The 246129-nt window shown below is 43.9% G+C and overlaps 5 protein-coding genes across 11 annotated transcripts; 3 read left to right on the forward strand and 2 right to left on the reverse strand.

Annotated features, from left to right (window-relative positions):
• The first annotated feature begins 9102 nt into the window (after positions 1-9102).
• Positions 9103-31814, forward strand: LOC134336431 (BUB3-interacting and GLEBS motif-containing protein ZNF207-like). Of its 4 annotated transcripts, none has more exons than XM_063030655.1 (11): positions 9103-9271; positions 10694-10820; positions 13693-13831; positions 15340-15513; positions 16605-16680; positions 22873-22976; positions 24317-24465; positions 27993-28097; positions 28860-29102; positions 29257-29419; positions 31085-31814. In XM_063030655.1, the coding sequence occupies exons 1-11, from the start codon at positions 9231-9233 to the stop codon at positions 31252-31254; spliced, it is 1491 nt and encodes a 496-aa protein (XP_062886725.1). In that variant the 5' UTR covers positions 9103-9230; the 3' UTR covers positions 31255-31814. The 4 variants fall into 4 exon arrangements, with proteins under 4 accessions (XP_062886725.1, XP_062886726.1, XP_062886727.1 ...); XM_063030656.1 differs by having other exon boundaries at positions 22873-22943; XM_063030657.1 differs by lacking the exon at positions 27993-28097.
• A 2822-nt stretch (positions 31815-34636) lies between these two features.
• adap2 (ArfGAP with dual PH domains 2) lies at positions 34637-80704 on the reverse strand. Of its 2 annotated transcripts, XM_063030659.1 has the most exons (11): positions 80260-80704; positions 64395-64525; positions 63451-63542; positions 61566-61651; positions 58672-58784; positions 55534-55680; positions 54719-54802; positions 53968-54030; positions 47156-47233; positions 46174-46402; positions 34637-45749 (listed from the first exon to the last, which is right to left on the reverse strand). In XM_063030659.1, exons 1-11 carry the CDS (start codon positions 80345-80347, stop codon positions 45715-45717), a joined length of 1146 nt encoding a protein of 381 aa, XP_062886729.1. In that variant the 5' UTR covers positions 80348-80704; the 3' UTR covers positions 34637-45714. The 2 variants fall into 2 exon arrangements, with proteins under 2 accessions (XP_062886729.1, XP_062886730.1); XM_063030660.1 differs by lacking the exons at positions 64395-64525; positions 80260-80704 and having other exon boundaries at positions 63379-63480.
• Positions 80705-84442: 3738 nt separating this feature from the next.
• tefm (transcription elongation factor, mitochondrial) lies at positions 84443-101315 on the forward strand. The gene is made up of 4 exons (XM_063030661.1): positions 84443-84610; positions 87069-87526; positions 95267-95416; positions 99102-101315. Exons 1-4 carry the CDS (start codon positions 84574-84576, stop codon positions 99525-99527), a joined length of 1071 nt encoding a protein of 356 aa, XP_062886731.1. The 5' UTR covers positions 84443-84573; the 3' UTR covers positions 99528-101315.
• Positions 101316-105982: 4667 nt separating this feature from the next.
• atad5a (ATPase family AAA domain containing 5a) lies at positions 105983-173409 on the reverse strand. Of its 3 annotated transcripts, none has more exons than XM_063030665.1 (24): positions 173117-173409; positions 172806-172888; positions 170094-171907; positions 167275-167365; positions 165554-165706; positions 161906-162047; positions 158954-159035; positions 157504-157685; positions 155298-155455; positions 147214-147364; positions 144573-144998; positions 143970-144066; positions 141488-141573; positions 138993-139132; positions 136400-136565; positions 133220-133393; positions 131833-131976; positions 130187-130276; positions 127338-127402; positions 125438-125618; positions 124334-124536; positions 119351-120201; positions 109703-109864; positions 105983-107627 (listed from the first exon to the last, which is right to left on the reverse strand). In XM_063030665.1, the coding sequence occupies exons 2-24, from the start codon at positions 172851-172853 to the stop codon at positions 107549-107551; spliced, it is 5685 nt and encodes a 1894-aa protein (XP_062886735.1). In that variant the 5' UTR covers positions 172854-172888; positions 173117-173409; the 3' UTR covers positions 105983-107548. The 3 variants fall into 3 exon arrangements, with proteins under 3 accessions (XP_062886735.1, XP_062886734.1, XP_062886732.1); XM_063030664.1 differs by having other exon boundaries at positions 119351-120198; positions 158954-159038; XM_063030662.1 differs by having other exon boundaries at positions 158954-159038.
• Positions 173410-173601: 192 nt separating this feature from the next.
• crlf3 (cytokine receptor-like factor 3) lies at positions 173602-243126 on the forward strand. Its single transcript, XM_063030666.1, has 9 exons — positions 173602-173714; positions 210177-210311; positions 219222-219429; positions 224681-224762; positions 233894-234071; positions 236195-236417; positions 236857-236989; positions 238857-238969; positions 240579-243126. Exons 2-9 carry the CDS (start codon positions 210192-210194, stop codon positions 240827-240829), a joined length of 1308 nt encoding a protein of 435 aa, XP_062886736.1. The 5' UTR covers positions 173602-173714; positions 210177-210191; the 3' UTR covers positions 240830-243126.
• The last annotated feature ends 3003 nt before the right edge of the window (positions 243127-246129 follow it).

Genomic DNA, 246129 nt, shown 5'->3' on the forward strand with positions numbered 1-246129 from the left:
CCTTTAGCCAGACGGTGGTGAATCTATGGAATTCATTGCCACAGGTGGCTGTGGAAGGCAATTCATTGTGTATATTTAAAGTGGAGTTTGATAGGTTCATGATTAGTCTGTGCTCAAAGGCTACAGGAAGAAGGTAATAGAATGGGGTTGAGAGAGATATTATTAATAATAATTCAGCCATGATGGAATGGCAGAGCAGACTCAATGGGCTGAATGGCCTAATTCTGCTCTATGTCTTATGTTCTTGTATGGGTGATTACATAAAAATTATAAACAAACATACGAAAGTTAAACTAGAAGAAAATAATAATTCTGCACCCTAATCCAACAAGTGTATCACTATTCTCCTGTAGGAACTATTCCCATCAATAGTCAGATTCATGTTCAACCAAGAACATGCAGGTACAATGCATTTCAGTGCAGTCACACTCTCCAACCAGACCGTGTCAAACAACTGCCCACTGACAGCAACTTCCAAAAGCTGCCAAATCAAAAGGGAACACTTCAAGGTTTAATTCTACCCAGCTGGCAGATATTTACCCTTTATCTATTTAGATTAAATTATGGGGACACTCCTCATACTGCAGTTGTCACAATTTGTATAATACACTCACTGACGAGGATTGTACATCTTTAGAAACAACATTTACAAAAGAAAGAAAGATATCAGTTATTGGCTGTGAGCTTCCTGCTGTAATTGACCTTGAGTGATTGATTAGTATTAGATTATTATTGTTACAACTACTGAACTACAGTGAAAAGTTGTCTACTGTTCATACAGATCAAGTGATTACACAGTGCATTGAAGTAGTGCAAGGCAAAACAATAACAGTGCAAAGTAAAGAATAAAATTATAACATAGGCAAGATATTAAGATCAAAATCAGGTTTATTATCACTGACATAATAGTCATAGTCATACTTTATTGATCCCTGGGAAAATTGGTTTTTGTTACAATTGCACCATAAATAATAAAATAGTGAAAAGAGTATGCTGTCTAAGTTGCATGCCATCTTGGACAATGTCTCCCATCCACTACATAATGTACTGGTTGAGCACAGGAGTACATTCAGCCAGAGACTCATTCCACCGAGATGCAACACTGAGCATCATAGGAAGTCATTCCTGCCTGTGACCATCAAACTTTACAACTCCTCCCTTGGAGGGTCACCTCCCTTGAGGGTGCTTTGCGATAATAACTGACATATCACTGACATATCTCCACGGTTTTGCTGTAGAAATTTGCTAGTTTCTTTGGTGATAGACTGAATAAGTAGTATATATTAGAGAAGCTCTCTGTCTACCAAAAGGGACGATGAAAATATCAAATGCAAGCACATTATGCTCGTGGGTGTTTGCACTATTGTCTTGTAAATTGGTGGTTGCTTTTGTGTTGTTTGCTATGGTATTGTCCTGTGTTTTGTACTTGGCAACGAACCACAATCAATTCTGGTATGTCTCATGTACCGGCAATAAAGTGATTCTGAATCTATGGAGCCAGTATACAAAATCTATAGCAAGAGTATGATTCATGAGTCATGAAATTTGTTGTTTTGTGCCAGCATTTCAATGCAAGGCACTCTGTTTGTCAGGGTCAACCATCAATGTTGCATCCTAGATATCTATGTGTCAGTTAATATGCAAGCCAGGCAGTACGATATGGAGAGCAAGTGGTTGCCCATGCAGCAAGCTCCCCCTCTCCATGCAACTGATGAATCCAGAGCAATGGCAAAGACTGACACAGTTTGGAACTGGCAGTGTCGCAGGAGTTGCCAGTCAGCGTTGAACTCAATGTAGGACTGCCTTGGGGACTCCAGCTGCAGAGTTTCCCCTTGGGGTTTACTCCTGAAGCCATGAGTAGGTACAGCCACAAAGCAGTGGAAGTTTGAGATCAGAGTTTTCCTTATCCTAGAGGAACTGCCAAACATGGCTGACGAGCCCCACCTGCCCAAAGCAACTGGTTTTAAGATATCAGTAATCTACCCCCACCCTTTGCCCCTTCTGTCAGTAGAAATAGAACGGTTCCGCTGGGCTTAGTAGCTAAGCCACACATAAAGGTCAGGAGCTTGTCAAGACTAATTGAAACACACGCCATTGGGAGCATTTAATAGGTAGTGGGAGCTCATTCCCATTACCCAGTATAATGCAATGAATAAATATTACTATAACTTACAATAATAAGTAAATAGTGCAAAAAGAAAGCAGGAGTGAGGTGGTATTCATGAATTCATGGACCGTTCAGAATTCTGATGGGGACTGTCTTGTCTCCCTTTCTCTTCACCATTTACACCTCGGACTTCAACTACTGCACAGAGTCTTGTCATCTTCAGAAGTTTTCGGATGACTCTGCCATAATTGGATGCATCAGCAAGGGAGATGAGGCTGAGTACGGGGCTACGGTAGGAAACTTTGTCACATGGTGTGAGCAGAATTATCTGCAGCTTAATGTGAAAAAGACTAAGGAGCTGGTGTAGACCTGCGGAGAGCTAAGGTACCGGTGACCCCTGTTTCCATCCGGGGGTCAGTGTGGACATGGTGGAGGATTACAAATACCTGGGGATATGAATTGACAATAAACTGGACTGGTCAAAGAACACTGAGGTTGTCTACAAGAAGGGTCAGAGCTGTCTCTATTTCCTGAGAAGACTGAGGTCCTTTAACATCTGCTGGATGATGCTGAGGATGTTCTACGAGTCTGTGGTGGCCAGTGCTATCATGTTTGCTGTGTGTGCTGGGGCAGCAGGCTGAGGATAGTAGACACTAACAAAATCAACAAACTCATTCATAAGGCCAGTGATGTTGTGGGGATGGAACTGGACTCTCTCTCACGGTGGTGTCTGAAAAGAGGATGCTGTCTAAGTTGCATGCCATCTTGGACAATGTCTCCCATCCACTACATAATGTACTGGGTGGGCACAGGAGTACATTCAGCCAGAGACTCATTCCACCGAGATGCAACACAGAGCGTCATAGGAAGTCATTCCTGCCTGTGGCCATCAAACTTTACAACTCCTCCCTTGGAGGGTCAGACACCCTGAGCTGATAGGCTGGTCCTGGACTTAATTCCTGGCATAATCTACATATTACTATTTAACTATTTATGGTTTTATTACTATTTATTATTTATGGTGCAACTGTAACAAAAACCAATTTCCCCCGAGATCAATAAAGTATGACTTTGACTTTATTGTCATACTTTACTATATGACTATGACTATGGTATCTTCAGATATTAGAGAAAGGAATTATGTACAAACCACTCACATAACCTTTATTCTTGGAAAGAGAAAAAATAGAAGATAAATGTATTTCTTTTACTTCCTGGAATGTGTGCATTTCTGACAAGACTGGTATTTATCATGTGTGTCCAATTGCCCTTAAAAAGGTGGTGGTGAAAATTCTGCTTGGATTGTTACTGTCAGTGAAGGCACTCCCACAGTGCTGTTTAGATAGCGGTTTCCAGAAGTTCGTTCCTGTAGTAACAAAGGAATGCAATATATGCAAACATTATGCAATAGGTTGTTAAAGTTGGGGGAGGTAATGGAGATAAGTTCCCACCACCTAGAAGGAAAGATACATCCTAAAGATGAAGAAGTATTCTAAAGGGAAAATGAGGCAACCGTGGCTGACAAGGGAAGTCAATGACAGCATAAAATCAAAAGAGGGGGCATAAAATACAGCAAAAATTAGTGAGAAATTAGAGAATTGGGAAGCTTTTAAAAACCAACAGTAAGCTAGCCAATAATATAAAACAAGATACAAAAAATTTATTCAGATATATAAAGAATTTTAAAAAAGGATGAGAGCTGATATCAGACCTCTAGAAAATTACACTGGAGTGGTAGTGATGGGGGACAAAGAAATGATGGACAAATTTAATAAGTAAAAACAAGAAAAAAATCTGCAGATGCTGGAAATCGAAAGCATCACTCAGAAAATGCTGGAGGAACTCAGCGGGCCAGGGAGCATCTATGAAAAAAAGTACAGTCAATGTTTACAGCTGAGACCCTTCAGCAGGACTGGAGCAAAAAGATGAGAAGTCAGAGTAAGAAGGTGAAGAAGAAGTACAAGGTAGTAGGTGATGGGTGAAACTGGGAGAAAGGGAGGGATGAAGTAAAGAGCTGGGAAGTCGATCCGTGAAAGCGATAAAGGGTTGGGGAAGGGGAAATCTGATAGGGGAGAACAAAAGGTCATGGAAAAAAAGGAACGGGGGAGGAGCACCAGAGGGAGGTGATGAGATATGGTGAGAGAGGTAAATGGGAATGGGGAATGATGAAGGGGAAGGAGCAATTACCAGGAGTTCGAGAAATCGATGTTCATGCCACCAGGTTAGAAGAGGCTACCCACACAGAACATAAGTTGTTGCTCCTCCAGCCTGAGTGTGGCCTTATCATGGCAGTAGAGGAGGCCATGGACTGACTTGTCGGAATGGGAGTGGGAAATAGAATTGAAGTGGGTGGCCACAGGGAGATTCTGCTTTCTCTAGCGATGCAGTGTAGGTGCTCGGTGAAGCAGTCTCCCAATCTACTTCAGGTCTCACCAATGTACAGGAGGTCACACTGGGAGCACCAGATACAGTAGATGACCAACAACAGACTCACAGGTGAAGTGTCACCTCACCTGGAAGGACTGTTTGGGGCCTAAACAGTAGTGAGGAAGGAGGTGCAGGGAGGGAGGTATAGTACTTGTTCCGCTTGCAAGGATAAGTACCAGGAGGGAGATCAGTGGGGATGAACGAATGGACAAGGAAGTTGTGTAGGGAGCAATCCCTGTGGAAAGTGGGGAGGGAAAGATAAGTTTGGTGGTGGAATTTTATTGGAGATGGCGGAAGTTACGGAGAATTATGTGCTAGATGCGGAGGCTGATAGGGTGGTAGGTGAGGACAAGAAGACCCCTACCCCTGGTGGGGTGACGGGTGCTTGGGATGAGGGTGGGAAAGATGGGGGGGGGAGAGATGTGCTTGATGGTGGGATCTCATTGGAGATAAGTGGATGTTATGCATTGGGATTTTCAGAAGGTCGTTGTCAAGGTGCCACACGTGAGGTTGCTTAACAAGATGGAATTGCAAGAATATAGCACATTGGCTGACTGGCAGGAGGCAAAGATTGGGAGTAAAGGTGCCTTTTCTGGTTGGCTGCTGGTGCCTAGTGGTATTCCACAGGAATTTGTGTGGGGACTGCTTCTTTCATGTTGAACGTCAATGATTTGGATGGAGGAATTGATGGCTTTGTGGCCAAGTTTACAGACGATAGGTTGAGGAGCAAGTAGTGTTGAGGAAGCAGTGTCTGCAGAAGGTCCTAGACAGATTGGGAGTGTTCATACAGGATTCCCTAAAGGTTAACTTGCACAGTTGACAGTAAGGAAGGCAATTGCAATGTCAGCATTCACTAGAATACAAAAGCAAAGATATAATGCTGAGGCTTTATAAGATATTGGTTAGACCATATCTGGAGTATTGTGAGCAGTTTTGAGTTCCCAAGAAAAGATGTGCCGGCATTGAGGAGGGTCCAGAGGAAGTTGACGAGAGTGATTCTAGGAAAGGGTTACGTGTGAGGAATGTTTGATGGCTTTCGGTCCATACCTGCTGGAGTTTCGAAACCTGTCGTACATTGAAAGGTCTAGATAGAGTGAATGTGGAGGGGATGTTTCCTATTGTAAGTGAACTGGAAACCAGAGAGCACAGACTCAAACAGAGGGACGTCCATTTAGAACAGAGATGAGAAGGAATTTCTTCAGCCAGAGGGTGGTGAATCGATGGAGTTCATTGCCACGGAGGGCTGAGGAGGCCAATACATCGGTATATTTTAAGCAAAGGTTGGCAGGTTCCCGATGAGTCAAGGTGTCAAAGGTTACAGGGAGAAAGCAGGAGAATGGGGTTGAGAGGGATCATCCCTGACAGAATGATGGAGCAGACTCAAAGGGCTGAATGGCCTAATCCTGCTCCTACATCTTAGGTTTTAAATGCTCCCAATAGCCTGTGTCTCAAATAGCCTCTGACAACCAAGTCTAGCTCCTGGCTTTTATGTGTGCCTTAGCTACCAAGCCCAGTGAAACCTGCACTAGGATTCACAAGGTCCTTTGCACCTCTGATTTCAGAATTCACTCCCTATTTAGAAAATGGCTCATGCACCACATTCCCGTCTCAATTCCATATTCCTCAAATGCAATCACGCCAGTCTTTTCTTAAGAGATTCAGTTTGTGTTGTGTTGGAAACACCAATGAATGGAAAATCGTAGTGGGTGTGACCGAATCCATCATGGGTAAAGCCCTCCCAGCACTGAGCACACCTGTATGGAGCGCTGTCACAGGAAAGCAGCATCCATCATCAGAGACCCCCACCACCCAGGCCATACTGATGCCATCAGGAAGGTGGTACAGGAGCCTCAGGCCTCACTCCACCAGGTTCAGGAACAAGCATTACCCCTCAACCATCAGGATAACTTCACTCAACTTTACTCACCCCAACACTGAAATGTTCCCACAACCAACGGACTCACTTTCAAGGACTCTTTATCTTAGGTTCTTGATCTGTATTGCTTATTTTATTATTATTATTTCTTTTCTCTTTCTTTTTGTGTTTGCATGGTTTGTTGTCATTTGCAGACTAGTTGTCCAGCCTGTTAGTGCGGCCTTTCATTATGGCTAATGGATTTATTGAGTATGCCTGCAAGAAAACGGATCTCAGGGTTGTACATGGTGACATACCTGTACTTTTGACTTTCGTGCAGCCTCTCCTCTCTCTCTGTCTAAGTCTAGCTCTGACTTGCTTGATAGATAGACAGATAGATAGATATACTTTATTGATCCCGAGGGAAATTGGGTTTTATTACAGCTGCACCAACCAAGAATAGAGCGTAAATATAGCAATACAAAAACCACAAACAATCAAACAACAAAATGCAAACTATGCCAGATGGAAATAAGTCCAGGACCAGCCTATTGGCTCAGGGTGTCTGACCCTGCACGGGAGGAGCTGCAAAGTTCGATGGCCACAGGCAGGAACAACCTCCCGTGCCGCCCAGTGTTGTATCTCGGTAGAATATGGCCGGAATCCAACAGCAAAAAGTTCAATATCCGGGCTACAAACACGTTCCTCAATCGTAATATGACCTGGATTGCACCATCCGTTGTGAACCAGAACAGTGACCCCCCCCAACTCCTTTACGCTTACCACTCTCAGTGCACTTCCGGTCAGCCCAAACGGTCTGGAAGCCGTCCATGGAAAAGTTTTGATCAGGTATGTCCTCGTGCAGCCCCATTCCAGTAAAACACATAACACTGCACTCCCGAAATGTTCTCTGATGCCTGGCTAGCGCTGTGAACTCCGTGATGTACCATTTCCTATCTCAACACCAGCTGTGACCTAGCCTGGGACAAAAGTCGCTTCCCCTTGCACCAAGATCCCCCTTTTTATACCCTTCAAAACTCCTTACACTAGTACTTTTCCATGCACTTGGTATCTGACCACACTTTCTTGTGAAAAACATATTTTTCACCATCTCCACTGAAATGGCTGTAGACTTAACTTTCTCAAAACATTGCTGTGGTCTGGTTCTCTGGTATTTGCCAAAACAATCCGTCTAACAGCACTTTGTCCTATAGACTTCCATTCTATTTTAGCATATACCATGGGGGAATCACAGTTAACTTCTTCCTTACACAAGTCACTGCTGCATACGAAGAACATCAAGTACTGCAGGACTGTCCCGTCAGTGAGTTGCTCAATGGCGACGGAGTTGGACTTATGGCATGCCATTGTGCTGCCGACTACTCTTGTCGTGTACCGTTGTGCCAAGAAGGCGTGAAGCCCAATAAACAGAGTGACCATCCTTGATGTTTTTCTTGTTGTTACAAGACCCGGTGGCCACTAGTAACACAGGACACTGCAAGTCCAGTTCGTTGGCGAGACCAGTGATGGGGAAGCTTGGTTGTGGTAGGGACGAGGCCTCGGCTGCAGCCACCCTGGGGAGGAGAGCTATGGCACTGAGGGAAAGCTGCCCTTCAGTATTCGCTGTGTGGAAAAACAAGCTGCAGTCATGCCACTCAGGAACTTGGGCTATATTGTTTTTTTCTTTTTGACTACACGTTTTGCTGAAATCGTAAACATACGTGCTATGTGCTGTTGGTAATGTGTTTTGCACCTTGGCCCTGGGCTACTTCGTTTGGTTATACTCATGAATGGCCATATGTTAATTAAACTTGAACTTGAATGGCCAATCCTTATTTTGAGACAGTGACAAGCGGTACTCACAACAGCCAGGGGAACATCTCCCTCAATCTATTCATCAAGCCCCATAAGTATGAAACATGACCTTAAACCCAGTTTGCATGATCAGAATCCCTAATTCTAGGAACAAGAATCAGGACATTCTTTCCTTAGAGACCTGATCCGCACAGAGTACTCCAGGCGCGGTCTCACCACAACCCTGTATGTAATTACAGTAGGCAACACCCATCATCAAAAACCCCCAAACACAGGGACACCCATCTCGTCCTTCCTCTCCCTCTTACCTTTCCTCGTCCTACTCCCCTCTTCCCCTTCCTTCATCTTCCTCTCGCTCCTCCCCTACACCCTCTTCACCTTCCTCTCCCTCCTCCCCTACCCCTCTTCACCTTCCTCTCCCTCCTCCCCTACCGCCTCTTCACCTTCCTCTCCCTCCTCCCCTACCCCCTCCTCACCTTCCTCTCCCTCCCCTACCCCCTCCTCACCTTCTTCTCCCTCCCCTACCCCCTCCACCTTCTTCTCCCTCCCCTACCCCCTCCACCTTCTTCTCCCTCCCCTACCCCCTCCACCTTCTTCTCCCTCCTCCCCTACCTCCTATTCCCCTCTTCCTTCCTTTCCCCTGTTCACCTTCCTCTCCCTCCTCCCCTACCCTATCTTCCCCTCTTCACCTTCTTTTCCCTCCTCCCCTACCCCCTCTTCCACTTCCCCTTCCTCCCCTCTCCCTCTTTTTCCACTTCCCCTCACTCCTCGCCCCTCTTCCCCATCATCCCCCTTCACCTCCCCATACCCTCTCCGCCCTCCCCCTCCCCCTCCCGCGGCCTAGGATACTGCTCCGTAGAGCAGCCAATCCCGAGGCCGGACGTTGCGAGGTGGGATCCGAGCCGCGGCACGGCGCCATTTTGTTGTGTTGTTGCTGCGGTGTTGTCGTCTCCGGCTTTAAGATCAACTTCGTCTGAACCCTGTCCGCCTCCGCCGTCGCTTAAACACTAGAACTCCCTCCTCAGGATGGGCCGTAAGAAGAAGAAGCAGATGAAGCCGTGGTGCTGGTATCCTTGCGTGCTTTGTGCGCTGTGGGTGTGAGACGGGCTGGGGCCGCCATTAGGAGCGCGTCGGCCGGCCGAGCGGGTGGACAAAGGGCGGCGGGTCGGTGTTGGCGCCGAGGGCCGACCTCCGTCTGGCCCTGGAGTAGGCCGGGGAGGGTGGGTACCCTTACTGCCGTAATCCTCTGTGGCTGGACCTCTGACTGTTAACTTTAGCTGCAGTTTTAAAATGTATTTTTTAAACTTCTAGTCGTTATACCGACCTGCTACCGCAGAACAACATACGCACGGCGTATGTCAATGACAATAAAACCTCATTCTGACCATGTGCGTCTTTGGGACCAAGCAGCCCCGATAAAATGGCGGCGGGTTGTTTTCCTGCCCTGTGGAGGATTTCTTAGCGTGTCCTTGACTGGTGAAGGTGAAGGAAGACTTTATTAAAGTCTACCATGTGGTCTGGCTGCTCTCCACCTACCTGGTGTAAATGACACATGAAGCGCTGGGAGGAACTCAGCGGATCAGGCAGCACCAGTGGAGGGAAATGGACTGCCGATGTCTGGACTGAAAGGTCTCGACCTTCCCGAGACGTTGAATGTCCATTTCCCTTCACAGATGCTGCCTGACCCGCTGAGTTCCTCCGTGTTTTATGTGTTGTTCCAGATTTCCGGCACTACACGCCCAGACTCTTGTGTGTCCTGTACGTTTTGTTTTGTCATCCTTGAGTCTGTAAGTAAATTGTTTCCTTTAATATTTAACGGTTCTGTGGTTTCCTCTGGTACCCTGGGGTCAACCTTCACCTTTAAGATTTTGAAATGTCTCTTGTTTTGTAGGACTAGTGATTTTTTTTTTTGTACTTCTCAAAAAAAATGAGGTGAAGTGACTTTTAGTTTGATAGCGATGGCCAACCCCCCCCCCCCGCGTTTAAATAAATAAATAAATAGAATTAGGATCAGGAGTAATCCAATCATTGTCTTATGTGTGATCAACTATTTAGAAGTCAAAGACCATTCAGCCATTTCGAGTCTGTCAAACCATTTAAACTCCTGACTCCCAGTGACCTGCAGTGAGTGGACCCCAGGGTACCAGGGAGAACCACAGAGCCATTAAGTATTGAAGGAGGCAATTCACTTACAGGCTCAAGGATGACAAAATAAAACACCTATTAATCTGGAGGGCTATCCATACCTATCCAAATTTCACTTAAAAATTGAAATTGAGCTTGCATGCACCATTTGCACTGGTAGCTGGTCCCACACTCACAACTCTCTAATGGTGATATTTACCATTCTTATGGCAAAAAGTGTATTCCTTATATATTTTTAGATGTTTAACTATAGTTCACTGTAGTCAAGCAATTTTGTGGTGCTTGGTGTTGTATTTGTACCTTTAAGAGCAGGCGGGCTTTTTTCCTTAACTGCAGCTGTTTAGGTACTGCAACAGGGACTTTGATGATGAGAAGATTCTTATTCAGCACCAGAAAGCAAAACATTTCAAATGTCATATTTGCCACAAAAAGTTGTATACAGGTCCTGGACTTGCAATTCACTGTATGCAGGTAGGTTCTGTTTTATTTGCTGACATAATCAAAATGATAATGTTCAAATTGACTTAGTGTCATTGTCATAGATATTTGAATTGTAGGCTTTAAATCTAGTGTTACTGAATAAACACATCCTTAAATCTAGATTTTGCAACCCCCATCCTATGATCAGTTTCAAAATATGGTCAATCAGTAGATAAAGATATCCATGTGCTGGGTGAAAAATAAAAACATTTAATTGTATGGAATTGGGTACTCAGACTTATAAAATAAGGTGCAGCCATTTAATTTCTTAACGTGACTAAAGTATTCATTGTAAATCAGACACACCCTGCCTTACAGTGGGTCATCGTTCATATCCCTTTTAATTTGCAGATTTATCTCCAAATCTTCATGTATTTGTTGATGAATGAAAATGGATATGTTTCTTAATTTGCATTCATTTATTTCTGGACACAATTTATTTAAATTTAGAAGTACAGCATGGTTACAATGTTTTGCCCAATTACACCCATGTGACCAATTGTTATTCTGATTTAAAATTTCTAAAGTTGACATTAAAATAGGTGTTTGGTTCAACTGTGATGATGGAATGGGATTTTGATTTTTTAGAGGGAAGAATACTGCTTTGGTATTTTAGTTACTTGACTTGCCCACTGCTACTTTTGTATGGCAGAGGGGTGAAGATTAGTCTATTTTAATTCTTAATGAGGAATTTTTTAATCCACTCCTGAGAATACTTTTGTACAAATTAAACTAATACTGGTTGAATACCCATTATCCAAAATGCTTGTGACTGTAAGTATATATAGCTAGGGTGTCTAAGACTTTTGTACAGTATTGTAATGAGATACCTTGGGATCGGCATAATTTCTGACTCTGAATTTATGGCAAGCGGTGTTTATTTTACACTTGTTCATCACACACTACAGTAAAATTTTTTCCATACTGTTAATATAATGTATTCAGGGTAACAAAAGCAGCATCAGGAGACTATCTGAATCAGCTGTTGAACAACAACAAATGGCAGACTGTCTCTAACTACAATGCCTAGTAGGTTACAGTGACACTATAAAATGTATTGGTGTTATGTAAGGTATAAAAACAATCAGCATCGTGGACTTGTGCTAGATTTTTGTGATCAGCAGATACTTAAAAAAATTTAATGCTGTGCCTTTTCTAACATTTCTGCAACAAGCCTGCTGAATGTTCACATTTACCTTCAGTTTTCAGTTCATCGTGACAGATCTTTGCTTGTTTCATGATCAGCATACTGCTTGCTAAGCGTCGTACATTCACACTGATACTGGCGATATGCGATCGAGATCTTCATTTTTGGCTTTATGCAGTGTTTTACTATTTTCTCATTAATTTCTGTTCATTACATATGTGAGATCACTTCTGTCTGGTGCACAAGGACCTGTGCATTGCTTGGGGACCTTCCTGGTATCTTGTGGAATTTTCCATTGTTGGCGTCATGTAGTACTCAAAAAATTTCAGACTTTGGAAGTTCTTGAATTTTGCAATTTTGGATAAGGGGTATTCAACCTGTACTGTTTATCCTTGCTATTTGAGGCTTGTACATTAAACATTCCAGTTCAGACAGGCCACTGCTACATAGATCTCCAAGGAAAGTACATTGTTATTACATGGTTACAACGCTGTAGGAATTTTTACTGGGTACAGCTGATACTGAGATGCTTATCAAATGTTCAGTGACTGTTCAGAACTGTTGTTTGATTTTGTTATACTGAGCTTTAAAGGCAGTATAACAGATGGTTTTGATATTGCTTTATATTGCTTTGCTGTCCTTTCTGTTTTTAGAAATAACTATAACTGCTTCAACATATAGCATAAAGCATACAGATCGATACAACTTTCAATGATTATTTTTATGTGACTGAGGAAGGGCAGGGAAGGAGGGTCTCCATTACGTGGAAGAGGTTAATGAGCAGACTGTAAATGTGTTAAATCATCATGTTGTAAGTCACATCACTTTTTATTGTCGTTTCGACCATAACTGCTGGTACAGTACACAATAAAAACAAGACGTTTTTCAGGACCATGGTGCTGCATGAAACAATACAAAAACTACACTGAACTATGTAAAACAACACAAAAACTACACTAGACTACAGACCTACCCAGGACTGCATAAAGTGCACAAAACAATGCAGGCATTACAATAAATAATAAACAAGACAATGTGCACAGTAGAGGACAGTAGGTTGGTGTCAGTCCAGGCTCTGGGTATTGAGGAGTCTGATGACTTGGGGGAAGAAACTGTTACATGGTCTGGTTGTGAGAGCCTGAATACTTCGGTGCCTTGTGCCAGATGGCAGGAGGGAGAAGAGTTTGTATGAGGGGTGCGTGGGGTCCTTCATTATACTGTTTGCTTTATGGATGCAGCGTGTGGTGTAAATGTCTGTAATGGTGGGAAGAGAGACCCCGATGATCTTCTCAGCTCTTACATAGGTAACTAAAGATAAATAATACCCACATTGGGGTGGGGGGAATGGTCAGTGACTGGAGAACAGTATTTTCAGTCGATTGCTAAAAAGAATTGGAGGCAGGATTCAAGAGATAGTCTTTTGCCTATGGATGTTTTGATGCATAGTGCAATGTCTGTAAGGAAAATAGTGCAAATTTATAACTTCTAGTTGAGAAAAGGATGCATTCAACTGGAACATTGTTTAAGTATGATGTTGGAGAAAATTTCAGTTGAATGGACCTGAAGTCAAATGTTCTGTGCTGTTCCAACGCTTATCAATGTTTCTGGAGTTGCTCTGTGAATTGATTTTAATCTGTAAATTGAAGATCTTATTGCATTAAAGTGTTCATTGTATTTTGAACTTTTGAAACGTCAAGGATTATTTTGGCCTTGTAGGTTCACAAAGAAACAATAGATGCAGTCCCAAATGCTATCCCAGGAAGAACAGACATAGAGCTGGAAATTTATGGAATGGAGGGCATTCCAGAAAAGGATATGGAGGAGAGGAGACGCCTTCTTGAACAGAAGACTCAGGGTAAATATCTGTGGTGTCATAATTTCTTGATCTATAAGTCTTTCCTCCAGCAATTTTCTCTTTCCTGACGGGATTAATTCTCAGTTTATATTTTGTTATGCAAATGTTTCACACAAATGAAAAACAAAATAACTCATTTATTTACTGTGCAGGTCCATAATGAACAGTGAAATGTATTTGCTGTTCTAATGTCTGGAAAAGCATTTTACATCTGAGTTGTGATTGCAAATGCTGCATCTGTTTTGATGCCAAGTTGTGTAGATTCTAGCAGAAGATATTGAACAGGAACAAGGAGGTGAAACATTTTGAACTCTACTGCAGGAGAAATGTTCTTAATCAGTGCAATAAATTTGCTTGGATGCTGTATACTGCCAGCTGATAGAAGTCAACAGGTTCCATTACCATTTACTTATTTTGTCATTTATCCTGATTTTGTCTTAGCACGGCAGTGCTACAGCAATAAAAAGAAATTTCACTCAGTAAGACATTAATAATAAATCTGATTCTGACTGATGTACTAAATTACTTCAGAGTCATTGAATCACGTTTGTATATCAAATCAAATTTTGATAGTGAATAATTTGTGTACAGAAATGTTTCACAAACAAAATGTAACAATTCTGCTTTTGAACCATAAATCGATATTGGCCAAGCTACTATAATCCTTTTTTTGACTAGTCAGATGAACAGGCTTGTGAAATATTCTTCATAAGCAGCGCATTTTCAACAGTACAGCATTCCCTGCCTTGCCTTTCTCCTTATTGAACCAGTTACAAACATACTTTATGATTTTGAGTACCATGATTGTTTTCGACGGTGAGAAATTGCTGTATCCAGATATTAGAAGATAAATTTGTCAGTTTTCAACTTAATCTGTTTCCACTTGTGTCTTTTGGCAAACTGTTTTTGTTTATCTCCTGTGATGTTACAGTGTCAGTATCTTAGAAATTTACACATCCATCTAAGTACGAAAGATCATCTTGATTGCTCTGATCATACTTTCTCAGTGAGGTTACAGATTGTTAACCTTGGTGTTTGCAATGCTGGATATTCTAGCTAATATACTGCAGATTGTAGACATGCCTGATCTAGCAATTAAATTTTTGTTAATGCCATTTCAAAATAGATATTTAACTTTCAGATCTGCAAGGAATGTTCACTGATGCATTTACTTTTTAATTGATTACAGTGTGGCTGATGGATGAAGGTGGATATGTTAACATTGTCTCTGGGCGGTGGGTGGGGGTTGAGGGTTGAATTATAGCTACCGGACAAAGTCCTGTCTTGTTTCTTTTTTGTATGTGTTTTAATCTAATCCAATGGCTTCATTGTCCAGACTTTCCAACAATGAAGGTATCTTATGATTTGGTTGAATGCTCCTGTCTCCTACTGGAGAACACTGTCAAAGAAAGTGGAAGGAGGAAAGGTTCCTTCTGATTATAATCCCAATGGCTGATCTTACAACCATGCTCTTTCGGGTGCAATTAAACTTTTACATCTTCCACCAGCTGAAAGTCAGAAGAAGAAGCAGAAAGATGATGATTCTGATGAGTTTGATGAGGAAGACTCAGAAGCCGGGACTTCGTACCAGCAGCAAGGAGCACAGCAACCGCAGAACTTCATTTCAAATATGAACCAGTCCACCATACACAACGCACCGGGAGCACCAGGAATTCCTCCAGGTGAGCCGCTTGGCTCTTTCATAGGAATTGATTATTTTCATTGTATAAACGTGGTCTTGCAGTCACATGAATGGTACATTCCTTGTAGAATAAAGTGGCTTGTATTTTAATGTCAGTACCACACCGCAGGTGTTCTATATTATAAACTTGAGATTCTGTAAATGCTAGGAATCCGGTGTACAGCATACAGAATGCGGGAGGAACTCAGCAGGTCAGGCAGCATCTATGGAGAGGAACAGTCATTGCTTTGGGCCAAGACTGTTCATCAGGACTGGAAAAGAAGGAGAAAGAAGCCAGAATATAAAGGAGAGAAGTGAAGGTGTATAAGCAGGCAGATGATAGGTGAGGGGTGGTGAATTATGAAGCTGGGAGGGCATAGATAGAAGAGGTAAAGGGCTGAAGAGGAAGGAATTTGATAAGGAGAGGAGAGTACTCTGTATTGATGTTTGATGTTGACATGATTGAATTTCATTTAATCTGTAGTTACCACCAGTGGTGTCAGATGTTCCTCCTGTCCCTCTGGTAGTTCCACTCATAGAGGAGTTGCGCCTGGAATTTTCAGAAGTTATGAGGGCTCCTTGATTTAATTTATTTCCCAAGTGCATCTGGTAGTTTTTTTGAAGCAATGAGCTTAAAGGCGTCTTGGCCATTCCTTACTGACTGCTTTTGCCATGAGAGATTCGATGTGCAATTAGTTTCTAACTCGGGGTTTAGGATTTCTGTGATAAACCATCCAAGCAAGGTAACGAAACCCTCTAGTGGTTTTAGATTAATGGTGAATACTGTTTTTGTAATGGTGTATCCCTTTTGCCAATCAACTTTCCAGCTCTTAGGTCCATCCCTCCCCCTCCTGTCTTCTATCATTTTGGATCTTCCCCTCCCCCTCCCACTTTCAAATCTCTTACTATCTCTTATTTCAGTTAGTCCTGATGAAGGGTCTTGGCCCGAAACGTTGACTGTACTTCTTCCTATAGATGTTGCCTGGCCTTCTGCGTTCCACCAGCATTTTGTGTGTGTTACTTGAATTTCCAGCATCTGCAGATTTCCTCGTGTTACAGTTTTTACATGGTTGAATTTCTTTTCCTTTGCAGGAGTGCCACCAGTGGTACCAGGTGTTCCTCCTATGATGCCGGGGATGCCCCCAGTGATGCCAGGAATGCCTCCAGGGTCAGTGCTTTGCTTTTATTTCGCTGTTCTGATCAGTTTTAAAAGATTGAGTGATCACAATTCCTTCTCCTTTACCATAGCATTGGAGAGGGATAGGAACAGACAAGTTAGGAAAGCATTTAATTGGAGTAAGGGGAAATGTGAACCTATCAGGCAGGAACTTGGAAGCATAACTTGGGAACAGATGTTCTCAGGAAAATGTACAACAGAAATGTGGCAAGTGTTTAGGGGATATTTGCGTGGTGTTCTGCATAGGTACGTTCCAATGAGACAGGGAAAGGATGGTAGGGTACAGGAACTATGGTGCACAAAGGCTTTTGAAAATCTAGTCAAGAAGAAAAGAAAAGCTTACAAAAGGTTCAAGTGATAGAGATCTAGAAAATTATAAGGCTAGCAAGAAGGAGTTTTAAGAATGAAATTAGGAGAGTCAGAAGGGGCTGTGAGAAGGTGCTGGCAAGCAGGATTAAGGAAACTCCAAGGCATTCTACAAGTATGTGAAGAGCAAGAGGATAAGATGTGAGAGAATAAGACCAATCAAGTGTGACAGTGGAAAAGTGTGTGGGACTGGAGGAGATGGCAGAGGTAATTAATGAATAATTCGCTTCAGTATTCACTATGGAAAAGGACCTTGGCAATTGTAGGGAAGACTTACAGTGGACTGAAAAGCTTGAGCTTATAGACATTAAGAAAGAGGATGTGCTGGAATTTTTGGAAAGCATCAAGTTGGATAAGACAGTAGGACCGATCGAGATATACCCCAGGCTACTGTGGGAGATGGGAGAGGAAATTGTTGAGCCTCTGGCAATGATCATCATCATTGGGGATGGGAGAGGTTTTGGAGGATTGCAGATGTTGTTACCTTATTCACGAAAGGGAGTAGAGATAGCCCAGGAAATTATAGACCAGTGACTCTTAATTCAGTGCTTGGTAAGTTGATGGAGAAGATCCTGAGAGGCAGGATTTATGAACATTTGGAGAGACATAATATGATTAGGAATAGTCAGCATGGCTTTGTCAAAAGCAGGTCATGCCTTATGAGCCTGATTGAATTTTTTGAGGATGTGACTAATCACATTGATGGAGGTAGAGCAATAGATGTAGTGTATATGATTTCATCAAGGCATTTGACAAGGTACCCCATGCAAGGCTTATTGAGAAAGTAAGGAGGCATGAGATCCAAGGGGACCTTGCTTTGTAAATCCAGAATTGGCTTGCCCACAGAAGGCAAAGGGTGGTTATAGACGGGTCATTTTCTGCATGGAGGTTGGTGACCAGTGATGTGCCTCAGATATCTTTTCTGGGACCCCTACTCTTGGTGATTTTTATAAATGACCTGGATGAGGAAGTGGAGGGATGGGTTAGTAAATTTGCTGATGACTCAAAGGTTGGTGGTGGTGTGGATAGTGTGGAGGGTTGTCAGAGGTTACAGCAGGACATTGATAGGATGCAAAACTGGGCTGAGAAGTGGCAGATGGAGTTCAACCCAGATAAATGTGAGGTGGTTAATTTTGATAAGTCATATATGATGGCAGAAAATAATATTAATGGTAAGACTTAGCAGTGTGGAGAGGGATCTTGGGGTCCATGTCCATAGGACACTCGAAGCTGCTGTGCAGGTTGACTGTGTGATTAAGAAGGCATATGGTGTAGTGGCCTTCATCAACTATGGGAATGAGTTCAAGAGCCAAGAGATAATGTTACAGCTATATCGGACTCCACTTGGAGTACGGTGGCCACTTCACTACAGGAAGGCTGTGGAAATTATAGAAAGAGTGTAGAGGAGATTTACAAGGATGTTACCTGGATTGAGGAACATGCCTTATGAGAATAGGTTGATTGAACTTGGCCTTCTCTCCTTGGAGTGACGGAGGATGAGAGGTGACCTGATAGAGGTGTATAAGATGATGAGAGGCATTGATCGTGTGGATAGTCAGAGGCTTTTTCCGAGGGCTGGAATGGCTAATGTGAGAGGGCACAGTTTTAAGGTGCTTGGAAGTAGGTACGTAGGAGATGTCAGGGGTAAGTTTTTTTACACAGAGAGTGGTGAGTGCATGGAATGGGCTGCCGGTGATGGTGGAGGCAGATACAATAAGAGACTCCTGGATTGGTACATGGAGCTCAGAAAAATAGTGGTCTATGGGTAACCAGAGGTAACTTCTAAAGTAAGTATGTGTTCGGCACAGCATTGTGGGCCGAAGGGCCTGTATTGTGCTGTAGGTTTTCTATGGTTTCTGTAAGGTGTTTTAAGTCTAAGCAGTATATTGCCTTCTTTTCACTGGGCTGTAAAATGGTCCTGCTCCCAAGACATCGTGGTGAAAGTAAGTGCACCCTTCTAATTATCTGATTATCTCAACAAATTCATTTGTGTTTGGTTTATTATTGTCAGATGTACCAAGATACAGTAAAAATCTTGTCTTGCATGCTGTTCATATAGATCAAATCATTACACAGTGCATTGAGCTAGAATAAGGTAAAACAATAACAATGCAGAATAAAATATAAAAGCTACCAAACAAGTATAATGCAGGTAAATGATAAAAGTGTAAGATCATAATGAGGTAGATTGTGAGGCTAAGGCTGATAACAGTGCACTGAGAAGCTGTCCTTGAGCCTGGTAGTACGTGCTTTCAGGCTTTTGTATCTCCTGCCCAATGGGATAGGAGAGGAAGACTGGGCTGGATGGAGTTTTTCAATGTGCTGGCTACTTTACTGAGGCGGTGAGAAGTGTCGACAGTCCTTAGAGGTGAAGTGCTGAGCCGTATCTGCAACTCTGTGGTTTCTTGTAATCACGTGTTTTCTCAGCAATTTGTAGCTTGTTTCTATAGTGTGTGTCTTTGTACTTCTATAGTATGTGACTTCGTCGTGTTTGTCTCCTGGGTTTCACTAGAATATCAGTCGTATTTCGTCGCTGAAGCCTGCCAGTTTTATTCAACAGTTCCCACATGCACTTCTAGTTAGAGTTGGTTGATGTCAAGATCAGAAACACTGGCTGTCATCTATTGCTCAGCACTTGCACTTTGGACACATTATTTACATCATATAACAGCTAACAAGACTCTGAGACCATAGTTTTTAATAGGTTGAATTTACTAAATAAATTCAGCAGATACCTGTTCTTTTCTAATCTTGTGTCATGGAGCAGTACCATCCTTTAATTTTTCTGTAACTGTTGATTCTTAAAGAAAAACAAAGTGATGTGCCTTAATGACTACCACTCAGTGGCTCTGACCCCCACCGTCGTAAACTGTTTTGAGAAGTTGGTCATGGTACACATCAACTCCAACCTCCCAAGACAACCTCAGTGCTCTTTAGTTCATCTACCATCAAAATGGGTCATTGGTGGACACCATCTCCCTAACAACACACATCAAAGTTGCTGGCGAATGCAGCAGGCCAGGCAGCATCTCTAGGAAGAGGTACAGTCGACGTTTCAGGCCGAGACCCTTCGTCAGGACTAACTGAAGGAAGAGTTAGTAAGAGATTTGAAAGTGGGAGGGGGAGAGGGAGATCCAAAATGATAGGAGAAGACAGGAGGGGGAGGGTTGGAGCCAAGAGCTGGACAGGTGATTGGCAAAAGGGATATGAGAGGATCATGGGACAGGAGGACCGGGGAGAAAGACGGGGGGGGGGTGGACCCAGAGGATGGGCAAGGGGTATAGTCAGAGGGACAGAGGGAGAAAAAGGAGAGAGAGAAAGAATGTGTGCATATAAATAAATAATGGATGTGGTACGAGGGGGAGGTGGGGCATTAGTGGAAGTTAGAGAAGTCAATGTTCATGCCATCAGGTTGGAGGCTACCCAGACGGAATATAAGGTGTTGTTCCTCCAACCTGAGTGTGGCTTCATCTTTACAGTAGAGGAGGCCGTGGATAGACATATCAGAATGGGAATGGGATGTGGAATTAAAATGTGTGGCCACTGGGAGATCCTGCTTTCTCTGGCGGACAGAGCGTAGATGTTCAGCAAAGCGGTCTCCCAGTCTGCGTCGAGTCTCACCAATATATAGAAGGCCACATCGGGAGCACCGGACGCAGTATATCACCCCAGCCGACTCACAGGTGAAGTGTTGCCTCACCTGGAAGGACTGTCTGGGGCCCTGAATGGTGGTAAGGGAGGAAGTGTAAGGGCATGTGTAGCACTTGTTCCGCTTACACGGATAAGTGCCAGGAGAGAGATCAGTGGGGAGGGATAGGGGGGACGAATGGACAAAGGAGTTGCGTAGGGAGCGATCCCTAGGGAAAGCAGAGAGAGACGGGGAGGGAAAGATGTGCTTAGTGGTGGGATCCAGTTGGAGGTTGGAGGTTCCGCCAGAGAAAGCAGGATCTCCCAGTGACCACACATTTTAATTCCACATCCCACTCCCATTCTGACAGGTCTATCCACGGCCTCCTCTACTGTAAAGATGAAGCCACACTCAGGTTGGAGGAACAACACCTTGTATTCTGTCTGGGTAGCCTCCAACCTGATGGCATGAACATTGACTTCTCTAACTTCCGCTAATGCCCCACCTCCCCCTCGTACCCCATCCGTTATTTATTTTTATACACACCTTTTTCTCCCTCTGTCCCTCTGACTCTACCACTTGCCCATCCTCTGGGTACCCCCCCTTGTCTTTCTCCCCAGACCTCCTGTCCCATGATCCTCTCATATCCCCTTTGCCAATCACCTGTCCAGCTCTTGGCTCCATCCCTCTCCCTCTTGTCTTCTCCTATCATTTTGGATCTCCCCTCCCCCTCCCACTTTCAAATCTCTTACTAACTCTTCCTTCAGTTAGTCCTGACGAAGGGTCTCGGCCTGAAACGTCGACTGTACCTCCTCCTAGAGATGCTGCCTGCTTTGATGTGTGTTGTTTGAATTTCCAGCATCTGCAGAATTCCTGTTGTTTGTGACCATCTCCCTAGCCTTGATCTCCTCTCTCTGCAGTATCTGGACAATAAATACACCAACATTAGACTATTGGTAATTGACTACAACTCCACCACTAATAGTATAACTACAAGCAAATTCATTGCCAAACTCTGATTTGGGAGTCAACACTTCCCTCTGCAACTGGATGCTTGTCAGTAAGGAATGAGCAGCAACGCCTCCACTGTGAGTATTCTTAACTCTGGTGCTCAAGATTGCATTCTCACCCCCGATTGACTCCCTGCACACTCATCGCTGTGTGGCTGAATGCTGCTCTTACTCCATCCACAAGTTTGCAGGTGATACCACCATAGTGGATTGTGTCTCACATAACAATGAGTTGGAGTACAGGAAGGAGATACAGAGCTTAGTAAGATGGTGTCATGACAACAGCCTTTCCTTCACTGTCAGCACAACAAAGGAACTAGTTATTGACTTCAGGAAGGGGACCAGGACCAGTGTACATGCTGCTGTCTACGTCGGTGGTCCTGAGGCAGAGGTGGTCGCGAGCTTCCAGATCCTAGGAATAAAAGTCACCAATAGCTTCTCTTGGTTCAGTCACGAAGACAAGAAAATACACCAACACCTCTATTTTCTCAGGAGACTAAAGGAATTTGGCATGTCCCTATCAATCTGTAACAATTTTTATCAATGCACCATAGAATGTATCTTACTTGAATGCATAATGCTTGCTACAACAATGGCTCTGCCCATGACCCAAGAAACTGCAGAATGTTTGCACAGCTCAGCACATACTGGAAACTAGCCTTGTTACGCTGGCTGCTTTACTAAGGCAGCAAGTTATAGACAAAGGCCCAGCTCACCCCAGTTATTCTCTCTTTTTCCCCTCTCCCATCAGGAAGAAGATACAAAACCCTGAAACCATGTGCCATCGGCTTCAAGGACAGTTTCTATCCCGCTGTCATAAGTTTATTGAATGCTTCCTCAGTACAATAAGATGGACTCTTGACCTCACAGTCTCTCTCGTTATGATCTTGCACCTTGTTGTCTACCTGCACAACACTTTTATGCAACTTTATTCAGCTTTCTGTTATTGTTCCACATCAATGGATTAATTTGTAAGGACAGTATGCAAGACGAGTTTTTCACTGTACCTCAGTACATGTGACAGTAATATTACAATTCCACTGGGGTAGCCAGTAGATTTACCAATCAGCCTATCTTTGGGAGGTAGGGATTAAACCTGGGAGTTGTGAGGCTGTACCACTCTCCTGCCAAGCTGCGCTGTTTTTGGCTGTTGTAATTTTTTTTTTATTTTGTTCACAGAATGATGCCTATGGGTGGAATGATGCCACCAGGACCAGGAATGCCACCCATGATGCCAGGCATGCACCCTGGTGGGTATTTGAAAATGGCTGGTGGCAACTTAGGTCTGTATTGTAGAGAATAATTATTTTAAACGTTAACACAATGTATAACAATACCTTCAGAAAGTTACTTTCTGGCACTTACATAAATAATTAATACTTGTTTGCTTTATTTGGGAAAGAACATAGAACAATGCAGACCCATTGGCCCATGATGTTGTGCTGACCTTTTAACTGACTCTAAAATCAATCTAATGTTTCCATCCCACATAGCCCCCATTTATCTTTCATCCATATGCCTATCTAAGAGTCTTAAACGTCCCTAATATATCTGCCTCTAACACCACTCATTGCAGGGCATTCAATGCACCAACTACTTTGGGGGAGGGTGAAATTACCTCTGACATTCCCCCTATATATTCCTCCAATCACCTTAAAATTATGCCTTGTATTAGCATTTCTGCCTTGTGAAAAAGTCTTTGCCTCTCCATTCAGAACTATGCCTCTTATCATCTTGTACACCTCTATCAAGTCATCTCTCATCCTCCTTTGCTCCAAATAGAAAAGCCCTAGTCTGCTCAACCAATCCTCATCAGACATGCTCTCATCCACGTAGCGTCATGGTAAATCTCCTCAGCGTACCCTTCCATTATGGGGTTCACAGAATAAATTCTACACCACCAATGGACAGAAATGAGAAGTGGCTAGAATAAGAATTAGAACTTAAGCAAAAAATTTGTGCAGATTGTATAGATGATATAGGTGTGCACTTCTAATGTTAAGAAATTCTGACTTAAATTATCAAATGGCATTGTGAAGTCTTGTAATTAGGTGTGCTGAATTACTGCAGACCTTGCGCCTGCTATGTGAATCAAACCTGACTCTGAATTTTAGTGTCACTGTATGTTGCTTAAGGTGTGGTATGATAATTTTCCTTTTATCAATTGTATCTATTGTTAATTAAGTTTTATTAACAGAAGTGTTTGTTTAATTGGTGGAGCAATAGCATTCACATGGAATTCACTTGAATACTCTGAACTTTTATAACCGGTAGTCAGAGTTCTATCTTTCAATGAAATTTTGGTGTTTTTTGTTCTGCTGTGCTTTCACTCGTTACAGGAGTTTGTGTATTAAATAGGAATTACTTAGAATCTTACTTGGCATCTCTTAAAGCAGACTTACAGCTGAATTTTATGGTTTCATTGTTTTATGAATTAACCAGTTAGTGTTTGAACATAATTTAAAGCCTATTGATTGTCTTATTAGTTACCTAACACCTATCGGTTTTGAGTTAATAATCAGTTGAATAATAGGAAAGTGTATCAATACAGGTATATTAAATAACTTGTATCAGTTGAGTAGCATAGATGGTTTGTAAATTAACTTTTTGTTTACTGCTATAGGTATGCCACCGCCTGTTCCACGTCCAGGAGGTCCGTCCATGACTCAGTCACAACCTGTAGTTGCACCTGGTGTACCCAGTCGAGCACCACTACCTGGACCTGGTCCACAGCCCCCCATTGCAAAGCCTCTCTTCCCAAGTGCTGGGCAAGTAAGTGATTGCTATTTGTGTTATGGTACCCTGTTTACTTGTCATGTAATCATTCTGTTACATTTGCAGATGGAATTCAGGGTAGAGAGGTATATGGTCATGCACTTATTGATAGAAATATTGAAGGTGTAGACCATTTTCTAAATGGTGAGTTAATTCAGAAATTGAGTAGCAAAGGGACTTGGAGTGCAGCTTCCCTGAAGGTTAACTTGCTGGTCGATTAGATAGTAAGGTGGGCAAATGCAGTATTGGGGATCCTTTTGAGAGGACTAGGACATAAAAGCAGGAAGTAATGTTGAGGCTTTATAGGCGTTGGTCAGACTATATTTGTATTTTTGAGCAGATTTGGGTGCCCTATTAAAAAAAGAATATGCTGACATTGGAGAGGGTTCAAAGATTGTTTATGAGAATGATACTGAGGACGAAAGGAAATTGGTCCTGTACTCGCTGAAATTTAATGAATGTTGAAAAATCTGATTGGAGTGGTTATGTAGAGGGTGTTTCGAATAGTAAGTTCACAGCCTTAGAATACAAGGACATCCCTTTAGGGCAGAGATGAGAAATTTCTTTAGCCAGACAGTGACAGTTATTTGCTAAAGATGCCTGTGGAGGCCAGCTAATTGAGTATAGTGGAGGTTGATGGTTCTGATTAGTAAAAGTGTCGAAGGTTAAGGGGGAAAGTGACTCTTTTGAGTCCGTATGGGTGGAAGTCAGGATCAGGAAGGGAACAGTTACTCTATTGGGAGTATTCTGTAGGCCCCCTGGTAGCAGCAGAAATACCGAGGAGCAGATTGGGAGTCAGATTTTGGAAAGGTGCAGAAATAACGGGGTTGTTATCATGGGTGACTTTAACTTCCCTAATATTGATTGGCACCTGATTAGTTCCAAGGGTTTGGATGGGGCAGAGTTTGTTAAGAGTGTCCAGGACGGATTCCTGTCACAGAATGTTGACAGGCCGACTAGGGGGAATGCCATACTAGATCGAGTATTAGGTAACACACAGGGTCAGGTCACAGATCTCTCAGTGGGTGAGCATCTGGGGGACAGTGACCACCGCTCCCTGGCCTTCAGCATTGTCATGGAAAAGGATAGAATCAGAGAGGATAGGAAAATCTTTAATTGGGGAAGGGCAAATTATGAGGCTACAAGGCTAGAACTTGCAAGTGTGAATTGGGATGATGTTTTTGCAGGGAAATGTACTATGGACATGTGGTCGATGTTTAGAGATCTCTTGCAGGATGTTAGGGATAAATTTGTCCTGGTGAGGAAGATGAAGAATGGTAGGATGAAGGAACCATGGGTGACAAGTGAGGTGGAGAATCTAGTCAGGTGGAAGAAGGCAGCATACATGAGATTTAGGAAGCAAAGATCAGATGGGTCTAGTGAGGAATATAGGGTAGCAAGAAAGGAGCTTAAGAAGGGGGCATGAGAAGGGCTTGGCGAGTAGAGTAAAGGAAAACCCCAAGGCATTCTTCAATTATGTGAAGAACAAAAGGACGACAGGAGTGAAGGTAGGACCGATTGGAGATAAAGGTGGGAAGATGTGCCTGGAGGTTGTGGAAGTGAGTGAGGTCCTCAATGAATACTTCTCTTCGGTATTCACCAATGAGAGGGAACTTGATGATGGTGAGGACAATACGAGTGAGGATGATGATCTGGAGCATGTTGATATTAAGGGAGAGGAGGTGTTGGAGTTATTAAAATACATTAGGACGGATAAGTCCCCTGGGCCTGATGGAATATTCCCCAGGCTGCTCCACGAGGCGAGGGAAGAGGTTGCTGAACCTCTGGCTAGGATCTTTATGTCCTCGTTGTCTACGGGAATGGTACTGGAGGATTGGAGGGTGGTGAATGTTGTCCCCTTGTTCAAAAAAGGTAGTAGGGATAGTCTGGGTAATTATAGACCAGTGACCCTTGCATCTGTGGTGGGAAAGCTGTTGGAAAAGATTCTTAGAGATAGGATCTATGGGCATTTAGAGAATCATGGTCTGATCAGGGACAGTCAGCATGGCTTTGTGAAGGACAGATCATGTCTAACAAGCCTGATAGAGTTCTTTGAGGAGGTGACCAGGCATATAGATGAGGGTAGTGCAGTGGATGTGATCTATATGGATTTTAGTAAGGCATTTGACAAAGATCCACACAGTAGGCTTGTTCAGAAAGTCAGAAGGCATGGGACCCAGGGAAGTTTGGCCAGGTGGATTCAGAATTGGCTTGCCTGCAGAAGGCAGAGGGTGGTGGTGGAGGGAGTACATTCGGATTGGAGGGATGTGACTAGTTGCGTCCCACAGGGATCGGTTCTAGACCTCTACTTTTCGTGATTTTTATTAACAACCTGGATGTTGGGGTAGAAGGGTGGGTTGGCAAGTTTGCAGATGACACAAAGGTTGGTGGTGTTGTAGACAGTGTAGAGGATTGTCAAAGATTGTGAGAGACATTGATAGGATGCAGAAGTGGGCTGAGAAGTGGCAGATGGAGTTCAATCTGGAGAAGTGTGAGGTGGTACACTTTGGAAGGACAAACTCCAAGGCAGAGTACAGAGTAAATGGCAGGATACTTGGTAGTGTGGAGGAGCAGAGGGATCTCGGGGTACATGTCCACAGATCCCTGAAAGTTGCCTCACAGGTAGATAGGGTAGTTAAGAAAGCTTATGGGGTGTTAGCTTTCATAAGTCGAGGGATAGAGTTTAAGAGTCGCGAGGTACTGATGCAGCTCTATAAAACTCTGGTTAGGCCACACTTGGAGTACTGTGTCCAGTTCTGGTCGCCTCACTATAGGAAGCATGTGGAAGCATTGGAAAGGGTACAGAGGAGATTTACCAGGATGCTGCCTGGTTTAGAGGTTATGGATTATGATCAGAGATTAAGGGAGCTAGGGCTTTACTCTTTGGAGAGGAGGAGGATGAGAGGAGACATGATAGAGGTGTATAAGATAATAAGAGGAATAGATAGAGTGGATAGCCAGCGCCTCTTCTCTAGGGCACCACTGCTGAATACAAGAGGACATGGCTTTAAGGTAAGGGGTGGGAAGTTCAAGAGGGATATTAGAGGAAGGTTTTTTATTCAGAATGGTTGGTGCGTGGAATGCACTGCCTGAGTGAGTGGTAGAGGCAGATACACTCGTGAAATTTAAGAGACTACTAGACAGGTATATGGAGCAATTTAAGGTGGGGGATTATATGGGAGACAGGGTTTGAAGGTCGGCATAACAATGTGGGCCGAAGGGCCTGTACTGTGCTGTACTATTCTATGTTCTATAGGTGGGGTTAGGTGGGAAAATAAATCACCCATGATGGAATGACAGAGGAGACTCAATGGGCTGGATGTCCTAATTCTGTTCCTGATATGTTTTTTTTTGGGGGGGGGATGCTAGGAATGAGTTTATTTGGGATAAGTAGCAAAATATTTATTGGAAATTGCAGTTCCTCTGGGTTTTAACACATTGAATTTCTGACAATTATCCTTTTAGCAGTGTCAAGTACTGGCAGTTATTGAGGATTTTCACTGTCTGCTCTTTTTGTGCTTCAGATGGGGACCCGTGTGTCAAGCACAACTACAACCTCCACTACAGCTTCATCCAATTCAGCCAACCTCTCAACTTCCTCTAAGCCTCTGTTTCCTAGTGCAGCACAAGTACGCAGGGAGTCACTATCTATTCCGGTGTTAGACTAATTCACAGTGCTTCACATGCAGGATAACATTTCAGCATGCATTTACACTAGCTTTAGAGGCTTCCGGAGTTGTGTATGGGCTGTGCAATGTCAATCCGGTGTAGTGTGCTGTACTACTTTCTAGATCTAGCATCTTATATTTTTTTTAAAACATAATCAAAACACACATCTTTCAGCTTTATATGATGCAGAGTCTGTTGAAGGTTTGCCAGTTTAAATTGAATCAGAAAATCTGTCCTTCAGAAAAAAAGCATGGTAGCATAGTGGTTAGAGTAACATATTACAGCACCAGTTCCCTGGGTTTAATTGCTGCTGCTGTCTGTAAGGAGTTTGTTCTTTCTCCCTGTGACAACAGTTTTCTCCCAATGCTCCAGTTTCCTCCCACATTTCAAAGCGTATAGGTTAGTAGGTTAATTGGTCACGTGTAGTTAGGTGGTGTGGGCTCATTGAGCCAGTTACCGTGTTTTATCTCTTAATAAGTACATTTTTGTAGCCTTTCTCTTGACACTGACATTAATTCTGATTATGAGAGCGATTTTGAATAGAAGACCCAATGGGCATGTTTCTGTGCTGTAGTGCTGTATGACTCAATTAAAACTTGTAAACCTTCATTCTGAGAATAGCATGTGATTTGGAAAATTAATCTGCTTTGCTTGTGGCTTCAGTTTTTTTTCCTCTTTTTATTTTAGATTTGTTGTTAACATAATTCTTGTTGATTCAACAGAGCCAGCCATCTGTCTCTGGACCTGTGGGTACGGATTTTAAACCTTTGAGCAGCACACCTGTTACTACTGCAGAGCCTCCAAAGCCCACATTCCCAGCCTACACTCAGTCTACAGCTACTGCAACGAGCACATCAAATAGCACCACAGCCAAGCCAGCCATCCCTGTTACTAGTAAGCCTGCTACTCTAACCACAACTAGTGCAACTAGTAAGTTGATCCATCCAGATGAGGATATATCTTTGGTAAGTATGGGTCATTCTAGAATTGTATTAACGATACGTTAGCTTACCTTGCTGCACAGATATAAATTCAGTAACAGATTCTTGTCAGAGTTATTGTCATTTGTATGGGAAAAATTAACGTTGCCTTTGCAATTTTCTTTCTTCTGCCCTTCAGGAGGAAAGGAGAGCCCAGTTTCCAAAGTACCAGCGTAACATCCCACGGCAAGGCCAGGCCGCAATGGGGCCGCCACCTGTCGGGCCAATGGCCGGCATGATGCCACCACAACAAGGAATGCCTCCTCAGCAAACAGCAATGCGACCTCCCATGCCACCTCCAGGTTAAAACAAATCACATCTTTGGGTTCTAATAATGCTTAATAGTGCCAAATGCAGAGATCATGATAACTGTAAGTGATAGGCATTTAGGTTATTTATGGCATCCGTTTTTTTCCAGTTAGACTAACTTTTGCAAAGAAGGTTGTGTTGACATCCTTGTCAACACTTCTCTTGTGATTATACTGGCATTAGATTTACCTTTGTCTCACTTTACCGGCCGTGCACCCCCTCAATGTGTGTGTAACAACTGTTTTTGTTTCCACTAGTTGTGTGATGACCAAGTAAATGATACACCAGATGGAAGCATTTATTTAGCCTCATCACTTTGACCACTTTATTTTAAATCTCATCTGATCACAATGTTTTAGAAAGTTGACTCAACCTTTCCCAGATAGGTCAATGGTCATTGTACCTCATCCAAGTAGAAATTTTTAAATAGAACAGAATGTCAGTGTTTGACAGAGAATGCTTGTGACTTGCAGCTCCATTGGGTTTAATGCAGTGTGGAGTCGGCAGGTTCTCCGTGACCACGTGGTTTTCTCTCCTGGTGCTTTGGATAAAGACTTTTTAAATGATTAACTTTATTTGTCACATGTACATCGAAACATACAGTGAAATGCTTAGTTTGTATCAAGGCCAATAGTCTGAGAATGTGCTGGGGGCAGCCACAAGTGTTGCCATATTTCTGGTGCCAACATAGTATGTCCACAACTTAACTAATCCTAACCCTAAGCTGTGTGTCATTAGAATATGGGAGGAAACCCATGCAGTGACGGGGAGAACTTGCAGCAGAGGGAATTAAGTCCTGATGGCTGGTCGTTGGCGCAGGAGAACGTTGCACTTATGGCTCTACTACTATGCCAGTGTATTCTGGAAAAAAAAAGTGTGGATAATAGTAGGTTAACTGGCCATGATAAATTGACTCAAGTATGAATAGTAGAACATGGTAGGTAAGTGCTGTTGAAAGGATATTTGATAAATAAAATAGGTTACCACAGGCATTAAAGGGGTCTGTTTTTGTTTCATACTTGCCCTCTGATTGTAAATACTTGGCAGAGGACTGGAACTTAGCAGCATGTGTGTGAAGAGATAGTTAAATCTTGGATTGATCTTCCAACAGAGCTGGGAAAGGTTAGATGTAATAAATCCTGTACAATAGGGGCAGGACATAAATTGAGGGCAGGAATCCAAAGGTTGATATACTACAGCCCTTGCGGCTAACCTGCGAGTCTGGAATGTGGGATGAAGCTGATGATGGGGAGAGCATACAAACTCCCGACAGACTGCGGCAGAATTGAGTCCAGGTTGCTGGCACTGTAAAATATTACACTAACTTATGCCAGCCACCATGGCACCCCAGCTAGCTAGAAGCTGATTGTTGTGTGAGAATAGGAGGGGTGGGGGGGGGAGTTACTTGTCATTTTTATCAATGGTACAACAGTTCAGGTTGAATTTCTGTTAACTTTCTTTGAGCAAGGACTACTTCTACTTTTTAAGTTTTCCCTTTTCAAACATGGATATTCTTGTGAGGTTATCTCATGCTTCGTGCACTGGGAATTTAGACTGTGTTCAGAACCATGGTCATTTTTAAGCCCTGAATTGAGTTAATGTACCATATTTCATGGGGCAGGTTTATATTTAATGTTCTCGTATATCTTTATTTTCAGGTCAGTTTGGTGGCCCTCCCCAGGGAATGCCAGGATACCTCCCTGGTGGCATGCCTCCATATGGACAGGGACCTCCGATGGTGCCTCCTTACCAGGGTGGACCCCCTCGGCCGCCAATGGGAATGTCGGGAATGAGGCCCCCAGTAATGTCGCAGGGGGGGCGTTACTGAAGCTGCTCTACCTACATAAATAGGTTTGGAGATTCAACCTTTTCTCAACTTGCTGTTAACTAGACAAGCTTCAGTGACTTTAACAATTTTTTTTAAGAAAAACTGGTAAACCTCTTCCTGCCTGCTAAATGATGACCACCAAAAAAACTTGCTGAACACTGGGACACGCTGTTCATGTTTCATCTCTAGTGGGGGAAAAGAAAATCGTACTCTTGAAAAGCAAAACTCTGTGGGAGTATTTTCTCTTTCCTTTCCCTTTCCCCACACCCCACCCTCCCAGTGTTATTGTAATTCATGTTGTATAGTTTCTTTTCTCGTGTTTCATCTAGGTTTTTAGAAGTGAAGTATAATAAATGTGGTCCGTTTATATAAAAAAAAATTGAAGGCGCTGGAGTTACATGAACATACAGTACCACCTTTTAAAGGCAAGTTCTGTAAATTTGCTTTTGAATTAAAATCAGAAATGAGGCCTTCACAGCACATTAAGTGCTGTTGGACTTTGGTGTCCCCAACGTTGTTTGGTGAGGGCTTCTGGTGTCGTTTCTTGTTTCAGTCCCAAATATCTGTTTCAGTTGCTTTTTGATTATGTAACGTTGAACGTGCCCCACATCCAGCCAGATACAGGGCTTATCAAAACCATTTTGAACATAAATAGGGCATACCAAATTTCTGTACTGTTGTAAAGCTTATTGTAATAAAACTTGATGGAAACATTAATGTCGCTTTATTCATAACCAGCTGTGGATCACTGCATCAAGGTTTGTACTGCTGCATGTTGCTGTGATTTAATACCAAAATAAAGGTAACTGTATTGCAGGGGGATATTACTGATTATGTTTCTGGAACAAACTATCCTGCATATCCTTGTAATCTCTCTGCATGTTGTGTAGTAGCCCATTAAGTGTTTTAACTTCATATTTTGTGGCACAATGTAGGTCAGTAAAATTAAATGTGAAAAATCAGTTGGAAATACTCAGCAGGTTAGGTAGCTCCAGTGGGGAGAAAGAAAGTATGTTGTTTCAGATAAATGACTTTGTAATACCCTAAAACATGAAGTTCCTCTCTCAACAGGTGTTGACTGACCTGCTGAGTATTTCTAGCATTTCCCATTCTTCCAGCATCTACAGTTTTTTTGCTTAAATAAATTTTTTAAGAATCTTTCTGGAAAGATTGTGGAGTGAATGCATGGTTATGGATGTAGAATTGACCACCCTGACGTGATGCTAAAATTGGAATTTATTTCTTCTTCCTGTAGCCCTGCCATGGGACAGGCTGTGGCTGAATCTTATTGTCCTCTCAGTCTGAGGCAAGTCAGATTTCATTTTATTCCTTTTCAGGGGCTTTCACAGCTTTTCGTGGCTGTTGGATTTCTCTGTCCCCAAACTTGTAGCAAGTTTGGTGAAGGCCCTTTTTAATATCTCTTTTTAATAACATGATGTGTATTGTGATTGTATTTGACTTGAAAGCAAAGTGCTATTTGCTGGATATAGGGGTCTAAATAATGTGGAGATCAGATTAACGTTATAAGCTAAATACTGTGATTTTTTTCCCCCCGTTTTTAAAATGTTTCCAGTTCACAGACTGAGAACCTTGTAGGTTCAAGAGTCTGCTATACTAGGGATTTTTAAGTATGTTCAAATTTCTGTTTTGTTTTTTTTTAAGTGAATTCCTTGTATCTGGCAAGTGGGACATTGCTTGGTTGCACTTTTAACCCTTGGATCAGAGAGGTGTTAATGTTGTAACTTGACTGTAATACATATAAAATACCAGAGACAGGAATTTACCATAATGAACTTGTCAATGGCATTAGGCTGCTTTAAATATTCAATGGCTGCTGAACTAGAATTAAAGGTGGAGATTGTCCAACATCTTGCTGCTATTTTAAGAAACATTGAGTGATCATAATTCCACTTTGATAACGGCTAAGCACTTCACTAATTAGAATTGAAGCCAGTTGCTTCATCTTGTTCCTAAATACTACAGTGCAACATTTTATGAGCCAAGATTAATTTTGCTGTATGTCCATTGGTTAAGTTTGCATCAGTGATGTTTCAAGATTAGAAGCAAAAAAAAAAATTCAGTCAGCTGCATTGTTGAGAGATATCTAAAGGACAGGTATTATCAGATACAAGTAGGTAAATTAATGTTTAAAGTGGTGCTTAAATGGCAAAATTTGCAGAACATGTCAAACGTTTCTTACAATGTGTAGTCAATTATTCTGGCTCTGTGTGCACCTAGAAGCATTATTATGCTGTCTTGAAACCTTAGTGCTGTTAGAGCTAGAGCATGCACTAGCCGAAGAAATACGCAGGTCAAATCATAAAGCTCGGACCTGACTTGAGGGTTTGCTGTACTTGGTTATACTGATGAAAATCTTGTGGAATGTAGCCAGTGAGCTGGTTGTGACACTGTTAGCTTTCCTGAGTGAAATATCAGTTAATTCCTCATTACCCTTCAAATTTAGAATTCAAATCCAATTGCTAAGCTGATTTTTGTTTAATTGAATCTAAATCTACTATCTTTTTCTTATGGCCATAATCACTGGGCTATCTTATTTCCCCACTAGTTTTTGCTGGTTGTATTTAATCTAAAACCTGTTTACCAATCCATTCGCTGTAGGAAGCAGTTCCCTTTCACATGTTTGTTTAAACTCTTGCGTCCCTTTCTGTGATATCCTACTGAAAATGTGGTTCCAAGATTGTATATAATGTGTCTAAAGTACCCAAATTTTAAGTGTCTTAATTTTTTCCCACGTACATGTCTTTGCCTTAATTTTCTTTCAAGATATGCTCTGCAGATCCATTTGATCTGCATCTCCAGCCTCCATAATTAAAGCTAGCTGGATGACCCTAATTTGTTTATCAGTTCACAATGTGTTTATTCAGCTGCCCCCTCTTATTACTGCTGAGTTGATTTGATTTGAAATTCCTTACATGGAGGATAAATAATCTTAGTTATTGCTTAGGTTCATTCGCCATGCATCCTGCCCTCTATATGGCTGTAATATTTATTTTCCCCAACTAGCTATTAAATTTTTACATTATCTAATAGGATTCATGAAATTCTGTAAAATGCAGTATAAACTTTAGTGACATACATCAAAGTTGCTGGTGAACGCGGCAGGCCAGGCAGCATCTATAGGAAGAAGCGCAGTCGACGTTTCAGGCCGAGACCCTTCGTCAGGACTAACTGAAGGAAGAGTGAGTAAGGGATTTGAAAGCTGGAGGGGGAGGGGGAGATGCAAAATGATAGGAGAAGACAGGAGGGGGAGGGATGGAGCCGAGAGCTGGACAGGTGATAGGCAGAAGGGGATACGAGAGGATCATGGGACAGGAGGTCCGGGAAGAAAGACGGGGGGGGGTGACCCAGAGGATGGGCAAGAGGTATATTCAGAGGGACAGAGGGAGAAAAAGGAGAGTGAGAGAAAGAATGTGTGCATTAAAAAGAGTAACAGATGGGGTACGAGGGGGAGGTGGGGCCTAGCGGAGGTTAGAGAAGTCAATGTTCATGCCATCAGGTTGGAGGCTACCCATACGGAATATAAGGTGTTGTTCCTCCAACCTGAGTGTGGCTTCATCTTTACAGTAGAGGAGGCCGTGGATAGACATGTCAGAATGGGAATGGGATGTGGAATTAAAATGTGTGGCCACTGGGAGATCCTGCTTTCTCTGGTGGACAGAGTGTAGATGTTCAGCAAAGCGGTCTCCCAGTCTGCGTCGGGTCTCACCAATATATAAAAGGCCACATCGGGAGCACCGGACGCAGTATATCACCCCAGTCGACTCACAGGTGAAGTGATGCCTCACCTGGAAGGACTGTTTGGGGCCCTGAATGGTGGTAAGGGAGGAAGTGTAAGGGCATGTGTAGCACTTGTTCCGCTTACACGGATAAGTGCCAGGAGGGAGATCAGTGGGGAGGGATGGGGGGGACGAATGGACAAGGGAGTTGTGTAGGGAGCGATCCCTGCGGAATGCAGAGAGAGGGGGGGAGGGAAAGATATGCTTAGTGGTGGGATCCCGTTGGAGGTGGCGGAAGTTACGGAGAATAATATGTTGGACTCGGAGGCTGGTGGGGTGGTAGGTGAGGACCAGGGGAACCCTATTCCTAGTGGGGTGGTGGGAGGATGGAGTGAGAGCAGATGTACGTGAAATGGGGGAGATGCGTTTAAGAGCAGAGTTGATAGTGGAGGAAGGGAAGCCCCTTTCTTTAAAAAATGAAGACATCTCCCTCGTCCTAGAATGAAAAGCCTTAGTTAGATGTGATCTCTCTCAAACTGTTAGCCCTTTTTAAACCATCTTTAAGTGACGAAGCCCTGAAAGTAATCATGGTTTCCCTGGGATTGCGGACTCTTGCTTTTTGTGATGATCAGGTTCTCTATCCCTCCCATGCTCAATGAGGTATGAGCTGCTGCAGCATTTTGGGATTTGAATCAATCTCAGTAGCCTCTAAATTTTGACACTTATGAACCTGTTTTATGAATGCAATATGCTTTGCTTACTTCCAGTGAACATAAATAATTTTACCTTTCAGGGTGTGGACAAATGTTAGATATTGATCCCAGCTTTAAATCCTCAAACAGATTACTACAGTAAACTTTCAACTACTAGCTACTTTTTTTACATTCAGATTTCAAGATTGGTCCTGTTCTGTTTGCGTCTACTGAATTGATGACATGGTAAACAAATTTATTCAACAATGGGATGACAATTTAATAGACACATTTAATCTGAAGGGGAAGATGCATGTTCAGCATTGATTGAAAAATGTATCCCTCTAAAATTTACGTTGCAAGCTGATTGTTTGGTTTGTTCATTCAAACCATTAGGTTCTCAAATGTCTGACATTTTAATATGGAGGATTTTTATGGTTTGAGATTGGGATCAAGTTTTGCTCTACTTGTTCAACAGCCTGTGGGAAATGTGCAAATAATATCTTTTGTATCTTATAGCCCCTAAATAGCACCGGACTTTTACCAGTAAAATAGTAAACTTAAGCCATGTCACCTACTGCAGGATTTTACTTGTCTGTGCCCAACATTGTTGAAGAGATAACAAATTTATTGAATGTGTTCAGGATATAAATACAGCAAGACTAGAATTAGTATGTTGAGTCACGTCTGAAATACCATGTTTTAGTAGATGTTTCATTTTCAACGGTTAGTGCCATTTAACTGAAATTCAAATTTGGATTTCTTTTTATCCACACAAACTTTGTGCTAAAGTAGGGTGGACAATATTTGGTGCGACCATGATGATGTTAGTACCAGATCAGTACTGAATGGAAAACCTGTCTCTCCAATTTGCATTGTTGCAAAACAAGTTTACTTATTAGTGATTTCCATTCAGATGATTGGGTTCTCAATGTTCAGCATATTTTTAATATGGAAGTTCCCTGCACCCAAAACTGAGATTTTCTTCAACATAATTTTTTTCAGTTAACTATAACAGCAGCGTTTCGTCACTTGCTTTTTAACGTGTAGGAAAGGAAATGCCAAGAGGTCTGGCAGTACAGGTTAGTTTAATCTGTAAGTATCTGTTGTATCTGAACAGCTTGGATATTAGTGGTGAAAGTTTCCAAAAAGCACATTCAGTGGTAATGACAACACAGCTTTCCAGTGATTGACAGTAAAACCTCTATTGAGTGATTTTTTTTAGTACACATGGCTGCAAATTTACTTTTCTTTGACACTGAGCAAGTTAAAAATCAGGGGAAATATTGAAAACTGGCTGAAAGTTTCATTCAATCTACAGTTATGATTTGTCAAATCAATTGTACTGACAAGGGTTAAAATTAACTCAATTCTTTTGAAGGTTGCAGTAAATAGTGTGGTACTGAGTCACAGTGAAGATCATCCTCTGGCTACTGTCCAATCTGCTGAATTCACTGGTCTTAACTGATGTTTCCTAAGGCTTTTAAGGGGAAATATGAGTGAGATTCTACTGCCCAAACGCAAAGCCTTCCTGGAAAGTTATTCATAATGTTGAATATAACATTTTCCACAGCATTCTGCTGATTGGCCACTTTCTGTACTCAAGAAGAATTGTTACTGGCACCATAAAGTCTGTAAGCTGTGAGTTCAGCATTTTTATTGATAAGGGTGTACCCTTCCTCTTTCTTCCACTCCCTTCTCCTCTTTTACAACTTTCAACAATATCCACCTTCCCCACTACCTCTTCCCAAAAAGCAGCTAGCCCTCTGATTAAAAAAAAACTCCTACTACTTCATCATTATTATAATACTTGGTAGAATATACTTGGTGTCATGTAGGCCAGTATATGCTGTTTACAGATCCACAGTCGATGACAAATGTTCAAGAAGGATTACAGCTATCATCAACTTTGTAATGAAGCAGCCTGCAAATCTGATTATAAATTGTCTTCAAGTAACGTGAGTGAATTTTATTAAGATCAGCTCATAGGGAAATGTTAATCACTAGTCCTTTCGATCATTGGTAATTAAGCCTCCATTCTTGACAAATGGTTTATGAATCTCTGCATACCTGTGCAATTTTTTTATAAATTCATTATTAGCATTGGTTAGGTGTTGTGAGACAATTACTTCAATGTGGGGGGGCAACATGTTGTGGGATGTGAAACAATATTTCACACAGTTTTTTCAGCAGCATGATACTGGGAAATTCAACTCTGTAATAAAGATTTAGCTCTAAGCAGACTGGAAATGGACGCAATCTTTTTATCCAAGAATTAATAGGTTTATGATTCTTAAATCCTGTCATTAAAGTGCTATGTATTGATACACATGCACCTATGCAGAGTGTGGTGGGGAGTAATCCAAGTGGGTGAACATTTGATTTAAACAAAAAAAGGTACAGCCATTTCTTTTTAGAAAAGTCTTTAACATTTAATACAGGTTTTACTGTCAGCTGAATAGATTGTACTGATCACTTAAATTTGACACTATTTGCATTTTGGTGTTTTTATAAAACTGACTTTAATTCTGTCAGTATGTTGATTTGCCAACCAACTTTGAATGGGGGACTTCAGTTTTTTTTTGTTTGAAGGCCATATTATACCCCAGGCTGAAATAGGTGTAAACTCCTTGTCACAAGATCAGTTTTACCCAACATTGTCTAATGAACCCATTTCATATTTACATGTACCACGTGTAGACTGATTTTATTTACCTCTTCCAGTGTGCTTTTTTAATGAACGAATGTGATAAGTGGGGTGGGCAGTGGTGTAGGAGAGTGGAAGAACCGCAAGTCCTGAAGAGAAGCAATTCTAATGTTTCTAATGGAGAAGCAATTCCTTTTGAATATGTTTAACAAATAAGCAATTCCTTTAATTTATCTTCAAAAGTTGAAAAAAACTTGCACCTTTATTCATGCTAAGATTTTTTTCCTCAATAACTAGCACGGAATGCATCCCTATGACTGACCCTATTGATAGTTTTTGATGTTTGAAAACAAATGTTAGGCTCTCCAGTTACTGACGCTTGCTTTCTCAGAGCTGCCTGGTTGATTCACCAAAGACCACCTGAATCTTAAAATAAGAACCAAGACATGTTAAATTGTGCATGATGTTTCTTAACGGGGAAAAATTGATAACTTTTACGTTACGGAAGGTTACTTTTCAATGCTCTGCAATCGATGTGTTCTAGCTGGTTGTGTGACACTTTACATATCTTCACCTTGGTTTGAAATCGAAGATCAATAGTTCCTACAAAATGATCAAAAATTTGTAAGCTATCTTCACTCAATAGTCAGTAGACGCATCAGGTTGCTTCAATTCATAGCTTTCCCATTTGACAGTTGAGATTTAGTACTTTCCTTTTGTCCTCTTGCTCTTCAATAAAATCAAGTAAGAGGTGTCCTGGAAAGTGACTGTCTCATCAAAAAGCCTGAGCTTTGGAAGATTTATTTTCCCTATTGGTGAAATTATGGGCATTTGCTTGAAAGGTTCCTCAATGTGATTTGATTTAAAATCAACAACTTGCTGTTGTAAGCCAGGGATGTTACCTCACCGCAACACGAGGCCTTCAATTTGAGCTGGTGAGTAGCACTGCACTGCTCTATATTACTGTTGTTGAGGCTAACTGCATTTCATTTACAGATGTTACTGAAGTTAAATAAGTTGTTAGACCGTCTGGAATGTTTTGCAAAGATGAGATGGATGTTATTGCAGCTGTGCGGAACAGTCTCCCAGTCCCTGATATAAGCAGAGTGTTCAGACTGTCTTTGCACTGATGCTGAGTTGATGGTGTAGTGCACCCTGAGTGATTTTGGAACTCGCATTCTGTGGCATCTCACAGAATAGATTACATCTTTTAAAATCCTGGTTTGTAAAATTCAAACTTGACAACTTGTGCATTAAGTGCTTCTGGGACCAAAAACTTGGGATTCAAGGAGTTTTTTTTTAACACTACAGCACAGAACCAGGCCTTTTGGCCCCTCCAGTCTGTGGCAAATCAGTCCTAACAACTTGGACCCAGACCTTAGCCTCCCATCCATTTATCTATCCAAATTTCTCTTAAATGTTGAAATTGAATCTTTTGTTGGCAGCTGGTTCCACACTCTCACCACCCTCTGGGTGAAAGATTCCCACTAAACCTGTCACTCTTAACCCATGACCTCTAGTTCTGGTCTCACCCAACCTCAGTGGAAAAGACCGCTCTTATTTATCTGTACCCCTCAATTTTTACACGTCTATCACATCTCCCCTCATTCTCCTATGCTCTTGGGAATAAAGTTGTAACCTATTCAACCTTTCCCTGTAACTCAGGTCATCAAGTCCCTGCAATGTCCTTGTAAATTTTCTCTGCATTCTTCAATCTTATTGATAACTTTCTTGTAAGTAGGTGACCAGAACTGTGCACAACCCTTGAAACTAGGCCTTTCCAACATCTTACACATCTTCAACATGACATCCCGACTCTTGTACTGAATACTTGGATTTTATGAAGGCCAGTATGCCAAACACCTTCTTTACAACCCTATCTACCTGTGACGCCACTTTTAATGAACTGTGGATCTGTATTCCCAGATCCCTCTGTTAATCACACTCAGTGCCCTACACTCACTATGCAAATCCTACCCTGACTTGTCCTCCCGAAGTGCCAGACCTCACACTTGTCTCCATTAAATTCCATCTGCCATTTTTCAGCCTACTTTTCCCAGCTGGTCCAGGTTGAGCTGCACGTTTTGATGGTCTTCCTTGTTGTTCACTACACCCCTAATCTTGGTGTCATCCGCAAATTTGCTGATCCAGTTCACGGCATTATTATCCAGGTCATTGATATAGATGACAAACAACAGACCCAGCACCAATCTCTGCAGTACACCAATTGTTACAGGCTTCAGTCCGAGAAGCAACCATCTATTACCACTCTCTAGCTTCTCCCGTGCAGCTAATATTTAATCTAATTTGCTACCTAATCATGAATTCAAAGTGACTAAACTTTCTTGATCAACCTGAACAAGTCCTGGGGATATATACACCCTAATTTACCTCAAGGCCGCAGACACCTATAATCTGTATATGGTCCATGACCTCACTGCTGTGTTGTCTCACTTATGAACTCAGTGTTCATCACCATGTAAATACAGATGCAAAAAATACATTTAAGATTTTCCCCACCTCTTTCAGCCCCATGCATTGATTACCATACTGATCTTCCAGAAGATCTCTTTTTGTTGCTTGCTATCCTTTTGCCTTTAATATACTGTAGAAGCTCTTGGGATTCTTATTCATCTGGTTGGCCAGATTCTAACAGGAACATACAAAAATCGGTGGTCAACATTTCACTTTTGAAGGCTTCCCATTTTACCAATTACACCTTGGCCAGTAAACACCCTGTCCCAATACACACTTGCCAGATCCTTTCTAATAACGTCAGAATTGACCTTTCTCCAATTTAGAATCTTAACTCAAGGACCAGACCTATCTTTTTCCATAATTATCTTAAAAATAATTACATTTTGATCACTACACAAACTTTTACAGTGTGGGAGTCCCAGTCTATATGTGAAAAGTTTAAATTGCCTACTTTAACCACCTTATGTTCTTGCAATAGTCTGCAATCTCCCTACAAATTAGCTCCAAATCCTGCAGACTGTTGGGTAGTCTGTAATATAATCCCATTAATTTGGTTGTCCCCTTATTATTCTTCAGTTCCACCCATTTTGCTTCAGTAATCTGAGCATGACATTTTCCCCTCCCCCTTTAATTCTTTCCACTTTATTACATCCAAAGTAACAGAACCCTAGAACATTGAGCTCAGTCCTGCCTATCCAAGGCTACAATGTCATAATTCCACGTGTGCTCTAAACTCATTCACCTTTCCCGCAATACTCATTACATTGAAACTTATGCACATCAGAACATTAGTCCCAACTTTCAATTCCTGACTTTGTGCCCGCTTAACAACATCTTGCCCCACGATCACTCCACTATTTTCTCTAGTTCCCATCCCCCTGCAACTCTAGTTTAATTCCCCTCCGCATGCAGCACTAGCAAACCTTCCTGCAAGGATATTAGTCCTCCAGTTCAGGTGCAAACTGTCCCTTCTGTACAGGTCCCACTTTTCCTGGAAGGAGCCCAATGATTCAAAAATCTGACACTGTTCCAAGTGCAACGTATCCTTTGCCAATGTTAACTGTATGAAATTCCCTTTTCTGGCTTCACTTGCACATGGCATGGGTGGCAGACAAGATCACAATCCTAGTGGTCTTGAACTTTACCATAACACCCAGTGATGTATGGACCTTGCAGGACCTTGGCTACCTTCCTACCCATATCATTGGTACCATAATGGACCACAACCTCTACCTGCTCATCTCGGCCCAACAGTATTCAAAGCAGTATACTTGTTGAGGGGAACAGCCACAATGGCATTCTGCACCTTGGGTTTAACTACCTCCCTGTACATTCTAACCTCTGCCTCCAGAATGATCTGAAGTTCATTCAGTTCTAGCTCCATTTCCTCAACTGTCTGAAAGAAGCTGCAGCTGGATGCACTTCTTGTAGGTGGTGTCATCAGGGACACTGGAGGTCTTCCTGCCTTCAAACGTCCCACAAGATGGGCATTCCGCTATCCTACCTGGCATCCATCCCCACTGCTTTGACTGTGCAATGAGAAAGAAAGAAAAATGAAAAAAATCTACTTATGGCCTTTGCATTGCCAAAGCTTGGACCTTCCACTCTTACACCAGCCCGCTCTCACAAAGGCTGCTCCGCTTAAATCTAATTTCTCTTTATTGGCTCTTGCATGTGCCTACGTAGAGCACAATCCAACTTCTCAGGAAGAGTGGCATGCAGAAGGTCCTGATTGCCCCCACTCCTTTGAGCTCTCCTATGCAGTCCAACATCTCTGGAACTGTGTGGTGGGTGTAGGACCTACAGTCTGCAATTAGAAACTCTTAGGCAGTTCTTTTTTTTCTGTACAATTTGAACCTTCCTAGTTTCCCCAGCTTCTAAGTTGTAAATGTTTGTCTACCATTTGTCTTGTATACAGATTGGTAGCTATGATATTTGCTCACTAATGCTTACAGGAGAATTATTTTTTCTGTAGTTAATCCTCTAAGAACTCAAAGTTTGGAAAAAATATTTCTGAATACAATAAAAATTATCATTTTGGTCTGGTGTTTCTTTGTCTAATGTGCTTGAGTTTCTTAAAACTAGAATTTAAATCAGTAACATTTCAGAAGTTCATTTCCCAAGCTCATCCTTTACTGCCCCTCACAACCACCAACGTTCACTGATAAAACTTCATAGTATAAAGATTGTATTATAAACTTTTTACAACCTGATTCACTTCTCGCAACCCCTGTACGTACCACCTCCAGTCACTTTAATTTATGCCCTCTGGTATTAGCCATTTCCGCCCTGGGATAAAGATGCTGGCTGTCCACGCTACTGTGCCTCTTGTACACCTCTAACAAGTTACCTGTCATCCTCCTTGACAAAGAGAAAAACCCTAGTTTGCTCAACCATTCCTTGTAGAACAAGCTCTCTAGTCTAGGCAGCATCCCGGGAAATATTTCTAGAGCTTCCACATCCTTCCTATAATGAGGCGACAAGAACTGAACAGTAAAGACCCGCTGGATATACAAAATTCGAAGTGGACCATACAAAATTACTTAGAGCAGTTGTCAGCTCAGCAGCGTTTTATGCTAGTTAAATACTTACAAGAGTAATAGTAATCACTTGGAACCATTGGTTGTAGAAATAGTGTCCAGGACTAATCCAGAATCAGATCGCTACCTCAGAATACATAGACGTCCCTTTAGAACTGACAAAGAATTTATTTAACAGAGGATGACAACGCTGACAAGTTTATTGTCACAGACCGCTGTGGAGGACAAGTTGTTGGGTACATTTAAGGCAAAGATTGATAAATTCTTGATTGTAAGGTGTCCAAGGTTACGGGGAGCAGGTGGGCGAATGAATGGGGTAATAAATCAGTCGTTGACGAATGGCCTGATTCTACTTGTCTTAAGGTCTAAAAAACAACGTATTTAAATTTGGTTATTTAATCGGATTTGTTAGCCATGTCTAAAAAGCACTAGGTTATTGAACGTGAATATGGATTTCTCTTTCCAGTTAAAAAACAATCCCTCTCCCCTCGGCAATTCTCCACTCTGGCCTTTTGTCAACCCCCCACCACCACCTTTTCTGCTGGCGTCTTCTCCCTTCCTGTACAATCCTGAAGAAGGGACTTAGCCCGGAACTTCTACTGTGTTCATTTCCATAGATGGTGCCTCATCTGCCGCGTTCCTCCAGTATTTTGTAGGTGCTTCATTAGGTTATTGAGAAAACCACCTTAATTCAGTCAGCGTAGTTTAGACAAGGGATTAGGCCATTTTACATACACTGACCTAAATGCATTCTCTACAGTTACTCTATTCCTTTTTTTATTTAAGTAGGACCTGAAAACTGTCAGCACCGGATTATTTCCAGTGCTACACAACGGGATGAGAAAAGATACAAATATTAATGCTTTAAACCAGTGGTAGGGAAGAGCTCTTTGGTTTCACGGCATATCGGGGCCATCTCTGGCCAGGAAGGGGCTCGTGTTCAGTTTACTTTTGGCAAGTTTAACTAAGTACATTTAATTTTTAAATTATTTGTTTCCCTCCCACATGGTCCTACATTTTCCTACCATCTATATGCTAAGTTTCTTAAATGCCCTGATGTAGGGACCACCACGCCTGGCAATGTGTTCCACACACCCTTTTATAACTGCATTGTCTGCTGATCCACTAATGTTCGCAATCTATAACAAACGTGTATTCCGTGAAGCAAACCTTTGGCACAAAGATGCTGGAAGCTTTAAGCAACACACAATGCTGGAGGAACTCAGCAGTCAGGCAGCCAGTGGAGGGTAGACAGTCAATGTTTTGGGCCGAAATCCTTCATCGGGACTGGAAAGGAAAGGGGGAGGACGGAATATGAAATAAACTAGAATACGATAGGTGGAAAAGGTAAAAGGGCTGAAGAAGAATGATTTAGATCGAGGACATTGGACCATGGAAAATAAGGGGAGGGGCTGTAATCAGAATGGCTAAAGGTCAGAGGGAGAATTTACCGGAAGTTGGGAAAATCAATGTTCATGCCGTCAGGTACGACGCTACCTAGATAAAATATGAGGTGTGGTCTCATCGTGCTGACATGCCAGAATGGGAATGGAAAAAATATAAATAGGCCACTGGGAAATCCCGCCTTTAGTGACGGGACGGACGGAATGAAGTATTCCGGCTGTTGTACCTCTGCAGCAAGGCGTAAATCTCTTTCTGTACCGTCTACGTTCTTGGTTACTATTTTCTGCGGGAGATTCATAACTAAATCTTGCCAGTGTGACTAAGCATTGTATGGGCTGTTTTACCTTACACATTCACCAGGAATATAAACCCTTCCATGGTCTGTAATTCACTGGGTCCGATGGTAAATTGGTTTATTATCACGTGTACCAAGGTACAGTGAAAAGAAAAGCCTTGCATACCGTCCATGTCGGTCAATGCATCAACGTGGCGTATTGAGGTACACAGTTAACCTGTTAACTCCAACGATCTCTCAACCAAGTTAAGGATTGCAGTCTGAAGCTGTAGCAAAGTAGGTGTGAATACGACTGAGCCACATACGTGGCCCACAGTAGGAACGATGGCTAGCACTGAAATAACAGCAGTCGTTTGAGTTTGGCTTCTGCCTGTTCCCAAATCCAGTAAAGCAGCAGGAAGGGGATCCAAGGAAATGCTTGCTGCTTTTGTCCCGGTTTCCAATTCCAATATTAAATTAGAGTAGGCGATTTCAAACGACCACAGTGATGGAGGAGCTTTCCTCAATTCTGAGTAATTTTCTGTTCCGATCACTGCATTCAGGTGGCTCCTGCAACTCGTTATCCTGTGAGCAGCGAGGGACTGGTATACTGTATCCCCATTGCTTACTGAAGTACATCTTCCGGTCCTAGCCTGTCTGTATGCCGTCAAGACCAAGATATCCATGATCATCTCCTCTGTTTTCGCCTCAAGGTCGCCTCAACTGTACGAAAGCAAACAGGCGGTTAGGCGTATCGTGCAGTAAAAAGTTTGATCATTTTCACACTGCGTTACAGACGCTTAGGTTGCAGAAATCTGCTCTTTCAAAATACACATTAGTCAAAAAACTGGAGATAATGGAATAAAACTTCCGTGCAATTTTAAAATTTGCAATTCTTGACGCAAGCCCAAATGATTCAGATTCATCACGCATATCGATCCTCGATGTCCGGACCTCGAACTCCGGGTTCGCGCCCACAGGCTTGGATCGTTCCCCTCATCTCTCAGGAATGGCTACTGACAAAATGAGACCCCCGAATGAACTCAGTCTTACCTCCCACAAACTAGCCTGGAGCACCAACAAACACACACCTAAAAGCAAACGGCAAAGATGCCAAATTCAAAGTAATGGCTACACTACGTCTTACCTGTATAATCCTGACAGGACATGGGCTTGGAAATAACTTCTTTTAAAGCATTGATCCATTCCTTGCGGTCTTGCTCAGTCTCACATGTAAACAGGAACCTCCTCCCCGGGGTCTGTATCGTTAACCCAAAGTTCCACTTGTTGCCCTTGACACCGGGAGGGAGCCCCTCTGTCACGATGTAACCATACTCTGTGTTCCCAATGAACACCTCCCCTTGTGTATAGGCATCCTGAGAGGAAGAAAACAGGCAAGAGTGTAACGCCCCTCAATCTCGGACAGGCCAGAAACACTTCACACATTTCTGGAGCCAGAAGTGTGGCGATACTTGGAGCTGCTTCCAGCACATCCTCGGACTGTGTTGGTCATTGACACAAGCGACACATTTCACTCTATGTTTCGATGAACTCTGACAAAGAAAGCTCATCTTTAATCTGTATACAGTAAACCAGAGAGGGATGACACACATTCAAACCCAGGTTGAGGACACCGCCATGTGGAGGACACAGGATTGCAAGGCCGATTTGGTTGCGACGGTTTCCCTGCGGGTGACACGAGTAATAATTCAAGTTCTAACTTAAATTAGTAGTTTGAGTTTGAGGAGGAAATTCTCTAGCTACAGTACTCGTTAATTCTGTCAGACCCGGAGAAGCTGGAAATTAAGATGTGATGTGAGGGCATGAAGCAGGTTTGTTTCTTGAGTGGAGAACATTGGCATTATCTAGTAAACACAAAATATTCTGCAAATGCTGGGGTCAAAGCAACACTCACAACACGCTGGAGGAACTCAGCAGATCGGGCAGCATCCGTGGAAACGATGAGTCGACGTTTCGGGCCGGAACCCTTCGTCAGGCCTGAGACACGGATGCTGCCCGACCTGCTGAGTTCCTCCAGCGTGTTGTGGGCATTATCCAGTGATCCCTGTGTTACTGCCCGCCATGTGCGTTGCTAAGGTTTTCTATTGTAGACTCGGTCTATCACTTACCAGCGGCTCTTTGAAATACAGCAATTTGCGGTTTATATTATCCAGGGTAAACCATCGCCTTTTAAAATATTCCTTTTCCTGTAAAAGAGAATTTAGGTTTTTTTTGAGCAGAGACTCCCAACTTACGGTCCACAGACCCCTCGGTTAAAAACTGATTTACAGATACAGTGTGGAATCGAGCCGCACCGCCCAGCAACCCCCGATTTAACCCTAGCCTAATCACGGGACAATTTATAATGATCGATTAACCTCCTAAGCAGTACGTTATTGGACTGTGGGAGGAAACCGGAGCGCCCGGAGAAAACCCACGCATTCCACCGGGAGGATGTACAAACTCCTTACAGAGGTCACCCCAAGCTGCAATAGCATTGCGCTAACCACTGTATTACCGTGGCACCCAATTTAGTTGCAAGGTAAACGATTCCACTTTGGCCTCTTTAAGATACTGTCTGTGTACATTCACATTGTACAGTATTTAATTTCCATTTATCGGTAAATTGGTTTATTGTTGTCACGTTCTGAGATTTAGAGATTAAAGATTGGCTTGATTTGTCACATGTACCTCAAAACACAGTGAAACGTGACGTTTGTATCAACAACCAGCATATTCCGAGTATGTGCTGGGGCGGGGAGGGGTGGGTGGCAGCCCGCAATTGTCTCCAGGATTCCAGCACCAACATACTCGCAACTTACTAACCCTAACGTGTACGTCTTTGGACTGTGGGAGGAAACTGGGGCAACCGGATGAAAACCCACATGGTCACGGGGAGATTGTACAAACTCCTCGCAGACAGTTGAAGCCGGATCTTACAGCTGGTGCTGTAAAGCCTTACGCTAACCGTTATCCATCACATGGTGCACAGTCCATGCAGGTCGCTTCGTTACAGCAGTGCGTTGCGGTGATAAGGGAAAACAATAACTGATCGGAGAACGAAGTGTTACAGTGACAGAGACAGCATTTAGATGTAGCAGTGCAGAACGGTTATAAAGGAAGCACAGTACTAGGTATATGTGCAGATAGTAAACTGGCAACTTTGCCACGCTCAAGTGTTACAAAGAATCCTTGACAAATCTCCCATCTCTCATCGGGTAGAAAATACAAAAGACTGATCGAACATCCCAGCAGCTCAAGGTCAGCTATTAACCTGTTGTTACAAGGCTATTGAACAGTATGTAAACGTGGACTTGGCTTTACAATCTACCCTATTATGAACTTGCATTTTATTGTCTGCCTGCACAGTAACCCGAACACTTCATTCTTAATTCTGTTATCCCCTTGTTGAGCACATCTACCCGGAGCGTTGTCACAGGAAAGCAGCATCCACCATCCAGACCATGCTCTCTTCTCACTGCTACCTTCGGGCCGGAGGTTCAGGCGTCCCAGGTCCCACACCGCCAGGTTCAGGAACAGTTATCACCCCTCAACCATCAGGTCCCACACCACCAAGTTCAGGAACAGTTATTACCCCTCAACCATCAGGTCCCACACCACCAGGTTCAGGAACAGTTATCACCCCTCAACCATCAGGTCCCACACCACCAGGTTCAGGAACAGTTATCACCCCTCAACCATCAGGTCCCACACCACCAGGTTCAGGAACAGTTATCACCCCTCAACCATCAGGTCCCACACCACCAGGTTCAGGAACAGTTATCACCATTCAACCATCAGGTCCCACACCGCCAAGTTCAGGAACAGTTATTACCCCTCAACCATCAGGTCCCACACCACCAGGTTCAGGAACAGTTATTACCCCTCAACCATCAGGTCCCACACCACCAGGTTCAGGAACAGTTATCACCCCTCAACCATCAGGTCCCACACCACCAGGTTCAGGAACAGTTATCACCCCTCAACCATCAGGTCCCACACCACCAGGTTCAGGAACAGTTATCACCCCTCAACCATCAGGTCCCACACCACCAGGTTCAGGAACAGTTATCACCCCTCAACCATCAGGTCCCACACCACCAGGTTCAGGAACAGTTATCACCATTCAACCATCAGGTCCCACACCGCCAAGTTCAGGAACAGTTATTACCCCTCAACCATCAGGTCCCACACCACCAGGTTCAGGAACAGTTATTACCCCTCAACCATCAGGTCCCACACCACCAGGTTCAGGAACAGTTATCACCCCTCAACCATCAGGTCCCACACCACCAGGTTCAGGGACAGTTATCACCCCTCAACCATCAGGTCCCACACCACCAGGTTCAGGAACAGTTATCACCCCTCAACCATCAGGTCCCACACCGCCAAGTTCAGGAACAGTTATTACCCCTCAACCATCAGGTCCCACACCACCAGGTTCAGGAACAGTTATTACCCCTCAACCATCAGGTCCCACACCACCAGGTTCAGAAACAGTTATCACCCCTCAACCATCAGGTCCCACAGCACCAGGTTCAGGAACAGTTAACACCCCTCAACCATCAGGTCCCACAGCACCAGGTTCAGGAACAGTTATTACCCCTCAACCATCAGGTCCCACACCACCAGCTTCAGGACTAGTTATTACCCCTCAACCATCGGGCTCCACACCACCAGGTTCAGGAACAGTTATCACCCCTCAACCATCAGGTCCCACACCACCAGGTTCAGGAACAGTTATCACCCCTCAACCATCAGGTCCCACACCACCAGGTTCAGGAACAGTTATCACCCCTCAACCATCAGGTCCCACACCACCAGGTTCAGGAACAGTTATCACCCCTCAACCATCAGGTCCCACACCACCAGGTTCAGGAACAGTTATCACCCCTCAACCATCAGGTCCCACACCACCAGGTTCAGGAACAGTTATCACCCCTCAACCATCAGGTCCCACACCACCAGGTTCAGGAACAGCTATCACCCCTCAATCATCAGCTCCCACAGCACCAGGTTCAGGAACAGTTATTACCCCTCAACCATCAGGTCCCACACCACCAGGTTCAGGAACAGTTATTACCCCTCAACCATCAGGTCCCACACCACCAGCTTCAGGACCAGTTATTACCCCTCAACCATCGGGCTCCACACCACCAGGTTCAGGAACAGTTATCACCCCTCAACCATCAGGCTCTTGAACCAGTGGGGATAACTGCACTCACTGAACTGTTCCCACAATCTATACACTCATTATTTCTTGTTATAAATATATTTTTGCTTATTTACTTATTATTATTATTTCTTTTTTTCTTTGTATTTGCAGAGTTTGTTGTTTTTGCACACTAGTTGTTTGTCCGTTCTGTTGGTGTGGTCTTTCATTGATTCTGTTGTGTTTCTTGGATTTACTGAGTATGCCCACAAGAAAATGAGTCTCAGGGTTGTATATGGTGACATACATGTTCTTCGATTATAAATTTACTTTGAACTTTGAAAAGTGTTTTCCCTTGTACATCCTCAATGCACTGACATAATGAAATTATCTGGACGGACGCTTTTCACTGAACCTCAATAAGAAACCTGATAACCAATCTGTGACTGTAACACATCATCTGCATTCAGTTATTGGTTCCTCTTACCTCAGTACAGGTGACAATAATAAACCCATTTATTAATTTAAAGGGACAGGACATTCACCCTAGCTCGTCATTCCCAGCTACCAAGCAGCTCACGCATTATTTCACCTTTATTGCATCAACCACTGTCCCTTCTTCCTTTTCAACTTGTTAAACTTCCCTGCAACTTGGACCACAACTTGTGTTTTGTTCCTTTTTCCTAAAGGACTTTCACATGAATTTCATTTGATTACTGTCCTATAGAAGTACTTTATTAGGTAATTCTGTACGTCTGCTCGTTAATGCAAATATCTAATCAGCCAATCATGTGGTAGCAATTCAGTGCATAAAAGCATTCAGACATGATCAAGAGGTTCAGTTGTTCTTCAGACGGAACATCAGAATGGGGAAGAAATGTGATCTAAGTGACTTTGACCGTGGAATGATCGTTGGTGCCAGACAGGGTGGTTTGAGTATCTCAGAAACTGCTGATCTCCTGGGATTTTCACACACAGCCATCTCTAGAATTTACAGAGAATGGGGTGAAGGATGTAAACATCCAGTGAGCAGCAGTTAATGGTCTTGTTAATGAGAGAGGTCAGAGGAGAATGGGCAGGCTGGTTGTAAGTTAACTGTGATTCCTCCTTGCTATATGCTACAATAGAATGGAAGTCTGTAAGACAAAGTGCTGTTACAAGGGAACCAGTCCACAGCAATGTTTTGATAAAGTTATGGGAGTACTACAAGTCTACAGCCATAACAGTGGAAATGGTGAAAAACATGTTTTTCATGGGAAGGAGAGATCATTGTGCAGGTGCAGGTACCAAATGCATGGAAAAGTACCAGTGTGAGGGGTTTTGAAGGATATAAAAGAGGCACCTTCATTGTGCAAGGGGAAGAGAGTTTTGTCCTCGGCTAGACCACGACTACAGCTGGTGGCTAATGCTATGAGGGGGAGGGTGTGAGGGAGGGGGAGGGCAAAGGAGAAGGAGAGGCACCACCAGCATTCTGCAGATCGGCTCATTCAGAGGATGGTAAATATTTTTTATTTCTGTACTGCTGCTACTGGAGACACTTGTTTTTTCTTCTTTCTGTATTTCATTTGTGCTCATTCTATTAAAGTGCTTTCCTGTGGCCTTGAACACGTGTGTCATCTCCTTTGTTTGTGAATACCCTGAGCTGAACCGGGAGAGAACGCATAACAATTTTCACTTATACTGGTTCAAGTGTGCAGAAGAGCATCTGAACGCACAACACATCGAACCTTGAAGTGGATGGGCTACAGCAGCAGAAGACCATGGGGGTGTTCCCCGTACATGGGAAAGTAAACACTCTCCTCACACCCGCCTTTTCAAATGCTTTCAAAACTTTAAACATCTCTAGAGTCAAATGGTGGTTGTATTTTCCAAAGTCATAGCCTATTTTTGAAGGGGGAATGTTCTCGAGCATCCACTGTATTCTTTTCCCAAAGAAATATAAGGATAGATCCATAGTTCCTTGAAAGTGTCGCAAGAAGATATAAAGAAAGCTTTTGGCTCTTTGGCCTTCATAAATCAGAGTATTGAGTACAGGAGTTGGGATGTTATGCTGAAGTTGTACAAGACATTGGTGTGGCTAAATTTGTAGTATTGCATGCATTTCTGGTCACCTACCAATAGGAAAGGTTGTCAATAAAATTGGAAGTACAGAGAAATTTTACAAGGATGCTTCTAGGACTTGACATGAGTTATACTGAAAGGTTGAATAGGTTAGGACTTTATTGCCTGGAGTTTAGGAGACTAGGGGAGATTAGACAGAGGTATACTAAATTACGAGGGGCATAGATGGGGTTAATGCAAGCAGGCTTTTTCCACTGAAGTTGGGTGAGATGTGAGCAAGAGGTTGTACGTTGAGGGGGAAAAGGTGAGATATTTAAGGGCAACCTGAGGGGGAACTTAGTCGCTCAGAGCGTGGTGCAAGTGTGGAATGAGCTGCCAGCCGAAGTGGTGGATGTGGGTTCAATTTCAAAATTCAAGTTTGGTTAGGTGCAAGGATGGAAGGCTATGGTCCGGGTGCAGGTTGATGGGACTAGGCAGATTAATGGTTTGTCATAGACTAGATGGGCTGAAGGGCCTGTTTCTGTGTTGTAGTGCTCCATGAATCTATGTACTTTATTGATAATATGTTTAGTAAGTAGAAATGGTACACGTCTACCTATCCCTGCGTTCATTCTACCAGTGGTTTGATGCATTCTTACAATGCACCAACACTACTCAAACATTGCAGCTGTGAAATGATTTATCTTTAATTTATGATTTTTTATGAATGCTGCTGCCAGAAATTTTTTTGCTGCACCTGTGCACTTGACATGGCAGCTTAGCGATTAGCACAACAGTTTCTGGCAGCGGTGATCAGAATTCAAATCCCACTGCCGTCTGTAAAGAGTTTGCATGCTCTCCCCATGAACCATGTGCTTTCCTCCCTCAGTCCAAAGGGTTGGGGGTTAGCAAGTTGTGAGCATGCTATGTTGGTACTGGAAGCATGGCAACACTTGCAGGTGGCCTCTCAACACATCTATCAATGTCTCCTTTTGTCTATTAGGTCACCTCTGATCCTCCTTTGCTCCGAAGAGAAAAGCCCCAGCTTGTTCAACCTATCCTCGTAAGGTATGCATTCTAACCCAGACAGCACCCTGGTAAATCTCTTCTGCATTCTCCCTAAAGCTTCCACAACCTTCCTATGATGAGGGGACCAGAACTGAACACAATATTCCAAATAATAGAGTCATAGAGAAGTACAACACTGAAACAGGTCCTTCAGCCCATCTAGTACATGCTGAACCATTTAAACTGCTTACTCCCCTCAACTTGCACCGGAATCATCACCCTCCATGTACCCATCCAAACTTCTCTTAAACGTTGAAATCAAGCTCACATGCAAACCTTACACTGGCAGCTGGTTCCAGACTCTCACAACTCTCTGAGTGAAGAAGTTTCCCCTCACATTCCCCTTAAACTTTTCACCTTTCACTCTTAACCCATGACCTGAAGTTGTAGTCCCACCCAACCTCAGTGGAGAAAGCCTGCTCACATTTACCCTATCACTACCCCTCATAATTTTGTATACCTCCTCAATTTTCTAAGTTACAAGAAATAAAGTCCCAACCTATTCAGTCTTTCCTTATAACTTAGGCCTGCCAGTCCCTGCAACCTCCTTGTAAATTTTCAATAAATAAATGAAAGAGAGAGAGGGATGTCATCCATTTCACCGGAAACAATTTCTGAGAGAGCATTAGTTTCTATCTAACAACACAATCCATTCCGTTAGCAGGTGCACCGAGTACGTACCGTGGGGCCTGTCTTTTCCATGTATCCCTCTTTTGCATAATTCCATGTACACTTAGGAATGAGCTGAGAAAAATGTAAAACACAGACGTGCAGGTTAGTAAGTGGTTAACTGGTCATTGTAAATTGTCCTGTGATTAGACTAGGGTTAAGTTGGTGGGTTGTTGGGTGGTGCAGCTTGTATCACCATTTAAAATAAAATTGCAGCACCGTACAGGCCCTTTGGCCCACAATGTTGTGCCAACCTTTTAACCTACTCTAACTCTTCTAACCCTTCCCTCTTATGTGTAATTTTATTTGTATTTACTGTATCAAGTCAATTTTCATTGTCATTCAAACCATACATAGATACAGTAGAATGAGAGAGTGTTCCTCTGGGGCCAAGGTGCAAAACATTCCAAATAGCAAGCAAACTCCAAAATAGCGAGTTACATAACTCAAAATAGCGAGTAACCCAATTCAAAATAGCAAGCAAAGAAGGATATTCACTCGGGGGGAGAAAGAAACACATACATAGTCCAAGACCCTGAGCGACAATGTCCAGCAATGGATGGTACAGGCTCCCGGCAGTGTGTAGATGCACACAATCCAGCCTGTCATTGTATGAAAGTACATTTCTCAGAACATATACACACTCTATTTCACTTTATATTTCCACATTTACACATGTCTCTGTATTTGTATGTATGTGTACATACTTATTCATCCAAGAGCAATGCATTTTACAGATTAAAAAAAAACCCTCTGAACTCACATCTGATTCATTGGCTGTGGGGAAAGCCATCTTGAGATACCGGAACCGAGCAGCCCTTATTGCATTGAACCAGTCCACGATGTCCTGGAGAGCACAAGCACAGACGTTAATGTGTACTAGAACCTGGATCTCAGTACTGTCTACTCATACTGGTATACACTGTGTATCTGGTGTACCAGTAATTGTGTGCACATTATTGTATACCAGTTCCTGGAGGACACTAGTACCGGTCTCTGGACAGGCACACACTATTGAGATAGGTGGACGGTGGCATGATGAACCGTCAAAGACAATAGCAAGATGCAAAGTCACAGACAGAGGGCAGAAGGTCAGAGGGTAAATATACGGTCAGTGTTCAGGCCGGAGAGTCAGTGTTGGGGGCAAACAGTAAATATTCCTGCTGCTGTCTGTAAGGAGTTAGTATGTTCTCCCCATGACCACTTGGGTTTCCTCAGGTGCCCTGGTTTCCTCCCACAGTCCAAAGGCTTACCGGTTGGCAGGTTAATTAGCCATTGTAAATTGTCATGTTATTGGGCAGCTCAAAGGATCAGAAGGACCTGTGCTGTGCTGAAGATTAGCTAGATTAGATCAGATAGAATATTATATATATCTGGGGAGGCAGTCAGTGTCTGGGCAGATGGCCAATGTGTGGGGCAGACAGTCAGTGTCCGGGGCAAATGGTAATTATCAGGGGAGACAGTCCCTGGGCAGATGGTCAATACGTGGGCAGAGGGTCAGTGTCTGGGTATGTTAGTTTTGGTAGTATTTTGAGGAATTCACCCAGTGACTCAGGACCGTCTCTCTCTCTCCCTCACCTTCCCACTCTTGTGGTACACAAATATATTCCTGGTGTGGCCATCCTCCAGATACGTGATTTGCAGTCCGTTGGGATTCCCGATCTTTTCCGGCTGGAATGTGGCATTCATCTTTGACACCTGAATGACTCCCCTTGGCTCCTTACCCTGTCGAAGTAACACGTCGCTGACTTTTGATATACTCATTGCATGTTATTTACATGTTATCTTGCACAGGGTAAATATCTTCTTTCTGCATTCTGTCCTGCATGTCTAAGTGATTGTGTGTATATATACACACATAGACACTGTGGTACACCACTGGTTGCAGGCCTCCAGTCAGAGAGACAACTATATATTACCACTCTCTAGCTTCTCCCGTGAAGACAATATCTATCCAATTTACTACCTCATCTTGAATTCCAGGTGACTAAACCTTCTTGACCAACCCAACTCCTTCCACCAAGCCAATTTTACCTCCAGTTGGCTGGCTTTTTCTGGATCCCACATGATCTGACCTTCCAGATCAGCCTACCATGCAGACCTTGTAAAAGGATTTGCTAAGCTCCATGAAGACAACATCTCCTGCCCTACCCTTGTCAATTGTGAGCTTTACTCACGGGGAGATCAAGAACTAGAGGGCAGAGGTTTAAGGTGAAAGGGTGATTTAGTATTAACCTGAGGGGCCACTTCTTCACCCAGAGATAGGTGACTGTATGGAGTGAGCTGCCAGAGGAAATAGTTGAGCCAGATACATTAACAATGTTTAAAGGTTATCTTGGCAGGTAGGTGGACAAGAAAGGTATAGAGAGAGATGGGTCAAACACAGGCAAATTACAGGGGAGTTACTAGCATGGGTGGAGCATTGGTTGATCGGCAGAAAACAGAAAGTGGGAATAAAGGGATCTTATTCTGGCTGGCCGCCAGTTACCAGGGGTTGTTGTTGGGACCGCTGCTTTTATGATGTATGTCAATGGTTTGGACTATGGGATTAATGGATTTGTGGCTAAATTTGCCGAGGAAACAAAGATAGGTGGAGGAGTGGGCAGTGTTGAGGAAACAGAGAGCTTGCAGAGAGACTTAGATAGTTTAGGGGAATGGTCAAAGAAGTGGCAAATGAAATACAATGTTGGAAAGTGTATGGTCATGCACTTTGGTGGAAGAAATAAGTGGGCAGACTATTATTTAGATGGAGAGAAAATTCAAAATGCAGAGATGCAAAGGGACTTGGGAGTCCTTGTGCAGGATACCCTAAAGGTTAACCTCCAGGTTGAGTCAGTGGTGAAGAAGGTGAATGCAATTTTGGCAGTCATTTCTAGAGATATAGAATATAAGAGCAGGGATGTGATGTTGAGGCTCTATAAGATGCTCGTGAGACCACAGTTGGAGTATTGTGAGCAGTTTTGGGCTCCTTATTTTAGAAAGGATATACTGACAATGGAGAGGGTTCAGAGAAGATTCACAAGAATGATTCCAGGAATGAAAGGGTTACCGTATGAGGAACGTCTGGCAGCTCTTGGGCTGTATTCCCTGGAGTTCAGGAGAATGAAGGGGGATCTCATAGAAACATTCCAAATATTAAAAGGCCTGAATGGATTAGATATGGCAAAGTTATTTCCCATGGTAGGGGAGTCTAGGACAAGAGGGCACAATTTCAGGTTTGAAGAATGTCCATTTAGAACAGAGATGCAGAGAAATTACTTTAGTCAGAGGGTGGTAAATCTGTGGAATTTGTTGCCATGAGTGATTGTGGAGGCCAAGCCATTGGGTGTATTTAAGGCAGAGAGAGATAGATTCTTGATTAGCCAGTGCATCAAAGGGTATGGGGTGAAAGCAGGGGATCAGGGATGACTGGAAGAAGTGGGTTAGCCCATGAATGAATGGCAGAGCAGACTCAATGGGCCAAATGGCCTACTCCTGCTCCTATATCTTATGGTCTTATGAAAATCGATTTCACCAACTGCTGGTAACACACCCCCCACTTCCCTCTTTTTCCATTCCCTAATTCCCCATTCTGGTTCCCCTCTCTCACCCTTTCTCATCTGTCCATCACCTCCCTCTGGTACCCCTCCTCCTTCCCCTTCTCCCAAGGTCTGCTCTCCTCTCCTATCTTGAAGCCGTTTACTGTTCCTACCCATCGCCTCCTGGCTTCTCACTTCATCCCCCCTTCCCCACCCAGCCACCTTCCCCCTCACCTGTCGCCACCTGCCAGCTTGTGCTCCTCCCCATCATCCCACCTTCTTATTCTGGCTTCTTCCCCCTTCCTTTCCAGTCCTGATGAAGGATCTTGATTATTCCCCTCCATAGATGCTGCCTGACCTGCTGAGTTCCTCCGACGTTATGTGTGTGTTACTCAAGGTTTCCAGTATCTGCAGAATCTCTTGTGTTGATGAACCCTGGAATGTGGGAGACTCTGCCATCATCAGATAAACCCAATATCCAATTCAAATGACAGGGCGTTGTGCACTGGCAGCGTAGGCTGTGCCAGCTGGGCTGTCTCCCACATGAAGGATGGCCTCACCCTCTGTACCGAGCTGGCATCAGGCAAGAGAACCGCTGGCCGCCCACAACTGTGCTACAAGGATGTTTGTAAGTGGGATATGAAGGCACTGGATATCAGCTTTGAGTCCGGGGGGGGGGGGTGGTCTTGCAGCCGGCCACACCAGCTGGAGAAGCACCCTGAAACAACAGCTTAAGTCAGCCGAGGAGACATTCCTGAAAGTGGCTGAAGACAAAAGTGGAAAGGGACACTGCATCTCCAGCAGAGCTGAAACCACTTGTAGGTGCGCCCTTTGCAACAGAGACTGCGTTGGTCTTGTTGGCACTGCGCCAACAATGTAGATAGCTGGGGCACAACATCTGTGGTCAATCTCAACCAATGGAGGGACACGAGGTGCAAAGGCGAGGCCACTAAACACTCAATGGCGTGGGGCTGAACCTCATGGGCTAGCTGATATGGTGGACAGGGTGTTGAACAGACAGGTGATGGGCTGTCTTTGATGGATGACTGATGGGACAGGGCAATAGGTGGGCGATTGAATTGGACAGTGTTGATTGATGGCGTATGTGCAACACATCTTTGGTTCATGTCCTCTCCTCCACAGTTGCTGAAGGGAAGTAACATTCAAAAGGGAAGATAGGTTTGTGAAAATCCCATACATCCTCCTTGCTGTAGTATCTCAGTGTTCCCTCCTTCTCCAGAAGATGGAAACTCCTTTGGTGAAAACTTCCTTTGTCCTTGCCCCGTTTCCACAGGTATCCGGTTCGGTCACCTTCACAGGGGAAAGAGAAACATCCATCGGTGAAATATCAGATTTTGTTTGGCATCACCACTGCAGCTACCATCACAGGAAATCAGCGTCCATCATCAGGGACTCTCACCGCCCTGGCCATGCTCTCTTCGCACTGCTGCCATCAGGAAAGAGGTAATGGAGCCTCAAGACCCACACCACCAGGATCAGGAACAGTTACTACCCCTCAACCATCTAGCTCCTGAACTAAAGGGGATAACTTCACTCACTCCATCACTGAAATGTCCCCACAACCTATGGACTCACTTTCAAAGACTCTTCATCTCATGTTCTCAATATTTATTGTTTATTTATTATTATTATTATTATTTCTTATGCATTTGCATTTTGCTGTCTTTTGCATATTGATTGTTTATCCTCCTCGTTGGGTGTGGTCTTTCATTGATCCTATTAGGATTCTTGGATTTAACGAAAATGAATCTCAGGATTGTATATGGTGACATATGTGTTTTGATAATAATTTTGCTTTTGAATTCGAACTTTGCTGACTGGCACTAATTGTTACGTTCAAAACTTCTCAGAGTTATTCTCCCACCTTTCTCCGCCCCCGCCCCCACCCACCCACCGTGTTGGCATTTCCACCAACACCACCCCTCGTGACTTGGCACCTTTGTAATCCCCAATTTTTATTACTCCCCCACTGAGGGAAGAATATTGCACTTACAAAGCGTCTTTCGTGATGTCAGGACGAGCCAGAAGACACGGTCTGAAATACTTATGCAAGAAAAGTTTTTCCTGAGGAGGGCTTTATCCCCCTAAATAGATTTTAATTTATTTAGAAATACAATCTCCTTCCAGCCCAGCAACCCATCTATTAAAACTAGCCAAATCACAGGACAATTTACAATGACCAATTACCCTGCTGGTCCGAACGTCTTTAGAATGAAGGAAGAAATCAAAGCACCCAGCTGCTGCTTTTCCTGCTAAACTTCTCCAACATTTTGTGTGTGTTGCTCTGGAATTCCAGCATCTGCAGAATCTCTTGTGTTTAAAGTTTCTTTTACTGTACCTTGGTACATGTGGCAGCAAAAAAACCCAAAATTACTTATTTACATTCCCAATGAGAAACGTGGTATTGATTTGCATATAACAAAACCCATCAAACTGGAGAGTCCGATATCCTCATCATTGCTTTCACATTCTTCCACCATCTTGTACCTCTGCCTCTGTGACCCCCTCCAGCCCTCCAACCCTCCAACAGAGACTCTTGACCTCACAATCCACTTCTTATGGCCTTGCACTTTATTGTTCATTTGTGCTACACCTTGTCTGTAGCTGTTACGCTTCATTCTGCATTCTGTTATTGTTTTCCCGGGTACTACCTCAATGTCATTCATTGACCAGATGAACAGTAAGACGAGTTTGTCACTTGTGACAACAAACTAATTCCAATTCCAACCTCAAGATCCTAAAACATATAGAACATAGAACAGTACAGGCCTTTCAGCCCATGACATTGTGCTAACCCTTTAACCTACTCGAGTTAAAAATACACTTGGACTAAGATGTTAACTGTCCTGTGCTATCACCAGTGGGATCATCAGTTGATCTGCCTCCTGTCTTCAGGAGTTTTGGCCCGCTTATGATCAAGACTCCCTCGAGGTGGTGGGCCAGCAGTGCTAAAGCACCACCTCCCACTGGTGAGCTTAAAAACTTGGCATCTGCCTCTATCAGTCACTTCCATCCAACAGATAGTCTACCCTTCAGGTGTCTATGCAACTACTGAAGGGCTTGCAAGATATGTATACACTGTCTGACTATCTGCCCCTCTGGACGTACTTGGTCTTCACCCATGCTGATCCTTTCTCTGTTGCCTCAGCTACAGCCCTGCTGGTGGACTTGATCTCTCTTCTAGTGAAGGCAAGGTCACGCAGCCACTTCTGGAGAGTGAACGCAATAAACCCACGGCAGCCTACTTCAAATGGATAGCACGAGACCTTCCACCCTCTGTCTCTGCACTCTGATCTTAATTCTGCATACTCGGTTAACTTGCGCTCATGGGCTTCATCGATGTTGTCTTCCCAAGGGACTGTGAGTTCATCAATAACCACTTCTCTACTGGTGTCAGACCATACGATTATATCTGGACGCAATGTGGTGAAAGCTATTTGCTCTGGGAAACTGCCTTTCCTGTCCAGGTGGGCCTTGATCAATCTAATCCTTCACTCCCACATGGCCCTTCTTTTTCCTATCATTCATGTGCCTATCTAAGAGTCTCTTAAAAATCCCTAACGTATCTGTCTCTGGCAGGGATTCCATGTATCCATGTACCCACCACTCTCTGTGCAATAAAAAACAAACCTCTGACATCCCGCTATAGCAGAGATTCCCAAACTTTTTTGTGTCACGGGCCAACACCATTAAGTGAGGGAACCCCTGGTATAGCGAGATCTCAGAGGTTTTATTTTACACAGAGAGTGGTGGGAACCCTTGCCCTATTCTCTGACATCTCTGTCGAGTGTTTGAGGCATTTTCTGGTCTCGTTGAAGACCAACAACTTCGTGCGGGTGAAACCTGAGAAGACAGGCCTTGAGGTCCTGAATCTCAGTGATCCTAAACCTCCACCGCATCCGAACCCATTGACAAGCTCAGTAAAATCCACTTCTTTGGCTGTACGTTGGACGTCTTACTTGCTGCGAGTCAGTTTGTACGCAGTTCCAATCATGTGACTTGCTCATGCTCGTTTCTCATGTGTAAGGCTCTTCATTTCGTGAAGGGAGGACCACCCACTTGCTCCTTTACCTGACGTGAAGATCTCCTGCAGCCTGCTGGCTGCAATGAACTCCTTCCGGTCGTATTTGGCTCGAATCCACTGCTCCTTCAGAACTCTGGAACGTGGAACAAAGAAGTCAGCTTTCTTTATATTTTCTTAATGCCAGGGGCTATTCAGCCCATTGAACCTCTGCCGGTTCTTGGAGCATTCCCATCTGTCCCATCCCAGCCTATTTCTCCATATTCCCATTAAGTCCCGGGATGCTGCCTGGATTGGAGAACATGTCTCACGAGGAAAGGCTGAGCGCGCGAGAGAGGTCTTTTCTCTCTGGAGTGTTGGAGGATGAAAGGTGACTCGATAGAGGTATAAAAGATTATGAGAGGCATAGACTGAGGGGATAGCTAGAGAGTTGTGGACACAGCTCAGCACATCACAGAAACCAGCCTCCTCTCCATGGACTCTGTCCACATTTCTTGCTGCCTCAGTAAAGCAGCCAACATAATCACAGACCCTACTCACCCCAGACATTCTCTCTTCCCCTCCTCTCACTGGGCAGAAGATACTAAAGCCTGAAAGCACGTATCACCAGGCTAAAGGACAGCTTCTACCCCACTGTTACAGGGATATTGAAGAGAACCCTGCTGTGGTATAGTTCCTGAACATACCCATCATCCGCAGAAAGGTAAATCCTTGATCTTCCCGTCTACCTTGCACCTTATTTGTCTACCTGCCCTGAGCTTTCTGTGTAACTGTAAAGTAGCGTAGCGGTTACTGCGGAGGTACTACAGCTCCAGGTGTTCCGGATTTCGGAGCTCAATCCCAATGCCATCCTGTAAGGAGTCTCTCCATGTCCTCCCCGTAGGATGCATGGGTTTCCTCCAGGATGCTCTAGTTTCCTCCCACAGTCCAAAGACATTCTGGGTAGGTTAACTTTTCCACTGTAAGTTGTCCTGCAATTGGACTAGGGTTAATTGGGATAGTGGGGTTGCTGGGGTGGTGTAGCCACAAGGGCCAGCTCCTCGCTGGATCACTAAATAAAATACATGAATATTCTGCACCGTTTTCCCTTTTACCACCTCAACAAACTTATGTGGGAAATAATCTGTTGGGTGGCAGACAGACAAAAGCTTTTCAGTATATCTTGTTACAAATGGCACGAACAAATCAATTCCACTACCACTCGGCTCAGCCCGTCCGTGTGCAGCGGTGGAAGGAGCCCAGTTGCAGGCACGCTACGCTGGCGCCGGTAGCACAGCAACGCATGGCGACAGTCTGGTGCGTCCTCAGACTCTGATGGTAGTTGACACAGAGAAGGCATCCCTCGCATATGTCAATGTTTCTCATTTTCAATCTTTGGTGGCAGAGACAGAAGCCTCACTAGGTGCGGTGTAACCTATGGTGCCGTAGACTGTGCACGAGAAGTGGGATTGATCCATCTCCACAATTGGTCAACGTGGACACAAAAGGCACAAGAGCCTCCAAGTGGTCCAGTTCTGTGACACGATAAGATGGTGGAACTGCCGTGGTCCTGAATGAACAGCGACAGGCATCCAAGTTTCGGGGCCCCAGTCCCCCAGAGTACGGTCAGCTGCCACTGTCCCTTTAAGATTCAGACTGACAATTATTGCCTGCCACATCCCTTCATGGAAAGTCTGTACTTAAAGGCCACGTGCCGAGCACTCAGTGCTCAACCATAGGAGTTGCATTTCTAGTGCTACTGTTCATGATTTTGCCTTTGGATATCATTTGTGCCATCATGTTTATCTTGAGTCTGAGTTAATTCTAGACATTACTCTGCCCTTGGGTTCACCACCATCCATAGCTCTCATTACAGGAACGTACTGAAAGGGCGAATGGTGATCCGCCATAATCCCAGGGCTGCTTCTCATTACCAAGGGAATCCTCCCTCCTTACTTGCAGTCTGCAGCCCTTGGCTTGTAGTAAAATGGAGGGACGTTTGCCTCATAACACCTCTTCACCACTTGGTTCCCTTTTCTTCTCATTTCCTGCAAAAGATGAACCAGGTTTTTAGTCTGACCCCTGCAAAGAGCGGGGACATATTAATCATCGCCCCTCTGTGACAAGTACATCACGGGCCAGGGTGTCAGCCCTTCATCTCTGCTTCCCCTACACCTCTCCAAAGGGCTGGTACAGATTCACCAGTCTGGGTTCAGAGAGACTCAATGTGCCCACCACTTCCATTCCAGTTCAAACATGTTGACTGGGGAGTGATCTCTCTCTCTCTGTCTCTCTCTCACACACACACTCTCTCTCTCACCCCAATCTCTCTCACTCTCACCCTCTCTCTCTCCCTGATCTCTCTTCACCCCACCAATCTCTCTCTCTTCCACCCCTGATCTCTTTCTCTCACCCCCGATCTCTCACTCCCTCTCTCTCCCCCCGAACTCTCCCTCTCCCCCGATCTCTCTCCCCCTCTCCCCGATCTCTCTTCCTCTCTCCCCAATCTCCCCTCGCTGATCTCATCCCATCTTTCCTATCCCCGATCTCTCCCTCTCAAACCCTCTCACTGATCTCTCTCTCCACCTCGCCGATCTCTCTCTCTCCACCTCGCCAATCTCTCTCTATCCCTCCCTGATCTCTCTCTATCCCTTCGATATCTCCCAAACTCTCCCCCTCTCCAAAATCTCCTGAACTCTCCCCCTTCCCGATCTCTCATCCCCTCCCCGATCGCTCATCCCTGCCAGTCAGCCTCCTGCTTCCCTATCCCTATCCCGGGGAATAGATTCCCGCTCCTACCCTGGTCTTAGAGAGCATCCCAGAACCCCAAAGGTGGGGTGGTAACATCACGCTCGTTCCCACAGGACCACCCGAAAAGATATTAGTAAATGTGCTATTACCTCAACTAGGGTATCATCCCAGAAGTCGAGATGGATGGATTTAACTCTGCTGATTCCTGACAGATCTCGGTGGATCCCAGAACAGTTCAGGCAGATAAACACCCCAAGTGTGTAGGAGGCCCACTCGGGATCTGTGTGGCAGACAGTGCTGGTTAATGGTACAGACAGCTCACGAACAGAGCATCAGCTAACCACAAACTAAAACATGCATTTACTGAACATTGAACAGTAAAACACAGTACAGGCCCTTCGGCCCACAATGTCGTGCTGACCCTTTAACCCACTCTAAGATCAATCTAACACTTACCTCCCACATAACCCTCCATTTAATAACCACCCATGAGCCTATCTAAGAGTCTCTTAAATGCCGCTAATGTATCTGCGTCCCCCATTACCCCAGACAGGGTGTTCCACACACCCACCTCTCTCTGTGTCCCTCTGGCATCTCCCCTATACTTTCCTCAATCATCTTAAAATTATGTTCTGGTATTAGCCATTTCTGCCCTGGGGAAAAGTCTCAGCTGGATCTCTGCCTATTACCATCTTGGGTACACAAAGTAAAAGTGGTTACAGCTGGGAATAACCAGCAGATTGAGCAGCGACTGTGGAGAGAAAACACAGAGACAACATTTTCAGTTGGTGATCTTCCTTCAGAAATTATTTTTACAGTGGGTTTTGTTAATTGTGCCATCGGTTAATCAGGCTCTCCAGTTATTTGGAGCAACTGTTGAAGAAAAAAATAATTGAGAAAATAGCCAGGATTTCCTTTGTTTATTTGGGGGCACTGTGTCGCTCAATTGGAACTGGAGACTGTGTCCAAACAGTTTCTAACTCTGGTCAGTCATGTGCTCTTGTGTGGCCGTTAGGCACTTCACCATGATTAGAGTGAACAGTTTTTAAATAGCATCGTTTGCATGTGTCTTGTGTTCAAAAAGCAGTGATTTTTGTCACTGATAGTTGGTGGGATATAAACAGTGAGACAATTCAGAACCGTTTTGCTCACTGTGGTTTCAAGCATTCAGGCTTGGAGATGCCAGAAACGTGTAATGTTGGTTGTTAACACAAACGACCCATTTCACTGTTTGCAGTAAATAGAGTTCTAGAAAACCACAGCACAGAAACAGGCCCTTCAGCCCATCTAGTCCAAGTTGAGCTATTTAAACTGCCTAATCCCAGTGACCTACACCGGGACCAAAGCCCTCCAAACCCCTCCCATCCAAACCTGTTAAACATTGAACTCAAAATCCAAAATCGCATGCACCATTTGTACTGGCTGCTCATTCCACACTCTCACCACCCTAAGAGTGAAGAAATTCCCCCCCCATGTTCCTGCCTTCTCTCCTTTCACTCTTAAGCCATGACCTCTGGTGCGTGTAATAAAATAAATCTCTTATTTCTCAGTTCCACCCATAATGCCTCACTAGACGAGTTCTCCAGTCTGTCCTGACCGAGCACTGCCATGATATTTTCCAACTAGTAACACCACCCCTCCTCCATTAACCTCTCCCGCTCTGTCACATCTAAAACAGTGGTACCCAAGAGCACTGAGCTGCCAGTCCTGCCCCTCCTGCAACCAAGTCTCACTAATGGCTACAACATCATAATTGCATGTGTCGATCCATGCCGTGACCCCATCTGCCTTTCCTACGATACCTCTTGCATTGAAATACAGGCAGCTCAGGACACTGGTCGCACCATGCTCAACCTTTTGATTTCTGACTTTGTCTAAGGCCTTACCAACATCTGCCTCCACAACCTCTCCACTAGGTGTTCTGGCAATTTGGTTCCCACCCCACCCCCTGTAGGATCGGGGCCGAGGGGTGAGCTGTGGACACCCGATAACCAGGGATACGGGCCAGCGGAGATCACCCAGATATCTGGTTGGCCGGGACCAAGCGGAGACCAGTCAGCCAATCAGAACAAGTCGGACCAATATATAGTGAACGTGAGCACTTGGCAGAAACAAGATTCAACTGCGCACTGGTGATGTCACCTCGACTGTTTGCGACCTCACTTCCAGGCAGCAAACAACCCTACAGACAGGAGACCTCCCCTCCATGTCCATTCAATGGGAAACCCCCACCCCATCCTTCTAAACTCCAGCAAGTACGGGCCCAGAGACATCAAATGCTCCTCATATGGAAACATAGAAAACCTACAGCACAATACAGGCCCTTCGGCCCAGAAAGTTGTGCCGAACATGTCCCTACCTTAGAAATTACTAGGCTTACCCATAGCCCTCTATTTTTCTAAGCTCCATGTACCCATCCAAAACTCTCTTAAAAGACCCTATCGTATCTGCCATTCCCATAAACCTCCTCAGATTCAGATTTATTTATTACTATAGTAACAGGGGATTTCAGTTTGCAAGTAGATTGGAAAAATGGTTGGTTGGTGCTGGATTCCAAGAGGGGGAATTTCTAAAATGCCTATTTAGAAATTTGTGGTTGAGCCCATTAGAAGATTGCCTTTTCTGGATTGGGTGTTGTGCACTGAACCAGAATTGACTAGAGAGCTTAAGGTAAAGGAACACTCAGGGGCAGTGATCATAATATGATAGAATTCACCCTGAAATTTGAGAAGGAGAAGCTAGAGTCAGATGTATTAGTATTACAGTGGAGTAAAGGAAATTACAGAGGCATGAGAGAGGAGTTGGCCGGAATTGATTGGAAAAGAACACAAGGGATGATGGTAGAGCAGTAATGGGTGGAATTTCTGGGAGCAATTTGGAAGGCACAGGATATATACATCCCAAAGAAGAAGGAGTATTCTGATGACACAATTGCGGCTAACAAGGGAAGTCAAATCCAGCATAAAAGCCAAAGAGAGGGCATATAATAAAACAGAGATTAGAGGATTGGGAAACTTTTAAAAACCAATAGAAGGCAACTAAAAAAGTCATTAAGAAGGTAAAGATAGAATACAAAAGCAAGCTAGCCAATAATAATAAAGAGGATACCAAAAGTTTCTTCAGATACATAAAGAGAGGCGAGACTGGATATCAGACTGCTGGAAATGATGCTGAAGAGGTAGTAATGGGACAAGGAAACGGTGGACGAACTGAATAAGTATTTTGTATCAGACTTCACTGTGAAAGACACCAGCAGTATGGTGGAATTTCCAGGTGTCAGGGGTCATGAAGTGTGTGAAGTTACCATTACTAGAGAGAAGGTTCTTGGGAAACTGAAAGGTCTGAAGGTAGATAAGTCACCTGGAGTAGATGTGCACACCCACGGGTTCTGAAAGAGGTGGCTGAAGAGATTGTGGGGACACTAGTAATGATCCTTTAAGAATCACTAGATTCTGGAATGGTTCCTGAAGACTGGAAAATTGCAAATGTCACTCCACTCTTCAAGAAGGGAGAGAGGCCAAAGAAAGAAAATTACAGGCCAATTAGTCTGACCTCTGTGACGGGGTCCTGAATTACCCCTATGAACTGTGCTAGATTACCCCTATGAACTGTGCTTTTGAAAAGAGAGAGAGAGAGAGTTATTTAACACCGACATCTTGTTTTTAAGAGAGAAAGAGGCAAAGACTGCTCACAGTATGTTTTACATTTCTACAAGGACACTGCCTGCTTGGAAATCCTTACAGACAGAGAAGGAAGGAGCTGTTTGAGTGACAGTTGGTATTCAGCACGGGGAGATAAATAAGTCAGATGATAGACCTACAGACACATGGTTTGGACACTGAATGAGCTTTGTTGTGCCCACAGAAAAAGTGGGTTTTGGAGGATCGATCGGGCGGATCGATCAGTGGCTCTCGCAGTGTGAACAGGGTATGACCGGTGGGGAGTTATTTGTGTTACCAACCCTCGCCTGGGTTGATAGCTCCACCACGGAAGAAGGATCCCCTTTGTTGTGGTCACAGTCAGTGACTTCTAAAGGATTTCGGAGGGCAACAGGAAGATCAACGGCGTCAGCTCACCTGAAGACTCAAATCTCTCTCCCTCTCTCTCTCCAGCACTACTTAACTCACTATCATGAACTGAACTGAACTTTACTCATCATTGTAAAACTGTATTTATTTACCCCTGGACTTGAAGGCTTGGTTCTCATATATTTCCACACTTACTGATATACTTACTTATCTATAATCATTGCTAATCTGTTTGATTATATCTGCATTTATATTACTGTGTTGCGTAGTTACTAATAAATACCATTAGTTAATAGCAATACCAGACTCCAAAGTGCTTTCCATTTCTGCTGGATCTTTAACCCGTCACAGGGTACGTGACACCTCAGTGGTTGGGAAGATGTTGGAGTCGATTGTTAAGGGTGTGGTTTCAGGGTATTTGGAGGCACATGATAAAATAGGCCATAGTCAGCATGGTTTCCTTAAGGGAAGATCTTGCTGAACAAGTCTGTTAGAATTCTTTGAAGAACTAACAAGCAGGATAGGCAAAGGAGAATTGGTTGATGTTGTGTACTTGGATTTTCAGAAAGCCTTTGACAAGGTGCCACACATGAGGCTGCTTAACAAGCTATGAGCCCATGGTATTACAGGAAAGATTCTAGCACGGATAAAGCAGTGGCTGACTGGCAGGAGGCAAAGAGTGGGAATAAAGGGAACCTTTTCTGGCTGACTGCCGGTGATGTGGTTTTTCGCAGGGGTCTGTATTTGTACTGATTCTTTTTACGTTATATGTTAATAATTTGGATGATGGAATCGATGACTTTGTTGTAAAGTTCGCAGACAATACGAAGATAGGTGGAGGGACACGTAGATTTGAGGAAGTAGAGAGGCTACAGAAGGACTTAGACAGATTAGGAGAACGGGCAAAGAAATGGCAGATGGAATACAGTGTTGGGAATTATATGGTCATGCACTTTGGTAGAAGAAAATGAAAGGGTTGACTATTTTCCAAGTAGGGAGAAAATACAAAAATCTGAGGTGCAAAGGGACTTGGGGGTCCTTGTGCAGGATTCCCTAAAGATTAATTTGCAGGTTGAGTCTGTGGTGAGGAAGACAAATGTGATGTTAGCATTCATTTTAAAAGGAGTAGAATATGAAAGTTACGATGTAATGTTGACACTTTATAAAGCACTGGTGAGACCTCATTTGGAGTATTGTGAGCAGGTTTGGGCCCCTTATCTTAGAAGGGATGTGCTGAAACTGGAGAGGGTTCAAAAGGAGGTTCATGAAAATGATTCCAGGATTGAATGGCTTGTCATATGAAGAGTGTCTGATGGCTCTGGACCTGTACTCACTGGAATTCGGAAGAATGAGGTTTGACCTCATTGAAACCTGTCGATTGGTAGAGTGGATGTGAGGAGGATGTTTCGTACAGTGGGAGAGCCTAAGACCAGAGGACACATTCTCAGAATAGAGGGGCGTCCTTCTAGAACGGAGATGGGGAGGAATTTCTTTAGCCAGAGAGTGGTGAGTCTGTGGAATTTGTTGCTGTGGAGGCCAAGTCTTTATGCACGTTTAAGGCAGAGATTGATAGATTCTTGATTGGTCAGGGCATGAAGGAATATGGTGGAGAAGGCAGGAGACTGGGGCTGAGAGATAGAATGGATCAGCCATGATGAAATGGCAGAGCAGAGTCGATGGGCCAAGTGGCCTAATTCTGCTCCTATACCTCATTGTGTTATATGAATATCAAAACATACAGTGAAATATGTCATTTGTGTGAAATAACATACCCCAGGATGTGCTGGGGGCAGTCCACAAGCGTACCACACATTCTGACACCATCATAGCACCCCCACAATCTTCAGCAAAAATCAAAACGCACCCCTGTCACACCCACACCTCCTCACATACAGAGACGGGCTCTCTCCAGACCTCCAGTACCTGGTCTGGACTTGCAGCCAATGGGCTCTGAACCAGGGTTTGCATCAAGGATTACAGACAGCCTCAGCAACTCTTCTCCCTTTTTATATTTCTTATTGTGACCTACAGTATTTATTTATGGTGAACGTAGCAGGCCAGGCAGCATCTCTAGGAAGAGGTACAGTCGATGTTTCGGGCCCAGACCCTTCGTCAGGACTAACTGAAGGAAGAGTTAGTAAGAGATTTGAAAGTGGGAGGGGGAGGGGGAGATCCAAAATGATAGGAGAAGTCAGGAGGGGGAGGGATGGAGCCAAGAGCTGGACAGGTGATTGGCAAAGGGGATATGAGAGGATCATGGGACAGGAGGCCCAGGGAGAAAGACAATGGGGGGGGGGGACCCAGAGGATGGGCAAGGGGTATAGTCAGAGGGACAGAGGGAGAAAAAGGAGAGTGAGAGAAAGAATGTGTGTATAAAAATAAATAACAGATGGGGTACGAAGGGGAGGTGGGGCATTAGCGGAAGTTAGAGAAGTCAATGTTCATGCCATCAGGTTGGAGGCTACCCAGACGGATAATAAAATGTTGTCCCTTACAACCCTCTGCAGCTTCTTTTGGTCCTGTGCAGTAGCCCCCCCCTCCCCCAATATCAGACAGTGATGCAGCCTGTCAGAATGCTCTCCATGGTACATCTACAGAAGTTTTTGATTGGTTCCTGATTAGTAAGGGTATCAAAGGTTAGGGGAGAAGGCAGAAGAATGGGGTTGAGAGGGATAATAAATCAGCCATGATGGAATGGTGGTCCAGACCTGATTGACCAAATGGCCTAATTCTGCTCCTATGTTTTATGGTCTTAGATATGCTGACCGGTCGATGTTCTGAACAATTACAGTATTTCTTTAACTGTTACACAGCAGTACAATATATTTCTATTGCACCCAGTGAATTTAAGGTGATCAGGAAATCTCGATCTCTGGCCCCACATTCCTGACCCCTGGTCTTCCAGACCTGATCACAGCTCCTACTCAGGATGGATTCGCAAGACCTTTGGGATGTCCGAACCATCGGGAGCCGGATTAGCGGAGTTTTCATTGTTGACCCATCATGCAGCAACCTGCTGACTCACACACATCAGCTTTCTGAATCAGTCCACTGCCCCGTACATTGTGACTCTGACTAAGTCATTGGAAACCGGTGGGTAGGACAATCTTTGTTCATCATGACAAGCAGATATCCTCTTCAAGATCCTTCCTCAAATCCATGAAGTTTTTATACTCGTAGCATGGGCAATTTAGTAATTTCAATAACAATAATGCTTGCTTGCTTGCTGCCTATTATGCTGTTGGCATTTTGGGCAACAACACTGATGCTGGTGGAGTGGTGCGCCACCCTTAGTCTGGCCTCTACCCATTGACCTTTCTGGCATGGGCCAAAGCCTCAAGCCCTGACTCCAGCCAGCATCGCTCTCCGGGTCACTGAGGCACGCAAGCCTCCAAACCAGGACAAGGTTGTGGTCCTCTTGGTGGATTGGCATCATTAAGTTCAACATTTACACTCTTATCTTGTGGGCTGCCCCCAGCACATCCTTAGGTTGTGTTGGTTAACGTAAATGACCCATTTCACTGTTTGTTTCCACGTATATGTGGTAAATAGTGTTCCAGAAAACCACAGCACAGAAGCAGGCCCTTCAGCCCATCTATTCCAGGTTGAGCTATTTAAACTGCCTAATCCCAGTGACCTGAACCGGGACCAAAGCCCTCCATACCCATCCACACCCCTCCCATCATGTACCTATCCAAACTCCTCTGAAACATTGAAATCGAAATTGCATGCACCACTTGCACTGGCAGCTCGTTCCACACTCTCATGACTCTCTGAGTGAAGATATTTCCCTTCGTGTTCCCCTTAAACTTTTCACCTTTCACCCTTCACCCATAACCTCTGGTTGTATTCCCACCCAACCTCAGTGGAAAAAGCATGCTTGCATTTACCCTGTCTATACCCCTCAGAATTGTGTATACCTCTATCAAATCTTCCCTCAAACTTCTATGTTCCAGGGATTAAAGTCCGAACCTATTCAACCTTTCCCTCTAACTCATGTCCTTGGGTCCTGGCAACATCTTTGTAAATTTGCTCTGCACTCTTTCAATCTTGAATACATGCTTCCTGAAGATAGGTGACCAAAACTGCTCAAAAATACTCCAAATTAGGCCTCACCAACGTCTTATACAATTTCGGCATAACATCTCAACTCTTGTCCTAGGTACTCTGATTTATGAAGGCCAACGTGCCAAAAGCTTTCTTTATGACCCTATCTGCCTGTGATGTCCCTTTCAATGTGTTATGGACCTGCATTCCCAGATCCCTTTTCGCTACTGCACTCCTCAGTGCCCGACCGTTCACGGTGAAAGACCAATGCAGATTGGCCCTACTGAAGTGAAAAACCTCGTACTTGTCTGCATTAAATTCCATCAGCCGTTTATCAGCCCTTTGAATCTGAATCTGAAAAAACAGATCTAGTGAGGTACACATTTACACTGGGAGGACATTGTAACTGAGAAATACCTCTGGAGGTTCAAACATCTTTGTTGAAACAAACTAATTCACACAAATGGTCTAAAAGCTCTGAGAACAGTGATCCAGACGGCCAAGATTAATGTCATGAGGGCTGACTCTCTAACTATCCCAGTTACCAACGAGCATATATTCCTGTGACCATGATTGATAAGCTGCAACAAAAACTAGTCTGGTCCAATAACCCTCGTGGACCTTGGAAGGAAAATCTAGTCTGGTCCGGTAATCTTCCTGGATCGCGGAGGGAAAATAATGTCAATGTTGTTCAATTTAGGTTTCTGATCTCCTGGCCACATCGTATTCGAAGTGTCGTTGGTTAATCTATTCCATACCTCAAAATATTTAATATTAATGTACTTTAGTTGGTTATTTATGTGTGATTTATCTGTAGGTTTTATCCTTCATAAGTTATCATGTGTTATGTGTGTTATGAGTACTACTGTGTTTTACACCTTGATTTGGAGAAACGGTGTCTTATTCCTATATACAGACAATAGACAATAGGTGCAGGAGTAGGCCATTCGGCCCTTCGAGCCAGCACCACCATTCACTGTGATCATGGCTGATCATCCACAATCAGTCCCCTGTTCCTGTCTTCTCCCCATATCCCTTGACTCTGCTATCATTAAGAGCTCCATCTAACTCTTCACTATCTAACCATATAGTATATGGTTGCATGCGTTATATACATGTATAGAGTCAAATGAGAATAAACTTGAACAACAGGAATTCTGCAGATGCTGGAAATTCAAGCAACACACATCAAAGTTGCCTGGTGAACGCAGCAGGCCAAGCAGCATATATAGGAAGAGGCGCAGTCAACATTTCGGGCGGCCTGAAACGTCGACTGCGCCTCTTCCTATAGATGCTGCTTGGCCTGCTGCGTTCACCAGCAACTTTGATGTGAGAATAAACTTGACTTGATTTGACTGGAGTGTATGGCAACACTTGCAGGCTGCCCCCCAGCACATCCTCGGACTGTGCTGGTAGTTAACACAAGCGACACATTTCACTGGATGTTTCGATGTACATGTGATAAATAAATCTGAACCTGAGGAGTACAAAGTTTAGCTGTTGGTACCTTGTTTGATGTGGGGCTAATTAACATAATTCCAACCTGATGACATCAACATTGATTACTCCAACTTCCAGTAAATTCTCACCTCTCCTCTCCTATTTTCTGTCTTTTTCTATTCTCCATTCTGGTTCTCCTGCCTGACCTACTGAGTTCCTCCAGCACCTTTTGTGTTTTGCTCAAGATTTCCAGCATCTCAAAGTTCAAGTTCAAAGTAAATTGATGATCAAAGTACATACATGCCACCATATACGGCCCTGAGATTCACTTTCTTGTGGGCATTCTCCATAAATTCATAATAGCAAAATATCTGTTATAGATTCAATGAAAGACCAGTGTGCAAAAGACAACAGACTGTGCAAATATAAAATGAAAGAAATATCTGCAGAATCACTTGTGTTTAAAATTTCACATAAACCTGATAAACCGGATTCTGGTCTGACAAGATATTCAACTTTGACTCTTAGATAGAGACGTAGACCCTTGGAGTAGATTAAAAGGCTAGCACAATATTCTGGGCCGAAGGGTCTGCAATATGTTGTATTGTTCTATGTTCTTAAAATAAAGAATAAGCAGCATCAATCGAGTGGGCAGCCAGAGATCTTTTCCCCAGGGTGGAAATGGCAAGTATGAGGGACATAGTTTTAAGGTGATTAGAGGAAAGTATGGGGGAGAAGTTAGAGGTAAGTTTTTTGTACAGAGACTGGTGGGTGTATGAATGCCCTACCAGAGGTAGTAGTAGAGGCAGATACTTTAAGGATATTTAATAATCTCTTAGAGAGGCACATGGATGAAAGAAAATTGGAGGGTTATGTGTGAGGGAAGGGTTAGATTGATTTTGGAGTAGATTAAAGGGTCAGCACAACATCGTGGGCCGAAGGGCCTGTACTGTGCTGTTCTAGGTTTTATAGCTGTTCTGGTAACAAAGCCAATTGTGATTCCCATTCCCTCAGAGATTTTTACTGTAAATATTCCCTTTAACTTCCCCCTCCCCAGCGTCTGCCACCTTCCCAGCGAGGAAGAAGCTGCAAACCTCACAGGCAGTGACAGGGGGGAGGACTGAGCTGACGCCACTGGCCTAGTGAGGCAGCGTCACGGTGACCAACGCGAGGTCCACTTGCCCTTGGCCACGCTCTTGGGCTACAAAGTCCAGTGCAAACTGCTCTTGAAGTAACTGGTTTAACCATCCGAGCATTTCTTTTCTGTGGCACCACAGGGCATCGCGGTATCGCAGCGGTTGGGGCAAAGCTAGACAGTACCGTCCCAGGTTCGATTCCCGCCACTATCCTGTAAGGAGTTTGCACGCTCTCCCCGTAAACATGTGGGTTCCTCCGGGTGCTCCGGTTTCCTCCCAGAGTCCAAATGTGTACAGGTCAGGGTTAGTGAGTTGTGTGCACGCTATGTTGGTGCCGGAAGAGGGGTGACCCTTGTGGGCTGCCCCCAGCACATCTTCGGACCATGTTGGTCATTGACGCAAATGACGTATTTAAGACCATGAGATATAGGAGCAGAATTAGGCCATTTGGCCCATCGAATCCACTCCGCCATTTCATCATGGCTGATCCATTTTCCCTCTCAGCCCCAAACTCCTGCCTTCTCCCCGTATCCCTTCATGCCCTGACTAATCAAGAGTCTGTCAACTTCTGCCTTAAATATACCCAATGTCTTGGCCCGTGGCAACGAATTCCACAGAATCACCACCCTCTGGCTAAAGAAATTAATTCATCCTCATCTCCATTCTAAATGGACGTCCTTTTATTCTGGGGCTGTGTCCTCTGGTCCTAGATTCCCCCACCAAAGGAAACATCCTCTCCACATCCACACTATTCGATAAGGTTCTAATGAGATCGCCCACCCCCTCATTTTTCTGAATTCCAGGGAGTACAGGGTATGTGACAAGTTAGGCCAACCTTACAGCATTTAGAAGCTCTTGCACTGAACGCGCTATAGTCACACTTTATTTTTAGAAGCAGATTTGTGCAAGTGAAGGAAGTTGCAGTGGTTCAAAACACAGCTCAGGGTGACACACTGATCCCAGCGCAAGGACAACTTCTGCAAATTCTGCCTCAGTTCCAGCCAACATCCCTTCTAGTTAAAGATCTGCCTGTCACTAAGATTTGATAAGTTTAAAGAAAAATCTGGCACAGGATGATGCAGATGCTCCTCCAGTCGGCCAGCATGGGGACAAGAACAAGTAGAAAAGCTGTGAACTTACACTGTGGCTTCTCACACTTCCCCGTAAACTGAAGCTCCTGTTATTTCATTGGTAGTTATTTTTTCACATAAACCAGTTTGGTGGGGGAGAAAAAGGCTTGAACTTTCATGGCCCTTTTCAAAGTTCAAAGTTCATTTATTATCAAAGTATGTATGCAGTGCGCAATCTTGAGATTTGTCTTCCCGCAGGCAGCCACAGAACAAAGAAACACCACGGAACTTGCTTAAAGAAAAAATCAAACACCCAACGTACGAAAAAAAAGAACAAATTGAGCAAACAGCGAAAAACAAGTGAATAACGCACACAATATCAACCGTCAAACCACAGAGTCCTTGAAACAGTCTAGAAATGTTCAGTTTAGTTCAGTTCAGTCCAATCTAGCGCTGTGCCATGCATTGACTACAGGCTGCACAGCCAGGCCACACCACAGCACCTCAATCAAAATCTCACAAAATAACATTATTTTTAAAAAAGAGTGAACAGAAGCCAAAAGCACATGTATCAGGAACTGCAGAGTTCTTTAAAACTGAGTCCACAGCCATGAGCTGTGCACTTGTTTAGAGTGAAAGAAGTATTTTTAAAACCCAGGCATTGGAAATGAGGCAATGATAGAATGGCAGAGCAGACACAATGGGCCAAATGGCCTAATTCTGCTCCTAGGTCTTATGATCTTATGGAAATACAGTAGGCAATTTTTACAGACATTGGAGTTAAATCTCCCCAGTTGTGGCGGTAACTGCTTCAGAGGTACTGTGCTGTCTGCAAACTACTGAAAGGGAGGTGGATGATGTAAGAAAACGGGAAATTAATTCAACTTTGAGTTTATTTTTATCATAGACTCACAGACATGGTGTATAAATGCCATGAAAATTGGAATCACTGACGTATGGTGTGAAGCTTGTTGTTTAATGGCTGCAGTACAGTGCCAGACAAGACATGAATAAATACTCAAACACGAGGAAATCTGCAGATTTCAAGCAACGAACACAAAAAATGCTGGTGAACGCAGCAGGCCGGGCAGCATCTCTAGGAAGAGGTACAGTCGATGTTTCGGGCCGAGACCCTTCGTCAGGACTAACTGAAGGAAGAGTTAGTAAGAGATTTGAAAGTGGGAGGGGGAGGGGGAGATCCAAACTGATAGGAGAAGACAGGAGGGGGAGGGATGGAGCCAAGAGCTGGACAGGTGATTGGCAAAAGGGGATACGAGAGGATCATGGGACAGGAGGCCCAGGGAGAAAGACAAGGGGGAGAGGTGAAGCCCAGAGGATGGGCAAGGGGTATAGTGAGAGGGACAGAGGGAGAAAAAGGAGAAAGAGAGAAAAAATTTAATAATAATAAATAAATAAGGGATGGGGTACGAAGGGGAGGTGGGGCATTAACGGAAGTTAGAGAAGTCAATGTTCATGCCATCAGGTTGGAGGCTACCCAGACGGATATAAGGTGTTGTTCCTCCAACCTGAGTGTGGCTTCATCTTTACAGTAGAGGAGGCCGTGGATAGACATGTCAGAATGGGAATGGGATGTGGAATTAAAACGTGTGGCCACTGGGAGATCCTGTTTTCTCTCGCGGACAGAGCGTAGGTGTTCAGCAAAGCGGTCTCCCGGTCTGCATCAGGTCTCGCCAATACATAAAAGGCCACACCGGGAGCACCGGATGCAGTATATCACCCCAGCCGACTCACAGGTGAAGTGTCGCCTCACCTGGAAGGACTGTCTGGGACCCTGAATGGTGGTAAGGGAGGAAGTGTAAGGGCATGTGTAACACTTGTTCCGCTTACAAGGATAAGTGCCAGGAGGGAGATCGGTGGGGAGGGATGGAGTTGCGTAGGGAGCCATCCCTACGGAAAGCGGGGGGGGGGGTGGGTGGAGGGAAATATGTGCTGAGTGGTGGGATCCCGTTGGAGGTGGCGGAAGTTATGGAGAATAATATGTTGGACCCGGAGGCTGGTGGGGTGGTAGGTGAGGACAAGGGGAACCCTATTCCTAGTGGGGTGGCGGGAGGATGGAGTGAGAGCAGATGTGCGTGAAATGGGAGAGATGCGTTTGAGAGCAGAGTTGATGGTGGAGGAAGGGAATGTCTAATATAAGCCTACGGACTCTCACAGCTACCTGGACTATTCCTCTTCCCACCCTGTCTCTTGCAAAAATGCCATCCCCTTCTCGCAATTCCTCCACCTCCGCCACATCTGCTCTCAGGATGAGGCTTTTCATTCTAGGACGAGGGAGATGTCCTCCTTTTTTAAAGAAAGGGGCTTCCCTTCCTTTATGATTGAATGCTTAGATGATTGAACATTACAGCACAGTACAGGCGCTTCGGCCCACGATGTTATACTGACTTTTCTACCTTCTCGAAGATCAATCTAACCCTTTCCTCCCACGCAGCCCTGCATTTTTCTATCATCCAGGTCAAGTCAAGTCAAGTCAAGTCACTTTTTATTGTCATTTCAACCATAACCGCTGGTACAGAACATAGTAAAAATGAGACAACGTTTTTCAGGACCATGGTGCTATATGAAACAATACAAAAACTACACCAAACTACGCAAGAAAAAAACACAAAAACTACACTAGACTACAGACCTACCCAGAACTGCATGAAGGGCACAAAACAGTGCAGGCATTACAATAAATAATAAACAAGACAATATGCACAGTAGACGGCAGTAGGTTGGTGTCAGTCCAGGCTCTGGGTATTGAGGAGTCTGATGGCTTGGGGGAAGAAACTGTTACATAGTCTGGTCGTGACAGCCCGAATGCTTCGGTGCCTTTTTCCAGATGGCAGGAGGGAGAACAGTTTGTATGAGGGGTGCGTTGGGTCCTTCATAATGCTGTTTGCTTTACGGATGCAGCGTGTGGTGTAAATATCTGTGATGGCGGGAAGAGAGACCCCAATGATCTTCTCAGCTGACCTCACTATCCGCCGCAGGGTTTTGCGATCGGAGATGGTACAATTTCCGAACCAGGCAGTGATGCAGCTGCTCAGGATGCTCTCAATACAACCTCTGCAGAATGTGGTGAGGATGGGGGGGTGGGGTGGGAGATGGACTTTTCTCAGCCTTCGCAGAAAGTAGAGACACTGCCGGGCTTTCTTTGCTATGGAGCTGGTGTTGAGGGACCAGGTGCCTATCTAAGAGTTTCTTAAATACCTCTGATGTATCTGCCTCTTCCCCACCCCTGGTAAATGTCCCTAATGTATCTGCCTCTTCTCTCCCCCCCCCCCCCGCAGCACATTCTACACATCTTCCACTTTCTGTAAAAAAAAATCCCCCTTAACTTTCCACCAATCGCCTTAAAATTAAAGATGTCGCTTCAAACTTCTCCGTGTTGTTAAACTGGGCAGGTGCGAGCTACCCACGATTAGCGCCTCAGATACCTTAAGAAGCTGGCACCCGTCATGTAGGACCCTCACCACACCACACCGCACCCCCCCAGGACGAGCGCTCTTCCCTTTATACCATCGGGGGCAGGTACAGGAGCCTGAAGACCCACACTCAACGTTTTAGGAACAGCTTCTTCCCCTCCGCCGTCACATTTCTGAGCGGTCCTTAAACACGACCGCAATATTTTTGAGCTGTTTATATGTTTTCCATCGCAGTTTACGAGGACAGTTTTATGTATTTCACTGTACTGCTACCGCAAACCAACAAATTCCACAGCTGATGTCACCTGATTCCGCCCTGTGCCGGGAAACTAATCACAACTTCCATTTCATCCATCTAGATTGAATGCAGGTAGATGTGGAGAATATCGCGCGGAAGGGTCGTGCTGTATCTTGTCAAGTGTGAGAATGTTGACCAGTTAATGCAACTGCGTTCCGGTACCTGTCAGAGCAGCCGGCCGGCGCGTCCCTCCCTGCCGCCCCTCAGCCGGCCGGCGCGTCCCTCCCTGCCGCCCCTCAGCCGGCCGGCGCGTCCCTCCCTGCCGCCCCTCAGCCGGCCGGCGCGTCCCTCCCTGCCGCCCCTCAGCCGGCCGGCGCGTCCCTCCCTGCCGCCCCTCAGCCGGCCGGCGCGTCCCTCCCTGCCGCCCCTCAGCCGGCCGGCGCGTCCCTCCCTGCCGCCCCTCAGCCGGCCGGCGCGTCCCTCCCTGCCGCCCCTCAGCCGGCCGGCGCGTCCTTACCTGCCGCCCGCCCCGCAGCCAGCCGGCGCGTCCTTACCTGCCGCCCCGCAGCCAGCCGGCGCGTCCTTACCTGCCGCCCGCCCCGCAGCCAGCCGGCGCGTCCTTACCTGCTGCCCCGCAGTCGGCGCACTGGCTGTTCTCTCCCTGCCTCGCCAGGTCCAGGAGAACCCTCTTATTTCTGTCCCAGTCAGTCATAGCGTCAGAAGCAGGTGAAGTCCTCGGCGACTTGAGAAGGACTTTGCGGAGCCCGGGTCGGGAATTGAACCAGCTCCTCTCCAGGAGGCGCTCTCTCTCTCTCGCTCACTGTCTCCTCTGGAGCAGCTCGAACTTCAGCAGACACACCCCGGGCCGCTGCGCGGTCCCCGTCACCAGGACACGCTTACCAAAGGGATTTCCCCTCTCGATATCAACCCTCCCGATTTCCTTCTTTGGAGGGACTTTTGCTCGGGGATTGTGGTGTGGAGCGGAGACCGAGCCAGTCAAGGTGTAATCGGGAGCGGGCCGCTTTCTTGCAGCTGATTTGCAGACTGCAGTTGATCACCACAGTGTGGCCACGGGTCAAAGACAGAACGCCAGTCTGGCCTTTGCGTCTGTGCGCCGCGTCCTGGCGGCAGGGACATTTAACATTCCAGATTGCGTAATGTTACTTCCAGTAGGATAACGAAATGATTGTTACTCCGCATCCGATGCAGCACAAAAAAAGATATAAAGAACACAATAATAATTTTTAAATCCTCAATAAATATGAATCCACCTCACCCCTTCCGGAGACGGCTGCAGGTTCCATGGGCTCAGTTTTAGAACATGGACCATCTAACAGTACAGCACAGTGCGGGCTCTTCGGCCCACAATGTTATGCTGACCCCTTAACCTGCTCTAAGATCGATCTTTCCCTTCATCGATCTTTCCCTTCCTTCCCCACATAGCTCTCCATTTTTTTCTATCACCCGTGTCTCTAAAATGTCCCTAATGTATCCGCCACCATCCCCAGCAGCGTTATCAGCGCTATCAATCTTCCAAGGGAAGGGCATTAGGACCCAGACAGCTTGGCACCGGTGTCGTCGCAGAGCAATGTGTGGTTAAGTGCCTTGCTCAAGGACACACACACTGCCTCAGCTGAGGCTTGAACTGTCGACCTCCAGATCACTAAACCGATGCCTTAACCACTTGGCCACGCGCCAACACAGATTTACCAGAATGCTGCCTGGATTGGAGAGCACATCTTGGGTGGATAGGTTGATTGAGCTAGGACTTTTCTCTTTGGAGTGAAGGAGGACGAGAGGTGACTTGATAGAGGTGTACAAGATGATAAGAAGCACAGACAGAGTGGACAGCCAGGGACTTTTTCCCGGGGCAGAAATGGCTAATACCAAGGGGGCATAACTTTAAGGTGAAAAGTACAGGAGGGATGTACAGGAGCTAAGCCCAGATCTTTGTCATTGGAACTGAAACCCACTGAACCAATATTTTGGGAAGGAGACTGCCATACAATTTCACAATTGCACTAGTGTCGATTGGAAAGCACTAGGGGTCATTCATTCCCTGTCTGGCTGTCCCCCTGCACACAGTGTCTGATAAAGACCATTGTTTAGACCAGAAGACCATCTGATAGAAGATCACTATTAGGACATTCAGCCAGCGAGTCATCTCCACCAATCAAGGCCGATTTTTAAAAACTCCATTCTCCTGCCTTTTACCCATAATCCATTCCTTACCTTTACCAGTCAGGAACCTATCAGTCTCTGCCTTAGACACACCCGATGACTTAACCTCAGCAGTCGTCTGTGGCAATGAATTGCACAGATTTACCACCCTCTGGCTGAAGAAATTCCTCCTCATCTCTGTCCTCATCCCTTCAATCTAAGACCGTGCCCTCTGATTGCCATACAATTTCACAGCCAGAGCAAATGGAGAAAGTCAATTCCAGGCTCATTTTGTAACTACCCTCACCGTCTCATCGTCACCTGTACAGGAAGAACTGGTTTAAAAGAGGAAGTTTCTGTGGTGTGAACTTAATTATTTGAAGGAGACTTCTTTTTTTTTTGAAAAACTCTGTAGCACCCCCGAAGTATTACAAGAAATGGGTTTGAGTTGAAACAAAGAGGAGAAGTCTGGGACCTGCAACAGCAGGTTCAAGAACAGCTATTTCCCTTCAACCATTCGCTTCTTGAAACCCTAATTGCTACAGATTAGCAACATGATGAGCATTTAGATCACTTGGGTATCGTAAAACACGTACTAAATGTGCCTTGGGCCTGTGTGACCTTTGGTACGGTGTTTTGTACCTGGGCTTTGGAGTAACTCTGTCTCGTTTGCCTGTATTCATGGATGTTCATGTACGTCTGAATGGGATTAAACTTGAACTCGTATTAAAGAGGCAAACAACAGGAACTCTGCAGATGCTGGAAATTCAAGTGTGTTGCTCGTATTAAAGAGGACTTGGTTTTTAATTGTATTCTTTCTTGTACACATTGTATATAATTTAACGAGTGTTTTCTTTGTGAATGCTGTTTATACAGAATGGTGCTACGCATCTGCCCGTCATGCTCCTGCAAGTCAGTTTTTTGATGGCAGAATATAGTATTATTGGTAAGACTCTTGGCAGTGTGGAGGATCAGAGGGATCTTGGGGTCCGAGTCCATAGGACACTCAAAGCTGCTGCGCAGGTTTACTGTGGTTAAGAAGGCGTACGGTGCATTGGCCTTCATCAACTGATTGTGTTCAAGAGCCAAGAGGTAATGTTACAGCTATACAGGACCCTGGTCGGAACCCACTTGGAGTACTGTGCTCAGTTCTGGTCGCCTCACTACAGGAAGGATGTGGAAACCATAGAAAGGGTGCAGAGGAGATTTACAAGGATGTTGCCTGGATTGGGGAGCATGTCTTATGAGAATAGGTCGAGTGAACTCGGCCTTTTCTCCGTGGAACGACAGAGGTTGAGGGGTGACCTGATAGAGGTGTATAAGATGATGAGAGGCATTGATCGTGTGGATAGTCAGAGGCTTTTTCCCAGGGCTGAAATGGCTAGCACGAGAGGGCACAGTCTTAAGGTACAGAGGAGATATCAGGGGTATGTTTCTTACGCCGAGAGCGATGAGTGCGTGGAATGGGCTGCTGGCGACTGTGGTGGATGTGGAAACGATAGGGTCTTTTAAGAGACTCCTGGATAGGTACATGGAGCTCAGAAAAATAGAGGGCTATGGGTAACCCTAGGTAATTTCTAAGGTAAGGATATGTTCGGCACAGCTTTGTGGGCCGAAGGGCCTGTATTGTGCTGTAGGTTTTCTATGTTTCGTTGCACCCGCCCATAGGTGTATGGTGGTTCAGTAACGTAATGTTCCACAGCACCAATAATCATAGATCGGGGTTCAATTCCCACCACTGTCTGTAAGGAGTTCGTACATTCTCCCTGTGACAGTGTGGGTTTCCTCCGGGTGCTCCGGTTTCCTCCCACATTCCAAAGACATACAGGTCAGGGTTAGTAAATCGTAGGCATGCTCTGCTCGTGCCGGAAGCTTGGCGACACTCGTGGTCTGCTCCCAACGCATCCTTGCTGATTAGGTTAACACAAACAACACACTTCACACGAGGAAATCTGCAGATGCTGGAAATTCAAGCAACACACATCAAAGTTGCTGGTGAATGCAGCAGGCCAGGCAGCATCTCTAGGAAGAGGTACAGTCGATGTTTCGGGCCGAAACCCTTCGTCAGGACTGTGACTGTAACGTCAACCGTACCTCTTCCTAGAGATGCTGCCTGGCCTGCTGCGTTCAGCAACACACTTCACTATGTGTTTCGATGTATGTGTGACGCGTACAGCTAATCTTTAATCTTTCCCCAGAGCTGGGGTTCCCAGCTTTATTTATGCTGTGGACCAATTCCATTAAGCAAGGGGTGAATGAAGGGTAACTTGGTTTGACAGTATAGATACTGAATTGGGATGCTTCCTTCAGCAGGAGAGTCACGAAAAAGGGGAAACAAATAATTAAGGGCCAGTCATTAAAACGGAGATGCTTAGAAATTACTTAAGAGGGTACTGAATCTCTGGATTTCTCTGTCTGGGAGGGTGGTGGAGGCCAGAACACTGAAGAAAGATAAGTATTTGAAAAAATGCAGTTATGGGGGACTGGCACTGAGGGGAGTGGGGCCATTGAAGTAGGTCGTGAATAGTGGGAGGTTTGAGGGGCCTATTCGTCTATTCCTGTGTTATTTGAGAAATATTTTTCAACAACAATCATTTGAAAATAGAAAATCAGTTTGGCGACGGCTTGTACGCAAGACAGTGTTTTGGATTTCGTCCCCTCCTTCCCGGGAACTTTTATTGTACGGAACTGTTGTCCGGGTGAAGGTTGTCGGCCGGACGGGTTGAGGAACGGTACCGGCGAGGCCTGCGGATTGAGGTCGCGCCGGGGGTCGAAGGGATGTGGGCTCCGGGGCTGCGGCGGCTGCTGACCCGAGGTGAGGGCCGATGGGACTGGGGTCGGATGGACCGGTGTGCAAGTGTGGGAGGCCTGACACGCGATGGACTTGAGGGAGCGCCGGGGGAAACACGCGAGAACTGAAGGAGGCCGTTCTGCCCCTCACGGCAGATCTCCCAATGCTTTACCCGCCTCCGTCCTTCCCCCACCTGGCGTCTTTCCAGCAATGAAGAAGGGTCTCGGCTTGAAACTGTTTATCTCCCTCCATGGTGGCTGTCTGACCTGAATCCCTGCAGCATTTTCTGTGTTAGTTTGGATTTTGCAATGCGGTGCCCTTTCCTGCAGCGTTCCGCCCGCCTCCCAACACCCTCCCTCCTCTCACGCCAAATACCCCCTCTCCACCCCCACCCGACTCCCCATCAGTCCAGACCTCCCATCCTCCACCCCACCGCCCACCCGCACCCGACCCCTATCAGTCCAGGTATCCCATCCCCCACCTCTCCCCGACCCTACCTCTCCCCTCCCCATCGCCCACCCCTTCCCACCCGACTCCCCATCAGTCCAGACCTCCCATCCTCCACCCCACCGCCCACCCGCACCCGACCCCTATCAGTCCAGGTATCCCATCCCCCACCTCTCCCCGACCCTACCTCTCCCCTCCCCATCGCCCACCCCTTCCCACCCGACTCCCCATCAGTCCAGACCTCCCATCCTCCACCCCACCGCCCACCCGCACCCGACCCCTATCAGTCCAGGTATCCCATCCCCCACCTCTCCCCGACCCTACCTCTCCCCTCCCCATCGCCCACCCCTTCCCACCCGACTCCCCATCAGTCCAGACCTCCCATCCTCCACCCCACCGCCCACCCGCACCCGACCCCTATCAGTCCAGGTATCCCATCCCCCACCTCTCCCCGACCCTACCTCTCCCCTCCCCATCGCCCACCCCTTCCCACCCGACTCCCCATCAGTCCAGACCTCCCATCCTCCACCCCACCGCCCACCCGCACCCGACCCCTATCAGTCCAGGTATCCCATCCCCCACCTCTCCCCGACCCTACCTCTCCCCTCCCCATCGCCCACCCCTTCCCACCCGACTCCCCATCAGTCCAGACCTCCCATCCTCCACCCCACCGCCCACCCGCACCCGACCCCTATCAGTCCAGGTATCCCATCCCCCACCTCTCCCCGACCCTACCTCTCCCCTCCCCATCGCCCACCCCTTCCCACCCGACTCCCCATCAGTCCAGACCTCCCATCCTCCACCCCACCGCCCACCCGCACCCGACCCCTATCAGTCCAGGTATCCCATCCCCCACCTCTCCCCGACCCTACCTCTCCCCTCCCCATCGCCCACCCCTTCCCACCCGACTCCCCATCAGTCCAGACCTCCCATCCTCCACCCCACCGCCCACCCGCACCCGACCCCTATCAGTCCAGGTATCCCATCCCCCACCTCTCCCCGACCCTACCTCTCCCCTCCCCATCGCCCACCCCTTCCCACCCGACTCCCCATCAGTCCAGACCTCCCATCCTCCACCCCACCGCCCACCCGCACCCGACCCCTATCAGTCCAGGTATCCCATCCCCCACCTCTCCCCGACCCTACCTCTCCCCTCCCCATCGCCCACCCCACCCGCACCCGACCCCTATCAGTCCAGGCATCCCATCCCCCACCTCTCCCCTCCCCATCGCCCACCCCTTCCCACCCGACTCCCCATCAGTCCAGACCTCCCATCCTCCACCCCACCGCCCACCCGCACCCGATCCCTATCAGTCCAGGCATCCCATCCCCCACCTCTCCCCGACCCTACCTCTCCCACCCCACCCCACCCGCACCCGATCCCTATCAGTCCATACCTCCCATCCCCGACCCTACCACTCCCCATCCCACCCACCTCTCCCCACTCCCACTTCTCCCCCTCTCCCACCCCCACCCCTTCCTACCCGACTCCCCATCAGTCTATACCTCCCATCCCCCACCCTACCCCTCCCCATCACCCACCCCACCCCATTCCCCACCCAACCTCTCCCCATCACCCACGCCAGTCCATTTCACACCCCATCCCTTACCACTATACGTCTCTCAGCCCTCCCCCTCCTTACTCCTCTCCCCCCCTAGGATCATAACGAAGTCAAGAGTCAAGCTTGTTGTACCAGGGAACCATTTAATAGTCATATAACAGCGGGGTAGCAGTTGTCGTTGAGCCTGGTGGTACGTGCTTTCAGGCTTTTGTATCTTCTTCTGCCTAATGGGAGACGGGAGAAGAGAGAACGTCTGGTGTGGGTGGGGTCTTTGATGATGCTGGCTGCTTTTACTGAGGCGTCAAGATAGAGTCCATCAGAGTCACTGACAGACAGTAAGTTGTGACGTTTGTTAGATATAGCTGTACACGGAGGGGAGACTGGTTTAGGTCGGGGGCAGTGGTGTGTGTGGGTGAGCTGGGGTTGTAGAGTGTGGAACACTGGTAATCATGGCCACGTCTATCTCCTTGCAGTCCATCATTGTGCCTTCTGGTGGCCCAAGCTCCCCAACACGGTGCTGCACCAGCACTTCGTCCGCTGCACCCAGTGCAGAGGGAGCCAGCACACTCTGGCTGAATTCCAGCGCCTCGACTGCGCGTCTCCCGACCCAGACGCCGATGACCTTGATGAGCTCTTCGCCCCTGAGCAGCGGGAGGTGGTGCTGCGGGTGCTGAACACGGCCTCCCGCGAGGAGCTGGCTGGCATCAAATTGCTGCGGGGTAGGAAGTCGGCCAACATCGTGGACTACAGGGAGCAGCACGGACCCTTCACCCAGCTGCGGGGCCTGCTGGAAGTGCCTCTCTTCAAACACAAGACTATAAAGAAAGTGTGTCAGTCAATCCTGAACCCCTTACAGGAGACCGGCAGACAGGAGAAGAAATTCCACGGGCTCAAGTTCATCAAACCCGAGGTGGAAAGGAATCGGCTTTTGGTAAGGTTCAGAAATTCCCTCCGTGGCTGGGTACCCAATCTCCTGTTGTCATTCCTCACATCCTGCATTCCATCTGTGCACAGCGTGACCGTGAGCAAGACCATGGTCCGGTAATGAAAGGGTTATCAAATGGGTGGCGATTGAAGGCCCTGTATTCGCTGGAATTTAGAAGAATGAGCTAGGTGGGGGGTGGTGGAATCTCACTGAAACATTTCAAATGTTGAAAGACAGAGTGGATGTGAAGAGGATGTTTCCTGTAGTGGAGGAGTCTAGGACCAGAAGGCACAGCTTCAAAGTAGAAGGACGTCGATTTAGAACAGAGATGAGAAGGAATTTCTTTCGCCAGAGGGAGGTGAATCTGTGGCATTTGTTGCCACAGGTGGCTGTGAAGGCCAAGCCATTGGGTATATTTAAGGCAAAGGTTGAATGGTTAGGTTGTGAAAGGTTATTGGGAGAAGGCAGGAGATTGGGATTCAGAGGAAAATGGATTAGACATGATGAATTGGCAGAACAGACTCAATGGGCTGAGTGGCCTAATTCTGCTCCTATATCTTATGGTTAACACAACAGATTCTGGAAATCCAGAGTAACAGACACAAAATGTTAGAGAGACTCAGCAGGTCGGGCAGCATCTATGGAGAGGAATAAAGAGTCAATGATTTGGGCTGAGACCCTTCTTCAGGATGGGAAAGGAAGGGGACAGAAGTCAGAATAAGAAGGTGGGGCGAGGGGACAGGTGATAGGTGAAGGGGAGGGTTGATTGGTAGATGGGGAGGGGGATTGAAGTGAGAAGCTGGGAGGTAATAGATGGAAGAGGTAAAGGGCTGAAGAAGAAGGCAGGACCTTCCAGTTGCCACACATTTCAATTTGACTTCCCATTCCCATTCTGACATGTCCGTCCATGGCCTCCTCTCCTCCCAGGATGAGGCAGATGACCTCATTTTGTTTCTATGTCTTGTGGTCTTACTGGAGACTCAGTACACTGGGTAGACAGTGTCTAGGGTTCAGTCACAGAACACTGCAGCAGAGAAACAGGTCTTTCAGCCCATCTAGTCTGTGCCAAACCATTAATCTGCCTAATCCCATCGACATGCACCCGGACCATAACCCTCCCATCCATGTACTTGCCCAAATCCAAATTTCTCATGTGTTGAAATGGACCCCACGTCCCCCACTTATGCTGAAAGCTCATTCCACACTCTCACCACCCTGAGTGAAGAAATTCCCCCTCTTGTTCCCCTTAAACATTTCACCTTTCTCTGTTAACCCATGACCTCTAGTTGTAGTCTCACCCAACCTCAGTGGAATAAGGCTGCTTGCGATTACTCATAATTTTGTGTACCTTTATTAAATCTCTCCTCAATCTTTTTACAGTCCAAACCTATTCAACCTCTCCCTTTAACTCAGGTCCCAGTAACATCCTTATAAATTTTCTCTGCACTCCTTCATTCGTACTTGCATCTTTCCTGTAGGTAGGTGACCAAAACTGCACACAATAGTCCACGTCACCAATGTCTTATACAACTTCAACGTAACGTCCCATCTCCTGCACTCAATATGCCAAAAGGTTTCCTTATGACCCTATCTACCTGTGAGATCACTTTCAAGAAAAATATGGATCTGTATTCCCAGATTTTTCTGTTCTACTGCACTCCTCGGTGGTTGATCCTCCCAAAGTGCAGAACCTCACATTTTCTGCATTGAAACCGATCTGCCGTTTTCCAGCCCACTTTTCCAGCTGCTACAGATTGCACTGCAAGCTTTGATAGTCTTCCTCACTGTCCACTGCTCCTCAAATCTTGGTGGCATCCGCAAATTTGCTGATCCAATTTACCACATTATCATCCAGGTCATTGATGTAGATGACAAACAACAATGGAACCAGCACCAATTCCTGCAGCACTCCACTAGTCACAGGCGTTCAGTCAGAGAGGCAACCTTCTACTACCACCCTCTGGTTTCTTCTGCAAAGCCAATGTCTAATCCAATTTATTATCTCCTCTTGAATGCCAGGTGACTGAATCTTCTAGACCAACCCTCCATGTGAGACCTTGTCAAAGGCCTTGCTAAAGTTCATGTAGAAAGCATCCACTGCCTTACCTGGTAACTTTGAATAACTCGATAAGACTGATTAGACACAACTTACCACTCACAAGGTCCCCCTCCAATTTATGTGCAAACCATCCCTTCTGTACGGGTCCCACCTTTCCTGGGAGAGAGCCCAATGATCCAAAAATACGAAGCCCTTCCTCTTGTACCAATTCCATAACCACGTGTTAAAACTGTATGTTCTTCCTTTTTCTGGCCTCACTGTCACGTGGCATGGGTAGCAATCCTGAGATCACAACCCTGGAGGTCCTGCCCTTTAACTTGGCACCTAACTCCCCGAACTCACTTTGCAGGGCCTCGTCACCCTTCCTACCCACGTCATTGGTACCGACGTGGACCATGACCTCTAGCTGCTCACCCTTCCACTTAAGAACGCCGTGGAATCGATCCGAGATAGAAACATAGAAAATAGGTGCAGGAGTAGGCCATTCGGCCCTTCGAGCCTGCACTGCCATTCAGTATGATCATGGCTGATCATCCAACTCAGAACCCTGTACCAGCCTTGCCCCCCATACCCCCGATCCCTTTAGCCACAAGGGCCTTATCTAACTCCCTCTTAAATATAGCCAATGAACTGGCCTCCACTGTTTTCTGTGGCAGAGAATTCCACAGATTCACCACTCTCTGTGTGAAGAAGTTTTTCCTAATCTCGGTCCTAAAAGGCTTCCCCTTTATCCTCAGACTGTGACCCCTCGTTCTGGACTTCCCCAACATCGGGAACAATCTTCCTGCATCTAGCCTGTCCAATCCCTTTAGGATTTTATACGTTTCAATAAGATCCCCCCTCAATCTTCTAAATTCCAACGAGTATAAGCCTAGTTGATCCAGTCTTTCATCATATGAAAGCTGCCATCCCAGGAATCAATCTGGTGAACCTTCTTTGTACTCCCTCTTTGGCAAGGATGTCTTTCTTCAGATTAGGGGACCAAAACTGCACACAATACTCCAGTGGTCTCACCAAGGCCTTGTACAACTGCAGTAGTACCTCCCTGTTCCTGTATTCGAAACTTCTTGCTATGAGTGCCAGCATACCATTCGCCTTTTTCACTGCCTGCTGTACCTGCATCCCCACTTTCAATGACTGGTGTTTAATGACACCCAGGTCTCGTTGCACTTCCTCTTTTCCTAACTGGCCACCATTCAGATAATCTGTTTTCCTGTTTTTGCCACCAAAGTGGATAACCTCACATTTATCCACATTAAATTGCATCTGCCATGAATTTGCCCACTCACCCAACCTATCCAAGTCACCCTGCATCCTCTTAGCATCCTCCTCACAGCTAACACTGCCGCCCAGCTTCGTGTCATCCGCAAACTTGGAGATGCTGTATTTAATTACCTCATCTAAGTCATTGATATATATTGTAAACAACTGGGGTCCCAGCACTGAGCCTTGCGGTACCCCACTAGTGACCGCCTGCCATTCTGAAAAGGTCCCGTTTATTCCCACTCTTTGCTTCCTGTCTGCTAACCAATTCTCCACCCATGCCAATACCTTACCACCAATACCTTACCCCCAATACCGTGTGCTTTAAGTTTGCACACTAATCTCCTGTGTGGGACCTTGTCAAATATCTTTTGAAAATCCAAATATACCACATCCACTGGTTCTCCCCTACCCACTCTACTAGCTACATCCTCAAAAAATTCTGTGAGATTGGTCAGACATGATTTTCCTTTCACAAATCCATGCTGACTTTGTCCGATGATTTCACCGCTTTCCAAATGTGCTGTTATCACATCTTTGATAACTGACTCTAGCATTTTCCCCACCACCGATGTCAGGCTAACCGGTCTATAGTTCCCCAGTTTCTCTCTCCCTCCTTTTTTGAAAAGTGGGGTTACATTAGCCACCCTCCAATCCTCAGGAACTAGTCCAGAATCTAAAGAGTTTTGAAAAATTATCACTAATGCATCCACTATTTCTTGGGCTACTTCCTTAAGCACTCTGGGATGCAGACCATCTGGCCCTGGGGATTTAGTCCCTTCAATTTACCTAACACCACTTCCCTACTAACATGTATTTCCCTCAGTTCCTCCATCTCACTAGACCCTCTGTCCCCTACTATTTCCGGAAGATTATTTATGTCCTCCTTAGTGAAGACAGAAACAAAGTAGTTATTCAATTGGTCTGCCATGTCCTTGCTCCCCATAATCAATTCACCTGTTCTGTCTGTAGGGGACCTACATTTGTCTTAACAAATCTTTTTCTTTTCACATATCTATAAAAGCTTTTACAGTCAGGTTTTATGTTCCCTGCCAGTTTTCTCTCATGATCTTTTTTCCCCTTCCTGATTAAGCCCTTTGTCCTCCTCTGCTGGACTCTGAATTTCTCCCAGTCCTCAGGTGAGCCACTTTTTCTGGCTAATTTGTGTGCTCCTTCTTTGGAATTGATACTATCCCTAATTTCCCTTGTCAGCCACGGGTGCACTACCTTCCGATTTATTCTTTTGCCAAACTGGGATGAACAATTGTTGTAGTTCATCCATGTGATCTGTAAATGCTTGCCATTGCATATCCACCGTCAACCCTTTAAGTGTCATTTGCCAGTCATCTTAGCTAATTCACGTCTCATATCTTCAAAGTTACCCTTCTTTAAGTTCAGAACCTTTGTTTCTGAATTAACTATGTCACTCTCCATCTTAATGAAGAATTCCACCATATTATGGTCACTCTTACCCAAGGGGCCTCTCACGACAAGATTGCTAATTAACCCTTCCTCATTGCTGAATACCCAGTCTAGAATAGCCTGCTCTCTAGTTGGTTCCTCGACGTGTTGGTTCAAAAAACCATCCCGCATACATTCCAAGAAATCCTCTTCCTCAGCACCTTTACCAATTTGGTTCACCCAATCTACATGTAGATTGAAGTCGCCCATTATAACTGCTGTTCCTTTATTGTACACATTTCTAATTTCCTGTTTAATACCATCTCCGACCTCTCTACTACTGTTAGGTGGCCTGTACATAACTCCCACCAGCGTTTTCTGCCCCTTAGTGTTATGCAGCTCTACCCATATCGATTCGACATCCTCCCGGCTAATGTCCTTCCTTTCTATTGCGTTAATCTCCTCTCTAACCAGCAATGCTACCCCACCTCCTTTTCTTTCATGTCTATCCCTCCGGAATACTGAATATCCCTGAATGTTGAGCTCCCATCCTTGGTCACCCTGGAGCCATGTCTCTGTGATCCCAACTATATCATATTCATTAATAACAATCTGCACTTTTAATTCATCCACCTTGTTACGAATGCTCCTTGCATTGACACACAAAGCCTTCAGGCTCGCTTTTACAACACTCTTAGCCCTCATACAACTATGTTGAAAAGTGGCCCTTTTTGATTTTTGCCCTGGATTTGCTGGCCTGCCACTTTTACTTTTCACCTTACTACTTTTTGCTTCTACCCTCGTTTTACACCCCTCTGTCTCTCTGCACTTGTTCCCATCCCCCTGTTGTGAACTAACCTCCTCTCTCCTAGTCTCTTTAATTTGATTCCCACCCCCCGAACCATTCTAGTTTAAAGTCACCTCAGTAGCCCTCGCAAATCTCCCCGCCAGGATATTGGTCCCCCTAGGATTCAAGTGTAACCTGTCCTTTTTGAACAGGTCACACCTGTGCCAAAAGAGGTCCCAATGATCCAAAAACTTGAATCCCTGCCCCCTGCTCCAATCCCTGAGCCATTTATCCTCCACCTCATCGCATTCCTACTCTCACTGTCGCGTGGCACAGGCAGTAATCCCGAGATTACTACCTTTGCGGTCCTTTTTCTCAACTCCCTTCCTAGCTCCCTATATTCTCCTTTCAGGACCTCATCCCTTTTCCTACCTATGTCATTGGTACCTATATGTACCACGACCTCTGGCTCCTCACCCTCCCACTTCAGGATATCTTGGACGTGATCAGAAATATCCCGGACCCTGGCACCAGGGAGGCAAACTACCATCCGGGTCTCTGGACTGCGTCCACAGAATCGCCTATCTGACCCCCTTACTATCGAGTCCCCTATCACAACTGCCCTCCTCTTCCTTGTCCTACCCTTCTGAGCTACAGGGCCGGACTCTGTGCCGGAGGCACGGCCACTGTCGCTTCCCCCGGGTAAGCTGTCCCCCCCAACAGTACTCAAACAGGAGTACCTGTTGTCAAGGGGCATAGCCACCGGGGTACTCTCTATCACCTGACTCTTTCCCTTCCCCCTCCTAACCGTGACCCACTTGTCTGCCTCCCGTGGCCCTGGCGTGACCACCTGCCTGTAACTCCTCTCTATCAACCCCTCACTCTCCCTGACCAGACGAAGGTCATCGAGCTGCAGCTCCAGTTCCCTAACGCGGTCCCTTAGGAGCTGCATCTCGGCGCACCTGGCGCAGATGTGGACGTCCGGGAGGCTTGGAGACTCCAGGGCCTCCCACATCCGGCACCAAGAACAACAAACTGCCCTCACACTCATACTGCCCCTCTCCTCAAATAACAACAAAAAAATGAATACCAAACCTTCCTCGCCTCGCCCGTTTCCACCTAAGCCTGGTGAGCCGAAGCCCTTAAGCCTTCACTCTGCTCCCGGCTCACTCCGCCGCCCGCAAACTACACTGCCCGCTGTATAAGGGTCTGTTGCTTTTAAATCTTCCGCGCTTCACTGCCCGACGTCAAACGCCTGCGCAGTCCCGCCTCTCTGAACGCCGATGGAAAAAAACCCAAAAAATTCAAAAATGGCTTCCTCCGCACTCCTGCTCCGATTCTCAGACTTCCTTCTTCGAGATATCCTGGACCCTGGTACATGGGAGGCAACAAGCTGCCCAGGAACCCCGTTCTTGTTCACACAACCTTCTTTCCCCTAACAAATGCCCTATCACTAGGCTCGCCTCGTCTCCGTCCTTCCCTGCTGAGCTACTGTGCCAGTGTCAGTGAGGGTACAGGGTTCTGCTGGTGTATGGGATTCAGTGGACCGGGCACTCCAGTATACAAGACTACAGCGTGCACGTTGCTGCTGTACAGGATCTGGTAGGTTGAGTTTGGTGTGCGGGGTGTACGATCAGCAAACTGATTGAGGTAGATCTGGTACAGTTATTCAGTAATCAGTGACCAGGGTGAGGGTACTGGTATTCCATTCGTATAATTGAAGCACTTGAACTCTCACCCCTCTGGCTTTAGCTGAGAGTGTTAACCCGGGGATCTGTGTGGGGAGCTTTACCAAGCGTGTGGTGGGACCGTGGCGAGCGTAGAGCACGCGGTGGGACAGTGGCGAGCGTAGAGCGCGCGGTGGGACAGTGGGGAGCGTAGAGCGCGCGGCGGGACAGTGGCGAGAGTAGAGCGCGCGGCGGGACAGTGGCGAGAGTAGAGCGCGCGGCGGGACAGTGGCGAGCGCAGAGCGCGCGGCGGGACAGTGGCGAGCGTAGAGCGCGCGGCGGGACAGTGGGGAGCGTAGAGCGCGCGGCGGGACAGTGGCGAGAGTAGAGCGCGCGGCGGGACAGTGGCGAGCGCAGAGCGCGCGGCGGGACAGTGGCGAGAGTAGAGCGCGCGGCGGGACAGTGGCGAGCGTAGAGCGCGCGGTGGGACAGTGGCGAGAGCAGAGCGCGCGGTGGGACAGTGGCGAGAGCCGCACTGTATCTAATGAAGCCTTTCTCCCTCTGAGCAGGCTGCAAACACCATCGTGTCGGTCGTGTTTGGAATCCGTAAGATTGCGTGGGCCTACGTGGATCAGAATCTTACCGTCCTGGACTGGAATCAGGAGGAGAGTCACCGGTACATGAAGGGCCCATATTTGCCTTCCCTGTACCTGGAGGAGGCAAGTGAAACTACAGGATTAAATCCTGTCTCTCTCCATTTCCCTCTTTCCCCTCCATCTCATGCCCCCAGACCCCTCTCTCCTGCCCTCCTCTCCCTCTCCTGACCCCCCTCCCTCCCCCCACTCCCAGTCCCCCCTCTCCCTCCACCCACCCCCTGCCTCCCTCTCCCCCAGCCCCCTCTCCACCATCTCCGTGTCTCCCCCTCCCAACCCCCTTTGATCAGTCTCTGGAGACTGAGATTTGCTTGATTATTCAAGGAGCCGCTGTATGGAGAGAGACGGTAGGGACTGGGCCTCTCGGTGACTCCTCACCACCCATTTCCCCCGTGTGGTCAATTAACCTGCTCTGCTGTCCAGCATGTCTTTGGAGCGTGGGAGGAAATCAGAGCGCCTGGAGTAATCCTATGCAGTCACGGAGAAAGCGTGCCAGACAGCGGTGGACTGGACCTGGGCCGCTGGTGCTGTAAAAGCGCTACACTAACCCCTGCGCGACTGTGGCCCCCCTCCCTGCTTCCCATTGCTGCACGGGGTGGCAGATACAGATTTAATCAGCACTTTCTACATGGAATTGAATAAACCCATCAAGCATGGGGAGAGAGGGACAGTGGGTCCGGTTGAATAGTTGTTTGCAAAAATGACACATATATAAGTGGGGGGGGTGGAGGATTGGGGGGGCATTACCCCCCAAATGGAATATAAGGTGTTGTTCCTCCAACTTAAGTGTGGCCTCATCATGACAGTGGAGGTAGCCTCCAACCTGATGGCATGAACATTAATTTCTCAAACTTCCAGTAATGTCTCCCAACAACCCCCCTCCATTTCCTATTCCCTTTTCCTTCTCTCACCTCGTCTCCTTGCTCACCCATTGCCTTCCTCTGGTGTTTCTCCCCCCCCCCCTTTTTCTTTCTTCCATAACCTTCTGTCTCTTTCACCAATCAACTTCCCAGCTCTTTACTTCATCTATCTTCCTCCAGGTTTCACCTATCACCTGACGTTTCTCTCTCCCATCCCGCCATCTTTTAAATCTACTCCTCAGCTTTTTTTCTCCAGTCCTGCCGAAGGGTTTCGGCCCGAAATGTCAACTGTACACTTTTCCATAGCCTGCTGAATTCCTCTAGCATTTTGTGTGCGTTGCTTGGATTTCCAGCATCAGCAGATTTTCTCTTGTTTGTGAAACAAAGTTGCTGTGTGGTTGATAGGGTTGAGAAGGCCTGTGGTGTGTTGTCCTTCGTTAGTCTCAGGGTTACTAACGCCCTGATAGAACATAGAACAGCACAGCACAGTACAGGCCCTTCGGCCCACAATGTTGTGCCAACCCTCAAACTCTGCCTCCCATATAACCCCCCACCTTAAATTCCTCCATACACCTGTCTAGTAGTCTCTTAAATTTCACGAGTGTATCTGCCTCCACTACTGACTCAGGCAGTGCATTCCACGCACCAACCACTCTCTGAATAAAAAACCTTCCTCTAATATCCCCCTTGAACTTCCCACCCCTTACCTTAAAGCCATGTCCTCTTGTATTGAGCAGTGGTGCCCTGGGGAAGAGGTGCTGGCTATCCACTCTATCTATTCCTCTTATTGTCTTGTACACCTCTATCATGTCTCCTCTCATCCTCCTTGTCTCCAAAGAGTAAAGCTCTAGCTCCCTTAATCTCTGATCATAATGGAGACTCTCTAAACCAGGCAGCAACCTGGTAAATCTCCTCTGTACCCTTTCCAATGCTTCCACATCCTTCCTATAGTGAGGCGACCAGAACTGGACACAGTACTCCAAGTGTGGCCTAACCAGAGTTTTATAGAGCTGCATCATTACATCGCGACTCTTAAACTCTATCCCTTGACTTATGAAAGCTAACACCCCATAAGCTTTCTTAACTACCCTATCCACCTGTGAGGCAACTTTCAGGGATCTGTGGACATGTACCCCCAGATCCCTCTGCTCCCCCACACTACCAAGTATCCTGCCATTTACTTTGTACTCTGCCTTGGAGTTTGTCCTTCCAAAGTGTACCACCTCACACTTCTCCGGGTTGAACTCCATCTGCCACTTCTCAGCCCACTTCTGCATCCTATCAATGTCTCTCTGCAATCTTCGACAATCCTCTAAACTATCTACAACACCACCAACCTTTGTGTCGTCTGCAAACTTGCCAACCCACCCTTCTACCCCCACATCCAGGTTGTTAATAAAAATCACAAAAAGTAGAGGTCCCAGAACAGATCCTTGTGGGACACCACTAGTCACAATCCTCCAATCTGAATGTACTCCCTCCACCACGACCTTCTGCCTTCTGCAGGCTAGCCAATTCTGAATCCACCTGGCCAAACTTCCCTGGATCCCATGCCTTCTGACTTAGAATAAGCCTACTGTGTGGAACCTTGTCAAATGCCTTACTAAAATCCATATAGATCACATCCATTGCACTACCCTCATCTGTATGCCTGGTCACCTTCTCAAAGAACTCTATCAGGCTTGTTAGACATGATCTGCCCTTCACAAAGCCATGCGGACTGTCCCTGATCAGACCATGATTCTCTAAATGCCTATACATCCTGTCTCTAAGAATCTTTTCCAACAGCTTTCCCACAACAGACGTAAGGCTCACTGGTCTAGAATTACCCGGACTATCCCTACTACCTTTTTTGAACAAGGGGACAACATTCGCCTCCCTCCAATCCTCCGGTACCATTCCCGTGGACAACGAGGACATAAAGATCCTAGCCAGAGGCTCAGCAATCTCTTCCCTCACCTTATGGAGCAGCCTGGGGAATATTCCGTCAGGCCCCGGGGACTTATCTGTTCTAATGTATTTTTAAAAATTCTAATGTATTTTAACAACTCCAACTCCCTTAATATCAACATGCTCCAGAACATCAACCTCACTCATACTGTCCTCACCATCATCAAGTTCCCTCTCATTGGTGAATACCGAAGAGAAGTATTCATTGAGGACCTCGCTCACTTCCACAGCCTCCAGGCACATCTTCCCACCTTTATCTCTAATCGGTCCTACCTTCACTCCTGTCATCCTTTTGTTCTTCACATATTTGAAGAATGCCTTGGGGTTTTCCTTTACCCTACTTGCCAAGGCCTTCTCACGCCCCCTTCTTGCTCTCGTCTGCCCCTTCTTACTTCCCTGTATTCCTCAATAGACCCATCTGATCCTTGCTTCCTAAACCTCATGTATGCTGCCTTCTTCCACCTGACTAGATTTTCCACCTCACTTGTCACCCATGGTTCCTTCACCCTACCATTCTTTATCTTCCTCACCGGGACAAATTTATCCCTTACATCCCGCAAGAGATCTCTAAACATCGACCACGTGTCCATAGTACATTTCCCTTCAAAAACATCATCCCAATTCACACCCGCAAGTTCTAGCCTTATAGCCTCATAATTTGCCCTTCCCCAATTAAAAATTTTCCTGTGCTCTCTGATTCTATCCTTTTCCATGATGATGCTAAAGGCCAGAATAGACCACACTTCTGTGTTCTGTCCTTGAATAGGCACGTGGATGATAGAAAAGTGGGGGGCCATGTGGGAAGAAGGGGTTAGATTGATCTTGGAGTGGGTTAAAGGGTTGGCACAACATCGTGGGCTGAAAGGCCACTGCTGTTCTTTAGTGGTCTGAGTGACCACATTCTTTCCTCCTTGTGAACAATTCTGATCTCTTCCTTGCAGATTTCCTCGGCTGTGTCAAAAATTCCCAAAGCTGATTTCTTCGTCTTGGAGAAGCCGAGCATCTCGATTCAGAACACCAAACTGTTCCCGGTGACACTACACCTGCGCACCATCGAGGCCATGCTACACGGCCTACTGGGCGCCGGTTACCCCGATGACAGGCAGCACCGAGTGCTAAGCATGGCGCGTACTGCCATCGGCAAGCATTTCAAACTGATGGTGGGTGAGGCCCGCACCAGTGGCCGGGAGCTCGTACAGCAGTTCATGGTGGACTCGGTAACAGAGGAGCACCCACGGGTGCTGTTCCCCCGAGATGCACTCCCCCGTTACCGGAGGCTCTTTCAGAAATCAGATCGTGGAGAGGAACTTTGTGATGCTTTATTGCAGGCAGTTGCCTTCTATGAATTTCTCTTTAATAATTCTTAAGTGACACTACACTGGCATCTGGAGGCTTACAGAGGGGGATTTCTGTAACTTGCCTCTCATCCCGCCTCACTGACTTGTGATTGTCCTGTACTTCGTCACACCTCTGTTAATCATGCACAACGCTGGATTGTTGGGCTGACTGGTAAACTGTAGGTTTTACAGTTGTGTTGAGTCTGGGCAATCATTCGGTCCCTGATCACCCAGCCCTATTCTGAGTGACGTTGATCAAAGGATCATTACTGGTCAAAACACTCTCGGGAAAAGGCTGATAGGGCCTTTATTAGACCTCAACCTGAAATGTGGCACCTCTGCCATTCCAGTAATCTCTCGGTGCTGAGAATCTGTTTCATTCTGTGGAGAGGGTCTTGTACCTTCTCAGGGGCAGGAACCACAGGCTAGACTGGAAGAAGATCAGTGTCTCCTGGGATATCTCAGGCCAGGACAGAGCTGTGCAGTGTGTGGGGAATGCATTGTACAGTGTCTGTGTTTAATGTCATCCCCCTTCATAGTTGCTGCCTGATTTACTGAGTTTCTACAGCACTTTGTTTGTGTCACTCCCCTAAGGTCTGTTAGCTTAGTATCATGGTTTTTGATGAAGGCTACATTGGGAATTAGTCATCTTAGAATCTGGCTGAGGATTGAGGCTGTAGGGAAAGGTGAAATTTAACAGTAACATACACAAAATGCTGGAGAAACTCAGCAGGTCAGTCAGCATCTATGGAGAGCAATGAAGAGTTGACATTTCGGGCCATAAACCTGACCTGAGTTCCTCCAGCATTTTGTTTGTTACTCTAGATTCCCAGCATCTGCAGAACCGCTTGTGTTTATGAAGTTTAACAGTTCCTCATTTAATGTCTCAGAGTTTGGATTAAAACTTGAGTTCATGGGGCCAACCAGATGACCCCATGAACTCAAGTGAGCAATCCCAGGCCTGGGCTGAATTAACTGAGCCCAGTTGGAACAACAGGTTGCTGCAGGTCCATCTGTGTGCTGGACTGGGATGTGGGGCAGGAGGAACTGGACTTCTGTACTGAATTGATGTCAGGTGGAATCTAACTTAATCTTCATGAGGGCATGGAGATGTGTCAACTTCCCCACTGAATATCAGCCTTTTTTCCGAATGTGTTCTGACATTGAACAATTCACAGAACTGGTGTGGGTGTTACTGATTTAAACCCTGCTCTGCAGTTTCACTTCTGGTTTGATTTGTCTCCTTCACACTTTATTGGGTGTGAAGCACTTCGGGATAAAAAGAGAGAGAAGCAACAAATGGGAACGCCCTGAGGGAATACAGAAATACAAATCTTTAAAATTCTTAAATTCTAAAGATGTATATCAGCCTCAGGTAATTGTATTGTTTTACTTTATTTATCATTAAACGAGTTCACTGGAGTTCCTACCGTTTTATTTATTTACTTTGGACTGTGGGAGGAAACCAAAGCACTTGGGGGAGACTGACATATTCCACAGGGAGGACATAGACTGCTTACAGATGACGTTGGAAATGAACATTGACGCTCCAAGCTGTAGTAATGTCGTGCTAACTGGTATGCTACTGTGACGTCTGTTAGTAAATAAACCAAAGCCACGTGGAGCCCGAGTGTTGGGTAGGATGTACTCTGACAGGTTGGGCTGTGCGGTGACACACTTGCGTGGCAGGTCAGGATAATTCTCCGATTCTGTTAAACAGCAGCATTGATGCAGCTTGGTAAGTCATAAAGTGCAGAAACAGGCTCTCCAGCACATAGTCTCTGCTACACCATTCTGCCTTGTCCTATCAGCCTGCACCTGGACCATGTACCTATCCAAATTTCTCTTAAATGTTGCACTCGAACCCACATCCACTGGCAGCTCATTCCATACTCACACCACCCTGAGTGAAGAAATTCCCTCTCAGGTTCCCTTTAACCACTTTACCTTTCACCCTCAACCTATGACCTTTAGTTCTAGTCTCACCCAACTTCATTGGAAAAGGTCTGTTTGCATTATATTTGATCAAATCTCTCCATTTCTCCTATGCTCTAGGGAATAAAGTCCGAACCTGTTCAACCTTTTTGTACCACTCAGGCTCTCAAATCCCAGCAAAATCCTTGTAAATCTCTCTCCTCTTTTGATCCTTCCTGTCAGTCGGTGGCCAGAACTGCATTGCAATTCTCCAAATTTGGCTTTACCAATGTCATGTACAACTTCAACACCTGAGGTTTTTGTTTGCAAAGGCTTCCATTTCAGGTTGGGCGTGGGTTTAGAGTGGCTTCACTGGCTTTTTATTCCTTGGTGGTCAGATCGGAAGACTTGGCCCCCTCGATCTCTGAACAGCCTGAGCAAACTGCAGGTTATCTTCTCATTACTGTGACACACTGGCAGCACAATCTTGAAATTCTTTATTCTGGGGAGCAGATGGTTTCTTGCACCCATGAGCCATTGCTAAACTAATCTGTGGTGCATCCCAACAGAATGTGGGCTGCCCCCAGTACATCCTTGGTTGTGAACACTAATGACGCATTTCACTCTATGTTTCAATGTACACATGATAAATAAATCTGAATGCAGAATAGTGTTACAGAGAAGGTAGACGATAAGGTGCAAGATCGTAGAGTTAGACTGAGATCAAGAGTCACTCTTACTGTACCAAGAAATTCAATATTCAAGAGTGGGATTGAAGCTGTCCTGTGCTTGGTAGCAAATGCTTCCAGGCTTTTATATATTCCGTCTGGGTAGCCTCCAACCTGATGGCATGAACATTGACTTCTCCAACTTCTGCTAATGCCCCACCTCCCCCTCATACCCCATCCGTTATTTATATACACACATTCTTTCTTTCTCTCTCTCTCTCCTTTTTCTCCCTCTGACTATACCCCTTGCCCATTCCTCTGCGTTTTCTCCCCCCCACCCCCTTTTCCTTCTCCCCGGACCTCCTGTCCCATGATCCTCTCAAATCCCTTTTGCCAATCACCTGTCCAGCTCTTGGTTCCATCCCTCCCCCTCCTGTCTTCTCCTATCATTTTGGATCTCCCCCTCCCATTTTCAAATCTCTTACTAGCTCTTCCTTCAGTTAGTCCTGACGAAGGGTCTCGGCCCCAAACGTCGACTGCACCTCTTCCTAGAGATGCTGCCTGGCCTGCTATGTTCACCAGCAACTTTGATGTGGGTTGCTTTTATATCTTCTGTTTGACTGGGGGAGGTTTGTATCTGATTATACAGTTTTACCGAGAAGGTAGCCCAGGTTCGACAATTTCTAATAGTCCATCACACAAATTTATTTGTTAGAAACAATGTGTTATCTGTAGTTTGGACAAAATGCATGATAAATCTGAACTATCCACTCCCCTCACCCACTCTAACTTCACCGTGTCTGAACACCATCTGCCCATCATCCTTTAACCTTGTCCTTAGTCCATCTGTCACTCACTGGCCTGTTTCACCTCCCCCCTTTGTACTGGGAATGGTTCTTTGCTCCCAGTCCTGATGCTCTCCATCTGAAACACTTCCTTCACCTTCCCTCCACTGACAAATAGTGCCTATCCCTCCATCACTACTACGTCGACTCAGGGCTAGGGGGCCAGCGTTGGGCATGATGACGGACTCTTCACTTCTGCCTCTCCCTCATCAGTGTGTTCAGTTCATCTACATTAGCCGCGCCGCTGTCTTCTAGGAGCGTGTTGACCATAGTCTTGGGAGGGCGACCAGGGTTCATCCTCCTGTGCTTGGGCTCCCATATGATGATGAGGCTGGCAGGTAGCTCCGGGTGGCGTAGACAGTGCCCTACTAGTTGCAGTCTTCTCACCTCGATTTTAGTGAGCATCAGTAGGTCGTTATAGAGCTCAACGTCCGTCATGTGCTATTGCCAACTCACGTCAAGAGCCATCCGGAGCATTCGTGTATAGCAACCATCTAGAGACTTTCGCATCGTCTTGGTGAGTGTCCACGTCTCGCATCCGTACGTGAGAATGGACCCCATGACTGCTATGAAAATCCTCTTTCTAAGCCCTCTGGTCAGGTTCGACTTCCAGATTTCCTTCATGTCGTTCATAGCCCTCCACGCCAGCGCCTTCCGTATCTTTGTCTTTATCCATCCATCAGGTAATGTTTTAATTTGAGTACACCATCCATTCTGTCTGGTTTTTATTCATGTGGATGATAAACATCAATTTACCACTGTCACCATCTTAGTAAATCACATTTTCCCCTCCATTTCCTTCTCTCTCAGCTGGTTTAGTTTCCTTAACAGGAAATCTGTGACACGAACTGCAGCCAGTAATTACGGTATGACTGCAAGTTCCACATTCTAATCACTTTCACAGAATTCAGGAGGAACTTCCGTATCAAGTCAAATTATTATAAACTCGGTAATGTGGTTCTTGAACAGAAAAGGCTACAGAAGTAGTAGACTCAGCCAAATCCCTCTCCACCACTGAGATTTACCCGTCAAGGACCTCCCCACTCCTCACCATCCAGGCTATGCTGCCATTGGAAAGGAGGGACAGGAGCCCTGAGGTCCCACACCACCAGGTTCAGGAACCCTCAAACATCAGGATCCTGAACCAGTGTGGATCACTTCACTCAACTCAACACTGAACTGATCAATGAACATAACCAATGGACTCACATTCAAGGTTCCTACAGCTCATGGTCTCAGTATTAATTAATTCATTTTGTATTTGTAGTTTGTCTTCTTTTGCACATCGGTTGTTTGTCAATCTCTGTATGTAGTTCTTCATTGGTTCTATTGTTTCTTTGTTCTACTGTAAATGCCTGCATGACAATGAATTTCAGGGTGGTATGTGGTAACATACTTCGATAATAAATTTACTTTGAGCTGAGTTCTGAACTTCTGCCCAATGGAAATATTTCATTTCCACACCAGAACTTGTAACAATTTTAATAAGCCCTGTCTTCTGTCCCACAGAAAAAAGGACTGCTTGTTCAATATTTCCTGATAATTGTAACTTCTGTTTGGCATATTTCTTTTAAAAGGTTTTGATTTTTGCATCATTATAGTGCATTTACATCTTTTTCCTGATAATAAAGATCAGAACAGTTCATCCTACATTTCCTTGAATGCAAACTGCAGTGTTCCTCTTTCATAACACGATTTAAAAACTACTTGGTGGAAGTGGGTGGAATTATGACAGAAGTGGCTTGTGGCATCTCAGTTTTCCCAAACACCATTTCTGGAATAAATGAAGTCTTTAAACATCTTTTCATATCTGGGAAAATTTTCCACTGGAAAGTATTAGGCATAGGAATAGGAAGTCCTGGCAGAATTATTTTGGTAGGTAAAGTGATTAAAGTTAGAACACAGAACAGCCAGGTCCTCTGGCTCATCTTGTCCATGTTGACTGAACTAGTCCCATTGCCTGCAATTGGGTCACATCCCCCTGAGAGAGGAACCAACAGATAGAACGTAGAACAGTACAGCTACACGACAGGCCATTCTGTCCTCCCACATAGCTCTTTCATCCAGGGGTCTCTTAAACATCCCCAATGCATCTGCCTCTACCCTGTACGTGGCAGGATATTCCATGACATCACCACTCTGTGTGGGGGGAAACAAAGTCCCGATTAGAGTTGAGCAAAATTAAATAGAGGTCATGTTTCGAGATTGGTGTAGAATATTATGTTAACTGTAATGTGCTTCAGTGGCATGATAGATAAACCCAGGCGAGGGAGTTCTGCTTGATACATTGTGCAGGGACTGTCAGTCAGATACAGGCACTGTCCATTTTGATTTTTGGAATGCTGGGTTAAGTACCGGAGGGGAAGTTTCACTTGGCTTTATAAAAGTATTTAAGGATCGGAAGATCTTTCCTCATTTTCTGCAAGTTGGCTGGAACGGTGGTGGTACAGGGCTGGTTATGCCATTCTGCTCCTGAACCAGGCAGGGCACTGGTTTGGAAGATTTTATATTCTGAGTCCCAAGAGACTGCAGATGCCGGAATCTGGAGCAACACAATGTGCTGGAGGATCTCAGCAGGTCAGCAGCAAATTAACAGTTAACCCATGGAGGGTCTCAACTCAGTCCATCATCCAAAATTCACACTCTCTAAACTGACAAATTCATGTTCAAGCAGAAAATATATGCATTTTGTCCCATATTCCTTGTTAGATTACCAATTCCTTTCAATGACTAAAACCCAAGGAGAGTTAGAGCACATAACAGTATAGCACAGGTTCTTCGGCTACGATGTTGTGCACCTCTAAGATCAATCCAACCCTTCCCTCCATTTTTCTCCCATCATGTGCCTATCTGAGAGTCTCTCAAATGTCCCCATGTATCCTCCCCTGCCACCACATTCCACGTATCCACACCCACCACTCTCTGTGTGAAAACCTGCCTCCCTTATCACCTTAAAAGTTATGTCCTCTTGTATTACCCATTTCCACCTTGGAAAATTTCTGGCTAATCACTCAATCAATGTCTCTTATTATCTTACACACCTCTATCAAGGCTCCTCTCATCCTCCTTCAGGTCAAGGACAAAAACCCCACCTTGCACAACTTGCCTTCTAATTCAGGCATCATCTTTGTAAATTTCCTTTGTACACTTGCTAAAGCTTCCACATCCTTCCTACCATGAGGCGACCAGAACTGAGCACCACTCCGGTCTATTACCTCAGTCACTGCACTGAACTAGAATCTCTCTTCATCACTTTTTATGTTATTTACATTGTAAATGAATAAAGCTGTGGAGGCAAAGTCTTTATGCATATTTAAGGCAGAGGTTGATAAGATTCTTGACTGGTCAGGGCATGAAGGGATATGGTGGAGGAAAAGAGATTGGGGCTGAGAGGAAAAATGGATCAGCCATGATGAAATGGTGGAGCAGACTCAATGGGCCAAATAGCCTAATTCTGCTCTGACATCTTGTGGTCTAAATACATGTTGGTATCGATGCACATTTCATTTCATATTCATGCTTTAACCTCTGAATTTATTTTTAAATAATTCTTTATCCTTTATAAATATAGTTGATTGTTGGTTTTAGTTGCATGTTTCACCCCGACCAGCTCATCACAGCAAATTGCCAATCCATGTAAATGTATATGGTGGATAAAGCCGATCCTTGAATACTCCAAGTGTGGCCTAACCAGAGCCGTAAACATTCCCCCATGGCCCTTGAATTCAATCTCCCTACTAGTGAAGTCTTCACAAAGACTTGTACTCCACATAGCATCGGAGTTTGCAGTTAAATAGCACAAGTCTGATTTATTTAATTCCATAGATTTTGTCAGAATGGGGTGTACAATCACACAGCCCATTATTTATGATCCTCCTGAAATGTAAAACTGGGAAATTAAGACATTTCAGTGGAAAACATGATGAACCAGTCATTCAGATCGTAGTTTACCCTGCAGGAGATGATCAGTAAGCAGCTTTAGGGTTAATCTCATCCGTTTGCGCTGCTTTACGTTTCTGGTGCTGTTCATAACACTTGTGGCAGATACACAGCCAGCACTGGTTGAGAGGGAAGAGAACAATTTATCAACATGGAAAAAAAAAGGGTTTGGGAATCAAAAAAGTATTCAAATACTTTTATTCCCCAAAATAAGAAGGACTGGGGAGTAGTTAGTTAAAAAAAAGCATTCGAGGCTCAAACTCTTGGTTCCTATCCAGTGGCCAAGTGGCAACGCATGTGTGAATGTTGGAATGATCTCCCTCTCTAACTCACATAAAAACAACCACGGCTACCTATGACAGATGGCCAGCAATGTAGTTAACAGTGCTTTCACACAAGTGCTATAAGCAGACTCCACCACCAAATAAAAATGGTCATGCACTGGTTTTTACATTATTAGACAACAGGTATGTAGTTATCTGCTGCAATTAAATTATGATAATCCACCATTCCTCTAAAAAAAATTCATATCACTTTACTGTACAAATAATATTCATCCACACACACACACACACACACACGTACCAGAAAGAGACAAGGGTAAAATACCCCATAGATACAGTCTTTGTCTTTGAAATATGTAGTATTTTACTGTACAAATAATATTGCTTTCATGTCAGGAACTTCAGGGAAAATCTGTTGCAAGGGCTTCGAGAGTGTTTTTAGGGAGTTCTAGGTGCACACCATCCAGATAATGCAGAAACCTGAAAAATAATTGAAAAAAACATGTATTTCTTCTATAAAATGTGCATTTATTTTAAATGCAAAAATACCTCTCTACATCTGAAAAGACAAAGCAGATACAAGTCTGTGGCTATCAATTTCTGTGCAGCACAAGTTCTGAATGAACAAAGTGCAGCCTGTTGTGAACGGTACTGCATAATGTGAGAATTGCCAAGTGCCCGTGTCCAAACGACTGGGCCTCCCACATGTGGGAGGCACTCTCCCTTTTGGTCACGGGCTTTCGAGTGGGCAGTTTTTCATCTTGGCGGACCCGGTTTGTTGTGCGCCACCCCCCCTCATACTGCAAGTTGCCCAGTGTGTGTACCATTACTGACATGACTCAGTAAAAATGTTTAATCATCGTAATCCGTTATTGTTCTTGCTCCATGCATACACAACAGATTGTTTATCCATCACAAATGCAGGCAACGACTTATGTAATCCCAGTGCAACCTGAATTCTCCACGTCAGCTGTTCCAGCAAATTAGCAACCTTGTTTAAAGTACTGAACCAGAAAGTGTCATGTTGGATAACTTAAAATGGGAGGAATGTAAGGAAGTCACATTTGTGCATCTGGAACTTGGAAAAACACCTAGACTACACTTCTAAGCTTTGTCATTGGATCCAATTGTCAAAAAACTTAACTGCAATAAGGCAAAAACCAAATAATCATTGATGAGACAATGTAAATTTTATTTTATTTAGCCATAGAGTAGATGGCCCTTCGAGCCACATCATAACAGTAAGCCCACAACCCCAATTAACCCTAAACTAATCATAGGACAAATTACAACAAACAAGTCACCTAATCGGTTACTTGGACTGTGAGGGGAAAACAGAGCAGCCAGGGACACCCATGCATTCGACCGGGAGGACAAACAGAGACTCCTTACAGAAGATGCTGGAGTTAAACTCCAAACTCCAGAACACCCTGAGCTGTAACTGCTACACTACTGTGGCGCCCAATGAAGGAAGTAGCTTGACAACCTGACAGAATGTAGCTCTGTGCAATAACTTTAACGGTATCAATACACTGAATAAAGGTCAAGACTATTTTCTAAATGGGGAGAAAATTAAAAAAATCAGAGATGCAGAGAAGCTTGGGAGTCCTTGTGAAGGATTCCCTAAATGTTATCTTGCAGGTTGAGTTGGTGGTAAAAAGGCAAATGCAACGTTAGCATTTGTTTTGAGAGGATTAGAATATAACAGCAAGGATGAAATGCTGAGGCTTTATAAGGCATTGGTCAGACTGCATTTCAAGTATTGAGTAGTTTTGTGTCCCTTAGGGGCGCCACGGCAGTGTAACAGTAAGCACGACGCTATTACAGCTCGGAGTTTGGAGTTCAATTCTGGCGCTGTTCTAAGGAGTCTCTGTACGTCCTCCCCACGGAACGTGCGTGGTTTCCCGGTTTCCTCCCACAGTCCAAAGATGTAAATCTAAGAAAATGTGCTGGCATCGAAGAGGGTTCAGAGAAGAACCATGAGAATGATTCCGGGAATGAAAGGTTTAATGTATGAGGAACATTTGATGGCTCTGGGCTTGTACTCGCTGGAGTTTAGAAGCATGGGGGGCGGGGGGGGGGGAATCTCACTGAAACCTATCGAGTATTGAAAGGCCTAGATAGAGTGGACATGGAGAGGATGTTTCCTATAGAGGGACATCCATTTAGAACACAGACAAGGAGGGATTTCTTTACCCAGAGGGTGGTGAACTGTGGAATTCATTGCCATGGATGGCTATGGAGTCAGAGTCACTGGGTATATTTAAAGTGGAGGTTGATAGGTTCTTGATTAATCAGGCAACAAAGGTTACAGAGAGAAGGCAGGAAAATTAGGTTGAGAGCAATAATAAATCAGCTGTGATGAAATGGCAGAACTGACTTGATGGGCTAAATGGCCAATTCTGCTCCCATGTCTTATGGTCTGAAACTGTTTTAGTTAGTAAAACTGTAGGATGAATGTCACCTGTACACTATCCATTCAACAGGATACACCTATAGCAATTGGAGAGGAGAGCGAAGCGAAGTATCTGGAACAGAGCAGCGGAGGTCCTTACCTGCGTTTTGCTTTGCCCTGCTCTTTCAATTTCTCTGCCCTGCAGATAGTGCGGAGAGCTGGCAAGTATTCCGTGGCACTTGCTCGCCTGCCACTCAGACCCGCAAACGCTTTGTTGTTGGAAAACACAGTTTTCAGTACATCAATCCTTCTAGATGCAGCGCTGGAGGACAGGGGAACACATGTCAGCAATTAATTCAAACTACTTTCAGCCAGAGGAAGAAAAACCCCTTTTTCAAGGCTCACGAACACTGAATCTGTTTTATCCGGAGAGTGTTTCAGCTTTGTTTGTGACCACACATCTTTAGCCTAATCCTACCAGAATTTAGACCTGCAGAAATAAAATAACCTGTTTACGATCAGGTCCTGAAGAGGGGTTTCGGTCCAAAACTTCAACTATTTCTCTTTTCCATGGATGCTGCTTGACCTGCTGAGTACCTCCAGCATTTTGTGTGTTACTCTGGATTTCCAGCATCTGCAGAATCTCGTCTTCAGGCTTATTATCACTAACATATCGTGAAATTTGTTTTTTTGTGGCAACAGTACAACGTAATACATAAAATATACCAGAGATTAGAACTATATACATCACATAAAAATTAAAGAAGTAGTTCAAAAAGAGGGCAAATATACTGAAGTAATGTTCATGGGTTTATTGACCATTTAGAAATCTAATAGTGGTTGTTCCTACAAGGCCTGTAGTCAATTTCAGGCTGTTAGTGAATGGAGATGCATTGAACAGAAGAGCACAGAACAAACAGTATTACTGTGCTGATATCTGACAATGGCCAAAAGATGAAAAGAGAACCTGATTTTCCTGGGTTGGGGATTACCATGAAAAACAAAAAAGTCAGTAGATGCTGGAAATCTGTGAAAGAAGAGAATGCTGGAAAGATTCAACAGGTCAGGAAGCATCTGTGGAGAGAGGAACAGCCCTGGAGTCATACAGCACAGAAACAGGCCCTTCGGCCCATATCAACCATGATGCCCAGTTCGATTGCCCGCATTCCGAACGGGCACTGTGGTAATGCTCTACAGCACCAGCAGTTCCCTCTGCTGTCTGTAAGGAGTCTGTCTGTTCTCCCCAGGTGCTCCGGTTTCCTCCCACATTCCAAAACATATGGATTGGGTTATTAAGCTGTGGGCACTGTCAAGTGTTATGCTAACTGCTAAACTACCCTGAGCAATAAATGCTGGAGGAACTCAGCAAATCAGGCAACATCTATGGAACAAAATAAACGGACCGAAATTCTTTATCAGCACTCAACACAATCCTGATGAAGTATCTTGGCGTAAACCGCTATTTATTTCTCGCCAAATGCTGTCTAATCTGTTGAGTTTTGTTATTTATATATACAGTGCCTTGAAAAAGCATTCAGCTACAACAACTACTTTCCTATTTTACTGTTTTAAAATATATTGAAGTAGGAATTTTTGAGCAAATCTACAAAACATCATGCGTCATGTCAAATCAAAAGAAAAATTCCAAAACCTGTCAACAGGTTTTTCCTTTTCAGGGTGTGGGGTGGTTCTTTTGAAGACCCTGAACTGGAGTTACACTCTGACTTCAGTTATTTGCGGGAATGCGTCCTGCTCTCAGGGCCTCATGACTGGCCGCTTTTTGATATCCCACCTTCAGGTTTCCGGGATTTTGTGGCTCTAGAGACGGGCTGATTCTAAGCTGGTGCCCCCTGACTGAAGCGTCGCTGGAAAACACGGAATATCGGGAGCAGTGGGCTAGCTGCTGGGGTTGTGCATCTGGACAGCTGTGCCACTTTGGTGCAGACTCTCTGGGCGCAGAGCTGGGGGAAAAAATGACTCAACAGACTTTTAACATTGTCCCCCTTCTCGCTGTGAAACAGGGACACCTCTTTTACCCTTATTGGGGGGAGAGAGAGAGAGAGAGCCCGTGGTATGTCAAATTACTGGGTGAACATGTAGTTTTTGGGGTACTGCAAGTCTGTGACTTTACCGATGCTTCGCTGCACGCTTGAGTTTTGCTAGTTGGGGTGGGAGGTGGTCGTTGTCTTGCTGCTGTTTGTGTGTGGGAGGGAGAGTTGGGGGGGGACTTTGGGGTTCTAACATTTTAACTGTCATTCATTCTTTGGAGGCACTCCTGTTTTTGTGGATGTTTGTGAAGAAAAAGAATTTCTGGATGTATATTGTATACACTTCTCTGACATTAAATGTACCTATTGAAACAATTTACTAAAAAATTAAAAACCAAGATTGTGAGGCTGAAAAATATTCATCCCCTTTGAAATTACAATGCTCCCTTTCCTCAGGTGCAAATAACAGGTATTACCTTACCAACTCATCCAGTTTGTTGATGTAGAAAATTGGAGGATCACCTATTTTCAATGAATTCATGAGAATACCTCCTGTCTCTGCAAAGCCCAACAGTATGGTAGAGTTTCAACAGACCAAATCACAATGAACACAAAGAACATGCAAGACATGTCTGTGAAATGATACCAGAGAAGCACAAATCTGGAGGATCAAAGGCACTGAACATACCTTGGAGCTCAGTGCAGTTCATTGTTAAACAGTGGGAAGAAACAGTGGCCACGCTGCCTAGGTTAGGCCAGAGAAGAATGGCACTTGTAAGAGAGGATACTGTGATGCCAAGTTTCTCTGAGTGACCTGCAGAAGCCAGTGGCTGCAACTGGAAATGAAGTTCATGGCTTCACAATCTCTAAGGCCTTACACAAAAAGAGTATTTATAGAAGAGTGGCAAGGAAGAAGCCCTTGCTTAAAAAAAACATATCCTTGCCCATAAAGACTTTGCAAAGCGTGACTTAGAAGATACTGTAAAGATGTGGAAGAAGGTCTTGTGGTCCGATAAGCGGAACTTTTTGGCCTCAACATTAAGCGGTATGTGTGGCGTAAATCTAATACTGAGCATCAGCCAGGTAATACTGAACATGGATTTCAGCAGCAGGGAATGGAAATCTGGTCAGGATGGATGGGATGATGAATAAACCTGCTAGGCTGTGCCAGAAAGCTTAAAACTGAGGAGGAAGTTGACCTAAAACACACTGCCAGTGCAACCATGGAATGGCTTCAAATGAAGACAATTGATGTCCTTGAGCGGCCCAGTCAGTGTCCTGACTTTAACCTGATCGAACATCTCTGGCAAGACCTCAAAATGGCTGTCCACCGTCGCTCTCCAACTAACATGGCACAGCCTGAGCAATTTTGCAAGAAGGAATGGGCAAATCTTGCTCCAACACATTCTGCAAAGCTAACAGAGACTTATTCAAAAAAACTGCTTGTTGCAATAGTTGGAAGAGGTGGTTTAACTGAGTACTGAGCAACGGGGGATGAATACTTTTGAACTGCTGACATTTCAGCTTTAGTTTTTCATGCTTTACAATTCTCCCTGCTTTTTTAGACACTACTATGAAAAAAGGAGCATGTGATTCGCAAATAAAAATTTTCAGTTAAATTGATCAAAATCCCTGGTTGCAATACTCATTTATATGAACAAAGGGTTAGGGGCTAACTACTTTTACAAGGCACTGTAAATTGTCAGAGATAGGAATTCTGCACAGTCAGCTCAGATGAGTTTGCTGGATTTAACAGAAGTCAGTGAGGCAAACTCCACCCCACAGAAAACAAGTGCCAACTCGTAAATTTTGTCAACAGATCCTATTTGTGGTATCATGGAACTACAGTGGACTCTCCTTTTGACTTACACTTTTTTAAAGAATGAAACAAACAACTTGCATGCACATTCCACTCTGACAACATCAGAATATCACTGACCAAGAAAAATATCTTCAAGTGATGTTACTGTTGCAATGCAGGAATCTTGGCAGCCAATTTGTGAACAAGGTTCCCCAACAGCAACTAGAGACAGATTTAACCACATAACAACTACAGCACGGAAACAGGCCATCTCGGCCCTTCTAGTCCGTGCCGAATTCTTACTCTCACCTAGTCCCACTGACCTGCACTCAGCCCATAACCCTCCATTCCTTTCCTGTCCATATATCTATCCAATTTAACTTTAAATGACAACATCAAACCTGCCTCAACCACTTCTGCTGGAAGCTCGTTCCACACAGCTACCACTCTCTGAGTAAAGAAGTTCCCCCTCATGTTACCCCTAAACTTTTGCCCTTTAACTCTCAACACATGTCCTCTTGTTTGAATCTCCCCCACTCTCAATGGAAAAAGTCTATCCACGTCAACTCTATCTATCCCCGTCACAATTTTAAATACCGCTATCAAGTCCCACCTCAACCTTCTACGTTCCAAAGAATAAAGACCCAACTTGTTCAACCTTTCTCTGTAACCAAAAGCTTTCTTCACCACCCTATCCACATGAGGTTCCACCATCAGGGAACTATGCACCGTTATTCCTAGATCCCTCTGATCTACTGCATTCTTCAATGCCCTACCATTTACCATGTATGTCCTATTTTGATTAGTCCTACCAAAATGTAGCACCTCACATTTATCAGCATTAAACTCCATCTGCCACTCTTCTTTGCAAGCTTTGAAAACCTACTTCATTATCCACAATCCACCTATCTTAGTATCATCTGCATACTTACTAATCTAATTTACCACCCCATCATCCAGATCATTAATGTATATGACAAATAACATTGGACCCAGTACAGATACCTGAGGCACACCACTAGTCACTGGCCTCCAATCTGACAAACAGTTATCCACCACTACTCTCTGCCGTCTCCCATCCAGCCACTGTTGAATCCATTTTACTACTTCAATATTAATACCCAACGATTGAATCTTCCTAACCAACCTTCCGTGTGGGACCTTGTCAAAGGCCTTACTGAAGTCCATATAGACAACATCCACCGCTTTACCCTTGTCAACTTTCCTAGTAACCTCTTCAAAAAATTCAGTAAGATTTGTCAAACATCACCTTCCACGCACAAATCCATGTTGACTGTTCCTAATCAGACCCTGTCTATCCAGACAATTATATATACCATCCCTAAGAATACTTTCCATCAATTTACCCACCACTGAGGTAAAACTCACAGGCCGATAATTGCTAGGTTTACTCTTAGAACCTTTTTAAACAATGGAACAACATGAGCAATACGCCAATCCTCCGGCACGATCCCCGTTTCTAATGACATTTGAAATATTTCTGTTAGAGCCCCTGCTATTTCCACACTAACTTCCCGCAAGGTCCTAGAGAATATCCTGTCAGGACCCGGAGACTTATCCACTTTTATATTCCTTAAAAGCTCCAGTACTTCCTCTTCTTTAATCATCATGGTTTCCATAACTTCCCTACCTGTTTCCCTTATCTTACACAATTCAATATCCTTCTCCTTAGTGAATACTGAAGAAAAGAAATTGTTCAGAATCTCCCCCAACTCTTTTGGCTCCACACATAGCTGTCCACTCTGATTCTCTAAGGGACCAATTTTATCCCTCACTATCCTTTTGCTATGAATATAACGGTAGAAACCCCTGGAATTTATTTTCATCTTACTTGCCAAAGCAACCTCATACCTTCTTTTAGCTATTCTAATTTCTTTCTTAAGATTCTTTTTACATTCTTTATATTCCTCCAGCACCTCATATACTCTATGCTGCCTATATTTATTGTAGCTATCTCTCTTTTTCCGAACCAAGTTCCCAATATCCCTTGAAAACCATGGCTCTCTCAAACTTTTAACCTTTCCTTTCGACCTAACAGGAACATAAAGATTCTGTATCCTCAAAATTTCACCTTTAAATGATCTCCATTTCTCTATTACATTCTTCCCATAAAAGAAATTGTCCCAATCCACTCCTTCTAAATCCTTTCGCATCTCCTCAAAGTTAGCCTTTCTCCATTCAAAAATCTCAACCCTGGGTCCAGACCTATCCCTCTCCATAATTATATTGAAACTAATAGCATTGTGATCACTGGACCCAAAGTGCTCCCCAACACAAACCTCCGTCACCTGACCTATCTCATTTCCTAACAGGAGATCCAACACTGCCCCTTCTCTAGTTGGTATCTCTATGTATTGCTGCAAAAAACTATCCTGCACCCAATTTACAAACTCCAAACCACCCAGCCCTTTTACAGTATGGGCTTCCCAGTCTGTGTGTGGAAAATTAAAACCTCCCACAATCACAACCTTGTGCTTACTACAAATAACTGCTATCTCCTTACAAATTTGCTCCTCTAATTCTCGCTCCCCATTTTGTGGTCTATAATACACCCCCATAAGAGTTACTACACCTTTCCCATTCCTAAATTCCACCCAAATAGCTTCCCTAGACGAGCCCTCTAATCTATCCTGCCAGAGCACCACTGTAATATTTTCTCTGACAAGCAATGCAACACATCCCCCTCTTGTCCCTTCAATTCTATCACACCTGAAGCAATTAAATCCAGGAATATTTAGTTGCCAATCACACCCCTCCTGTAACCATGTTTCACTAATAGCTACCACATCATACTTCCAGGTATCAATCCATGCTTTAAGCTCCTCCACCTTTCTTATAATGCTCCTAGCATTAAAATAAATGCATTTAAAAAAATTTCCACCTCTTACTCTCTGTTTATCACTACCAGTGCAAACAACTTTACTATTTTCTTTTTCTTCCTTCTTCCCTACATCTGTTCCTACACTTTGGTTCCCCTCCCCCCCATATCTAGTTTAAATCCATCAGAGCCTCTCCAGCAAACCTACCTGCAAGAATATTTGTCCCCCTCCAGTTCAGATGTAGACTGTCCCGCCGGAACAGGTCCCACCTTCCCTGGAAAACTGCCCAATTATCTATAAATCTGAAGCCCTCCCTCCTGCACCATGTCTTCAGCCAAGTGTTGATCTGCGCTATCTTACTATTTCTAAACCTGCCTGCATGTGGCACTGGTAGCAATCCTGAGATTGCTATGCTAGAGGTCCTGTCCTTTAACTTGGCTCTCAACTCCCTAAACTCTCCTTTCAGGACCTCCTCACTCTTCCTACCCACGTCATTGGTCCCTACATGGACCACGACATCCGACTGCTCACCCTCCCTCTCGAGAACACCGAGAACTCGATCCGAGATATTGCAGACCTTGGGATTTATTATCATTAACTACGTTGTGAAATTTGTTGTTCTGCAGCAGCAGTACATTTTGTGACATTAGCAATTTTAGTAAAAGTTACTAGAAGTTACATAAAAGTACAAAAGACTTAAGTTACAGAAAGGGGGAAGTATGGTAATGTAGTGGTTAGCACAATTGCTTCACAGTGCCAGCAATCAGTGATTGGTGTTCAATTCCTGCTACTGTAAGGAGATTTCCCTGCGACTACTGAGTTTCCTCTGGGAGCCCTGGTTTCCATCCACACTGCAAAGAGGTATGGGTTAGGGTTAGTGGGTTGTGGGAAGGCTATGCTGGTGCCAAAAGTATAGCGACATTACCATCTGGTATGGGGGAGCTAGTGCACAAGATCAAAGCAAGCTGCAGAGTTGTAATATTCGTCACCTCCATCAAGAGTACTAGCCGTTGTAGTATCCAGGACACCTTCAAGGAGCAGTGCCTCAGAAAAGCGGTTTCCATCATCAAGGACCCCCACTGCCTGAAGGCCCACACTCAATGATTCAGGAACAGCTTCTTCCCCTTTGTCATCTGATTTCTGAATGGATGTTGAAACCATAAACACTACCTCACTCCTTTAAAAAAAAATCTCTCTTTGCACTAATCTGAATTTAACTATCTAATATACATACACACACACACACACACACACATTATATACACAAACATACAAACACATGCAATTCTATTTATTTTCCCTATGTTTATCATATACTGCTGCCAGTGTTAACAAGTTTCATGACGTATGCCAGTGAAATTAAACCCGATTCTGACACTTGTGGGCTGCCCCCAACACATCCTCACTGATTTGATTTGACACAAATGATGCATTTGAATGTACACGTGATAAATAAAGCCAATCTTTAACTTAAAATAAATGCATAGTGCAAAAGAGGAAGAATGAGGTAGTGTTCACAGACCTTTCAGAAATCGAATGATATTTATCAGTGTGATGAATAATCGAACAACATGTGAGGGTCATTGATTAAGGGACAATAATTGACAGGATGAGGAAGACAAGCTTCCAACATTTTCTTTGACTAAAGCTATAATCTTTCAACTCAAAAGGTTTAACAGCTCATTCAAAACACCACACTTCCAAATCATCCTTAGAAGTACACTGGACATTAGTCCAGATTATACACTTGGCTCCTGAAGCAGGCCTGGAGTCTGTGAACCTCTGACTTAACCAACAAGAGTGCTGCTCATTAAGTACATTGAAGGATTTTGTCACGGAAATTCACACAGCATCTATGGTGGGGCATGAACAGTCAATGTTTCGGGCTGAGACCCTTCATCAGGACTAGAAAGGAGGAGGGCAGAAGACAGAATGAGAAGATGGGGGTTTGGGGGGGGAGGGGGCAGAAGAAAGAGTACAGACTGTCAGGGAATAGTTGAGATTGGTTCTTCCCACCACCTCCCAATCCTTCTCTGTTTCCAATCTGCATTCTGGCTTCCCCCTCTCCGTTTCTCTTCTCCTCACCTGCCCATTATCTCCCTCTCCTTACTTTTCTCCCATGGTCTCCTCTCGTCTCCTATCACATACCTTCTTCAGCCCTTTTCCACCTGTGATCTCCCAGGTTCTTACTACATTCCCCTCCCACAACCACACCTGCCCCCTCACCTGGTCTCATCACCTCCTTCCCCTCCCTCCACCTGAAACTACATCATCTGTGTATGCACCAGGAAACATGTTGAAAGAAATGTGTATTCATTTACTAACACAAGAGAGTCTACAGATGCTGAAAATCTTGTTTACATAAATTCTGTGAGAGTGAATTCTATTATCCCCCTTCTCAATTTTGTAGTAAGGGGCAAATAGTTGTTATGGGGAGTGAGTTTACTTGTACAAAAGACAAATCAAGGAATAAAAGGGTAGAAGTGGACTGTATGAAGTCTGAAGGCCCGAGTATTTTCTTTGTACACAAGATCCATTTGACAGGGAACTCCTTGGTTAGAAGAATATGGGGGGGGCGGTGGTGGAATCTCATTGAAACCCATCGAATATTGAAAGGCACAACAGAGCAGACGAGGAGAGGATGTTTCCTATAGTGGGCGAATCTAGGAGCAGAGGGCACAGTCTCAGAATAGAAAGGTGCCCTTTTAGAACAGGCATGAACAGGAATTTCTTTATTCAGAGGGTGGTGAATCACAGAATTCATTACATGGACGGCTGAGGAGGACAAGTCATTGGGTATATTTAAAACAGAGGTTGATAAGGCAGAAGAATGGGGTTAAGGGAGTTAATAAATCAGGCATGACAGGAATGGCAGATCAGACTCAAATGGCCTAATTTTGCTCCTATGTCTTATGGTTAGCAGAATTTTTCTAGTGAGGTGATCCAAAAAGTAGTTGAACATGTACAAAATCTGTGTCCGGCCTCCATCAGGGGGCCAGAATAAACCTTATAGAACATACATCAGGGAATATCATCCTAATATTGTCCTTCGGAGCAGACCTGATCTGATGGGCTGAACGTGCTGTGGGATCTAATTGTCCCCACAACAATTAAGTATGGATAAAGGGAAATGCGCATATAAAAGACAGTGATGAAGAGTGCTGATATAATAATCACACCTGGTATGATTGTACAGATCTGTAAACACCGCATTTCTGCTTTGGTGATAGGGAACACAAAGAACGAGGTCCTCCACAGCTTCCTCCCCCGACTCGGTGCACTTGGTGCCAAATGAGTTCATGGCATGTTGGATCTGTGATCGACACCTGTTCCAGCTCAAGGCCTCTGCAGCTGCTCTGGTCTCACTCAAGCTGTGGAGGGACCACCAATCTCCCGAATCGAGCCTCCTCTCATCCAACATGCCGTTTTTAATCTCTGCGGCAGCCCAGTGGTAGCTGCTATGCCCACACGAACTCTCGCTGTCAATCGCCCTTCTGCTCAGGCAGCAGTCCAAAAATGAGATGCTGTCCGTAAATTCAGCTATCGACTTCAAGCATGAAGTTACCAGCTCAGAACACCTCCTTTCTGCTAATGTCCTTGGTTTCTTTTCAGCAACAGAGGAGTCAAACCTGCTCTCTGAGCAACTGTTCTCATTCATTACACTTGCCAAGCTTCCTGGTGCCTGATTAGCAGGAGAAGATGGAGTGGAACCTTCATTTGGTAACATTAAAAAAGCATTGCTGCTATTTAACCCATTGTCAAACAAGTCACTATCATCAAACAGAATGGTTTTTCTGCTGTGCTTCGCCCTGCTCGACAGTTTTACAGGACTGGTCTTGACTGCTGAGCAGATGGAAGCCCCAGTCTCCTTCACATGCACCTCCTCCAGCTTCTCTGGAATAGGACTGACACGCAGCGGTAGAGGCAGAAGGAACACCAGGTTGCTGAAGATGAAGTCAATTCGTCGCCTTTGGAACTCCAGGAGAACTTGCACTTGACTCCGCCGCAGCTCTGGGGTGACAGCATCCTGCTGAAAAGCAAAGCACAAGTTGTACAGGATAGGGACAGAGAGGCATCAGGAACAGTCAGCCCGACACTGGCCGTAGCCATTCCATTGCAATGCAGCTACGGAGGTGGCCCACACTGCATATCGCTTTGGTCTGTCACCAAAGACTGTAGCAAATTTCCACAGATGTACTGTGGAGAGCATTTTGGCTGCATCACCGTCTGGAATGGAGGTACCAATGCCCAGGATCAGAAAAATGCACATAGGGCTGTAAACTCCACCAGCCCCATCACGGGCATGAAACTCCCCACCCTGAGAACACCTTCGAAACACGTGCCTCAAGTAGGCAGCATTCATCATGAAGGACCCTCACCACCCAGGATGTGCCCTCTTCTCATTGTTACCATCAGGAGCATGAAGATACACTCAACATTTTAATAACTGCTTCTTCCCCTCCACCATCAGATTTCTGAACGCTGTACGAATCCACGGACACTACCTCTCTATTTTGTTCCCTTTCTGCACTGCAAATTTTAATTTTTCTTGTTGTAACTCATGGTAATATTAAATGTATCGCACTGTACTGATGTCAGAAAACAACTAATTTTACAACATACGTCAGTGATAATAAACCTGAATTTGATTCTTGCTACAGAGTTTAGACAAAGATATCACTATTAGATTAGATATCAGTTAGTTGAAGGGTCCTGTGCTTTCCAGTATCAAGACAATCATTTCCATTACTGCTTATCATACTGAATGGCAGGGCAGGCTTGGGAGGCCATATATTCGTTAGTATTTAGAATGGTGGTGGTGGGTTTCTCACTGAAACCTATTGAATATTGAAAGGCCTAGATAGAGTGAACATGCAGAGGATGTTTCCTATAGTGGGATAGCCCAGAGCCAGAGGGCACAGCTTCAGAATAGAAGGGTGTCTCTTTACAACAGAGATGAGGAGGAATTTCTTTAGCCAAAGGGTGGTAAATCTGTTGAATTCACTGCAAAAGACTCTTGTGGAGGCCAAGCCATTCGTTATATTTAAAACAGCTTCCTGATTAGTAAGGGCGTCAAAGACTATAGGAAGAAGGCAAGAGAATGGGATTGGGAGGGATAATGTTCGAATGGCGATAGGCCTAAATCTTATGGCCGCCTAATGTTCCCCATTTTCCTGAAGACACCATTTGTCTGTCTTGGGAGCATAGGGCTAGTTTAGCATAATCAAAGACCACACCTGGACATTCTCTCTTCTCCCCTCTCCCATTAGGCAGAAGATACAAAAGTCTGAAAGCATGTCCCACCAGGCTGAAGGACAGCCTCTATCCTACTTTTATCTGATTCTTGAATGGGCCTCTTGTACATTGAGATGGACTCTTGATCACTATTCCCTCTAAGCTACGTGAGTGTGTGGCTGCTCTTTAACTAAAATGCTCGCAGGCATCTAGCCTTTGTCGCCATACAGACAGAACTTTCCTTAATATAATTTGGAAAAGAGAAAGTTGTACAACTGACAATCAGCTACTATTACGAACTACGACGAATGTGTTGCCTCTAAAATGTAGCAGCAATACTCTGATTTAAAATTTGTAATTTCTGAGAAAGTTAGCACCAGCTCAACTAAGACGTTCACTGATACGTTAAACTATGCTTAGAAACAAAAAACTTGAGGAAACGTCAATTCTAGTTGACATTGTTGAAGAATTTCAAGCTTCCAGTGCTGACAGCGAACATGGATTCAGTCTTATGAATTCAATTAAATGCAAATCCATAAACAGACTAGAAGTGGAATATCTGGATGCTCTAATGAGGATTAAAACGTATCTTTCATCCGGATCTGAAACATGAAAGATATTCCTTGTTGTACTGTACAGCATTTCAGTATGCCCTTTAATAAAATCAAAAGTATTTGATTTTTCAATTTTCATTCTGAATAGTCATACAATGCATTTATAAAAATTAACATTTAAAGTGCCATGCAGTGTTCAGGCCGTGTAAAAAATTCCTGCTCAGAGCAATGGTTGGTCTGTGCAGCTGTAAAAAAAAGGGAACATTGATCTTGAACTTCACTCCCTGCATTGTTATTGTCTTGCCTTGTTCTACCTCAATGCACCGTGTAATGATTTAACGCTGTATGAACAGCATGCAAGAAAAGCTTTTCACTGTACTGCAGCGCATAGGACTCAGGAGCAGAATTAGGCCATTTGGTCCATCAAGTCTGCTCCACCATCCAATCATGGCTGATATATTTTCCCTCTCAGTGACAATAATAAACCATTTCCAGATCCCACTACACAGTAAGATCATGGCTGCTCTGACCACAACCTCACTCTACATCCTGACTCTCGCTTCCTTGTTCATCAAGAATCTATCTACTTTTGCTTAAAAACATTCAAATATCCCTCTTCCTCTGCCCCAAGTCTTGTAATCCTCTAAACAAAGATCTTCACTTGATCTTCTTCTTAAACTTTCTGGATGTCCCTTAAGAACAGAGATAAAGAGGAATTTCTTTAGCCAGTAGGTGGTGAATCGGTGGAATTCATTGTCACAGATGGCTCTGGAAGCTAAGTCATTGGGTATATTTAAAGCACAGGTTGATAGGTTCTTCATTAGTATGGGCGTCAAAGGTTATGGGGAGAATGGAGTTGAGAGGAATAATAAATCAACCACGAAGGAACGGTGCAGCAGATTTGATGGGCTGATTGGTATAATTCTATGCCTATGGTCTTAAACAAGTGGCCATTAGTTCTGGGCCTTTCATAAGAATGGCCTACTCCTGCACCTATTTTCTGTTTTCTATGGAACATTCTCTCTACATCCACCCTGTCAGTGCACCCTCGTGAGCTTGCATGAATTAGTTAAGCCTCCTCTCATTATTCTCAACTATAATGGATTCAAGCTTTCAAACTTTTCTCAAAAGCAACCCGCCCATTCCAAGCAGCAGCTCAATAAACATCTGAACTGTTTCCAATGCATTGAGGCTCTTCCTTAAATAAAGCGACCAAAACAACAGACAGTACTTTAGAAGTGGTCTCAGGGATGTTCTATAACCAAAGTCAAACCTCCCTACTCTTTGTGTTCAATAGACTGAACACATATTCTGTTAGCTAGTTCGATTACTTGCTCATCAGCTTACACACTGCCCTGTCACACAAGGACAGATATGTTGACGTCAAGCTTTCTTGGGAGTGTGCTAAACATGAGGCCAGTTTACACAGGCTAGCATCACGGGTGTCTTTACCTGACTCACCTCCTATATGGCTTGTTTCCAAAGGGAGAGGACAAACAGTCCATCTCACAACTCATAACTGGGAGAAGCAATGAAGCAGCATGGTAACATAGTGCTTTACAGTGCGGGTGACCCAAGTTCAATTCACACCGCTGTCTGTAAGGCATTTGTAAGTTCACCCTGTGACTATGTGGGTTTCCTTCGGGTGCTGCCGTTTCCAAAGACTTTGGTTAAATGTGGCCATGCAGTGTTGATGGTGGAAGTATGGCGACGCTTTCAGGCTGTCCCAAGAACATTTTTGGACTGTGCTGGCCATTGGTGTAAACAGCGCATTTCACTGTATGTTTTAATGTATGTGTGACAAATAAAGCTAATCTTTCTTACTTTTTTCCTGCCAGAAGAATCAAGTTCTCAGCTCTACTTTGTCACCTCCCAACAGTATTTTACCCAGCAGGTTGGTATTGGTTTATTACTGTCACCAGTGAAAAGCTTGTCTTGCATATTGTTTATACAGATCAAATCATTACACGGTGCATTAAGCTAGAACAATAACACACAAAATAAGGTAAAGCAATAACACAGGATAAAGTGTAGAAGCTACCGAGAAAGTGCAGTGCAGGTAAAGGATAAAGTGCAAGATTACGAGGTAGATTGTGAAGTCAAAAAGTTATTTTATCGGACAAGAAGTCTGTTCAAGTCTGATAACAGCGGGTAGAAGCTGTCCTTGAGCCTGGTGGTATGAGCTTTCCAGCTTTTCTATCTTCTGCCCAGTGGGAGATAGGAGAAGAATGGATGTCTGGAGTGGGTTAGGTCTTTGATTATGCAGGCTGTTTTACTGAGGTAATGAGAAGTATACAGAATCAATGGAGGGGAGGAGGACAGTTCTTGTAAATAAGAGGAAGAGTCAGCTAATTGACAGTGGGGAACTATTACCTTGAACACGGAAAAGAGGTCAGTTGAAGGTTCTGCATTGTTTCTGAAGCCAAGCAGGTTCTCCGTACATCCTGTGTTGCATTTGGGGACATCCTGCATATTCACAGTGGAGCTGCCCTTTGACAATCCTTCCACAGTACCTTCAGCAGCAACAGCATTCCTGGCCAGTTCTTCCTTAGCTGGGATTGGAACTACATTCGTTCCTTTGGTTAATGGGGAAATGCACAGTAAAAGATGACATTTTTGTTTAAACAAAATATACAAAACGTATTTATAATTCTGCAACAGATTATATTTTAGTGCACACTAAATACATTGTTAATTTCCAAATTTCAATGTAATACACGGCGACATATACATACTTGGTTAATAAATTTAATTTGACTTTGAAATTTTATGATGCTTCATTAGTAATCCCAAACCCTTGTGGCTCAACTCCTAAGAATGCTCCCCTTGGGAAGGCAGACCAAAAGGCAGACAAACAGCGCCAGTTAAGATGCCAGACTTGGTGCTGACTCAGAAATCCAAGGTGTTGTGCAATAAGCACAGGCTTGGGCCTGCGCTGCTTTGCCAGAGTTCCATTAAACTCCGAGCAAGACAAATCTATTAATTCCTTTGGTGCCAAGGCGGAAAACACCATATGTACAATCACACACAGTGCATATAGTTACGACAGCAATACAGTAACAAAAAATATTAGCACTGCAAAATATTATTCACTATATATATACACACACACACACAATTTATAGTATATAAAGATACACACTTGTAATTTATAGTATATATTATGCATTTCACTGCTGCCACAAAACAACAAATTTCACAACATATGTTGGTGATAACAATTCTAGTTCTGACACTCAGAATCAGGTTTAATATTACCAACGTATGTTGTGAAATTTGTTAACTTTGTAGCAGCAGCACAATGTAATAAATAATAGAGAAAAAAATCACAGTAAGTATATAAATGTGTATCAAATAGTTAAATAAGTAGTGCAAAAACATCAATAAAAGGAGTAGTGAGGTAGTGTTCATGGTTTCAGTGCCATTGCCATCACAAAACAAAAGCCTGAATGAGACTGTTATACAGGGTGCACTCACCTCCAATGGGGAGAACTCTGTCCACTTTGTGGCCGCCGCCACTTCTCACCCAGAACTGCAGGTAGAGGATACTCTGTCGTATATCACATTTATTTAGAGCAAGGAGTGAGACCAGATCCATCCTGTCAGTCCTTAAATTTTCAGCTAGACACAAGAGCTGGAGGTAGCTGGCAACATTTTTCTGATGGTTTTGGAAAACAAAAAGTACACTAATTAAGCAAGTAAGTAAATTTATGTTAGTATATATCACCATGTACTAACATGAGAGACATTTTCTTGCAAGAATTTACAGTAAAATTAAAAAAAAACTGTACATAAACAAACCTCCAAGAGGACCACAACCCCGTCATTGGGTCTGGGGGCTTGCGTGCCTCAGTGACCCACAGAGATATGTTGGCTGGAGTCACGACCTTGCACTTTGGCTCTGGGTAGGGTCACCCATGCCAAACAGGTCAAAGGGTAGAAGCCAGACTAATAGTAGCCCACCAGTCCTCCAGGGTCATCGGCTGATGGCGTAATGGCATCAGCATTGGACTTTGGACTGAAGGCTCTCGAGTTCGAATCCAGCCAGCTCCCTTGCACACTTTCCATCCGTGCTGGGTTGAGCGTCGAGCTAGTAACTTGGTCTGCTAAAAAAACGCTGTTATGACAGCGTCCTGATGACTCCACTCAGAGTTAAGGGCTTTCTTCCTTCTTCCTCCAGGGTCAGGGGTTCAGCTTGGGGTTAACAACTCTGACTGGTCAACAAGCTATTGTTACAGAAAAAACAATGAAGAGTCCTTCTACACAGACAGAGAAAACACCAGTGGCGCAACAGGCAGTAAGAAAGAAATACATAATCAAAGACTGACAAACAGTCAATGTGCAAAAGGAGACAAATGGGGCAAATAAACAAACAGATAGATAGGTAATTGAAAAATATTGAGAACATGAACTGTAGAATCCTTGAAAGTGAGTCCATAGGTTGTGGAGTCAGCACAGAGTAGTGGTTAGGGAAGCTAATCCACCCTGGTTCAGGTGCCTAATGGTTATAGGGTAATAACTGTTCCTGAACCTAGTGGTATAGTGTGGAAATGCCTCATTACTCATGTTATCATCCTTACTTTCATCCAAATATCATTGAGAATAAGGTCAAGACCTGCACCTGTAAAAATGGTTATGTTAGAGAATTTACCCCTTCAGTCACAGAAGTAGAATACCCTGTTGTGAACGGCTTAAATTCATCCTGTGCACGCGATTTTCACAGTCATGGGAGAATACAAAAGGGAAAATGGGACTAAACTGATGCACAAAATGCTGGAGGAACTCAGTAGATCAGGCAACATCTATGGGAAGTAATTAAGAGACAACTCTTCAGGCCAAGACCCTTCCTTCATCAGGACTGAAAAGGAAGGGGGCAGAAGTCAAATTAAGAAGGTAGGGGGAGGGGAAGGTGAACAAGCTGGCAGCTGATAGGTGAGTAGGAAGGTGGGGGGAGGGGGAAGAGAGGAAGAAGTTGGGAGGTTTAAAAATTCAAAGTACAAAGATTATAGGTGGAAGAGGTAAAAGGCTGAAGAAGGAATCTGATAGGAATGGCGAGTGGTCCATGAGAGGAAGGGAGGGAATGGACTGATGAGGAGAAGAGACAAGGTGAGAGGGTAACCAGACTGGTGAATGGAAAAAGAGAGGAGCGGGGAGAGCTCTTTACAAGGGCTGTAAAAGGTACTAGTGGCCAAATGAATGATTACTAAGCAAGATGAGTCCATACACATTTTAGGGAAACACATGAGCTCCATTTACTGTGGTTTGGAGAGACTTTAAATGGTTTGGTGAATGAATAGGCTTTATTTCCTGCAAACATTGCCATAACCCATCCCACGTCAGTTCACTAAACTTGAAGCAAAAATCAAAAGAAACTTACTGAAGACGGAACTTTAAAACGGATTTCTTCAAAGCAGCATTCAAACATTAAACTGAAGTTGGGATCTACAGAACAATTGCAAATACAAGGATTGATAAGTTTCAGATTTGCAATATTTAAGTAGCCACATAAACAGAGAAACAACCAGCGATGTAACTGTCACTGGGGCATCTCCATGTTACTGAAATAACAAGACTGGGTACATGTGGCACAAGGCCAGATAAAGATCTGGTAGGGTCACCAACTTTGGGTTTAAAATAAAGGAAAACTGTTTACTTCTGGGTAACCAGAAGATCTCAACTTGGAGTCACTGGGCTTTGAAGCCTCCATTCAGCCTCAATTAGTGAAGACTTTAATATCTTTTACCTTTTGCTGCCTCTCACAAATATGGTGCTAATTACCAAATCTCCTCTCTTCCTATATCATTCACATGAAATTCAAGCTTCTTAATATTCTTCCTAATAGAGGTAAGAACACAGTTTGAAATAAGTAGAGCCATGGTGATGTAGCAGTCAGTGCGATGCTATTACAGCTCGGTGGGGAGGGAGATCAGAGTTCATTCCTGGCATCCTCTGTAAGGAGTTTGTACATCCTCCCCGCAGAATGCATGGGGTTCCTCCGGGTGCTCTGGTTTCCTCCCACAGTCCAAAGTGGGTTAATTGATCATTGTAAATTGTCCCATGATCTGGCCAGGGTTAAATCCGGGACTGCTGGCTGGTGCAGTCGAAGGGCCTATTCCGCACTGCATCTCTAAATAAATAGATTTTAAGCAAAAGGTAGTGAAAGGCAGCCCACCTTCTCACACATCATATGCCAGTGATATTGAATCTGACTTTGACTCTTGAATGTTGATGTTCATATTCCTAATTCACACTGGCTCTTCATCAATATTTCTTTCAAATCTTAATCTAACCTGCTCCCAAGAACAATGACTCCGGCTTTACTTGTCTCTCTGCATAACCGAAGTCCCTTATTTCTAGCATTTTTCTACTTTGTCTGTGCTCTGCTCTCTGCATGACCTTGACAAGTGCGGAGTTCAGAATGAACACAAATCAACTGGGACACAACCAACGGTTTATGGATTTACCACTACAGTCCCTGTTTTTATACCCTGTATTGATATACAGACAGATGCATTTCAAGTGCATTAACATGATGAAATAAGATAAAATACACACTCAGTGGCTATTTCATTAGGTACAGGCATGTATCTAATGAAGTTGCTACAAGAGTGGAACCTGGTGGGGTCTTCTGTGGCCTGCTCACTTCAAGGTTTGACAGGTTGTGCATTCAGAGGAACACTACTGTGGTAACTCCTGGTTACTTGAACTACTGTTGCCACCCTGTCAGCTTGAATCAATCTGCTCATTCTCCTCTGACCTCTCTCATTATTAACAACGACTTTGCCCACAGAATTGCCACTCACTGCTTGTTTTTATTTTTCTCACCATTCCCTGTAAACTCTAGAGACTGTTGTGTGTAAAAATCCTAGAACAGCAGTTTCTGAAATTCTTAAACCACCTTGTCAGGAGGCACCAACAATCAGTTCACAGTCAAAGTCACTTAGATCACATTTCTTCCCATTTTGATGTTTGGTCTGAACAACAATTGAAGCTCTTGACCATGTTTGCATGCTATTAAGCACTGAGTTGCTACCAATGATTGACTGATTCGATATTTGCGTTAATGAGGTGTACAGGTGTACCTAATAAAGTGGTCATTGAATGCATTTTAGTTTGAATGTGATCTATTTCCAATGTTTAGAGACCTTAAATTCATTTACCAGAGTTTAATTTCCTTGTGATTTCTCAACATGGGGCTCTTAAGTGATTTCTTAATGAGTTGCTCTGTGTTCATTTCGCACTTAAGGAAGTCCACAGTTAACATCTTATCTTCACCACTGGCTAATAATAATTTGGCATAAGGGAACAGAATATAGAAAAGAGACAGACCCATTAGCCAATCACAACCACATGAGCACTACAGTAGCGTTGCAATTACTACTCCAAGGCATTGGAGTTCGGAGCTCAATTCTGACACCATCTGCGAGTCCAAGCAACACACACAAAGTGCTGCAGGAAATCAGCAGGCCAGGAAGCATGTATGGAAAAGAATACAGATGATGTTTTGGGGCCGAGACCACAGTCCTGATGAAGGGTCTTGACCCGAAACGTCAACTGTACTCTTTTCCATAGATGCTGCCTGGCCTGCTGAGTTCCTCCAGCATCTGTGTGTGATGCTCCTGTCTAAACGCCTTTGTAACATCGCCTCTGGCAGCTTCCATTTTCAATCTAAATTTAAAAAGAACTTGCTGTACCAATTTCCTTTAAATATTTCTCCTCTCACCTTACAACTATGTCCTTTAGTAACTGGCATTCCTGGGGAAAAAGACTATCTACTCTACCTATGTCTTGCATAAGTCTAGATACTTCCTGATGCATCTACTCTGTCTGTGCCTCTGATAATTTTATATCCTTCCTGTACTAGTGACCAGAACTAAACATAATACTCCAAATGTGGCCTACCAAAGTTTTATGCCACTGCAATATGACTTCCTGACTCAATTCTAAAAGACATCAGAGCAGAATTACGTCTTTGGCCGACCATTCCAGCATAGCTGATTTATTATCCCTCTCAACACCTTGTCTAATCAATAATCTATCAAGCTTTGCTTTAAATATACCCAACGAAAATTTCCTAACCAACGATAGTGAGTATACCATACATCTTCCTTACTATTTGTATTGCCACTTTCAAGAGGTATGAATTTACACCCCAAGATCCCTATCCTTGGAGTCCTGCTATTTACTGTAAATAGTGAGGAATTAAAAAAAAATGCAAGAACTAACCAGTAGTTGTGAGAATAACTGGCCGTTTTGCAGTTGCCATGAAGGTCTTAACTGCATTGAGAAATCCAGCATCATCATCAAATATCACATCTACCTGTTAAGAAAGAAAACAATAACGTGAGTATATCTAAAGTGAGAGTTCAGTGATATGGACGGCAAAATGGCGTAATAGATCACACCTGATGAGCTGACCTGCCTAATTCTATGATGCCATATGGTCTTAACGGTCAGCATAACGCTTCACAGAGCCAGAGACTAGGGTTCAATTCTGAAAGGAGTTTCTAAGTTCTCCCCATGACCACATGGGTTTCCTCCCAGTGCTCCAGATTCATACCACATCACAGACGTACGGGTTATGTCTTCTGAGTTGTGGGCATGCTGTGTTGGCACTAGAGGCATGTGGGATGCCCTCAACAGATCATCAGATTGTCTTGGTCATTGAAACAACTCATTTCACTGCATGTTGTTTTGATGTACATGTGAGAAATAAAAATAATCTTTTAGAAAATGTAAGTTTAATGCATATGCTGATCATTGGAAATTATAAATAAATGAAGACACAGTAGCAGAATTAGCCCAATCGGCTCATCATGTCTGCTCCGCCATTCTATCAAGGCTGATTTATTATCCCTCTCAACCCCATTCTCCTGCTTCTCCCTGTAACCTTTGTCACCTTGACTAATCAAGAATCTAGCAGCCTCTGCTTTAAATATACCCAATAACTTGGCCTGCACAACTGCCTGTGGTAATGAAATCCACAGATTCACCACCCTCTGGCTGAAGAAATTCTTCCTCATCACTGTTCTGAAGGGATGTCTTTGTATTTGGATGCTGTACCCTCTGGTCCTAGACTCTCCCACTAATGGAACCACCTCTTCCACGGCCACTCTAGCTAGACCTTTCAATACTCAATAGGTTTATTGAATAGAACTCTCAGAGCTTAGTATATTGATAACTAAGAAATAACTGACAAAAGCAGACATGGGTTTTAAGAGAGAAATGCAATAATTACAACAAATAAATTCACACATTTACAGCTCAGTAAACTGTTATTAATCAAGACCAGGGTAACGTGAAGAATTAAGTTTACTTGTCTGTCGAAAGCTGCTTCTACCATGCTGGTCATTGATTGGCCTGTTTGAAAGATGCAGCAGCTCTTTCCCATTGCTTGCTTTGTACGCCAGATCACTGGTGTCCAGTTTCAGGCACCTCGGGGCCTTTCCTTTGTCTCCTGGCACTCATCTTCACACTGAGGTCACAGCCAGTGCTGAGGAACCAGTGGGAAAGTTTGCTGCAGATATAGCAGGGCCTACACGCACACTGAGCTAAGTATCTGATTGTTGAATGGTTAGTTTTGTAGTTGTGTAACTTGGGGAGAATTAATAAGGTAGCTGTTGAGTTTGAAGTGTTACTGAATGTTTAGTATCGTAGTTTGTGTAACTTAGGGAGGCTTACATGTTTGGTCGAATGTTTTACTGTTTGTCTGTAAATAAATGATTAATACGCTTATTCGTAATCAGTGTATTATGTCTCACTTACCAAACCTGTGAACCTGCATCTTCAGAACTAGCCATCACTGTGAAAGATAGAAAATAAATTTGCGCATTTCTTCTGCCAGGTAAGCATGGGTGAATGTATTTATACACCTACCTCTTCAAACAAAATGAGTGATGTGGCACTCTTTCTGTTACACTCTTCCATGTCTTTGCTCTCAGACCCAGGGTGAATCTTAGATACTTCTAAAACTTGAGGATTGTTCTTCTGGGCCTTACAAATATTCTGTGATTTGACTAAATAAAAGGGAAAAAAAAAAGCTTCAGCATCCTTCTGCTAGTTCTCACTTTGATCACCAACTAAGAGTTTGAGGTTTACCTACAATATGGGCATTTTATGGATACTGAACAGAGGAAACAATGTGCAATACACACTGAGTATCAGCTGAACCTCTTGTTTAAGATTAAGAGTTATTCATCTTGTAAAATTTACTTCTCATTCCTGAACGGCAATGTCAACTTAATAACCTTGTAGATCATTTCAGTCCACAGGTGAGGGCTTATTCCCACCGAAGTTTCAAATCCATTTCCCAGGAATGAAGTTTCTCCATAAATTCAGGTAATTCCCCCACAGGGAATATTTCCATATAAAATGTCACTCCATCATCTGGTGTTAAAGTGTGGCACTTGCTACCTGTGATTTCTGAAATATCTTTCAAACCACAGTAAGACTTACATAGTGAACAGTAGAGGGCACTGAGAAGCATGGGAGAGTCAGGGACCTGGGAATACAGATCCATAATTCCTTGAAAGTGGCATCACAGGTGGATAGGGCCATAAAGAGAGTTTTTAGCACATTGGCCTTTATAAATCAGAGTACAGGAGTTGGGATGTTATGCTGAAGACACTGGTGACGCTGAATTCAGAGTTTTTTTCTGTACATCTTGTCACCTACCAACAGGAAAGATACCAATAATTACAACAGGAGAGAGAAAATTTGCAAGGACATTGCCAGGCCTTGAGTTGTAGGGAAAGGTTGAATAGACTAGGACCTTACTCCCTGGAGTTTATGAGAATGAGGGGAGATCTTAAAGAGGTGTACAGAATTATGAGTATAGATAGGGTGAACGCATAGAGGATTTAACTTCAGGTAGGGTGATACTAGAACTAAAAGTCATAGGTTTAGGGTGAAAGGTGTAATATTTAAGGGGAAATCAGAGGGGTAACTTCTACACTCAGAGGGTGGTGAGAGTGTGAAACTAGCTGCCAGTGCAAGTGGGTTCAGTTGTAACAATTGTGAGAGAAATTTGGGTATGCACATGGATGGGAGGGGCATAGAGGGCTATGGCCCAGCTGCAGATAGATGGGACTAGACAGGACATCAGGTCGGCATGCACTGGATAGGCTGAAGGGCCTATTTCAGCGCTGAGATCCTCTATGACTATAATTTTAATCATGATCACACTGGGTTAAGAATATTTCTTATTACTTTACACTCACCCCCTTGGAAAATATATTTTAACATAACTTATCTTCTCACCACTCATCTGCTTGTCAGTTTTCTCTGATTCTTCATTTTTGTTAGACTTCACCGGGGCTTTGAAGAAATTTGCTAAGAACATAGGTGCGAGGTTCTTCTTTGAGCCCCTTTTCCTAGGAGACAAGGAAGTTTTCCTAGGTGGTGTGACAGTGCTTCTGGGAGAGTTTGCTTTCTCTGTGGAAAAGGAATCAAGTCATTTTAGTGGTGTTGCAGAAAATACTTTCACACATACATGCCCACACATAATTGCTATTAACATGGGAAAGGAGGTATAGGGGCCTTAAGTCCCACACTACGGGTCCAGGAACAGTTATATCACTACAAACATCAGGCTCCTGAACCGGTATGGATGACTTCACTCACTTCAACTTCTGAACTGAATCTACAACCTAAAGACTCACTTTTAAGGGCCCTTTACAACCCATGTTCTCAGTATTATTTATGTATATATATATATATATTTTTATTTGCATAATTTGTCGTCTTTTGCACAATGGTTGTCAGTCTTTATGTGTAGTTTCCCATAAATCTTATTGTATTTCCTTATTTTCCTGTAAATGCTTGCAGGAAAATGAATCTCAAGGTAATACAAGGTAACATATACATACTTTCTTTGACTTCTGACTTTGACAATATGCTTATGATGGGAACATGAGGGAAAAGAGATTTATATTTTTAGCTTCAGAGTTATAGCACGGTAACAGGCCCTACTGCCCAATGATCCCGCACTGCCCAATTATAGTTCTGTGCTACAGTCTTAGGCACATACATATATATAGCTATGCCCTCCCAGACTTGTGCATATTACTCTAGTAATTTTAATGTATTACACTGTATTGTTGCCACAAAAAAAATCTTGACATATTTAGAGTGATGATAAACCTGATTTTGATGTGGGTCTCTACTCTGGACTGAGAGTGGGAAGCACCAGAGACATTCTGTAATGATAAACAAACCAATTGTTTGTAATCAAATTACCTTGCTTGGTGTCTCAGGGCTGAGTGTGTCTAACTGGGTTAGGGTTAGTGAGTTGTGGATATGCTATGTTGGGACTGGAAGCATGGAGATACTTGTGGGCTGCCCCCAGAACATCCTCTGACTATATTGGTTGTTGATACAAGACATGCATTTTACTGTACAGCGCAAACGCCATCTATAAATTTGTTGGCAGAATCATAGATGTTGACGAGAGGACGTACAGTAGGAGTGAGGTATACCAGCTAGTTGAGTGGAGTCACAGTAACAACCTTGCACTCAACGTCAGTAAACCAAAGAAATGATTGGGGACTACAGAAAGGGGAAGGCGAGAAAACACAACCAGTCATCATAGAGGGATCAGAAGTAGAAAGAGTGAGCAACACACACAAAACGCTGGAGAAAATTAGCAGGCCAGAGAGCATCTATGGAAAAGAGTAAACCGTTGACATTTTGGGCCGAGACTCTTCATCAGAACTGGAAAAAAAAAGAGAAGTCAGAGCAAGAAGGTGGGGGAAGGGGAGGAAGAAGTGCAAGGTGGTACAAGAGTGAGCAATTTCTATTTCAAGTTCCTGGGTGTCAACATCTTTAAGGATTTAACCTGGTCCCACCATATCGACGCAGCTATAAAGAAGGCATGACAATGACTATATTTCATGAGGAGTTTGAGGAGATTTGGTATGTCACCTAAAACACCTGCAAGTTTCTACAGATGTACTGTGGAGAGCATTCAAACTGGCTGCATCATCATCTGGTGGAAGGGTGGGGGCTACAGCACAGGATCGAAGTAAGCTGTGATCCTGTGCTGTAAATCAGTTAGCTCCATCATGGGCACTAGCCTCCGTAATATCCAGGATATCTTCAAGGAGTGATGCCTCAAAAAGGAAGCGTCCATCATTAAGGGCCACAACCACCTAGGATGTGCCCTCTTCTCATTGCTACCATCAGGGAGGAGGTACAGAAGCCTGAAGGTGCACACTCAATGATTCAGGAACAGCTTCTTCCCCTCTGCCATCAGATTTCAGAATAGATATTGAACCCATGAACACTACCTCACTACATTTTTTATTTCTTTTCTGTGCACTTATTTAATCTAAATATTTTACACATATATATACACACACACACACACACACACACACACAGTAATTCAGTTTTTTTCCTATTATTATGTCTTGCATTGTCCTGCTGCTGCAAAATTAACAAATCTTATGACATATGCTGGTGATATTAACCTGATTCTGATGTACACACAACAAATAAAGCTAATCTTTGATAAAGCTATTCAATTATTTAGAGTAACACACACAAAACGTTGGAGAAACTCAGCAGGTCAGGCAGCACCTATGAAGAGGAATAAATACTTGATGCTTTGGGCCATGATCACAAGAACATAAGAAACAGGAGCAGGAGTCGGCCATCCAGCCCATCGAGCCTGCCCCACCATTCAATAAGATCATGGCTGATCTGTCCATAAACTCAGCTCCATCTACCTGCGTTTTCCTCATAACCATTAATTCCCTTACTATGTAAAAACCTATCTAACTGTTTCTTAAATATATTTAGTGAGGAAGCCTCAACTGCTTCCCTGGGCAGAGAATTCCACAGATTCACCACTCTTTGGGAAAAACAGTTTCTCCTCATCTCCGTCCTAAATCTTCTCCCCTGAATCTTAAGGCAATGTCCCCTAGTTCTAGTCTCACCTACCAATGGAAACAACTTTCCTACTTCTATCTTATCTATCCCTTTCAAAATTTTGTATGTTTCTATAAGATCCCCTCTCATTCTTCTGAACTCCAGAGAGTATAGTCCCAGGTGACTCAATCTCTCCTCATAGGTTAACCCCTTCATCCCTGGAATCAACCTGGTGAACCTCCTCTGCACTGCCTCCAAAGCCAGTATATCCTTCCTCAAGTATGGAGACCAGAACTGCACACAGTACTCCAGGTGCGGACTCACCAGTACCCTGTATAGTTGCAGCATGACCTCCCTCTCTCAAAATTCAATCCCTCTAGTAATGAAGGCCAACATTCTGTTTGTCTTCCTAAGATCTGTCATTGGGATTCCTTTTTAAAGATACCTATTGAAACTGCTTGCACCACTCTCGGGGAACAACCCCGATCATGTCAATTTACTGCATAAAAGTAAGACAAATTTCATAAAATAAGAAAGCTGTTGTTAAAAAAGTAAAGGTTTGACACTCACTTGGAGACCTGGCTGTTTGTAGTGGAAGAGACTTGCTGCCACTGAAGAAGGCAGGCTTGAGAGCGTTGTTTCCCTGTTTATCAACTTGGTGAGACTGCGTGGCTTCTTTAAGCTGAGAGAGGATCTGTCTGCCACTTCGCTGTGAGGAGGCATTTACTTCAAATACCTACAGATAGAAACACTTCTTTAAGGATTTTTGACCCGATTAAGTAGTTTGCTTTCTATTATAAGAAAACATTTTTCTGAGCATCTCCTCAGTAAATATGTAATGAAGACCAAGAAAAGGGAAAGGGTCATCAGTTGTCTCATTATTTTCTCAAAAGGCAAACAAATTAACTCTCAAGGGTAGCAGTATTATTTTTCCCTACACTACACAGAAGTGGATTAGAGAAACATGGCTTATGAGAAAAAAAATTGAGTGAGCTAGGGCTTTTCTCTTTGAAGTGAAGGAGGACAAGAGGTGACTTGTTAGAGGTGTACATGACGATAAGAGGCATCGATACAGTGGATAACGGACTTTTTTCTCCAGGGTGGAAATGGCTAATATGGGGTGAGGGGAAATAATTTTACGGTGATTTGAGGAAAGCAAGTTTAGAGTGGTGGGAGCATGGAATGCACAGCCGGGGTGGTGGTAGAGGTCGATATATAAGGGACGTTTAAGAGAATCTTCGGTAGTCTTCCATTTTTCTTTCTAATGTGCCTATGTGGGAGGGAAGGGTTAGCTTGATGTTAAGAGTAGGTTAAAAGTATGGCTCTGGGCTTGTACTCACTGGAGCTTAGAAGAACGATGAGGGATCTCATTGAAACTTACTGAACATTGAAAGGCTTAGATAGAGTGGATATGGAGATGTTTCCAATGGTGGGAGAGTCTATGACCAGAGAACACAGCCTCAGAATTCAAGGATGTCCTTTTAGAATACAGATGAGGAGGAATTTCTCTACACAGAGGATGGTGAATCTGTGGAATTCATTGCCATAGAAGGCTGTGGAGACCAAGTAATTGGGTATAACATGGAGGTTGAAACTCTTGATTTAGTGGGCTGGCTGGTGGCGCAACGACATTGGCGCCAGACCCGGGAGCAGAGGTTCCCGGGTTCGAAACCAGTCGAGTCCGCTCCTGAGTACGCTTTCCATCCGTGCCAGGTTGAGTGTTGAGATCGCAACTCGACCTCGTAAAATAAAGGGAAAATACTGCGAAAATGTCTGTGAGAGGAGTGGCGTGTCACACAGTCTCTCCCTCGCTCAGCGCCTTGTAAAACAGCCATCAAAAAGACATCATCACAGACACGCAGATGCACACGCCAAAAAAAAAAGAAACTCTTGATTTAGTAAAGGTGTCAAAGTTAATGAAGGGAAGACAGGTGAAAAGGGATGAAAGGGATAATAAATTAGCCATGAAGGAATGGTGGAGAAGATTCGACAGGCCGAATGGCCTAAATCTGCTCCTGTGTCTGTCTGTCTTAAATGTTTGGTACAACATTGTAGATCAAAGGGCTGAACTGTCCTGTACTAATCCATGTTCTATGTTTAAGTAGACTGCACACAGAGTCACACACACTTAACAAGGGCAATGCAAACAAAATGTAGGAGCAACTCAGCAGGTCAGGCTGCAACTATGGAAATTTTAATTCTAATTCCCATTCCAACATGTTGGTCTATGGCCTCCTCTACTGCCACAGTCAGGTTGCAGCAACATCTCATATTCCGTCTGGATAGCCTTCAGCCTGATGACATGAACAATGATTTCTCTCACTTCTGGTAATTTCAATTCCCCACTGTGGCCTCCCCTCTTACCTCTTTTTTTTCTCCTCATTTGTCTACCTCCCATGGCCCTCTCTCCTGTCCCATCAGATTCTGCATTCAGCCCTTTACCTTTTCCACCTACCACCTCCCGGCTTCTTACCTCATCGCTCCTCCCCCACCCACCTGGCTTCACCTATCACCCTCTAGCTGTACTCTTTCCCCTCCCCACCTTCTTATTCTGGCTTCTTCCTCCTTTCTTTCCAGTCTTGATGAAGGGTCTCAGCCGGAAACGTCGACTGCTTACTCTTTTCCATAGATAGAAACTTTATTGATCCCAAAGGAAATTACAGTGTCACAGTACCATTACAAATGCACAGATATACAAATATTAGAAGTAAGAAAGAATAAAAAATTAATTACCTCAAACAGTGTTACAGGAGGGGTCATCAATTCCTTAGTTATAGGTTGACTCATTATAGAGCCTAATGGCCGAGGGTAAGAATGACCTCATATGACGCTCTTTGGAGCAACGCAGTTGTCTTAATCTGTTACTAAAAGTGCTTCTGCTGCCTGGCCTGCTGAGTTCTTCCAGCATTTTGTGTGTGTTCCTCTGGATTTCCAGCATCTACAGAACCTCTCGTGTTTATTCTTTACAAGGGATATGAGGTTGTCTGATTATCTGTGAAATTTGCTGGAGGTCTTGTTTATGTGTCTAACCAGGCTTTCCACTAATATTTAACTGATATCAACGAGAGAGAACTTTGAGAAAACACCTAGCGTTATCAAGCAGGCTCTTTAACAGAACGAACAAAAGTGGAATTAAGGATGCTACCTGAAGTAGAACACAAACCTTGAAGCCCAACTCCTGAGCACAGGCATAAACTGCAGCCGTTTTCCCAACTCCAGGAGGTCCAGTAATTAGCACTGTATTGCACAAAAAATCTTCATCCCCGGAACTCTCCAAGTTAAAATCACTGTTGTCCCAAGCATCTACGGAGAGAAAGAGGCAGGTCAAACAGAGTGGATTACCAATAAAAGAACGGAAAGTGGATAAATGCAAACAAAAAAAGGTGAAGTCTATGGAAAAAAGTAAACAGTTAACATTTCGTGACAAGACGCTTCACCAGGACTGGGAAAAAAGATAAAAGTTAGAGCAGGAAGGTTGGGGGGGGGGGGTGTGTTGCTGAGGGGAGGGACAAGGCTTTTATATCGTCAACCTTCCTGATGAATGGTCTTGGCCCAAAGCATCAACTGTTTATCTTTGTCCCCGCAGATACTGTCTTGCCTGCTGAGTTCCTGCAGCAGTTTTTTTGTGTGTTGCTTAGATTTCCAGCATCCGCAGATTTTTTACCTTTGTAAAAAAAAAGGTGGAGAACTGCCAGCTAGAGATTGACTGCAACTGTGATTGTAGCCATCAGTTCTTAAATTACATTTCTAAACAACACACACAAAATACTGGAGGAATTCGGCAGGCCAGGCAGCATCAATGGAAAAGCGCAAAGTTGACGTTTTGGGCCAAAACATTTCGGCAGGACATTTCTAAACACGTCTTTATTTTCTGTTAGCACAGATGATTTTTTCTTCATCAACCTTTCATTTGAAACAGCAGGTACTGATGAACAGTCATTGAACATGACAGATCATGAGTTTTACACCCAGGTTAGCAAAAATCTCCCCCACCAGCGTCCAAGTCAGTCTGCTAGAGCCTGCCTAATAGGGTTGAATTGCAAATTTACCTTCATGGAGAAATATTGATACAGCATAAATCTCTGCAACAGGCTGAATAGGAAATTACCCATTCAAGAATCAGAATACTCCTTCAATAGGTGACGCTTCAAGAAGGCCGAATACATCATTAACGACCCTCACTATCAAGGACAAGCTGGCTGATGGTGTAGTGGCATCCGCACTGCACTCCGAGGCAGGTGATCCAGGCTCGTGCTGGGTTGAGCGTGGAACGAGCAACTCAGCTTCATAAGACAGACAAATGTTATAAAGAAATGACAAGGTTGCCGCCTGATGTGCCACAAGGTGTGAAGAGGAACTCAGCTCAACTATCTAGGCAATTCCCTCTTCTCACTGACACCCTCAAGGGAAGAAGTGCAGGAGTCTGAAGACACACACTCAATATTTTAGGAACAGCTTCTTCCTCTCCACCATCAGATTTCTGAACTTCACTATTTTGCGTCACCTATTCTTAATAATATTTATATTATTGTAATGTTTTAATTTTTTAATGCATTGCTCTGTGCTGCTGCCACAAAACAACAAACTTCACAACGTGAGAAGTTCCGCAGAAGCTGGAAATCCGTAGGCAGCACAGCAGGTCAGGCAGCATGTATGGAAATGAATAAACAGTCAGTGTTTCAGGCAGAGACCCTTCTGGATGGGTCACGACGTACGTTGGCGATAACAAACGTGATTTCTGGTGTTTATGGCAGGAGGCCACTTGGCCCACTGTACCCATACTGGCCAAAGTTGGACTTCAGTCTTCATGATGTGTGCACCTGTCTGTTCAATGTAGCCTTTCAGTGAGAAACAACACAAACTTTCTGGCTCATTGCACAGCTAAAGTTATGAAAGAAAAATTAAGTTGTGCATTGAAATAGTATTCTTTATGACCCAAGGTTTAAAGTTCATGAAGCGCCCTTTTGTGAAATTGGTTGATGGACTGATGTTATTTTGAGCTTTATATTAGTCTACTAAAATAAGATAAAGGGTTGGCACGGTAGCATAGTGCTTAGTGGAATGCTTCACAGTGCCGGCAATTGCGATTCAATTTCTGCCGCATCTGTAATGAAATTTGTGCGTTCCACTATTCTGATAGTAACAGTGATACATTTCCTTTGAGGGCAGCATGGTAGTCTAAGGGTTAATGTAACGCTTTGCAGCGCCAACAATTGTGATTGAGGTTCAGTTCCCGTTGCTGTCCGCAAGGAATTTCTACATTCTTCAATCAATGGTGTGGGTTTCCTATGGGTGCTCCAGTTTCCTCCCACATTCCAAAGGTGTACAGGTTAAGGTCAGTGAGTTGTGGCCACGCTATGTTGGTGCCACAACAATGGGGACACTTGCTGGCTGTCCTCGGACATCCTCGGTCCTTGACGTAAACAGCACATTTCATTGTACAGTATGTTTCGATATACCTTGACAAACAAAGCTAATATTTAAATGCTACAGGATTAAAAGAATACGACTGTGACTGCATCATATTTTCTATTTGAAATTTGATCAGTTTCAGATGCCAGATGCATGCAACTCTTATAGAGAGGAATTACTTTGTTAGTGGACTAAACACTGAAATCCAACATTACTCAGAATAATTTATTAAGGAATATTACATACCCACTTTCTTATCTTTCTCAGTCTTTCTTTCCTTGTGTTTTTTCGTTTCTTCTTTATCAGCTCTTTTCTTCCATTCCATTAACCAACTATGTGAAAAACACAAGAGTATCCATTGAGTTCAATGGAACGACTTTTAACTTACCTCATTCAAACTTCACCTGCACACTCATCTGGCCACAAAATCTAACTTATGCAGCTCACCGTGAACTCTCAGTAACTATGGTTTGTCTGCAGTTAGTTCCTGCTTGCAGCTAAGTATATTTTGTGTTGAATTAGCCGATTCTTCAATTCTGCCACATTATGTATAACCATTTTTCATCATTTTAATCATTGAAAGCCAGTCTTCAGTAGACTGGGCCGTAAGGTATGCAATACTTTTGTAATTTCCATATTTCTCCTTCATTTTAGTGTCTTCATTACCATCTCTTTTTGTGTCCTGTCCAGTCATCTGCCTACAAGTCAAATCTTGGGATAGATTCCGCAGGATAATTCAAAATACTGAAGTTATTTATGTGAATGACTATTGCTATTAATGAAGAATCAATAAGTATACTAAAAGTCATGGAACATAAATATTACAGCACAGTGCAGGTCCTCCGGCGAACAATGTGGTGACGACCTTTTAACCTACTTCAAGATCAACCCAACTCTTTCCTCCTACACGGCCCTCCATTTTTCTTTCATCCTTGTGCCCATTTAAGAGTCACTAATGTATCTAAGAAACCATGTTGTCAAAGAGCACTACAGATAAAGACCCTTCGGACCATCAAGCTTGTGCTGAACTGTTATTCTGACTAGCCCCATCTACCTGCACTTTCTCGATATCCCTCCATACCCTTCCATCGACCTCCAAATTCTCCATGTCCCCCCATCCATTACACCTCTCTTAAATGTTGCAATCGACCCTGCATCCATCACTTCCACTAGCAGCTCGTTCCACACTCTCACCACCCTCTGAGTGAAGAAGTTCTCCATCAGATTCCCCTTAAATATTTCACTTTTCACCCTTAACTTATGAATTCTAGTTCTATTCTCATCCTACCTCAGTGGAAAAAGCCTGCTGGCATTTACCCTACCTTTACCCCCCATAATTTTGTATACATCAGTCAAATCTCCCCTCATTCTTCTATGCTCCAGGGAATAAGGTACTAACCTATTCAACCTTTCCCTATAACTCAGGTCCTCAAATCCTGGCAACATCCTTGTAAATTTTCTCTGTACTCTTTCAATCTTATTGTCTTGGTGTTTCTAGAATAGGGAAATTGAATGAAGTTCCTATCTTCAATCCCCAATGCTTGTGAATCTACGGACACAGGTCTAAAATTGGTCCCTGAGTCTATACTAACAACCAACCACTCATTAAACAAAGAATATAGAACTTTACAGAATAGTACAAGCCCTTCAGCCCACGATGTTGTACCTACCTTTTAATCTACTCCACAATCAATCTAACCCTTTCCTCCCACATAGCCTTCCATTTTTTATTATCCATGTTCATATCCAAGTTTCTAAAATGCCCCTAATGTATCTGTCTCTACCACCATACCTGGGAGGACGTTCCACACACCTACTACTCTCTGTGTAAAAAAACTTACCTCTGACAACCTCTCTATACTTTCCTCTAAATCGCCTTTAAAATTTTGCTCTCTCACATTAGCCACTTCTGTCCAGAGAAAAAGTCTCTGGCTGTCCACTTGATCTATGCCTCTCATTGTCTTATACACCTCCATCAAGTCACCTCTTATCCTCCTTCACTCCAAAGAGAAACTTAGCTCACTCAACCTCTCTGGTGATGCTCTCTAGTCCAGACAGCATCCTAGTAAATCTCCTCTGCACCCTCTCGAAAGCTACCAGAGAGCTGCAATGATAAAGCTGGAGTCAGGTTGAGATATCTATCATTAACTAGCCAACTATAGCTCACTTATGAGTGAGGAGTGATCATACATGCAAGCGCTCAAAGTGCTGGCAAACTTTACAGACCTGAAGCCGCAAGGGAAATGGTGAGCATGTGCAGTCTAAAATACTGAAAGTTTGAACAAGACAAACAAATTGCAGATAAACTTCAATCCAGAATTCAAATTCAATGCTCCTTAATTTTGATTTGCTCCAAGATTCTTATATTCACAAGTTATATAATTTTATGATACTTTTAAGGAGGCAAAAATTGAAAGCAAACAAAAGGATTAGACTCTGAGATTTTGCTAAATTACTAATCAACCTTTAAATTTATAAATTAATGCAATAAATCACAAGCGTGGGTCAGTGAAGAGAAAGAATTTACATTTTCAAGCTGTACAAATATCATACTGCATCATGAAATACCATTGACATACGAAATGGGATACAATTACTTTTCCAACAACTAGCCAATCTATCTGTTCCATTTATTATTCCCAAAGAGTTTGGAATTTCTAATTTAGGAAAAGTGATGCAGAGTTTCTAACTGAGGTAAAAAGCCACTCAGATTGATCTTATCACTTACCTGTGTAACTTCCTGACTGCACCGAGATTTCCAACAAGTTCACTGGAATGCTGTGGCTGGTATTTCTCAGTCCAGAGCAGATCTTCCTTGATGAAACCTGAAAAGTTAGGTTCAATTAACATTTTCTGTGATTCTCAAGAGGTATTTAACTATGACACAGTTTTGATGGGATCAGAAATAGCAGCATATCATCAGCAGGGGGAGCAAAGACGATAACAGTTCATATTCTCCACAATTAGACAGCTCTGCCTGTCTAAACTCCAAGCTGTGGAATTATTCTGTTCACATGCATCACAACCGCTCTGCCACGTGACTGCAGGAAACAGAGTTGTGAACACAGCGCAGTACAGTACTGGAACGCCGCGTCAGTGACACAGGTCCAATCCCGCTGCTGTCTGCAAGGGCTGAGGAAGGAATCTGACAGGAGAGGACAGTGCAGCATGGAAGAAAGAAGGAGGAGGGGCACCAGAGGGAGATTCTATAACTTTAATGAAACCAGCAGAGGATGAGTGCAGCCTTGAAGGAATGAATAGCATTCTCATGTTCATATCAAACATGCAGGGTTGACTAAAGATGACTACTCAGAAATGAAAATGACATTACCATCAGAAGTGTCAGGTTGCTTCCTCTTTGGTTGGTCAGTCAATTTAGAAACAGACAATGGGGCGGACACGGTCTGAGCTTCTGCTACTTTGCTCTCACATTCAGACTTCTGCTGCTTTCTCTTAATGGATCGACTCAGCCGACTCCTGGTCGAAGCTGTGCAGTTCTGGTTGTCAGTGCCTCTTCCGTTCCTTGCAGAGCTCTCAGACCCTGTGGACAGCTCTTGAGTGCAATATTCCTCATCCTTGATGATAATCAAATCCTGTTCACTTTCAAGTGCTTTCTTCCTCTTCTGTTTCTGATCTTGCCTTTCAACCCGTCTCTTCCTTTTCCCCAGCAGAGGTTCTGGGTTGGCACACACAGGTAATGCTTGTTGGGGCTCTGCATCAAGCTCTATAACAGAATTCTCCATTTTGTTTGAAGATCCTAAGAATCAAAAATAAACACAAAATTTTGTAAGATTATGTGGGGCATAGAGTGGACAGCTAGCACTTTTTACCCCAGAGCAGAAATGGCCAATTCCAGAGGGCATCTGTTTAAGGTGAGTGGAGCAAAGTTTAGGGGAAGATTTCAGTGGTAGGTTTCTTTAAAAAAAAAGTGGTGGGTGTATGGTACCACTCCACTGGGGGGAGAGGTAGAGCCTGATACAATAGGGATATTTAAAAGGACTTCAATGACTGGAAATACTAAGACTGGACAGGAAGGGGAACAAGCCAGAATAAGGTGGTTTCATCTATCACTTGCCAGCTTGAACTCCTTCCCCACTCTACATCTTCTTATTCTGGCTTTTGCCCCCTTCATTCTAGTCCTGATGAAGAGTCTCTTCCCGAACCATCAACTTTAGTCCCCTCTGTAGATGCTGCCTGACCTGCTGAGTTCCTCTAGCATTTTGCATATGTTCCTCCAAATTTCCAGTATCTGCAGAATCTCGTGTTTGTAACTTCCCAATAGGGTTAAGAGCTCTCTCGGGTTGCGGGGGGTGGGGGGAGAGGGAAGAAGAGGGAAAGATGTGCAGTTGCTGAGAATTATGTTCTGGATGCGGAGGCCAGTGCGGTGGTAGGTGAGGACAAGAGGAACCCAATCCCTGGTAGGGTGACGGGAGGATAGGGTGAGAGCAGACGTGCATGAAATGGAAGAGATGCTGTTGAGGGCAGTGCTGATGGTGAAGGAAGGGAAGATCCTTTCTTTGAAGAAAGAGAAAATCTCCTTCGTTCTGCAATGAAAAGCCTCATCCTGAGAGCAGATGTGGGAGAGACGGGGGAGTTGTGAGAAGGGGATGGAGGGAGGTATAATCCAGGTAGCTGTGAGAGTCTATGGGTTTGTAATAGGCATCAGTTGATAAGCTATCTCCAGAGACAGAAGGATTGAGAAAGGGAAAGGAGGTGTCTGAAATGGACTATATAGAAGCGGAGGAGCATGGTTAATCTTAGAGTGTTAACAGGGCCACAGAAATACAGAGGAAGAGAGATGACAGATGATCAAGATTTCATATACATAAACCACAGCTTTAGTCAATCCATCCTGGTCATCCACAGAAGGGGCAGCAATCTCTTCGATGCTGTTACATCTAATTGATGAAGGCAACTTACAGTGGATTGGGAAGGGTAACTAACTAAGATTACTTGATAATTAGTTGAATTATGGTTCCTTAAGATTGTTATAGCCAGGAGTGGTAGTGGAGGCAAGTTCCCTCTAACTATTAAATACTCCCAATGGCATGTGTCTCAAATAGCCTCTGACAACCAAGTTCAGCTCCTGGCCTTCACACTTGGCTTAGCTACTTAGCCTGGCAGAGCCTTTTCTACTGACAGAAGGGGCAATGACGGATTACTGGTGACTTAAAACCAGTCACTTTAGGCAGACGAGCTAAAATGTGGTTGGCAGCTCACCTAGGAGGAAGAAATCTCTGATTTCAAACCTCTGCTGCCTTGCAACTATAACCACTCATGGGGAAGCCTTCAGGCGTAAACCCCGAGGAAAGATCTGGAGATAGAGTACCTAAAGCAGTCCTACATTGAGCCCAACGCTGACTAGCAACTCCTGCGAGGCCACTCGTGCCAAACTGTATCAATTTTGGTCATTCCTTTGGATTCATCAGCTGTGTGGAGACGGGGAGCCAGCCACATGGACAACAGCTTGCTCTCCATATCGTACTGCACTGGTTTGCGTATCATGTAGAAAGCTAGGGTGCAACATCTATGGTCAACATCAACCAATGGAGGACCTCAGAATTGAATTAGCTGCACTGATATCTTCACAAACCCATATAAAATTCAATCTTATGTTGAGGTTGGTTAAGAAAACCATCATTGTTATTCTGAAATATCAAGCAGGATAACAACACTTTGATACATCAGTATAAATTTATCACTTAATTTTTTTGTACAGTTCATTTAGGTTTAGAAAATCCGTAACAGACCTTTCCAGCCCAATGAACTCCCGCCACCCAAATATACCCATGTGACCAATTAACCTACTAACCCACATCTTTGGAATGTGGGAGGAAACCAGAGCAACTGGAGGAAACTCAATACAGTCACGGGGAGAACGTACCAACTTCTTACAGACAACGGTGGAATTAAACCCGGCTCCTGGTTAAGCTGAACTTAAAACAATGCTCAAATACTACCCATGCACTGACCTGTTCTCAGCATGTCTGCAAAATGATCATTTCGTTTCTGGAGTAATGGCTTGAACAGTTTTCGTACAGGGAATTCTGGATTGGACAACTTTATTTCTTCCAGTAAGCACTTCTGGATATCCTGTGAGAATTCTGTCCTCCAGTCAGATAACTGCAGCAAAAAATTAGAGACTTTAAGTTCATCAAGTCTCATGCATGACAAAATCACATGGTCAAAGTAGTCTGTTTTCCACAAATTAAAAACAAAGATTTTTTTTAAAGAGATCTTTATCCTTAATTAAAGATTAGCTTTATTTGTCACATGTGCGTCAATACATACAAAGTCAATAACTACTGATACCAGCTCAAATTAAGGTTTTACTAAAAATTCCAAATAATCACAAGGTTTACAGCCTAAATCAGCTGTGGAAATTGTACATGTGAAATGTTTGTTCTACGCCATTGAATTATGTGGGGGTGGATCCCAACAAGATCTTGTCTTGAACAACTGGCATCTGGCCACTGAAACAGCTGCGAGTCTGGCACTTCTATAAATGCAGAGTCAAAAATGTATCTGCCCTGGACCCTGTGACAGGATTAGAAGTTGGTCTGACAGAGCACAGGGAAGAAAGTATAAACTGCTTTAAAATTGTTTAATTTTGTTGGTTTTTAAGTGATAAATGTCTTAAGAGGATAGGTTAAGTGGGCTAAGACTTTTCCCTTTGGAGAGAAGGAAGATGAGAGGGGACTTGATAGATGATGATAACAAGAATAGACAAGAGTTGATAGCTAGAGATTTTTTTTGCTTGGGGGTAATATTTTTCACTAATATGTGGGGCATAATTTTAAGGCGATTGAAAGAAAATATAAGGGACATGTCAGAGGCAAGCCTTTTAACACAGAGAGCCATCAGATTTCAGATATGGTCCATGAATTCGTGAACACTACCTCATTATTTTGCTCTTTTTTTGCACTACTTATTTTTAAAATACATTTCCTCTTGTAACTTACAGTAATTTTTCTTTATGTGTTGCACTGAACTGCTGCTGCAAAACAACAAATTTCATGACACAGGTCAGTGATAACAAAGCTGATTCTGATCCTGTATATCATGAATGTGAGCTGTTAGCAGCAGATTTTTTATGTTTGTTCATTCAGTTCTTAGTTTTTGGCCAATGCCGGCAGGACCAGCTTTTCATTCCCATCCTACAGCGGAGTGTCCTTGGAATCTTGCAGTGTGGGATTTGTTGCAGTCTTGGAAGTGCAGTGGGTGATCTGATGCAACAAGCTCCATAAAATGGCAACAACATAAATGAACAGATTGTCTAGTTTATGACAAACAAGAGAAAATCTGCAGATGCTGGAAATCCAAGCATCACACACAACATGCTGGAGGAACTGAGCGGGCCATGTAGCATCTATGGAAAAGTGTACAGTCGACATTTTGGGCTGAGACTGCTCATCAGGACTGGAGGGAAAAAAAAGACAAGGAGTCAGAGTTAGAAGGTGGAGAGAAGGGAGAGAGAAACACAAAGTGATAGGTGACACCAGGAAAGGTGGGGGGGGGGGTGAAGTAGAGCCAGGAAGTTGATTGGTGAAAGAAATACAGGGCTGGAGGGGGAGGAATCTGATAGGAGAGGACAGAAGGCAATGGAAGAAAGAAAAGGGGGAGGAGCCACAGAGGGAGGTAATAGGCAGGTAAGGAGATAAGGCGAGGGGGGAAATGGTGAAGGGAGAGGGTTGCATTACCAGAAGTTCAAGAAATCGATGTTCATGCCATTAGGTTGGAGACTACCTAGTTGAAATATAAGATGTCACTCCTCCAACATGAGTGCAACAGTGGAGGAGGCCATGGACTGACATGTCAGAATGAGAGTGGGAAGTGGAATTAAAATATGTTGCCACTGGGAGGTCCTGCTTTCTCCGGCAGATGGAGCGTGGATGCTCGACGAAGCAGTCTCCAATCTACACTGGGTCTCACCAATATACAGGAGGCCACACTGGGAGCACTGGATACAGTAGCTGACCCCAACAGACTCATAGATGAAATGTCACCTCACCTGGAAGGACTGTTTAGGGCCCTGAATAGTAGTGAAGGAGGAGGTGTTGGGGCGGGTGTAGCACCTGTTCTGCTTGCAAGGATAAGTGTCAGGAGGGAGATCGGTGGTGAGGGACGAATGGATAACGGAGTCGCGTAGGGAGCAATCCCTGCGGAAAGCAGAAAGTGGGGTGAGGGAAAGATGCTTGGTGGTGAAATCCTGTTGGAAGTGGCAGAAGTTATGGAAAATTATGTGCTGGACACGGAGGCTGGTGGGGTAGTAGGTGAGGATAAGGTGACAGCAAACGTGCACGAAATGGAAGAGATGCAGTTGAGGGCAGCATTGATGGTGGAGGAAGGGAAGGCCCTTCCTTTAAAGAAGACAGACAGCTCCTTAGTTCTGGAATGAAAAGCCTCATCCTGAAGGTAGATGTGGAGATGAAGGAATTGGGAGACGGGGATGGCATTTTTACATGTAACAGGGTGGGAAGAGGTATAGTTCAGGTAGTTGTGGGAGTCTGTGGGTTTATAACATTAGTAGATAAGCTGTCTCCACAGATAGAGACAGAGAGATCAAGAAAGGGGAGGGAGGTGTCAGAAACAGGCCAGATAAATTTGAAGGTAGGGTGGAAGTTAGGGATAAAGGTGATGAAGTCGATGAGCTCTGCATGGGTGCAGGAAGCAGCACCAATGCAGTTGTCGATGCAGCCATTTTACGGTCATGTTGGTTTAAGGACAAATACTCACTTCACTGAACACAACCTATGAACTCACTTTCAAAGACTCTGTAACTTATTTTCTGTGTTACTTATTTTTTTTATTACTAAGGTTTTTTTGTAATTGCAGTTTGTCTTCTTTTGCTCATTGGTTGCGTGTCATTGATTCTCTGTGTAGTTTATCATGGATGCTATTGTATTTCTTTGTTCTACTGTAAATGAATCTCAAGGTGGTACACAGTGACATACATGTACTTTGGTAGGATATTTACTCTGAACATATATGTACTCTGACCAGCACTACGGTACTTTTCATAGGTATTCTTGATGCTTGGGGCAGCACAGTGGTGAGCAAAACACTTTTCAGTACGAGTAACCTGGGTTCAATTCCTGCTGCCTGCAAGTTGTATGTTCTCCCTGTGACTGTGTGGGTTTCTTCCGGGTGCTCTGGTTTCCCCCCACAACCCACTGGTTGGTAGGTTGATTGGTCATTGTAAATTGTCCTGTGATTGGGCTAGGATTAAATCAGGGATTGTTGGGTGGCGTGGCTCAGAGGGCAGGAAAGGCCTACTCCACAATCAGGCAGACAGACAAAAATAAATTAGTGAGAGTTTGATTCATGAATTTTCATTATAATGTCACTGACTCCCGAGAGTACCGAACTTACTCCCGAGAGTAATGAACTTTATTGCGATAATACCCATGATCATTTCATGCAGTATTGTAACACCACTGACTTGATCAACAATAATGTACTACTGGGATTGATCCAAGTTTATTCTGTATGTCCCTCAAGGTGGCTTCAAAATGAACCAGTAGCTCTGAGGGTTGCACCTCCTCTGAGAAATCATGATGAGTTTCGACAATTAATATTAAGCCGGTTAATTAAAAAGTGAAAAGGGTGAGCATCTGGTGTGCATCAGTCAGTTGCTGTAATTTATAGCCATTACAGAGTGAAGACTCCTTACAATGGGAACAAAGTAATAATAGTAATGCTTGTGATATTATTCCTGGAAACAAATCTTGTTTTGCAAAGGACAGAGTTAGCCCAACATGTGGGAATGTATAAAGTGTTAAGTAACTGGTTAGAAGATTGGAATCCATGGCATATAACCAAGTTTGATGATAAATCAGAGAGTAAAAAAAAACAGATTGTTAACTTTTGTCAGGACTGGGAAGATCACAAGGGGAAGAGCGAGTCTTTTAAAAGTGCCCATACACTGAAGGCTAGCTGCTGCTGGTTTGAACATTTCAAAAACTGTGCAAACCCATATAATATTTGTCTTGTGGGAGAATTGATGTGGTGGGGGTGTGCAGGTATCATTGCAGCAAAACATTCTCCCAAGGAGCTGAAACAAATCACCGAGGTACGATCAGAATCAGGCTTTTTATCACTGACTTAAATTAAGTGAAACTTGTTCTACAGGGCAAAGACATAAAATTAATATAAATGACAAAAATAAATATACACTGCAAAAAAAACCAAAAAAAGGCGGCATTCATGGACCATTCCAGAAATCTGATGGTGGAAGGGAGGAAGCTGGGTAACTACTCTAAGTTACTGTTTTATCTTGAGGAAGGGGTCTACTGTTAACAGATGCCATCATTCACATTAGGACATTGCTCTAGGCTATAAAGTAACCAAAGTCCACCATAGCGTTCTTCATGTAACGTGTCTATCTCCTGATTGCTTACTCAGTGCTTGATGGTAGCTGATAACCCAAGAGTGTGAATGTTTTCCAATCACAGGTAACCTACACTCATACTCTCCTCCCACTCATACAACCTAAAACAAACTATTAGCTTTATTTGTCATACGTACATCGAAACATAACAGAGAAATGCACTTTTTTGAGACAAGTCTCAACACAGTCCGAGATGCGCTGGGGGCACCCCAGCTTCCAGCGCCAACATAGCATACCACTACTCAGTAACCCAACACAGTCCGAGATGCACTGGGGGCACCTCAGCTTCCAGCGCCAACACAGCACACTGCTATTCAGTAACCCAGCCTGGACAAGTTTTGGGTGTGGGAGGAAACCACACGGTCATTAGGAGAATGTACAAACACTCGACAGACCGTGGCAGGGATTGACCCTGGTCACGGGTGCTGTAACAGCATGATGCTAACCATTATGCTACTGTGCTGCCCACATAATCACCTAGTTTTCTTCTCCTTTATTCATCCTCTTCCACCCTCCTCCCCCCACCTGGTTTGTCTGCCCATCATACCCTCCCAATCTGGTTTCATCCCTCACTACTAGCCTCCAGCTTTCCCTCACACTGCCACATCCTTGGACTCCTTCCTTTGAAGCAGGATCTCAATCCAAAACATCGAATTACACCTTTTGCCTCCGCAGATGTTGCTTGATCCACTCAGTTCTTCCAGCAGTTCTGTTTTTGGTTTCAAGATGACGATCTCAATATGCAGTGCAGCACTGGATGCAATTACATCCCAAAAAACACTCCACTCTATCAGGTGGAAGAGAGCAGTCCACACACCATGACTGACTTGACTCTATTCTCAGCTCTTGATCCCCACCTTGTCAATGTAAGCTTGTAACATTTTAACTCACCAAGGATCTGTCTCAAAGATGATCCTGCTCTCTCTGGCCTTTGACAGCTCTAAAGGCTCACGACTCTCTTAGATAAAGAAATTATGACCCATCTCTTTTCAATGGGCAACCTCTTTCTCGAGACCTCTGCCACAAAGGTGGTGCCCACCCGGTTAAAACCCCTCAGGATTTGTGTCTCTCTTAATGACCACCTGGAAATGCTTTTATTATCTTAATTTAAGATTTAATTGTTGTAATTTATTGTTAATTCAGAAACTTGCAGCGATAATATCTTTGATCAATATTTTTCAACTCTGGAATGCAACCAATTTTTACTCTGAAACTAATAGGAAACAAACTCTGCCATGGACAGTCCCAGACCCAGCTGTGAAAGGAGGATTGGGCACGAGGCTAGCAAACCCATTCCGTAAAAACCTATGCCAACAGAAACTCCCAAAGTCTCATCCCTGGGAAAGGAAGGATACACCAAGGTGAGCTCGTCGTCTGAACCCTTAGTGTCTACCAAGATGAGCTACACCTGGAGAAAATGTGAAAGACTGGCCCAGCACAGAGGACTCCGGCAAGTCACTGTCAGTCACTCCAGTAGGTGAGATAGGGTTCAAGTAAGTAATGGTAAACAGCTTTCTGATTTAAAAAAAACACTATGATTTTGTAAATTGAGGAACACTTGTATGTAATATCTTCTAAGATTACACAAGTTCTTGGTTTAATGCCCAATCTCAAGAATTCCCAACACCCTCTGCACTGTACTTCCGTACCTCTCGCTGCCTCAGTAAGGCAGCCAACATAATCAAAGACACTACAGTGACTTTCAACCTTAAGGCCAATTTATACTTCTGCGTCGAATCTACGCCATAGGTACGGCGTAGCCGCGTACCCTATGCCGTAGCCTGATGCGCACCTCCCCAAAAATATAACTACGCGTCGCGGCGACGCAGACCGCAACAACTGCGATTGGTCTGCTTGGTAGCATCACATTTTCGCTTATGCATTTCTGGTTGCTTCTTCTCGTCAAATCTACCTGCCAATCCTTGTCCATGTCTCTCAGTGGCTGGACAAGTGCAGAAAACTCACCCTCCTTCTGCCTCAATCCGTTCAATGGTCGTACACAGCATCCCCTCCGACGTCTTCTCTCTTCTGCGTTGCAGTAATTTCAATAAAAGTAGCTCTTGTTCAACATTTATTAGCTCCAACTCCAACATGATGCGCTCAGTTTCAGTCGCCATTGTTTGAAGTACACAAAGAAACTCAACACAGTGGCATAGAAACCCCACCGCCAACCAGTGTTTTGCGGTGACTTGCAGAGTGACGCAGACACACCAACGCACAAGTATAAATGCTCACAGCAGCGTAGAGCCTACGCAGAAGTATAAATCAGCCTTTAGTCTGTTTGCACTGGACTTTCTCTGTAACACTGCTATTGTTATGAAATGCTCTGTATGGACTCAAGACTCACGTTTATTATCACACATACATTGAAGCATACAGTAAAATTGGCCCTTTGCCCTTAACAACCAACACACCAGAGAGTGTCGCGGCAGCCTGCAAGTGTTGCTACACATTCAGGCTCCAACATAGCATGCCCAAATGTTCAGCAGAACTGCGCAAAACACGACAAGCAACAAAACAACAGCGAAACAAGCCCTGTTCCTCCCTCGCACCCACATACATACATCATCCTCCAACCCCAGGACTCAGCCTCCAACTGAAAGATGGTTTGCAAAACAAAGTTTTACCCTGTATCTCAGTACATATGACAATAATAAACCTATTTACTGCAAAGAAACATTATTTTAAATTATTTGCTCAAATCTCTCGGAAATATGGGAAGTTTTGAGTCTTTTCAAAACTAGTGGGAAATTTGAACAGTGACCACGTAGATACCACTATCACTGAGCCAAGACTGACACCAACATTGGATAATATTGCTGAGTCTCTGCTCCTGTTCGGAATTAGCCCAGTATGCTGGTCCGTTCTCCATCCAAGTTCAAAGTAAATCTATTATCAAAGTATGTGTGCACTCAGTGGCTGCTTTATTAGGTCACTCCTGTATCTAATGAAGTGGCCACTGAGTGTACGTTCATGGTCTTCTGCTGCTGTAGCCCATCCACTTCTTGTAATGTCTGGTTATTTGAGTTACTGTCACCTTCCAGTCTTCAAACCGTCTGGCCATTCTCCTCTGTCTCCCTGAATAACAAGGCATTTTCACCCACAGAAGTGCCCCTTACTGGATGTTTCTTGCTTTCCCACACCATTTTCTGTAAACTTTGGAGATTGTTGTGCATGAAAATCCCAGGAGATCAGCTGTTTCCGAAATACTCAAACCACCCTGTCTGGCACCAACAACCATTCCACAGCCAAAGTCACTTAGGTTACATTTCTTCCTATTCTGATGTTTGGTCTGACCAACAACTGAACCTCTTGACCGTGTCTGCATGTTTTTGTGCATTGAGTTGCTGCCACTTGATTGACTGATTAGATATTTGCATTAACGAGCAGGTGTATCTAGTAAAGTGGCCACTTATGTCACCCTTGAGATTCATTTTCCTTGTGGGCATTCACATGAAAATATAGAAATACAGTAGAATTTATGAAAACAATACAGAATCAAATATTGATAAACAACCAATGTGCAAAAGGTGAATTCATTTCTCCATCCTTATTGAAAACACTTTTTCTGCAGTGACGTACAACGTTGCAACCCTGACTGCAACTGAACTGCACAGTAATCAAACATCATGACAACAAATTAAAATTATTAAAAGCCATACTTACCCCAATCCAAGGTGCCTTTATGGGAGCTGTGCAATTCACTTCGGAGAAGTCGCCAAGTGAAAGGGAGGATTTCAGAATTCCTTCCGTTCTACCACCCAGATCCCGAAACTGGTTCAGAGTGACATGACTGGGCCATGGTAGGTCCCACAGTACTGATGCTGGATGATGAACACAAGCAGCTTAGAAAATTAGGGACACAATTTTATGCAATATCGAAGCATTCCAATGCAGGGTATGTCTGTTTACAACAGGCCAAGAGTATGTAAGATTATATTACATCATGTAATTAAATTAAAACCTCATTTGTTCAACCCTCCTTTCACGTCAACCAATTTACAACCACATTCATCTCTGACCATTTGTAACTACTGGCAAGTTTACAGTTGTGTAGAAATACTGAGGAAGGAAATCTCAATTGTTAGTAAATTATTATGGAATATCCTGCAGTATTGCTGATGGTAAATAAAAGAATGTTATCATGTATCTAGCCATTTTTAAAAGTTTCATTAATTTTAAAATTAAAGTATGCGTATGTAACCACATACTGCCTGGAGATTCATTTTCTTTCAGGCATTTACAGGAAAATAAAAAACACAATAGAGTCAGTGAAAAACTATACATACACAAAAACTGATTAGCTTTAAAAGGGAGACACAAGAGATTACAGATGCTAGTATCTGGAGCAACAACTTGCCAGAGACCGTCAATAGATTGTCGCTTGTTTTAAAGAGTTTGCTTTCTAAGAAAAAGCAACAGACACAAAATGCTGGAGGAATTCAGCAGGTCAGGCAGCATCTACGGAAATTAATAAGCAGTCGACATTTTGGGCTGAGACTCTTCAGGACTGATGAAGGGTCTTGGCCCAAAACATCGATTGTTTATTCCCCAGATGCTGGAAATCCAGAGGCCCACACAAATGCCAGCAGGTCAGGCAGCATCAGTGGTTTCAGGCCAAGACCCTTCACCAGGACGGTTCTATCAAACCCTTCACCAGGACTGTTCTATCAAACCTTTGCAAGGCGGAAGGTCCAGATGGAGTAGCTGGTAAGGCTCTGAAAACCTGTGCCAACCAACTGGTAGGAGTATTCAAGGACATTTTCAACCTCTCACTGCCACAGGCGGAAGTTCCCACTTGCTTCAAAAAGGCAACAATTATACCAGTGCCTAAGAAGAATAATGTGGGCTGCCTTAATGACATGGCACAGTAGCACTTATATCTAATTTGCTCTGAGAGTTTGGTCATGACTAGACTGAACTCCTGCCTCAGCAAGGACCTGGATCCATTGTAATTAGCCTGTTGCCACAATAGGTCAACAGCAGATACAATTTCAATGGCTCTTCACACGGCTTTAGATCACCTGGACAACACAAACACCTTTATCAGGATAACACACATCAAAGTTGCTGGTGAACGCAGCAGGCCAAGCAGCATCTATAGGAAGAGGTGCAGTCGACGTTTCAGGCCGAGACCCTTCGTCAGGACTAATTGAAGGAAGAGTGAGTAAGAGATTTGAAAGTTGGAGGGGGAGGGGGAGATTTGGTTGTAATGTTGATTCCTCTCATCTTTTTAGTGGCACATTCAGAATTTTGCACAATTTATTTCAGTTCCTTAACAAAATCAACCTGCATTTTCTCCAGGCAGCACTCCCAAACTTCAAAACCTGAATGTCTGAGGTTGGCACTGGGGAGTATTGTGTGCTGTTCTGGTCATTGCATTACAGGAAGGATATGGAGGCTTTAGGGAAGATTCAGAAGAGGCTTACCAGGATGCTGTTTGGCTTGGAGGGAATTAGCTATCAGAAGAGGTTGGAAAAATTTGGGTTGTTTTCTGTAGTTGCAATGGGGCTAGGGAAAGGGTGGAAAAGAACTGTTAGCTTTATAAAGTTATGAGGAGCACAGACGTAGTATGCAGCTAAAATCTAGAAATGTCAAAAAGTAGAGGGCATAGTTTTAAGACGATATGGGGAAAATTTGAAGATGTGTAGGGCAAGGTTTTCTTACAGAGTGGTGAGTGTGTGGAATGCATTGACAGAGGCGGTAGTACAAACACCTATGAGAGGCATTCAGATAGGCACATGAACACGTAAGGAATGGAGGAATATGGATCACGTACAGGCAGAAGGGATTAGTTTAATTCAACATCAAGCTTGGTACAGACATTGTGGGCTGAAGAACCTGACCCTGTGTTGTAATATTCTGTTCTCACCTTGACATTTTTGCTGGACATGAACAACAGTCTGGAAAGAAACACCAGCAGTAGAATAGATCTCCATTGCTGCTGCCGTCTTTGCTATGTGCTTTTTCAAGGTATCCGGCAAACCACTCATGAGAAACTGACGCTTAGCTCGGAACTGTTCCGTGTCCTGAGAATTTTCAGACCCATTACAGCTTTGGGGGAGAGAAAAAGAAGAGGCTTGTTGATATATTTAGATTTCATTTTCATGATAAACATCATTCTTTTCAGTAAAGAAAAACTGCAGAAAACACTGGAAATAAGCAGTAGATCAGGAAGCATCTGCAGTGAAACTTTTAACTGTATCTTTCTGTAGGTGCTGCTTTATTATTCTTTTAGAACATAGAACACTACAGCACAGTACAGGGCTGTTGTCCCATGATTTTATGCTGTCCATTTAACCTAATCTAAGATTAACCTAACCCTCTTTTCCTATCCTCTAGTTTTCTGTCATCCATGTGCCTATGTAAGAGTTTACTAACCATCCCTAATGTATCTGCCTCTACCATCATCCCTAGCAGTATGTTCCACTCACTCACCACTCCCTGTGAAAAAACCCATCTCTGACATCACCCCCCACCCCCACAATTTTCCTCCCTATATCTTAAAGTTATGCTCCTTTGTATCAGCCATTTCCACCCTGGGAAAAAGTCTCTGGCTGTCTATTCTCATCATTTTGTACACCTCTATCAAGCCACATCTCATCTTTTTTCATTCCAAAGAGAATAGCCCTAGCTCGCTCAACCTGTCCTCATAAAACATGTTCTCTAATCCAGACAACCTCCTGGTACATCTCCTCTGCACTCTCTCTAAAGCTTCCACATCCTTCCTATAATGAGGTGACTAGAACTGTACACACTATTCCCAGTAAAGTATAGTACAAAATATAACATTGTACTGCAATGGCATGGCTTGCAGATATAACCAGTATCCTGCAGGTAGAGTGAAGTACCGGTTAGCGTTAACAATTTACAGCACCAGTCAGGGTTCAATTTCCACTGCCGCCTGTATGGGTTAGGGTCAGTGAGTTGCGGACATTCTACATTGGCACTAGAAGCGTGGCAATACCTGTGGGCGGCCCAGCACAATCCTCGCTGATTTGATTTGACACAAACAACACATTTCCCTATATGATTCAATGTACATGTGACAAATAAAAGTCATCTTTCAAAATGCTGGAAACGCAATTTCTCCAGAATTATTTACACATAAATAAGGCTGCTCTGGAATGCATTACCTGAAAGAAGGTATAAAACAGGTTCAATAGCAACTTTTAGAGTATTGGAAAAATTAGTTTAAAAAGGAAATAAATTGTTCTGCTGAATAATTTTTTTCTAATGTATTAGTGTAGGAACAATGGAGTAAATGGCCACCTCCTACTGTCTAGGGGAAAGGGACACACAGAGCGAATAAATGCACTCACCTGTTCTCATCAATGGTGATAGGTTCCAGCGGGTGAGCTTTGACCACCTTTTTAGCTAAAAATATGGAAGCAACTTTGATGTCTTCTAAATCAAAACAAAAATCATAATCAAACCAGTTACCCAAACAATTAAAATCACATTTTTGAATATAACAAATGGGAAATGCTCACAATTGCAACACAGCTGTAAATGGGGAAAAATTAACAACATCCCCCAATCAATTTCCAATCATTTGACTCATGCTATGATGTCTGGCAGCCATTTTAGAGTAGCTGTAGCACAGGAGGAGGCCAGTTGACCCATTGCACCAAGGCTGGATGTACCATTGCTATTCTCTAGTCCCATCTCCCCAAGTCATTCTCTCTTGAAGGCCACAATGGAGTGCGTCTCCACCAGAGCTCCAACAGTATATCTCACCACAGTGGGGTAAAAGTTCTCCCTCGTGACACTAATTAACTCGCTTCCTGTATATTATATACTTCTAGTGTTGGGGTTCCCAACCTGGGGATCACAGAACCCTCAGTTAATGGTAGGAGTCCATGGCATAAGAAAGGTTGGGAACCCCTACTCTAGTCTATGATCCCTCCACCCACTATTCTCAGCTCCGACCTCTTCTGACTTTATACACTTCTATCAAATCTCTCCTTGGCCTTTCTTTAAATAAAAAAAGATCCAGATTCACTAATTCATCTTACAACTCATCCCTCAACCCAAGAATATTTCTTGTAAATACTTTCTGGACTCTCTCATTCTTTCACATCCCTAATTTTAAATTCAAATTGTAAAAAAAGATTAACGCCAAGGAGAATGGAACAAAAATTAGTGGGATGAAATAAAATGAGATCCACTTTAAGAATTCGAAGAGCAATTAATGGGAGAATATTTGATTTTTACCACTTCCATCGAAGTGATTACCAACACTCTGTCCACTCTTGTCAAACCCCACGTCAAAAACCTTGGTGTGATATTTGATTCCACTTTTAAGTTTGACAAGCAAGTTAATGCAGTAGTAAAAGCCAGTTTTTCCAGCTTCGTACTATTGCCAAAATCAAATCGTTTCTCTCTTTCAAAGATCTTGAGAAAGTCATCCACGCCCGTATATCCTCCCGCTTGGACTACTCCAACTCCCTGTATACTGGGATTAGTCAGTTGTCCCTGTCCCTCCTGCAACTGGTCCAGAATACCGCAGCCAGGCTCCTGACAGGTGCCTGGAAGAGGGACCATATTACTTCTATCCTGGCCTCTCTCCACTGGCTACCAATACGGTTTAGAATTGATTTTAAAGTTCTCCTGTTTGTTTATAAAGCCCTAACTGGGCTGGCCCCCTCCTATGTCGCAGACCTTCTAACCCCTTATGCTACTTCCAGGTCCCTCAGGTTGGCTGACTTGGGGCTCCTGACTGTCCCGCGATCTAAATTTACGATCAGGGGTGACCGCACCTTTGCTGTTGTAGCCCCTAGACTGTGGAACAGCATTCTCCTCCCTATCAGATCTGCCCCCTCCATTGACTCTTTTAAATCCAGGCTCAAAACTTACCTTTATTCACTAGCGTTTGAATCTTCCTCTTGTGACTGATTTTTAGCTTGTGCCTAGGCTCATGTGTTGTTTATTTTGTGCCTATAAGCTGTGTGCCTTGTTGTTTATATCAGTGTTTCTTGTATTTGTGATCTTAGCTACCTGTTACAGTTTGTACAGCACCTTGGTCAACATGGAACACACATAAAAGTTGCTGGTGAACATAGCAGGCCAGGCAGCATCTCTAGGAAGAGGTACAGTCGACGTTTTGGGCCGAGACCCTTTGTCAGGACTAACTGAAAGGGGAGCTAGAAAGAGATTTGAAAGTGGGAGGGGGAGATCCAAAGTGATAGGAGAAGACAGGAGGGGGAAGGATAAAGCCAAGAGCTGGACAGTTGATTGGCAACAGGGATATGAGAGGATCATGGGATAAATAAATAACGGATGGGGTATGAGGGGGAGGTGGGGCCTTAACGGAAGTTAGAGAAGTCAATGTTCATGCCATCAGGTTGGAGGCTACCCAGACGAAATATAAGGTGTTGTTCCTCCAACCTGAGTATGGCTTCATCTTGACAGTAGAGGAGGCCGTGGATAGACATATCAGAATGGGAATAGGATGTGGAATTAAAATGTGTGATTCCATGGTCCAAGTCACTTAGATCAGATTATTTCCCCATTCTGATGTTTGATCTGAACAACCACCGAATTTCTTGACCATGTCTAGCTACTTTTTGCATAGAGTTCCTGCCACATGATTGGCTGATTAGATACTTGCATTCACGAAGAGGTATAAAGTGTACCTAATAAAGTGGCCCTATATATGGTGCATGCAGTCCTCTAATAGAAACAATAATAGTCTTATAGTACTGCAGTGGTATTGGGTGTGTTCTAAATTGTTCTGTATTTCATTAAAATACATAAACTGCTACTCAAAAAAAAAAGGAATTAAAATATGTGGCCACTGGGAGATCCTGCTTTCTCTGGCGGACAGAGCGTAGGTGTTCAGCAAACCTGTCTCCCAGTCTGCATCGGGTCTCGCCAATATATAGAAGGCCGCATTTTAAATGTACTTTATAAATAAATTTGACTTGATTGACTTCTGTGCGAGTCAATCTACTTTTGCAAACTTTTACACTTCTTTTTTTTTAATGAGAGTTCACTTAGTTTCTCATTTTCCTTTCTTGTGGACAAACTTTGAATCTGTACTAGCCAGACTCCAATTACACTTCCGCCATGTTTCAATTCTATTCCTCTAGAACATCAGCTCCATTCACTCAGTCTGAATTGTAAGGATTTATGTTATGGTTTTATATAAATGTAACACTCACAGATACATAGAGTTGCACCCTCAGTAAATTACCACAAAGGATGTTCCACAAGGAAGAGAGTGCACAAAAAAGTAACACTGTACAGAGTAACCAATTACATGCACTAACCTGCTGTGTTCTTAGCTGCTGGTGCACCCAAATTCTTCCCTAACACATCACTCAAATTTTTCAGTTTCTTGGGCTTCTTTTCATTTTGAATTTTACACGATGAGTTGCTTTCTGTACTTGAACTCAAGTTAACTGCAAGGTTCTGAATAAAAAGAAATGACAAAAATATGGTGTCACTAAAATTACTGATACCCCTGAGAGTGATCAGTATATCTATATGAAAACTGCGCTCCGCTGAGCTGTATTCACCCAGGGTTATGCAAAATCTCTTTTCTTTTTGGTGATAATGGGCATTTGGGAATCTCAGCAATAAAATAAGCTAATTACTACAAATGTTTATTTTAAAATGAAATTTGTTGCAAGGATTTCAAAGATGAGCTTACTTACCACACGTACTTCGAAACATACAGCGAATTGCATTAACAACAAAAAAATACGAGGATTGTGCTGGGGCAGCCCTAAGTGTCACCATGCTTCCAGCGCCAACAGAGGATGCCCACAACTCACTGACACTAACTCGTATGTCTTTGGAATTTGGGAGGAAGCCTACACAACCACAGGGAAAACATACAAATTCTTTACAGACAGTGGTGGAAACTGAACTCTAATCTTACAGCTCACGCTGTAAAGTATTGCGCTAACCACTATGCTATTAGGAAATCCAACAACTAGCAGACGCCAACGACACTCGAGCCTTTTTCAACGCAACTAAAGCTATTTTTGGTCCATCCACTCATGGTCAAACCCCTCTCAAAAGCAAAGATGGTTCAACCATCCTGAAGAACAATGCTGACATCAATTCTATTTGGAGGGAGCACTTTGAAGATCTTCTAAATCAAACTGTCTCATTTGACAGGAATGTGATTAACAACATTCCAAAACAGCCCATTGACGACTCCCTAAGCAAAATACCAACACTTGAAGCAGTCAAGGAAGCCATCAAAACCTTGAAAAACAACAAGGCCACTGGACACGATGGAATACCGGCCGAGGTCTACAAAATTGGAGGTAACCTGCTTCATTACCAATTGAATCAACTTCTCATCAAGATCTGGATAAATGAAGACGTACCAGCAGGCTTTAGAGACTCAGCAATCGTTACTATCTACAAAAGGAAAGGTGATCAATCCAAATGCGAAAACTATCGTGGAATTTCCATTAGTAACAGCAGGAAAGACCCTCACCCGCATCAAGAACAACTGGCTCAAGCCTTTAGCCGAGAAGATCCTTCCAGAGACACAAGCCGGTTTTAGACCATCACATGGAGCAATCGACATGATCTTCACAATGTGACAACTACAAGAAAAATGTCGTGAACAACTTCAACCTTTGTACATGGAATTCATCGACCTCACCAAAGCCTTTGACTTGGTATCAAGGGAACTCCTATGGGATGTCCTATCCACCTATGGATGCCCTGAAAAGTACATTCGAATCCTGAGACTCCTCCACGATGGCATGCTTGCCACAGTCGTGGTCAGCAACAGTAACTGTGAGCCTTTTCAAGTTAGATCAGGAGTAAAACAGGGATGCATGATTGCCCCAACTTTGTTCATCATCTTCATTGTGGCAATCATCCACATAATCAAGGTTGACCTACCCCCAGGAATCAAAATTGTCTACAGAACAGATGGCAAACTTCTCAATCTTGCCTGTCTCAAGTCCAAAAACAAGACATCCACGGGTTCCCTCATCAAGTTCCAATACGCAGATGACAACAGTGTTGCAGCTCTTTCAGAAAACCACCTACAACAGATTCTGACTGCCTTCAGCCATGCATACACGAAACTTGGACTTACCATCAATTCCAAGACTCAGATTATCGACCAACCATCACCAACTGAGACAAATCAGATAGAACCATCATTTCAACTTGGCGAAACAACCCTGGAAAACGTGGACCACTTTCCGTATCTTGGAAGTCACCTCTCCTCCAATGTCGACCTTAATGACAAGATCCAACATCATCTTACAATGCACCGGAACAGATTTTGGACGTCTCCAAATAAGAGTCTTTCATGATCGTGACATCCGAACAGACATCAAAACGTTAGCATACAAAGCAGTGGTGATCCCAACACTCCTGTATGCATCAGAAACCTGGACAACATACCGACGACATCTGAAGGCACTTGAAAAGTTCCATCAATGCTGTCTTCGAAACATCTTAAATATCAGCTGGGAAGATAGAAGAACCAATGTCAGCGTGCCAAATGAAGCAAAAACAACAAGCATTCAAGCTTACGTCATCAAGAACCAACTAAGATGGAGTGGTCATGTTGTTCGGATGAAAGACGAACATCAGCTGAAACAAATCTTGAAACTCCCAGCTTAAAGAAGGCAAACGTAAAAGAGGTGGAGAACAGAAGAGATTCAAAGACGTCTTAAAAGCCAACATGAAGAAATGTAACATCGACATCAACAATTGGGAAACCAATGCCAATGCCAGGAACCTGACGAAGGGTCTCGGCCTGAAACGTCGACTGCACCTCTTCCTAGAGATGATGCCTGGCCTGCTGTGTTCACCAGCAACTTTTATGTGTGTTACTTAAGGAGTTGGCTCGCTTCCCAGAATTATTTCCAAAATTTCTTCCACTCTGTCCTACCGTCATCACTATTTACGTGGAAACCTATAGCTTAGGGCAGCACATCAGTGTAGCAGTTAGCGAATCACTTTACATTGGGGCTGGGGTTCAATTCCCACCTGTCTGTACAGAGTCTGTACATTCTCCCCATAACCACGTAGGATTCCTCTGGCTGCTCCAGCTTCCACCCACATTCCCAAAGACGTACGAAACAGAGTTAGTGCTAAGTCGGTGCCAGAAGCACAGTCACTCTTGTGGTTTAACCCCAGCACATCCTTGGACTGTTGGTCATAGTTATAAATGGCACATTTGACCGTATGTTCTGAAGCCAGTCAGAAGATTAAAGCAGGTCTTCAATCTTTTAAAACACATTTATCTCAGGTGATATTCCATGTGTCTGTCTGACTGGAATCAGTGTGACAGGAATCAAGATATTTAGGGGAAAAACAGTGTCCTTTTTCAATTTAAAATTTGAAGACTGAAGGCTGGCCCCTTAGAATACCTTCCAGTAACTTATTTAATTCTGATGTCAGATTCACCAGCCTATAATTTCCTGGACTATTCCTAGAGCCTTTCTTGAACAACGGAACAACATACTCTCCATTGGCGCCCCAAGCACGGCGACTCGAGGGCTGCCCCAGCACAATCCTTGTATTTTTTTATCGTTAATACAAACGACGCAATTCACTGTATGTTTTGATGTACACGTGGATTGGCTTCCAATTCTCCGGCTTATCTAAAGATTTTTAAAATAGCTCTCCCAGGGCCCCTGCAATTTCTCAATTAGCCTCACGAAAGGTACGAGGGAACACCTTGTTAGGCCCTGGAGATTTATACATCTTAAATTGCCTCAAGACCACAAGCATCTCTTTTTCTGTAATCTGTATATAGTCCATGACCTCACTGCTGTTTTGCCTCAGTTTTATAGACTCAATCTCCGTCCCCTTGGTAAATGCAGATGCAAAAATTCCATTTAAGATCTCCCCATTCTCTGTCAGCTCCATGTATAGACGACCATGGTGATCTTCATGAAGACCAATTTTGTCCCTTGCTACACTAGTACCTCAGTCCCATGAGACTTCCCATCAAATTTGGCTTGCTGTCGCGTCGACCGCCTCAGTGGTGTAATGGTTTCAGCATGATTCCTGCACTTGTTCTGTGCTTTGGTGTCTTCAACCAGTCTCTTTGCTTCGGCCAAGTTCTTGGATCTGCATGTCTGTTTGATAATGGAATATATTAACAATTAGAAAAATACAAATGAGAGAAGTTTCCACAATGAAACTGTATCCATTACTACCTCGGGAAACTTTAATGAAGTTGCTGTAATCTGTACCAGCCAATTGTGCACAGGGTGCCTCTCACAAGCAGTAATATTACACTGTCCACATAATCTGCCTTTTATTGAGAAAAGAATATTGGTAAAGGCAATGCGGATAACTTCCAACCTCAAGGTGTGTCCAGCTGAGAACACAGGCATGGTTTTCGTTTAATGTCGTATCCAAAAACAAAACTTCTCTCAGTGCAGAATTCAATGGTGCAGTAAACTATTATCTGAATAATATTTAAAAATTTCTGGTGGGCCTGAAACCACAATCATGTGGCAGGATAGCAGTTTGTGTAGCACGAGACAGGTTCAATTCTCACCACTGACTACAAGGAATTTGTATGTTCTCCCTGTGACCACCTGAGTTTCCTCCAGATACTCTGGTTTTCTCCTGCGTTCCAAAAACATACGTACAAGAGACTATGCAAAAATCTTAGGTACATATCTATATAGCTAGGGTGCTATAGCTAGACTTTTGCACAGTACTGTATTTGTCAACAGGGAGCAGACAGCGAGTTTGTAAATCTGGTGGGAGCAAAGGCTGTTGGGAAGGGTGTGGGACAAGTGGCAGAGAAGGAATGTTGGGGGCGGAGGGCATGGGTGCAGACACACCCAACCATGAGAAAGCAGGCGAGGTAATTTGATTCCAAACAATGGGTTTATTGATCATTAAAGAATGTCTCTCTGGTGCTTCCTGCTCCCTCCCCTCTTCCTTCCCCCTTTCCTAGCCCCCTTCCCACCCTCAGTCCACAATTGAGACCCGTATCAGAATCAGATTTTTCATTACTCACATGTTATGACATTAGTTTATTTCTGCTGTAGCAGTACAGTGTAAAGCATAAAATTACTACAGATACTATGCAGAAGTCCTATCTATATATATATATATATACACACCTTGCACAGTACTCTATCAGGTTAGGGTTAGTAAGTTGTAGACAAGCTACATTGGGTCTGGGAGCATGAAGCAGGTCTCGGACTGTGTTGATCATTGATGCAGTTCACTGTATGTTTGGATCTGCAGTACACTTGACAAGTGAAGCTAATCTCTCACACTCTGCTGACTAAGTAGAGTAAGTAATATACAGTGATACAAGAAATCAAATAAAATGGAAATCACAAGCACAAAACATGCAAACCTAGCAGACGGTCTGGTGGTGGCAGCTGCATACCAATCCTCTATCAGACTAACCCAATCAGTTACATATTATACTCTACTGCTAAAAAGCTGATTGTGCCCATCTAACCATGGACCCATAATAACTACTCTAACATTCTGAAAATAATAATCATAATTTTAAAAATCTAACTATATTTTGATGTATCATTTCATGCAGGCTGATTCAAAGTGAGTCTCAAAAGACAAGTGTCAAAGGTTGTAGCATGGTTCACATTTGTGCACATTGTTGTCTACATAGACCGTGATATTCAAACTATGTTTGTGCAAAAACTACAAACACCTGGTTGCTCTTGGGTGTAAAATCCAAATTCTCATCCACCTCTCTGGCTTCTTCAGCACTGTTTGACTGAGAGAGGCGCGTAAACTTCATTCTGAAAAACCAACACATATATTATTCAAAAACTCGTTCACCGTTATACTCACGCTTCATACCAGAGCTGCAATATTTGTGTAAGCCCACGCCTTCCATGAAATTGCACAGTATTTACTGCACAGAAACAGGCCATTCAGCTTAACTGGTCTATGCCAGTGAACACTCTCTTCAAGCATTCAAAGTTTATGGTCATCCAATCACACACATGTAAACAGCTAAACAAAACATAGTTCCTCTGGGACAAAGGTATAAAAGACAGTACGTACAGCACATAAAATATTAGCAGAATAATCTCAATAGATAATAAAAATATTCTGTAGATGTACAAATTAACAAAGTGCCTACACAACTGTCTGACACTGTCATAAATAATGCGTACCGGGCAGTAGCAGGATGTTCTGAAGATTTATGGTCAGTGGGAAGAAGCTGTAACCCAGCCTTCCAAAAAAACATAAAATCTTAAGACATAGGAACAGAATTAGGCCATTCAGCCCATCAAGTCTGCTCCACCATTCCATCATGGCTGATTTATCTCAACCCCATTCTCCTGCCTTCTCTCCATAATCAAGAACCTATCAACCCCTGCTTTAAATATTAGAATACTATAAAATTGTATTAGCTTGCAATAGTTATTAACAGGATAGTTTATACTGTGGTGTGCTTTTGAATCTTTTCACGGCATCTTGGCAAGGGTCTGAAATTTTAAAAAGTCAAAATAAAAATCAAATTATCAAAATCACTGCTTTTTGTATCAGCATCCGTCGGCCCAAATGGATAACAAAACACAAACACATGCAACCGATACTATTTAAAAACTGTTTGTACCAAGCACGGTGTAGTGTCTAACAGCCATAACTGACTCTAGTTGCTCCAATTAAGCAGCACAGTGTCCCAAATAAACAAAGGGAATCCAGGCGACTTTCTTGATCAAACAACAGGAATTCTGCAGATGCTGGAAATTCAAGCAACATACATCAAAGTTGCTGGTGAACGCAGCAGGCCAGGCAGCATCTATAGGAAGAGGTGCAGTCGACGTTTCAGGCCGAGACCCTTCGTCAGGACTAACTGAAGGAAGAGTGAGTAAGGGATTTGAAAGCTGGAGGGGGAGGGGGAGATGCAAAATGATAGGAGAAGACAGGAGGGGGAGGGATGGAGCCGAGAGCTGGACAGGTGATAGGCAGAAGGGGATACGAGAGGATCATGGGACAGGAGGTCCGGGAAGAAAGACGGGGGGGGGTGACCCAGAGGATGGGCAAGAGGTATATTCAGAGGGACAGAGGGAGAAAAAGGAGAGTGAGAGAAAGAATGTGTGCATTAAAAAGAGTAACAGATGGGGTACGAGGGGGAGGTGGGGCCTAGCGGAAGTTAGAGAAGTCAATGTTCATGCCATCAGGTTGGAGGCTACCCATACGGAATATAAGGTGTTGTTCCTCCAACCTGAGTGTGGCTTCATCTTTACTTTCTTGATCAGTTTTTGTTCCACAGCTTCCCTGATTAACCACTGTCCCAATTAACCTGAACCACTGTACACAGGAAAAGGTCGAAGCCATTTGGCCCCTTAAGTCTGTTCAGCCATTCGATAACACTACTACCAGTACTCCGCAAGTGATCGTTGCCTCAGCTTCCTCCCCAACTACAAAGCGAGAAAGGAAACTCAACTTCAAATTTATTAACTAACATACATTGCTTCAAGATGCAAGAGACTGCAACTACTGAAATTCAGTATAAATAAAGATCCCAGCCAGCAGGTTAAGCAGCACCTGTAGTGCCTGTATACAGACTTATTCAGTTTTATAAAAACCTACATTCATTACCATCAATGCCATGTCTGGAAAATAATAGTTAATAATAACAACTTTCAATCAAAAATACACTGCACCTATGATATCTTCCTCCTTGCAATCCTAATTCTTAGAAGAATGGGGTGGGGGGGAATGTCAATGACACCTATCAAACACTGAAAGGCAAAGATAGAGTGGATGTGGAGAGGATGTTTTCTATAGTAAGGGAGTCAAAGAACGGGGGCACAATCTCACAACACAAGGATGTCTTTCAGAACAGAGATGTGGAGGAATTTCTTTAGCCAGAGAGTAGGGAATCAGATGAGGTGATGTCACCGGGCATATTTAAAGTAGAGGTTGACAGCTTCTTGATGGCTGTGGAGATTAAATCATTGGGTATATTTAAAGCGACAGTTGATAAGTTCTTGATTAGTAAGGCCATCAAAGGTTACAGGGAGAAGGCAGGAGAGTGGGGGATGATAGAGATAATAAATCGGTCACAATGGATTGGCACAATGGGCTAAATAGCCTAATTCTGCTCCTATGTTGTTTTTTATTAACACTAATTCTATGCCTCCTTCAGCATTAAAGAAATTCTAATTTGCTATAACGTAGCCGCAGCTGTCAACAGGATTTACAATAAAATTATACAGCATAAAATCAGGCCCTTAGGTCCAACTCATTCATGCCAACCAAAGGAATCTCTTAATATCAAATTACTCCAAAGCAGTATAAAGTCTTTCAGGGAGACACTGTCAATACCATGACGACGCAAATATTTGGAAAGTTAGAAACTTAGATGGATCTTTGCACTGCAGGGAACTAAGGGCTCTGGGGAAAAGGTGGGTAGGTGGAGCTGAGTCCATAACCAGGTTAGCCATGATCTCATTGAATGGCAGAGCACGCATGATGGGTTGTTCCTAGTTCTTATGTAAAGCACTTTACCTGAAAGGACTTTGATCAGGGGTGGCAGGAAGCATTTCTGCTTTGTAGATGCTGCTTTCTTCTGAAGACCAGTGTGCACTCTTTGGTGTTGACTCATGGACTGGGGTACCCAGATTATCCACTGCAATAGGCTTACTTGGAGTCAGGCCATAGGCACAAGTATCTCTTTGCTGTCGAAGGCTTTGCCGTGTAATTCTGCAGGTTTCATTCGATCGGGTTGTTGCCGGATCAATATGCATCGATGGTTTTGGTTTTGCAGTGTACTCTTCAGATATTTTCACATTGGGATCAGCTTGCTCCCCTCCATTATCAACTACATTTTTACAGTCTGCTTTCCCATTGCTCTGGGGACATTTTCTGCTTTTTATTTTTCTCTTTTTCATGCTTCCAGAGTCTTTTACATTCACCCTACCATCTTTGCTGGCTTGGGTTGACGTTGCAAACTGTATAGGCTGGACAGATTCCTCACTTTCCTTCTCTTGGCTGGGCTTGTCACTACCTTCCTCTGCTGCCAGACTCGGTGCTGCTAACCCTTCCTTTGAGCCCCTTGGCTTCCGCACCGCCTTCTTGACCCCATTTTTCACCGGCTCTGCCGTGAGGGGTTGCCTGAAAGCACTCATAAACTGGTCCCTCTCGGCACGGCTGCATTTGGTCTTCAAAGGAGATTTCTCAGCTGCGTCCAACACCGACAACTCCAGCTCTTCCTCTGCTATCACAACATTGGATCTTCTGGGGGGAGCTGGGTCAGTACCCTCAGCAGAATGTGGACCAGCTTCTTGGATTTCAGGCACCTCATCTTCAGGGTCCATTTTCTTACGCAGAAAGATTGATGCTATCTTCTGCTGTTTTACTTTGGAAGTGCGAGGCAAGGCAGACACATCATTAGTGTGAACTTGGACGTGGACAGTCACGGTTTTGGGAGATACTTGCTGAGAGACTGTTAAATTTGTGCTTTCTCCAAGGCTGACACCCTGGACTGTTTCAGATTGGATCCCAGCTCCTTTCTCAGCCAAAGCCTTTGTACTCTCTTGGTTCTTCATAAATTCCTCATATGATACAGTAACAGTGTTATTGTTCAGGGAACTTGTCTCTTCAGCAGTTGGCTCTACATTTTCCTCACTGAGACATGTTCCCTCATCTTCAATGACCACAGTCTGGGAAGCCAAAGAACCTTCATCACAGCAATCTTCCTTAGTTTTACTCTCAACATCCGATTGTCCAGAAGAACTCACCTCTCTCCTTCTAACCCTTTTCTTTTGTGTTTTCTTCAATGGGTTGCTACATAAATCGTTGGCACTTTCTATTCCCTTTTTGATCTTAGTTGCTGTTTTCCTTCGTGCTGTGGTATCAAGATCAATGGAAATGTTATCCTTGTTGTCTTCAAACAGCTCCTCACTCTGTGCGCAAAGCTGAGCAATCAGTGCTGCTGTATCACTGCCAAGAACCCCAACCATAGACCTCACGCCATCCAGTTCTGCAGTACCCAAGTTACTGGTATCTTTTATTTCAACCACCTCATTGCAATCTGAGGCCGAGAGTCTGTTGTTTAAATTAACTCTTTTACTAGATCGTTGCCTCCTTGGAGTTAATTCCTTACTGTTGCTCACAGATAATCCTGCTGAATTCTTTCCTTCCCGTTCAACAGAGTGTGAAGCAACGTGTTGCCCACTTTGAGTTTTCTTGAAGTAATCGAGTATGTTGCTGGATTTGGGTGATGGAGAGGTTGTGTCAATCGATTTGGAAACTGGCGAAAAGTAGCTTGTGATTGTGTTTGTGGGGGAATCCTCAACATCTTTCCTCTGCTTCTTACATGGCTACAAAATAAATAAGAACACTAATAAATTCTAATATTTAACAGCACATTTCATCACCTTGATCAGCAACATTGTTAACAGAAAGTGACTGTCCAGTTGATAATTAGAACAGCACGATACAAAACGTAAAACTTTTGCTCTGACAGGGAAATCCCACATTCCAGTTACTTCTTATTTGTTAACCTGCTCAATTGTTTATATTAGTAAAGCAATAAATCCAAACGTAAACATATTCACATAAAGTTCCCTTACCCTCACAAATGGTAATTTACTTCCACAGCAGTGCTGTGGATTCTGAAGTGGACGAGGCTAACAAGAGACTCCAGCACGGATGGGTGCAAGAGGTGTTTGACGGGATGGGTAAGGAGAAAGTTTGGTAGTGTGCTCCTTCTATCATTTATGTTGGATCTCTTTGTACCCCTAAGAAATGGACTCAAACTCCTCAGTGTCACTCCAAATACTAATATTCCAATTTGAACATCTTTGGACATCAGTGAATACATTAAGTAATTTTCTAAGGCAGTTTTGGGGACTGTCAAATTGTTTCTTCCGTTTACCGTCACGAAGGAGCATGGAACAATGTGTCTGTTTTGGGAACCTGGTGTTAAGCATTCAAATGATGTGGCCCGCCCATCTAATGTCCATGCTCTTTCCAGTCCAATATGACAAGCACAGAGTGCTGACAGTGGAGCACTTATCCTGTCGATGGATAAGGAAGAGATCTTGGACAGGCATCATTGATGACATTTCATCCATACTGAAGTACCCATTGCAGGTAGTTCTATCGAATAATAAACAGGCAATATTTATAATACTACGTTCAAAAATATAAAATACACTATAACCTAGAACACTTAAGGATTTCTTTATAAAGTTCAACAAAACAATAGATTCTCACAAGATCATATTCCTCCACTGTATCAGCCATAGCAAGAATCCCAACCATATCAGCAATCTTCTCCCCCTTGTCACCTTAGAGACCTGCAGAGTAAAAGCCAAGAGCATATGACAAGTATAACGCGATTATCCATTTAGGATCACGAGAATCAGTGAGAAATACAGATATTAAACAGTATCATGCTGGGTGTTAAGTTACCAATTGCTGCGACTTCAATGGACGACAAAGAATCGAGACCTCTTTGTGAGCAAAAAGGGGGGCGCGAACGAATACTGACAGATTAGAACTGGAATGGAAAGCCACACACTCACCTTTAAGAGCCTTGGGGAGGAAGGGCGTAGACCCACATCGCGTTGCCCCCTTTCTGCCCCCTCACATTTACGGCGACAGCTGGGCCCACCGAGGAGAAGCCTCCTCTGTTGGCCGTTGGAATAAAAAGGAAAAGCCGTCAGTTGAATTCAAGACGCATTTTTCATGGACGACATGTTTTAAGACGAGGTTTCGGCCACGACAGCTCCTTTCCCCCCTCCCCCGGTTCCACCCCCACGACACGGGGGTAAAACTTCTTTGAAACAGGCGCCGAAAGCGTTTCGGGCGAGCGAGAAATGGCGCCAATCTACCTTGCCCTTTCACCCGCCGCCAAACCGACCAATCACTTCACGGTCCCGCGGACGCCTGCCAATTACGAACCAGTACCCGCCTCTATCACCGCCCCTTAGTGCCGGCCTGCTCCGCCCTGAGGCCGGGATAAAACCACTGATTGGCCTTTGCTGGTTGTCAATCAGGGATACCCCGGGTTTGATTGACGGGCATGGAGGTGGCGGGGCCTTGGCTCATCCTGTCGGGCACTCTACCCGGGCGTGGGGTTTCTTTTCCGCTTTGCTCTTAGCATGAACTAATTTTGAAGCGGTAAGTCTCTCAAAGTGCTATGCTTTTTAAAAATTGTCCATGGAGGAAATGTTAAAAAGTGTCTCTTTAATTTTTGGTGTCGGAAGTCGCTGCCTAGATTGACTGATGCAGGGACAACTCTGAGGTAACTTCACGGGAAAACTTCCCATCCGCAGCGTTGATTTTTCCCCTGTTGCGCGTTGTCCTTCACTGATATCTCCGTTCGAACTTTCTTCCCTGAAGGTTGCGCTATAATTGAGCGAAAGATTTGTATTTCAAATGTGACTTTCCCCACACCGAGATGAGTACTTCGCATTCTGCGAAGCCCCCCTACGGTTTTAACGTAAGATGTGGCTGTTATGTGCGTGCCAGCTTCTGTGGTTGTACATAGAAAAGTCTACAGAGTTAATTCACTGCCGGTTTGCTGTATCCCACTGTAGTTACCCATCCAGACTGTTCTGACACCACTTCCTATGCTCGTTTCGACCTCCTTGTGGCATCGTGTTGGAGTTGTGAAAACATTTGGTTAGACCGCACTTAAAAGTACTGTGTCGCCACACTACAGGCAGGACGTAGAAGAACAGAGTGCTGAGGAGACTGACCAGAATGTGTTCTGGCATGAAGGACTGTAACATCGAATTGTCAATATTCCCACTGGAACATAGAGGAGGAGCTAGCTAGATGTTTATAAAATTATGAGAGGCATGGATAGGGTGGATTATCAGAATCTCTTTTCCAGAGTAGGAGTATCCAGGGTTGCAAGTCAGGTTTAAGATGAGAAGGGAAGATTTTAAAGAGGATCCGAGGGGTTAGTTTTCACCAGAAGGTGGTAAGTAGCTGGAATAAGCTGTCAGAGTAGGTTATGGAGGCAGTTTACAATGTTTATAAGATGTTTAGATATGTATTTGGATAAGAGAAACAGAGGACTTTGCCTCTAAAATGGGCAGACGGAGTTAGGATAGATAGAGATCATCATGGCTGCTAGCACAATTCTTATGGTTTGACACCCTTGATGTTTCCCTGTGCTGCACACCACCCTCAAAGGGCAGCACGGTGGTCAGCGTAAAGCCTTGAAGTGCCAGTGACCCAACTTCAATCCTCATTGTTGTCTTTTGAGGAGTTTGTGCGTTTTTCCTTCCCTGTGATGGCGTGGATTTCCTACGAGTGCTCTGGTGTCCTCTGATATTTTAGGGTTAGGGCTAGTAAGTTGTAGGTATGCTATGTTGGTGCTGGAAACAAAGCAACATTTGGTCACTAACGTCAGAATGAATTGAATTAACTTTATTTCTTCAATCCTTCACATAGGTGAGGAGTAAAGATCTTTTTTACGTCTCCTTCTGAATATGCAAGTTATAGTCATTTGCAATAAATAGTATGTACAGTAAGATATATAACAGAACCATCATTATAGCTTAGAAATACAATTGTGTCAGCATGAGTTAATCAGTCTGATGGCCTGGTGGAAGAAGCTGTTGGTCCTGGTCTTAATGCCAGCGATGCATTTCACTGTGTGTTTTGATGTAAGTATGACAAAGATAACCTAATCTTCATTATGGCTGGGTCTTAATCCTGAAACTCCCCACACAAAATCACAATGGGAGCACTTTGAAGATGGCCCCTTGGGATTGAGGATGACCGGCTTCCACTCTGGTTTTGAGGTGTTGCGAAAACTGCAGATTTGGCTGCAATAGGGCAGGAGGTCTCTGGTGGGACTGGTAGATGAGATATTGTGTTCCCACTCCTATTTACACAGGGCTTCTGTATACTCCCAAGGTTCTCAATGCCATTTGTAAAAGCCCTCCCACTCTGGTCAGTTGTTGGGGCTCCTTGCAAAATCGCCAACAACTGACCAGTGTGGGAGGACCAAAATGATTTAAGAAAATGGCTTAGGCTAAATTCAGTTCTTGACAGTGATGTTCACATCCTCAAGAAAAAACACAACGTGTGAAATTGCAGAGGAAGATTCCTGAATAGCTTTTATGAATAGAGGAATAGAATGGAGCAGCTGGATTATCCTCTGGAGTAAATAACATTTGGGAAGAGACTTGATTATAATGTGCAAGTAATGACTGTTTTTGATAAGGTGAATCGGGGGGAAAAATTAGTGGACGGTTCATGCAACAAGGGAAACATTTTAAAATTCTGGGCAGAGATACAAAAATGATGTGTGGAAAAACATCTTAAAAGTCAATTGGTTAGGATTTGGAGTTGGCGAGTGTGTTGCAAACAGAATTAATCTGTGCCTTAATAAAGGCATTGAAAGGAGTTTTAAGAGTGAACAATTAGAGCTTTGGAGAAAGTGGGTGAATTGAACTAAATAGATTGCTCTATAATGAGCCAGGATACACCCAACGAGCCAAACGTTCTTCAGTGCTGTGGTAATTCTATGATAAGTAGATTTAGTGATGTGATTGAGGGATAGATATGTAGATATTTGTGCAGGAGTATGCAGGCTACTCTCCCTTCCACTATTCTTTTCTGGAATAGTGCCATGGAAACTGTGGTGCCTGTAATCCCATCCAAAGACTGAGTAGTACATGGGAGTGTCAGTTTAGGTTTTGCTTGAAGCTTGAAACCAAAACCTTCTGACTCAAAGATGAGATGGTGCTAACTGAGTCACAGCTTGCAATGAAGAACATGGGATTGTTAGTAGGAGGTAAAGCAAAGTCTTGTGAAGTGAGTTTAAAAAATGTATTTTTGTCACAGGAAGCATGTGATTAGATTTCTGTATTAGAGTGGAAATTTGCTTTTATTAAGACAAGATCAAAAACTCTAGATGCTAAAAACAGCAAATGCTGAAAATACTGAGAAGGAGACACACAATGCATAAGGAACTCAGTCCAACCGCATCTATGGAGGGAAATGGGCAACATTTTGGATGGCAGGTCCAGACAAAAGATCTCTATGAAATATTGATCTTCCATTTCATAGATGCTGCCTGACCTGCTGAGTTCCTTTGTATCTTGTACATTGCTCCAGATTCCAACATTTCTTGTCTCCAAACAGTGTTAACATATCAGTTTAAATATGCTTAATCAGATTTCTATTTCTAGTGGCATGGATTCAGTCTAACTTGCTGAGTGTCTCCAGCTTTTACTTACTTTATGCTTCCTTCTGGTATTTCCTGTCTGGTTGGTAGAAATAAGAGTTTTCTGAATCGATGATGTATTAATACTTGGCAATAGAGGTTGATTTGCATATTAGAAAATCTGATTGGCCTTCATCAATCGTGGGATTGAGTTTAAGAGCCGAGAGGTAATGTTGCAGTTATATAGGACCCTGGTCAGACCCCACTTGGAGTACTGTGCTCAGTTCTGGTTGCCTCATTACAGGAAGGATGTGGAAACCATAGAAAGGGTGCACAGGAGATTTACGAGGATGTTGCCTGGATTGGGGAGCATGCCTATGGGAATAGGTTGAGTGAACTCGGCCTTTTCTACTTGGAGCAACAGAAGATGAAGGTGATCTGATAGAGGTGTATAAAATAATGATTGTGTGGATAGTCAGAGGCTTTTCCCCCGGCTGAAATGGCTAGCACGAGAGGGCATAGTTTTAAGGTGCTTGGAAGTAGGTACAGAGGAGATGTCAGGGGTAAGTTTTTTTTACACAGAGGGTGGTCAGTGCATGGAATGGGCTGCCGGCGGCGGTGGTGGAGGCGGATACCATAGGGTCTTTTAAGAGACTCTTAGGTGGCTACGTGGAGCTTAGAAAAATAGATGGCTATGGGTAAAGCCCAGGTAGTTCTAAGGTAGGGACATGTTCGGCACAGCTTTGTGGGCCGAAGGGCCTGTATTGTGCTGTATGTTTTCTATGTTTCTAATTAAGATGGAGTATATGGTTAGGGGTCCTAATAGTCTGTGAAATATCTACTTGTGCTGTGAGAGCAATGTGCATCCATTCGTTGTTGTGTTATTTTTTTAGTTGAACTAAGTGAGTATGCCAGTAAAATGCAGCACTGGTCAGGTCAGAAGTCCTGTTATACAGAGCTTGTTTTAATAAATCCACGTGTTCCTTCAGGTCACTGCCACAGTGTGAAGGCATCAAGTTTTTTGCTTGAAGGCCCCCACAACTAGCTCAGCAACCTTGTCAGAAAGTACACTGAGATAACGGATGAGTCATGATTTTATTGAATGGTGGAGCAGCCATAAGACACTGAATAGCCTCCTTCTGTTTCCTGTGTGGAGAACAGGAAATAGATGGAGGCAACACACACAAAACGCTGGTAGAACGCAGCAGGCCAGGCAGCATCTATAGGAAGCAGTACAGTCGACGTGTCCTGACGAAGGGTCTCGGCCTGAAGTGTCGACTGTACCTCTTCCTATAGATGCTGCCTGGCCTGCTGCGTTCCACCAGCGTTTTTTGAGTGTGTTACTTGAATTTCCAGCATCTGCAGATTTCCTTGTATATGCGTATGTCTACTTGGGAGTGCCGTGGTTGGTTGCTGGCATGCAGTCAGTTACTACTTTATCACAGAATTGCATACTAGAATTTTTGCAGTGTGAAGGAAAGCCACTCATCCCTTTGAGCATGTGCCAGCTCTTTTCAGGGGAGTATTTTAAGCCACGCTCCCTTGTTTTTTCCCTAGAACTCCAAGAACTTTTCCAATTACCTACTAATGGCACTGAATATCACACACAAAATGCTGGAGAGACTCAGCCGGCTAGGCAGCATCTATAGAAAAGAGTATAGTTGACGTTTCAGGCCAAGACCCTTCATCAGGATTGGGGGGGGGGGGGAAGATGAGGAGTCAGAGTTAGAAGTGGGGAGAGGGAAAGAAGAAACACAAGGTAAAAGGTGGAACTGGGAGTGGAGGAGAGGGGTGAAAGAGTTATAGGGCTGGAGAAGGGGGAAATCTGAAGACAGAAAGCCATTGTCAAAAGAAAAGGGAGGAGCAGGTGATGGGCAGGTAAGGAGATGAGGTGAGAGAGGGAATGTGGAATGGTGAGGGGGGTGGTTGTGGCATTACTGGAAGTTCGAGAAATCAAATGTTCATGCCATCAGGTTAGAGGCTACAAGATGGAATACAAGGTGTTCCCCCTCCAGCCTGAGTCCGACCTCCTCTACTGTCATGATGAGGCCACACTCAGGTTGTAGGAGCAACACCTTGTATTTCATCTGGTTAGCTTCCAACCTTGATGACATGACCATCGATTTCTTGAACTTCACCTCCCCTGTCACCACTCCCGATCCCCGTTTTCCCCCTCTCATCTCACCTCCTTACCTGCCCACCACCTCTCTTTGGTGCTCCTCCTCCTTTTCTTTCGTACCGTGGCCTTCTGTCCTCTCCTATCAAACACCCTTCAGCTCCGTATCTCTTTCACCAATCAACTTCTCAGCTCGGTAGGAAACTGTGTTGCATGGTGTGAGCAGAATTATCTGCAGCTTAATGTGAAAAAGACTAAGGAGCTGGTGGTAGACCTGAGGAGAGCTAAGGTACCAGTCACCCCTGTTTCCATCCAGGGGGTCAGTGTGGACATGGTGGAGGATTACAGATACCTGGGGATACGAATTGACAATAAACTGGACTGGTCAAAGAACACTGAGGCTGTCTACAAGAAGGGTCAGAGCTGTCTCTATTTCCTGAGGAGACTGAGGCCCTTTAACATGCTGAGGATGTTCTGCGAGTCTTGTGGTGGCCAGTGTGATCATGTTTGCTGTTGTGTGCTGGGGCAGCAGACTGAGGGTAGCAGACACCAACAGAATCAACAAACTCATTCGTAAGGCCAGTGATGTTGTGGGGATGGAACTGGACTCTCTCACGGTGGTGTCTGAAAAGAGGATGCTGTCCAAGTTGCATGCCATCTTGGACAATGTCTCCCATCCACTACATAATGTACTGGTTGGGCACAGGAGTACATTCAGCCAGAGACTCATTCCTCCGAAATGCAGCACAGAGTGTCATAGGAAGTCATTCCTGCCTGTGACCATCAAACTTTACAACTCCTCCCTTGGAGGGTCAGACACCCTGAGCCAATAGGCTGATCCTGGACTTATTTCTTGGCATAATTTACGTATTACTATTTAACTATTTATGGTTTTATTACTATATAATTATTTATGGAGCAACTGTAATGAAAACCAATTTCCCCCGGGATCAATGAAGTATGACTATGACTTACTCCCCCTACCCCCCAGTTTCACCTATGACCTTGTGTTTCTTCCTCCCTTCCCCCCACCCCCCCCACCCCACCTTCCAACTCTGACTCCTCGTCTTATTTTCTCCAGTCAGGACTGGAGGAAATAGACAAAGTTGGATAATTTCACTCACTGCATCTGAGCTGATTATATAACCTACAGACTCAATGTTAAAGAACTCTACAACTTGAGTCCCCAGTATTCATTTATTTTCTTTTATTCGTACAACGTCTTTTTGTACATTCGCTTGCCATGTCATATGACATAGGCAATCATGGTCTTTCCACGACCAGGATTGTTTTTGGCAAATTTTTCTACAGAACTAGTTTGCCATTGCCTTCTGGGCAGTGTTTTAACAAGACTGGTGAGCCCAGCCATTATCAATACTATTGAGAGATTTTCTGTCTAGTGTCAGTAGTCGCATAACCAGAACTTGTGATGTGCACCAACTGCTCGTGGCTTCATGTGGCCTTGAGTTGTCTTGGGTGCTACACCTTGGCCAAGAGTGACCAGCAGGTTAGCAGAGCATTACACCTCCTTTGGGTCAGACATATCTCCACCCCACCTCCCTGTTTTGCATATTGGTCAGTATATTTTTCATAACTTCTATTGTTTTATTTTCCTATAAATGCCTGCAAGGAAATTAATTTCATCAGGATAGTATATGATATATGCATACTTTGAGTTGCTGTTCAGTGAAGTCTGTGCCCAGAGTGAGTTGCTGGACGGCATGGTCTAGGCCCAGAGCTTTTCTCCGCAGCTGGTTCCTAGTGTGAGGTATGACTTGTTGTTTAGACAATTTAAACACAGGCGCAGATTGGAGGTGAGAACCGATTTTGCTTGCTGTCTGCGATCTCCATTCTTGTCTCTCGGGCGCAGAGCCTTTTTGCTGTTCTGTCATTGGGTCAGTTCAAATGCCGGCCCAGGTAGACTGAAAAGACTGGGTGTTGATCGGGATGAGAGCTGATTTCATTTGCTCTCCACGATGGTCACCCCTTTCTCTGTGGCTCTGAGACTATGAAGACCGTCCCGACTGTTGTGCTTTGTGTCCGCTATGATGAACTGATAAGCAAGCGTTTGGCCTTTCTCTGGGCTGCTCCAGGGTTCAGATCTGAGGTAACACACATCAAAGTTGCTGGTGAACGCAGCAGGCCAGGCAGCATCTCTAGGAAGAGGTACAGTCGACGTTTCAGGCCGAGACCCTTTGTCAGGACTAACTCGGCCTGCTGTGTTCACCAGCAACTTTGATGTGTGTTGCTTGAATTCCCAGTATCTGCAGAATTCCTGTTGTTCAGATCTGAGGACTCAGGTTTGCTTTGGATTGTTGCTGCTGTTTGCTTCAATTGTTTACATTTTTTCTTTAATTGAGTTCTTTTGGGTTTCTTGCTTTGTGGTTACCTCTGATCAAGCAAATCTCAAGGTGGTATAATTTATACATCCTTTGATAAATGAATCTTGATAAATTTACTCTGACTGTTCTTGTATATTGGTATGGGGGGGGGGAGATTGTTACTGAGGCAATGCAATTACAGATATAGTCATAGTCATACTTTATTGATCCCGGGGGAAATTGGTTTAACTTGGAGTTTAACTTAAAAATGAGTAATTGAAGAAATATGAGAACAATAGATAAGAAGTCATGTTGCTACACGATTTACGTGGAGAAGTGTATGCAGTTGTTTTTTTGTTTAGTGATTAGAGTTGGTGTGTGATGTTAATGATAGATGTTGTTTTATTGACTTTGACCTTCACTAGATGGGTGGAGCCTAGGCCACCCAGTGTAAGTAACTTCCATTCAATTTGTAATATTCCAGGTGTAGTTTCTGCTTTGTGCTAAATTGGTTAGTATGTCACAGTTTGCCTTTTGTACTGGGTAAGGGAAATCAAGTTGCTGCCTTTGGTTACTGACCAGGGACATCCTGTATCTCCCTGCTGCTGTAAAATATGCAAGATTGGGATCTGGACTGTGATATTCTTTGCAATTGAATAAGGCAATTCAGCAAAAAAAAGTTGGTATTTATTAAGATGAGAAAGTCTGCAGATGCTCAATCCAAAACAACACTACAAAAAAAAAACCTGGAGGAATTCAGCAGGCCAGGCTGCATCTATGGAAATGATTAAACAGTCGACGTTTCAGGTTGAGACCTTTTTTCAGGACTGAAATGGAAGGGGGAAGATGGCAGAATAAAGAGGTGTGGGAAGGAGGCCATCTGAAGGTGATGGGTGAAGCCAATTGGGCGATAAAGGTCTGGAGCAGGTATCTGATAGGAGAGGAGAGTGGACCATAGGAGAAAGGGAAGGAGGAGGGGTCCTGGGAGAAGTGATGGGCAGGTGAGTAGAGGTAAAAGGCGAGAATGGGGAATAGAAGAGAGGAGAGGTAAAATTTTTTAAACTGGAAAGAGAAATGAATATTCATGCAATTAGATTAGAGGCTACCCAAATGGAATATAAAGTGTTGCTCCTCCAGACGCCACACAATGATTAGAGCAGTCAGTTGTGTGTGGTTATGTTTATAAAGCAGTGATTTTTTTTTTGTCACTGATAGTTGGCAAGAAATGAGCAGTAAGACAATTCAGCATTGTTTTATTCATTGCGGATTCAAGCAATCGGACTTGAAGATGCCAGAAGCATTTGAGAGTGAAAATAAAATGATTTCACTAAGGAGTTTGTATGTTCTCCCTATGACCTTAATGAGCTCCCTCCCACATGCCAGAGACATACGGTTAGTAAACTGTGTGTGTGCTATGTTGATACCAGAAGTGTGGTGATATCTTTGTGCTGCCTCCAGCACATCCTTGATGCAGATGACACTATGACCTTCCTCCACTATCAACTCTGCTCTTAAACGCATCTCCCCCATTTTACGTACATCTGCTCTCACTCCATCCTCCTGCCACCCCACTAGTAATAGGGTTCCCCTGGTCCTCACCTACCACCCCACCAGCCTCCGGGTCCAACACATTATTCTCCGTAACTTCCGCCACCTCCAACGGGATCCCACCACTAAGCACATCTTTCCATCCCCCCCCCCGCATTCCGCAGGGATCGCTCCCTACACAACTCCCTTGTCCATTCGTCCCCCCATCCCTCCCCACTGATCTCCCTCCTGGCACTTATCCGTGTAAGCGGAACAAGTGCTACACATGCCCTTACACTTCCTCCCTTACCACCATTCAGAGCCCCAAACAGTCCTTCCAGGTGAGGCAACACTTCACCTGTGAGTCGACTGGGGTGATATACTGCGTCCGGTGCTCCCGATGTGGCCTTTTATATATTGGCGAGACCCGACGTAGACTGGGAGACCGCTTTGCTGAACATATACGCTCTGTCCGCCAGAGAAAGCAGGATCTCCCAGTGGCCACACATTTTAATTCCACATCCCATTCCCATTCTGACATGTCTATCCACGGCCTCCTCTACTGTAAAGATGAAGCAACACTCAGGTTGGAGGAACAACACCTTGTATTCCGTCTGGGTAGCCTCCAACCTAATAGCATGAACATCGACCTCTCTAACTTCCGCTAAGGCCCCATCTCCCCCTCGTACCCCATCTGTTACTTATTTTTATGCACACATTCTTTCTCTCACTCTCCTTTTTCTCCCTCTGTCCCTCTGAGTGTGCCTCTTGCCCATCCTCTGGGTCCCCCCCCCTCCCCTTGTCTTTTTTCCTGGACCTCCTGTCCCATGATCCTCTCATATCCCCTTTTGCCTATCACCTGTCCAGCTCTTGGCTCTATCCCTTCCCCCTCCTGTCTTCTATCATTTTGGATCTCCCCCTCCCCCTCCAACTTTCAAATCCCTTACTCACTCTTCCTTCAGTTAGTCCTGACGAAGGGTCTCAGCCTGAAAGGTCAACTGCACCTCTTCCTACAGATGCTGCCTGGCCTGCTGCGTTCACCAGCAACTTTGATATGTGTTGCAGATGACACTGTATGTTTCAATGTTTTGACATGCACGCAACAAATAAAGCTCCTCTTTATCTTTTGGTCTGATATTTAATAAAGCCAAGAGGCAGCGAGGTTTAGGGAGGAATGGCTTGGTCGTGGTGGAGTGGAGAAACCCAGCGATGAGCAAAAGCTCAGAGCTGATTGGACACATACAAAGGCTGCATGACTGCTGGTGTTTACAAGGATGGGTATGACTGGAGGTATTTGAAAATGAGGCTGAAGGTTTCAGAGGTTAAGGTGCTGCTGTGAGCTTGGGCAAGAGGCTGAGGGTAGATACAACTCTGCAACTTGGCAAAGGATTAATGAGTGGTGGAAGATTCAGTTTATGGAAGGTAGAACAAGGGAGGTTAGTGAGGGACATGATGTCTGGCATTAACCAAGAAATGGTGAACATTTCAGTAGGTGACGGATACTCTTCTATGGTTAGTGTAGTGATGGTGTGAGAGTCAGTCTGAAGATCATCTTGCCAAATGTGACACCTGATAATGTGTGCAACACACATCAAAGTTGCTGGTGAATGCAGCAGGCCAGGCAGCATCTCTAGGAAGAGGTATAGTCGACGTTTCAGGCCGAGACCCTTCGTCAGGACTAACTGAAGGAAGAGCTAGTAAGAGATTTAAAAGGGGGAGATCCAAAATGATAGGAGAAGACAGGAGGAGGAGGGATGTAAGAGATTTAAAAGGGGGGGGGAGATCCAAAATGTAAGAGGTTTAAAAGTGAATTGTTGCTTGAATTTCCAGCATCTGCAGAATTCCTTGTGTTTGCGTGTGCAGTCTGGTTTGTTCTTGGACTGTTGCCAGGCAAATAGATGTACTAAGAATAGATTTTGCAACAGGGACTGAAGATGTCTAGCATTGGGTGTTGGACAACCCCTGCTGATGATCTCAAACCATTGGACATATCCTTTAGATCGTGTGAATGAGGTGTAGGAATTTAAGGTTAAGTACTGGGGTGGGGGGTGGAGGCAAATGCAGGAGATAACAAGTAGAGGGAATTCTCTGTCTACAACAGTGTAGATGAGGATGAGACCAGACAAGTGTTACCTCACCCCACTGCCTGGCCATGAAGGGTGTCTTGAGAAACACTACTTCATGCTCATGTCAGGTGTTCAGATTCTGTATCCATAAAAGGAATGTGTGAAAATCATTGATCAGATTGAGCTGAATGTGGTTTGGCATGCAAAGGTTTTTTGGCACATTTGAGAAGATATTAGTATATGCTGTAATTAAGGTTTGAATATGATGTTTCATAGAAGAGAACAGCACAGGATCAAGCCCTTCAGCCCACAAAATTGTGCTTCACTAAATAACCTAGTAATAAGCTGTTCTGAGTAAAATTTCAGGATGTCCAAAATTAGATCCTTGTCATCAGAACTGTCTGACAAATGAAGTTGTATATTTCCGCATTTTCTGAACATTGCCCTGAAGATTTTGAGGTAGGGTTAGGTGCACACAGTACTGCAGTTATAAAGGTCCAATTTTTTATGATGCATTTATATCAGTGTGCTCTCTGTCCTAATAGTAATGCCAAGGGTCTGATTAAGAGATTGTTGAATAAGTGTAAACTTCATGGTGAATGCTGCCTGCCATCATTGGGTATAAGCCTGATTACATGCAGAACTTGGGTGACAGAATTCTGGTACAATTGGTAAATTGGTTTATCATTGTGACGTGTACTAAAATAGAGTGAAAACTTGTCTTCCATTCTGACCATACGGATCTACTCATTACAGCAGTGCTTTGAGGGAGTAAAAGATAAAACACTAACAGAATAATTGTGTTGTTCTGTTCATTGTGGACATGCCAATTTGGAACTGGAATGTGTGGTGACACTTATGAGCTGCCTCCAGCACATCCTTGAGTTGTTAATGTAAAAGATGCACTTCACTAAAGAGAGAAAATTTGCAGGTGCAGGAAATCCTGCTGAGTTCCTCTAGCATTTTGTGTGTTGCAGATGCATTTAAGATATAGGAGCAGAAGTCGGCTATTCGGCCCATCGAGTCTGCTCCGCCATTCAATCATGGGCTGTTCCAATACTTCCAGTCATCCCTGCTCCCCTACTTTCTCCCCATACCCTTTGATGCCCTGGCTAATCAAGAACCTATCTATCTCTGCCTTAAATACACCGAATGACTTGGCCTCCACAGCCACTCGTGGGAACAAATTCCACAGATTTACCACTCTCTGACTAAAGTACTTTCTCCGCATCTCTGTTCTGAATGGACATCCTTTAACCTGAAGTCGTGCCCTCTTGTCCTAGACTCCCCTACCATGGGAAGTAACTTTGCCATATCTAATCTGTTCAGGTCTTTTAACATTCGGAATGTTTCAATGAGTTCCCCCCTCCCCCCATTCTCCTGAACGCTAGGGAATACAACCCAAGAGCTACCAAACGTTCCTCATACAGTAACCCTTTTCATTCCTAGGATCATTCTTGTGAATCTTCTCTGAACTCTCTCCAATGTCAGTAATAAGGAGCCCAAAACTGCACACAATACTTCAAGTGTGGTCTCATGAGTGTCTTATAGACCCTCAACATCATATCCCTGCTCTTGTATTCTATACCTCTAAAAATGAATGCCAACATTGCATTCACCGTCTGCACCACCAATTCAGCCTGGATGTTAACCTTCAGGATTTCCTGCACAAGGACTCCCAAGTCCCTTTGCATCCCTTCATTTTGAATTCTCTCTGCATCGAAATAATAGTCTGCCCGTTTATTTCTTCCATCAAAGTGCATTACCATACACTTTCCAATGTTGTATTTCATTTTCCACTTCTTTGCCCATTCCCTTAAACTATCTAAGTCTCTCTGCAGGCTCTCTGTTTCCTCACACTACCCGCTCCTCCATCTATCTTTGTATCATTGGCAAATTTAGCCACAAATCCATTAATCCCATAGTCCAGATCATTGGCATCGTAAAAAGCAGTGGTCCCAACACCGGCCCCTGTGGAACTCCACTGTATGTTTTGTACATGTGATAAATCTGAATGTAACAGAGGTCAAGAGTCCAACTACTAGGGAATCCTAGCATGAGGGAATCATTCAGTAGTCCTATAACAACAGCTTCCTGGCACAAACTGCTGCAAGTGACTGAAATACTATACCTGCCCTTGCCTCCATTCAGGGCCCCAAACAGTGCTACCAGGTGAGGCAACACTTTACCTGCAAATCTATTGGGGTCATCTATTGTATTCAGCACTCCCAAAGTGGCCTCTACATTGGTGAAACCCATCATAAATTGGGGGAATATTTTGTCTAGCATCTTTGTTCCACCTGCCAAAAGCAGAATTTCCAGGGCCCAGCCATTTTAATTCCTGTCCCCATTCCAGTTCCAACAATTCGGTCCATGGCCACCTCTTCTTGCCATGATGAGGTTACTCGCAGCTGGAGGAGCAACATCTTGTATTCTGTCTGGGTGGCCTCCAACCTGATAGCATGAACATCGATTTCTCCTTCTAGTTTAAAAAAAAATCCCTCTCCCTTCCTCCAATTGCTCACAGTGGCCACTTACCTCATCTGGTGCCTATCACCGCCCCCTGGAGCCCCTCTTTCTTCCCTTTCTCCCATGGTCCACTCTCTTCTCCTATTAGAGTCCTCCTTCTCCACCCATCTGGATTCACTTTTAGTTAGTGCTCTTTCCCCTCCTCCCCCTTTTTAAAATTCTGATGTCCTTCCCCTTCCTTTCCAGCCCAAATGAAGGGTCTTGGCTCAAAATATTGACTATTTGTTCATTTCCATGGATGCTCCCTGACCTGCTGAGCTTGTACAAAATTTTGTATGTTGCTGGGGAGAGAAACTGTCTTGGGAGCCCCAGCTTGCAGAAGAGTGCAAGTAAGGGCAGTTTCATAACTGAGGATGTCATTGTGGATCAGTGTCCCTCTCCAGGGTTGTGAATATTAGGTGAGGCCTTGTTGCCCTTGGCTGCCTGTACTCGAGCTGGCAAAATGAGTCAGTGAGACTGAATGAGGGCCAGTTTTCATTGTGAACTGGAGAAATGTGGAGGCAGCAAGGGAGACCGTTTCAAAAGCAGTTATCTGCTGATAGTCAGTGAGAAAGAATCTTGGGGGAGGAGGTTACAAGAGTAAGCGAGTAGGAAGAAAAGGGGAAGTGTGCATATCAAACTATATTGCAGGATTGCAGTGAAAGCAATGCAGCTGCCTGTGATAGGCTGTCACATTTGCCTACGGCGTTTTGAAATACAGGACTGCCTTTTTGTGTTGAAATGTTCTTACTTTGCTGTTTCTGTGCCACCTTCAAAGTTCAAAGTAAATTTATTATTAAAGTACATACGTGTAACCCCATACAACCATGAAATTCATTTTCTTGCGGGTGTTTACAGTAAATCCAAAAAAACAATAGGATCAATGAAAAACTGCACAGAAGCAAAGAAGGGCAAACAACCAATGTGCAAAAGAAGACAAATTGTGCAAATTTTTAAAAAAATCAAGTAATAAATAATTGAGATCATGAGTCGTGGAGTCCTTGAACGTGAGTCCATAGGTTGTGGAATCAATTCAGTGTTGTGGTGAGTGAAGTTATTTATCCACACTGGCTCAGGAGCCTGACGGTTGAGGGATAATAAATGTTCTGAGCCTGGTGGTGTGGGACCTGATGGTTGAGGGGTAATAACTGTTCCTGAACCTGGTGGTGTGGAACCTGGTGGTTGAGGGGTAATAACTGTTCCTGAACCTGGTGGTGTGGGTCCTGATGGCTGAGGGGTGATAACTGTTTCTGAACCTGGTGGTGTGGGACCTGATAGCTGAGGGGTGATAACTGTTCCTGAACCTGGTGGTGTGGGACCTGATGGTTGAGGGGTGATAACTGTTCCTGAACCTGGTGGTGTGGGACCTGATGGTTGAGGGGTAATAACTGTTCCTGAACCTGGTGGTGTGGGACCCGAGGCTCCCATCTGATGGCAGCAGTGAAAAAAGGGAGTGAGGGATCCTGGATGATGCAGATTTCTTGTGGCAGAGTTCCTGCCCCCCCCCCCACCCACCAGCTAATTTGACTCAGATTAGATATTGCACTTTTGAATGTGGTGAGTTAGTGTCTGGCTCAGTGAATGCTACTCCTGTCTGAGTCAGAACATGATCTGCTCAAGCATGAAGATGAGGTTGATATTTGGTGCCAGAATGAGGAAATGGTTGATTATTTTGAACAATCTTAAGAATATACTTTTACCGTTTTCCCTGTAGAGTAGTAGTGTGGAAACCGGCCCTTCGGCCCAACTGGTCCATGCCAGCCACAGCATCCTCCCTTCCAGTTCCTGCATATTTCCCCCTCTATGGACCCGTCCAAATGCCTCTTAAATATTGCATTTGTACCTGCCTCAACCTCTCCCTCTGACAGCTTATTCCAGGGGCTCACAACTCTGTGTAAGGATGTTACCTTTTGGATCTCATTTCTCCCTTTTTATTGTATCTGTGCCCTCCAGTTCTGGACTCCCCAACCCTGAGGAAAAGGCAACGGCTTGTCCGCCTTATCTTTACCTCTCGTGATTTTATAAAATTCCATGAGGTGATATCGCATTCTCTATGCTTCAAGAAGTGGAGGTAGAAGGCACCAGAATATTATTTGAATAAGGCCAGGGATGTTCTTTCCTTTACCCTGAAGAGGGCTCATTCTCAAACTGATTTCTTAGTCTTTTACTTTTGTTGTTTGTGTGAGTATTCTGTGTATGCAGCATCCAGTCAATTGTCTAATATTTCATTGGATTGCAAGTGCTTTAGGATATCAGAATCAGGTTTAGTATCACTGATGTGTCATGATATTTGTTCTCTTTACAATGCAATATATTGTTTATGTGTAAATAAGTAGTGCAAAAACTGAAATATGACAAAAATGTAGTGAGGTACGTTTGTAGTATATGCTTTAATGTCCATTCAGAAATAGGATGGCAGAGGGGAAGAAGCTGTTTCTGAATCGTTGAGTGAGTGCCTTTAGGCTCCTGTACCACAACATTGATGGTAGCAATGAGAACAAGACATGACCTGGGTGATGAGGGTCCTTAATGATGGACACCACCTTTCTGAGGCATCACTCCTTGAAGATGTCCTGGATACTATGAAGGCTAGTGCCCATAATGGAGCTGAATGAGTTCACAACTCTCTGCAGCTTATTTTTTGAAACTACGCAGTAGCCACCAACCCCCATACCAGATAGTGATGCAGCCAGTTAAAATGCACTCCATGGTACATCTGTATGTATTTGTGAGTGTAGAAATATCCCAAGGTTATGAAAGACACTTTATAAATGCAGATTGTTTCTTTATTTTCATTTTGGCACGAGAAAAGAGCAGAGCTGGTGGAAGCAGCACTTTCATGAATCAATTTGAAAAATAATGTAGCAATCTTATTGGGGCTTTAAGGAGTTTGGACAAATCTCTTTTCATTAGAATGTTGAATGCTTTCCTGTGTGAAGAAGAACGGATGTGTACAGTATTAGAAGGACAAGAATATGAGGGAGAAATAAAATCGCTTATTTAGGTTTAAGAGGGTGGAGGTCTGTGTGAAGCATTAAACGCTGGCACAAGTGTTCAGCTGAATGCTTGAATTGTGTAGAATTCAAGTTCCTGGTGTATGACCAAAATCTGTTTCAAATACCATTTTCATTTCTAAAGTACAAAATTGTCCATCTTTCTTCAATCAACTAACTCGGGATGTGGTTACACGGTTTACAACTGTTAATATAATACATGCCTTTGCATTTTTTCAAACTCCTTTTCAAAATGAAAACTCGTTCAGCTGCTAGAAGCGGAAACGTGTAGAAACCACATTTATTATCTTGCCTTATTTGTCATGCTTGTCTTAATCTACGGGTGTAATGGCTGAAGTGCATTCTTTACAGTAGGTATCCGTGCCACATTTCTCTCAGTTATGGGTTGTGGGTATCTCCAGCAAGGCCCATCATAATTATCCCAACATATTGGTGGGGTTCTGCCTTGATCTGCTATTGCAGATTCAGTTCTAAAGAATGTTAAAGATGGTGAGAATTCCTTGCTTTCTGAAGGCCAACACAAAAAATGTGCATTAGTTTGTAGCCAACAACTAATTACTCAACCCTAATTGAGAGGGTAGTCGTGAGCTGCTTCTTGAACCACTGGTGTCCCTGAGGTGGAGTTACCACCTCAATGATGTTGGGAAGCGAGTTCAGGGATCTTGACCCAGTGATGGTGAAAGAATGATGATACATTTCCAAGTCGGGATGGTGCGCTCATCCAGGCAAGTGGAGAGTTTTCCAAGATATTTCTGAATTGGGTCTTGTAGCTATCTTTTAACCAAAATAAACTGTTCATAATTAAAAATTATTTACAAGAATAAACCTTGCAATACTTTTTCATTTTTCTATTTGTAGGCAACGTTACACAGTGTTCAATTACATTTTTTAAAACTAATGGTACTGTTGCCACTCATGTTGTCCCTGGGGTGGTATGCAATTGCAATAATTGAGGGACTTCCTCCCTGAACCAGCCCCTCCCACTCCAGTAGTGGAAGAACCCTACACTTTGGTCCATCTCAATATGTAGAAGTCCCAATGATAGGGATTGTGATACTGGATCTGCAATTAGGGCAGGTGACTGAAATTTTGTGTAGGGGAGCACTTTGCATCTAGTGACCACAATGCCATTACCTTCAAAGTAAATATGCAAAAAGATAGGTCTGGTCCATGGGTTGAGATTCTAAATTGGAGAGGGGCCAATTTTGATGGTGTCAGTAAAGATCTGGCAAGTGTGGTCTGGGACAGGCTGCTTCCTGATAAAGATGTACTTGGCAAGAGGGAGGCCTTCAGAAGTGAAATTTTGAGAGTACAAAGCTTGTATGTGCCTGTCAGAGTAAAAGGTAAAGAAAACAAGTGTAGGGAACCTTGGTTTTCAAGAAATATTGAGACCCTGGTTAAGAGAAAAAGGGAGGTGCATAGTAGGTATAGGCAGGTAGGAACAAATGAGGTGCTTATGAAGTATAAGAAATGCAAGATAACACTTAAGAAGGAAATCAGGAGGGCTGAAAGAAGGTATGAAGTTGCTCTAGCAGACAAGGTGAAGGAGAATCCCATGGCCTAGCAAGGTGTTCCCTCAGACCCAAGTGCAGAAATTTCCAGGACCCTAGCAGAGATATTTAAATCATCCTTAGCGACAGACGAGGTACCAGAGGATTGGAGGATAGCCAATGCTATTCCGCTATTTGAGAACGGCTCTAAACAGCATCAGGAAGTTATAGGCCGGTGAGTCTTGACATCAGTTATGGGAAAGTTATTGGAAGGTATTCTAAGGGACCGGATACATCAAGTATTTGGATAGACATGGACTGATGAGGATAGATAGCGTGGCTTTGTGCATGGTAAGTAATGTCTGATGAATCTTGGATCTTTTCAACAAAGTTACCAGGAAAGTGGCTGAAGGCAGGTAGTGGGTGTTGTTTACATGGATTTCAGTAAGGCATTTAACAAGGTACCGTATGGAAGGCTGGTCAAGAAGGTTCGGTCGCTCAGCATTCATGACGAGGTGGTAAATTGGATTAGACATTGGCTTTGTGGGAGAAGCCAGAGAGTAGTAGTGGATGGTTGCCTCGGACTGGAGGCCTGTGACTAGTGGTGTGCTGCAGGGATCAGCGCTGGGTCCTTTGCTTGTCATCTATATCACTGATCTGGGTGATAATGTGGTTAACTGGATCTGTAAATTTATGAATTACACAAGATTGGCGGTGTAGTGGACAGTGAGGATGGCTATCGTGGCTTGCAGAGGGATCTGCATCAGCTAGAAAAAACGGGCTGGAAAATGGCAGATGGATTTTAAGCAGACAGGTATGTGGTGTTGCACTTCAGTAGGACCAACCAGGGTAGGTCTTCCACAGTGACTGGTAGGGCAATGAGTGTGGTAGAACAAAGGGATCTGGAAATATAGGTCCATAATTCATTAAAAGTGGTGTCATAGGTAAATAGGGTAGTGAAGAAAATTTTTGGCACATTAATCTTCATCAATGTATTGATTACAGGAGATGGGATATTTTGTTGAAGTTGTATAAGACATTGGTGAGGCTTAATTTGTGTGCTATTTTGGTCACCTACCTCCAGGAAAGGTGTAAATAAGGTTTAAAAAGTACAGAGAAAATTTACATGGTTGTTGCTGGGTCCAGAGGATCTGAGTTATAAGAAAAGATTGAATAGGTTAGGATTGTATTCCTTAGGACATAGAAGACTGAGGGGAGATTTGATAGAGGTGTACAAAATTGAGGGGTATGGATGAGGTAAATGCAAGCAGGCTTTTTCCACTGAGATTGTGTGATTCTACAACTAGAGGTCATGGGTTAAGAATTTAAGGGGAACATCTACCCTGAGATTCATTTTCTTGCTGGTATTTATAGCATAACAAAGAACAATAATGGAATGCGTGAATAACTACACACAATCAATGTGCAAAACAGGACTAATTCTGCAAATACAAATAAAAATAATAAATAAGTGCATAGATAATACAGAGAACACGAGTTGTGGAGTTCTTAAAAGCAAATCCACATGTTGTGGAATCTGTTCAGAGTGCGGCGAGTGAAGTTATCTAGACTGGTTCAGGTGTCATGGACAGCACAGAAACAAACTCTTTGGCCCATCAAGTCCACGCTGAAACCATTTACAATGCCTACTTCCATAAACCTGCCCTGGGACCATAGTCCTAATGAATCTCAGGGTAGTATATAATGACATCAACATTGATAAATTTTACTTTGAACTTTAAATCTATGCTACTGATTGGTAGACTCTTTAACCATGGAGGGCATTGCAGCTGAGCTTAACCCTGTCCTAATGGCCAAGGATTTATCTCCAGTTAATAACTCTAAATATTGAACCTACCAATGTCTGCAGCTAAATAAAATTAGAAGAATAACAACTGCAGTGCTTTTTTTAAAAAGGTGTTTTGGTACTTGAGTGGCTCATGAATTTGCCATTGGGGAAACTGATATTCTTTTTTTCAAAAAAAAAATTACCAGCTTTCTAATTTCTTTTCTGAGAATGTCATAATTCAGTACTTGGGCAGACCAACATGGTTCCACATTCACCCTCTGATGTTTGGGTCAGCTGGTGCAGGGAGTTTGCACACTTACTCTTCTGGATGAATAAACCAGCTTTAGATCTGCCTGTGTTTAGGCTTGAATGTGTCATATGCTGATGCCTGTAAACCAGAGGAAATCAGAAATTGCTGTGCCACAACACACAGGAATTGAAACTGGGTGCAGGGCCATTTTCAAAGCCTGGTTTAAACAAATAACTTAAACCACCAAAGAGCTGTTTGCAATACACTTTTGAAGGGGTGCTGCATTATCAAAGATGCTGTCCTGGAGAGGTATTAAAAGTATAACTGGATAAACATTTAAAAAAATGGTTTGGAATGACCAAATAGTGGACTGTGGTCAGGCCTATGTGAGTGATGTCATGTGTATCAGGACTTCTCCCTATGCCTGTGAAATATCCTGAGAAAAGGAAGAAAATTGGTATTGGTTTGTTATTGTCACATGTACCAAGTTACAGTGAAAAGTTTGTCTTCAATGTTGTTTGTGCAGAAAAATGTGTAAAAGCGACCAAAAAAGTGCAGTGTATAGGTAAATGATAAAGTGGGAGGTCATGAGGTAGATTGTGAGCTCTTACAAGAGGTCCATTCAAGAGTGATAAGTGATCCGATATAGAAGCTATCCTTGAGCCTGGTAGTATGTGCTTTCAGGCTTTTGTATCTTCTGCCTGATGGGAAAGAGGAGAAGAGAGAATGTCTTTGGTGGGTGGAGCCTTTGATTATGCTGGCTGCTTTAACAAGGTAGTCAGTAGTAGAGCTACTAGGACTTGATGTTTCAATCCCTATGGTAAGTTGGCACTCTCGATGTTGGCAGTGGGCTTGGAGTGGTGACAAGGAGGGAGGGTAGGTACGTCATTGGGGTCATCAGGTGGGCACCCTCTTTCTTTGACGTTTCGTTGATAAGCCCACAACGTCTCCAGAGGGCTCAATGGTGCTACCTGGTGTCTCAGATACACCCCCCCCCCCAGTTCCATACCCTCCTGTCTTCATCTTGCAGCCCAGTTGTTGTCTTTCCTTTTAATCCAAATCCAATTGCTGCTTTCTTCTGCGGCATTTGATTACTTGTTGGAGGGAGTGACCCCTCACCCCCATCTTCTTCAATAGACTGGTCATAGATGCAGCAATGAATCCCCTGCATCCCACTTCTACAGGGAAAAGCTTGTTCCAGCCATTCTGGTCAGCTTCAGTTGCCAGTTCAGAGTACTTGGTCTTTAGATGGTGCATAGAGGGGAGGTTGGTTTCTGTGATGTTACGAGATGTGTTCACAACTCCCTGCTGTTTCTTGCAATACTCTGCAACTGGATCCTTCTTAATATTGCTGTTGCTGCCTCTTGCTCATTGTGGTTTGTTGGTCAGGAGCTGGTGGCAGAATTAGATGTGCTTCCTACCAGCTGGAAGCTTTCCAGTAGTTTGAGAACTTGTGTTGCATCATCCTGACTTGTGTGGGCTTCTGTAATGTTTTCGAAGGGTGGTGGTGTTGCCAGCAAGGCTAGCATTTGTTTCCACGCCTGACGGCCCTCAACAAAAATATTAGTAAGCTACCTTGAACTCGAAAGAATTCTTCACAATACTGCTGGACATGGAGTTCTCCATAGTCATAAATTCCAAGCTGGGGTGGGGTGTGACGTGTGAATTTGTCCAGGATGCTGTTTCCTTGCACATCTTGACCTTCAGATGGAGGATATGTTGCCAATAACAATAACAGAATAACTGTGTATATTGTTCTTCATTTGGTTTTATAACAGTAGGATAGAAGTTGTTCTTGAGCCTGGGGGGACATGCTTTTAGGTTTTTATCTGAAAAGAGAATTGATAAAAACCAAACTGGAGAGAGGGTGGGGTGAGGAGAGAAGAAAATAAATAGGCATTTATTTTCTTTAACCTTCTAACCCTATCTTTCCAATCTCTTGTCACTTCAAACAAGCCTGCATCCTCCCGATCTTTACCAGAATGGGTCAATGAGAACTGCATGTAGTGCTCAAGTTGCTTCCTAACCAAAGTCTTATATAAACGTACAACTGCTATGTATGTATTTTATCTTGTCATGTTTGTTTCCTATATGCTGATGCTCTTTTCCAAATTATCGATTCTAATTTCCAATCTTCTAAATTCTGAGAATACTTGCTGAATGGAATGCAGTACGTACTGGTTCTTGCTGGGATAAGAAGTATAGCTGATGTTGATAAGGGGATGAGGTTTCTCCTGAGTTAAAAGGTTTCAGGGGATGCATACTGATTTTTGGTGTACACTGGGGAGTGATCTGTGTAGTCATTGTAGTGATCTGCAATAGCCACATATTTTCATGCTGTTAAGAGTTGCGATGTTGAGTATCAGGTAGTCCCAGTATACTGACCTTCAATGTCTCCAGAACACCTTTTTATAGCAGTTTATTCAGGAGTGTAACTTTGATTACTCAGTTCCTGCAACACGCATCAAAGTTGCTGGTGAATGCAGCAGGCCCGGCAGCAATTCTAGGAAGAGGTACAGTCGACGTTTCAGGCGGAGACCCTTCATCAGGACTAACTGAAGGAAGAGTTAGTAAGAGATTTGAGAGGGGGAGTGGGAGGGGGAGATCCGAAATGATAGGAGAAGACAGGAGGGGGAGGGATGGAGCCAAGAGCTGGACAGGTGATTGACAAAGGGGATATGAGAGGATCATGGGACAGAAGGCCCAGGGAGAAAGACAAGGGGAGGGGGGAAACCAGAGGATGGGAAAGGGGTATAGTCAGAGGGACAGAGGGAGTAAAAGGAGAGTGAGAGAAAGAATGTGTGTATAAAAATAAATAACGGCTGGGGTACGAGGGGGAGGTGGGACATTAGCGGAAGTTTGAGAAGTCAATGTTCATGTCATCAGGTTGGAGGCTACCCAGAAGGAATATAAGGTGTTGTTCCTCCAACCTGAGTGTGGCTTCATCTTTACAGTAGAGGAGGCCGTGGATAGACGTATCAGAATGGAAATGGGAAGTGGAATTAAAATGTGTGGCCACTGGGAGATCCTGCTTTCTCTGGCGGACAGAGCGTAGGTGTTGCACTTTTTTTTTCATTGATTTTATTTTTCCTGTTCTGTGGTATTAGAGGTTAGTTGTCTCATTTTCTGCCCCACTTTGTGTTGCAGTCAGTTGCTTGATAAAGATTAGCTTTATTTGTCACGTGGACATTGAAACCTGCAGTGAAATGTGACGTTTGTGTCAATGAGCAACACAATCTGACGATGTATTGGGACAGCCCTCAAGGGTCGGCATACTTTGGCACCAACACAGCATGCCCACAACTCACCAACCCATGTGTCTTTGGAATGTGGGTGGAAAACATCACCTGGAGGAAATGTACAAACTACTTATGGGCAGTGGCAGGAATTAAACCCAGGTTATTGGTGCTATAATAGCGTTATGCTGACCTCTGTGCAATGTTGCGACTTTGGGATTTCACCAGAGGCGGTATCAAGTCATGGTGAGGAAGGCGATTAGATGTTTTATAAATGTCTTTAGCTGTAACCCTAATCTTTTTTCATTTACAGTAAATTACAACTCTAAGATTTGTCCTCCTACAGGCAGCAGCCATGAAACAAAGAAATGCGATAAATAGATAGATATACTTTATTGATCCCGAAGGAAATTGGGTTTCGTTACAGCCGCACCAACCAAGAATAGAGCATAAATATAGCAATACAAAAACCACAAACAATCAAACAACAAAATGCAAACTATGCCAGATGGAAAAAGAGTCCAGGAGCAGTGTATTGGCTCAGGGTGTCTGACCCTCCACGGGAGGAGCTGCACGTTCGATGGCCACAGGCAGGAACGACCTCCCGTGCCGCCCAGTGTTGAATCTCGGTGGAATGTGGCCGAAGTCCAACCGTAAAAAGTTCAATATCCGGTCTACAAACACGTTCCTCGATCGTAATATGGAACCCGTTAAAGAAAATATCTAACGCTGAACATGAGAAAGAAGAAGAAATTGTACAAATGGTGAAAACTGAGCCATGCATAGAATATCAGACTTCAAACCAGGAGTCCAGTGGTGTTCAATGCTGTGCCACTTACCCACTGCAGGCTGCATGCAGAGCCATTCTTTGCTGAAGTGCCCCAGTCTGAATCGATCACCCCAAATAAACTGCTCAAAAACAACAAAAAAAAAGTAACCAGAATCCAGAAATGCATGCACCGTGAACCTCAGTCCCTCAAAATGCCAATCAATCCTTGCAGCATGAAACCCAAGGCTCCTACATTTCCCTCTTATGGCAGCTAGCCAGATCACTTAATCAGCCCAAGAACACACCATCAAGATATAGCTCACAGGTTCCAATCACCCGCAGCTTAGTAGTAAGAATCGTATTTGGAAGAAGTAGTAAAATAGAGGTTTTGTGAATGGTCTGCAGGACATCATTGTTTGCAGGCCCCATCTTGCACTAACATCATAGAGGTGGCGTCTTCAGTAAATGAGACTAATGTTTTCAAGCTGTGACCAGTGGATTGAATGACCATGAGTGTCCGTTACTTTGGTTTGTTATCCTGGTAGTTGGGCATTGTGGGGACTAATTCCTGAGATCTGTATGATCTGTACAGGTCAGTGGAAAGGGCCTGGAGGATCATCCGGGACTCCAGACACCCTAGCCAGCTGAACCGCAAATTGTTTCAGATGCTACAATCTGGCAGACGGTACCGCAGCATTAAGGCCAGCACCAACAGGCTCCAGGACAGCTGCTTTCACCAGGCCATCAGATTTATCAATACACTTTGACCTGATTGCATATCTGACTGTACATACATGTATACAAAACAATTATGTATGCAATTTTAGTGTTGGGGCAATATGCCCCCCAAATTTCTCCTCTTTATTGCATTTACATTGCGATAGAGACGCAACATAAAGAGCTTTACTCCAGTGGATGTAAGAAATAAAATAAATGAATATAAATCTGAGAAGTGGCATAATAGTTGTTTATTTTGTCTCCACCACCCTCACCACTGTCTGACTACAGTGCCTTTCCTCCCTTGCTCTGTTCCCAGAAACTGCTGGAAATACTCGACCAGTCAGACTAGAGTGTTAGCATTTCAAATAGACAACCTTTGATCAAACTCTGAAGCATGGTTCCAATAAAAGGCCTTTGATGCGAAACATTTAACTGTTTCTCTGTCCAAAGATGCATCCTGTTTTCCTGAACACTTTCATCATTTCAAAGGTTCAATTTAATGTCAGAGAAATGTATACAATATACATCCTGAACTGTTTTTTTTCTTCGCAAACAGCCACGAAAACAGAGGAGTGCCCCAAAGAGTGGATGACAGTTAAATGTAAAAACCTCAAATTCCCCCCTCCTGCGCATAAGCGGCAGCGAGCAACAATCCCCCCCTCCCCACCAGCAAAAAAAAGCATCAGCACCCACCACTGAGCACTCGCGCCTGAGCAAAGCAGCAAAGACACAGACTTGCAGTTACCCCAAAGACTCCACGTTTCACCCCATTCAACGTCCCACAGGTTCTCTCTCTCCCTAATAAGGGAGAAGGAGGTGTCTCTGTTTTTTCCTCAGCGAGGGGGGAGACATAACAAACAACTCGCTGGTTTATAATGTTGAAAGTCCGTTACATTACTTTTTCTGAGCTCTGTTCCCAAAGGTCTGAAAGATCCCGGGTCTTTGGACACACAGCAGAAGATTTTCCGACTCCCCTGACGACGCACAGGTCTCCTGCAGTGACACTGACCCTCGATCCGCCCATCTCCAGAGCCCCGAGACCTTAGGCTTCCAAATCTGAGCTGGACTCCCAGGCTGAACCGTTGGCGTGCCGAACAACAACTAGTCCTGAAACCCCCGAGAACGGGTCCCATTCCCGCAAAAAACCGACGTAAGCGTGTAACTCCAGGTCAGGCTCTTCTAAAGAACCCTGAAGGGGGAAAACTAAAGATATTAAAGATGGAAGTGGAGCTGTTTCCGAAGGTGTAAGCAAAGGAGTCGCCGTTTAGTGCCATCTTGACTTTGTTGTTTTATTTCAGAATTCCTGTGGTTTGTGTGTGTCTGTACTGAAATGTTCCAAAGCTGGTTGCAGAGTTAATTTTTGGCTCTGTGTGCTTCTGTTTCCTCTGTTGTTAAATGTGCTATTCTGATGATTTCTCCTCCATTGAAGAGAATATTTTGTGGTTGGCTCAGATTTGTAAATTCTTGGGTGGCTTAATTCTCAGAGTTTGAGCTCATCCCATAACAGATGGGACTCGAGCAGCAGTGCAACAGATGAGAAGGTTGAAGCAAGCAAATACATGGGCAGGGGCTTGACAGGCAGCTTGGAAGATCTGATGTGCTGAACCGTTGTTACTTTTGATGTGGACTTCAGGAAGGGCAAGTTGGGAGAACACTCACCAGTCCTCATCAAGGGGCTCAAAGGTGAAAAGGGGGTGAGCAGCTTCTAGTTCCTGGGTGTTAACATCTCTGAAGATCTATCCTGGGTCCAACATCTTGATGCAATTACAAAGAAAGCACATCAGCAGTTATTGTATGTTGCCAAAGATTTCTGCAAATTTCTACAGATGTACCATGGAGAGCATTCTGACTGGCTGCATCATGGTCTGATATGGGGGCACCAATGCACAGGATCTGGAAAAAAAACTGTAGAGGTTTGTAAGCATGGCCAGTTCCATCATGGGCACCAGTCAACCCCCTGTCAAGAATGAAGCATCCATTATTAAGGACCTCCTCCCCCCCGCGCCCCCCATCAACCAAGACATGCCCTTATCTCATTACTACCATCAAGCAGAAGGTACAGGAGTCTGAAGGCACACACTCAATGTTTTGGAAATAGCTTCTTCCCCTCTGCCATCAGATTTCTGAATGGTCCATGAACACTAACTCATTGTCTTGCCCTCTTGCACTACTTGCTCAATTTTTTTTCTTGTAGTTTAACATAATTTTTACATATTGCACTGAAGTGCTGCAGCAAACAACAAACTTCACGTCAGTAATAATAAACTGAATAATAATAAATTAATTAAATAAGAAATAATGATAAAAGCCTCGCTGTTAATTAAGGAGAATGTCATCACCGTGGTGTGCTGCAGAGATTGTTGTTGGGTCCTTTGATTGGTTTGGATGAGAATGTAGGTTGCATGATTATGAAGTTTTCAGATGACTCTTAAAAACTGTAGTGGACAGTGAAGAAGTTTGTCTAAGATTGCAACAGGATGTAAATAACTGGGGAATTTGAGAAGGGAATGGAAACTGGAATTTAACCGCTGATCCAAATCAAAGAGTCATGTAGAATAGGAAGATAAGTATAAGCTTTGTTAATTGGCTAAAAGTTTGCCAATATATTCCTTTGGGATGTATCTACTTTCCTCTTCGGGATCATTCTATGTGGTGGGTCTTCCACTATGGTTGTTGCATAATCCACAACTTTCGTGGTTGTACATTCAAAGGGGCTTGTGTCACTGATGTCGGCAATGTCTGTTCCTTAGTGAATAGTCTGTGTATTACCTGCTATTTACTGCCATTGGGACTTGGCTAATTTGCAGACATTAAAAATTGTATTTATAAAATAAACTTTTGTCTTGAAGGGCTGCTTGGAACCATTCTGTCATACACGATCATGTGGAATCTGTGTTGTATTAGGCTGCAGGAAGGATTCCCAGTAATATTGCTTGGAATGGGGGGCCTTGAGTTACAAGGAGACAGTGGATAGGCTGGAACTGTTTCCCTGGAGTGCAGAGTGCTGTGGCTGACCCTGCAAAAGCATTGATGGGTTAGATCGTTCATGAAGGGTCTCGGCCTGAAACGTCGACTGCACCTCTTCCTAGAGATGCTGCCTGGCCTGCTGCGTTCACCAGCAACTTTTATGTGTGTTGCTTGAATTTCCAGTATCTGCAGAATTCCTGTTGTTGATGGGTTAGATTGTCTTTTTCCCCCAGAGTAGGGGAGTCTAAACCAAAAGGTTTTGTGTAAGAGGGCAAAGATTGAATAGGACCCAAGGGACAAGTTTTCCTACACAGGGTTGTTAGCAGAATGAGCCCTGATACAGGGTCTCGACCTGAAACGTTGAATGAAACCTCCTACTTCCATAGATACTGTTTAACCTGCTAATGCTTACAGGATTTTGTTCTTGTGCTAAATAGTAATTCTGTATGTATCCCATCCCCCATCAAAAAGGCCCTAAAGCTCTCCGCTTCATTCTCAACAAATTACCCAACGAGTTCCCCTCCACCACCACCCTCCTCTGTCTGGCAGAACTGCTCCTCGCCCTGGACAATTTTTTATTCACTCCTCCCATTTTCTGCAAACTCAGTGGATAGCCTGGACATCTGCACTCAGCCCATCTTCCCAGAGTCTTAACAGGGATAGAATTCTTGTTGTCCTCACATACCACACCGTGAGCTTCAGCATCCAACTAATCATTCTCCACAACGTCTGCCATCTTCTCAACTTCCATCTTCATCAGGATCCTGCCACCAAACAAATGATTACCTTCTCCCCCCCCCCCCAACAGCTGTCTGCAGGGATCACTCCCTCTGTAATTCTCCCCATTCGTCCATTCATCCCTCCCCACTAATCTCCTTCCTGGCGCGTATCCCTGCAAGTGATGGAAATGCTGGACCTACCACTTCGCATGGAAATCTGCTGTTTCTGGAGCTCCTGATGCAGCTTCCTCTACGTTGTTGAGACCCGAAGTAAATTAGGGACCACTTTGTTGGGCACCACTCAATCCGCAAACAGCGTAATTTCCTGATAAATTCCTATCCCCATTCAGTCCATGACGGTCTCTTCTGGCATGATGATGCCACTCTCAGTGTGGAGGAGCAACACCTCAAATTCTGACTGGGTAACCTCCAACCTGGTGGCATGAACTTAATTTCTCTTCTGGTAATTTTTTTCCCCCTCCCTCTTTATTATGCTTCTGTTCTCCACTCTGACGTCTTACTACTTCTCCTCCCCTGCCTGTCATCTCCCCCAGTGCCTCTCCTTCCTTTTCTCCCATGGTCCACTCTCCTTTCGAATCAGATTCTTTCCTGTCCAGCCCTTTACCTTTTCTACCTATCAACCCCTAGTTTCTTATTCATCCCCCTCTTCCCTTACCCACCTGGCTTCACCTATCACCTTCTAGCTTGTCCTCTTTCCCCTCCCCTCAACTTTGTATTCTGATATTTTGTCCTTCCTTCTCGGTCCTGATGAAGGGTCTCGGCCTGAAACTTTGACTGTTTATTCACCTTCCATAGATGCTGCCTGACCTGCTGTGTTCCCTCGCATTTTGTGTTGCTCTGGATTTCCAGCATCTGCAGAATCTCCTGTGTTTGTAATTCTGTATGTTCTCAGATTTCAAAGGAAGACCACTTTTTATTTTAAAAACAAGACCATTTAACTAACTTTCCCATTGTCTAGAATTTGGAGAGTACTTTGACTTCAAACTGTTTAGGATATGTGAAAAGTGCTATCAAAATGCAACTCAGTTTTTTTTTGTTCCAGTGGTTTTGAAATGCAGTGTGACACAAAAGACTGCAGATGCTGGAAATGTCACAAAGAAGCTGGAGGAACTCAGCGGGCCAGGCAGCATCTATGGAGGGAAATGTGTGTCACTGAAGTTTCAGATGGAGGCCTTTTTGTCCTGATGAAGTGTCTTGACCTGAGGTGTTGGCTGTTTATTTCCCTCTGTAGATTGTACCTGAGCCATTGAGTTCCTCCAGTTTTTGTGTTCCTCTGGGAAAGTAGTGAGCCTGTTTCACTATTGTTAGATTGTGACTGGTTTATAATGTGTTTCTCCCCACTCCATGAGGCATGGGAGTAGAATTACACCGTTCAATCCATTAATGCTGCTCTGCCATTCCACCAAGGCTGATTTATTATCCCTCTCAACTCCATGCTCCCTCCCCCCCCCACCCCCCATAACCTTTGACGTTCTTACTAATGAAGAACCTATAAACCTCTGCTTGAAATATACCCAATGACTTGGCCTGATGAGCTATCTGAATTTCACAGATTCACCACTCTTATATTGCCCTAAAATGGTTTAATTAAGTTTTTAACTAATTTAATCCACTTGTAAGTAGTGGCCACTTTGTAATCTATGCAGTGATGTTGGTTGATGGATAAATGCTGGTGGGACAGTGACAAACTTTTGTCCACAATTTGTCACTTTCAGTGCCGCACATAATATTGCACTCAGCTATATCTTGACTTCAAACCCTGGAGAGTAGAACCTCCTCTAAGTTTGGAAAGAAGAATCAGAGTGTTTCTAGACTTGTTACTTGGTTTCAGATTTCCTTTTTCTTTTGGTTGCCATTAAACTCGTTTCACCATTCAGTTAAGTGGAGGCTGATTCATGCCACCGTTTCATTTGTCGGCCGTCACTCCATCTCCTTTAACTATTGTCCAACAACAAATCAGAGTCTATCTAATAAACCTCAATGAGACCATGACCCTATGTCAAAAGGTTTGTATGATAGAAATTTTCTGGACTAACTTTGAGAAGTTTAGGAAATGGTCTGAATCGAACCCTCACTGAACATTGTGGGAGTGCTATGTTGGTATTGGAATATGCAGCAACACCTGTGGGCTGCACATAGTACATCCCCAAATTGTTGGTTGTATTCACAAACGACACATTTCATGTCTGTTTCGATGTAGTTGTGATTAACAAATACAGTGCATTCCAATTTAATTGAGCCATCGGTCAATTGGGGCAGCCGCTTATTTGGACAGATCTTTAAAAGAAACAAAAAACTAGTTGAGACAATAACCGGATTCCTTTTGTTTGAGATACTATGCCGCTTAAATGGGACAGGAGACTGTGGCATTTTGTGGTAATGTTTCTAGCTAGTGTCAGTGGCATGCACTTGAATAGTATTAGTTGTGTGTGTTTGTGTTCAAAAAGCAGTGATTTTTGTCACTGATAGTTGACGAGAAATAGTTGTAAAGCAATTCATAACTGTTTTACTCCCCATTTACAAGTCTGTAGATGCCTGAAATGGCAGGGAGTGACAATGAAGTGTTTTACTACTTCAAATTAGGAACTACAAAGAATTTGAAGGTATCAACATCATCTTGAAAGTTACAATGAGAAAGATTTGGAGGATGCAATCATCGACAACATTGTCTGAAGGCAGTCCATTATCTGCAATAGGTGATTTTGTTCATTTACAGTGAAAAGAACACGGCAAGGATGAATTCCTCCATTGATTATTATTATGAGCTCGTACAGCTCTGCTGCAGTAATATTGGTAATACTCTAATTTGTTTTGTATTTCATTTAAGTATATAATTTGTTACTCAGTTTGTCTTTCCACCTTAACTATTTGCATGAAACTTTGGCTAACTGGGGGAGCTGCTTAATTGGGCCAATACTGGTTCACTGGAATCTACTGTAGATCTAAAAATATGAATTGGATCACCTCCAAAACACAATTTGGAGTCCTGTTGAATGGATAGTTGATCTGAAAGTTCAACTGTCCATTTCCCTCCTAGCTCACCGGACTGCTGAGTTCCTCCACATTTGTGTTGCTCCACATCGTTTGCAGTGTACAGTAAATATTCAAATGTGCAATTTCTAGAATGTTCCAGATGCACTGAAAGATCTGCATGAGTTGGCTGCAGAGACTTACAATAGTTTCAGAATTTACTCTCAAGGCCCCTTTAACTACCAGTTACTTTCTCTGCTGATTTTCTGTCAAGATGTTTCTCTGTCTCTGTTTACATGGGTGGCTGTCGCTATGTTACTATTATCTCAAAAAACTTTGTGAAGTCAATTTTCAGTGCATGGTACAGTCCTTGATTTACTTCAATATTGGTTTTAAGGAAAGCCAATGTCTTGACCCAGAGGAATGGCTACATGATCATTCAATTAACCTATATTTTGAGAGGTTATGTAATTCTAACTTTTAAATTTTACATTGTAATCAAATTTGAATGTCACTTAATAGCTTTTGTCAATTTCAGCAAAGTAAAACTGTAAATTGGAGATTTACAGTGTCAATTATGGAAATGGTTGTGAATCTGGTCTTGGTGGTTCTTCTGAATTTGGGTAGAGTGAGAGAGGGTTCTTTGTAGTGTTGGTGGGGAGACTAGTGCTGAATGACCAAGGAACTAATTGTAGAGGGAAACCAGGGGTCATGAGCCAGTCCTCATCAGAGGTTAGTAACTTTAAATTCCTGGGTGTTACCATCTCAGAGGACCTGTCCTGGACCCATCATATAAATGTAATTGCAAAGAAAGCATGCCAGTGCCTCTACTTCCTTAGGAGTCTGTGGAGATAGGACACAACATCAAAAACTTCGACAAGCTTCTATAGATGTGTGATGGAGAGTGTATTGACTGGCTCCATTATGGCCTCGTATGGGAAGACCGACGCCTTTGAACGGAAAATCCTACAAAAGGTAGTTGATCAAGGGTAAAGCCCTCCCGGCCACTGAGCACATCTACATGAAACGCTGTCGTAGGAAAGCAGCATCCATCGTCAGAGATCCCCACCACCTAAACCATGCTCTCTTCTCGCTCTGCTGTCAGGAAGAAGGTACTGGAGCCTCTGGACTCACACCACTGGAACAGTGACTACCCCTCACCATCAGGCTCTTGTACAAAAGGGGATAACTACACTCATCTATTGAGATGTTCACACAACTAATTACCTCAATTTAAGAACTCTTTATCTTGTTATTCCATGTTCTCCTTATTTGTTGCTATTTATTTATATTGGCATTTGCAGTTAGTTGTTTTTTATGCTTTACTTGATCTTTGAGTCTGTTATCGTTACTGTTCAATAGATTTGCTGTGTATACCTGCAGGAAAAAGAATCTCAGGGTTGTATGTGGTGACATATATGTACTCTGATAATAAAATTTACTTTGAACTTTGAATATGGTTGCTGTGTGGTTTTGCATTGTACTGAGTAAGGATTTCTGAGTCCTTGTATTGCTGCTGGCCTGAGGTTGGCGATGTGGCTGCCTGCAGATTGAATTTTGTTTGCCACAACCTCTCCCTTCCTATTTCTTGTCTCCTTGCCCCAGAGTTACTTTTGAGAATGATGCAAATCTGCCTGTATACTTTGGCCTTGATGTAATTTTTTCCAGTCTCAGCAGCCAGCAGAACCTTGGCATATTGATCACTATTCAAACGAGTTCCTAAACACTGAAGTGTAGCTGAGAAAATGTAGGCAATGCAGATGTTGGCTTCAACTGAGGCTTGACAAATTTCCCAGCAGAGATTTTGGGACTCATTTTGGCTCTCTTCCTCAAATGCTGTGCCCCACCCAAGTTCCTAATTTCTTCCCTGATCTTGTATTACTTGGAGTTTAGAAGAATAAGAGGTGACCTTGTTCAGATACTGTTTGTAAACATCTAAGGGGATTTGACAAGGTAGGTGCTGGGATGTTTTCACTAGTGGAGGAGTCATCAACAAGGGATGTCGTTGCAAAATGAAGGGCCAGACATTTAAAACTGAGGTGCGTCAATGTTTCTGAATAATCTGAATCAGACTTATGATGTCAAATTTGTTGTTTTACAGCAGCAGTACAGTGCAAAGACATAAAACTAGTATAAATTTAATGTATAGGCTATTACAGCATGAGTGACCCAGGTTCAATTCCACCACTCTCTTTAAGGAGTTTGTACCTTCTCCCCGTGAATGCATAGCTTTCCTCTGGGTGCTCCAGTTTCCTTTCACATTCTAAAGTTGTATGGGTTAGTAGGTTAGTTGGTCACGTGGTTGTAATTAGTGAAAGACTGTTATCATGCTGTATCTCTAAATTTTAAAAAATGAATAATGAGGTAGTTAAGTTTCTTATAGCCGGGGGAAGTAAAGGGGGTGAGCTCCCACGACCTATTAAATGTTCCCAATGGTGTGCACCTCAAATAGCCTCTGACAACTAATTCCAGCTCCTGGCCTTCACGTGTAGCTTAACTACTAAACCCGGTGGAACCGTTTCTACTGACAAGAGATAGTTGAAAGATTTGAGCATTTGGGGAACTGGCAAAAAGAGTTGAGGCCAGTGTAGATCAGCCATGTTGATATTGAATGATGGGACAGGCTTGTGAGTACTGATGATCTAGTCCTTCTCCTATTTTATCCTGCATACAAATCCCATCCCTTTTCCACTTGTCTTTTCAGGATATCTGTTCTTCTTCTCTGCCCCCCCCCCCCACCAAACTCAGATTCTGTTTTAATGTTCTTCACTTATTTTCTCCTCCTCTCTGCAAGATGGTTCTTCCTGACTGATATAAACTTAGTGGCCATGTTATTCATAATACCTGTACGCCTGCTGGTTAATGCGAATATCTAATCAAAGTTCAAAGTAAATTTATTATCTAAGTACATGTAATGTCACCATATACAGAGTTGTGGTCATACTCAATAAATTCATACAATAACCATAACAGAATCAATGAAAGACCACACCAACTTGGGCATCCAACCATTGTGTGTACACAAGACACCAGACTGTGCAAATACAAAAAAGAGAAAAAGAAATGAGTAATGCCTATCAAGAAAATGAGATGAGTCCTTGAAAGTGAGTCCATAGGTTGTGGGAACAGTTCAGTGATGGGGCAAGTTAATTTACCACTCCCGGTTCATGAGCTGGATGTTTGAGGGGTAATGCTTGTTCCTGAACCTGGTAGTGTGAGTTTTGAGGCTCCTGTACCTTTCCTAACAGCCACTCAATGCATAAAAGCATGCAAATACAGCTGAGGTTCAGTTGTTCAAACCAAACACCAGAATGGGGAAGAAATGTGATCTAAGTGATTGACTGTGGGATGATTGTTGGTGACAGACAGAGTGGTTTGAGTAGCTCAGAAACTGCTGATCTCCTGGGATTTTCACGCACAACAGTCTCTGGAGTTTACAGAGAATGGTGCAAAAAAAAACATTCAGTAAGTGGCAGTTCTGTGGGCAAAAACACTTTGTTAAAGTTCAGGAGAATGGCCAGACTGGTTCAAGCTGACAAGAAGGCAACAGGAACTCAAATAACCACACGTTACAACTGTGGTGTGCAGAAGAGCATCTCTAAATGCTCAACCTTGAAGTGGATGGGTTGTAGTAACAAAAGACCATAAACATGCACTCAGTGGTCATTTTGGGTACAGGAGTACCTAATAAAGTGCCCACTGAGTGTATTTTAACTCTCAAATTGCTGTTGAGTGGCAAGATTTCCCAGTCCTTTATGCCATAGACCCCTACCATTAACCAAGGGGTCCTTGGACCCCAGAATGGGAACCCCTCCTTCCTGCAGTAGTCTGGACCGATGCACCACTCTTCAGCAGTTTGATTGTTTTTGATCTCTATTGATATTCCGCAAGAGCAGAGGAACAATAAACTCATCACTGCTGATTTGCTTTCCGAATTGTGGTTTCAGATCATTGGCATTTGTCAACTTGTCAGTTATCAGCAATGTCAACAATTGTTGCTATTTACCTGCTCTGAATTGTTTTCTGATTGTGGCAACTTGAATTTAATCTGAGCAGTTGTTAGGTAATCAAAATCTTATACATGAGAAATTTCGTGGCATGTACATTGTTCAGAATGGTTTTAAATAAAATAGTTTGTCTGTATTTGAACAACAATTAGGCGCTGTCATAACCTGAGAGAGAACCCGTAAATTTCTCCACTGGATACATGAAGCTTAGAAAAATAGAGGGCTATTCGGTAGGGAAATTCTAGGCAGCTTCTAGAGTAGGTTACATGGTCGGTGCAACGTTGTGGGCCAAAGGGCCTGTAATGTGTTGTAGATTTTCTGTGTTCTATGTACAAGCTTTTTTAGCTTGTATAAAGCTTATTGGCTTTGTCACTCATACATCGAAACATACATGAAATGTGTTGTCTGTTAATGACCAATGCAATCTGAGATGTGCTGTGGGGCATGCTTCCAGTACCTACATAATGCATCCATAACTTACTAATCCTAACCCACACATAAATGAAGGATCTCAGCTCAAAATGGTGACTGTTTATCTCTCTCCAAGAATGCTCCCTGACCTGAGTTCCTCCAGCATTTGTGTTGCTCTGGATTTCCAGCATCTACAGAATCGCTTGTGTTTATAACCATAACCCATACGTCTTTGGTACGTTACATAGGGGGAAATGTATGTGGTCACATGTGGAACGTAGAATCTCCTTGCAGACAGCGGTGGGAATTGGACCCCGTCTGCTTTCGCTGTAAAGTATTACACTTGCCGCTATGCCTTCGAGCCACAGTTAAGTAAATGTTTGAGCTGTTGGTAAAATACTGGATATGTGTGGATAGGTTGCATCTGTGGAGAGATGGGCAGTTAATGTTTCAGGCTGGAATGGCAAATGGAATAAAGAGTTAACTTTTAATCAGAGTTTGCCGTTATTTATCAGTGGGGCTAATAATTTCTTTTGTTTTGCTGTTGTGCTTAGAGGAAGATCACAATCATGGAAATTGAAATTCAGGCTGAGCTACTAAAGGAAGCCAAAGAAAGTATTGACGCAGCAAAGAATTACAAAGGTGAATTGGAACAACGGTTACAGGGCCTGAACCAGGCAAGGAAACAGGTTAGTCACTTTTCTTTTGGCAGCCGGAATGCCTCTTCAGTAAGGAGGAACTCTTGTGTAAGCAGTGTAGGTCGCCTCCTCTGGGTGTTCCAGACTGCTTTACAGCCACTGAATTGTAATGTCAACTGTTGTATAGGAGCTATATTCAACAACTATGAGGCAGTTGGCCATTTTAATCTTGTTAGCTATACCCACATCCAAAAACACATACAAGGCCAGCTTTTGCTATTTGTCCCAAGCTAACCATTGAGTTGATCGTGTTGAACTAAGACATAGAACAGTGCAGCATACGAATGGGCCCGTTCAGCCACAGTGTTGCACTGAACTAATTTAAATTGGTGATCAAATCACCAGCTAAACTAATCTGTTCCTGCACATTCAAGTGCCTTTCCAAGAACCTTTATATATTTGCCTCCATAATCAATGTTCAAAGTACATGTATGTCACCCTATACATCCCTGAGATTCATTTTCATGTGGGCATACTCAATAAATTCATAATAGAATAATAACCATAATAGAATCAAAGATTTGCACCAACTGGGCATTCAACTGGTGTGCAAAAGATGGCAAATTGCAAATACAAAAAGGAAGAAGTAATAAATAAATAGGCTATAAATATCAAGAACATGAGATGAAAGTGAGTCCATAGGTTGTGGGGGCATTTTAGTGATGGGGCAAGTGAAGTTAGCCCCTTGGTTCAAGAACCTGATGGTTGAGGGGGTAGTAGCTTCCTGAGCCTGGTGTTATCGGTCCCAAGGCTCCTGTACCACCTTCCTAATGGCAGCAACAAGAAGAGAGCATGACCTGGGAGGTGAGTCTCTGGCAGTGTATTCTAGGCTCCTGCCACTCTGTTTCTTTAAAAAAAAAACTTTCCTTGCACATGTCCTTTGAAACTATCCCCTCAAATTAAATGTATGCCCTTTGGTATTAGACATTTCAACCCTGGGGTAACAGGTATCGACTGTCTACTGTGTATGCCTCTCGTAATCTTAAAAGCATTTATCAGTTATCCCTCAGCCTCTGCTCAAGAGAAAGAAAGGCAACTATTTCAGTCTTTGCTACAAAAGTTATTTCCAACCATACAAATTGCAGGCTTCCAAGTTTTTTTTTAAGAAGTGTAAATATTTTGCCAACCTCTGTTCAGTATTGTTAGTTTGTACTCAATTCTGAATGGTTACATGACACGTTGTGAATTGTGATTGAGACTCATTATATCTCAATCAGGATTGTGTGTGACCTGTAGGTGTTGGTGTTTCCACACTCATCTTGCCCTTGTGACATCCAACATCCGGAGGAATGTCATTTCGGATAAGTTTGTCTTGCGGGGATTTATTGAAGAATGAACACTGTTCACAGTACAAAGGGAACACTATAGTTTCCTTCACAGCTTGGCATTATTTGCTTTCCTTTAAACAAGCAAGCAGCTGACAAGTCAGTTGAACAGTCTATTCACAAGGCAATGGCTTTGACAAGAGTGTTAGTCAAGATTGCACGTTCATGTTCTGCTTGACATCCAATTTAAGTCCAATGTGAGGGCTGAAGTTGAACATAACGAATCTTCTTATAATGGAGCAATGCGTGTAGCTTATGGTGAGCAAACACACTTAGTATTTTACTTCGGTTAGGGTAAGGTGTAGAATTATTTTTCTTTCTTATGCTTGTTTATAATCATATAATCACTTAGATGCACTCAATGGCCACTTTATTTGGTACTCGTTGTACTTAATAAAGTGGCAATACTCCAAATATGCCCCAACTAAAGTCTTATAAAGCTGCAACATAACTTCCTGTTGTGGGATAGCGTAGAAGACTGGCAAAGAATACTGCAAGATATAGATCAGTTGCAGATATGGGTAGAGCAATGGCAGGTGGATTGTAACCAGGCCAAATGTGAAGTGACGCACCTTGGTAGTTCAAATATAAAGAGACAGTAGACTGTTAAGCGTAAGACCTTTAATGGTGCTGATAAGCGGAGGGATCTTGGAGTCCAAGTTTGTAGTTTGCTGAAAGTGGTTATCACAGGGAAGACGTACAAACTTCTTACAGGCAACAGCAGGAGTTGAACCGGGGTCACTAGCACTGTTAGAACATTACACTAACCGCTACACTATGCCACTCCACCAGGTTGTGTGTGTTTCACAATTCCTTTCTTTGAAATTTAGTTCAGGGTGTGGTAGTAATAGTGTCCGAGGACTTTCTGTTGTACCCTGATTTGAAATTAAAAGAGATGCACCCTTTGGAGCCCAGTGAAGTGAACATAAGATCATGCAGGGGCTTTGACAGAAAGCAGATTTACTCATAGTTTATTTTTGCCACTGTTCAACTCTTGCATCATGCTGAGAAACTTCCAAAAGGAACAGGCACATTTTGAGTTTGAAGTTTTTCAAACAGCTGCAGTGGGGTCCCTTTGATCAATTTGTAGCACAGGCCTGAACTGTCTCTCTGTGTCCTAAGTATATTTAATGAGGTAGCCTTTACTCTTTTCCTGGGCAGAGAATTACACAGATTCACTATTCTCTAGGAAAAGCAGTTTCTCCTCATCTAGGTCCTAAATTTATTCCCCTAATTCTGTTCTCACTTACCAGTAGAAATAACTTTTGGGCTTCCATCATATCCACCCCTTTTGTAATTTTATGTTTCTTTAAGATCACCTCTCTCTCTCCTGAATTCCAACGAGTTTCATACCAGACGACTCAATCTCTCCTTATAGGCTAACTTGGTGAACCTCTTCTGCCCTGCCTCCAGAGCCAGTAAGTCTTTCCCCAAGTAAGGAGACCAGAACTGCACACTGTATTCCAGGTGTGACCTCACCAGTACCCAGTATAGCTGTAGCATAACCTCCCCGCTCTTAAATGCAATCCCTCTAACAGTGAAGGCCAACATTCCATTTGTCACCTTAATAGTCTGTTGCACCTGCAAACCAACCTTTTACAATTCATTCCATAAGTACCCTTAAGTCCCTCTGCACAACAGGAACCTGCAATCTTTCGCCATTTAAATATTCTTCTATTTATTTTTCCTTCTAAAGTGGAGGAGCTTGCATTTACCAACATTGTACTCCATCTGCCAGACCCTTGCCCACTCACTTAACCTATCTATATCTCTCTGCAGACTCTCCATATCCTCTGCACAGTACGCTTTATCACTCAATTTAATATCGTCAGCAAACTTGGATTCGCTACACTCAGTCTGCTCTTCCAAATCATTAATGTATATCATGAACAGTTGCAGGCCTAGCACCAAATCCTGTGACACTCTGCTTACCACTGACTGCCAACCAAATAAACACCCATTTATCCCAACTCTCTGCCTTCTGTTGGTTAACCAATCCTCTATCCATGCTAATGTGTTACTCCCAATTCCATGTATCCTTATGGATAAATGTTTTATGTGGGATTTTTTAGAAATCCAAGTTTACAATATCCACCTGTTCCCTCTATCCACTGTGCTCATCATTATCCTTAAAGAACTCCAGCAAGTTTGTCAAGCAGGATGGACCCCTCATGACTCCATGTCGGGTCTGTTTGTGGGAGCCACTTCTATCCAGATGTCTTGCTATTTCTTACTAAACAATGCATCAAGCATTTTCCTGACTGCAGGTGGTGAGCTTACTGGCCTATAGTCACATCAGACTGGAGAAGTCCCATTCGATCAAAATAAAAGGAGCAGATTTTCTTTGCATTAGTTGGATCCTTTAAATGTGTTCCTTTTGTAAGTTGTGTCTGAAACATTAAACCGTTGTTCCCAAAGACCATCTAATGGTTTTGTATGTTTGAAACATCTGCTTTTACTCTATGGAGATGTTCCTTGATTTTTTTCCTTTAAAAAAACAAAAATTTGAGATAGGAGTATGCTTTTTCCACTAGGGTTGGGTGAGACGAGAGCTAGAGGTTCATGAGTTAAGGACGAAAAGTAAAATGTTTAAAGGAACATGAGGGAGAGTCATGTTCCTTTAAACATTTCACTTTTCACCCTTAACTCATGAACCTTTAGTTCTAGTCTCACCCAACCCCAGTGGAAAAAGCATACTTCTATCTCAAATTCTTGTTTTTAAAAAAAATTAATATCAAGGAACATCTCCATAGAGTAAAAGCAGATGTTTCAAACATACAAAGCCATTAGATGGTCTCCGGGAACAATGGTTTAATGTTTCAGACACAACTTACAAAAGGGGGGTGGTGATAGTGTGGAGCGAGCTGCCAGCGGAAGTTACGGATGTGGGTCCAATTTCAACATTTAAAAGAAGTTTGGATAAGTACATGGATTTGGAGGACTATGGTCCAGGTGCAGGTCGATAGGACTAGTTTAGTACGGACTAAATTGATCAAAGGGCCTGTTTCTGTGCTGTAGTGCTCTGGAGAGTCAAGCTGATAGAGGAAGTAACTCATTAAAATGGAGCAGTGGTCTGTTTAAATCTTAGGTGAGTCTTGTGCAGTTATTTTGTTTTTTTTAGCACTGGAAATTCGGTACAATCTTTGCATCCCCGGCACAAGTAACAATACCAGCGTTTAACTTTTGCTGAAGCACTGGCTTCTGTTAAACTAAATTCCTTCCTGTTTCTCCCTATTGCAGTCTGCAGCAGAAATTGTCAGTCCAGATAAGAAGAACGGAGGCTTTTGTGGCATGTTGCATCACTTCCTTTTAAAATGTGTTGAAAGATTTTAAAAAATGCTCTTGTTTATGCAAAGTATTTGTTAAGTGGGCACAGCTTGCTGGTGAATGTAAGCACAGGTTTGTTTGTTTCATCAAGAGTGTTTTAGGAAGTGTCAGCTCCCTCCTGTTCATAGCCTCTCCGAGTTATTTGTCTTCTCTTCATCCTCCTTTCCCTGAAATCCTGACTCAGGGTAGCAAGGTGCTTACAGGTACCTGCAGTCACTTGCTACATTATTCAAGGGTATTTTGCTAGTCTGCGTTCGCACCTGATTCGGATGCAGGTGTACTGTGGAGAGCATTCTGACTGGTTGCGTCACTGTCTGGTGTGGAGGGGTCACTGTGTAGGATCAGGAAAAAGCTGCAGAGCGCTGTAAACTCAGCCAGCTCCATCATGGGCACTATTGAGGACATCTTTTGAAAGGTGGTGCTTCAGAAAGGCATGGAGTCTCAGCGTCTGAGAGATGCCCTCTTCCTGGGCTCCTGTACGATCAAAGAGGAGGTACAGGAGACTGACGGCACACACTCAACATTTTAGGAACAGCCTCTTCCCCTTCACCATCAGATTTCTGAACAAACCAGGCACACTACGTCACTATTTCTCTTTTTGCACTAATTTTTAATGTCTTATTGTAACTCAGAAACTTTTTGTATATTGCACTGTACTGAATCAGATTTATTTGTCACATGCACATCAAAACATACAGTGAAATGGGTCGTTTGCATTAACAACCAACACACTTGTGTTGGGGGCAGCGCACAAGTGTTGCCGCACATCCTGGCACCAACTTAGCATGTCAACAATGTTCAGCAGAGCAACGCAGAACACAAGCAACGAAACAAATACAAACAAGCCTTGTTCCTCCTATCCACACACATGCAGTCCTCCAACCCCGCCTTCAGCTTCCAGTGCACTCGTCTCTCAGACATTGGACCAGACGGTCTAATATATTCATTCACTCTCAGGACATGGACATCAGTAACGATGGCATCTGTTGGCCTTCCATGAATGAGAAGACAGTTAGGGATTAACCACAACAATATCGTGAGCTTGGGTCTAGGTGCCTCTGTGATGCTGCCCTCTTCCTGTCGCCGGGCAGCAACACAACCCCGAAATGCCTGCATTCCTCCAATTACCCAACTCCAATTCTATCCAGTGTTCATAGCTGTAAGAGCAGCAAGGTAACCAAGTACGGGTACTTCTGTGAGACACTGGTCTGTCCTAGAGTACCATGTTGGCTATTAATGCAAGTGATGCATTTCCCTGTATGTTTTGACGAATGTGTGGTAATTCTGAATCTGAGGGCATTCTTATAACGCTGGGGCCACTTAATTTGGAGGGCAGAATTAACGGAGTGCAGAGGACTTCTGATCTGGAGGGACTTTGGAGAGGGTTCAAAGGAGGTTCATGGAAATGATTCTAGGACTGAGGCTTATCATATAAGGAGTGTTTGATGGCTCTGGGCCTGTACTCACTGGAATTCAGAAAAATGAGGGGAGATCTCATTGAAACCTATCGAGTGTTGAAAGGCCTTGATAGAGTGGATGTGGAGAGGATGTTTCCTCTGGTGGGAGTGCCTAAGACCAGAGGATACAGCTTTAGAATGGAGTCGAGGAGGAATTTCTTTAGCCGGAGAGTGGTGGATCTGTGGAATTCATTGCCACAGGCAGCTGTGGTGGCCAAGTCTTTGGGTATATTTAAGGCAGATGTTGTTATGTTCTTGATTAGTCAGGACTGTGAGGGAGGGGGAATGGATCAGCATGATGAAATGGTGGAGCAGACTTGATGGGCCAAATGGCCTAATTCTGCTCTTAGTTTTACAGTCTTATGGCATCATGTGATTAGAGTGCTGTATGGTATTTTAAAACAAAGGTGAGAGGTTTCAGATTAAACAAAGCCTCAATGTAGGTGAAGAGTGAAGGGACCGGTGTGAGTTGGGGTGCAGGCAGTGCAGTTTAGAGGGTGGTAAAATGTAACAGGAATGATGCCTGGTATTATTTCCACTCTAGCCCATGGATATTGTAACTCATTGGTATGATACAGCGAGGATCGTCGGCTGTGGCGTGGATTTAAAACAGAACAGAACTGCAGAGGAAGGAGACCGTGCAGAGTGTTGAATCAATGCTGACTCTGTGCAATTCACTAATTCCTCTCAGAGCCAGGAAATTCATTTCCTTTCAAAATTCAAAGTAAGTGTATTATCAAAGTACATATATGTCACCATATACAAACCTGAGATTCATTTTATTATGGGCATACTCAATAAATCCAAGAAACACAATAGAATTGATGAAAGACTGCACACAACAGGATGGACAAACAACTGATGTGCAAAAGACAACAAACTGCAAATTCAAAAGGAAACAAAAATAAATGAGCATAAATATGGAGAACATGAGACAGACCATAGGTTCTGGGAATAGTTCAGTGTTGGGGTGAATGAAATTATTCCCTCTGGTTCAAGAGCCTGATGGTTGAGGGGTAATAACTGTTCCTGAGCCTGGTGGTGTGAGTCCTGAGGTTCCTGTACCACCTTCCTGATGGTAGCAGCGAGAACCATTGTGTTCATTTCATTTTGCAAGCTCCCGTGCTCTTTCCTGTGGACCTCTCCACAAATGAAGAAACTACCCCGGTTTGGTCTAGTCCTCTCACAACATCCTCTACTCCAAAGAGACTATCCCTGGCCTCTCCAGTCTGTCTACGTAACTGAGTATCTTCATTTCCTGGAATAGTTTTAGTAAATCTCATCTGCACTTCCTCTGAGGCCTTGACATCCTTCCTACAAGTATTTATAGTACCCCAGTGTGCGTGTCCTATGTTTTATAAGGTTTACTGCTTGAGCTGAGAGTCGGCTCGGCTATATAAAGAAATTAATCCTCAGTCTTGGGCCAGATTGGATTGATGGGGCAGCCTAACCTCCTGAGCTCCTCCGCATTTTGTGTGCATTGCTCAAGATTTCCAGCGTCTGCTGAATTGTTTGTGCTCAGTTTGATCCTGGATCTGAGTCGCAGGGTATATGGTGACATGTATACAAACTTTGATAATAAATTAACTTTGAACACCACCCCTGCCTGCATTTCATGTGCCCACCATTCTTGTGTATTTAAAAGAAAAACTCTCTCTGATATCCCCCTACTTTACTCCAATCATGTTTAAAACTACGCCCCCTGATATTAGCCGTTTACGTGCTGGGGGAAAAGTCTGGCTGTCCACTGGATCTATGCCTCGTCTACACCTCTGTGATGCCATTTAATCAAGGCTTTAAGAATCAACTGGAAGTTTATAGGTTAGTGGCACAGCAGATGTATTGGGGATATTTAAGAGACTTAACCAGGCACGTGGATGAAAGAAAAATGGAGTGCTATGTAGGATGGAAGGGTTAGATTGATCTAAGAGTAGGTAAAGATATTGGCACCACATTGTGGGCTGAAGGGACTGTACATGTCTGGAACTCCTGGTGTATTTTCTAGCAATATTTCCACTTTGATTAAAAAATCAATCTCTTTGCAACAAAGGCCAATATGCCATTTGTCTTTCTAACCCCTGGCTGCACCTGTCTGCTAACTTTTCATGTACTTTAGCATCCAGAGCCCTGCGAATGCCACTCATTTGAATTCCGCACAATTATGACATCCTGCCTTTTGATTCACTTACTGAAGTACATAACCTTCAGTAATGTTCAGGGGCACTCAGAAGCCCAGTGGAATTGATGGAAAGAGTGCAACCAGTTACAAACTAATCAAAATCCGGTTTATTATCACTAGCGTTCAAGTTTATTGTCACCTGACTGTACCTGTATACAACCAAACAAAACGTTTCTCTGAACCATGGTGCACCCATAATAATATATCACACACAACACATAAAAGAAAATATTATCACAAATAAATTCATGACGTATAATTCAAAATGCATGTGTAGTGCACAGCACAGGTAAACAGCTCACTATGCTGGTGACGAGACCTCGGTGGTGGCAAGGTATTCATTAGTCTTGTAGCTTGAGGGGAAAAGCTGCTACCCAATTTGGCAGTCCTAGTCCTGTTGCTCCTGTACCTTCTTCCTGACGGTAGTGAATCAGAGATTGTGAGTTGAATGGTGGGGATCCTCAACAATTTTTCGGGCCATTGGAATACAATGCTCCTGGTAAAATCCATCGTGTAAAATATAAGGAGTGCAGAGCAGTGGGATACTGTCTAATCCCAAGAGCTGTTGAGTATTTTCTGTTAATCGCGGTATCTCCATTTTGTTTCTGTCCAGATCAACGGCAGTGCCCTTCAAACCCGCAGTGCCCTGCAGCACCACTTCGGAGAACTGAAGGCCTCTGTGATCAAGCTGCTGGACGAACGGTTGATGTTTCTCCTGCAAGAGGTGAATAAGGTGGAAGAAGAGAGCATCAAGCCCCTGGACGATTGTCAGAAGTTAATTGAGCATGGTGTGAACACGGCAGAGGAGCTGCTCAGAGAAGGTGAAGCAGGAAGGGGCAGGTTGGGGACCGACGTGAGGCTCATTGGACGGCACTCTGAGGATCAGAGTCCCGTTCCAGAGAGCTGAGCACCGAGATTCAGGACAGCCTTCTCAAGGTCGTACAGAGGACAGGCTGCACAAACACAGCTACTGTCTGTTGGAGGAAAAATTAATTTTGGACATCAAGGTGGACCTGAAAGACCCTTTAGCACAATGTATAGTTCTCAACTCTCATCCGAGTAGAGATTATTTTATTCAAAGATTAGCAAGTACAGACCCTATGAACCTGATGAGTCCACACTGCCTGATTATACTCATGCGGTCAATTAACCTGCTAACCTTGTACACCTTGGGAATGTGGGAGGAAACCAGAGCACCTGGAGGGAATTAACACAATCACATAGAAAATGCATAAACTCCTTACAGACAGCAGCAGAATTGAATCGGGGTCACTGGTGCTGTTATAGTGTAATGGTAACTGCTACGCTACTATTTCCCCCCCGCCCCCCGCTGCCCAAAATAAACCTCAGCGAGCAGGGTTCAACCTATGTGGGGAGGCCCCATTGGATTTCAAATCCAATTTACCTGATCGGTTCAAGTCGAGATACATTGATCGCAATGGCTGTTTGTCTTGCAACAATATCTGCATGTCAGTCTTTTGAGGTCATGGAAGATAAGTTTGTGTATTTTTTTTTCCCTTGCCATGACCTCTTCAAGGTTGAGAGCAGAAGGAATCAATGAATGGGTATTTACCATTGCAAACCTTCCGGGCAGTGTCTCAGCTTACAGATCTGTCTGGATCACTGAGGCTTCAGTAAATCTGGGCACTTCTGACAAGACAAAGCTTGGGAAGAGACGGGGGGCTGACAGCAAGTACAGCTAGATGTTGGAAATATCATACTTGGCTTGTGGTCAGAAAGCCCAATCTGCAGTCGGACTGGAGGCCCTGAGGTTGGAGGCCTGTCTCTGTGGGTGGATGGGAGGGAGGAAAGGGTTCGTTTTAAACGTAACAAAATCTGCAGATGTGGAAAGTCCGGAGAAACACACACACCATGCTGGAGGAGCTCAGCAAGTCAGGCAGCATCAAAGGAAATGAATAAACAGCTGACGTTTTGGGTCGAAAACATTCAGGACTGAAAAGGAAGAGGGAAGGCACCAGAATAAAAAAAGGTGGGGGGGGGGGAGGGAAGGCTAGCCAGAAGGTGATAGGTGAAGCCAGGTGGGTAGGAAAAGTAAAGGGCTGAAAGGAATCTGATAGAGGAGAGTGGACGGCAGGAGAAAGTGAAGGAGAAGGGACCCAGAGGGAGGTGATACGGAGGTGAGAAGAGGCCAGAGTGGGAAATAGAAGAGGGGAGGGAAATAATTTTTTTACTGTCCGAGCGATTCGACCTCCTCGGTTCCAAAAGCAGGCAAGGCCGGGGATCTTGAGGCCTACCCTCCGAAAGATTCCCAACCACACAGTAATGACAGCAGCGAACGAGCGTTTCAAAAATTTCTCCAGATGTTCCTCTGTGCTTTCACATCCATTCTCCATCAAATCAGAATTGCGCTGTGTGCTTAATATCCAACCGTTACTTAAAATGTTATGATGCTATTGACTTAAGTGACTTATAATTGACTTATCGCTATACTCACACGAGGAAGATGTGTGCTGTGTGTTTAACGCGGCAGGCCTGCTGTGTTCCACCAGCATTTTTTTTGTGTGTGTTGCTTGAATTTCCAGCATCTGCAGATTTCCTCGTGGCTGTGTGTTTAATATTAAATTTGTTAAACACTTTTAGAAACGAAATTGAGTGTATTAAACACTTATAAGTGACTTGTAATTGATTTATCACCTATATTCCGGTCGTGATTAACACCACCCCCCCCCCCCCGCCACACCAGTTGGGCGGTCTGCAAGGATATTGTCAATATTAAACCAGTGCGCAGTGCAAAAAAGTTTGGGGGGTTGGGGACCCCTGCTTTAAAGGAAAGCTGCATCCGGGGAACAGATGCAATGGAGACAAAGGAATTGAGTAAAGTGAATAGCATTATTTTTCAGGAGACAGGGTGGGAAGATTATTTGGGATTCGTTAGGTTTATAAAAGATGTTGGTCAGCAGTTTGTTTCCAGAGATGGAGTCAGATCAAGAAAGTGGAGGGACACCAGGTGAATTTAAGGGCAGGGTGGAAGTTGGAGGCAAAGTTCAAGTTGCCAAGCTCAGCATGGGTACACAAAGCACCACCAGTGCAGGTGTCAGTGTAGCAGAGGGAGAGTTGGATTTATTTTGCTGTTGTTTTGTTCTGCTGAGTATTGTGGACAAGCTATTTGTGGTGACACTTGTGGGCTGCCACATTCTCCGACTGTATTGGTCATTGACACAAACAATGCATTTTAACTTTATACTTTATTGTCGCCAAACAATTGATACTAGAATGTACAATCATCACAGCGATATTTGATTCTGCGCTTCCCGCTCCCTGGATTACAAATCGATAGTAAATATTAAAAATTTAAATTATAAATCATAAATAGAAAATAGAAAAATGGAAAGTAAGGTAGTGCAAAAAAAACCAAGAGGCAGGTCTGGATATTTGGAGGGTACGGCCCAGATCCAGGTCAAGATCCGTTCAGCAGCCTTATCACATCTTACTGAACACACACAAAATGCTGGAGGAACTCAGCAGGCTAGGAAAAGAATATAGTTGATGTTTCGGGCCGGGGCTCTTCACCAGTCCTGTAAAGACTTTGTATGTGGCCACTTGTTTCCTCTGGGTGCTCCTGTTTCTTCCCACAGTCCAAAGGCGTATCGTTAAGGTTGGTAAGTTATTGGTCTGTAATGTTGGCACTGGAAGTGCGGTAACTCCTGTGGGCTTCCGCCAGCACACTAAGGCTACGTCCACACTAGACCGGATAATTTTGAAAACGCCGGTTTCACGTAAAAATGATAGGCGTCCACACCAGGCATTTTTCAAAATATCTGTCCACATTAGAACGGATATTTGGGTGAATCTCCTCCTACTGGGCACGCGCAGGACACACAGAAAACAAGCGAAGAGGAAACGGTATACTTGGTGCACGTTTGTCCAGTTACAGACTAGAAAAACTTAAAAGGAATTGCTAACACAAGGAATTCTGCAGATGCTGGAAATTCAAGCAACACACATCAAAGTTGCTGGTGAACGCAGCAGGCCAGGCAGCATCTCTAGGAAGAGGTACAGTCGACGTTTTGGACCGAGACCCTTCGTGAGGACTTAAAACTTTTTATAAAAAAAAACACAAATACTGGGGCGTATGGAGGCAACTGACAGGGAGTTCACGGACAGTATGACCGGCTGATGACGAACATTGAAAAACTGACTAACTCTGTTGCATTAATAAAGCACCTTGTTAAATGTATAAAACATGTCTGCATCAGTGGGATCTTGTATTTCCATACAACGTTACTTCGGCTGTTACACATCTATTGTCAGAGAAGTACTTGCTTGTATGAAGGTGGTTTACCTATTTATGCAAGGACAGAAAACGGGGCAAAGTGAGTATACTTATTTATTCAGTAAGCTATGGGTCAAAGTATTTGGTGAGTACATTTCTAACTCTTCTGGCGTCAGTCTCGTTGCCGTCTGTTCTGAAATTGTTAGGTTGTGTGTGGGGTTGTTTTCAAGAAAACAATGAAATGCTGCGCTGCCCCCATCTGTTCTGACACGTCATGACGCGTTTTTAAAAATATCCGTTAAAATTTTCCCCTCCCGAAAACGGAGATTTTCTAAAACACCCTCCAGAGTGTGTAACTTTGAAAACGCCGTTTCAGTGTGGACGGAGGGTCAAAACGAAGAGAAAAAGCTTTGGTTACGGATTTATCTGGTCTAGTGTGGACATCCACACTGGAACGGTGTTTTCCCTCCCCTGAAAACAGAGCTTTTCTAAAACACTCTCCAGAGTGGTTAAATCTGAAAACACTGGCTGGCTGTTGTAGTGTGTACGGGGGGTAGCCGGCTAATTTTAAAACCGCTGTCATGACCTGCTGGAACAAATGGTGACAGCAGCGCGGTATTTCATTGTTTTCATGAACGCAACCTCCAACACCTCAACAACAATATCTGACAATAGATGTGTAACAGCCTAATGTAACGTTGTATGGAAATACTGATGCAGACATGTTTTATACATTTAACACGGTGTTTTATTTGTCATGGTCTCTTCTGGCAATCCCCCACCTTACTATTTACCTCAGGAATTGGGCCTCAATCCCCTCGTTTAATGTCCAATCATGCCCAGGTTCCACTAACTACACACACAACATGCTGGAGGAACTCAGCAGGTCGGGCAGATCTGTGGAAACGATGAGTCGACGTTTCGGGCCGGAACCCTTCGTCAGGACTGAAGAGGGAAGGGGCAGAGGCTCCATAAAGAAGGTGGAGGGAGGGTGGGAAGGAGAAGGCTGGTAGGTTCCAGATGGAAAACCAGTATGGGGAAAGATAAAGGGGTGGGGGAGGGGATAGGCAGGTCGAAGAGGGGGAGCAGTGAGAGAGGGTCTCACTGAACTCCTGTTGAAGAGAAGATTTAAACTTCTTCAGGGTAGGCATACCTCGAAGAGACTTCACAGCAGAGTAGCGAATCGTAAACACAAAATAATCTGCAGATGCTGGGATCAAAGCAACACAACACGCTGGAGGAACTCAGCAGGTCAGGCTGTGAGTGTTACTTTGATCCCAGCATCTGCAGATTATTTTAGATGCAATTGTCACTTTTGCCCAGTAACTCGTTTTATTGCACATGTTAAATACAGCAAAATAATGCAAAAAGACATGGCAAAAGTAAAGGCAAACAAATGCGGTAACAGCAAATTTTACTTTTGCCCAGTAACAAGCCTTATTGCATTTAGTTGTAGCTGTTGTCCCTTTCATCAGTGAAGAGACTGTGGCTGTAGGAAATGTTTCCGGACAAATGCACACCAAGTACACTGTACAGTTTCCTCTTCGCTTGTTTTCAGTGTGTCCTGCGCATGCCCAGTAGGAGAAGATTCGCCCAAATATCCGTTCTAATGTGGAAGGAGGTATTTTGAAAAACGTTTGGTGTGGACGCCTATCGTTTTTATGCAAAACCAGCGTTTTCAAAGTTATTCGGTCCAGTATGGATGTAGCCTAAGTTGATCGTTGATGCAACAAGACATTTCACTGTGTTTTGGTTTACGTGACAGAGTGAATTTTTATCCTTTGTCTTTGGATGATTGTTAATGGTGAACCATCTGACTATCTTTTGTTGCCTTACAGGAGAGGCCGCTGTCCTCTGTGGCACAGCTGAGGAGAAACTTGGAAACTTCACAAAGAAAGCCATGCAAATTCAGCTTGACAGGTATTTACTTACCAAACTAAATTAATTCTGCTATTGACTTTGTATTTATAGTGAATTTGGAGTGTAGATACTTTTATACAATCCAGAATGATGCTTCCTGTCTCTGAATTGTTTGTCCTGTGTTATTGGAGGCCCAGTCTTACATACTTTGCAGTACCAGGTTGCCCTGATAACCACAACCATAAATTAAATTCAGACAGCGTGGAAACAGATCCTTCAACCCATTAAGTCCTTGCTAGTTATCAAGCACCTACTGAACAAGTCCTATCCTCATCCTATTACGTTAATTAGAACTCATAAGCATGCCCTTTGAGCTCAGGTCAGAGAGAATTCATATCTCTTACAAATTAATGTACAACAGTAACAGGCCCTTCACCCCATCATGTTCACGTCAATCATGATGCCAACATTCCATAAGACAAAGGAGCAGAAGTAGGCCATTCAGCCCATTGAGTCTGCTCCACCATTTTATCATGAGCTGATCCATTTTATCCTATTTAGTCCCACTGCCCCGCCTTTTCACCATAACCTTTGATGCCCTGGCTACTCAGATACCTATCAATCTCTGCCTTAAAGACATCCAATGACTTGGCCTCCACTGCTGCCCGTGGCAACAAATTCCATAGATTCACCACCCTCTGACTAAAAAAATTTTTCGCATTTCTGTTCTGAAAGAGCGCCCTTCAATCCTGAAGTCATGCCCTCTCGTACTAGACTCCCCCATCATGGGAAACAACTTTGCCACATCCACTCTGTCCATGCCTTTTAACATTCGAAATGTTTCTGAGGGCTCCCCTCATTCTTCTAAACTCCAAGGAATACAGTCCAAGAGCGGACAAACGTTCCTCATATGTTAACCCTCTCATTCCTGGAATCATTCTAGTGAATCTTCTCTGTACCCTCTCCAACGTCAGCACATCCTTTCTTAAATAAGGAGACCAAAACTGCCCACAGTACTCCAAGTGAGGTCTCACCAGCGCCTTGTAGAGCCTCAGCATCACATCCCTGCTCCTATACTCTATTCCTCTAGAAATGAATGCCAACATTGCATTCGCCTTCTTCACTACCGACTCAACCTGGAGGTTAACTTTAAGGGAATCCTGTACGAGGACTCCCAAGTCCCGTTGCATCTCAGAACTTTGAATTCTTTCCCCATTTAAATAATAGTCTGCCCGTTTATTTTTTCTGCCAAAGTGCATAACCATACACTTTCCAACATTGTACTTCATTTGCCACTTCTCTGCCCATTCTTCCAATCTATCCAAGTCTCTCTGCAGACTCTCCATTTCCTCAGCACTACCGGCCCCTCCACCTATCTTCGTATCGTCAGCAAACTTAGCCACAAAGCCCTCTATTCCATAATCCAAATCATTGATGTACAATGTAAAAAGAAGCGGCCCCAACACTGATCCCTGTGGAACACCGCTGGTAACCGGCAGCCAACCAGAATAGGATCCCTTTATTCCCACTCTCTGTTTCCTGCCAATCAGCCAACGCTCTATCCACGTATGTAACTTTCCTGTAATTCCATGGGCTCTTATCTTGTTAAGCAGCCTCATGTGTGGCACCTTGTCAAAGGCCTTCTGAAAATCCAAATATACAACATCCACTGCATCTCCCTTGTCTAGCCTACTGGTAATTTCCTCAAAAAATTGTAATAGGTTTGTCAGGCAGGATTTTCCTTTAAGGAATCCATGCTGAGTTCTGCCTATCTTGTCATATGCCTCCAGGTACTCTGTAACCTCATCCTTGACAATCGACTCCAACAACTTCCCAACCACTGACGTCAAGCTAACAGGTCTATAATTTCCTTTTTGCTTCCTTGCCCCCTTCTTAAATAGCGGAGTGACATTTGCAATCGTCCAGTCTTCCGGAACCATGCCAGAATCTGTCGACTTTTGAAAGATCATCGCTAATGCCTCCGCAATCTCCACAGCTACTTCCTTCAGAACACGAGGGTGCATTCCATCTGGTCCAGGAGATTTATCGACCTTTAGCCTATTCAGCTTCCTGAGTACTTTCTCTGTCGTAATTGTGACTGCGCACACTTCTCTTCCCTGCCACCCTTGAGTGTCCGGTATCCTGCTGTCTTCCTCAGTGAAGACTGATGCAAAATACTTGTTCAGTTCCTCTGCCATCTCCTCATCTCCCATTACAATTTCTCCAGTATCATTTTCTATCGGTCCTATAATCTACTCTCACCTGTCTTTTGCTCTTTATATACTTGAAAAAGCTTTTAGTATCCTCTTCGATATTATTTGCTAGTTTCCTTTCATAGTTAATCTTTTCTCTTAATGAACTTCTTGGTTTCCTTTTGTAAGGTTTTAAAGACTTCCCAATCCTCTGTCTTCCCACTAATACTTGCTTCCTTGTATGCCCTCTCCTTAGCTTTAACTTTGGCTTTGACTTCTCTTGTCAACCACGGTTGCATCCTTTTTCCACTCGAAAATTTCTTCTTTTTTGGAATATACCTGTCTTGCACATTCCTCATTTCTCGCATAAACTCCAGCCACTGCTAATCTGCCATCTTTCCTGCCAGTGTCTCTTTCCAGTCAACTTTGGCCAGTTCCTCTCTCATGCCACTGTAGTTTCCTTTACTCCACTGAAACACCGACACATCAGATTTCGGCTTCTCTTTTTTGAATTTCACAGTGAACTCAATCGTGTTATGATCACTGCCTCCTAAGGGTTCCTTCACCTCAATCTCTCCAATCATCTCCGGTTCATTACACAATACCCAATCCAGTACAGCCGATCCCCTAGTGGGCTCAACAACAAGCTGTTCTAAAAAGCCATCTCGCAGACATTCTACAAATTCTCTCTCTTGAGATCCAGTGCCGACCTGATTTTTCCAATGTACTCGCATGTTAAAATCCCCCACAATTATCATAACACTGCCCTTCTGACAAGCCTTTTCTATTTCCAGTTGTAATTTGTAGTCCACATCCCTGCAGCTGTTTGGAGGCCTATAAATAACTGCCATCAGGGTCCTTTTACCCCTGCTATTCCTTAGCTCAACCCATAAAGATTCTGCACCTTCCGATCCTATATCACCTCTTTCTAATGATTTAATATCATTCCCTCTCATTTTTTTAGACAGCTCTGTGTACCAACCATTGCTCTGAGCTGGAAAGTTTTACACAGCCTGAAAACAGCAAAGTGTTTTAAATGTGCGTGTTTTGTTTGGTAATATGCGTTCTAAGAATATTTAGAATGAAAATTGAAAACTTACATGCTTTTGATTTTGTTTATTAATTGAAGGGTATAATGAAAAACAGTACAACAAAGAAAGTCCTTCACATTTCGTGAACTTTTTACAGCTGTGCAGCAACAACGGCCATCTGCACGGGAGTACTTCAGTTACTGTGCGGCCGCACACCAACGAAGCTTCAAGGGAACAGTGCTGCCCACATATGATCCAGTACGCTCCAGACACCTGCCACTCTGTTTAAGGAAAAAAAACTTGCCTCAGACATCCCCTTCAAACTTTTTCCTTCTCACTTTCAACCTTTGCCCTCTAGTATTTGACACTTTGGCCTTGAGGAAAGGTCTCTAACTATAATGCCACCGTTAATTTTATAAACTATCCGGTCTCCCCTCAGCCTCCAATGGTATAGCGAAACAAAATGGTCTGATTATCTGCCTTATTACAATCTGACCTCATTAGCTCTAAACCACAATGCTTGGTGTGGGCTAGTGAATTTGAGTACTAAGTTTGGATTTATTTGTCAAACTTTTTTTTTTTAGCTTTTGGGGATAGTTTTGGGCATGGCGTGGGGAATTTGGGGACAGATTTAGACTCAGAATCTGGTTTAATATCACTGGTACATTCATGAAATTTGTTATTCTGTTCAAACAGTACAGTGCAATACATTTTTTAAAAAACTAGATTCAAAGTACATTTATTATCAAAGTATGCATGCAGTATACAACTCAGATTGGTCTTCTTGCAGATAGCCATGAAACAAAGAAACACGGTGGAACCCACTCACAGAAAACATCGAACAGCCAATGTGCAAACAACACACACACATTGCACAAACAACAAAAAACGAGCGAATAACAGAATATTAAACATCAAATCACAGAGTCCCTGAAGCAGTCTAGGAATGTTCAGTTCAGCCCAGTTCAGCACTCTGTCGATCCGTGACTACAGGCCGCAGAGCCAGTGCGTCCTGATCAAAATCATGCAAAATAGCAATAAAGGTGCAACCAGAAGCAGAAAACGACCTGCAGAGTCCAATCCACAAACTGTGTTGATCAAGCCTGGCCCAAGACCCGAGAGCCCTGCAGCTTCCTCCAGCAGCAGCGAGGGAGAGGGAGAGGGAGAGACCAGTTAAACGTAGGCAGACAGCGCTGAACACCCGCTCACATTCCATTCTCGTTGATTTCGGTTTTGCTTGCCGCTTTAATCAATGAGCTGGTTGAAAATCAGAGCTGATCATGGGCTTGCAATTGCCATTTGGCCGTGCACACTCCGCCCTCAATCATACCAAATTTCCTCAGAGTCAGCCCAAACACACACGATCAAAATGTAAGATAAGGCTCCAACCACACACAGACTAGTAGTAGGAGTATATTTAAAAGACGATGAAGTATTTTTGTGAACTGTCTGCAGTATAGCGTTGGTTGCTAGCGCCATCTAGCCACAAAACTGTAAATTACAATAAGGAATATACAGTGCCTTAAAGTATTCAGCCCACACAACTATTTTTACTGTCTCATTTTCTAATCTTAAAATATTTTGAAGTATGATTTTTGAGGTAATCTACAAAGTATTGTGCATTATGTCAAACTAAAAGGAAAATGCCAAAACCCGCTGCTGTCTGTACTTCTCCCCGTGACTGCATGGGTTTCCTTGGAGTACTCAGTTTTCCTTCCGCAGTCCAAATATATAGTGGTTGATGGCAGGCTGATTGTCCATTGTAAATTGTCCTGTGACTGGGCTAGGGTTACATCAGGGTTGCTGGGTGACGTGGCTCGTAGGGCCTATTCTGCACTGTTTGAAGATTTATTACTAATGCCTACACAATCTCTTCAGCCATCTCCCTCAGAGCCCTGGGGTGTAGACCATCTGGTCCAGGTGACTCGTCTACCTTCAGATCTTTCAGCTTCCCAAGCACCTTCTGCCTAGTAATGGCAACATCATCACTTCTACCCTTTGACACTCTTGAACTTCCAGCACACTCCTATGTCTGAACACTTAAATACAGAGATCCTAGATTTAAAAACCTGCTAGCCTCTCCAAAAAGCTGAGGAGAAGTTCCTCTTTCAGTAAGGTAATGACCCAAAGCACACTGGCAGAGCAACCATGGAATGGCTTCAAATGAAGAAAATCGATGTCCTTGGGTGACCCAGTCAGGGTCCTGACCTTAACCTCATCAAATAACAGGCAAAAACTCAATTTCTGTCCACCACTGCTTCCTTCCTAACCTGGCAATTTTGCAAGGAAGAATAGGCAAATTTTGCTCCATCACGTTGTACAAAGCTAATAGAAACTTATCCAAAAGACTATTGGCTGTAATAGCTGCGAGAGGTGGTTCAACTAAGTACTGAACAAAGGGGGATGAATGCTTTGGAACTGCTGACATCTCAGTTTTTAAATTTTTAGCTTTTCATGCTTTACAATTTTCCCTGTATTTTTTTTGGGCTCTACAGTGAAAAAGGGATGGTGGGTGGGGTGGAGAGTTTCTCCCTTCTGCTGCCAGCATGAGATGATGAGTCTATCAGGACTTTGAGACTTTTTTTTACCATGCCCATAGTCTGCTCTTTATCAAATTATCCTATTGCTTTGCTCTGTTGTAACTATATGTTATAATTATGTGGTTTTGTCAATTTTAGTCTTGGTTTGTCCTGTTTCCTTGTGATATCATTCTGGAGGAACGTTGTATCATTTTTTAATGCACGCATTTCTAAATGACAATAAACGAGGACTGAGTGTCCTCATAATCTTAAAAAAAACTGCACACAATACTCCAAGTGTGGTCTCACGAGTGCCTTATAGAGCTTCAACATCACATCCTGCTCTTGTATTCTATACCTCTAGAAATAAATGCCAATATTGCATTTGCCTTCTGCACTAGACTCAACCTGGAGGTATCCTGTACAAGGACTCCCAAGTCCCTTTGCATCTCTGCATTTTGAATTCTCATCCCCATCTAAATAATAGTCTGCCTGTTTATTTCTTCCACCAAAGTGCATGACCATACACTTTCTAACATTATATTTCATTTGCCACCACTTTGCCCATTCACTTAAACTATCTAAGTCTCTCTGCAGGCTCTCTGTTTCCTCAACACTGCCCACTCCTCCACCTATCTTTGTTTCATCAGTAAATTTAGCCACAAATCTATTAATCCCATTGTCCAAATCATTGACATACATCGTAAAAAAAAACGGTCCCAACACCGACCCTTGTGGAACTCCACTGGTAACTGGCAGCCAGCCAGAATAGGATCCCTTTATTCCCACACTGTTTTCTGCTGATCGGCCAATGCTCCACCCATGCTAGTAACTTCCTTGTAATTCCTTGGGCTGTTATCTTGCTAAGCAGCCTCATGTGCGGCACGTTGTCAAAGGCCTTCTGAAAATCGAAGTACACCACATCCACTGCATCTGCTTTGTCTACTCTGTTTGTAATTTCCTCAAAAAATTGCAGTATGTTAGTCAGGCAGGATTTTCCTTTCAGGAAACCATGCTGGCTTTGGCCTATCTGTCACATGCCTCCAGGTATTCTGTAATCTCATCCCTAACAATGGATTCCAACAACTTCCCAACCACTAATGTCAGGCTAACAGGTCTATAGTTTCCTTTCTGCTGCCTCCCACCCTTCTTAAATAGTGAAGTAACATTTGCATTTTCTAGTCATCCAGTACAATGCAAGAATCTATCGATTCTTGAAAGATCATTGTTAATGCCTCTGCAATTTCTCCAGCTACTTCCTTCAGAACTCAAGGGTGCATTCCATCAGGTCCAGGTGATTTATCCACTCTCAGACCATTAAGCTTCCTGCGCACTTTCTCAGTCGTAATTTTCACTGCACAAACCTCACTTCCCTGACACTCTTGAATGTCCAGTATACTGCAGACGTCTTCCACGATGAAGACTGATGCAAAATACGCATTCAGTTCCTCTGCATCTCTCATTGCAATATCTCCAGGGTTATTTTGTATTGGTCCTATATCTACCCTCAACACTCTTTTACCCTTTATATATTTTTAAAAAACTTTTAGTATCATCTTTGATATTAGTTGCCAGCTTCCTTTCATAATTCATCTTTTCCTTCCTCATGACTTTCTTAATTACCTTCCGCAAGTTTTTAAAAGCTCCCCAATTCTCTCTTCCCACTAGCTTTGGCATCCTTGTATGCCCTCTCTTTTGCTTTTACTTTGGCCCTGACTTCACTTGTCAGCCACAGTGGTGTCCTCCTTCCATTCAAAAATTTCTTATTTGGAATACATCTGTCTTGCACTTCCCATATTTTTTGCAGAAACTCCAGCCATTGCTGCTTTGCTGTCCTCCTGCTAGTGTCCCTTTCCAGTCAACCTTGGTCAATTCCCCTCTCATGCCATTGTAACTTCCTTTATTCCACTGAAATACCAACACATTGGAATTTAGTTTCTCCTTCTCAGATTTCAAAGTGAACTCAGTCATATTGTGATCACTGTTCCCTAAAGGTTCCTTAACCTTAAGCTCTCTTACCACCTTCGGATCATTGCCAACACCCAATCCAGCACTGTCGATTCCCTAGTGGGCTCAACAACAAACTGTTCAAAAAAGCCATCCTTTAGACATTTTACTGGATCTCAAGAGAGAGAATCTGTACTGGCCTGGTTTTCCCAAACCACTTTCATGTTAAAATCCCCAACGATTATCATGACATTGCCCTTCTGACATGTCTTTACCATCTCTGGCTGTAATTTGTAATCCACATCCCGGCTGCTGTTTAGAGGCCTCCATACAACTGCCATTAGGGTCCTTTTACCCTAGCCATTTCTTAATTCAACCTATAGAGACTACACTTTCTGATCCTATGTCATTCCTTTCTAATGATTTAATATTATTTCTTATACACACGACCACACTCTCCCTCTACCTACTAACCTGTCTTTCTGATAACACTGTATATCCTTGGATGTTCAGCTCCCAAGTTTCAGAGATGGCCATAATGTCATACTTGCCAATCTGTAGCTGAATTTCAAGATCATCCATTTTATTTTTTATGCTTCGTGCATTCAAATACAACACTCTTAGTCCAGTATTTGCTGCTTTCTGTTTTAACTGCATCATGCCTCTCTTGCCCTCTAAATCATCCCACTGGCTGTGATTATGCCTCCTCGCTTACCTGTCCTTTCTATCATCTCTGTTGCATGTTATTTTTGATTTATTTCTGTTTCCACCTTACTCAGCCCTATCACTCCAGTTCCCATCCCCCTGCCAAATTAGTTTAAACCCTCCCTAACAGCTCTATTAAACCTGCCTGCTAGGATATTGGACCCCTTTGGGTTTAGGTATAACCTGTCCTTTTTGTACATGTCGTACCTCCCCCAGAAGAGGCCCCATTGATTCAGGAACCTGAAGCCCTGTCCCCTACACCAGTCTCTCAGCCACGCATTAATATGCCTGATCAGGCTATTCTTGACAACTGGGCATCTCAGGCTCTCCATACCTTCTACCCAGACTTTTGATGATGACGTTTATCAAAAAGAAGTGGGATAATAGTGAGGTTAGATTTTAGGGACAGGGATGAGGGAGAGTTAGAGGTCAAGGGCAGGAACTGGTGTTCGAAGTCCAGGCTGAGCACTCAGTGTTAAAAGGCCGGTGATCCCAGAGGTCAGGTAGGCTTGCACTGGGGGTGGAGACCAGTGATTTCCTCAGCTCGCTAAGTCCAGAGGTGAGGCCTAAAGGTCAAAGTACCATGATCAGTGAATTTAGGGATGAAATTCTGTCAAAGTTCGAAGTCCAGAGGTAGAGGCCTGAATGTTGAAGCCCCAGAGTTGACTTGTCTGAGGGTGTGACAGTACTGGAAGGGTTTGGGGTGATAAACATACAGGATACCTCATTGGTTTTTGTTGCTCATTACCTGCAGTGCATTTTACTGAAATATCTGACCCCTCTCTCCATTAAACCAGTTTGCCTGAAATCCCTTCCCTAGTGGAGGTGCCGTGTTTATCGGTCCAGTTGGACGAATCTTTCCTTGATTTTGTCAAGAACCGAATCTCTAGCCATGGAGTTATAGCGTCTCAGCCTCCTGTCCAGTTAGAAGAACTGACAGAGAGGCCAGGAGGAATTCTTGTCCGATGGTGCAAGGTGAGCAGATCTCCAGCGAGGCTCCTGTATTTCCTCCCTCTTCCCTCTCCTTTTATCTGTCGGTAGCTCCTGCAGTCTCTTCACATCCACCTAATATAATCAACAGCAGTTAGTCTGGTGTGGGCTTCAATCTGATTTGGGAGCTTATCTGAAATGTGCTGTCCCTATGGGCGTAGATGGTCTATTCAGGCCTTTCAGCATTGTTCTTCCTTCCCTTAAACACAAAAAAATCCTTTTTTATAAGAGTAACTTATGTCACATGTACTTTGAAACACACAGTGAAATGCATCGTTTGCATCAATGACTGCTCCAGCCTGTGGATTGTACTGGGGGCATCCCACAAGTATCACCACGCTTCCAGCGCCAACATAGCATTCCCACAACTTGCTAACCCTAACTCGTACGTCTTGGGAATGTGGGAGGAAATGAGAGCTTGCAGAGCAAATCCATGTGGTCATGGGAGAACATACAGACAGCGGTAGGAATTGAATGCTGATTGCATTCGCTGGCGCTGTAAGACATTATGTGATCCATGAAGCTCCTGTGATACTCATTCATTTGGATGAAGGCAGCAGATTGAGAGAGCAGAGGTTAAAATCCAGATCATGTTCCTTTCCATTATAAGGGCTGTTTTACCATCAGTTCAGGGAATCTATCCTGGCTTCTGGGAGCTGGTTAAGCTCATCTCGTTCAGGGTGACAGGGCAGCTTTGACTTGGGAATGCATCAGCTGTTCCCCCACCGTGCAAAGTCAAGTTTATTGTCAGCTGGACAAGAACTGTACATGTAGGTGCAGATGCAATGAAAAACTTACTTGCAGCAGTTCACGGGCACAGAGCACCATGTAACCACCACTCATAAGACACACACACACACACACACACAAAATCTGGGGGAGCTCAGCAGGTCAGGCAGCATCTACGGAGGGGAATAAAGAGTTAACATTTTGTGCTGAGACCCTTCATCAGGACTCCAGCCAGTCCTGGTGAAGGGCTTTGGTTTGAAACATCGTGTCCAACAATGACAGGAGACCTGTTTGGGAGAGTAATCGAAGTGGAAATGCCATTGCACTGGGGCAGCTGCACCCTCCTGACCTCAGACGTTCAGGTCTGGTGATACCAACAAGTGTTGCAGTGGATGACCATAACGTCTTCCATCTCTTGCCATCCCCTTTGCTCTCCACAGAGCACTGCGGTATCGCCTTCCTGGCTGTTGGATCTCACTGTAGATCTCGTCTACCTAGACTACCAGAGCTGAGGACAGTTATGCCCCTATCTCACCATGGTACGAGGCTGCATCATGTACACATAGCTACAGATGAGACGCAGAATGTAAGGTATACGTAAACTATACACGACAGTGAATAGAAATGAAGGCTAGCGGAGCAAGAAGCATGATCGTGGTAGTGTTCTGTTGCAGCGGTAGGCCGAAGGAAAAATTGACTAGTAGAAGGTGCTGTGAGACTTCAGGCTTCCGTACCTCCTGCCCAACAGCAGCAATGAGACAAGTGGTACAGTAGTTAGCGGTTCTTGTAGCACTTTTCAGTCACCACTGAGAGTTTGCGTGATCTCCCTGTGCGATTCCGCCCACATTCTAAAGACATACAGGTTAGGGTCAGTAAATTGTGAGCATGTGATGTTGCGGCTGGAAGCACGATGACACTTGTGTTTAAAAATGCAAACACGAGGAAATCTGCAGATGCTGGAATTTCAAGCAATACACATCAAAGTTGCTGGTGAATGCAGCAGGCCAGGCAGCATCTTTAGGAAGGGGTACAGTCAACGTTTCAGGCCGAGACCCTTCGTCAGGACTCACAAAGGGTCTCGGCCTGAAACGTCGACTGTACCCCTTCCTAAAGATGCTGCCTGGCCTGCTGCATTCACCAGCAACTTTGATGTGTGTTGCTTGACACGTGTACTTTGTTGGTCATTGACGCAACAGCACATTTCAATCTGTTTCAACGCAGAAGTGAGAAATAAAGTTGATTTTTAAAGATGGCCTGGTATAGGTTTAAAGATGGTGGGGAGGAGTGCCGGTGAGTGGGATTTGAACTGTGCGTGAGTGCTATGGAGACGGGGAGGAGCAGTTCTTTTGTGTGACGTGAGTTGTGTGCTCTGTTTTCAGGAAGATGATGACTTTGTGCCTCAGGAATATCGGTTACAGTTCTGTAAAAGTGCATCCGGCCACTTTGAGGATGTCTACAGCGGACCCGACACAGAGTTCGTTGTCTTGCACCTCGACCCGAATGTCAACTACACCTTCCGTGTGTGTGCCCGGGGGGAGGGCCACTCCGAGTGGAGCCCATGGAGCATTCCACAGACAGCACACACCACCCTGAGTGCGCACGGTCAGTCAGCACTTCTGTCTCATCCCCTCCGTATGACAAGTCTCGCACCCACTGAATGAATGTAACAGTCCTCGACTCACTAACCCCACTGGTGCTCCCGATGTCCTCTCCGCTACCCCGTCAGCCCTTGCTGTGACAAGGCATGCCTCTCCCTCAATGACGTTATGACACGGGTACCCACTGCCCGTGTATGCCACTGTGACATAGGCACACCTCACTTCTCAGCAGGAGCATTGCCTGATTTTTTTTTTTCCTTCACTCCTCCCAACGCTGCTCTCCCGCCCCCTCTGCTGCGGAGAGGAGTAAATCTGATCGGATGGAGGGGGGGACTACCGTAGAGATGGGATGGGCCCCTCTCATCAGGCCGAGGCCAGAGGGCTGCTGATGGATGAGCAATTCCTGATGATGCTTGCGCCTCAACACTGAACTTTCTCCGCAGAGTGGATCACGGGTTGCGAAGGCTTCAGTCTCAGCAGCCGCAGGGACATGGCGTTAAGGAATGACTCCCCTACTTGCAGTGTGTTGTACTCCAAGGAGCCCACCTACACCAGCGGGCAGACCCTGACCTTCCGGTGAGTTGTTTATGGCCAAATTCTTGACTTCATTCTGTACATTTACCACGACTGTCATCGGTTTCAGCATTGACAAAATAGGTGAAGTGACTTGTATTGAGTTTCTGGTACAAAAGGCAATCAGTTTGACAACATCACAACTTAGGAAACAGCCAATGAAAGCCCTTTCATGCCCTTGAGACTGTTCTGGCATTCATTAAGACTCTATTGGAATTGGTTTATCATTGTCACAACCCCTGAGGGTTACAGTGAAAACTTGGCTTGCATACTGTTCGTATAGATCAATTTATTTTGGTTGCCTCACCAGTAGAAAGGATGTGGAAGCTTCAGAGAGGGTGCAGGGGACATTTATCAGGATGCTGCCTGGATCAGAGAGCACATCTTATATAGGTTGAGTGAGTAAGGGCTTTTCTCTTTGGGGTAAAGCAGGGTGAAAGGTGATTTGAGAGATGTGTACAAGATGATATGAGGCATACAATGATTGAACAACCAGAGACTTTTTCCCCCCAAGGTGTAAATAGCTAATGAGGGGACATAGTTTAAGGTGATTGGAGGAAAGCACAGGGGGATTGTCAGAGGCAAGTTTTTTTAGAGTGGTGGGTGCTTGGGTGGTGGTAGAGGCAGATACACTAGGGACAATTAAGAGACTTAAACACAAGAGATTCTGCAGAATCTGGAAATCCAAAGGAACACACACACAATGCTGGAGGAACTCAGCAGGTCAAGCGATTTCTATGGAGAGATTCTCAGAGAGACATGCATGAAAGAAAAATCGAAGGTTATGTGGAAGGGAAGGGTCAGAGTAGGTTTAAAAGTCACCACAAAACATTGTTGGCCAAAGGGCCTGTACTGTTCTATGACTGGGGATTGGGGGCTGGAAGGGCAAGGGGAACATTACCCACTGGATCACAACCTGAGGAAAGGGATGTTTAACATAGCATAGTGGCCTCCCAGTTCAACTCTACGGAGACAGAGACCGAGACCCCACCCTGTTGGTCAGATCAAGTTCATCGCTGTTCTGGGAAGAGACCGCCTGGTAGACAGGAAAGCATTCCCTTTCCTGCTCCCACCCACCAGTCCCCAGGCATAAGGCTGTGAATTCCAAACCCACTCCCAATCGATTGATCCCTTAGTCTCTGACAATAAAGCAGATTCCCTCCCTCTGGTGCCCCTTCTCTTTCCCTATCTTCCATGGTCCCCTGCCCTTTTCTTTCAGATTCCTCCTTCAGCCCCCTACCTCTTCCACCGATCACCTCCCAACTTGTCACTTCAACCCCCTGCCCCACATTCCCACTCACCTGGTCTCACCTATCACCTGCCAGTTTGTACTAATCTCCTCTTCCTCTCCCACCCCCCCCCCCACTTATTCTGGCTTCTGTCCCCTTCTTTTCCAGTCCTGATGAAGGGTCTCAGCCCAAAATGATAACTGTTTATTCCCCTCCACAGATGCTGCCTGACCTGAGGTCCTCCAGTGTTTTGAGAGTGAAGCAGATACCCTCATCTTTTATCTCTCTGCAATAACAACCAGTCTGCTGGAGGAACGGGGTGGGTCAGGCAGCACCTGTGGGAGGACCAGACCTGTTAACATCTCATTTCAAAATCCTGGATCGGGACCTTAAGTGTTGACAATTCCTTTCCTTCCACAGATGCTGCTCGACCTTCTGAGTTTCCCCCAGCAGACTGCAATTACTTGAAATTAGAACAATATTGTATCTTCATTTTTGGAGGCCTCACATACCAGCTGCTGCTACTACAACGTAAACTGCATCTGTGTTTCCTTGGAAAGCTCCAAGATGGTGGGTGGTGTGGAATTTACTTGTCACTGAGCCTTGTTCTGAGGAATATTCTCTTTTGTCTCTGCTGCCAGGATGGAGGCAACGGGCCTGCCGGACAAGCGGGACAGTATTGGAGTGTGCGTCGAGCCCCAGAATGGGTGTGACTCACTACAGAGGGATAAAGCCGTGTGCATCAGCTCCAACGGTAATGAAACTTGCCCTTTATTATTTACAAGGTTGTTGCCAGGACCCGAGTTAAAGGGAAAGGTTGAACAAGTTATAACTTTATTCCTCAAGTGTGGGAGAATGAGGGGAGATTTGAGAGGTATGCAAAATTGAGGGGTATAGATAGGATAAATGCAAGCAAGCTTTTTCCACTGGGACTTGATGAGATTTGAACTAGTGGTCATGAGGTGAAAAATTTTAGGGGAACTTGAAGGGGTTCTTCACTCAGAGGATGGTTGAGTGTGGAACAAGCTGCCAGTGAAAGTGTGTTTGACTGCAACATTTGAGAAGAATAAATAAATACATGAATGGGAGGGTGATGGTTCAGGTGCAAGTTGATGGGAATAAGCAGAGTAACAGTTCAGCATAGACTAGATGGGTGAAAGGGCCTGTCCTATGGGGTCTTTGATTACACTGGCTGTTTTACCAAGGCACCAAGAAATATAGACAGAGTCGGTGGAGGGGCGGCTGGTTCCTGTGATATGCTGAGCTGTGTCAACTGTCAGTTCTCTGTAACTGGATCCTTACTAATGTTACCATTGCTGTCTCTCCTTACTGGTTGTGGTCTGCTCATCAGGAACTGGTAGCAGAATTGGATATGCTTCCAAGCAGCTGGGAGCTTACCAGTTGTCTGAAAACTTGCATATCATCCTGACTCACTTGGGCTTCTGTAATATTTTCTAAGGCTGGTGGTATTGCCAGCAAGGCTAACATTTAATTTCCACACACACCTACCCTCAGCAAAGGTATTCGCTATCTGGAAGGGTCGCCATCTTCATGAAAATGACTGTTCCATACAGTCATAAAAATTCTAAGCCGGGATGGGGTGCAACTTCCAGGGGGATATTTCCTGAGCATCTTGATGTCCAGGTGGAGGATGTGGCCTGTTTAGTGGCTACTCTGACACAGTGTCCCACTCCCGTCCGTTGGGGCTTTGCTCATCACTCTTTACCAGTGTCTGTGCGATGGAGGGAACCTGTGAAATTCTCATCCCAGGATCCTCGCCCTTTAACCTGCTCCTTCCACTGGGTTGGTCTTTTTAAGTTTCAGAATGTGAGTAATTCATTGGCAGTGATACACTGAAGGTCAAGGTGAGATCTTTAGTCCTTTGGCCATGACTAACACAGTGAGGATGTGCAGGGGGCAGCTCGCAATTATCACTTCTGCCACCAACACAGAATGCCCACAACTTACTAACCCTGTAAGTCTTTGGGATGTGAGACGAAACCCATGCAGTCATGGGGAGAATTCCTTACTGTTAGCGATGGGAATTGAACCTGGGTCATAGTCATGACTGTTAGTCGTTGACACAAACAACGCATTTCACTGTGTATTCCCAATGTACACATAACAAATAAAACCAATATCTATATTTAAAAGTTTTCTTTCTTTTCAACACTTCTAAAAAGAATATATTAAGCCATGTTAAGTATCTGAATTTTTCTTGTGAAGATATCAGGAATACATTTAAACATTTTCCAGGTTGAAACAGTAACAGGGATAGCTGAGTCTCTCCTTGTTGGGAGAGAAGTGTTTGGTGCTGGAAGTATGGAGTTAACGTTTGTTTTTTTTTGTTTATTCCTTTTCAGGGGCAGTATTTGTGAATGGCAAAGAAATGACCAATCAACTTCCTTGTGTTTCCACTGGATCCTTGGTTACTTTCGACATGGAAGTGGTTAGCTTCGGTTCTGCCAATGATGCTGCTAGCTTCAAACTTCGAGTGATTATCAGCTCAGGGAACCGGGAAGTGGTGTTTGACTGGTTGCTGGACCAGCCCTGCGAGGCATTGTACTTTGGTTGTTCCTTTGTGTACCCTGGCTGGAAAGTGCTGGTCTTTTAAGACTGAGGGCCAAGTCCTCATTTTTAACAGCATCTGTTGGAACTGAAATCTGTCTACTCAGACTTGTGCAAAGCAGGAGCCTCTCCATAAAGAATGGTCCTCATATTCCACTATGACAGCCTGTAATTGGAAAGTCCTTGAGTTATTGGAGGTGTTTTGCTTGTGGGATTGAGAAGGGAAAAGAAGCAATGTTGTCACCTTTCAAGGCTTTTTTAAAGATGTATTAAGGCAAGTGAAAGTACCTGAACTTTCTTGAGAAAAAGATTATTATAATACTCTATATAGATTCTCCAGGCTGATACAGGGATCTGTGGAGAATGATGTACTGATTCTGAAGTGAATGTTTATTCAGTTAATAGCCAAGACGAAGGTTGCAGTTAGTGTGTGTGGACAAGTTGCCCATTGTGACATTTGGATTTTAGACATTAATGCCAATGTGAGAGATGAGAAAGTGCCAGAGTGCTCATCCTCATCCTGCATTGTTTTTCACATGTTTCACTATCAGCTTTGTCCAGGGATGCTTCAAAATGAAAGAAATGTCAGTATTTGCATTCCTTACAGCCCTCCAGACGCTGTCTCGCATCTGGTTCAACAGTTTGCAGCTGCTGTCCAGCCGAAGTTGTTCATGTGAACTACAAATGGGCTCAGCTCTACCTTAAAACAGCTTAAGAACAAATGTGAACTATTTTAGTGATTTTATATTATTATACTTTAATATTTTACCCTAATTTTTCCCCTGTAAATGGTAAGTGCAATTGAAAGTATTTAAAATATAAAAGATAACATTTATTATTTTAACTAGATTGTCCTATTAGATATAAAGTAACTTTCCCAAGACATGAATAGTCCCCAAGCTTATTACTCAGTGAATCAAGGCCATTCATTCCGTTGGTCTAGTTATTTGATAGCGTGTTCAGGGCTGGAGATTTGGCAAAACCTGTTCACTTGTGGATGTGTGAAACAGTATATTGTGGTTAATGTACAAATTAATATTTTAAAATGTGACCTGAAACTACATGGCAGATATGATTGCTCCTAAAGACTGAACATACCTGACAACAGAAGGGTGGTGGGACAGGGTGCTAGCTGAGTGTTCAGACCACAAATGTTGAAGCTTTGTTTTAAATTTCCAAGGCCGGTGCAGTAGCTTTTTTTAAAAAATGAATAATCCTTTCTGTGCTCCATCAGAAGACGTCCTGAGTTCAGAGGAGTGAGTTTTGGAACCATGTGCTGCCTGGAATCTCTTCTGGTCAGTTTGAGAGTATATTCTAAGTTGCTAAGTAGAAATGGTTGACTCTGAACTGGTGAAATTCCTTTAATGTGAAATTGTTTGCACTTTTTTTTGTATGATCAGGGCAATCCTGTGTTGGAAAGGGAATGAAGATGTCTTGGTGAAGTGGGCCGTCACTGAATCATTGTAAAGTGTCCAATTACATTAATTGCTGTGCGTGTATTTAGTGAAAACTACTTGTACAACGTTACAACTTGCCTGGGATGCACTGCTTGTATCTATTGGCAAGAGACTGTATTTAATGTATTGAATTTAAATACAATTTCTACTCTGCATATTATCAGAAAAACAAGCAGAAATATTTTATAGAATGACTTGGTGTGGAATGCACCCAAAATATTTAGAAACTCAATGAAAAGTGCCTTTGTGTTATAAACAGCAGTTGTTAGACAATCGGAATATTTAAAAGTGCCTGTATGCTTACCACTTGTCCTGAGAACTGCATCTTCTAATATGATGGATAATTTTAAGACTGAACTGTTGGTTTTATTAAGTATACTTGAAAACCTCACTAGCATGCTAACCAGGTCTGATTGGACTGCATGGTGTGGTGCTTAAACTTGTCATTTTTCATGGATCAGTGTCAGCCATAGGATACTGTAGTAGAATACAACAGTGTAGGTTAAGCTAACATGCTGTCAAAGTTATTGTATCCTCTGGACTTGAGTTTTGAAAGGGCTTTTGGTTGAGTGGAGATAATGCTGGTCTTCAACAAAAAAAAAATTAAGATCACAGCTAAGGCAGTTGCTGGAAAAGCATGCTTCCCCTCTATAAATAGCTGATTTCAGTGATGTGGCTTTGAAAGCCAATCCTGTACTGTAATTTTACATAAAGATGTTTGTTAGCAATGCAGTGCCAGTTAGTGTTTTTTCCTGTCATGACTGAATTTTGATTTATTAAAGAATCTGAACTCCAGCTTGGTCAGGGTCTTCTCTGCTACCTTTTACCTCTCATCTGCCTAAAGTGTATTGTGTATTGCAGTAAGCATTTTCTAATAAAGTGAAAGTACACAAAAAAATCAGTAATTGCTTGTCTCATTTGGTTCCTCAGTATGTACAAGGCACAGGAATGAAACTGGTGTCACCATTTCACTTTGAATAATGGGAGGGATATGGTATTAGGGAGAATAATAGCTCCGCACCTACTGGATGGCATCTACAAACACAAATGGGACAGCAAAATGGAACATAGAACAGAATAGTACAGCACACTACAGGCCCTTTGGACCACAATGTTGTGCCGACCCTCAAACCCTGGAGGCATTCAATTTTTTCTGAATGGTGTTAAACAATTTGCATTCATGAATTTGACTTGGCCACAACTGAAGAGGGCACAGCCTTCTAACTAGGGACAGCATGTCACAGATGCACATGGTGTATAAATCAGTAGCTCTAGCAGAAGTGGTAACACCAACATAGGACGGAGGTGGTATTGTACCTTGCTTTCATAGGTCAAGGGAAATGGAATATACATCATTCTGTAACAATGGTTAGGCCGTATATGGAGCATTGCTCACAATTCTGGTTGCCACCATGTGGTAAGGATATGACTGCATTGGAGAGGGCGCAGAGGAGATGCATCACAATGATCCCTGGGATGGAGTATTTCAATTCAGAATGAATACCTAACAATCATACAAAAGTGACCTATAAACAGGAAGAAAGGGTCCAGAACCAGAGAGTGAGGAGCAAGGTTTCGAGGGAATGAGGATGTTTTTCCAATCCAGAGGGTAGTTGGAATCTGAAAAGCTCTGTTTGAGGAGACAGTTGAGTCAAATACAATCAATATTTAAGGTGAATGGGTAAGGCAATAGATGGATACAGAGCTAATGTGGGCAAATGGGGATAGTGTTCGGCAGAATATCAGCACAGGATTTGTCTGCTTCTATGGTATGTTTTTAATGCACTTACACATTCCTTTCTAAAGGTTAACTTCCAGGTTGAAGAGGTGGTGAGCAGGGCAAATGCAATATTAGCATTCATTTCAAGAGGACTAGAATATAAAAAGGATGTAATACTAAGGCTTTATAAGAAACTAGTCAGACTACATTTGGAGTACAGTACTGGAGATCAGTTTAACTAGCAAGGGGTGTGCTGTCATTGGAGCAGTCCAGGGGTGATTTATGAGAATGGTCCCTGAAATGAAAGGGAATTTGAATGTACTCACGAGTTTACAAGAATATGGGGGGTGGGGGAGAGGAGGGGAGTCTCAGTAAAGCCCGTCAAATATTGAGAGGCTGAGTGAGTTGATGTGGAGAAAGTTTTTCCAATAGTGGGAGAGTCTAGAACTAGACTAGAACCTTCCTTTAGAACTGAGATGAGGAGGAGCTCCAAGATCTTGGCCTCAATACATCCTTGTACATTGGATTCTGGATTTCCTCACTTGCAGACACCAGTCAAGTTTGGATTGGCAACAACTCCACCACAATCTCCATCAGTAAAGGTGCACCACATGGCTGACTACTTAGCCCCCTGTACTACTCACTTTATACTCACGACTGTCTGGGTTGCTCAGATCCAATGCCATATTCAGTGCTGTGAAAGACACCGCTTTTCCCCTTATTAGGGAGAGAGAGAGAGCCTGTGGTATGTCAAATTACCGGCTGAACGAGCAGTCTTTGCGGTACTGCAAGTCTGTGTTTTTATTAATGGTGCGGAGTGCCAATGTTTTTTTTTGCTGGTAGGGGGGCGGGTATTGTTGCTTTGCTACTGCTTACGCATGGGAGGGGGGAGCTGGGGGGGGGCTTTGGAGTTCTAGCATTTAACTGTCATTCATTCTTTGGGACACTCCTGTTTTCATGGATGGTTGCGAAGAAAAAGTATTTCAGGATGTATACAGTATACATTTCTGACATTAAATGTACCTTTGAAGTTTGTTGACGACAACACTATCATAGGCCAAGTCAAAGTTAGTAACTTTAAATTCTTAGGTGTTACTATTTCGGAGGACCTATGCAGGGGTCCAGCCTGCAAGTGCAATTACAAAGGAAGCATGGCAGCGCCTCTACTTCCTTCGGAGTTTGTGAATATTTGACATGATATGTAAAACTATGACAAACTTCTATAGATGTGTAGTGGAGAGTTTAGTGACTGGCTGCAACACAGCCCAATATTGAAACACCAATGCCCTTAAACGGAAAATCAGACAAAAAGTAGTGGACACGTCAAAGTTCATTACGGGTAAAGCCCTCCCCACCATTGAGCACATCTACATGAGACACTGGCACAGGAAAGCAGCTTCCATCATCAGGGACCCCCACTACCCAGCTCATGCTCTCTTCTCAATGCTGCCATCAGGTAGAAGGTACAGGAGCCTCAGGACTCACACCACCAGGTTCTGAAACAGTTATTACCCCTCAACCATCAGGCTCTTGAACTAAAGGGGATACCATCACTCAACTTCACTTTCCCCATTATTGAACTGTTCCCACAACTGACTGATTCACTTTCAACGACTCTTCACATTCTCAATATTTATCTTGTATTTGCAGTTTGATGTCTTTTACACACCGTTTACCCACCCTGTTGAACTGAACCACACTCTGGTTGAACCCCCTAGCTAGACTGTTTTTAATTAATTCTGTTATGGTTATTATTCTATAGAGTTATTGAATATGCCCACAAAGAAATGAATCTCAGGGTTGGATATGGTGACATCTGTACTTTGATAATAACATTTACTTTGAACTTTAGTCAGAGGATGGTAATTGCCACAGGTGGTGTGGAGGCCAAGTCACTGGGTTTAAAGCCGAGGTTGATAGGTTCTCACTTATTAAGGGTGAAGAAGGTGGGAAAACAGGGTTGAGAGTGCCAGTATCTTTCCTGTAATGCCACAGGAATTTATCTTGTTAAGCAGCCTCATGTGTGGCACCTTGTCAAATGTTTTCTGAAAATCCAAGTAAACACAGTCTCTCCTTTGTCCACCCTGTTTGTCACTTCCTCAAAGAACTCCAACAGATTTGTCAGGCAAGATTTCCCTTTACAGAAACCATGCTTTGACATTTTATCAT

Source organism: Mobula hypostoma, chromosome 22 (genome assembly GCF_963921235.1).
Source record: "Mobula hypostoma chromosome 22, sMobHyp1.1, whole genome shotgun sequence".
NCBI lineage: Eukaryota > Metazoa > Chordata > Chondrichthyes > Myliobatiformes > Myliobatidae > Mobula > Mobula hypostoma.

Bases quoted from the DNA above. Each gene is read 5' to 3' on its own strand.
- LOC134336431 (XM_063030655.1), top strand. From the start codon at position 9,231: ATGGGCCGTAAGAAGAAGAAGCAGATGAAGCCGTGGTGCTG. The intron at 15,514-16,604 runs GTGAGCCGCTTG...TTTCCTTTGCAG, and splicing joins AGCACCAGGAATTCCTCCAG to GAGTGCCACCAGTGGTACCA. The intron at 28,098-28,859 runs GTACGCAGGGAG...TTGATTCAACAG, and splicing joins TGTTTCCTAGTGCAGCACAA to AGCCAGCCATCTGTCTCTGG.
- tefm (XM_063030661.1), top strand. From the start codon at position 84,574: ATGTGGGCTCCGGGGCTGCGGCGGCTGCTGACCCGAG. The intron at 84,611-87,068 runs GTGAGGGCCGAT...ATCTCCTTGCAG, and splicing joins GCGGCGGCTGCTGACCCGAG to TCCATCATTGTGCCTTCTGG. The intron at 95,417-99,101 runs GCAAGTGAAACT...TCTTCCTTGCAG, and splicing joins CTTCCCTGTACCTGGAGGAG to ATTTCCTCGGCTGTGTCAAA.
- adap2 (XM_063030659.1), bottom strand. From the start codon at position 80,347: ATGACTGACTGGGACAGAAATAAGAGGGTTCTCCTGGACCTGGCGAGG. The intron at 55,681-58,671 runs GTATGGGATTTT...TTACTTCGACAG, and splicing joins GATACTACAGCAAGGAGGAT to GGTAAGGAGCCAAGGGGAGT. The intron at 46,403-47,155 runs GTAAGTGATAGA...TCTTCCTCTCAG, and splicing joins TGTATTTCAAAGAGCCGCTG to GATGCCTATACACAAGGGGA.
- crlf3 (XM_063030666.1), top strand. From the start codon at position 210,192: ATGGAAATTGAAATTCAGGCTGAGCTACTAAAGGAAGCCAAAGAAAGT. The intron at 210,312-219,221 runs GTTAGTCACTTT...GTTTCTGTCCAG, and splicing joins TGAACCAGGCAAGGAAACAG to ATCAACGGCAGTGCCCTTCA. The intron at 236,990-238,856 runs GTGAGTTGTTTA...CTCTGCTGCCAG, and splicing joins GGGCAGACCCTGACCTTCCG to GATGGAGGCAACGGGCCTGC.
- atad5a (XM_063030662.1), bottom strand. From the start codon at position 172,853: ATGGTTGGGATTCTTGCTATGGCTGATACAGTGGAGGAATATGATCTT. The intron at 171,908-172,805 runs GTGAGAATCTAT...TTTATTTTGTAG, and splicing joins CAGTGGAGGAATATGATCTT to CCATGTAAGAAGCAGAGGAA. The intron at 157,686-158,953 runs GTGAGTGCATTT...TCTCCCCCAAAG, and splicing joins ATCACCATTGATGAGAACAG to CTGTAATGGGTCTGAAAATT.